This window comes from Coffea arabica, chromosome 3e (assembly GCF_036785885.1).
Source record: "Coffea arabica cultivar ET-39 chromosome 3e, Coffea Arabica ET-39 HiFi, whole genome shotgun sequence".
Lineage (NCBI taxonomy): Eukaryota > Viridiplantae > Streptophyta > Magnoliopsida > Gentianales > Rubiaceae > Coffea > Coffea arabica.
This window is the reverse complement of record NC_092315.1, coordinates 3859812-4138449: the sequence shown is the minus strand read 5'-3', so window position 1 is coordinate 4138449 and position 278638 is coordinate 3859812. Positions and strand designations below refer to the sequence as shown.

At 36.1% G+C, this 278638-nt stretch overlaps 35 protein-coding genes, 4 long non-coding RNA genes and 1 pseudogene across 57 annotated transcripts; 16 read left to right on the top strand and 24 right to left on the bottom strand.

Moving 5' to 3' along the window:
* Positions 1-2058: 2058 nt before the first annotated feature.
* LOC140038883 (CRM-domain containing factor CFM3A, chloroplastic/mitochondrial-like) lies at positions 2059-8152 on the bottom strand. Of its 2 annotated transcripts, XM_072084442.1 has the most exons (10): positions 7825-8152; positions 7014-7707; positions 5755-6253; positions 5551-5681; positions 4205-4555; positions 3865-4021; positions 3458-3750; positions 3047-3106; positions 2825-2917; positions 2059-2595 (listed from the first exon to the last, which is right to left on the bottom strand). In XM_072084442.1, exons 1-10 carry the CDS (start codon positions 7932-7934, stop codon positions 2443-2445), a joined length of 2541 nt encoding a protein of 846 aa, XP_071940543.1. In that variant the 5' UTR covers positions 7935-8152; the 3' UTR covers positions 2059-2442. The 2 variants fall into 2 exon arrangements, with proteins under 2 accessions (XP_071940543.1, XP_071940542.1); XM_072084441.1 differs by having other exon boundaries at positions 7014-8152.
* Positions 8153-10985: 2833 nt separating this feature from the next.
* Positions 10986-11549, top strand: LOC140038771 (DNA-directed RNA polymerase V subunit 7-like). The gene has a single exon (XM_072084039.1). The coding sequence runs from the start codon at positions 10986-10988 to the stop codon at positions 11547-11549; it is 564 nt and encodes a 187-aa protein (XP_071940140.1).
* A 1709-nt stretch (positions 11550-13258) lies between these two features.
* LOC140038882 (phosphatidate cytidylyltransferase 1-like) lies at positions 13259-19602 on the top strand. 4 transcript variants are annotated; one of them, XR_011842394.1, is made up of 13 exons: positions 13259-13548; positions 13801-13954; positions 14356-14609; positions 14775-14926; positions 15398-15539; positions 16046-16202; positions 16801-16848; positions 16951-17037; positions 17726-17854; positions 17964-18020; positions 18729-18812; positions 18903-19084; positions 19188-19602. XR_011842394.1 is itself a non-coding variant. In XM_072084440.1 (12 exons), exons 2-12 carry the CDS (start codon positions 13865-13867, stop codon positions 18990-18992), a joined length of 1290 nt encoding a protein of 429 aa, XP_071940541.1. In that variant the 5' UTR covers positions 13259-13548; positions 13807-13864; the 3' UTR covers positions 18993-19602. The 4 variants fall into 4 exon arrangements, 2 of the variants coding, with proteins under 2 accessions (XP_071940541.1, XP_071940540.1); XR_011842393.1 differs by having other exon boundaries at positions 19164-19602; XM_072084440.1 differs by having other exon boundaries at positions 13807-13954; positions 18903-19602.
* A 1086-nt stretch (positions 19603-20688) lies between these two features.
* Positions 20689-21210, top strand: LOC140038770 (PRA1 family protein E-like). Its single transcript, XM_072084038.1, has one exon. It carries the CDS (start codon positions 20689-20691, stop codon positions 21208-21210), a length of 522 nt encoding a protein of 173 aa, XP_071940139.1.
* Positions 21211-27802: 6592 nt separating this feature from the next.
* LOC113735688 (uncharacterized) lies at positions 27803-28400 on the bottom strand. The gene is made up of 2 exons (XR_011842182.1): positions 28246-28400; positions 27803-28161 (listed from the first exon to the last, which is right to left on the bottom strand). It is a non-coding gene; the product is annotated as an uncharacterized lncRNA (long non-coding RNA).
* Positions 28401-28488: 88 nt separating this feature from the next.
* On the bottom strand, positions 28489-31617 carry LOC113735689 (uncharacterized). The gene is made up of 4 exons (XM_072084037.1): positions 30028-31617; positions 28989-29942; positions 28662-28914; positions 28489-28550 (listed from the first exon to the last, which is right to left on the bottom strand). The coding sequence occupies exons 1-4, from the start codon at positions 31615-31617 to the stop codon at positions 28489-28491; spliced, it is 2859 nt and encodes a 952-aa protein (XP_071940138.1).
* A 5801-nt stretch (positions 31618-37418) lies between these two features.
* Positions 37419-42552, bottom strand: LOC140038881 (magnesium transporter MRS2-I-like). 3 transcript variants are annotated; one of them, XM_072084436.1, is made up of 11 exons: positions 42109-42552; positions 41431-41460; positions 40561-40711; positions 40260-40381; positions 39450-39524; positions 38695-38922; positions 38576-38620; positions 38202-38246; positions 38084-38113; positions 37827-37946; positions 37419-37732 (listed from the first exon to the last, which is right to left on the bottom strand). In XM_072084436.1, exons 1-11 carry the CDS (start codon positions 42364-42366, stop codon positions 37649-37651), a joined length of 1188 nt encoding a protein of 395 aa, XP_071940537.1. In that variant the 5' UTR covers positions 42367-42552; the 3' UTR covers positions 37419-37648. The 3 variants fall into 3 exon arrangements, with proteins under 3 accessions (XP_071940537.1, XP_071940539.1, XP_071940538.1); XM_072084438.1 differs by having other exon boundaries at positions 41431-41512; positions 42109-42246; XM_072084437.1 differs by lacking the exon at positions 38576-38620.
* A 1532-nt stretch (positions 42553-44084) lies between these two features.
* Positions 44085-48530, bottom strand: LOC140038880 (magnesium transporter MRS2-I-like). The gene is made up of 11 exons (XM_072084435.1): positions 47974-48530; positions 47697-47726; positions 46988-47138; positions 46652-46773; positions 45862-45936; positions 45240-45461; positions 45103-45147; positions 44869-44913; positions 44741-44770; positions 44540-44659; positions 44085-44440 (listed from the first exon to the last, which is right to left on the bottom strand). The coding sequence occupies exons 1-11, from the start codon at positions 48232-48234 to the stop codon at positions 44354-44356; spliced, it is 1188 nt and encodes a 395-aa protein (XP_071940536.1). The 5' UTR covers positions 48235-48530; the 3' UTR covers positions 44085-44353.
* A 2649-nt stretch (positions 48531-51179) lies between these two features.
* On the bottom strand, positions 51180-55537 carry LOC140038879 (magnesium transporter MRS2-I-like). Its single transcript, XM_072084434.1, has 11 exons — positions 54869-55537; positions 54531-54560; positions 54293-54440; positions 53742-53863; positions 53188-53262; positions 52670-52891; positions 52350-52394; positions 52150-52194; positions 51987-52016; positions 51464-51583; positions 51180-51381 (listed from the first exon to the last, which is right to left on the bottom strand). The coding sequence occupies exons 1-11, from the start codon at positions 55127-55129 to the stop codon at positions 51286-51288; spliced, it is 1194 nt and encodes a 397-aa protein (XP_071940535.1). The 5' UTR covers positions 55130-55537; the 3' UTR covers positions 51180-51285.
* Positions 55538-59628: 4091 nt separating this feature from the next.
* On the bottom strand, positions 59629-63394 carry LOC140038878 (magnesium transporter MRS2-I-like). 2 transcript variants are annotated; one of them, XM_072084432.1, is made up of 11 exons: positions 63045-63393; positions 62748-62777; positions 62358-62511; positions 62155-62276; positions 61608-61682; positions 60815-61048; positions 60687-60731; positions 60438-60482; positions 60311-60340; positions 60063-60182; positions 59629-59939 (listed from the first exon to the last, which is right to left on the bottom strand). In XM_072084432.1, exons 1-11 carry the CDS (start codon positions 63345-63347, stop codon positions 59853-59855), a joined length of 1245 nt encoding a protein of 414 aa, XP_071940533.1. In that variant the 5' UTR covers positions 63348-63393; the 3' UTR covers positions 59629-59852. The 2 variants fall into 2 exon arrangements, with proteins under 2 accessions (XP_071940533.1, XP_071940534.1); XM_072084433.1 differs by lacking the exon at positions 62748-62777 and having other exon boundaries at positions 63045-63394.
* Positions 63395-64618: 1224 nt separating this feature from the next.
* Positions 64619-68202, top strand: LOC140038877 (putative disease resistance protein At1g50180). Its single transcript, XM_072084431.1, has 2 exons — positions 64619-65864; positions 66137-68202. The coding sequence occupies exons 1-2, from the start codon at positions 64823-64825 to the stop codon at positions 67924-67926; spliced, it is 2832 nt and encodes a 943-aa protein (XP_071940532.1). The 5' UTR covers positions 64619-64822; the 3' UTR covers positions 67927-68202.
* Positions 68203-70251: 2049 nt separating this feature from the next.
* LOC140038603 (uncharacterized) lies at positions 70252-71328 on the bottom strand. The gene is made up of 3 exons (XR_011842181.1): positions 71293-71328; positions 70959-70988; positions 70252-70431 (listed from the first exon to the last, which is right to left on the bottom strand). It is a non-coding gene; the product is annotated as an uncharacterized lncRNA (long non-coding RNA).
* Positions 71329-87279: 15951 nt separating this feature from the next.
* LOC140038769 (uncharacterized) lies at positions 87280-88704 on the bottom strand. Its single transcript, XM_072084036.1, has 2 exons — positions 87757-88704; positions 87280-87624 (listed from the first exon to the last, which is right to left on the bottom strand). The coding sequence occupies exons 1-2, from the start codon at positions 88702-88704 to the stop codon at positions 87280-87282; spliced, it is 1293 nt and encodes a 430-aa protein (XP_071940137.1).
* Positions 88705-95167: 6463 nt separating this feature from the next.
* Positions 95168-98745, top strand: LOC140038876 (putative disease resistance protein At1g50180). The gene is made up of 2 exons (XM_072084430.1): positions 95168-96349; positions 96620-98745. The coding sequence occupies exons 1-2, from the start codon at positions 95308-95310 to the stop codon at positions 97141-97143; spliced, it is 1566 nt and encodes a 521-aa protein (XP_071940531.1). The 5' UTR covers positions 95168-95307; the 3' UTR covers positions 97144-98745.
* LOC140038768 (putative disease resistance protein At1g59780) lies at positions 97238-98530 on the top strand. Its single transcript, XM_072084035.1, has 2 exons — positions 97238-97658; positions 97746-98530. Exons 1-2 carry the CDS (start codon positions 97238-97240, stop codon positions 98528-98530), a joined length of 1206 nt encoding a protein of 401 aa, XP_071940136.1.
* Positions 98746-99356: 611 nt separating the features above from the next.
* Positions 99357-103381, bottom strand: LOC140038875 (protein transport protein SEC23 G-like). Its single transcript, XM_072084429.1, has 2 exons — positions 102356-103381; positions 99357-101238 (listed from the first exon to the last, which is right to left on the bottom strand). The coding sequence occupies exons 1-2, from the start codon at positions 103088-103090 to the stop codon at positions 99583-99585; spliced, it is 2391 nt and encodes a 796-aa protein (XP_071940530.1). The 5' UTR covers positions 103091-103381; the 3' UTR covers positions 99357-99582.
* A 900-nt stretch (positions 103382-104281) lies between these two features.
* LOC140038873 (phospholipase A1-Igamma1, chloroplastic-like) lies at positions 104282-106082 on the bottom strand. Its single transcript, XM_072084428.1, has 2 exons — positions 104791-106082; positions 104282-104684 (listed from the first exon to the last, which is right to left on the bottom strand). Exons 1-2 carry the CDS (start codon positions 106080-106082, stop codon positions 104426-104428), a joined length of 1551 nt encoding a protein of 516 aa, XP_071940529.1. The 3' UTR covers positions 104282-104425.
* Positions 104559-106782, top strand: LOC140038874 (uncharacterized). The gene is made up of 2 exons (XR_011842392.1): positions 104559-104680; positions 104808-106782. It is a non-coding gene; the product is annotated as an uncharacterized lncRNA (long non-coding RNA).
* Positions 106783-113116: 6334 nt separating this feature from the next.
* Positions 113117-116548, top strand: LOC113734217 (putative disease resistance protein At1g50180). Its single transcript, XM_027260619.2, has 2 exons — positions 113117-114273; positions 114542-116548. The coding sequence occupies exons 1-2, from the start codon at positions 113232-113234 to the stop codon at positions 116545-116547; spliced, it is 3048 nt and encodes a 1015-aa protein (XP_027116420.2). The 5' UTR covers positions 113117-113231; the 3' UTR covers position 116548.
* A 5770-nt stretch (positions 116549-122318) lies between these two features.
* On the bottom strand, positions 122319-124620 carry LOC140038872 (auxin-responsive protein IAA14-like). The gene is made up of 5 exons (XM_072084427.1): positions 124208-124620; positions 123674-123900; positions 123267-123402; positions 122742-122803; positions 122319-122572 (listed from the first exon to the last, which is right to left on the bottom strand). The coding sequence occupies exons 1-5, from the start codon at positions 124480-124482 to the stop codon at positions 122535-122537; spliced, it is 738 nt and encodes a 245-aa protein (XP_071940528.1). The 5' UTR covers positions 124483-124620; the 3' UTR covers positions 122319-122534.
* A 19721-nt stretch (positions 124621-144341) lies between these two features.
* Positions 144342-145703, top strand: LOC140038871 (auxin-induced protein 22D-like). The gene is made up of 3 exons (XM_072084426.1): positions 144342-144828; positions 144934-145233; positions 145314-145703. The coding sequence occupies exons 1-3, from the start codon at positions 144620-144622 to the stop codon at positions 145387-145389; spliced, it is 585 nt and encodes a 194-aa protein (XP_071940527.1). The 5' UTR covers positions 144342-144619; the 3' UTR covers positions 145390-145703.
* A 4933-nt stretch (positions 145704-150636) lies between these two features.
* Positions 150637-162542, bottom strand: LOC113734214 (alpha-mannosidase I MNS4). Of its 3 annotated transcripts, none has more exons than XM_027260616.2 (17): positions 162012-162542; positions 160717-160836; positions 160535-160627; positions 159780-159866; positions 159216-159306; positions 158381-158436; positions 157494-157566; positions 156626-156735; positions 155558-155608; positions 155196-155284; positions 154989-155070; positions 154776-154889; positions 154076-154155; positions 153328-153463; positions 153001-153071; positions 152634-152761; positions 150637-151497 (listed from the first exon to the last, which is right to left on the bottom strand). In XM_027260616.2, exons 1-17 carry the CDS (start codon positions 162150-162152, stop codon positions 151418-151420), a joined length of 1602 nt encoding a protein of 533 aa, XP_027116417.1. In that variant the 5' UTR covers positions 162153-162542; the 3' UTR covers positions 150637-151417. The 3 variants fall into 3 exon arrangements, with proteins under 3 accessions (XP_027116417.1, XP_027116416.1, XP_027116415.1); XM_027260615.2 differs by having other exon boundaries at positions 152521-152761; positions 162012-162541; XM_027260614.2 differs by having other exon boundaries at positions 152515-152761; positions 162012-162540.
* A 2905-nt stretch (positions 162543-165447) lies between these two features.
* On the bottom strand, positions 165448-170251 carry LOC113734213 (uncharacterized). The gene is made up of 8 exons (XM_027260613.2): positions 170050-170251; positions 168710-168839; positions 168480-168607; positions 167795-167933; positions 167101-167215; positions 166321-166384; positions 165959-166240; positions 165448-165658 (listed from the first exon to the last, which is right to left on the bottom strand). Exons 1-8 carry the CDS (start codon positions 170203-170205, stop codon positions 165653-165655), a joined length of 1020 nt encoding a protein of 339 aa, XP_027116414.1. The 5' UTR covers positions 170206-170251; the 3' UTR covers positions 165448-165652.
* Positions 170252-170836: 585 nt separating this feature from the next.
* On the bottom strand, positions 170837-172152 carry LOC140038869 (major strawberry allergen Fra a 1.08-like). The gene is made up of 2 exons (XM_072084425.1): positions 171416-172152; positions 170837-171271 (listed from the first exon to the last, which is right to left on the bottom strand). Exons 1-2 carry the CDS (start codon positions 171597-171599, stop codon positions 170973-170975), a joined length of 483 nt encoding a protein of 160 aa, XP_071940526.1. The 5' UTR covers positions 171600-172152; the 3' UTR covers positions 170837-170972.
* A 60-nt stretch (positions 172153-172212) lies between these two features.
* Positions 172213-173366, top strand: LOC140038870 (major allergen Pru av 1-like; annotated as a pseudogene).
* Positions 173367-173699: 333 nt separating this feature from the next.
* On the bottom strand, positions 173700-187161 carry LOC140038868 (putative ion channel POLLUX-like 2). Of its 4 annotated transcripts, XM_072084421.1 has the most exons (24): positions 186675-187161; positions 185236-185288; positions 184577-184695; positions 182811-183106; positions 182030-182101; positions 180992-181067; positions 180796-180894; positions 180566-180720; positions 180385-180489; positions 179991-180077; positions 179389-179473; positions 179149-179296; positions 178417-178493; positions 178245-178325; positions 177354-177545; positions 177156-177269; positions 176269-176361; positions 176011-176137; positions 175863-175939; positions 174984-175031; positions 174812-174881; positions 174618-174691; positions 174151-174261; positions 173700-174076 (listed from the first exon to the last, which is right to left on the bottom strand). In XM_072084421.1, the coding sequence occupies exons 1-24, from the start codon at positions 186755-186757 to the stop codon at positions 173972-173974; spliced, it is 2547 nt and encodes an 848-aa protein (XP_071940522.1). In that variant the 5' UTR covers positions 186758-187161; the 3' UTR covers positions 173700-173971. The 4 variants fall into 4 exon arrangements, with proteins under 4 accessions (XP_071940522.1, XP_071940523.1, XP_071940525.1 ...); XM_072084422.1 differs by lacking the exon at positions 185236-185288 and having other exon boundaries at positions 186675-187159; XM_072084424.1 differs by lacking the exons at positions 185236-185288; positions 186675-187161 and having other exon boundaries at positions 182811-184453.
* Positions 187162-189956: 2795 nt separating this feature from the next.
* LOC140038867 (transcription factor UNE12-like) lies at positions 189957-193526 on the bottom strand. 2 transcript variants are annotated; one of them, XM_072084419.1, is made up of 7 exons: positions 193077-193524; positions 192753-192848; positions 192321-192440; positions 192165-192230; positions 191538-191603; positions 190730-190807; positions 189957-190597 (listed from the first exon to the last, which is right to left on the bottom strand). In XM_072084419.1, exons 1-7 carry the CDS (start codon positions 193332-193334, stop codon positions 190367-190369), a joined length of 915 nt encoding a protein of 304 aa, XP_071940520.1. In that variant the 5' UTR covers positions 193335-193524; the 3' UTR covers positions 189957-190366. The 2 variants fall into 2 exon arrangements, with proteins under 2 accessions (XP_071940520.1, XP_071940521.1); XM_072084420.1 differs by lacking the exon at positions 191538-191603 and having other exon boundaries at positions 193077-193526.
* Positions 193527-194251: 725 nt separating this feature from the next.
* Positions 194252-197274, bottom strand: LOC140038866 (serine/threonine receptor-like kinase NFP). Its single transcript, XM_072084418.1, has 2 exons — positions 195989-197274; positions 194252-195156 (listed from the first exon to the last, which is right to left on the bottom strand). Exons 1-2 carry the CDS (start codon positions 197123-197125, stop codon positions 194419-194421), a joined length of 1875 nt encoding a protein of 624 aa, XP_071940519.1. The 5' UTR covers positions 197126-197274; the 3' UTR covers positions 194252-194418.
* A 4282-nt stretch (positions 197275-201556) lies between these two features.
* Positions 201557-203555, bottom strand: LOC113734207 (photosynthetic NDH subunit of subcomplex B 5, chloroplastic). 2 transcript variants are annotated; one of them, XM_072084417.1, is made up of 6 exons: positions 203223-203555; positions 203068-203128; positions 202451-202513; positions 202303-202361; positions 201889-202173; positions 201557-201793 (listed from the first exon to the last, which is right to left on the bottom strand). In XM_072084417.1, exons 1-5 carry the CDS (start codon positions 203469-203471, stop codon positions 201943-201945), a joined length of 663 nt encoding a protein of 220 aa, XP_071940518.1. In that variant the 5' UTR covers positions 203472-203555; the 3' UTR covers positions 201557-201793; positions 201889-201942. The 2 variants fall into 2 exon arrangements, with proteins under 2 accessions (XP_071940518.1, XP_071940517.1); XM_072084416.1 differs by having other exon boundaries at positions 201581-201802; positions 203223-203554.
* A 4311-nt stretch (positions 203556-207866) lies between these two features.
* On the top strand, positions 207867-216994 carry LOC140038865 (acylamino-acid-releasing enzyme-like). 2 transcript variants are annotated; one of them, XM_072084415.1, is made up of 19 exons: positions 207995-208103; positions 208610-208692; positions 209848-210023; positions 210238-210547; positions 210695-210916; positions 211009-211221; positions 211390-211464; positions 211756-211894; positions 212163-212314; positions 212402-212484; positions 212601-212722; positions 212816-212894; positions 213301-213478; positions 214616-214676; positions 214814-214936; positions 215585-215782; positions 216138-216206; positions 216539-216615; positions 216710-216994. In XM_072084415.1, the coding sequence occupies exons 3-19, from the start codon at positions 209873-209875 to the stop codon at positions 216771-216773; spliced, it is 2316 nt and encodes a 771-aa protein (XP_071940516.1). In that variant the 5' UTR covers positions 207995-208103; positions 208610-208692; positions 209848-209872; the 3' UTR covers positions 216774-216994. The 2 variants fall into 2 exon arrangements, with proteins under 2 accessions (XP_071940515.1, XP_071940516.1); XM_072084414.1 differs by lacking the exon at positions 208610-208692 and having other exon boundaries at positions 207867-208103.
* Positions 216995-218006: 1012 nt separating this feature from the next.
* Positions 218007-221540, top strand: LOC113734205 (pentatricopeptide repeat-containing protein At3g23020). The gene has a single exon (XM_027260598.2). The coding sequence runs from the start codon at positions 218403-218405 to the stop codon at positions 221217-221219; it is 2817 nt and encodes a 938-aa protein (XP_027116399.1). The 5' UTR covers positions 218007-218402; the 3' UTR covers positions 221220-221540.
* A 2022-nt stretch (positions 221541-223562) lies between these two features.
* LOC113734204 (CBL-interacting serine/threonine-protein kinase 7) lies at positions 223563-225282 on the bottom strand. Its single transcript, XM_027260597.2, has one exon. It carries the CDS (start codon positions 225176-225178, stop codon positions 223847-223849), a length of 1332 nt encoding a protein of 443 aa, XP_027116398.1. The 5' UTR covers positions 225179-225282; the 3' UTR covers positions 223563-223846.
* Positions 225283-231876: 6594 nt separating this feature from the next.
* Positions 231877-237421, top strand: LOC140003808 (U-box domain-containing protein 18-like). Of its 3 annotated transcripts, XM_072084412.1 has the most exons (3): positions 231877-232671; positions 233992-236922; positions 237006-237144. In XM_072084412.1, the coding sequence occupies exons 2-3, from the start codon at positions 236352-236354 to the stop codon at positions 237029-237031; spliced, it is 597 nt and encodes a 198-aa protein (XP_071940513.1). In that variant the 5' UTR covers positions 231877-232671; positions 233992-236351; the 3' UTR covers positions 237032-237144. The 3 variants fall into 3 exon arrangements, with proteins under 3 accessions (XP_071940513.1, XP_071940512.1, XP_071940514.1); XM_072084411.1 differs by having other exon boundaries at positions 233992-237421; XM_072084413.1 differs by lacking the exon at positions 237006-237144 and having other exon boundaries at positions 232329-232743; positions 233992-234249.
* Positions 237280-240669, top strand: LOC140038864 (U-box domain-containing protein 43-like). The gene is made up of 3 exons (XM_072084410.1): positions 237280-237580; positions 238097-238412; positions 238826-240669. The coding sequence occupies exons 1-3, from the start codon at positions 237416-237418 to the stop codon at positions 240322-240324; spliced, it is 1980 nt and encodes a 659-aa protein (XP_071940511.1). The 5' UTR covers positions 237280-237415; the 3' UTR covers positions 240325-240669.
* Positions 240670-245441: 4772 nt separating this feature from the next.
* LOC113734200 (3-ketoacyl-CoA synthase 11) lies at positions 245442-248168 on the top strand. The gene is made up of 2 exons (XM_027260595.2): positions 245442-246404; positions 247145-248168. Exons 1-2 carry the CDS (start codon positions 245619-245621, stop codon positions 247925-247927), a joined length of 1569 nt encoding a protein of 522 aa, XP_027116396.1. The 5' UTR covers positions 245442-245618; the 3' UTR covers positions 247928-248168.
* Positions 248169-254640: 6472 nt separating this feature from the next.
* Positions 254641-256580, bottom strand: LOC140038863 (3-ketoacyl-CoA synthase 11-like). Its single transcript, XM_072084408.1, has 2 exons — positions 255710-256580; positions 254641-255587 (listed from the first exon to the last, which is right to left on the bottom strand). Exons 1-2 carry the CDS (start codon positions 256499-256501, stop codon positions 254808-254810), a joined length of 1572 nt encoding a protein of 523 aa, XP_071940509.1. The 5' UTR covers positions 256502-256580; the 3' UTR covers positions 254641-254807.
* Positions 256581-261271: 4691 nt separating this feature from the next.
* LOC113733764 (vacuolar protein sorting-associated protein 20 homolog 2-like) lies at positions 261272-262647 on the bottom strand. 2 transcript variants are annotated; one of them, XM_027259944.2, is made up of 2 exons: positions 261979-262647; positions 261272-261699 (listed from the first exon to the last, which is right to left on the bottom strand). In XM_027259944.2, exons 1-2 carry the CDS (start codon positions 262078-262080, stop codon positions 261544-261546), a joined length of 258 nt encoding a protein of 85 aa, XP_027115745.1. In that variant the 5' UTR covers positions 262081-262647; the 3' UTR covers positions 261272-261543. The 2 variants fall into 2 exon arrangements, 1 of the variants encoding a protein (XP_027115745.1); XR_003459141.2 differs by having other exon boundaries at positions 261628-261707; positions 261979-262102.
* Positions 262648-269177: 6530 nt separating this feature from the next.
* LOC113734199 (3-ketoacyl-CoA synthase 20) lies at positions 269178-271452 on the bottom strand. The gene is made up of 2 exons (XM_027260594.2): positions 270555-271452; positions 269178-270201 (listed from the first exon to the last, which is right to left on the bottom strand). The coding sequence occupies exons 1-2, from the start codon at positions 271329-271331 to the stop codon at positions 269416-269418; spliced, it is 1563 nt and encodes a 520-aa protein (XP_027116395.1). The 5' UTR covers positions 271332-271452; the 3' UTR covers positions 269178-269415.
* A 3119-nt stretch (positions 271453-274571) lies between these two features.
* On the top strand, positions 274572-276220 carry LOC140038862 (uncharacterized). Its single transcript, XR_011842391.1, has 2 exons — positions 274572-275050; positions 275837-276220. It is a non-coding gene; the product is annotated as an uncharacterized lncRNA (long non-coding RNA).
* A 155-nt stretch (positions 276221-276375) lies between these two features.
* On the bottom strand, positions 276376-278290 carry LOC113735374 (3-ketoacyl-CoA synthase 20-like). The gene is made up of 2 exons (XM_027262385.2): positions 277429-278290; positions 276376-277325 (listed from the first exon to the last, which is right to left on the bottom strand). Exons 1-2 carry the CDS (start codon positions 278191-278193, stop codon positions 276573-276575), a joined length of 1518 nt encoding a protein of 505 aa, XP_027118186.1. The 5' UTR covers positions 278194-278290; the 3' UTR covers positions 276376-276572.
* Between the last annotated feature and the right edge of the window lie 348 nt (positions 278291-278638).

The window sequence follows — 278638 nt, the reverse complement described above, 5'->3', positions numbered from 1 at the left end:
GAATCATAGGTTGAGTTAGTACATAATAATGTTGGTAAAAATTGTTGTCGACAAGGTGCCACTTGTGTTTTAGGTTTGGGACAATGGTATGGCATGCTGCTTCAGAAGACAATTTTAGGCACCCCTTTGGATCGAAGAAGGAAAGGAAAGGAAAAACACGAGTGGAAAGAAATAGAAGGGATAATAAAGGAAAGCGATTTTCATTTATCTTGTTTAGATTACCACGCCATTTTAATTGGAGGAAGGAGGAGGAAAGATAAGGAGAGAATTCTAGAGGATTAAGAAAAAAGAAAGGAGAGTAGAGCAAACTAAAATCCATGGATCGTCTTGTTTGGATTATGGAAGAAAAGAAAAATAAACTATTACGTGTTAGTTATATTTTTATCCATAATTTTAAAGTCTAATTTATAAACACATAATAGATTTTTTAGAAAAATTTAAAATTTTCATTAATTTTAACATCATTTCCTTCCGTTTCTACCTACTTTTAGACAGAAAGTAAATTGATAAAAGATAACTAGATTTTATCCCTCCCTATCCTTTCCTTTCCCTCTTCAAATATTAATCCAAACATCAAAAGCCTTATTCTTTCATTTTTTTTTCTTTTTTTCCCCCTACCATTCCCTCAAAATAGACGGAGAGAAAAGAAGGAAATATTGATAATTTGTTTGAACTGATAATGGGAAAAAAAAGAAAGAGAGAAAAGATGGTAAGTGCTAATAAACTACAATGGAGGGAAAAAATGGTTTTTTAACATAATTTGAATTTAGTTCTTTACGTTCCCATTCTATTTTAAATGGAAACCATATCTTAACATAATAATTAAATCTTTTTTTCCTCACATTCTCTCCTCAAAAAATCAATCTAAACACATCCAATTCTTGTCATTTCCTTTCTTTCCTACCCCATCAATCCAAACAGTTCCAAAGTACCATCAATCTACTTCAAAAACTATAGATTCGTTTATGCAGCAATCGTGTTAAATAACACATTACTCGGCTCTAATTTTCTTCAATTTTTGCTTGAAGGCCAAGCTGATCTATCTAATCACATCAAACAAATGTTTTGGATTGACAGCGAGTTGAAAGTCGAAACACGGCGCAGCAATATTTATCCACAAATGAACAGTATGGAGGAAAAATATATGGCGTGCAGTCAAGACGCGATTCAACCTACGATCATGTAGTCTAGTAGGGTCAAACACAGATACTGTCTGCATCAATCATTTCATATTAGTTTATTCACAAAACGCAAATGGTCAAAGTACGTCCCCCTGTGCTCGCCCACAATTATACTAACACATCTATTTACTGAAGCACCCAAATTTGAAATTTCAGGTATAGGATTACTGTGAAGTAAACTTACAAATTGTTGCTACTTTACTGAAGATAAGAGCAAAGCATGAGCAAACTGTTTCAATGCAAATATGAAAGCTGGAGCTCACTGGATTTAATTGAGTAATCAAGCAGATTTTCCCTTTTAAATGGGGTAGTACTTACGCAGTTGTTTTACTATTCAATGAATTTTGTAAGTGCTTTTTTTTTTTTTTTTTAGGGATATAAGTAGCGAGTACATGAATTCCATCATTAGTTTTGGTAGTATGTTTTCCTTCAATACATCATTTGAGATGTGATTGGCTCTTCAAGATTTAGAACCCACTTGTAGATTTCTTTTTTACTTCATAATTTGGTTTCATTATTCTTGAAATGTAGGATCAACTTGCAGTTCCTCAAATTTTGGGTAATACTAGTGCCATAATTGCATCTCTTGACAATTCCCGACGTACAGGAAGTCAAATGTCCGGAGGACCACATCTCTCGGTCAACTGTGTTCATTCACATAATGTCAACGCAGATGGTCAAACTTGCATGATTTTTTTTTTTTGGGCATTTTTTTGGCATCATATCGAGAAGTCAGGAGCTTCATGGCAGGGGAATTTGGTTTTCTTGTTGCTTTGCCTACTAAATATGCGTTCAGGGTTTAGGCCTTCATTTGCATCAAAATAATTTAAACAATTTCTTCGCAAGTGTTGCAAATTTAAACACACAGGCAGCGGCATTTTGGTCGCACAATACAAAGAATTTTCATATATTTTGATGTTGCTCAGTGGATTCTTGTGATCTATTAAGTTTATGAAAGTCGATGAAATTTAGATCCAATACAGGGTTATGCACAGCTCAAAAACCATATCATGACTATGAGACTCAATTACTGGCCTGTTGCCAAGACTTTCTTTGGACATGTACAGTTAGCTACAAATAAAATGAATGGAACGATTCAAGGAAGACTACAAGACGCCACGCATCATGGATTGATGAACATAGTTTGTTCGTTGGATAGTAAGGCAACCTGTATGGCTGCTGCTGCCTGTTAGTTTGCCCATCTGCACCTTTGTTCCTCCAATTCCAATGATGCTAACATTGCACTGTTGAATGCCGAGCTCTATGGCTCCACATATTCTGTTTCTGATTCTGATACATCTCCAGTACGATATACAAAATTCCCCGAATGGTGACTACTAAAAGGGTCATCACTTTTGTCTACGAGATCAGTTTCACTGCCATATGTCTCAGGGTATGCGCCATCCTCTTCTTCCTGATCATGGATAGATTTGGAGAAAATTCAAAAACAAGAAAAAACATAACCATCGATGCTAAAGCGGGAAGAAACTGTTCCAATGCCATAGTTGACACTGTGAAGAGGACGATATAACTAATATAATGCAACCTCAGCTTCATCAAAAGCACTATTTTGAAAAATGCATTTCCTATGTGAATGATCACGTTATTCTTCGAATCAAATCTAAGACAGGTTAGTAATTAACCTCACTGTCCTCATCATCCTCGGTGGGATAAGCAGAATCTAATCTGTCATACAGCTCCCCATCCCCTTGGTCCTTCACATTTGCCATTTGTTCCTATATTTGTGCATCGAAAAACCACACCTCGAGTTAAATTAGGAACTGGAAATGATAAATATCGATGAAAAATAGCAAAATGAATCCAAGCTACTCTTTGAGTTGGATAAAACAGATTGGAACCCGTACGATTTCTCCTCTTATCTGCTCCACGTTTGTTTGCAGCCTTGCAATATGCTTCAGGAGAGCCTGTTAGTTACAAGAATGCTCACCAAGTCAAGGGCTTTTATGGCAAAACATGAGGCAAACATGCATAACAAGTTTAAAACGTGCCAAGGGAATAGCATATTGGGAGAAGCATCAGATGAATCAAATTTCATCCACTCCAAATATTAGTGGTGGAGGTGGATAATGGCATACAGTTTAAAGGGTCAAGCAAATATAGCTGTATAAGTATCATATGATTGCATCAGACATAAAGGAGACCCAAAAGGTGCTTTGTGCACAATATTCAAACAATTCAGCAGAGTCAACTTGTTTGCATGACACATACAAGCAGAGAGATATTGTCATGATCAGTGAACACAAAATAAAAGGTACCTGGCGCCTTTGAAGCTCAATAGAGCGAGCCAACGCTTTTCTTTTTGTCAAGAGATTCTTAGGCCTCAGAGTGGAAGGCCTCTTATAGTCCTTACCCCGAAAAACAATTATAGCATAGCCCTTCGATACTTTGTCAACAGAAACCAACAGACCACCACTCTCAGCTTCAAGGGATAATGCAATAGCTTTGACTTCTTCAAAGTTTTTAGCCTTTACAATGATCTTGACCAGTTCGCGGTATTTCCAATGTAAATGCATATTCTCCACAGTACCGTCAAAAACTCCACGTCTACCTGAAGGAGGAGGATTTCACATTTCAATCTGGATGAGAAGCACTTACATCCATAGACAGCAACAAATGCTTTTTGACAATCAAGAATAACAGATATTCTGAAAAATTTTCTTGCCTAGAAGTAGGAATGCTTTCATCCTTAAACCAAGCTTTCTAAACATAAACCTCTCTTCATCAGTAATGCTCTGAAGATCTGCAGCCCGATCTGCCGGATATAAGGTCTCTTCCACCTTTGAGAGAGCTCGTTCAGCTTTACTTATCTTTGTTTCAGCCTGTAAATGAAGTAAATATTAGAAAATGATCTGAGGGGAACTTAGAAGCTTAAAACATGTTAACTGAGAAAAGTATCTGATGCAATTCTTGGTACCGTAAAAAAAATAACAAAGCTATAAGACCAGCAATTCTGATGTAATTCTTAGGATACTAATTCATTAACACTAGAGCTAAGGACTTACAAAAGCAAGCTTTGTTTCGAGCTTTCTGACAAGGTTGGCATGCCTCAGCATTTCTGCTTCTCTCATAACTTTTGCCTTGAGATCATCATCTAGTTTTTTGCCCCATCTAGCATGAGCATCTAATGTTTCTCCAAGAGTACCAGCAGTTCCAGATTCATCACTTATTACCCTACTTGGTGTAACCAAGGCTGATGCCCTCAAGCGTGCATGTTCTTCTTCATCTTGCAATGTCTTAGCCAGTCTCTCCTTTTCCAGCAAAGCTTCAGCAACGTCTGGTGACAAAAAGTTTTTCCCTCTATAAAACACCAAGAAGTCCTTGTTTCTAGAGAGTAGTACTCCCCCTGTCAAACTCTGCTTCCAAACACATTTCCCAAAGTAAATTTCATCATGTTACTCTGATGCTAGTATTCTGGTAGATATTGCAATGAAGAAGAACACTGAAACACATCTGGGTTCTACTTACCTCAAATTGGTTAAATGACACAGTAAACAAAAGTTAGTCCTCATATCAATTCCATTATGTAAGAAACCTCAAAATTATTTCTAAGAAGTGATTATGTCAAACTTTAAATTTCTTAGAATTATTTGGTGCTTATTAGCAACAACTTGACGTTCTTGATGGATACCAATTACATTTACTTGCATCTTTTGTGGTGATATAGGACTTAACAAGCCAAAGTATTCTTCTTTAAAGTGTTAAAGCAGTGACATTTTTTCTCCTCCACTTATCATGATTTTTCATTCCTTCTACTACAATCATTCCCTGTAACTTAAAAATTCCACAGTCCCTATACTGCATAACAGATATCTCTATGAAGATCTAAATGTAACAGTATAGACATACTGCAGAGTTGAATTCATAATTCAACAAGATAAAAGAATAAATTAGAATCCTACTCAATAGATCAGTAATCAAGACAAAAAATGCTCTCGCACAAAGATGTATAAACCCCAGATGTAGTTACCTCGTATCTTCAATTTACATGTCCACATTTAGTTCCAAGAAAGAAAATTAAGCAAGTTATAAGCCTATAAAGTCAAAGACATAGGAAAGCGTGACATTCTAAATAAATGCAAACTGCTCCCAATATCAGCTTCTAAATGGATCAAAATGATGCAAACTATGAGATCTTTTTTCTTTCTTTCTTCAGTTGGACACATATTAATCAATAGCATAATTTGGGTATCACAAAAGGACCCAGCAAAGTAGAAGGCATATGCAAGTTAGAAAAACTGTCCTGGCCCCACCAAAGTTGAAGACCTTTCAGTTTGCTTTGGTTTCATCCTTATTGGTTTAAAAAAAAAAAATCAGGTTGATCATTTTATGGTCAATACCAAGTTCTTACCTTGATATCTTCAGCCATTCTTTCGCTTGTAGTTAGCTGGACACCACGTTTCAGAGCAATTTTTGCAATGGAACTTCTTTCCCAGAGCTTAATCATGGCGACAGCCAGACCTTGGTGTTGCCTGCTTCTGCCTGAAGATGCAAACATTTTAGCTCAAGAAGTCATGTTCATGATAAAATGTTCTTAAACAAGAAGAGTAAGTACCCAGTGCAAAATGCGGAGGTAGCGATCTGGCAAGTCTGCGTAACGCCGTTCCCTCCTTCATTCCAAGGGTAGATCGGACACCGTAGGGAAGTAATCTAAAAGGACGTTGATAACTGGGAATGACACTGGGAAGCAAATCTGCATCCACAGGTAATGGACCAGCTCCTGGCCAATCAGTGTACCTTGGGCCAAGGCCATCTAACAGATTGCCTACCTCATCTTCATACTTGACTTCTGGCAATGATCCAATGCTTCTGTTCTCCCCAGCATCCTTGCTAAAACTTGTTACAGATTCAGGTGTATGCACATTGCTGCAAGGATTGCATTCTAAATGGTCATTGCTATTACTGATGGTAGTAACTGGAGATTGATCATGAGGGATTTCATTTTCCTTATAAATCCTTTTCTTCAATCGTTCAGAAGGAGCTTCATATCCTACACCTCTGTAAAGAGCAACGGAAGTGCCTGATCTCCAGATTACCAACCCACCAGTTTTTCTCTGAACAATCACAAGAGGGGTGAGAACAGTTTGTATCTGAGATTGATAAAAGTACCTAGGTATCCGTTGTTATTACCTATGTAGGGAAAATTTTTGGATTTTATAATCGGATATCTTGCAGAATATAACTCTAATGAAGCTGTGCAATTTAAATAACTTCACCATTGCCAAAAGAGTTGACTGACGATACAACAGACAAGGATATGAAAGTCTCAAATGGGTTAAGCTCAAGTAGGTGATCACTTTCGACATTTAAAGCAAGTTGGTTAAGTGACAAAACATTTTGCAAGAAAAATAGAAAATAGCACTGTATATCTAGATACGTCATCTGCATGGTCAGCATTAGAAGGAAGGATGGGTTACAATTATGCAGTAATCATTCAATCAACAGTCTGATAAAGGAAGAAACCTTACATGCAATAAGTGAGCTACATTGTTTGTATTTTTCTTAGCAAACTCATGGATTTAAGCCTGATTTTCCTAATCTGCAGCTCCTAGAAAAAGCAAGGACTTAAATATCGCGAGGACGAGCAACGTCACCAACAAGTTTATACAGAAAGCTATATATCACATTTTTCGAAATATTGGATTTACTCTATGCACGGCCTAGAGATATATTCATGTATATAAGAGCAAGTGTAAATGACTGCTTCATCTCCATGTAACTTATTGACGATGTATTCGAAGGGACTTATAATATCCCCTAAATAGACAACAAAAGACAGAAGTAAATTTCAAGAAGGTATCATGAAGAACTGACCTCTAAAATTTCATGCATTCGCCTCATATTAAGTGCAGGAGCCCCCTCAACTTTCAGCCTCACAACCTCAGATCCCTTCCACTTCTGATGTATCTTTTCGACAACCTCTTGAGTAACACCAGCACCACCAATCCTCGTCTTATTCTTTATCCGAAGAGCCATGTTCCTCAGCCTCCTAAGCTCAGACTCGGGAAGAGTCAGTTCAGCAAAAGAAGTTTTACTCTTCTGCCTCACTGAATACCTCTCCTTGTCTTTTACCTCGTCCTTCTCCCACGGAAACCTCACTTCTCCATCACTTCCCACCACACTCTCATCCCCAAATGGCGATTTCTCTGAAAACCCACCTCTAGTATTAGGCAAAATCCCTTCTTCAATATAAAATATGTCCTCAATAGACCCTCTCTCAATCACTCTATCCTCCCCTACCTTGTCAGTGACATTATCGACATACCCAAATTTCTTCAATTTTTCAACAATTCTCTCCATTGTAGTACCAGTACCACCACCACTTTCTTCACAATCAGAACTTGAAACCTCCCCGTTATTTCTATAATTCAACACTACCTGAGGCCTTTTAAGTTTCTTATCCTGCTTGTGGGTTTCATTCCATTTATCCAACCAAGAATTCCTAGACAAGCTCACCTCACTAGCGTTTGAACCTTTACTGGCAAAATCCCATTCTTTATTCTTTGTTCTACCATCAAAATCAAAACTTTTATGAGGATTTTGTCGTTGGATTGAGTCTGAATTCATGGTACTCTTATTGGCTATAAAGAAAGCTTGTTTCTTTAATGGAATTGAATAACCATACCTGAGGAATTGCAGGCGGGTTTTAACATGAAGTTTGGATACTGAGCTCTGAAATGAGTCCATGAAGGTAGTAGCTCTTGGATAGAAGTGTTGGATGGGCACTAAGGCCATGGTTGTTGAGGTTTACAAGCAATCAACATGAACAAATTAACACCTATGAATGTACAGAAAATATGAGAAAGAGGGAAATGGAGGTAGAAGGGGTGAGTGCTGAAAGATATACTGAAACGGGGAGATTTTAGCTGGGTTGGGCAGTATTTCGCTACTTTGGCACAACTTTTGTTCACTGATTATTTTGAGTTCAGACTTCTGAGAAAGAGGCCTTGTAATGAGGAGGGTTATTATATTATGGCCTCGAAAAGTAGAAAATTTTCCAATTGTAAGGCCTTGTTGGATGGTTTTTTTGCAAAAAAAAAAAAAAACCCCTTTTTCCATGAATACTTCTTTTACAAATTTTTAATTACTTTTTACCTCGCATGAATCATATTCTAAAAAGTGCTACACTAAAATTTTCCTAAAAACTCTCCGGAAATTACAATCGAAACAACCTGTTAAATTGTTTCAATTTGATCAATAAAAAAAAAATGGATTAGATTTCACCTTTGCTCTGACTGCCAACTTTGATTGTTATGCAAGTATGCAACCCTTACATGAGTTAAAGAGGATTTGTTTACTAACAACAAAAAGTAAGGAACAAAATTTTAGTAATTGCATGTTTTTTTTTCTTGTTTGATTGACTGAGAAATGGAAAATTTTTGGACTTTTCTTTTTCTTTGAGATAGTTATTTTAAATTACTATTGAAATTTTGGATAGATAATACTTGCACAAAAATTATTTGCATGCATTACAAACATAATTTTTAACACTTTTTTTTATTTTCTCAATTATATTTTTATCTCATACACATCATATCATAAAAATGACTATAATAATTATTTCAAATAGACTCCTATCCAATTGTCCAAACACTTGTTTAATTGATCTAGAAATTACTTAGTTTAGAATTTACTTTGACACGAGGTATTGGCATTTAGACTCATGAAACGCATGAATGTTTATAACGTATTATTTTCACTTATCAAGATGACTTGGCCAAAATATGTGGACCTACTGAACCAAAAGTTAAATGATTAAAAGAAAAATTACTAAGAAGGAACAAATTTGTTCATTCGAAGGGTGAAATTGAAAATTTTTCAACGGGTCAATTTGAAATCTTTGGTTACTTCGAGGGCTAAAATCAAATGATTCAACTTGGTCATGATTTCGTGGGACATCCACATCAGAATTAGGCAGTTTACGCTTTTGAGTGTCTTCCTCTATTGTATGCCCCCGATTTCTCTCAAAAGCAATATAAGGCTCACGCCTTTAAGTTCCCGTCACTGAAAACGCCACCTAGCATTTCATGTGGGATACTTTGCCCATGCGCAGCTCAAAACGGTGGAGTTTGAACTTTAAACTTCATCCCTTCCGCTTTTACTTTCTCCTTGAGCTCAAAAATTTCAAGAATCATTTTCCGAAGAAACCTTCAAGCTGGTCCAAGAATAATTTTCTGCTCAGGTGAAGCTTAAAAACCCTTTTGTTTTTTATTTGATTTTGTATTTTATATAACATATTTCTCTGTATTTATCACTTTGAGATGATAAAGTTTGCATTTTTTATATTCAGGGCTCTCATTCATTTTCATAATTCTTTGGTAGTTTTGGCTTTCTGGGTTTGCTGCAATATAATGTTTGATTTTCTTGGATTATACTGGTCTGACAATGCAAGACAGTAATTATCTGGGGTTATTTACTAGAATTTTGATATTTATGTGGAAATTAGAAAAAAATTGGTAGTTTTTTTTGGGAAAGCGATTTCTGAAGTTGATTGTAAAGTCCCTTTTTCAGTAATTGATTTCTTCTTTCTTTCCTGATTCTGCTTTATCTCTTGTTCCTCTTATTCGATTCTTCCTCTTTTAATAGAGCAGAAGGTTACAAAGAAGTTAAGTTGTGTGTGTTTCTCATATAAGAAATTGTTAAAATTCAAAAAAGTATTCAGTTGAAAAGAAACTGTTAGGTTGGCGTATCAGAGCAAATGGCGTAGGAAGTGAGCCAACACCTGCTTAGATTGTATTACTTGCTCTTTGACTCCTACTCAATGTTCATTATTTCAAAGGTATAGTATCAGCTACTTGAGTTCAGATTGGATTGCCTGGGGATCTAAATGAAGCAAGGAAGAAAGACAAATTCAGCTTTGAAAATTTGGTAGCTAATAGATTGGATATGGCTAATGTTGCTTTCTGATGAGAATTAGGGAATGGAACAAGGAGGAAAAGGGAACTCGTGCGGTGGCCATGGCATTTAGCGGTTATTTTTGAATTTGCAAAACTTGTAAGATTTGGCAAAAGAAGTGGTTTGACAGTCTCATTTTTTGTTTTTCACATTTTACACATATGTGCATTTTGTTGGAAAATGAAAAACTTCTGTTGTATTTGTATATTTTGGGCCAGTATGCTATCCTATTTGATTGATACGCTTTTGTGAGATACTTTTCTACAGTTTCTAGAATAGTTTAATGGTGGTGTCTTTTCTATAAACTTTTTCATTGGTGTCGACTATATATGTAAAGCCTAACCATGATTTAGGCATAATGAGATGATTGAGTTGTGCGCCACATAGCTTACCAATCGTCTGTTGTTCAGTGTTGGTATATAGACTACTTTCTGGCTCTCATTTACTTTGGTTCCCTACCTCCCATGAAGTCATGCTATGATTGTACATGATCTTTGATCACTTTTTACCTCAATTGACAGGATAGGCAGTTTACTTCAAGTTGAATATGTAGCCTATTCACGTTAACATTGCTTAAGCTCGGTTTAATGGCTAGGATAATAACAGAGGAAATCAGGGAGTAGTTATGGTCTTCCTTGATGCAAGGTTAAAACTTGGTTCATCAACTTCAGGAATCCACCTTCTAGTACTTTTCATAAAGTCTGTGCAGGGTACTTTTTTTTTTTAAAAGATAATTCTTAAATTGTGCTAGCCGAAATGGGTATACTCCTTTATATCTGAACTTTTCTTGATTAATATCATGAGATCTAGTTTTAAGTTTTAACTGATTAATGAGAAAAAGTAAACCAGATTACTAAGTGATTGTTTCTACAACTTCACTAGGGCTTGACTATGCTGTGCGAAGTGGAATGTGTTTTTAAGGTGCTCTTTCCTGTCAACAGCCTAAATAAAAGTGGGCTTGTTGCAAAAAGCCAGATTGCAGCACGCCTTTTGTATCAACTGTCAAATATCAGGGTCACAGAAGAATGTGGTTACTTTCTTGCAGTGACTGAACTGAGGAGCATAGGCAGAGGAGTTCCAGATGAATCTTCAACATATGTTCTCTTTCCAGTGACCTTTTGTTGCCGCACCTTCTTACCCAAGAGAGGTGAAGTAATGATTGGCACTGTTTATTATATACATGAACGTGGAGTCTTTCTCAAATGTGGACCTATGAATTTTATTTACCTCTCGCGTCTAAAGATGCCAAACTATAATTTCATTGATGGGGTTAATCCATTCTTCTTGAGCAATGACCTTTCCCGAATTGAGAAGGATTGCGTCATCCGTTTTATGGTTTTTGCTGTTCGATGGAATAATCGGGACAGGGCTAGGCATTTCCATATTCTTGCTACAATTGATGATGCTTCTCTTGGACCAGTTCAATTGGCAGGATCTGAAGGATTGGACTTGTAAAATCCCTGAAAACATAACTTTCTCACGTATGTCTTTATTGTCATTGCAGGTTACTGTTGATGAATGTATTTTCTTGTAGTTTAGTGAAGGCTTTAGAAATGCTGTGATTGTTGATGCTTTGCTCAACTTGTACTTAGGAAGAGCTTAGTTCATGACAAGTGGAAAAGCTTTATACTTGTTGTATATGTGTAATGAAGATGAATTTGAAATTCAAAAGTTTTGAACATTAATAATGTTTTCCCTTTAACCTGTGTGGAAAATGGAATTTCCATGTATTCCAACTTTTTGACAATTATCAAAGTGAAAACTGCACTCAAACTATGTAGACTTGTTTAGTCCTAGGGACTCAAAATGGTGCATTTCTGTCACTAATGCATGGGCCTGCCAAGTTGGGGTTTAGGGCCCCAGTTTTGCTGCCAAAGCTTAGAAATGATCCATGGTTTGACAGCAATGGGCAATCAAGATGTGAAATTATTCCATCAATGGTGAATGTTTCATCAGTGTCCTGTACAAGCATGAAGATTTCTTAATAGTACTCGGTAGCTCCAAATGGTTGTCACTGTGAAGGGTTACTAGTACAGAGATGGCAGAGTACGCATCAAAAATAATCAAGAAAAATGTCCAATAATAAGTTATTTTGGTGTCAAAGAAAGCAAATAACAGGGTAGAACTGTATTTGAGTTGCAGGTTTTTTCTTATTTATTTTTGAGAACTTGCTCTGGGCAGCATCAGCAGTGTTCTTGATGTAAGGTAGTTCATAATTCATACACAGCTGGATAGTTTTGTCTGAGAAACTGCAGTCCACAGTTTCTTTGATCTCACCATATTAGATTCTAATAAAACATATGACAAGGGCATAATTCCTTATGAAAAGACAATGGCCAAGTAAGATATATTCCCTCTTTTGAGGGTATTTGATAACCTTTATGAAGTAAACCTAGTAAAATAAGATAGAAATCCAACATAGAGATGTCTGATTAAGCAACACTACAAAGGTATAATCTCCCGTGACATATGTAACAATGCACAGATCCCAACTCCACTTTCCATGCAATGTATAGATTGGGAATTTGGCATGGCTCATAAATTTAATTTTTCTTAAAAAATTAGGAAAATGAGAAGTATTTGAGTTATCCATTGATCTTTATGAGTCTTCTAATTTTAAAATTTTTTTTTTTAGCAAGAGAGATATGAGATTTAAGAAGCACGAAAAAAGGGTAGAGAGGAAGAGAATTAGAGCTCAGGACCTAATCTTCTAAATTTTCTTTCATGGAAATACCTCAATTTCTAGTTTAAGCTGATATATTAGTATCCAAAATATACTAATTTCAAATGTGACCATTAACTAACCTATTATTAATTATTGGTAAAAATTTTCAATTTCATCTTCAAGAAAAATAAATTTTGTAAAAGAGACAAAAGTGGTAGACTACATTTCTCATATATAAAATATAGGGCAGTGGCTTTAATAAGATCTTAATTCAACTACATACTTGAGTTTGAAGTTTTCGAATTAAATCAAGCTTTAAAATAAACCCTAATGTCCATAAAAAAAAATAAAGGGAAAAGCCTTGAGAGAAGAAGAAAATGCTCAAAACAAGACACAAGAAACAAGAAACAAAAAAAAAAATCAATAAATAAAGGGAAAGAAAGAAGAGGTTGTAGTTGAATGAGGTTCAAGAGATTGTTACATGGATAATTGTGGCAATCAAAAGACAATCCCTCCATATTCTTCTTAATTTTGGTAATTCTCCCCACTTTTCTAGACGTCTTCCCAATTATATCCCCCAACTCCCCCCTTCCATTTTATAAAACCAACTTCTCCCAATTATTATCCACCGAACCACTCCATCCTTCCTCAAAATCCTCACTGGCACTCCTCTCCTCTCCGCAGCGCCTCCACCTTCCACCTCCTCTCCGCCGGGCTCCCCTTGCAGCCTCCTGAACCATCATACTTCCTAAGCGCAACCACCCCCACCCCTCTTGCTCTCATTCACAGGTCAGATCTCCTTACAGAATCCCACGTTCTTATGGTAGAAAAAAAGTAGGAAAATTTTATGTGTTTTATGAATTGGTTACTTTTATTTTTTTACGCATCTTTAGTGTTTCTTGATGATCTTTTATATTGCTTTGCTTAACTTATATGCTTCAGGGCCTAACTTTTGACTGTCAATTATCAGAAACATTCAGTCTTGCTTTTGTTTATTGGAAAATTTTCCAGCTTTAAATAATTTGTCTTTTTTTTGGTTAGTTTCAGTTGGGTTTTGGATGTTTGTATGTTTGGTGGTACTAGTGAGGTAAAAAGTTAGGAAAAGATGGAGAAAGATATGCAGAAGGATAGCGGTTCAGGCGCCCCTGGAACGCCTGGTGGTGGCCGGCTGCGTCGTCGTAGAGGTTCAAATGAGGTGAACTCCTTGTTGCTTTTGGGTCCAATTTGAACTTTATTTATGCATTTTGATTTAAGGTGGTTTTTTGGTACTTTGCATCCAATTTGAACTGTAATTTATGTGATTTGATTATTTGTAGGGACAGTTGTTTTCATTTTCCTGATACCCTGGAAATCTTTTCAGCATTAATGTGTCGATAATGCTATTTTTAAGGCTCTAAATGAGTTAATCTTTTGAAGTTACTCCTCTTAATGACTGTTGATTAATATAATCATTGATAATAAGTGAGCTAGTTAGGAAGTTTGTGATGATTAGCTATGTGCAAACTTAAGGGAAAAATTGGTTATTTTGAGTGGGTTACTGCTGAAATTAAGGTTTAGAAATGATTCCTTAGATTTCCAAGTCTTTTTTAATTGTAGGTTCCTCCTGAGGTTGCTAAAGTGAATGGAAATCATTTACTTGTTCATGATCGAAACAAATACAAGTCGATGTTGATCCGGATGTACTCAACAGTATGGATGATTGGGGGCTTTGTCTTCGTAATATATATGGGTCATCTTTATATTTGGGCCATGGTAGTAGTGATCCAAATTTTCATGGCGAAAGAGCTGTTTAATCTTCTCAGGCGAGCACATGAAGATAAGCAACTTCCAGGCTTCCGACTATTAAATTGGTAAGTGAAAGCTGCTTCTCAGAGTCTGTGGAGTCAAGCTTCCTTTGCTTCCGGGAAGGTTATTACTTTGGGGAGTGTAGCTGTTGCTGAAGAACTCTTAGAATTCGGTTAAAGTAGCAATATGACTTGATGCTATCTAAGTCACGTTGTCTTTATTGTTGGCAGGCATTTCTTTTTCACAGCAATGCTTTTTGGGTATGGCCGTATCCTAAATCAAAGACTCGTGAATACTGTTTTTCAAGACAAGTTCTTGTACAAGCTTGTGAGCGAATTTATCAAGTATCATATGGTGACTTGTTATTTCTTGTATATTGCAGGTTTGTGGTGTCTGATCTCTAGTTTACATTCATTTCTTGGTTTTTAGGAACTCTTATTTTAAGCAGCCTCTCCTTTAAGTACTTATGTTAAGAATGCATACCACTCTGTTTGATGATCATATAGTTTGATTATTTCTCGATCAAATTGTCTAACTTTATTTCTTGTGACTAGAAATGTAGTTTTCATTCAAGAGTTTCTTTTTTGAAAATTTTAGCATCTGGCTATCCTTGCTTTATCTACCAGGAATTCATGATAGTTGTTATTTTACCAATTTTTATGTTGTAAAAGGAATTTTGCTCCTGGAAAGGGACTTTTGCATTCTTTATGCTTGCTTTGTCCATTTTATGTAGCAAGGATTCTTTGTGAGTTGCTAATGATGCAATAACAAGAAACTTGTTTAAGTTTTGAAAAAGAAGGTGCTTGATAGTTAGATTGACTGCGATTCTTTTTCCTTTTCTTATTTGCATCAGGTTTCATGTGGTTTATTCTTACTCTTAAGAAGAAGATGTACAAGTATCAGTTTGGCCAGTATGCATGGACCCACATGATTCTGATTGTGGTCTTTACACAGTCTTCCTTCACTGTGGCCAATATTTTTGAGGGAATTTTCTGGTAACACAGCTTAAGTACTTTCTTTAACTGTTTCCCATGTTGGTTGCTAGTTTGTGAAGTGTATGTTGCATGTGCTTTTTGATGTCGTATTCTTGCTCTCTCTCTCTCTCTCTCTTCTTCTTCTTCTCTATCCTCTCTCCCTCTCTCTCTCTACTCTCTCTCTCATACCCCATGCAAATACACGCGTGCACACACACACACACAACAAGGTCTCCTCTCCGATAGGTCTCTTTTCATCTGTATCACAATTCAATATGTTTTGACATGTTGTAAAGTTGCAAACCAAAGATGTCTTGTTTTTGCTTTGATGTAATTTAACTAGCAGTCAGATAATTTCCTTAGTATGCAGTTTCTTTACTCCATTATTTTCTAGACCACTGTTTTCATTTAACTTTAAACTTGGAAGGCTTGTAAAACAGTAGCCTCATGTGAACATTATACCTGATTTTTAAATGATAAAGTTTGGATGTTGATAAAGAACTTGAAGACAATTAGCCATTTTGCAGGTTCCTTCTTCCAGCATCACTTATTGTCATCAATGACATCGCTGCTTATTTGGTTGGGTTTTTCTTTGGAAGAACTCCTTTGATCAAGTTGTCTCCGAAGAAGACTTGGGAAGGCTTCATAGGAGCATCTGTTACGACTATTATCTCTGCCTTTGTGGTGAGCAGTCTACCCATTATTTGCAATTGTTCGCAGTTTTCACGTCTCCTTGAGCTGTTTTGACATTACATTTTTGTGCAGTACTGTATGTCTGTGATTGTTGCAGGAATCCTGGAGTTAGGTTTTAAATTCTTTTAATTTTTCGGAATCGCAATATCCGAGTTTCCTGAAGGGTCTGTTTTTTAACATATTTAGATGCTTGATGGTGTAGTTTGAAAAAGTTTGGGTTGAAAGAGTGTGGTTGATTTCATTTCATATACTTCTACTTAGGAACTGTTCTTTTGTGGATTTATATGGTACTTCTCAAAATACTGTGGCAATAACATTGTTTGTGCTTTGTTTTCTTGTTGAACTTTTGCCTCAAGTAAATAAGAGAAAATTTGAAATGCTGAATCAAGTGCAGTTGTGATGTTAGTAGTAGGAATTGTGGTTGTACTTGTGTATCAGTATCTCCATTATTTATTTTGGATGTGAAGATTGACTTTGAGAATATTTCAATCAGTAGGATGAAGTTTGTGATTAATATGATTCTGAGTATTGATATCTATTGTTTGCTTAATTGTGTGCTAATGAGGTAATCTTGACTTTGTTTTTGCAGCTTGCAAACTTCTTTGGTCGTTTTCAGTGGCTTACGTGTCCTAGGAAGGTGACCATATATGCCTATTTTGTTGAAGTTTTCATTTAGGTTGATGTGCCTGCCAGCTTTTAAGAAACTGGATTACAAGTACTTGAGATGACTCACATGCAGGATTTGTCCATGGGCTGGCTTAACTGTGATCCTGGTCCTCTATTTAGACCAGAAAATTACGCTCTACCAGAATGGGTTCCTCAATGGGTATGTTGGACGTTCTTTTCTTTCCACTTTAATTACCTGAACATACAAGATTTGGGTGTACTTTCATGTTTTTCTTCCAGGTCTCAGCAATGGGGCGTACTATACCTAAAATTAGTTGGTTTCAATCCTTTTTTCCCCTCCTAATTGCTTCAATTTATTGACTACTTTGTGTTACACTTTTGAAATTGTGATGCTAAGCCTTGAAACATGGTGCCATTCTTCATTGTCTATCTGAAAAGGCAGTTGCTATGTTGTTTTGAGTTGAATTGAATCCTCAAAATTGCACTTTGATACTATAAACATGAAAAGTATGATTACATTCTAAGAGAGGAGATGTGAATGATAAACAAATTGTTTTAGTTAGAAGGTATATACTGTAGAGAGCAGGGGAGAAATTGAAGAAAAGATAAGCATACGCATGAGGCCTAATGTTGCTTTAGACATATCAGCTCACCTGCAAAACCCTTTTATCCTTAGTGAGGATCCAATACTTTGTAAGTATAGCATTGCTCTTGGAAAAATGTGTTACAGCTAATAGTATCAGTGCATGTTTAATAACCAACAACTCCCAGATTCTGTGGTTCTACAGGCTACCATACAATGTCGGTTGTACAAATATTTTCTTGCATCTCATGTTTTGGTCCTAAAATATTCTTGAAACAAACAATGAATATCTGTCCTTTTGCAGTTCCCTTGGAGAGAGTTCCAAGTATTGCCAGTACAGTTGCATGCTTTGTGCCTTGGATTATTTGCTTCAATTATTGCACCTTTTGGAGGGTTCTTTGCAAGTGGCTTCAAAAGAGCTTTCAAGATTAAGGTTCTGTAACCATATTATCTCTCAAGTTCTGAAACTATACTTGTGAATTTGTGTGATAAGTCAGTTTATCTTATTCAGACTTGTATTCTCTTACTCTCTTCCGCTGCAGGATTTTGGTGATAGTATTCCGGGACATGGTGGAATCACTGACAGAATGGATTGTCAGGTACATCAAGCCTATAAGATAATTTCAGAATAAATATTAGTCTACTTTTTTATGCATTATTGTGGAAAAACCTTTAGCTGTGGGGATTTAGTTGGTTAATTTGGTTAAGTTGCTCCTGTAATGTCTGCAGTTGTTGATAACTTGGTAGTATCTTTCTGTGCGATACATTCTGCAGTTAAATGAATGGTTAAAACTCTTACATCGGAGCATTATATATTTTGAAACCGTAGAACTGGTATAAGGGTTCATGGTAGTAAATTGTAAATGGAGGATTGCTGTCCCAACTTTTGAGACTATCGATACTTTTCTTGAGTTGATCTACTTTTGAGCTGGTACTAATAGGTGCAGGACATCGAGCATTCTATGTGTTTTGGCCAGGGACAGGCTAATAGGACAAAAATGTAAAGGAAAAAGTCTGTATTCCTTTAAAATGTAGATAATCAGTTGTATGTACGAACTAGAAAATAATCAGGCTAGTTTAGACTCTGCTAGAATTTGTGTGCATTTAGTAATTTATTTTGCTTTCTCCTTGATTTGTAAGTTTAAAAATTGGAGAAATGGAATAAACTTCAATTTTATTTGTCTCTAGCTGTAATTAACACACTCTCATGCACGTAATATGTGTAGTTATTTGAATCATCCGTAAAATCTTAATTAGTTCGTGCATATCCGCTGGTATGATATATGTGAAGAGATATCTGTATGCAGATGGTGATGGCCGTTTTTGCTTACATCTATCATCAGTCATTTGTGGTGCCTCAGAGCATATCAATTGAGACGATCTTGGATCAGGTAAAAAGATAACATGATATGCTACTCTTTGTTCAATGAATCTATTTACTCAGAATTGTAATAATGCTTTTCTTTATGCTTGCGTTGTAGATACTAATGAACCTCACATTTGAAGAGCAGCGAGCTTTGTACATGAAACTTGAACAGATCATCCAGGAGAGGCTGACAGGGGAATCTTAAATGTGCACATCGGCCCCTTGTAATTTATGCAGCCCTCACTTGAGCACGTGATGCGCATGTTATCCTTGCTGTAACCTTTTCATGAGCAGCAGGTGTTTCTCATTGCACGCAACTTTTGCATGCTGTATAGTGCTTAACTCCTAAATTTAGTCCAGCTTATCATATTTGCAGTCTTTTATCTACTTCGACTAACAGTCTGAGTGAAGAAGCATCTCATCATGGGACATCGAGTAGGATGCACGTCTTTGCCTACTGGAAGGCTGCTCAAGGATAACTAGACTTTTTTTTTTTTTGACTGGTCTGGAAATGGGTGATTTTGTACCATAAGACACGATATGCGTGTTGCAGTTACTGGGATCAGTATTTAGATTTTTGGTGGCATCTGCATGTAACTGAGTGTCACTTACACTTGGAGGGATGATTTCGATTATTATGCCCAGGCATGCCATTAGTGTGGTTAAAGCATACAATTAGAATGCATGTATGCTGGTCGTGCTAACAAGTAGCTTGCTGATATTTCGGGGTTGGTTAAGGTTTCTTGTATTCTATGATCAGGTAGGGGACAATGTATGTTGGTTCTGCAATGCAAGACCTGTTTGTAAGCTCGAAATCTTGTGTCAGATGTATCTATTATGCTTCTTCCTTTTGGCTCTCTCCTTCTCCGACTCTCTCCCACGCACAGGGTACAGGCACAAATGCAAGGACAACTCCAAAACTTTCGTAGGCAATCCATCTTATCTTAGTACCTTGTTTTTGATTAAATGGGAGATAGAAAAGGAAAGAGTGGTCAGAAAGTTCAAAGCTGTATTATGGAAACTCGTATGCTTGAATTTGTCTGCCATTCCCCACCATTCAAAAAAAAAAAAAAAAAAGGTTCAAGGATCTTAAGTCAAGCTTGTTTAACCTTCATTCTGGGATTTGCTCGTGTGCATAACAAATATCAGAGATGTTGACTTGCATGGAATTATTAGTGTTACATAATTGTGGTTTGATGTCTGTTTATGTTTATCATAAAGAAGCAGCAAAAAAAAAAAAGCTGAAATTAGTTCCGCAAACGCATTGTGTTAAAGAAATGGTATTGAACATCTTGACAAGGATGAAACGAGGAGGTGGTGGTGTTCATGGGTCCTTTTAGCTCTCAAGTTTTAATTTTTTTGAGTGAGTGAATGTAGGAGGGGCAATCAATATAAAGCCTATGTGATAGTGCGTATATGCACTTATTGAGAAAATCATTTGAAAAATTTATAGTAGTCTGAAATTAATACTGTTTTAATTACTTTAAAATAATATCAAATAAACGATTTAGAGGTTTTGAATTCAAATTTTCTTTTTCTCGCTCCTTAAATTTCACCTTTACTTCTTCCTTGTTAGGAATTTTTTTCTTTTAAAGAGTAAACTATTGGAGTTATATATTTTCATTTTTTGACTTTAAAAATCCAATGATTCTCATTTCATTTTTTTTTTTTTGGCTTTGTGAAAGGGAGTAATATGTGAGGTGATAGGATTACAATATAGTGAAACCACGCCTTTGACCTAGTAGGATTTCGTAGCCCAAGTCCAAAATTCCTCCCCCAATTCTCAGTAATTACTCAAAAAGCATATCAATAAAAAATCTTAAAAATCCAAAGAGGAACAGAACTTTGGACTTTGGACTTTGGAGTCTCGTCTCAACCAGCAAAAAAAAATCCGACCACCGATGTCCTCCCCAGCACAACCAACCGCCGCCACGCAACTCCGCCAACGCCTCCGTCCATGGGCCCAATTTTTTAGCCTATCCACCTTCAGTCTCCCAATCTCCCTCTCCGACACCACCTACCGGATCAACCAAAACCTCCGCTTCTTCTTCCCAAACTACACTCTCCTCGTCCTATTAGTCCTCTTCCTCAGCCTAATCTACCACCCTCTTTCCCTCATCATCTTCCTCGTCATCTTCGCCGGATGGCTCTTTCTCTACTTCTCCAGAAACCCTGATGACCCATTGATCATCTTGAACTTTGAAATAAGTGATAAGATTGTTTTGGGGCTTCTGGGCTTGGTTACTTTGGTTGCCCTAATTTTTGCTAAGGTCTGGCTGAACGTCGTCGTATCAGTGGTGATTGGAGTGGTGATTGTCTGCTTACATGGTGCATTGAGAGCTCCCGAGGAGGATTTGGAGTCTCCTTATGGGTCTTTGCTTTCTGATGTAACTAGCCCATCAGGAGACTATACTATGGTTTAGGATTTCAATTGATGAAAGTTCTACTTGATCAAATTTTCTGGGTTTGGATTATTTTGGAATATATCAGCAGGGATTTATGGAAAGGATAGTAATTTTTAGAATGTTAAATTCTGGATTTTGTATTTCCTGTTTTAAGCTTTTGTAGTTGTATTTCTTCCGATGAAAAATGATTTGGATTGAAGAATAATATTTGACTGTCTTTCTTCATATATTGTTTCGATTTTCATGATGAGTCTGGATTAAAAGTGTTTTGCTGTTCATTTTTTTTTTCTCTCTGTTGCAAATTTTAAGCATAGAATGATTGCTATTGGAAATTCAAGCATGGTTTTGATTGCTACAGCTGCTAATCTTGTGATTCTGGATTAAAAGTGTCTTAGCTTTTTGATTTCGATGAATAGAAGTCAGTAATTGATCTTCTTTCTCGTGTTGGTTTTGTATTATTTACTCATTTGAGATATACTTTCATCTGCCTTCTGGTGAATCCTGTCATGCAAAACTGTGAATGGATGGTAGTTTGCACAGTCTATGCACTGTTCAAGTTACTTTTTCCCGATTCTAAAGTCTGACTTTGCAGGATAACGTTGGTGTATAATTCATGGTTTTAATCTTATGTTGGCTGCAGTGTTTCTGTTGGATAATTTTGTTTAATGATTTCACACGCTTTGGTGATTGTTTGGTGATTGTGAGTTTCTTTTTCTTTTATTGGGATGATTGTGTTACACGCAGTGTGGATGGCTTTTGGTATCTCAAGCTTCTACACATGAAACGGGGCTGTTTGCTAGATTAAAATGATGTAATTATCTATGCTTAAGATTTATCAGGGTGGACTGATTTCAATGGGAGCTAAGGTTTGCTCAGAACTCAACTTCTGGATAATAGCAAACAGATTATGCCCTTTTTCTCTGTTTTTAAATTGCACGTTCATCATATTTCATGACAAAACTGGGAGTGCGCTGCTTTTCTCATAAAGTCTGGATTGCCTAAGCTAAGTTTGCGTGAAATGTTATTCGTATTTTCTAAGCACTACTCTGGTTTTACATAATGCAAACAGACTTTGTATGTGAAGTTTGGAGTGCAGTTCAATTTTCACGGTGCCTCGACTAGATAGTTGAGAACAAGCTTTTAGTTCTGATTCATATGTGCGTACAATGCATGTTCGATTTTCATGTTTGGAGTCATTCAACATTCTGATGTTCTGATTGTGGGCTTTTATTATGCTAGAATCTGGTATGTTTTACCTGATGTTTGTTTCCTGATTTTATGTGATGGAAAAAAGTGGATTGCTTATTCTTATAGCGTGACAGAAAGTTGTTGATTGCTGTAAGATTACCAGGTAATGAAGGAAAGTTCTATCGTGTATTTTTTTTTTCTTGACGTATTTGTATAAGATATTTTTTTTGGGTGGTCGGGAATATTACGAGTTGTGCCTCAGAAATAATGGCGAACAGCCCTAATGGAGAAAATTGATGCGAAACTTTAAAAGGTAGCAGGGTGTGTGCATGAATACTGAGCTTTATTTAGATGAGATTCTTTAAATTAGTGGTAAAAAAGCAGAAAATGTAGTTGTTTCCCTTCAAATGCCACAACTTTTGATTGTTATACCATTCGAACTTATGTCACCAAAAAAATTCCATTCTCATTTCCTTTGATTCTGATAATCTTACTACTTGTTTATTACAAATAATAAACAGTTGTTGAACTAAGGGCTCTGTTTCATTTTGATTCAAAGGAACGAAAGCGCGGAATTGAAATAACTCATTAAGAACGCTTTTTAAAAGATTACGCGGCACGATTTGGCCGAATAAACCCTGATGGAATAAACCCTGATTCAGCAGCTTGGAGTACTAAAACTAGTTTACATAAATGACAAAAGAACTTCACTAATCTATCAATTAAGTCGAATTAAGTGTCAACTGAACAGGCAATCCACACATAAACGTACGAAACAGAGAGTAAAACCGGCTGATTGTCCCCTATCGCAGTAGCTTAATTTGGTGCAAGCTACGCAGAATAATTCCAAAAGCAAACTATTATCCTTCTTTTTATTTGGTGCAACTTCATAACCCAAAATGACAAATGAAACGAATACATGCTCAGCACTGATGAAAGAAAAGAATTCTTGATTGGCAAGAGGAAAGAAACAGGAGAAGAAAAGCTTTTTCTCCAAGGACCGTCTTTTATAAAAGTGACGACTCCTTCAGAAAGAAAATCTTTTGGTGGTAAGTACTCATTTAACACAATGATTTCCTAAGAAGAAAGAATGTTTGATTTTCATCTTTCGTCTCTTATCATGTCCACAAGCCAAGGGTTGGATTAATTTAGATTTACTTTAGACCTCGCATATGTTGACACTATTCAACACCTTACAAATGCAGTTCTCCTAACTGACAGAAGAGCTGGAAAATTCAAGTTTCTACTGTCTTTAACAGGACAGTGCATGAGTTGATTAAGAAGCTGATGTTGGAGCAACTCACATCAAACAGATGATCATGTTGGAGCCTGCCTGCAGGTTACAAATTCAGGGCTTCACAGGAGACGTCCCTGGAAGCCATGCACATGCGTATTAGCTGAGAACTTTACTAGGCAGTAATTTGTCCCTTTCTTATGGTCAATTACACAGCGATGTGCATACAAAAAAGTGCTACTAAGTTGTCACTCAATCACTCATTCTTCTTTGTATATATATATTATATGATCCATATTATCGATGAGACCTTGATCTTGTAACTAATAGCTACCTTTGAGGCATCGAAAATTAGAGATTTTGATTTCAAATCCGCATTTTCCTGACTGCTTTTTAAATTCCATCGTTCTCCCCGCTTAAAAAAAAAAAAATCTATATCTTTTCTTAAGGACTTTGCTTATGCACCCCAACTCTTATAAAGTTAGAACAAATGCTGTCTCATTTTTCTTTTGGGTGGTTATTTACTTGGTAGCACAAATGACTGGTTGAAGACTCAAAATGACTTGGGTATATATATAATTAATAGATCACGGATGGTATTGACCATTATTCCATCTTATCTGTAGTTGTTCTAACTTCTAAGCCTTCAGGAATTACTGGCTCGATAAAATTATCTTTGCTCAAATGCTATGTCAACGTCTGGCTTTATTTGAAAATTTGGAGCCAAATATTTTTCTCATACAATGTGAGCTATTGTCCGTCACTCCCAAAGGCCAAAACCAACTTCATACTAGTATTTTGGGTAGAACTTAATTCAACCTTTAACTGAGAAAATATAGAAAATTCACTGCCATGAATTGGTTGACCCCGCATACTGATCTCCACCTACAAAATTTTTTAAGAGATCAACAAATTAATTTAACAGTAGTAAATCCTAAAATATGTAGCTACACAACAACACAAGAAAGTTAAAATGAGATAGGATTTCCATATTATAATGCATGAATTGGTGCCTCAAAGGTGGATATCAATCATGAATAATAATAAAAAGAAAGCATTATTAATGTGTACAAAAGTAACAAAAAACATGTGTACATTAGATGTTGTGTCTCCAATTTTTTCAAAGGCATATCATGATCGCAAGGTAATTAAAAAAAATAGAAAAGTTGTTGTACTAGCTTAATTCGATTAATACACAAAGTAATTGTACAAAAAAAAAAAAGCCTAAAGTATGATGAAATGGAAGCAAGTTGTTAGTTAAGCTATGGACCTTATTTTCATCTTTGCTTTGAAGTCCTAGCTTTACCACCAGATATTTTTTGATGAAACTAGCTGGCATGTTGACATCCCTACAACAGTCAAGAAAGTAAGAAAATGTTAAATTTAAGTCTCAAGAAAGTCTCAATAGTCAACATAATTGTCATATCTCAAGCATGAAAAAATTACTTTTCTGGATTGCACTTTTTCTGGATTTTTTGTAGAAAAATTACTGTAGCGATTTGATATATGTGAGATAAAAAGATGATTAGAAAATGTGTTCACGGAAAACGTAGCAATTTTTCTTTGGAAAATTGCTGTCCAAACAAGGCCTGATTTACATCTGAATTTCATCCCTTTTTATCTAATTCAAATTTTGCTTTTTCGAATCATATAACAAAATTTAGATATTGTAATTCCAATTTGTCCAATATGCTTTAGAGGAATTTCTGTGATCTTAGGATTTGAGTGTGTGTCTCAATTTCATCCTTCCTTCTAGTATGGCTTACTGCAAAACGTAAACCTACAGAAAGTGTCATTAACTAGGTCGTGATAACTTTCTAAATTGTACGTGCATGCATTATTCCACTTTTCAGAAGCTTATTATCCCCCTTTTTTTTGTTACCATCTATAGCAATATAATAATCAAGCGAAAAATAATAATACAAAAATCTTAGCTGTTCATATCCACCCGCGGATTTAAGGTGGGGGCACTGGGGGCACGGGCCTCCACTGCCCCGATTAAATTGCTAAAATACTTGTAGAATTTTAATATAATTTCAAGTGTGCCTCTGGAGTTTTTTGACGAAATAAGTGAAAAAATTACGTGGTTCACTTAATTGGTTCATGAACTAATATTCTAAAAAAATATGTATATCACAAAATTCCATTTGAAGTAAACTAAAAAAAGGCTTTTCATTTCAGATTAATCTTCTATACACTGACAATGTATACACTTTCACCATTAAATGCATGACACATAATCCGAATTTGAATTTGAAACTCAAATTTTGTATATGTATCGTATATCCAACCGTAATAGTGTATATACCGTCAATGTATATAAGATTTACTCTTTCATTTTAACTTGTTGGTGAATATTTTTTTTTGCTTAAAAAACTAAAAAAATAGTAGGTAAAAAGTTTTAGTGTTGCTTTTGCCCCCACTGAGAATTTTTTCTGGCTCCGCCACTGTTCATATCCCTATGCTGTCCTATATGCATTAATCTTTCAAATCTTTCACTAAGACAGATGCAAATGAAAAGTACACTGCAACTTCTTGCTTCTAGAGTTGAAACATCCGTGACCTTTCATATGGTTTTTCAATTTATAGCCTTGGTTATATGTTGAACGATAAGTGATTGTTAAACAAACAGATGAAGCTGGAATGGAATGTTTTGCTTGACCATATCCAAGATCAACAAGACAATTCTGTACTTTTTTTCGAATGGATGTCATGAACCAAACATCAAACCATTTGAAGCTATATTGCTGCTTCTCGTGTCATGTTAACAGCCACTAAGCTACAAGTAAATGTTTGGATAGATGGTTTAAAGGCTATAATAATACTATATCTGCATGTACATTAAGGTTTTTCTTGAACGGAATAAAATACTAGATTGACATTAAGTTTTTTCTTGAACGGAATAAAATTTAAGATCAATTTCAATTAACATTTGAAACATTGAAAAGAAGGAAAAAAAGAACTTTTTTACAAGATATGTCAACATTTCAGTCCATATCAAACATCATTCAGGATGGTTGCTACTAACAATCTCCGACTGCCTATTCCTGCGTAAGTTACAAGAGATCCTAAGTCTCAGAACAAAAGAAGGCAATTGAATTGAAAGAAATGCAAGCAGCAAACATTGTTGAGGGACTTACCGAACCCTTCGATATTGAGGAGACATTAGAGGTAAAAGGCCACAACTTTCCCTGAAAGAGTGAATTAAAATAGGGTTAATCGCACTTTATCCCATTTAAGTATAGGCCGTTTCTCACTTTACCCCCCAACGTTTGTTTTTCCTCAGTTTACCCCTTCCGTCAGCAATTGCACCGTTAAAAACTTTAAGATTTCGAATTTACCGTACGAAAAGGGCCGTTGGTTTTAGCAGACAACAATGCCCCTCAATGGTGTCTGATGCTTTTAGCCTACCTTTTCCCTCAAAGAGCCGTTGGTTGGTTGGTTTTAGCCGTTGGTTGGGTTTTATAAAAGGAGGTATTTTGCACCCAATTTTTCTCATACATTCTCAAAGGTTCCAAAGTTTCTAAAATTTCTCTCCAAAGTTCCTAAAATTTCTCTTTGTCAACCAAAAGCATCATAAAATGTCACAAAGTGCTTCAAATGATGTTGGAAGATCACCCCAAAAAATGTGTAGATGTGGTAAAGAGGCACCATTGTGCACGTCTTGGACACTTGAAAATCCGGGAAGAAGATTTTACGGCTGCTCAAATTACAATGTAAGAATTTTTCATTAATAATTTGTTAATATTGTCTTTAATTTTGCTCTATACCTGAATTAGTTAGAAAGAGTTTAAACAACTAATTATTTTTTTAATTTAGAACCGACACGCATGTGGGCACTTTGAATGGGTAGATCCTGAAGTATGTAGCCAAACAAAAGAAGTAAGTGCAGTGCTGCAATCTAGATTGCTGGAGCAAAAGGAGAAACTAATGTACTTGCAAAGGAAGCATGAAAAATTGGCAAATGAGCATGAGAAATTGAAAAGCAGATATGAAGCCTTAAAAACAGAAGTCTGCGTCTTACAAGTTGAAAACCAACAGCTACAGCAACAATACATGATGGTCAAAGCTGCTCGATTTTCATCATGGAGAAAAACACTAGCCATTACATTTCTGATTGCTAGCATTTTGTATATGTACTCTATTTCAGAACCAAAAAGTAACAAAAATCTGCTTTATCTACCATAGTTGTAAGCAAATATGTATGAAAGAAAGTTATATTAAGTTAAAAGTATTTTACACATCAGATTACATCTTAGCATGTGTCTGCATGGCCACCCAAACAAAGGCCATTTTAGTAGAACCCAGCCAAAACATGATTCTAGAACATGTCCAAATAATGGGAAAAGAAAAACAACATCAGCATTTCTAACATTGCTGCAAAGGTAACTTCAAATACTAGTAATGACAAAAATAGCAACAGCAACACCATTTCACATCAAAACACATTCAGGTGTGCGCATAACTGTTGAACGTCCAGTTGCAGCAGTTGAAGATCCTTGGGTAGAAAACACAGCATCTCCAAATCTAATACTCTTGGTTTGAACCTACATGGATGAGGGGCATCTTAGTGCATCAAACTACTACTAGGGGTGGTAGCATGTAAACATAGCCAAAAGACTTGAACTCACCATTCCAGTTTTAGTAGCACCTGAATTGGTTTTAGAACTTCCAGTTTTAGCATCACCCAACTTGGTTCTTGGTCTTTTAGTTGTTACTGAAGTGGTTGCTTTTGAACTTGTACATGGTACGCTGGTGGGAGCAACAACAGTAGTTGAACTCAAATTGGCACCATATGTAGGTGTTCTTGTCCACTGTATCATCAATAGGAAACAATAAGTGAGCACGTATAAAATGGCCATGCATGCAGAGTTTTAAAATGTAGGCTTACCAGTTGGGTTGGAGGGGGCTGGCCAGTCTTTGAAGTACTTGGAATCTGCATAATAAAGGTAGTTTTTAATCATTGCAAGTGTCTAAAATTAAATTAGTTACATACAAATACAAAAGGAACTCACCATGCTATACTCAAATGGGATATATGTTTTACTTGTTGATATCCCTTGACCATTCCAAAGTCCAATGCCACATAGTGGCCCATTGTTATGGTCTGAACCCCTACCCTTACCCCTGCCCCTACCTCTACCTCTCATTTTAGCTCTAGTTGGGCCTCTTGCAGTTGTAGATTTAGTCACATCAGCATTTTGCACAACATCAGCATCAGTATTTCTCTCAACAGCAGCATCAGCAATTGTAGAGTGGCCTCTACCAGCTCCTCTTCCTCGTTTAGTAGGCCCTTGCATCTTGCAATACATCAAAAAATGACAGTCAGATGTAGATAGAAAAAAGCCAAGCAACATATATTGATTGAAGTTACCTGTGCAGTCACTGATTTTCTTTGCCTCACAAATGAACAACCAGTGACCTTGCAACTTCTGGCATTGTGGTCAGTATGACCACAATGACTGCAGTGAATTGGCAGCCCTACTTTAGATAGTTTTCCAACATGTAAGTCCTCCAATGGAGCCTTTTTTCTAACTTTCTTAGGCCTGCCTGGAGCTATCTTCCTACGAGGTGGGAGTAATGTATCACTGCTAGCATTCACCCAATTTGTTTGGTCTGGCATAGGCATAACAACACCAGCATATGCCTTTACATATGTTTCTACTGAGTAGCAATTATCAACATATGCATATGGATCTTTGTTGTCTTGCACAAGTCCAGCACATGCATGGACACATGGAATTCCTGTCATATCCCACTCATTACATGTGCAAGACCTTTGAACTGCATTAACAGCAAAAGTTCCTACTATACCAGTCACCTCATACACCTCTCTTGTAGACACAAGTGCATCAAACTGAGCTACCTGTTTTTTCCTCTCTTCAATTTTCTGACAGATCCTCGGACAAATATGAGACTTCACCTTCTGAATCCAGTCTCTTTTTTCTTGAAATCTGCACATAATCTGTCTTCGAATGGCCTCAAACATAGTCAAAATAGGCTCTTCCCTAGCATCCTTAATGTATTGATTGAAGCTCTCACATATATTATTACTTAAAAGGTCACATTTTGTCCTTGGAGAAAAGGTGTGTCTGGCCCATAGGTTAGCTGGTATGGAACTAAGCCATGCATGTGCTTCTGGGGCTACTAAATGTAACTCTCTCATTTTGCTTTCATAATGACAGGGTAAATAAGCCCTGGCTGCCCCCCACATTAAATCTCTTAGGTGCTTATCCTTGAATTTCAGTTTGAAATTAGCATACATGTGTCTAACACAGAATCGATGCTCCACTCCAGGATACTTATTCTCAATGCAATCAATTAATCCCTGACATAAAAACATAAATAACAGAATTAGTGAAAGGAGTGAGTGAGGAATAAAGGAAAGTAAATCAGATTGTAGTGGTGCTGACCTTTTGTCTATCTGATAGAAACACCCAACCCCTTTCAATTGGAGTGCCAATGGCATCAGTAAGGCTGTCCAAAAACCACCCCCAACTATCTTTGCATTCAGATTCAACAAGTGCCATAGCAATTGGGAACATCTGGTTATTAGCATCCCTACCAATTGCAGACATAAGCTGTCCTCCCATGATCCCCTTAAGGTGACATGCATCCAGTCCTATTACAGGCCTACATGCATTTACAAAACCTTCTTTTTGTGCAGTAAACATCACAAACATTCTCTTGAAGATTGGACTTTTACAAATATTGGACTTTTCAGTTACAATAAATGCCACTGAACCTGGATTTCTTTGTAAAAGTGTAGCACAATAGTCTCTTAATCTTGCATACTGCTTTGCACATGACCCTTTCACTGCTTCCTCTGCTTTCTCTCTTGCTCTATACATTTGAGAGTTTGTACAGTTCAGGTTATACTTCCTTTTTATGCTCTTCTTGAACCCTTTTACTTTCATATCCGGATGGTCAGCAATGTCCTCCATAAACATCCTAGACAGCCACCTAGAATTTGCACTCTTGTTCTTGAAAGACCATGGACATCTATGAGGTACGCCTTTAATGGACTTCACTTGAAGTGTAACTTTGCTTCCATTATAGCCACTAGCATATATTCTCCATCCACATTTATTTGAACATATAACCACAGCTTTATCTTTGTCATTCTTAGTGAAGGTAACTTCAAATCCATTCAAAATTGAATACATTCTAACTGCAGCTCTAAAATCATAAATATTGCTAAAAATTCTGCCTACAGTCAATTCAGGATTTTTTAGATCCCTTTCCATGTTAAACTCAGGAAATTCATGCTCCATGCCTTCATCATTTGAATCATAAACTGGTTTAAGTATTTCATCATCACTAACATCTTCATCATCGACCAGTTTTCCATGACCTTTGGAGTTAAGGTATGCATTATATTCTTCACTAATCAGTGCCACATACTTAGCATAATCAGTCTGTTTTAGGTGACAATCTACTTCACCACCATCCCTCTCTACATCATCTATAGGGTCACATGCGTCATTTAAATCATCCCCATCTAGGAAAAAATCAAAGTCAGAGTCATATTCAACTTCCCTACAACCATCCCTATCACCTTCTTGTGAAGGATCTGAAGCATCACTTTCGGCCTCATCATTTTGGGGTTGATCAGCATTAGGATTTAGATTTTGTTTTCCATTAACCTCAATATTATCCTCTGCAACAGTTCTATCAGCATGCAAATCTTCTTCAGGGATCTCACCAACATAAAGTTGTATGATGTTTTGAGTTCTATTTACCTCAAACATTTCTATAACAATCTGGTCACTGTTTAACAGTTTAAGACCAACCTTAAAGTCAAGATTCCTAACCCTATAGTACACCTCTGTTTCATGTGATATTCCAGCATCTTTAAAAGCATCTCTTAACTCAAAAATTGACATCAAATCAGGGTCAACATCATCAAAATTAGCAACTTCTCCCCCCACATACTGTAAATTTGGGACATAGGCAAAATGGCCTCCGTAGTGAACCTCTAAAACATAGGTTTTGAAGTCCATTCTTCTGTAATCACACAAAGGTAATTGTTTTTAGTGCATGCACAGGTAATACAGAGCAAGTATCTTTTATTGTCCCACAAAAATAAAAAATCCTAGTTTGTCTATCTAACAGCCAACATATAACCATCCAAATAATCAAAAAATCCAGCAAATTAATAATTAAAAAAGACAAACCCATCGTTTTCCATCCTAACCCGACAATGACTTGTTATGAACTTTAAGGGACCACACTAACAGATTTCAAACAAATAATTGTCTACATATTAAAGCCCATGCAGTCATTAAAAAAACCCATACCATTGTTTCTGTGCAATAAAATTGATTAACAATTACAAATTTCTAAAATCGAGAAAAAATTGCAAAATCGAACCTCATAGATCTGCCCAAGCTCTCATAATCTCCTTTCACAATCTTCAAATTCAATTCTGCCGTCTGTTAACAACCACATCGATTACCCATTTTTTCATTCAAGATTGCACCAGAATTTTCAATTTTGTTAGTGGACGTTTTGCTAAGGCTTCGGGCACCAGTGAAGAGAAAGTAACCCGACAAAGAAAAAAAGGAAGAGAAAGTGACCCGACATAGTCAAAAGGGGACCTTTGTCTGTTCTGTTCCCTAATTTCTTTTTCTTTTTCTGTCCCATGCCAGATGGAGGGAAATTTCCCTCCATTATTTCAGGGTAATTTTGGAAACTTGCATTTCATAAACCAGCGTATATGGGTATTTTGGGTTGTTCAATGTTTTCATAAGGATATTATTGTCTTTTCAATATTCCGTTTATGTCAATTAGAGTTGACTGTTAGTTTTTGGGGTAGACTGAGGAAAAACAAACGTTGGGGGGTAAAGTGAGAAACGGCCTATACTTAAAGGGGATAAAGTGCGATTAACCCATTAAAATATCCAATACATGCTGTAAGAAATTAGAGCAGTATATGTATTTATTCCAAAGCTTAATCAATTTAGTGCAGGCAAATAAAGCCTTACTGCTTCTTACAGCCAACAAGTTGGAACCAAACTTGGCGCTTTCTTCCACAAACACTCGAAGAATCAACCACAGTTTGTGTGGGAATATTCAGATCCTCAGCAAGACCATTTTTGTCTTCTTTTCTTGGACGTCCTCTTTCAGACTTTTTTGGTCTAATATCCATGGATGCTGATCCTATACCACTTGATTCACTTGTTTTGATTTCGGATGCAACAGCCTTTTTGGTAGCAGACCTCCTACATCTAGATTTTGTTACACCTTTCGCTGACTCATCTAGAGATTTCAGAGAGTCGTTTATTTCTTTCGGTGGTTCCCCTCCATGCTCTTGGCTGCTTTGCACCACTTGTTTCATTGAGGGCTCAAAGGCGGCACAAAGATTCTACAGAAGCATCAAAAAATTAATGTCTTATTCAGGCAAAGAACAACATATCTTTAGAAAACAAAAAACAAAAATTTTTTTTTTTACACTTACCGAATTACTTGATATTTGAGAACTATTGCTGTCTACTTTGGGAGAGTCCATCCTAGATAGAGAAGCTCTCTGGGGAGAAATAAACTTTCTTCTGGTGTACTCCCTTTTCTGATGAGCAATCGGAGCAGTTGGATTTGAGGTTTCATTCCGACCAACTAAAGAAGAAATGGATTTCTCCTTTCTCCTAATGGGCAATGGCTCAACAATGGGCTCAATTTCAGTTTCCACTGCTTCATTGGATGGTTGATAAACTTTGCCTTTTCCTTTTTTGTCTACACTAGGAGCTTCCGAAGTTGCTTGGTTCATTGGAGGATTACCAACGTGGTTCTTGGCTTCACGAGCAAGATCCTGCATTCTTGGTTTCATCAATCTATGTTCGATGAGTAATTCATTTATAACGACATACTTGTTTCTCACAGATTGCCAACAATAGTCGTGCCTGTTGGTTTGGAAAAGGAAGAAATTTTGAATGAGAATCTCTACACGAACAATGCATTGTTTAAAGTATGATGAGTAAACTATGGTAAGCTAAGAAGTTAATTATAATTTATGCACATGATGATTAAAGATGTCTTAATTTCTTTCGTCCTGATGGATTTGATCTGGTAAAACATTAAAAGATGCAGTCACTACTAAGAGGCAGTATCCTCGTCTAACAGCCTTTATGGCACTGTATAGTTGAAGTTCATACTTCTAAACATGTCATGGAAAAGTGTTATAGTGCCTCTAAGTCAAAATGAAATTTAAATTCAACATGAACATCCCATTTAATTCTAAACTTTTTTACTAGAATAAAACCAATTATAGTTTAGGCTTGGCACAACTTTTGCACCAGCTCCGTTTGGATTGGTCATTTTTTTTAAAAATAAAATTTTTAAATACAATACTATAGTAATATACAATAATTCAAAAAATATCTAATCCATACAATATATCAAATATTTTAAAAAAATTTTATAGTAAAATTTTTTCATATACACCGCTACAGTAAAATTTTTCAAAAATACTCCAAAAAACAGTTAATTCAAACGGAGGCAATTGCATGTTTTTCTTTGCATGACACATCGTCTAATCATGCAATTTAATGCGAATACATGTTAATACCTAACTACTTACCTCAAGCAAAGGGCCATTAATTAGACTAATTAACATGTTATATCCTAAGAACCAAGAATACCTGATTTTTCACAAGAAGAAGTGTAAAAGAAGATTAGTTCATACTTGAGCCTGTGCACTTTGGACAGTTGTACAAGTTTTCTTCAGTAATCTTTCTGGTTATGCACTTCTTGCAAATTGTTCAGACAAATGAGCAAAACCAAAATTACATTAAATTTAGTCTGTTTTATACCATGGAACAATCTAAAAAGGCGAAATAGCAGCTACAAAGATGAAATGCACAATAATATTCACTACATCACAAATTTGAGGAAAGCCAAGATCAGAAAAATTTATGTTAGTGCCTGACAATTGACAAATATTCTCCCAGGATATAGCCTTGAAATTCAAAGAAATTTCTCTAGTTGATTTTGATGAGGTTTTGTTAGATACAAAGATTACAATGCAACAAAGAGAAAATACAATTTTCTATTTCAATTTTTTTTTTTTGCTTTTAGCAACATGGTACCAACAGAACAAGAAATAAAATGAAACCTGCCCCAACTTTCCCCAAAAAATAAAAAATTTGATGAAAAACGAAAAATCTGTGCTTTACTATTTGTTACCAAAACTGACACCGTGCAAACCCTGATCACAAAAAAAAAAAAAAAAAAAAAAAGTGAATGCAAACTGAGTAAAGCTAGGATAAATTAAAATGAAGTTTCGAAAAATCAAATCCAGGGCTAGTGAAATTACACCACTGATAAAAATCAAATGAAATTTCTGAAAATCAAATCTGGGGCTAGTGAAATTACACCATTGATAAAAATTAGACATTTTATAGTAACATGGCGACATAGGATCTTGATCGGATGAGCATAAATTGAGAAAAATTCAATCAAGCTGGGATGAAATTAGGTAAATTTACATACGGAGAATGTAAAAGCCTAAGGAAAAAAATCAATAGGACCATGCAAGTCACAGATGAAAGCTTGACTTCAAACTTGAATTCACAAAAAAATTTCAAAACAACCTATGTCTGTGAATGTTAAAATTATTTGATTTAAGATTTGAATAAGAAAAAATCATGTAAAAGGAATATAGAAAATGAGGGGAAAAAACAGGAAAAAGCAAAAAAGATGCTTACTAGTATGACAACACTCGTCAATGGTCGTGCAATCCCTACAAAGTTTTTGGCAAATCTCCTGAATAAAGAACAAAAATAAAGCTTAAGGGGTAGAAAGATATCCTGTACCACATGATATTGATAAATAAGCTGTGACAAGTTAAGTATAATATATGCAGGTGCAAGTTATGAGTACCCTAATTGCCTTTCATCCTAATGGGTAGAAAATCAAATGATATAATTATCAATTAATTAAGAGGCAGCATTTGCTCCTCAAACAACTTTCATGACACTACATAGTAGTTGAAATCCGTTTCTCTAAATAAAAACATGGAAAAGCATTAGAGTGTCTTAATGAAATTTGAACTCAGTATGAACATCCTATCTAACCCTAAATTTGATGAAGTCAACATTTGTGGGTAATGGTTCTAATAGGTTGGGTTTCTTAGAACCCAAGTACTTTATGGGCGGGTTGGATTATTGATTGGGTGCCCAAATGATTTTTTTAGAAAACAATAAAGAAATTCTCTTCATATATCCTTAACTTATCAGATTAATACTTAACAGGTGGAAGGCCTTAATTTGTTTTTATTTGGATAATTGGTGGAAGACTTTGAGACAATTAAGATGGTTGGATATCAAAACCTCCCAAATGTGTCAATGTTAACTTCTCATTTTCTCTTAAATCAAAATTTTCGAAAAATCAATGGCCACAAGATCTCTAATTGAGTTCTCGACAGGGGCTGTCTTGAAAAATCTTCTGATTCCTTCTCAATCATGATGATTTTTGTTTATTTAAGATCACTTGATTTTGAAATCAAGTTTTAGATCTAACCTGAAAAGGTAGATTTGAGCAAAATATTTGCCTGACACATTTTTCTTGGCTGAAGGGTGGCATGGATTCAAGTTTTGTAGAGTTTGTCGGTTTCATGGTGGAGCAAGTGATGGGACTGCACTGAGCAATTTCGTTTATGGCTAGTAAATAGTTTAGATTCAACCATGTTGACACTATTGAAAAGGAAAAACAAAGTTTAATTTGATTTTTTTATAATAAAAAATTTTTAATGTACAAGGGACTTCAGAACACAAATCTTTTTTGGGCATAAAAATTGAGATTTTAACACCTATGCGTTGCATGAATACTGTGTTATAACTAATTACAAACACGTGCATTGCACGGATAATGCCTATGGTGATTTGATTGGACATTCAAATACAATTTTTTTTTCTGTCAAGAGTCAAAAACACACACATCCAATTAGATTAGAAACACTCAGGAGTTAACGGCTGAAGGACCCAGTTAAGAGTAATCTAAGGGGGATTCACGAGAAACACACGTCCAACCAATTGGTAACTGAACGAGAGCCCTATGGACAATCAAATACAATTGAAACACCTTTTTATGCGTATAGTTGAGCACAATTATTGAATCAAAACCAAAGAAAGCAAAAATCACATAAAAGGGATAAAAAAATGATTAAACAAAAAAAAAAAAAAAAAAAGGAAGAAAAATGTACATATAATAAGACTTCACGAGCAGGTAGTGTGCCTTGTAATAATGCATGTGTGGTGCACGGCAAAATTTGCTATCCAATTTCACCTCATCAAAATTGATACAAAAAAGCACTTATACAAATGCGTGTAACTAAACAATATCATAATTAATTTTTAAATCGCACGTGAATTGCTACAATATTAGTTTCTATTTACAATGCTGTAATCTCTAACTTCTAGATTTATAAGAAAGTAATTAATTAATTTTTATATCGCATGTGAATTGCGACAACAATATTGGTTACTTGCGAGGATTACCACATCTCACAAGAAAAAAAAAAAATTGAAGGTAATTCTACAGTCTCTTTTGAGTACTGAATCCATGGGATTAAATTTACCATTAAATATAAAATAAGCGTGATCAACCCTTAGATTCAAACTTTCAATTATTTCAAGACCACTAAATAAATTGTTACAACATGTAAGTGAATTAGAATTATGGATATTGCACCTAAAAAAGTCTCTTGCATTTTCCAATTTTTGGACTTGTAATGCAAACGTTGTCATATACATAATAATATATACTTTCCTAGTATATTAACTACTGGTAAAAATCCAACGAGTAAACGTTACAAACGGAACGAGAAAAGCTTAATCCATAGCCGCATATATAGGTAGGTTACCGTGTGGGTAAAATTACAACTAGTAAGATGCAACACCATAATTACAGTTAACAATTTTGTATATGCACTAAAAAACAGGTCGATCAGATGGTTAGAATTTGCAGAGTCCGGTTGGAATTAAAGCAGGTTACTGCTGGATGCTCTTCAATCTGACAAAGACGATTTGAAGTATGCCATTATCCAACAAGTCCCTTACAACGAGCATACGAAATAATGAGCACAAAAGTTAGAGCAGCAAGAAACCCCGAGAAGACGACAACCTGGCCAGTTATCAGGAGTAAAAATAGTTGTCAGCTAAAATAAAAATGGTTCACATAACAGTACCGGGTTACCATTGTAGTTTTCTATACTTACCCATTTAAACATGTAACCATGGTCATCATTCCAAGTATAGGGTATGTTCATGCCAAAGATTCCAGCTATTAACGAATAGATAGACATACATACGGTACCCGAACTGAGAAAGAGCTCTAGCTGCAATGTCAGAGCAGAGTGAAGATGAGAAATCGACGACAAAGAGCTATCAGTCATGGTCTTCCTAGTTTGATGGAATAGAGGAACTAAATGAACGCAGAAATAACACACCACAAACTCAGACACGCGCAAGATACCTGAATCAGCTGATTTCGATGATTGTCCAGCTGAAGTAGAAAAAAACAAGCTATTATTAGATCTCTCACAATCAAATTAAAGTTCTCGAGTGTTGAAAATATCTTGCACTTCAATTACCTGAATGTTTATGTAGTCTTCTGTGTTATCAATATACTCACGTAACTGCAAAACAGTGTGATAATCACAATCAGAAAACAAATATTGACTTGTGAATCTGTTCTATTGCCAGTATAATTCCAATAAGAGCTGCATCTTTTCTAATTTGATGAACCAAGACACAACAGAATTTAAGCAAATGAAACTCAAATAGTGCCCATCATCTTGCATGCATGAATCTGGGCAAGGCAAATGAAATCATACAAAATGGGTCATCTTGTGCGTATGAATATCCATGAATATATATTGGCACTTGCACTGGATACAACCCCCAAACCCTCCTTCCCCCACCACCCAAAAAAAAAGCTCAAAAAAATAAATAATATTTCACGTACCGTAGCCAACTTGTTCAGTGTGCTGTCAATTTGCATAAAATAAGCCTGCAAAGTACATGGTCATGACTTAAGTTCTAGGTTCTATCGAATGAGATGAGAAAGTAAGGTCAGCTTATTACCTCGAGTAACATCTCAAGCTCCTCGACATCATCTTCATCCCCACGGACCGTAGCTACACTTGCCCTACTAGCTCTGGAAATCTTTGAGCCTATGGTAGGAGACGCACGAAACCAACCAGCAGCACCTGAACCACTAACAGGGGAAGATGCACCAGCCAACTTTCTTGACAAGTAAAGATCAGCCATATCATCATCGTCATCCAAAAGCTGTTCAAGCTCATCTCTCACCTGAAACAGGGTAAAAACCAAATCAGCCAAAATTACTTTGAAATCTCTCTTTTGCTCTCTTCTCCCTCTCACTTCTTAAGCTCCCTAAAATGTCCTGAAGAAAGAGTCTATCCTCCTCGCAGGCTCCCAATGAAGTTCATATTCAAGCACTTAGTATACCGCCATAGATAAGATCATGATGCAACACTTTAACACAACTGCTATAATTGTTTCGATGAGTCAAATCAACTATAAATATTTTGGACAAGAAAGTCATGGCCTAAATCTTTTGCCATATGTTGTGTCCCATATGAATGTACAGACAACTTTAGCAATTTTTTTTGTTTCAGGCAAGTGCTGTAAGGTGATTATTAGCACTTCCATTTTGCAGAGACATGGATGTATGTCCCTTCCGCAAAGCAACTGAAATAGAACAGTGTTTGCATCCTAAAATCCACTCAAACTCTTAAAATGATTCACTGGACATTCACCACAAAATGGCAAGTTCATTTTCCACATATGAAAGAAAAATGAGATAAGCAGAGTACCTTTTGCACTCGAGCAGTCAACCTAGTCATTTGACTCTTCAATTTACGAACTCGGTCTAAGTTACGGCTACTAATCTGCATTGTAGTGTTTACAAGGGTAACATTGTAAGGCAGAATAAAATGGAACTTAAAGCCTCACCCTCTTCAACTAAATTAAGTTAAACAAAGAGGACAAACAGGAGAGCAAAAAGGACTAAGGGATAGGAACACGGAAATTACCAATATCATCACCTAAAATTTAATAAACTGCTCATGGCATGTAATTGGGCCAAGGCTTGCACGTTAAAAACTCCATGACTATCAAAAAGAAAAATGCATAATACAATATGAAACAAAAAGCAAATCCTTTTGAGTAAAACAACTTAAACTTTGGATGAGAAAGCGATGGGGAAATATGAGCTACTTAATGCAGTAGACTTCTCACTGTGCGCAGATAATGACTTCCATAAACTTGGATGCAGCATGATGTACTCAAACAGGAATTATACAAAAAACACACAGTGCAAAAGGACAGTCCTGCTGACTAGTCTTACTGCTGAGTCAGCAGGAAATGCAAAAACTCTTTCATTCGGCCCAAAAAAAAGGGAAAGTAACAGTCGAGCATGGGATGGGGAAAAAGGAAAAAATAAATACTTGATGCAAAAGCTCATTCTAGACCAGTATTTCTTTTCTTTTCTCTTTTTTCCCTGCTTTAAGTTGCCTTCATAAGTAACAAAAGAAGGACAAAAAGGAAGCACAGAGAGAGAAAGTCAATACTTAAATATTATTGTCATGTATCTAACAGAAAAATACATGTCATAAAATTTGCACCTTGGATGTAAGCATATCTAAAGCTGGGTAGACAGCAGTCTCCAATTCTATTGTGCGGGCAGCAAGGTAACTACATATAGCTTCCAACGCTACCTCCAGGGCCCTAAATTCAAATGGAGATTCTGCATTTCATAAAGTTGGCAAAGGACACATTAATATGAAAGATTTACAAACATAAAGAAAAGTACAAATCAAAACAACATTACAAAAGAATGACTATTACTAGAATAAGAATCACTTGTCGTTATTACTTCCTCCAATAAACTAAAGAACACTAGGAGAGTGGAGACACAAGTTATACCATCTTCTTCACCATTGTCGACATCATTATGGGCAAGCAACTCCTTCCCATCTTCATGATTTTCATGATTAGAATTGACAGATTTCAAACGCCTTCGCAGTTCCTCAACAACAGGAGTTACATTGTCATCTAATGGATCTCGAAGTAGAACCTGTATAAACAGAAAGGTTCAAAATCCTATCAATAGAAGGCCTGTATTCTTTTCAAGCACGTTGGCAGTTTCATCATTCTAAGCTACCCTGACCTTAAAATTTGATATCAGACTCAGATCCAACATCTATTGGGAATTACGACCTTGTGCAATAAAACAACAAAGAACAGTATAGCCAGTTAGTGAATGTTGTTATCCTATCAATAGAAGGCCTGTATTCTTTTCAAGCACGTTGGCAGTTTCATCATTCTAAGCTACCCTGACCTTAAAATTTGATATCAGACTCAGATCCAACATCTATTGGGAATTACAACCTTGTGCAATAAAACAACAAAGAACAGTATAGCCAGTTAGTGAATGTTGTTATCCAGATCAGATGACTAGACATCTATTTAATAGAATCCTGATATAAAGCTCAAGATAAAAACAACATGAGCTGTATAATGGATCCCTGGATCCTGAAAACAGAAAAAAGTCTTAACAGTACAATAAAAAGCCCTGACTTGGCGAAGGACGACCCTATAGGTTCAATAAAAAATTCTCATCCACAACATCACGAGTACAGCTAGAACGCTATACAGGTTTTCTTTGTTGATTTAAGTATATTTAATCAAACCAGAGGAACAAATGAAGGATCATAAGATTTATTATAGCCAAGGTAGGGAAAAGTAGGATAACAAATATATAAATAAAAAATAACAGAAACAGAAGAAATGTACCTCTTCAGCCGTAATGATAGCCTTGATATGCTGCCAATATCCACCAAAAATTGTCATTAGTTTTCAGCTGAAACTCGTTTCCCTAACAGTGTGGAATTGTAAAGTTCAGAAATACAGCACACGGAAAGGCATTAAGTTTCATTTTGAAAATTGACCAACTTAAAGTTCAAGCAACAAGCAAGAAAGACCTTGAACGTCGATGTAAAATCACAGAAAAAGCCCATCCACGCCTGAATGACCGCACACGAACAAACTAAACTAAAACCATATTAACTTTACCTTTCTTTGTCAAAAGGATCCAACGGCAATGAAAAGATTGACTTTCAATTTCTAGCATAATTAAAACTTTTCTTTGAGTTTCACATCCAAAAATAGCCTAAACCATAACCTCCAGAAACATTATGTCAAAGCATCAATGAGAGAATCAATAATATTTTGATTCCTTTTACTTTCAACATGAAATCATGAACAATAATTTTCAAGCAAAATTTTAAACTAAGAATTTCAATTTGCAATAAAATATTATGACAAAAATTTTCAATTAATAAACAAAACCCAGTTTATCAACCTCAAAACTAAGAAAGCAAAAGTATTTACATCAAGAATCCCAAACAGCCAAAAAAAAAAAAGCCTTGAGGGGAACCTCAATAGGAAAAATGAAATTTATCCAAAAATTACCTCTAGATTGAGAACAATGGCTCTATCGCGACCAAGAATCGCGGAGGGATACGACAAAAGAGGGTCGAGAATGCGAAGATCACGCGCGTGGATTTGCACGCGATGCATGATCGCATATTTGTCGACGTCCAAGACGGTTTCTTGGCCGGAAGAATCCATCAAAATCCAGCTGCGTGACCCGGCACCCTTTTTCTTCAACCCACCACCCGTACCCATACCCGGATCCACTGGCACCACGTACCCGCCTTCCCGACCCATTTTTCCACTGTCACCACTACCTAACCATCCCCCAAAAGCCTATTGTGTATTAGTGCGTGAGAGAGAAAATGAGACAAAAAGAGAGAGAAAGAGGGACAAAAGGGGAAAAGAAAGAAAACCCTAACTTGCGAATGGGGAATCAGGGGTTTTTGGTGGGTTATAGAGAAAAAGCTCATCGAATATTACATGGTGAGGAAAGGTGGGAGAAGCAGAGGACGAAATGACGGAGAAGGTTTTTGCTGTGTTTTTTCGTGTGTGAGATTCTGTGGTATAGCATTTCTATTTTTGGTATTACGAATTGAAATTTTGTTCGAATTTAGCTTCAACGAATTTTTGAACGAATTGAAATTTTGTCCGAATTTGACTTGAACAAAATTTTTAATTTAAAAAGTTAATTTGATAATAGAACAATGCCTTTCAATCTTTTGAAATTTTGTCCGAACTTGACTTGAACAAAATAAAATTTTATTCGAATTTGACTTGAACAAATTTTTTAAGTTAAAAAAAATTAATGACAAGTAGAAAGAAAAAAATTGAATAAATAAACATGAAATTGAATAGAAATTAAAATTCAAGTAGAAAAAAGAAAATGAATAATAATTTTCCGGAATAATGACAAGTACCTTTATTCCTTAATCCTTCAAGCAAACCCAATCCAATTCTGCTTCCGAATGTGCTTAGGCTTACCATCAATTTTTTTTATTATTATTTTTTTTTGTCGACACAGGGTGTCCGGGTCAATTCTTACGGGGCTCGACTAATCCCCTGCGGCTCGGAAGAGGAGGCTCCACTCCATACCGAACACGTTAACAGTGGGACTCGAAATCTGGACAAGTCAGGAAGATCGTCATATCCTAAGAAGGGGGAGCGGATTGCTCGAGCTACCCCCTCGGGGCAAAGACCAGCCACATAGAGTGGCAAGTTGTGGATTAGGCTTACCATCAATTGGAGTACCAATTTTGTGGATGGGAAGGGAAAGAATAAAGTTTCAAAAACCGTTCCCAATGAAAGAGACAAGTACACTTTTTTGACCATGAACTCCTATTTGAGATCGACGGCTGAAAAGTACAGATTAATTGTTTATGGACATGATTAAGTAATTTGAGGCTAGTTCAACTTCAAGTTCAAGCTGAACCTGCATGCAAACTTCCTTGATTTTGTCTTTTCCTGTTGCAGAAAGTGATTTTAGATAGAACCAACACCAATCATATTCCCCAATTGAGACTTTGGTACACCTACTCCTTTTCTTTATGTGGATAATTTCTTCTTTTTTTTTTTTTGTTTTTTTGGACTCTTCATGTGGATGATTACAAGAATTGTACCTTCTCAAATTTTATCTAAGCAAGCAAATGAAATAATCAGCTTTTGGATCTAGCTCTCTTAATCTTTCTAAGATTCTATTGATCCCACTTTTGCTTACAAAGATTCAAACTTTAACTATGAACAGAAGAAAAAAAAATGTCTTGGATGCATGTGTAGATGGTGAACCCTTCCACTGGAGGCCAATTGTGTATTTGTCACCTCGGCACCGTCTAGGGCCTCTGGTGCCTTGGAAGGCCTCCCCAGGATTCGAACCCTGGTCCCTTTGATAAGGGGGTCTTAAGGTTGGATCCTGGTACCATTCGAGTACCATATAAGAGTTGCAAAATTACAAAATTCTTTTAGGATAGAAAAGGAAAGAAGAGAAATGTTAAATTATGAAGGAAAAGAAAAGAATATAAAAGAAGGGAGGAGATTTTAAGCTGTTTTGCTTGAATGATGTTATCAGTACAATACTAACAGCAGTGGCAACTTTCCAAGCTTAATAATACAAGCACTTGTGAGCACAATAGATTCTTTACACAGAAACTTCAACAACTCGATTTTCTGCATCAAGTTAATAATAATAGTGCCGATTATCACTTTCAATTTCGTTTGCCAAGAAAATCCAGATGTTTTGGCATGGTCTATCAGAACTGGATGTTCCTCTTACCATGAATTATGCAGTTTATGATCCAACAAGTCCTTTATATCGCGCATAAGACATGATCAATATAAACACTACGGCACAGAAAATCCCCGTGATGATTACCACCTGGCCAGCATCAGGAAATCAATCAGTCCCAACTATAATGCAACTAACTGTATAAGAATCACAATTCCCAAACAATCATGCTAGAGTTCTGTAACTTACCCATTTAAACATGTATCCATAACCACTATTCCAAGTATATGGGATGTTTACACCAAAAATTCCAGCTACCAAGGAATATATTGATAAGCTTAAAGTTCCTGAACTGAGAATGAGTTCTAGCTGCAGACACAGAGAAAATGAACTCATCTAGTGCAGAGCAAAGCATGTTAAAAGAATCTCATTTATGCATGTAGTCTGCACCTGAATCAGCTGATTTCGCTTGTTGTCGAGCTGCAAAATGCAAAGATGAGTTGTTTTCTGATCACAATCCAGTTTGATGAAAATGTACAAATATAGAAACTGACTTAATTTCCTACGACTTCAATTACCTGAATGTTTATGTAGTCTTCTGTACTATCAATATATTCACGTATCTGCAGAAATACTTGTTAAGCATTGGGATGAAAAGCTTCCAATTAAAGTTGAACGTTAAAAAGACATCCCATAACAGTAGTACCCTTTGGGGGTTTGCATTAGTAATGTGTGAACCTCGACTTTGACACTACAAGCATTAATACAATGCAAAAAAGATAATAGATTAAAAACAATTGAATTTCATGTACCGTAGTTAACTTGTTTAACGTGCCATCAATCTGCATGAAGTAAGACTGCAGGATAAAAAGAAAGAGAATTGGCCAACTTCTTGATGTTTTGGTGCTAAACAGAACCAAACCAACGAGTTAGTAAAACCTCTATTTACCTCAACTAACATCTCGACCTCCCCAACATCATTCTCATCACCAAGAGCTGTAGCAACACTAGCCCTGCTAGCTCTCGATGGTTTTGAGCCCATACTTGGAGAGTAGTGGAGAAAAGCAGCTGATCCACTTAAAGATGAAGATGCACCAACCAACTTTCGTGACAAGTAAAGTTCATCCATATCATCATCATCATCCAAAAGTTTTTCTAGCTCATCCCTTACCTGCAATCAAGCATTTAAACCAAACCGCCGACAAGCGGTCCATTATCACTCAGGAATGAGAAGTATCAATTCACAGACGCCCAGCCCCGTAGATGAAAGATCTAGAAAGTGCACCTAAAACAATCGTCCAACAAAAAGTTCCTGTATAACCGTTTTGGAAAAGTAATCAAGGACTAGAGGAAAGGTAACTTGACAATAATTCCACCTCCAACAGAAAAAGTTGTATCTTCTCTTGCAAAGCAATCTAGCAAGATGCATGCTTGAATTGCCTGAATAACTATAATTGTATCACCCTCTAAGGTAACATACATCATTTTTTACATGAAAACATATTATAAGAGCCGCCAAGGTAGCTATTAGAATATCTATGCACAAGATGGAAATAGCCGAAGAGCACTACCTTCTGCACTCGAGCAGTCAACCGAGTCATCTGACTTTTTAACTTGCGTAGTCGGTCTAAGTTACGGCTACTAATCTGCAATAACAGGTATAAACAAGAGCAATAGCACGAGTATCAGCAAGAAAGAGAAGATATAACTACCTTTTCGGACAATTAAAAGAAAGAAAAGAAAAAAAGAAGACAAATGGCAAAAGGAGTAGAGCAGGAATTGAGAAGAAAGTTATGTATCAATGCATAAGCTAGGTGCACATTTGTGATACATCTTTAGGTGCATATTTGGTGAAGGGTCTGATAAAAAGAGAAACAACAATTCAGGAATGAACAGGGTGAATGAAACCACCAATATTTGTACACAGCCAAAAATGGAACATCAGTGAATAGCTCATGTTATTCTTTAGGTTTCTGTGAGAAAAGAATAGGGCACATTGAACTACTTGATGATGTATACTAGAAGTCTCTCCATATTACAGAACGCATTATATTAAATCAGAAACAGGACAGTTTACCCAAACAGGGGAAGCATTTATGGGAGAGGGTATGAGGGTCGTCCTTGAGATATATCACCAAAAAAAGGTAGGCTGATGAAACATCAAAAAAGATTTTGATAATCAGCCTCGAGCAAACTCAATTGTGGTTACAATGTCAAAGCTTAGCTTTAATTTTTTCACTCGTAGCTGCCTTCATAAACAACAGAAGACTAGACACGGAGTCAAACAAGTGTGTGCGCACACATACATTAGAGCGCTCAAATCTAAAATGAAAACACAAGGAAAAGCATGCTAATTTGCACCTTTTCTGTTAGCATATCTAAAGCAGGGAAGACAGCCATCTCCAATTCTATTGTACGGGCAGCAAGGTAACTGCAAATGGCTTCTAAAGCAACCTCCAGGGCCCTAAATTCAAATGGAGACTCTGCATCCCATAATGTTGATAATCAAGGCTCGGAAAATGTAGGCCAGCACATACAATGAAAAGGAAATATTGATTGTCAAAAATGAGAAAAAAAAGGACATTAAAGAGAAAAGAATTATCATCAGAGAAGTAGGATGAGAAATGTATCTATTGTCCTCAACCCTTTTTTGAAATCAGGCTTTATAGAATAGGTGACTGGAGCTGTAAGGCATACCGTCTTCTTCCCCTGTATCAAGATCATGCTGGGGAACTGACTCTCTGCCACTTATATTATCTCCATCATCAGCATTTACCGGTTTCAATCGCCTTCGAAGTTCCTCCACAATGGGGGCAACTTTGTCATCCAATGGATCGCGAAGCAAAATCTGTACAGGAATTACATCCAAAAACCAGTCAGGCAAAAGGTCCCTGATAGTACAGTTCAGTACTTTCTCACTGAAAGCATCAAACAAGGTTTCAACTTATAAAAATTCATGCACCACAATTTTCCCATATGATCATCCTAAACTACTTAATCCTAGATGTTAATTTCAACATAAGAACACTACTTTGTTTTAATGATATAAGCAGGTAATAGCATGTTTAATGGAACATTAATGTCATTGCAAGACATAACAAAATTAGGTGCACAGGTACTGCAGTCAACATATTAGAACTTTGAAGAAGCATCATACATTCTGTTAACAAGGTTAAACACAAATGCAATCATTTCTTATTCACTAATTTTGATTGTACATTTGATTTTTAAAGTAAAAATTTTCTTAGCTGAAGTTCTTCTCTATAGCTCATTGAAAGTCACTTAAATGTGAAGTACACATACAAGAGCCACCTGTAAATGTTCACCACAGCAAGATACAAAGGAAAGTAAAATAATGGATAGGAAAATTAGAATCATAAAAGAAATGGAAACAGAAACAGCTTACCTCTTCAGCTGTAATAATAGCCTTGATGTGCTGCCCGTTGCAAATTAACAAGACATGCACACAAAGCAGACACTATTAGGAGTTTATATTAGTAAAAACCAGTTGCCCAACAAAAATTCAAGTATAAGATAATCTTTCTTAACATAAACCCAAGGCTCTTATAGAAAACAGCAGTTCCACTTGGACAATGATTGTCAAGGCCATTTGGAACATATATACGAGAAAAAAGTAAAGAGTTTTAAACAAAATGCCCATATATATGAGGAAAGAGTTTTACCTCCAAATTGAGAACAATGGCTTTTTCACGACCAAGAATGGTGGAGGGATAGGATAGAAGAGGGTCAAGAATACGGAGATCACGCGCGTGAATTTGCACGCGATGCATGATCGAGTACTTATCAACATCCAACACCATTTCTTGACCGGAAGCATTTATTAACATCCAGCTCCAGCTCCCAGCTGCCTTCTTTATCAATCCACCATCACCGCCGCTGCTTGGTTGGCCCTCCGGCACTACTTTCCCATCTTTGCCACCCATAATTATCAGCACAACTTCTAACCATTAACCCCTCTACAAAACTATACCTAGTGTGTGTGCGTGTGTTGAGAATATGAGAATATAATTACTACATGGCTGAAAAACGATTGTGGGAACTGGGAACATAATTTGTATGAATATATAGCAGGGGATGATGAAGCTGGGGAAGGTGCAGAAGCAGAGGAAAGAACTGGGAAAAGCTAATGTTCATCTGTATTTCGGTTTCTGACATTTGTGTGTCGGACTAAATATTTAATTGAGTTAGGAAGGTTCCTTTGGTGAGTTTTTATAGTTTTTATAGGTTTCTGGGGTGGTTTCATCATTCGTGTATTTGTAGGTTGAACTTAAGGCTCGAAGCGGTGACAAAACATTTAGATAGTAAATAAATTATTCAAAATATTATTTAAATTAATTATTATAACATTTTTTGTGATGTAACATATGTGAGATAAAAATATAATTACAAAAATAAAAAGATGTGTTAGAAAATGTGTTTGTAATGCAAGTAAATAATTTTTTTTTACAAATAAATACTAGAGTAAATTATTAATAGTCTTCTTGTGGTTTCATCTATTGCTATATGATCCTCCTAATATTTCAAAATATCTACTTCACCCCTTATGATTTCACATAAACTGAAAATTTAATGAAAAATAACTTGTGTAATGTCGTTAGTTGAAACACCAGTAGTGTCCTTGTTGAAATACTAAATCAAATGATAACTGAACCACCTTGTACAAAAAATCATAGAGGAATTACGTGGATAAATGTAAAAATCATAGGGGAGTAAAGTGAATATTTATGCAAGCTATTGGGGTCAAGTGGATATTATGATTTCATTACATGTATTTTTAGAGTGCATGTGATCTAGTCGCCATAATTGATTTTGTATTCCGTCCATTTTCTACTTTACATAAAACCAAAAAGGGGTTATGTAGTTATTTTGAAATCGTAAAAGGATCATCTGACATTATGCAGAACTACAAGGGGATTATATGTAATTTACCCTAAACGCTATCCTAACACGCCCATTGAGTGTTGATATTGGCATTTAAAAATTTGTTGATGAGACATTTTATTTAGAAAAAAAATTTTAAATCATACGAAAATACTCAGATAATTCAATTTTTCAATCCAATTATGATCCTGGAGAGATCTATATAAAATGTCTTTTTCTTTTTACGTGATTAAAAATGTTGAGAGATCTGTCAGTGATGAGAGCGTCATAAAAAGTTTCTAAACAGTTATTCCCTAAATTTGTACAGATTTACTCAATGCTACTACACACTTTGATATTCGCTGCAAAACGCTTGAATATCCAATTCAAATGCCGCGTTTGATTGAAGGGCCATGTTTGTTCAGATTTAAGAGATGTATCCAACATTTGTCAAAACTTGCTTTTCTGGGTAATTCTTGATTATTTATATATGACCATTGATCGTTCTAAGTTGTTCCTTGGTCCACAAAAAAAAAAAAAAAAAAAAAAGTGGACTAATAAAAAATTTACTTAAGTGATCTTGACGGTTAACTGTTATTGTGATAACACATTTCTGAAAATAAAGTTCTGCATTCCTTCCCATTTCAAAAGTTATTAATGCACCAGTGGCGGAGCCAAAAAAAAATCTTAGCGGGGGCAAAAATAACACTAAAATTTTTTATCTACTCTTTTTTTTTTTCTAGTTTTTTAAGCAAAAAATAAAAATAAATTCACCAACAAGTATAAATGATACGTACATTCCATGAAAAACATAAAAAAGATAAAATCAAAATTATTAATGTAATAATAATTTTATTTCGAAAACAAACTAAACTATTTACAATTACTCACGATGAATTTTTATATTTTGATAACGGTTTACAATTTTCTCATTTTGAACTTCAAGAAGTATATTTTTCTCAATATAAGTAACTAAACTAAATTTTGTGACCCATTCTTCCACATCTTTTCTAAAAAAACTTTGGGGGCACGCTTAAAATTATGTCAAAATTGTATAGGTATTATAGGAATTTAAAGGGAGCAGTGGGGGCCCGTGCCCCCACCTTAAATCCGCCCCTGTAATGCACCAAAAAGACAAAAGTACAAAAATTATAATAATCAAAATTTGACCACTAGTATTAGTGGATAATAAAAGTTAAATAATGGTAAGGTTGAAAATAATGGTAGGGTTGCATAAACAAGTTAGGTAACGAATGATAGTGATGTACTCGTTCGAGTTTTTCTGGTACATTGATAACTAGGTTTGTTACATCCTAGAGTCAAATGCTAATAATGCAAGAGATTAATCTAATTAATGTTGAGCATGAGCTATTATCTATAGGCAAGCGACAACATTTGACTCAACACTACCGTCTTTTACTCTTATTGCAATGCCATTTGCAACTGGTCAGTGTAAAAAACTCCTTCTAGTGGCCAAATAGTTCCTCGAAATCCTAGGTTTTGATTCTCCGATTAATTTTTCTTGTAATATCATTGTAAAAATTGTATTTGCACTAGCGAATTTTTTTTTTGGTCCCTCCTATTTTATCATTCAATATAACCCTCTCCACCTGCACTAGTGATCCTTTTTTTTTTTTTTTTTTTATAAGCGAGAGATTTTGAATTCATGGTTTTTTATTTACAATCTATCATACTTTATCATCCAACCCAATTCTCAATGCACTACGTGTAGCTTCTTTTTATGTTTAAAACGCTCTAAAGCCTTTCGGCGAAAGGGCGCTCAATGGACATTAATTCAGGTTTCACTTGTTAGTTGTTTTGGAAAAGTGTAGTCAATTTCATAAAGTTTCTAAATGCCAAATTTATAGTTGCGTGTATTCACATGGTTATCGGGTATAATTTAGATGCGTTAACGAGTGTCCATTAGGTATTCAACCAAAAAATCGTTCGGCGAAATAGCTTACTTTAAATACTCATACGAATTTAAATAGCTTATTGATAGTCACCATTTCACATAACAATCTGAATATTGTATACAAATGGAAGACATAAAATGGTTCCATTATCGAAAAACATTCTCAATCTGGCACATAGGTACAATTATCCAAGTGAGATTATGAATTATATGATCCAATAATCCCTCTGCGACAAGCATGAGAAATAACAAATATGAAAAGGAAGGAACTGAAAAGCCCCGGGATGATGACAACCTGGAAGCAGTAAAGATTGATTAATTCCACTCATCTGAAATAAAAATTGCCAAAAGTTAATTAATCTTCATTTTATACTTACCCATTTAAACAGGTATCCATAACCAAAATTCCAACTGTAGGGGATACTCATGCCAAATAATTGAGCCACCGTAGAGTAGATTGATAAGCATATGAATGTTACGCTAAGAAAGAGCTCAACCTACCAAAATAGATTCAGTGCACGTTGAAATTAACAGTTGATAAGACATAAGAATTCCATGGAAATATTCCTAGGGAAAATTGTTTGAAACTTGAAAAATTTAGAAATCTTTCAATGAGAAGCATAGCAAAAATTGGTAAACTATATGGATATCTTATATCAATTTTTACTAATTTTTGCTACAATTTACTTGTTTTGTTCATCAGTAATTTAACATGAGAGGAAAATGTCAAAAATAATTTTTCTGATAGTTTTTTTTTTCGTTTCCATTTCATGATCATTATTACCTATGATTTGAATCATGGAACTTAGTACTCCAAAGGCAAAATAAATAGATTAGCAAATTGAAGCAACTAATTGTCTCAATATTGTGACAAGATACTCATATTAGCTCACAATTCACCTCCATGAGCCGATTTCTATGCTTGTCGAGCTGAAAAGAGAGAGAAACCAAAAAAGAAAAAAGAAAAAGGAAAGCTGCTTTCAGATTAAATTAGAAAATCTCATTGACATGAGCATGTAGGGTTGAAATAGAATTTTCATTTGGACGTCACTAATAAATTTACCTGCAATTTAATGTAGTCTTCCGTGTTATCAATGTGATCACGTAGCTGCAAAATTTGATTTCCATTTATGGGTAGAATTCCACGATGTTAAATAACCACGAAAAATGAACAAAAATTCTCTATGTGTACTTTTGTAATTTTACTTCCCTATTATTTCCAAAAAAAAAAAAATTATCAAAAATGAATGTGCACATATATACCATTGTTAACTTGTTCAACGTGCCATCAATATGTGTGAAGTAAGCCTGCAATAAAAAGTAAAAACATGCAATTAGATGTCTAACTAATTTCAAAGATAATACATGAAGGGTCGAAGATATATAGTTGCATGTACTAAAGTTGATGGTGCAAAATATATGTACCAAAACTCTATCATGAAATGTCAATTTGAGTGGTGGTAACTATTGTTAATAAATAACAAAATCTTTTGTTTTTGTTTTTTAATTTTGTAAATAATATTGTAGTAGGGAAGGTTCAGATTCGAGACTTTCCACGTGAAAAAAAAATAATTGTAGCTTACCTCAAGTATTACCTCAAGTTCCTCAACACCAAAGTCATCATCTGATCCATCTGCTGTTGGTACAATATGAATATCCCCACCTTGAGAAACACTGCCAGTATCCGATTTATTACCGCCATCATTATCCGGTGAAGGGGAAGATGCCCCGGGTAATTTCTTGGACAAGTAAAGGTTAGCCATATCATGATCATCATTCAGCAGTTGTTTGAGCTCCTCCCTCACCTATTAGAATTACAGCAAATGGAAGTGGAAATTGATTAGACAAAATATAACAACAGAAAACTAACTAACGCCCTTTTTTTTTTGGTTCAATCGGCAACATCTATACTATTCTATCCTATCCTATAGGGGAGAAGGAATCTAACTGAATTGTATGAGAGGTTAAAGAAGGATAGACTCATTTAAATCAAATGGGTGTTCTGACACGTTACTCTTTGATTAGTATTATCAAACAGAAAACTGATGCTTGGAGCTAAGTTTAATGACCGACCATATATAAATTAGGAATTAATATGTACCTTCTGCACGCGAGCACTCAACCTTGCGACTTGGCTTTTTAATTTACGAACTTCATCCAACTTACGACTAGTGACCTGCAATTACCAATTGGGTACGATTTCAGAAATAGGTACTTAATTAAGCCTTAGGCGGGCAGGTTGAGTTGAGTTTCAACTAATTCTATCTGACTGGTGCTTAATTGGGAAGAAGGTGCTTTTACGAAGATACTGGTTTTTTTTCCTCCATAGCATTGAGGTGAAGTGAGGAGGGATGAACCTTTATCTTTTCTGTTCGTTGGGGTGTAACCTTCTGTTGTAAGTAAGGTTTCTAATTCCTTCTTGGAGCCTTTCTTTGAAGGAAGTCAGGTTAAACCGACTAGTCTTTTCTTATCTGAAGCCAAGCAAGAGAACAAAGGGGTTCTGGGCAACTCGCTGCTTTTCCAGCGGGTTTGTCCAGGAAATATATAAGAATACATCAAATCTATCCGGAATGACTAAGTAGACCACATTCAGTTGAGAGGGGCAGTGGACAAAGGTAGTACTATAATAAGCATGCAGTATTTCCGTGCACGCACCTTGGACGTAAGCTTCTCCATAGCAGGAAAAACAGCAGTCTCCAATTCTATTCCCCGAGCAGCAAGGTAACTGCAGATGGCTTCTAAAGCCACCTCCAAGGCCGTGAATTCAAATGGAGATTCTGCATTTAGTTGCAAATAATCACGTAATTATCTGCATCAATGTGTCTCCACCATAGATAAGAAAATTATTAGTAGTAAGTTTTTTCTAAGTAAAGTTTACCCCGGCCAACCAAAAGCAAAGTTTAAGCTTGATTAACAGCATGTTGAGCATCTACAAGCTGTTTATTTCGAAGTTCTAAGATATTTATTTGCTATATTTTCATCAAATTATTTTCACAAATGGTGGCCAGATTATGAATATTCCATAAATCAAATTGCATCAACCCTCAAAAGAAATAAAAAAGAAAAAATAAAAAAAAATAAAAGTGCCAGTTTATAAGTGATAAATATTACACCAACGCCGGGTACTACTCATTTTTCTGCGACGCTATAATTAGGTAGTTTTAAATAAGCAATGAATCCTTCATTACTAGTAATATAATGCTTACCATCTTCATCACCCATTTCTTCACCTTCTTGTAAAGGTGAATCTTCGTCTCCTTGACCCTCATGAGCAGTGCTTATCGATTTCAATCGCCGCCGAAGTTCCTCCACGACCGGTATAACATTATCATCTAATTGATCTCGGAGCAAAACCTGTAAAACGATTATGGATTTATCTATTTTGTCCAAGGGCTTATAATTAATTTACTTATACCCCATCATATTATCTGTTGAAAATCATACCTCCTCGGCTGTAATAATTGCCTTGATATGCTGCATTATCACCCAAAAAAAAAAAAAAACTCAGAATATTAATCATTGAAAGAGCTCTAATCAAAATGTTCGTGAACTACATGCGTATCCCAAACAAGGTGAGAACAGTAATTAAAACAACATTTATTTGAATTACGATGAATTCCAGAGCAAGCATCTATCTGCTGTATAAATTTTGACATGAAAATTCCAATATAATTATAAAAAGAATGAGAACCCAAATTCTCAATTAACCTGAAATTCAAAATCTCTCCAAAAAAAAGAAAAAAGAAAAATACAAGTAGCCAGGATTTAAGTAATTAACTTACTTCCAAATTGAGAACAATGGCCCTGTCACGGCTGAGAATGGCGGAGGGGTAGGACAAGAGGGGATCGAGAATTCGAAGATCACGAGCGTGAACCTTTACGCGCCTCATAATTGCATACTTGTCGACGTCCAAATCCATTTCTTCGCCGGTAGACTTCATTAGTTTCCAGCTTCTTGATCCGGCGCCCTTCTTCCTCCCCACCTCGTCATCCCGCCCCACACCACTTACCCTCCGCCTTAATCTCACACCAGCTCCAACCATCTCAAACACTTCCCAAATTCAAACTCCTGTGCTTCAATAAAAAATACTATTACTACTGTGTTTTGTGTGTATGATTATGGCTTTAGATATATATGGTTTATACAGGGTGTAATTTTTTTTTTTTCCCGAAAACGTTAGGAGGATACAAGGTGTAATTCACTTCTCACTTTTTTTGAGTTTCTTGAAAATGCATGCATATTTGCGGGCTTGTTTTACTTCTTCAATTCTGGTAACTTCGACAAATATTAAATCTTTTTATTGGTTATCTATACATCTGCCGAGGTTGAATGAGAAGCAACTCTAATAATAAGTTTCTCAAAACAAGGGTTAATTAATTTGGTGTAGAAAAAAGCTTGTGGAGGTTTTTGTCGAGACTGGGACATCTGTTCTATAAAACCTATTATTATGTAGGACTGTATTCCTCTAAGGCATTTCTATCAGAAGAAAAATATATTTGTGAAGTCTTCTAAATTCTAAAGTTCATTAATAATGTAATTGGTACACAATTGAGCTATTCGATCTTCTGATTCTTTTCTTTTTCTTTCTTTTTTTTTTTTTCCTTTTTCATGACATAAGCAAGTGAGCTCTTCCGGACGCAAGATTTTCTGCATTCGATGCTGTCCATACTATAGTACACTTAAAAAGTTGGATTTAATGCTAGTTTTCGAGGGAAGGCAGTTACCATCCTCAAGTAATTCCTCCATAAAAAAAAGGCAATAAACAAATAAAAGCTGTTGTAAATTGGTGCAAATATAAACTGTCTAAAATAAAGTCTTCCTCGTATAAGCTGTACTAGGAAACATTGGATCCAGTAGGCCTGCAATATCATCGCTAGCATCGACCTTCAGCATGTGAAGTCAATGCTACATTTGAATATTTGATGATATATAATAGAACGTGAGGAGTGACTTCAGCAATTTTGTTAGCCAAAACGAAACGGTTGAAAGAGTTCTGTCAAATGAAAAAAAAAAAGAAGAAAAGTCAAGGATTCGGTGTTACTTTTGCTTTCACCGTTGATTTGAGAACTGTTTTGATGAATAATTTGCGAACAACTTAAAGTTTCTAGCCTGTAGTGATAATCAGAGTTGAATGCATCTAAACACTTTTTTTACCATAAAAAAAAAAGTGTTTGGATACAAAACTTATCCCAAAAAATATTTCGCTTGCATCATAAACACATTTTTTTTAAGTTGCATCATAAACAAATCAATATATATTATTGCATCCTATTTGTGTGCCTTTATCTATATATATATATATATATATATATATATATATATATATATATATATATATATATATATATTCATTTTCTCCAAAATATATATATCAACAAAAATAATGATTTTCTGAAAAATATATATATTGACAAAAATTTTGTGCATATCTAATAAATATAAATCAATTGTGCCACTTTGTATTAGCTTCCACTAATACGACCAATTGTTTTTAAAAATATAGGATAATTTTCCTCTATTTCAAAAATGTTACTTCGATAATATTTGTTAACTACTAAATTATTAATTTAAAGCTTTTGCATTTTAAGATTGAGTAACATAACATAAATGTGGTCAATAGAAAGTGATGATTAATTGTGTGCCTTTTTATATATATTTATTTTCAGCAAAATATATATATCGACAAAATATTGATTTTCTGAAAATTATATATATATCGACAAAAATTTTGTGTGTATCTAATAAATATAAATCAATTGTGCCACTTTGTATTAGCTTGCATTATACAACTAATTGTTTTTAAAAATACAAGATAATTTCCCTCTATTTCAAAAATGTTACTTTGATAATATTTCAAAAATTAAAAATATAGCACTGAAAACCAAAATAAAAAAGACAAACTTTTCTCTAAAACTATAAAAAATATAACCAAACAACTAGAAATTTACATACAAATACTTAAAACCGAACTCCTATATATATAGCAAAAATATACATGATACAACTCAAAAAACAAATATCGCACTGACACATGAATCACAAGACAAATAGTAACACCACAAATATAACAAACAAACAAAACTAGAAAAGATAGACACGATAAAACAATATTAAACAATCTTACAAGCTCAAATAAAATATTAAATATACATATATATACATGTGTATAAATAAATAAATAATAAAAATATAACAAACAAACAAACAAAACCCCAAAAAATATAAACAATAAAAAATTAAACCATTATATCTCCTAAAATAAAATACTAAACACACACGCATATATATATATATATATATATATATATATATATATATATATATATATATCCACACATATTACAAAATATATCGTATACCTATATATATGTATATATTAATACAAAATTCACTACAACTCTGAGTACCATAAAATAAGTCGCATAAACATCAAACAGTAAATATTTAAAAATTCTACTGTAAATTACAGTGATTAAACTCTATAATTTTCATGTGCAATCATTTCCATTTCTTATAAAAAAAATTTATATGCATCACCTTACTTTCAATAATATCCATTTAGTACTAACCTATTAATATGAAATCTATTAGCTCTCAAAATTAATATTATCCTTTACTTATTCAGATTCTATTAATTAAAAAAATACAGCTCTCATCTATTTCAATCACATTTATTCATAACTAAATCAATATCATCTTTACTTATAGAAAAAAACCTACTTAATGAATAAACACATATTTTCCCAAGCTATAGTATCAAATTATTCCAAATTATTAATTTATCTCATCACACAACACCCAAACTATATCAAAATTGGCCAAAAAATATCTATTATCCATTTATTTTTCAACAAACTTCCCATTCTTTTATATCCTTTTCATAGACTTTTCTGTTGCAACAATGCACACTTACTCATCATAGCTATCCAAATTATGAAAATATCATCATCCTAGAATACATGAACTACCAACACCCAAAGTACAATAAATTATAACACTCTCAATGCAATTCTCCACCTAATTTTCCATCCTATCAACTTTAAAAAATTAATATATATTCCATTAATTTAAATAATATTTACTTATCACTATATTAAAATAAAAAAACAAAATTTTTTGAAACCAATATTATCCATCAAATCTGTAGATCGTATTAATTTTAAAAAACACAATACAAATCACATCAATTTTACTATATCTATTTATAAATGAATCAATCCAATCTATCACTTCTCTATCCACTATTCCAACTCTATTATGATACAAAATACTCTAAATCTATGTTATTAAATAAATCTTACATTAACCTAAGTACACTCTCAAATTAGGATGTATATATAAAAAAAAAACACATGCTTTTTGCTTTCCTATTCATAATCTATTTCTTGCACAAACATCTTCTTCATAAATAAACCATCAGTTAGCACTCTTACACTAGATACAATAAATACCAATTTCACATCGCTCTACATTTACATATACTATCTCATATTTGCTTAATCTACAATCACTACTCTAATATTCAACAAAATAATAACCCTCTATTTATGATTCTTTCTACTTTATTTTATATTCCTCATCACTCAACAACCCTATAATATGGGCACCCCGCGGCGGGGTCCAATGCCTAGTAATAGAAAAAGGAGCCCATTATAAAAGTCTTAGAATTATCACCTACTCCAGCAATCGCCTGCACCTTTTTTTTTTTTTTTTTTTTTTTTTTGAGCCGCATGCACTTCCTTCCACAAAAATGTTGCATCTTTTTTTTTTCTTCAAGATTTGACATCCCACTCCCACTCCCACTCGACTTTTATCTTTTGTCATAAGAGACACAATATAAGGTCTCGCATGTAGATTAGTGTCACAAATCTTTTTTGTGCACCACAAGTGAATTGCAAATTTTGTCAAGTGAATTAAGAGTTTTTTTTTTAAAAAAAATTGAGTAATACATTTTAGAAGTTGTGAGATTGGGTTTTTGGTAATAAGCAAGCATATTTTATGATAATAAAACTTTTTTTTGCATGATATGATACCAAAACTTACTACTTGTATAACTAAGCTTACGACTTATTGGTGTCGTGAGAAAGCATTTCAGCACTCTTCCAAAATTTACAATGAGCCCTTTTTCTTCTCAACTAATTTGTTTTATGATTCCTCAAGTGGGCATCTATACAGAAAATTTCTCTTTTCTTGTGCATTACTATAACGAGATGAATAAAGAAGTTGTAAACCACTAAGAAATGAGAGCCAACGAGGATTTCCCTTTTTTTTTAAAAAAAAAAAAAAAAGAAAGAATTTCTCTCCGTTTTTTCATTGAAAGGAGGTCCGGTTCCATTTAACAGTCACTCGATTACTACAAATATTATCCAGATTCTAATTACTTGTCCAATATTTACCATCTGAAATCTTACGAAAGGACTAACTAGCAAGTATGGCAGGCGCCACGCACGAGTCCAAGAAACCAAAAAAAAAAAAAAAATTTTGAGAGAATAGGAGAGAAAGTGGTTATTGAATGTACAGGAAGATGGCAGGAGCTATAGCTTTGAAAGAGTCTCAAATGATCCTTCGACATGATATAATATATAATTGAATACTTCGACATGCTGTTGGGCGCTCCACAGAGCTAATGGCTCAGAATTTGTAAGTTCATACACATATATAGTGGTAAAAATTTGTAGTCTGTGGAAAAATGAGGCAATAATTTTGTTCCACAACTGGTAGAATGCATCCTCTTCAACATGGCATTACTGGATGAATTCTGAATTTCAGGATCCAAGAAGGCCTTTTTTGCGAGCATAGAAAAGGATAACAACAAAAAGGACAGCGCTGAAAACTCCAGGGACGCCGGCCACCTGACTCCGCAGATTAGAATCACCAGAATTAATGCTTGCTCTATCAAACTTGTAACAAATAATGTTCCTGCTAGGAATTAAAGAAGTTGGGAGCACTGTTTTTCTGGGATCAATTGCTCTTACCCATTTAAAAGTATATGCATAACCATTATTCCAGGTATATGGGACGCTCACACTAAATATTCCAGCCACCAAAGAATGAATTGCTATGCTTGCGGCTGCTGCACTCAGGACCAGCTCTATCTGCAGCAAACATTTGAGTGGGAAGTGAAGACATTACTTCTAATTGAATGAAATCAGAATCTACGGACTAAATGCAATCAGAAACTTGAATATGCATTATGGTAGTAATTAACATTCGTTTTCATCACCTGAATGAACTGATTTCGTAGGTTGTCAAGCTGAAGAATCGACAAGAATTAGGCACAGTTTCAGTGCGAGTCCACAATGAGAGTAATGGAAATCAGAGAAAAAGTTCACTTCTCCCACTTTAATTACCTGAATGTTTAAGCAGTCTTCTGTGTTACTAATATATTCACGAAGCTGCAATTTGGACATGACTATTAGTCGTAAATCACAAGAAATGCTAACAAAAAGTTGAATAACTGGAAAAAGAGAAAATGCAGCGTGTCGTTAAGCATCATCCTGACTCTGAGGATGACTACAGCATCCTCAACTTTTTTATGAGGCTCTGTTCGTGGACAGAAATTTTGCAGAAGTACAGAAGAAAGATTTCGTTTTGCATACCGTAGTTAGCCTATTCAACGTGCCATCGATTTGCTTGAAGTTATCCTGCGATATTGTGAAAGAACAGCTCTTCAGCAGCTGTGTTTCAATAGGGACTAATGGGCAGTATTGAAGCTCATTTTTATTACCTCAAGTAGCATCTCAAGCGCTGCAACATCATTTTCATCTCCATGAACGATGACGATGCTTTCCCTACTTGCTTCGGACTGCCTTGAGCTTACTGAAGGCGCAGCAAGAAACAATTTGGCGATATTTGGTATTGATCTGCTTGTTGGTAAAGGTGAACTGGCTACTTTTCTAGACAAGTATAGATCAGCCATGCTATCACCATCATCCAGAAGTTGTTGAAGCCCATCCCTTACCTACAAAAATCAGTTTTTCCAAGAATTATATCTATCTCTCAGAATCACATATTGATAAAAAAAATTAGTGTATATGCAAAAATCTGCAAAAACGTGCATGTGTAGCCCCAAGGCTATAACTACAGGGTTTGGGAAGAAATTTTATGAGATTTTCTATTGCCTTGCAAGGAGTAATGTCCGTGTACTACTAAAAGTCCTTCTGTTATCTAAATTGGAGATTGATTTTGCAGAAACAACTACCAAAACTTGGTAATGACTTAATAGCCCGACTAGCATCTAGGAATCAATCGCGAAGGGATATGACTAAGCAAAATATTCTTCTGTTAGCATACTGTGATCTCCTCTCATAAATATGTACCTTCTTCTATCATCACCTTCCTGTGAACAGCCTTATAGCATGAAAATATCTGCTCAATTCTACAAATCTACCACAAAACTTGTAGGGATGTCACAATTTAGGTTTCTGTTAGATGTTAGGCATGTTTCTAGGTTCTGCCACGCAAGATTTAAGTTGAAAGGAATGCTGATGAAAAGACACAAATGGATAAAAACACACTACCTTTTGCGAGCGGGCAGCCAACCTTGTTATTTGACTCTTTAACTTGCGAATATGATCCAAATGACGGCTATTGATCTGCTATCAGAATTTACGGAATGCACTATGAGGACGAGAAGAATTTTAGATTAACAAAAGCAAGGAGATAGGGAAGTTTAAAAGAGGATCAACTTGAGCCGTCCACACACCACAGAGTACCACAGAGCTTACAAGCTAAAAATGAAACAAAGTCAGAGATTGCTTGAACTTCAAAACAATTCTGGGAAAACTTAAAAGGAAATGCAAGAAGTTTCCTGACACAGAAAAGTGATACACATTGTCTATACAAAAAATGGACTGCAAATCAGAATTTGTTCTAAGAGTCAAACAGGAGTATTGCTTTTTTAAAAGTTTTGCGCAATTGTAATAGTACAGTAGCCGCCCTGGTGAATGATAAAATTAACTTGGAGATCATCGATGATGTGTATTATTCCAGCTATGATTCATAATACAGGGATGGTAACCATGAATTATGGTGGAGGAGATACCAAGAGAACTACAAACTGTTCACCTTGGAGGTAACCAAATCCAAAGACGGGTAGAGTGCAGCCTCGAATTCTGTGGCGCTGGCAGCAAGGTAGCTACATATAGCTTCTAAAGCCACCTCCAGGGCTTTGAATTCAAATGGACAATCTGCAAACATTATGACAGCTATTAGCAAGGAGGTATAGTGCCTCGCATACTTGGAAATCTACTCCGAATTCTAAGTCTCACTACTGTCTTCCCCATCAACTTCAACATCATGTTGTGCAGCTGAACACTGGTCATCCCCTTGATGTCTGTGATTGGCATCCACTGGATTCAATCTCCTTCGAAGTTTCTCAACCACAGGAAGAACATTGTCATCCAGTGGATCTTGGATCAAAACCTGCACGTGTTAGTTATTCCTTTAAATTAAAAATGTTCCAACATTTTGTCAATATCACTAACATAACGTTTGAGCGATAAACGCAAGAATTATCTAAAGCTATTATGAAGTTTATAGAAATCCTGTCTATATTAAGTCCCAATTAGAGAATTCATGATAAGGTGGATGGACTCTTCCTAATTGAATTTTGATTGTTCATTATTGATGTAAATCCAAAAAAGTGTTCTTAAGCTCACCTCCTCTGCTGTAATAATAGCCTTGATATGCTGTCATTTCCCACAAGAAACACCATAAACATCAGAATTAGCACAAAGGTAGAAGGAAGAGCAAAGAACAAAAAAGAAACCTTTTCATTTTTAAACGGTTATGACATAAAATGCACGATCATTTACAAAAGGAAAGGCAAACACATTGCACTAACAACTCATAAATTAAACTGAAACAAAGCTGTCCTTTTCATCGATTCAGGTTGAAATTAACAGGGCCAGTCAATGCAAATTACAGAATCCCAGATGGATAAAGCAACACTCTACCTCCAAATTGAGAATTATGGCTCTTTCTCGACTGAGAATGGTGGAAGGATAGGACAAGAGAGGATCAAGCATGCGAAGATCGCGTGGATGAATTTGTAAGCGGTCCAAAATCTCGTACTTGTCAACATCCAAAATCATTTCTTGACCTGACGCATTCATTAACATCCAGCTCCTTGAGCCAGCAGCCTTCTTCAACAAGTCACCAGTACCACCTCCTCCAGTACTAAATAGTAATGGCCTTGATGGCCCTTCATCAGCTCTGAACATCCTCAAAGTCCCAAACTGAAAAGTGATTATACCCATGTTTCTGCTTATATGTGTATTCTTTTATCTCTCTCATATGCCTGTAGGAAACAAATAATATATATAATCTTGACTTCAACGCGTTTACATCTGCATTGTGTTTAACTGTGGTTGGTGACGTTTGAGATCGTAACATTATCTTTTTTCAAGTACCTACAACAAAAAAATACTATGCAAGTGATTAATCTAAATGAGCATAAGAGTTCACAATACTACAATTAATGCAACCCTCTACACCGTCGTCCCCAGGGATCCAGGGCCGCTTCACTTTGTTTTTGTTTATTTCTGTCCGGCTGATTTAAACCAATATAAATTTGGTATAAGTTTGCACAATTTTGGTGCAATCGTAAAATTTGTCAGTTCATACAAATTGAATTGAACTAGACAGAACTCAATTGGAGAGACTCGTTTCCTGTCCCCAACCACCAATCTTTTCTTCTCCAAATTGGGGGAGTCCTCTTCTCATCTTTATTTTTTTCCCCACAAAATTTTTTTTTTTCACTTGCGGATAATCAGGATCCTAAATTTCTCCTCTCAACTCTAAACTTTTTATTATGTATTGGGTAAATGCAAAATTTCTGCTTTGTCCTCTGTTATTTATATACCGGCCGTATGCCTTAATTTAGTATTCATTGGCTGTGGATAGAAGATTAACTTAAGAACTATCTAAAGCTAAAGCTATGCTGAAGTTTTAAGAAATTCTGTCAATAATTAATTCCCTATGTCCACCCAACAAAAAATAATTCAGCTTCAACAACATTTCAGCCTTGATAAGAAATATGATGAAATATAAGAGAAGGGATGAGTTAGGCGACATGGAGAAGAAAGTGTAAGTAAAAAATTTTGGGTTCAAAATCTCCTACTTATATTAAAAAAAATAAAAAAAAGGATGAAATATACAAAAATCTCGACTGCAATTAAAGTCCAGATGTTGTGGTTAGGAAATTGCATATATCATCATTGATGTAGCTCCGGACCCTCCAGGATAGTCAATCTGGTGGTGTAGTCTCTAGTTAGAACATCTACCAGAGTTCGAACCCTGTAACAAAAATGGGGAATAAACCAACAACCCAAATAAGGGTCAGGCCTGAAGTGGGTTCAAGCCCTTTTTTTTTTGACAAAAAAAAAAAAAATCATTGATGTAGCTCCAAAAATTATCTATAGATCGTACGGACTTATCTTTTAGAAACCATATCCACCACGACCACAGCCGTCGTTTTCTTCCACGGGCATATCCCCCCTTGAAGATAGAAGTTCAATATTCTGAACATGTGGTTTAGGCACTCTTCGTGCTGTACACGGGAAAATAATTGCCTTGCTCAATTATTTCATCTCAACTAACTATTTTTAGAGCCCGCACAAACCAATCTCATACTTGTATTGTTTTGGCTTTGGGTATCCATCGTCCAAGATACAGCTTGTAGGAGAGCAAATTGGAATTAGAAAAAAAGTGGGTTATTGTTTGTTGCACCAAAATGGCTAGCGAAGCTGTCTCCCTTGCTTTGGGAACGGTGAAGGATTTGTTAGCTGAAGAAGCCAGATTCTTGAGCGGAGTGGCGGATCAAGTCAAGGAAGTTGAAGTAGAATTGATAGGGATGCGACGATTGTTGAAAGACGCCGACAAAAAGCAACTGAATGATTCGACTGTCCGTGATTATGTCAGGAAGATCAGGCGTCTTGCTTACAGAACTGAAGATGTCTTGGAGAAGTACGCCGTTGAAATCGAATCCAGGAGAAGGGGCCACGGCTTCCGCAAGGCTTTCAGAAGATTTGCGGGCCTAGTTTCTGAAGGAACGGCTCTTCACAGAGTTGGTTCAGAGATAGCTAGCATCAAAGCAGGAATCAACAGCCTCACCAAAAATCTGCAAACTTATGGTGTCATTGCATTGAGCAGTACTGAGGACGGTCAAAGTTCCAATGCGAGATTGGATCAGAATCAACAGCGGCTGAGACAAACCTATCCCCATCAAGTTGAGGAATATTTTGTTGGGATGGAAGATGATATAAGACAGCTTGTGTCCCTCATCACTGATGAGCGAATTAGATCACATCGAGTTATTTCAGTATATGGGATGGGCGGTCTCGGTAAGACCACTCTTGCCAGGAAGATCTACAAGCACATTGAAGTAGAACGTGCTTTCAAACAGTTTGCTTGGGTTTCGGTTACCCAACAGTGCAATACGATGACTGTCTTTCGAGACCTTCTGAAGCAGCTTGTCCCGGACGAGAGGAAGGAAAGTGTTGAGAAGATGGATGAGAGGGAATTGGTAGGAGAGCTTTATAAAGTGCAGAAAGAGACAAAAAGCTTAGTTGTTCTTGATGACCTGTGGGAAATTGAGGACTGGAAGCGTCTCAGTGTAGCATTTCCATTTGCAGAGGCGGATAGCAAAATTTTGATTACAACTCGGAACCAGAAACTCGCAGAAGTTGAATTCCCCTATCCACTCAACCTTTTGAACGAGGATGAAGGCTGGGAGTTGCTTCAAAAGAGAGCTTTTGCCAAAAGAAATGGCGCAGGTTAGCTTTTCTCTAGTGAAGTACATATATCTGACTTGCATTAGTTAAAACAGAATATAAAGTTTGATGCTTATTCCTATAGATTCTATGCCGTTCATACCTGTATGCATTAGTTTCTGTTAGCCTTTTTTACTTGGCAAATTTAGAAGCATTAGTCTCCAAACCAAGTGGAAATGTTGGGAGAATAGTTACATTTTCACACCCAAAAAAACAAAGGTACATCTTTTTGACAAATTATAGAGACACGTAATTTACATTTTTCTCTCTTGTAGATTCTGAAAGTGATCCACAGTTGGAAGCAGAAGGGAGGGCAATTGTTGGCAAGTGTGGAAACCTACCCTTAGCAATCTCTGCAATTGGAGGAGTTCTGAGTCAAAAGACTTCACTCGAGGAGTGGAAGACAGTGAAGAATGATGTGGATTCGTATATAAGGATGAGTGGAGGTGGCAAAGAAGGGTATGAACCCGTGTTGCAGGTGTTGGCTCTGAGTTATGACGAGCTACCCTACCACTTGAAGCCATGTTTTCTTTACCTGGGGCAATTTCGTGAGGATGAGGACATAGAAGCAGAGATGTTGCATCGAATGTGGACAGCAGAAGGGATGGTCTCAGCAGATCATCGCGGAAAAGGAGAAACTCTGACAGATGTAGCTGAAAGGTACTTGTATGAGATGGCGAGTAGGTCAATGCTTCAGGTGAAGTTCGATGAGTTCTCGACATCCAGAAAGGTTAAGTCATGCTACCTTCATGATCTGATGAGGGAATTCTGCCTGGCCCGTGGAAAAGAAGTTGAATTTCTCAAGTTGCTTGATTTTCGAGGAGGAAATGATCCCTTATCGGATTGTTCTACTGAGCACGACAACAGTACTCCTAGATGCTCCATTCACGTGGAAGGTGGTAAAAAGCATGGTCCGGGTGATGTTGACTCTATGATAAGTAGGGCACTGGAAGCCAGTGGACAGCTGCGTTCTTTAACATTAAGTGGTGGCTGTGGATTTCCTCGAGTAATATTTGATTCAAACAAGTGCAAATATCTAAAGGTTCTCAAATTCGAGGGTTATGATTTCACGGGCAAAGGTTTGCCTAAAGGAATAAAGAAGCTGGTCAATTTGAGGTTCCTCAGTGTAAAGGACAGTATGTTGGATGATCTTCCATCATCCATAGGTCAATTACAGTACCTGGAGACACTTGATATGCGAGTCGGTAATCAGATTTGGGTGCCTGATGTCTTGTGCAAATTGAAAGGATTGAAGCATCTGTATTTTTTTGGGCTTAAAAAAGTCGGAGATGGACAACTAAGTTTTCTTGGCTTAAGTAAGCTGGAGACTTTAATTGGCTTTAACGATGATGTCGGAGACTTGAAACATTTGTCAGGGTTGAATAATCTAAGGTTGCTCCATGCAACTGTGCATATCGGTAAAGAGAAGAACGATCTCCCTCAGATGCTCAATTACTTGAATTCCAACCGACACAAGCTACGGAAGGCTCAATTGGCGATTTTTGTATCTGGTGAAGAAGTAGTGCTTCCTTTTCTAGATCTTTTGTCCTGCCACTGTCTCCACCAATTGACCATAATCGGGGGAAGGTATGAGTTTCAAAAAGTTAAACCACCCCTTTCCCCCTCGAACCTCAGTAAGTTACTTTTGTGGCAGTGTTCAATTGAAGGAGATCCAATGAATTTCTTGGGATATCTTTCCAACTTGAGGAGCCTGACTTTGGCGTATGTGGACTTGGGGGAGAGAAATGTGATGATTATTGATGAAAATGCTTTTCCAAAACTCGTATCTCTGGCGATCATTCGTGTAGGAAACTTAGAAAAGTGGGTGGTGGCTGAAGGATCCATGCCTAACCTATCTCGTCTTAGAATCGACAGATGTGAAGCACTGGAGATGATTCCTGATGGGCTGAGGTTTATTACAACACTCAGAAAGTTGGAAATTAAAATGCCTGAAGAATTCATCGTCCAAAGAATTTATGGGATCGATGGGCGTGGAGGACCGGATCGTGACAAAATCAGTCGCGTCCCCGTCATTAACATTGAATCTTATGGAAGCATGTTATAGAAGCAAGCTTCTTATCCAGCCAACTGATGGCATCTCGAGCGAAGAATCTGCCAGTTCTGTGGATTGCAAGTCTAGCCATCACTGAAGCCGCTGCTTCACTGAAGAATCTTTTATAAAAGTTAAAACCTATTATTATTATTATTATGTAGGACTTACTCCTCCTCTAGGGGCATTTCTATCAGAAGAATAAGTTGGAGAAAAATATAAATTTGTGAAGTCTTGTAAAGTTCATTAATAATTTGGACAGCCAATTATTTGGCCAAATTTATTTGCTGACATCACCATCACAATTTCCAATACACCTTTTTATCTTCCTAATTACCTTTTTATCTCACATACATCACATCACAAAAAGTGCTACAGTAAAAATATCTCAAATAACTTACAATCCAAACACACTAATTGGTACACAATTGAGCTATTCTTCTGATTCTTTTCTTTTTCTTTTTTTTTTTTCCCTTTTTCATGACATAAGCAAGTGAGCTACTCTGGACGAAAGATTTTCTGCAGTCCATACTTAAGTTGGCTTTAAATAATAGTACTAGGGAAGGCAGTTACCAGACTTAAGTAGGCCTGCAATACCATCGCTAGCATCAACCTTCAGCACGTGAAGTCAGTGCGACATTTGAATATTTGATGATATATAATAGAACGTGAGGAGTGACTTCAGCAATTTTTTGTTAGCAAAAACGAAACGGTTGAAAGAGTTCTGTCGAATTCTCCTGTATGCATTTTAATATTAAAAAAAAAAAAAAAAAGTCAAGGATTCAGTGTTACATTTGCACAAAAGGTCGTGCGCATGGAATCTACTGCCAGAACGGTTTTGGTGGGCAATTTACGAGCAACTTATAGTCTCTAGCTTGTAATATCGGAGTTGAACACATCTAAATTTTTTCCTATCATAAAAAAAAAGGGTTAATATTACTATTTTAACTAATTTTATTTAAAATGTTTTCATGTTTTGAACCAGCCGATCATAGAATATAATAGAAAAAAGAGCCCATTATAAAAGTATTAGAATTATCACCAATCGCATATTTTAGAAGTTGTAAGATTGGGTTTTTGGTAATAAGTAAGCATATTTTATGATAATAAAACATTTTTTTTACATGATATGATACCAAAACTCACTACTTGTATAAACTAAACTTACGACTTATTACTTGAAAAAGTTATCATTCACTTGTGGTGTCGTGAGAAAACATTACAACACTCTTCTAAAATTTACAATTGCCCCTTTTTCTTCTCAACTAATTTGTGTTATAATTCCTCAAGGGGGCATCTATACAGAAAATTTCTCTTTTCTTGTGTGTTTGTCCTGCCATAATAAATTGGATAACTACAACGAGATGAATAAAGAGGTTGTAAACCGCTAAGAAATGAGAGCGAATGAGGATTTCCTTTTTTTTAAAAAAAAAAAAAAAAAAATTTCTCTCTGTTTTTTCATTGAAAGGAGGTCCGGTTCCATTTAACAATCACTCGATTACTCCAAATATTATCCAGATTCTAATTACTTGTCCAATATTTAGCATCTGAAATCTTACAAAAAGGACTAACTAGCAAGTATGGCACGAGTCCAAGAAACCCAAAAAAAAAAAAAAAAAAAATCGAGAGATTGGGAGAGAAAGTGGTTATTGAATGTACAGGAAGATGGCAGGAGCTATAGCTTTGAAAGAGTCTCAAATGATCCTTCTGGTTACTCAGAGATGATATAATACATAACTGAATACTTCGACATGCTGTTGGGTGCTCCACAGAGCTAATGTGTCAGAATTCGTAAGTTCATACACATATATAGTGGTAAAAATTTGTATTACTCTTGTGGAAAAAAGAGGCAATAATTCTGTTTCGCAACTGGTAGAACGCATCGCATCCTCTTCAACAAGGCATTACTGGATGAATTCTGAATTTCAGGATCCAAGAAGGCCTTTTTTGCGAGCATAGCAAATGATAATAACAAAATGGATGGCGCTGAAAATTCCAGGGACGCTGGCCACCTGACTCCGCAGATTAGAATTACCAGAGTTAATGCTTGCTCTATCAAACTTGTAACTAACAAGAATGATAGAAGGTTTTGGTGCACGTCTTAATCCATTGTTATGGTGCAGGGAATCTTCAACAGATCCAGTGATGGTTGAAATGACATAAAACCAAGCTGCCAAATGCGAATATATTGCTTAAGATACATCGGATCTGTTACGTACGTTGTCTCATTCACAGCAAAAATAGTGATACCCTCTTTCAAGCGTTTGCTTAAGAAATGCAACAGCAAAAATTGTGCCTCGGCTGATAAAGCAGGGACATACAGTGCCTCACATACTTGGAAATCTACTCCGAATTCTAAGTCTCACTACTGTCTTCCCCATCAACTTCAACATCATGTTGTGCAGCTGAACACTGGTCATCCCCTTGATGTCTGTGATTGGCATCCACTGGATTCAATCTCCTTCGAAGTTTCTCAACCACAGGAAGAACATTGTCATCCAGTGGATCTTGAATCAAAACCTGCACGTGTTTGTTACTCCTTTAAATTAAAAATGTTCCAACATTTTGTCAATATCACTAACATAACATTTGAGCGATAAACGCAAGACTTATCTAAAGCTATTATGAAGTTTGTAGAAATTCTGTCTATATTAAGTACCAATTAGAGAATTCAGGATAAGGTTGATTGGTCAAAAGGTGTCTAGATTGTATAAACTAATTATCAGTGGCCGAGTAAATTGACTTCAAACCGATCCAATGAGTGCTTCTAAAACAAACATATAGAAGCAATTAGTCAATAGATACAGTTGTAGATGTCAATTGAGCAAATAGTGAATAGTGAGTAGATACAACCTAATGTCCCAAATACCCTACGACTTCAGTTTTTCATTTACATCCATTTCAGTCCATACTGTCTATATTCAACACTCTAAATTGCAAAACTGGTGAATCAAAGAGGAGGAGGTCAGCCATGCTATATAAATTGGGTCGGAATGAAAACCTACGCAAAAAAGCTCATATAAAAACACAGAAGTTCTTAAGCTCACCTCCTCTGCTGTAATAATAGCCTTGATATGCTGTCATTTCCCACAAGAAACACCATAAACATCAGAATTAGCACAAAGGTAGAAGGAAGAGCAAAGCACAAAAGAGAAACTTTTTCATTTTTAAACGGTTATGACATAAAATGCACGATCATTTACAAAATGAAAGGCAAACACAAAGCACTAGCAACTCATAAATTAAACTGAAACATGAGCATAGTTCTGAAAAACAGCTAGTAAGTGAAACAAAGTTGTCCTTTTCATCGATTCAGGTTGAAATTAACACGGCCAGTCAATGCAAATTACAGAATCCCAGATGGATAAAGCAACACTGTACCTCCAAATTGAGAATTATGGCTCTTTCTCGACTGAGTGACAGGTTGTCAAAACCTGTGCAATAATAAAAATAAACCTATTTGCCAATTAAAATAACCAAAATCCGATTCCAAGTACTGGAACAGGGACTCTAGGTGTGCAATGGGTTACTTGATTCACCCTGTTTCCGAAGAGTTTGCTTGATCCGATATACCTGAATGGGATGGCTTTTCACAAATAATTATTAATTTGTAAACAAAGTAAGTAGGGTCGTATTCTCAGGGACTGGAGATATTTGTCTCTTTCGAAATCCAAAGTAATACGGGGGGGTGTTTTTGTGTAAACGATGACAATCAAAGGAATTCAAATAAAAATAAATAGCTAACTAGAAATTAAATGACAATTCACTGAAATTAGATTAATAATAATTAAAAGTCTAGTCAAGAAATAACTTCAGCAATAGTTCACCTAATTGATCATCGATGCAAAGGCAATTCCAATTAATTACTAATAAATAGGTTATAACTGCCAAACAATCGATGACAGTCAACCCCTCCTTACTGTGCCGGTGATAAAGGTACGCCCGTTAATCACTACTCTAATTGGGAAATAATCCTAGGTACGCCCGTAAGATTTAATTTCCCAATTGTTTTACGTATTAGAGGAGTCCTATTCTAATCAAATAACGCACTACCAAGATTATTTTAGATTAGCCTGCATATTCCCCTGACACGAACTCAATCATGCCAGTTGTCACTATTTCAAGGTAATTAAACAATTACGGATTTAATGCCCTAAATGCCCTAATTGACAATGGATTACTAAATTAACTAATTATCCGGATCCAAGACAATCAATTAATTAAATAACCATACGCACTGCAATCAGAGAATATGCAAATACCAATAAATAAGCGAAAAAATTAAAATTAAGTCGATTTCATAATTTTAGGCAACACAAAGCATCCGTTATTTCTTGACTAAAAAAAGGGATTTAGTTCATTCTCATGCGAGAGACCCGCGCAAAATTGTAGAGAGATTAGCGGCCATTTTCTTGGAAATTGGGAGAATTTAATTCGCTTCAATCAATGAGAAAAGCAAGCTACAACAATTGATCCAATTCTTTCTAATTGTCCAGACATACAAGAAGAAAACTACTAAGGGTGAAAAGCAGAAGTCACAAGAGCAAAAAACAAGAGAAAAAGGAATTGTCCAATACTTTTCTTTTGCTCCTAACACTCACGAGGGAGGAAAACAACTACTAAGAGTCTCCACTGAAGACGAAGAAGAAGAGTCAAAAGCTAGACACCAGGGAATGATTCAATTCATCCCAATTGCCAATGACGTACAAGAGGTAAGCTACTCAAAAGCTAAATAAAAGAAAAGTCAATAAAAGCAACTAAAAGGTCGTGTTCATCCCCTGTTCCTAATTCTAATTTTCTATCTAATAGTCTACTCCCCTTTGCGGCGGCTCCTCGAGGGAATAATGAAGACTCTCCGTCCGCTGTTTTTGCTGCAATTATCAAAGTGGGCAAAAATTTTTCTTTTGCCAACAATGTCCCTGGGATAAGTTCTATGTCTTGGATTTCTTTTCTGTCAAATTGGCACTTGTTATCATATTTTCGTTCTACTCCCTAAAATATATGTCAAATACTAAAAGTGAGTAGAATTCAGCAATTTATCCATATCGGATCAGGTAATAGAGAAAATTAATAATAAAATAAATAACAAAATTACACCCTATCAATTCCCCCCACACCTAAACCATGCTTGTTCTCAAGTACAAGAACGGTAAACAAACACCAATATTTGACAATGGCTATTGCTCTATCTACCATATTGTCAAGATACCAAGAGAAAATCATATATCAAGCATCAGTGATCAAAATCCGAGAAACATCACCTCGGTTAGCTTCTAAATCACAAACTCTTTCAATTCCAGGTTAATTAATCTAAGATAAAGGAATGGTGCACAACATTTATCAGCAAATGGTCCAAATATTAACCAAAATCTCAACATTAAATCTACAAATCGGCAAGCTGACTTCTATCACACATAACCTACACTTTTTTTCATGTTTTCTATTATGTATTTAATTTTTTTATTTATTTTTTTTGAAATAGCACAAAAGATTTAGTCTCTAACCATTGGAGCCTTTTGACGCGAACTCCAACATTTTTCAGATGAAGGAACCCGGTTACTCAGCTCCTATCGCTATACGACCACGTACTCATAAAAATTACTACTTTTTGATGCGAGAATCGACACTTTTGGTGAAGATCCCCGATTACTCAGGAGTAACAATTAGCGGAGTACAGTCAATCTTATTCACAGCCAAATAACACAATAGCTCAAAATAACATTGCAAAAACAAGAAGAATAGCAGCAGCTAGCCTCATTTTTTTTCAAATATGGAGAACTAAACTTAATATTGGACCAATTCACATGAAAATACCAACAATCATTCCCTATGCCTAGAAAAGTTAACCAAGATCTCAAAAGAGTCAAGTAATCATTGATATTCACCAAAGAGATGTTCTGAACTCAACCACATTAACTCGATACACTTTTTATTATTAAAACTTGATAATAGTAGAATTAGAGTCAATAACCCAACATCAAATCTTGGTATTCACATGAGAGTTAAGCACCAAAAAGAAAGAAAGGAAATAAACGAAAGATAGACAAATAACATACTAGAAATAAAGGAAAAATAGCTGAAAACTAAAAACTACTAAAAACTAGAACCATAACTGATCCCTCCCACACCTAAACGATACATTGCTCTCAATGTAACAAATAAACATCAAAAGTAGGAGAAAGGACAACAAAATTTCCATGAAATTGGGTCAAAGTGGTGGGTGATAACCAAAGTGAGGCGTAAAATCCGCATGATGCATGAGGGCTATCAAATTCAAGTGGGTTTTCGAAGCACGGTGATGGAGCGGCTGGAAGTGGTGGCGACGCGACGTGGATGGTGAGCGAGCAGCGACGGCAGGCTTGGTGACGCGCGAAGTGGCCGCGCGAGCTGCTGTGGGTGGTGTCGGCGAGAGAGTGAAAGAAATTGGAGCTGGTGGCCGGATCGAGGAGAGAGAGACAGAGGGCGAGCTGGAGACGGGCGGGCGGCGAGCTGGACTGCAGCGGCTGGTTCGCAGGAGACAGAGGAGGACGGCGGCGTGCAAGCGAGGTGGAGGAGATGGGGGCGGGCGTGAGAAGTGCTCAGCCGAAAGAGAAGAAGAAACAGGGGAGAAGAAAGAAGGAAAATAGGAAGAAAGAAAGGGAAGAAAGAAAGAAAACAAAAAGAAAAAGAAAAAAATAATTTTTTTTTGAAATTTTAATTTTGGAAACAAAGGTTATAGCTAAACGGAAAAAGATTTTTTTAAAAAAAAAATTATTTTTTTTTAAATTATTTATTTTTTTTAAATATTATTATTAACAAAACTCATTTTCGAAATTCAAAATTAGAGATGAACGGAAAATCGAAAACTGTTCTCGAGTTTTGAATACTTACCTTTCCCGCGAACGTGACGCAGACACATCAAAAAGGCAAGAACCCTTCTGACCATGAGCTCTCCATATGACTTGACGCGGGCGCGTCATGTCAGAGAGATACCTGTGAAACATCAAAAATGAAAATTGAATCCCGAAATCAATCAAGCATAAGGAAAACATATTTAAACTACCAATCAAAACTGAACAAACAACTAAAAAGAAATTGGGTTGCCTCCCAATAAGCGTCTTCCTATAATGTTTTTGGCTAGACATTGAACACCACCCTCCAATTTGGATGTAACTCAATTTTTCTTATAATCGGTGGCCCTCCTTCGGGATCCAAATAGCCATTGAGTGCAATCTTTTTCCTTAATTTTCTATTCATTTTCATCTTATAAATTACTTTCATCCCCTGATACTCGTTCGCAGCAACTTTGAATTTATCCCTACAAACAAACTCAGAAAATTCTTACACAAAGGGATTAATAGCATTAATAGCAAACACGGAGTGAGAGTTAATAGGATGTTCCATTGTATCAAAAATATTAAAGTGGACTATTTCTCTATCAAATTTCATAGACAAGGTACCCTTATGAACATCAATTTTTGTCTGAACTGTACTAAAAAAGGGTCTACTTAATAGCAAAAACGAGGGGTTGGGAGAATGGTCATCATCCATGTCAAGTATATAAAAGTCAGTTGGGAATATCAATTCATTAACTTTAACCAACACATCCTCGACCAACCCATCAGGGTATGCATTTGTTCGGTCAGCTAATTGAATTATTATCTCAGTTTCTTTTAATGGATCTAGGTTCAGAGAAGCATACATAGATTTAGGCATTACGTTGATTGATGCTCCTAAGTCCAGCATGGTATTCCTAATCAAAGTATTACCTATCCTACATGGGACAGTAAACCTACCTGGATCCCCACACTTCGGTGGGAGTTTCCTTTGTAGAACCGCTGACACATTCTCCCCCACGATGACCCTTTCATCTCCCCTCAACCTTCTTCGGTTGACTCACAAATCTCTCAAAAATTTTGCATATTTTGGCACTTGTTTGATTGTGTCTAGCAGGGGGATATTGATCTCTACCTTGCGAAGCACCTCCAAGATCTCTTTTTCCTTGTCCTACTTCTTCAGTTTCTCCAACCTGCTAGGAAATAGAGGGGGATTAGTTTTAACGTCTATGATCGGGTCAAGGAGTACCATTGGATTTTTTGAGCTTGTATTCTCTGCCTCAAGTTGTTTCTCAATCTTCTCTTCGTCCTTATCCTTTGGAGTCACGAGTTCGGGCCCCTGAATTTCCTTCCTGCTCCTTAAAGTCATTGCACTTACGTTCTTTAGGTTCAGTTCAGGTTGGGACGGCAATCTTCCGTTTACTTGAGACTCCAGACGGTGATTGATATTGCCATCTGACTTATCTAACTCTGCATCGCTTGTATCTGACCCATCTGACTTCTTATGTTCCGTAGTTCGGAGTCCGTCTTTTGCTGATATTATGCAGTACTAGCCATCAATTGTTTCATCATATCTTCCAAAGATGGACTGGCGCTTGGTGAAGGTGGTGGTGGTTGAAATTGATACTGCTGCTGGTACTCTTGTTGTCTACTTGGCATAAAATTGGACTGCCTATTTGCTCCATAACTGAAGTTGGGATGGTCCCTCCAACCAGGATTGTAGGTGTTCGAATATGGGTCATATTGATTTCTTAGCACAGGCGCGTGACCAGTCATGTTCACTTGCTCCATACTTTTTTATTGGATTATTGGGCACATCTCTGTAGAATGACCCATTGCAGTGCAAATCTCACACACCTTGGCTTGTGATGCATTTCCTACACCGAATTGCCTAACAAAAGATGTTAACTCAGTCAACTGCTGTTGATAGAAAATGTCTCTACCTCATTCACCTTGCGTGTTGGGACATTCTCCCTCGTATCAAACTGCTGCGAATTCTTAGCCATTCTTTCAATTAGCTCCTATGCTTCTCGAGGAGTCTTGTTCACCAGTGCCCCTCCACTTGCAGTATCAATTATGCTTCTGTCCCTGAAGAGTAACCCATCATAGAAATATTGAATGAGCAGTTGCTCACTTATTTGATGTTGAGGCATTTGATACATAACTTTTTGAACCTTTCCCAGTGCTCATAAAGGGACTCCCCTGGATGCTGCTTGATACCGTAAATCTCCTTTCTTAGACTTGCAATTCAAAGCGCAGGAAAATACTTGTCTAAGAATTTTTTCTTCAACTAGTCCCATGTGGTGATACTACCTGGTGGTAGGTAGTATAGTCAATCTTTTACAGAATCCTTCAAGGAGAAGGGAAATGCCCTCATTTTTATTTGCTCCTCTGTAATGCCTGAGGGTTTCATGCTGTTGCAAACTGCATCAAATTTCTGCAAGTGCTTGTACGGCTCTTCACCTGGTAAACCATAAAATGATGGCAAGAGATGAATTAGACCAGATTTTAGTTCAAATGGGGTGTTATCATTTAAATTTGGAAAAGTAATGCACAAAGGCTGTTGAGTTAAATCAGGAGCAGCCAACTCACTTAATATTCGTGCATTAGTTATAGTGACTTTTTCTTGATCCGAGTCACTCGAAGTGTCACCAAACGAATCTGTTGGTTCAACTTCTGACTCAGGTCTATGAGATGCAGCACTTGATTGCTTCTCTTTGAGCTGTCTGGTCTCTTTTCTTGTTCTACGCGCAGTCTTCTCTAATTTGGGGTTGAAAATTAATTCATCTGTACGAGAAGAACGAGGCATACACTCGAAAAGCACCAGAAAATTAGAACAAAAAATGAATTTAAAAAGAAACAAATAACTGACACTAGTCCCTAGAAATGGCGCCAAAAAATCTGTGCAATAATAAAAATAAACCTATTTGTCAACTAAAATAACCAAAATTCGATTCCAAGTGTTGAAGCAGGGACTCTAGATGTGCAATGGGTTATTTGATTCACTCTATTCCCGAAGAGTTTGCTTGATCTGATATACCTGAATGGGATGATTTTTCACAAATAATTATTAATTTGTAAACAGAACAATTAGGGTCGTATCCTCAGGAACTGAAGATATTTGTCTCTTTCGAAATCCAAAGTATTACGAGGGGTGTTTTTGTGTAAACGATGACAATCAAAAGAATTCAAATAAAAATAAATAGCTAACTAGAAATTAAATGACAATTCACTGAAATTAAATTAATAATAATTAAAGGTCTAGCCAAGAAATAACTTCAGTAATGGTTCACCTAATTAATCATCGATTCAAAGGCAATTTTAATTAATTACTAATAAATAGGTTATAACTGTCAAACAATCGATGACAGTCAACCCCTCCTTACTGTATCGGTGATTAAGGTACGCTCGTTAATCACCGCTCTAATTGGAAAATAATCCTAAGTACGCCCGTAAAATTTAATTTTCCAATTATTTTACGTATCAGAGGAGTCCTATTCTAATCAAATAACGTACTACCAAGGTTATTTTAAATTAGTCTGCGTATTCCCATGACATGAAACCTGACAGGTGCCGAACCCGTGCAATAATAATAATAGAAACCTAAATACCACTAAAAGCAGTCAAGATTTAATCCTAGGTACTGGAGCAGGGACTCTAGGTGTGTAATGGGTTACTTGATTCACCCTGTTCCCGAAGAATTTGCTGAATCCGATATACCAAAATTAATTAATTGACAAAATTTACCAAATAGTAGACAGTGACAAGTAGGGTCGTCTCCTCAGGGATTGGAGATATTTGCCTCTTTTAAAGTCCAATTGATAAGAGGGGGATTTCACCGATATGCAACTAAAAATAATTAAACAATCCAACTAAAAATAAATAATTAACTAGCACAAATATAGCAGGAATTAGATCAAGAATAAATAAATTCTAGTCAAGGATACAACTACCCAGACACAGTCCGTTTACCCGATCATTGATGCAAGAGAGGTTCACTTAATTTATTAATAGACTAGTTATAGTCGCCGACGAATTCTAACGACCAATTTTTCCTTAATTTATTGATAACCAAGGTACAACCATTGATTACTCCTAACCAGAAAATACTCCTAGGTACGACTGTAGGAATTAATTTTTCAATTGCATTAATCACTAGAAAAACCTAACCCTAATCAATAACACGCTACGAGGGTTATTTAAATTAGATTGCACGTTCTCCTAATGTGTAAACACACCAGTTGCCACTAATATTAATCAATCAAACAATTACGAATTTAATTGACTAATTTGGCACGAGATTAATAAATCTCATTGAACATCGGGCCCTTGACATTCAAATAATAAAATAATCTCATGAAAATTCAAGCAGGTAACGTGCAAATATTAATAAATTGAGGAACGCGTGAAAACTAATTAGATCTCACAGATTTTCAGGACTGCGCCGTCGAGTTGACCCTTGACTAGATGGAAGGCTTAGCCACGCCGCATAATTAAATCACCACACAAATTAAATGATTGCAATGGCATCGCCTTTTTACTAGGAAGCAAGGAATAAAAGATGTTTCCCCGTTGAGAAATATTATCAAACACCTGGCATGTGTCAGAGGCCAGTCAAAAGAAAGAAAACTAGAACTAAACTAAAAAGCTCAAACTAAAAAGACCTCCTTTGCTTCTGTACGTTGTTCCCTTTTAAAGAACCAAAAGAAAGATGACTAAAAGCTATCTAGGTGGTCCCCACACATGTGGACAAAGTTTCCAAATTACTTCTTGTTCCAAGTCTCTCTACGTTGCTTTCTTTGAAGAGCCCAAATGACTAAATGTCTTTCACTAGCTTTGTGGTCCCCCACCAATTCATGGGCCCAAGAATTGAAACCCTTAAAAATCTCCATTTTCTCCATAAAGTCCCTCCTTTTTGGTAGTTTCCTGCTTCATTCCTGAAATTGATTCCAAATACCAAATATGAGTAAATATCAGCAATTAACACAGTATTTATCAAGGATAAAAGGGGAGATTAATAATAAAATTACTAACAAATTATACCCTATCAATTCCCCCCACACCTGAATCATGCTTGCCTTCAAGCATGGGGACAACTCAACTCAACAATGGCTAGCTTTCACATTATCATTACCAACTGTGCTTATACAAAAATCAAGATTTAGTGGCTAAGTGTCGAGTCATATTTCTTCCGATTAGCTCCTAAGTTCATAAACCCGTCCAATTCATAGCTAACTTGCCTAGGAAATTCAAATATTAACTAGCATAGTCAGCAATTAAGTCAACTGGCAGCCAAAGTCCCAATATTGCGAACCAAGGATTGGCGGGCCAACATGATCATAAACTCACTTATTTTTCATTTTTTTGATTGAATAAATAATGCTTAGTCCCGAGCTATTCAAGCCTTTTGACGTGAACTCTGACATTTTTAGATTAAAGAACCCAGTTACTCAACTTTTCATAGCTTCAGGATTACTTACTCATAGATATCATCACTTTTTGACGCGAGAATCGATACTTGTGGTGAAAACTCCCGGTTATTGGGTGATAACACTAGCGGAGTATAGCCAATGTTATTCTCACTAACGTACCAAACTAACAAACACTTAAAGATCATCGCCCACGTCATCTCCTAAACATGAAGGACCAAGGTCAACAGGGGACCAATCCACACAACAGTGCCAGCAAAATATTTAAATCGCCTAAACAAGTTAACCATAAACTGCATCAAGTCATTAAACTCAAAATTTTCACCAAAATAGCATGCTCTTACTTGCCACCGAAACTCAACTCATATTGTAAACTACAACTAGCAATAAAAGAGTGAGCTGCCAACATATTTACCAAGATATCAGCAAGGGAAAAACATCCAAAAGGAATAAAGGAACAACACCTAAACTGGAAACACGTAAACTCAAAAAAACATGGGAAAAACACCCCAAAAATAGAAAACTGGAAATATCTAGCACCCAAACTGACCCCCCCATACCTAAGTCACACATTGCCCTCAATGTGATAATGTAACAGCAAAAAGCAAGGAGAGGGGCAACGGTACTTCCCTGTAGTCATCAAAACAGGGGTGGATCGGGTGCGAACTGAGGAGCAATTCCCGCCTGTTGCATAAATGCAGCCAGATTTTGCGCCATGTTATGCAAGTTGATGCCAATGTGAGTCATGCAAGTCTCCAGTCTCTCAATGGTGTTTCGGAGTTGGATCCAATCGTCGGCCGATGGGGTGGTAGGTGGCGGAGCGGAGGAAGACGGGTCAGGGTCGCCGCCCTCAGTGGAAGCTCGGGCAAAAGATGATCGAGGGGGAGGGCGTAGCGGCCCCGGGGGAACTACCTCCCAACCATTGTCGCCCTCCCGAACTAAGCCCATTTTCTCTAAGCACGGGATATTCAAATGCTCCATTTGACAGACTATATGCAAGTTATGGTTAGAAATATCAAGTACATGCAAATTCATAGCCAAGTGAGTAATGTAAGACCCAAGAATCAATGGGCGCTTCTTTTTAGGCAAAATAGACTTGAACTGAGAAGCGAGCCAGCACCCCAGATTAACTTTAATCTTGTTATGCATGCACCATATAAAGAAAAATTCGGATTTAGACAGAATGCCCGAACTATCTCGCCTACCCGAGAAACTATAGGCCAAAAAACGGTGGATATAGCGAGAGGCCGGGTCCTTCAGATAAGAACCCTTAGATAGACGAGGGTCATAGTTATCCCTGTCTACGGACATCTCATCCCAAATATAGCGATACCGGGAGAAAAAAGGTTGGACATAGTCACATGCACTCTCAGCATACTCCCGAGACTCGGCATATGTAGGATCAATAAAACCAAGGGCCAGATTGAAGTCAGTAATGGAATGGTGAAACTCCTGACCCATTAGACGAAAGCGGATGACGTTAGGGGTAGAAACTGTATAGCCCGTGGCGAGGTCGAACTCAAATGTGGCATAAAACTCCTTAACTAATTCCATAAGGCCGGGAGGTCAGTAATACGAGAATAGGGGAGCCATCCAATGGCCTCAATCAAGTCGTCAAAACGAACGCAAATATTTAGGAGGCCCAAGGTGGCGGCGTCCCGATAACGGCATGGGATAATCCGCCGTTCACAAGCCGCAGCATATCGCAGCTTGTCGGCTGCCTTGGTGAAGTCTAAATGCCCCCCAAAATGTGCAGGGTCAGAGATATGGACGCCTCTTTGTCGCCCAAGACGAGCCTTCCTCCCAGAGGAGGAAGGGTCGTGCGAGGGGTCAGAGGCGGGAATGGAATGCTGGGGTGGAGAGGCCTGAGGGGTCCTAGGAGTCCTAGACCTAGAAGAGGAAGATCGTGGTTTGATCATGGTAGCTAACAGTTGGCCCAATCAATAGAAAATACAATTCAGGCAACCGCAGGCTATAAAAATAACCTTAACAAGACAGCAAGTTCAAGCAATACCCACTGGTGGCCCTAATTAAGGCAAAAGTAGAATAAAACAGCCCAACAATCTTACTAGAATTACCCAATCAGAATAAGTCGAGCAAAAGTCACAATAGCCCCCAAACCAGGCAAATAGAGGCAATTACTGCAATAAGCAACGGAGATGGCCCAGGAGCCGTCCAATGCACCAATTAAATGCAGTAAACCCCAACCAAAGGCAGCTCAATAGACTCCAGGCAGAAAGTACCAAATGATACTCAATTAACACAAAAAATGAACCCAGCAAAGCAGCAAAAGTGAAGGATATTCAGTCACAGATGCTCAATTATAGCGGAATAAGAAATTGGAAGAAAACTAGCACAACCAATACCACTGGTGTATGCATAGGAAAGAAGGGAACCACACGGCCAACCTAATTAATAAAATGCACAACTGAGGCACCCCAAAGGCTAAAAAAGGACCCTAACCAGACAGCAAATGCAATTAAGAAATGGCAACGGTTCCAATGGAGTCCAATATAAGAACAAAGCAGCCCAAAAGTGCAATACTACTCCAAATACCCCAAGTCAAGTCAATAAGACACAACCGATCAGCAATAAACAAAGGGAGGGCACAATAGCCTTCCAATTCAGCAAACAAGTATAGAGAAATACCCAGCCAACGTCCCTTCAAGGGGCACAAGTTAGAAATTAACCAAACAAATCGCAAGTGATACCAACAGGGATTCCAACAGAGCAATGAATTCAACTGATTGAAGCAAGTGAAACTCAACAAATGTCACCAATTGGACAGTCAAAATACCCAAGCCAAACGCTCAAAATCAGCACTTGGGCCAAGCAATAGGCACCAAAACTCAAGAATCAAATAGGCAGTCCAGTACAGAGGATTAAGAAATGGAAAGCAACACCGCAACCAGTACCACTGGTGCACAGACAGGAAAGTATTAAATTCAACGGCAGCAACTCAACCACAAGAACTTAAACTTTAAAATAAGCAAGTATCCTCAAATAGCAGCAACAATGATAGGCAAAAGACCTCAACCAGTACCACTGGTGAGTCACAGGAAAAAATTAAAGCAAATGGCCAACTCAACAATGCAATCAATGCCAGAAAATACCCCCAAACGAAGCAGCAAATAAATGTAATTGCACCCTTATAATTGAACCCAGAGAATGCCCAAATCATCCCCTGCTTTAACCGGCAAAACACCCAAGACAGAGACACATATTCCAGCAATTCTCAATCTAGAAAAATGCTAATCAGGGGAAGAAATCAATACCTCCACCTGTCAAAGAAATGTGACAGGTGGCCTGCGCTCTGTGGAATGGCGGTGGAGGTGCGACGTGGGTTGGACGAGCTGTGCGGAGGAGCTGTGCTGAGGAAGGAGGCGGCGTTTTGGCTACGAGGGTGGTTGTGGTCGTGGTGCTTGGGCAGAGTGTAGGAGAGCTCGGGGGTGAGAGGCGCGGCTGGGCTGGGTTACGCGCTGGGCGGAGGGAGCCGCGGCTGAGAGAAGCCGCGCGCAGCGAGCGTGGGCAACTGGGGCTTGGCTCACGGGCGGCGTGCGGCTCTGTTTACGCGCGCGCGAGGTGATGCTGGCCGTGGCCTGTGGCTGCGAGCTGTGTGGACTTGAAGGGCTGGTGGTAGCGCGCGAGCTCAGGAGGAGCTGCGCGCGAGGTAGAAGGAGCCGCGGCGCTTGACTGCTGGCTGCGCGCGCGGGCTGTCAGCAGCGGTAGCGGCGGTCGAGGCAAGCGTCGGCCGCGGGCTGTGGCGGCGAAGCTACGGCGGCCTGGAGCTGCTGGCAGCGCGCGAGGAGGTTGCGGCGTGCTGGTCAGCGGCGGGTGAAGAAGGAAAGAAAGGGGGAAAGAGGGAAAGCAGCGGGGAAGAAGGAAGAAAGAAAGAAGAAGAAAGAAAGAAAAGAAAGAAAGAAAAAAGAAGAAAAGAAAGAAGAAAAAGAATAGAGAAAAGGAAAAATATTTTTTTTTCAAACATTACTCCAATGTAAATCGTCCAAATTGGAATTTTTTTTTTGTTTATATATATTATTATTATTATTATCTTTTTTTTGTTTATTTTTCTATTTATTTATATATATTTATTTATTATTTTTTTCTTTTAGGGTTTAGAAAGAAAATAATCTTTTCTTTTTCTTTTAATGTAAGTAATAATAATAATAATAAATTTTTTTTTCGATTGCAAAAACATGGTTTAGGTCGTCCAACACCGCGCGGGCACGCCAAGAGCCAAGATTAGTCTTCGTCCTCTGATTTCAGGAAACACAAACATCTTGGCTTTCGTCCTCTGGTCTCAGAAAAAACAAACACCGCGCGGGTACGCCAAGATTGGTTTTCGTCCTCTGGTCTCAGAAGACGCAAACACCCCACGGGCACGCCAAAATTTCACTTCCTGGTCACAGTGGAGGAGATATTAGCATTGATACTACCAAATGGAGAAACGACAAAACGAAAGAAATAAACAACTAAAAATAATAAAATCAATATTCGGGTTGCCTCCCAAATGAGCGTCTTTTTTTAGTGTCTTTGGCTAGACACAGCCCGTAATTCGCTTAAACCAAGCAAATCGGGTCCTCTAAATGCATCGTCTCTACCTGTTCAATTGGAGCTCCATCATAATACGACTTGAAACGATGACCATTTACCACAAATTTCTTCTCCGTCCTTAGACTCTGGATCTCCACTGCACCATAATCAAAGACATTAGTTACAACAAAGGGACCGATCCAACGAGAACGTAACTTACCTGGAAATAACTTCAACTTCGAGTGGTACAGTAGAACTTTTTGCCCACATTCAAACGTTTTCCTAAACACCTGCCGGTCATGAAATATCTTATTATTCTCCTTATAAATCACAGTATTCTCATAGGTTTCATTGCGAATTTCCTCCAATTCTTGTAATTGCAACTTCCTTTGAATTCCGCCCTCTTCGATATCCATATTGCATTGTTTAACCGCCCAAAATGCTTTATACTCGAACTCGACAGGGAGGTGACATGGCTTCCCAAATACCAAACGATAAGGGGACATGCCGATTGGCGTCTTGTACGCCGTTCTATATGCCCATAAGGCATCCTCAAGTCGCATGCTCCAATCCTTCCTATCGGGGCGAACCATTTTCTCCAAAATTGACTTGATCTCCCGATTTGATGTTTCCGCCTGACCGTTTGTCTGAGGATGGTAAGAAGTGGAGACTTTGTGCAAGACACCGTACCTCCTGAAAAGTGCAGCAATCGTCTTGTTGCAGAAATGGGTACCCCTATCACTTACAATTGCTCGCGGCATCCCAAAGCGGACAAATATATTATATTTGATAAATTCTGCAACCACTTTGGAGTTATTAGTATGGGTGGGTTTTGCTTCCACCCATTTCGAAACATAGTCTACGGCAAGCAATATATAAAGAAAACCATAAGACGAAGGAAAAGAACTCATAAAGTCAATACCCCAAACGTCAAAAATCTCAACAAAAATCATTGGGGTTTGGGTCATTTGATCCCTACGAGAAATATTACCTACTCGTTGACACTTATCACATGACTTACAAAACGAGTAGGCATCCTCAAAGAGGGTCGGCCAATAGATTCCACTTTCTAGAACCTTACGAGCCGTCCTTTTTGGTCCAAAGTGACATCCACATGCAAAAGATTGACAATAAGCTAAAATAGATTGGAATTCATTTTCACTTACACATCTGCAAATGACTTGGTCGGCACCACGCTTCCAGAGGAAAGGGTCATCCCAGATGTAAGACTTTGCGTCACTCCTTAACTTGTCCCGTTTTGCCTTAGACCATCCTGCAGGAAATTTGTCAGTAATTAGGAAATTAACAAATCTGCATACCAAGGCAAAGATAAATTAGCAAAAAATAAATGCTCATCGGGGAATGTTTCTCTCAGTGGGAGGTCGTCCTCGGTGACTTGTACTCGACTCAAGTGATCTGCTACCAAATTTTCGGCCCCTTTCTTATCTCTGATCTCCAGGTCAAACTCTTGTAGCAATAGTATCCACCTCATAAGTCGTGGTTTTGCATCTTTTTTGGTCAACAAATACCGCAAAGCTGCATGATCAGAGAAGATAATAACTTTAGCACCAAATAAATAGGACCGAAATTTCTCTAAAGCAAAAATTACAGCTAAAAGCTCCTTTTCAGTGGTCGAGTAGTTCAACTGAGCTCCGTTCAAGGCTCGAGATGTGTAGTATATAGCATGGGCTGCCTTCCCCACTCTTTGACCCAGCACCGCGCCCACTGCATAATCGCTGGCGTCACACATGATTTCGAATGGCAGGTTCCAGTCGGGCGGTTGGATAATAGGTGAGGAGATTAATAGCTCCTTTAACCTATCAAACGCCTTCTTACATGCTTCCTTGAATTCAAAGGGCACCTCTTTTTTGCAAAAGTTGGAACAGGGGCGCTCCAATTTTGGAGAAATCCTTTATGAACCTCCTGTAGAAACCTGCATGTTCCAAGAAAGAACGCACTTCCCGCACATTCGCAGAGTAAGGTAAAATAGATATAACATCTATTTTCGTTTTATCAACCTCAATACCCTTAGATGACACTATATGACCCAAAACTATCTCGTGCTTGACCATAAAATGGCATTTTTCCCAATTGAGCACAAGATTAGTTTCTATACACCTAACCAAAATTAATTTCAGGTTATCTAGACAATTATAGAAACTTTCTCCATAAACACTAAAATCATCCATAAAAATCTCAATAATCTTCTCAACATACTCTGAAAAGATACTTACCATGCATCGTTGGAAGGTAGCAGGTGCATTGCATAACCCGAATGGCATCCTCCGGTATGCGAATGTTCCGAACGGGCACGTGAAGGTAGTCTTCTCCTGGTCCTCAGGTGCGATAGCAATTTGGAAATAATCTGAAAATCCATCCAAAAAATAATAGTAAGCTCGACCCGCTAATCGCTCTACCATTTGATCAATGAAAAGAAGGGGAAAGTGATTTTTTTTCGTGACGGCATTCAATTTCCTGTAATCTATGCACTGCCGCCACCCGGTGGGCTTTCGAACCAGTACGAGCTCGCCTTCTTGATTTGACTCCACCGTTATCCCTGCCTTCTTCGGGACCACCTGTACCGGACTCAGTCAGGGACTATCTGATATGGCAAAGATTATCCCCACATCCAGCAGTTTTGGAATCTCTTTCTTCACTACCTCCATCATAAGGGGATTCAATCTCCTTTGAGCTTGACGGATAGGTTGAGCATTCTCCTCGAGTCGAATTCGATACATACATACCGCGGGGCTAATTCCTTTGATATCGGCGATGGTCCATCCTATCGCCTGCTTATGGTCCCTCAAAACTCGAATCAATTTGTCTTCTTGAATTTTTGATAAACTCGCGGAGATGATTACCGGGAGTGTCTCCCCCTCACCCAAGTATGCATACTTAAGGTGTTTCGGCAGCGGTTTCAACTCCAACATAGGTGCCTGCACCACAGATGGAAGTAACCTTTGGTGAGGTTCATGTGTAAAAACGGGTGCGAGATCATACCTTATTTTTGTAGTTGGCAACGCTTGCAACGCTCCAATCACACATTTGTGTTCTTCACTCTACTTTACTCCAGACAACATCTTTGACTCGAAGTGCCTGGTCAAGGCGACTTCCAACTCATCCTTACCTTCAATTTCAAAAACTTCTCGTACAGCAGAGTCAATAACATTTATAGAGAAAACAGAGCCAGCATGTGATTCTGAAGGATATTTCATGGACTCGAAAATATTAAAATGAACAATCTCACCATCAAATTTCATAGATAGGGTGCCCTTATTTACATCAATTTTAGTTCGAGCTGTGCTCAAGCAGGGTCTTCCTAACAGTAAAGGTGATGGGTCGTGAGAGTGTTCATCATCCATATCAAGCACGTAAAAATCAGTAGGGAAAATCAATTCATTAATTTTTACTAAAACATCCTCAATCAATCCGTCAGGGTACGCATTGGTTCGGTCAGCCAGTTGGATTATTATTCCAATATTTTTCAGTGGTCCTAATTTCAGAGAAGCATATATAGATTTCGGCATGACATTAATTGAAACTCCTAAATCTAACATAGCCTTTCCAATCAAGGTATTGCCTATTCTACAAGCAATAGTGAACATACCTGGGTCCCCGCACTTGGGTGGAAGCTTTCTTTGCAGGACCGCTGACACATTCTCCCCAACAATGGCCCTCTCATCTCCCCTCAACCGCCTTCGATTAACACACAAGTCCCATAGGAATTTGGCATATTTTGGTACTTGTTTGATTGCGTCTAACAGGGGGATATTTATCTCAACCTTGCGAAAAACCTCCAAGATCTCCTTCTCCTTATCCTGCTTCTTCGATTTTTCCAACCTACTAGGAAAAGGAGGCGGGTTAGTTTTAACTGTAATTATTGGGTCTAGAAATACCTTTGGATCTGCACCATTGCTGTCCTCCTTCTCAAGCTCATTTTCGATCTTTTCCTCATCCTTATCCTTAGAGATCACAGGTTCAGGCCCCTGAATTTCCTTCCCGCTCCTTAGGATCATTGCGCTCACGTTCTTTGGATTTAATTCAAGTTGAGACGGCAATTTACCTTGGTTCTGGGAATCCAACCGGTTGATTATTGTGGCCATTTGACTTATCTGATTCCTTATGTCATGCATTTAGGAGTCCGTCCTTTGCTGATTTTGCATAATGGTTGCCACTGTCCTTTGCTGATTTTGCGTAATGGTTGCCATCATTTGTTTCATCATCTCCTTCAAAGATGGACCAGAGCTTGGGGACGGAGGTGGTCGGGGTAGGTATTGCTGCTGGTACCCTGGTTGCTTATTTGGCACGAAATTAGACTGCCTGTTCGGTGCAAAGTTGGGTTGCCTATTTCCTCCATAACTGAAATTCGGGTGATCCTTCCAGCCGGGGTTGTACGTATTCGAGTACCGGTCATACGGCCTTCTTGGCGTGGGCGCGTGATCAGCCATGGTCACCTGCTCTGCAGTTTCTTCCTGAATCATTGGGCACATATCTGCAGAGTGACCCATACCAGTGCAAATCCCGCACACCCTGGCCTGAGATGCATTCCCTATAGCCAGTTGCCTAACAAACGAGATCAACTCAGTTAGCTGCTGCTGGATAGAGGATGTCTCTATCTCATTCACCTTGCGTATTGGGACATCCTCTCTCGTACCTAATTGTTGTGAATTCTCTGCCATCCCTTCTATTAACTCCCGTGCTTCCCGAAGGGTTTTGTTCACCAGTGCCCCTCCACTTGCAGCATCAATTATGCTCCTGTCTCTGAAAAGGAGTCTCTCATAAAAATACTGTATGAGTAACTGCTCACTTATTTGGTGTTGGGGGCAATTGCCGCACAACTTCTTGAACCGTTCCCAATACTCATAGAGTGACTCCCATGGGTGCTGCTTGATCCCGCAAATTTCTTTCCTTAGACTCGCAGCCTTGGATGCAGGAAAATATTTATCTAAAAACTTTTTCTTCAATTGGTCCCACGTAGTGATGCTACCTGGCGGTAGGTAGTATAACCAGTCCTTTGCAGAATCCTTCAAGGAAAAGAGGAATGCCCTCATTTTTATATGCTCTTCTGTAATTCTCGGGGGTTTCATACTGTTACACACGACATCAAATTCCTGCAGATGCTTATGTGGCTCCTTACCTGGTAGACCATGAAAAGAGGGTAAAAGGTGAATTAGACCCGATTTCAATTCAAATGAAGTGTTATCACTCAAACTTGAGAAAGTAATGCATAAAGGCTACTGATTTAAATCAGGAGCAGCCAACTCCCTTAATGTTTGTGCATTAGCCATGGAAATTTCTTCCTGCTCCGAGTCACTCGAAGTGTCACCAAATGAATCTGTTGGTTCAACTTCTGACTCAGGTCTCTGAGACGTAGCACTGGAGTGCTCCTCTCTGATCTGTCTGGTTTCCTTTCTCGTTCTACGCGCGATCTTCTCTACTTCAGGGTCAAAAATCAAATCACCTGTACGAGAAGACCGAGGCATACACTAGAAAAATACCAGAAAATTAGAACAAAAATGAATTTAAAAAGAAACAAATAATAACGCCAGTTTCCCGATAACGGTGCCAAAAATTGACAGGTGCCGAATCCGTGCAATAATAATAATAGAAACCTAAATACCACTAAAACCAGTCAAGACTTAATCCTAGGTACTGGAGCAGGGACTCTAGGTGTGCAATGGGTTACTTAATTCACCCTGTTTCCGAAGAGTTTGTTGTATCCGATATACCATAATTAATTAATTGACAAAATTTACCAAATAATAGACAGTGACAAGTAGGGTCGTCTCCTCAGGGACTGGAGATATTTGCCTCTTTTAAAGTCCAATTGATAAGAGGGGGATTTCACCGATATGCAACAAAAAATAATTAAACAATCCAACTAAAAATAAATAATTAACTAACACAAATATAGCAGGAATTAGATCAAGAATAAATAAATTCTAACCAAGGATACAACTATTCAGACACAGTCCGTTTACCCGATTATTGATACAAGAGAGGTTCACTTAATTTATTAATAGACTAGTTATAGTCGCCGACGAATTCTAACGACCAATTTTTCCTTAATTTATTGATAACCAAGGTACGATCATTGATTACCCCTAACCAGAAAATACTCCTAGGTATGACCGTAGGAATTAATTTTTCAATTGCATTAATCACTAGAAAAACCTAACCCTAATCAATAACACGCTACGAGGGTTATTTAAATTAGATTGCACGTTCCCCTAATGTGTAAACACACCAGTTCCCACTAATATTAATCAATCAAACAATTACGGATTTAATTGACTAATTTGGCACGAGATTAATAAATTTCATTGAACATCGGGCCCTTGACATTCAAATAATAAAATAATCTCATGAAAATTCAAGCAGGTAACGTGCAAATATTAATAAATTGAGAAACGCGTGAAAACTAATTAGATCTCACAGATTTTCAGAACTGTGCCGTCGAGTTGACCCTTGACTAGATGGAAGGCTTAGCCACGCCGCATAATTAAATCACCACACGAATTAAATGATTGCAATGGCATCGCCTTTTTACTAGGAAGCAAGGAATAAAAGATGTTTTCCCGTTGAGGAATATTGTCAAACACCTGGCGTGTGTCAGAGGCCAGTCAAAAGAAAGAAAACTAGAACTAAACTAAAAAGCTCAAACTAAAAAGACCTCCTTTGCTTCTGTACGTTGTTCCCTTTTAAAGGACCAAAAGAAAGATGACTAAAAGCTATCTAGGTGGTCCCCACACATGTGGACAAAGTCTCCAAATTACTTCTTGTTCCATGTCTCTCTACGTTGCTTTCTTTGAAGAGCTCAAATGACTAAATGTCTTTCACTAACTTTGTGGTCCCCCACCAATTCATGGGCCCAAGGATTGAAACCCTTAAAAGTCTCCATTTTCTCCATAAAGTCCCTCCTTTTTGGTAGTTTCCTGCTTCATTCTTGAAATTGATTCCAAATACCAAATATGAGTAAATATCAGCAATTAACACAGTATTTATCAAGGATAAAAGGGGAGATTAATAATAAAATTACTAATAAATTATACCATATCAAAACCAATCATGTCAGTTGTCACTATTTCAAGATAATTAAATAATTACGGATTTAATACCCTAATTGACAATGGGTTACTAAATTAACTAATTATTCGGATCCAAGACAATCAATTAATTAAATAACCATACGCACTGCAATCAGAGAATATGTAAATACCAATAAATAAGCGAAAAATTAAAATTAAATCAATCTCATAATTTTAGACGATCCAAAACATCCGTTATTTCTTGACTAGAAAAAGGGATTTAGTTTATTTCTGACACGAGAGACCCACGCAATATTGTAGAGAGAGTAGCAGCAATTTTCTTGGAAATTGGGAGAATTCAATTCGCTTCGATCAATGAGAAAAGTAAGCTACAACTAGGGCTGCAAACGAGCCGAGACGAGTCGAGTTTTGAGCTAATCGAGCCGAGTCTCGACTAAATTTTACCAAACTCGAGCTCGAGGTCGAGCTCGACGAGCCGGCAAATTTCGAGCTCGAGCTCGAAAAAAAATCGAAAAAAAAAAAAAAAAATATTTTATTAAAAAATAAATAAATAAAATAATATTTTTTTCTTAATAAATAATAAAATATTAAGGACATATACGTAATTTTACTATGAAAATAAAAAATAAAAAATATATATATAATATATGTAATTTTATTATTAAATAAAAATAAAAATAAAAAAAAAATATATATATACCCAAGCTCGCGAGCCGGCTCGCGAGCTAACGAACTTAATATTCTGAGCTCGAGTTCGAGCTCGAGTTTGACTCGAGCTGGCTCGAGCTCGACTCGAGTTCGATTAACATCGAACTCGACTCGAGCCGCTCGCGAGCGGCTCGATTCGTTTGCAGCCCTAGCTACAACAATTGATCCAATTCTTTCTAATTGTCCAGACATACGAGAAGAAAACTACTAAGGATGAAAAGCAAAAGTCACAAGAACAAAAAGCAAAAGAAAAAGGAATCGTCCAATACTTTTCTTTTGCTCCTAACACTTACGAGGGAAGAAAACAACTACTAAGAGTCCCCACTAAAGACGAAGAAGAAAAGTCAAAAGCTAGGCTCCAGGGAATGATTCAAATCATCCCAATGGCCAATGGCGTACAAGAGGTAAGCTACTCAAAAGTTAAATCAAAGAAAAGTCAATAAAAGCAACTAAAAGGTAGTGTTTAATTTTCCATCTAATAGTCTATTCCCCTTTGCGGCGGCTCCTCGAGGGAATAATGAAGACTCTCCGTCCGCTGTCTTTGCCACAATTACCAAAATAGGCAAAAATTTTCCTTTCGTCAACAATGCTTTGAATTTCTTTTCTGTTAAATTGGTCCTTATTATCATATTTTTGTTCTACTTCCTGAAATATATGTCAAATACTAAAAGTGAATAAAATTCAATAATTAATTCATATCAAATCAAATAATAAAAAAAATTAATAATAAAATAAATAATAAAATTGCATCCTATCACTAACAATGGTGAAAGGATCGGACAAGAGAGGATCAAGCATGCGAAGATCGCGTGGATGAATTTGTAAGCAGTCCAAAATCTTGTACTTGTCAACATCCAAAATCATTTCTTGACCTGACGCATTCATTAGTATCCAGCTCCTTGAGCCAGCAGCCTTCTTCAACAAGTCACCAGTACCACCAATACTACTCCCTCCGTCCCATTGAAACTGTCATACTTTCCATTTTGGTCTGTCCCAAAATGTTTGTCACATACTCAAAATGGAAAACAAAAATTCTCTTGTTTCAATTTTTACCCTTCAAGATTCCCTCATTCTTTACTTTTATTAGTGGGGTCCCTTGATTTTCATTTGCTCTCAACTCAAGTTGCAAGACAGCCATGAGATACACAAAAGGTTTAAAGTGATGCGTGAGAATCACTCTCTGTTGGCGGATTGCATTTCTTGTAAGTAGCTTTGGCCCCACATGTCATTTTTGTCTTCTTGACCACTAATGACCACACATTCTAGTGGCAAAATCGGAAAACAAATCTGAAACTTAATACTGTGCATAAAAAGTTTAGCTCCCAAAGCACGACAAAGTTTTCGGGACAGAGGGAGTATATAGTAACGGCCCTTCAGCAGCTCTGAACATCCTCAAAGTCCCAAACTGAGACGTGTTTCTGCTTATATGTGTATTGTTTTAACTATGTCATATGCCTATAGGATATAAATAATATAATCTTGACTTCAACGCATTTACATACCAGCATTAATATTTTCTGTGGGCTGATTACATCTGCATTGTGTTTAACTGTGGTTGGTGACGTTTGAGATCAAAACATAATATCTTTTTTTAAGTACCGACCAAAAAAAAAAAATACTACTATGCAAATGATTAAGCTAAATGAGCATAAGAGTTCACAATACTACAATTAATGCAACCAAGAAACGGTTCATAATTATGTGAAGACTAAAGTCCCCAATGATTTACTTCACCACATTAATTTTAATGATACTGTCCAATCCTCTAAATTAAAATATTTTAATTTTTGTTTATTTCTGTCCGGCTGATTTAAACCAATCTAAATTTGGTATAAGTTTGCACAATTTTGGTGTAATTGTAAAATTTGTCAGTTCATACAAATTGAATTGAACTAGACAGAACTCAATTCGTTTCCTGTCCCCAACCACCAATCTTTTCTTCTCCAAAATTGGGGTCCTACGGGGGGAGTCCTCTTCTCATCTTTATTTTTATTAATCAAAATTTTGTTTTTTTTTTTTTTTTTGCACTTGCGGAGAATCAGGATCCTAAATTTCTCCTCTCAACTCTAACCTTTTTATTATGTATTGGGTAAATGCAAAATTCTGCCTTGTCCCTCTGCTATTTAAATACCGGCCGTATGCCTTAATTTAGTATTCATTGGCTGTGGATAGAAGATTAACTTAACAACTATCTAAAGCTAAAGCTATGCTGAAGTTTAAAGAAATTCTGTCAATAATTAATTCCCTATGTCCACCCAACAAAAAATAATTCAACTTCAACAACATTTCGGCCTTGATAAGAAACATGATGAAATACACGAGGAGCGGGATGGATTAGGTGATAGGGAAAGAAGCGAAAGTAAAAGTTTTGGATTCGAAATCTCTCACTTATATATTAAATAAAATCTTTTAAAAAATGATGAAATATTATCTAGATCGTACGGACTTATCTTTTAGAAACCATGTGCGACCACAGCCGTCGTGCTGTACAGGGGAAAATAATTGCCTTGCTCAATTATTTCATCTCAACTAACTATTTTTAGAGCCGCCCCTCCTGGGCAGCTCGTCTGGCAGCGTACGCCTCCTTAGGAGTGCTTGCCAGGGGTTCGAGTCGTGCAGGGTTATCGTGTTCAGGGGATGGGGTCTCTCCTCTCGGGCCGCAGGGGATTAGTCGGGCCGCCTTCGGGTCTTGACCCGAACACCCCTGTGTCGACAAAAAAAAAAAAAAACTATTTTTAGAGCCCGCACAAACCAATCTTATACTTGTATTATTTTGGCTTTGGGTATCCATCGTCCAAGATACAGCTTGTAGGAGAGCAAATTGAATTAGAAAAAAAGTGGGTTATTGTTTGTTGCACCAAAATGGCTAGCGAAGCTGTCACCCTTGCTTTGGGAACGGTGACGGATTTGTTAGCTGAAGAAGCCAGATTCTTGTTCGGAGTGGCGGATCAAGTCAAGGAACTTGAAGTAGAATTGATAGGGATGCAACGATTGTTGAAAGACGCCGACAAAAAGCAACTGAATGACTCGACAGTCCGTAATTATGTCAGGAAGATCAGGCGTCTTGCTTACAGAACTGAAGATGTCTTGGAGGAGTTTGCCGTTGAAATCGAATCCAGGAGAAGGGGCCACGGCTTCCGCAAGGCTTTCAGAAGATTTGCGGGCCTAGTTTCTGAAGGAACGGCTCTTCACAGAGTTGGTTCAGAGATAGCTAGCATCATAGCAGGAATCAACAGCATCACCAAAAATCTGCAAACTTATGGTGTCATTGCATTGAGCAGTACTGAAGACGGGCAAAGTTCCAATGCGAGATTGGATCAGAATCAACAGCGGCTGAGACAAACCTATCCCCATCAAGTTGAGGAATATTTTGTTGGGATGGAAGATGATATAAGACAGCTTGTGTCCCTCATCACTGATGAGCGAATTAGATCACATCGAGTTATTTCAGTATATGGGATGGGCGGTCTCGGTAAGACCACTCTTGCCAGGAAGATCTACAAGCACATTGAAGTAGAACGTGCTTTCAAACAGTTTGCTTGGGTTTCGGTTACCCAACAGTGCAATACGATGACTGTCTTTCGAGACCTTCTGAAGCAGCTTGTCCCGGACGAGAGGAAGGAAAGTGTTGAGAAGATGGATGAGAGGGAATTGGTAGGAGAGCTTTATAAAGTGCAGAAAGAGACAAAAAGCTTAGTTGTTCTTGATGACCTGTGGGAAATTGAGGACTGGAAGCGTCTCAGTGTAGCATTTCCATTTGCAGAGGCGGATAGCAAAATTTTGATTACAACTCGGAACCAGAAACTCGCAGAAGTTGAATTCCCCTATCCACTCAACCTTTTGAACGAGGATGAAGGCTGGGAGTTGCTTCAAAAGAGAGCTTTTGCCAAAAGAAATGGCGCAGGTTAGCTTTTCTCTAGTGAAGTACATATATCTGACTTGCATTAGTTAAAACAGAATATAAAGTTTGATGCTTATTCCTATAGATTCTATGCCGTTCATACCTGTATGCATTAGTTTCTGTTAGCCTTTTTTACTTGGCAAATTTAGAAGCATTAGTCTCCAAACCAAGTGGAAATGTTGGGAGAATAGTTACATTTTCACATCCAAAAATAACAAAGGTACATCTGGACAAATTATAGAGACACACAATTTACATTTTTCTCTCTTGCAGATTGTGAAAGTGGTCCACGGTTGGAAGCAGTAGGGAGGGCAATTGTTCGCAAGTGTGGAAACCTACCCTTAGCAATCTCTGCAATTGGAGGAGTTCTGAGTCAAAAGACTTCACTCGAGGAGTGGGAGACAGTGAAGAATGATGTGGATTCGTATATAAGGATGAGTGAAGGTGGCAAAGAAGAAGGGTATGGAGCCGTGTTGCAGGTGTTGGCTCTGAGTTATGACGAGCTACCCTACCACTTGAAGCCATGTTTTCTTTACCTGGGGCAATATCGTGAGGATGAGGACATAGATGCAGAGATGTTGTATCGAATGTGGACAGCAGAAGGGATGGTCTCATCAGATCATCGCAGAAAAGGAGAAACTCTGACAGATGTAGCTGAAAGGTACCTGTATGAGATGGCTAGTAGGTCAATGCTTCAAGTGAAGTTTTATGAGTTCTCGACATCCAGAAAGGTTGAGTCATGCTACCTTCATGATCTGATGAGGGACTTCTGCCTGGCCCAGTGGAAAAGAAGTTGAATTTCTCAAGTTGCTTGATTTTCGAGGAGGAAATGATCCCTTGTCGGATTATTCTACAGAGCGCGACGACTGTACTCCTAGATGCTCCATTCACATGGAAGATGGTAAAAAGCATTGTCTAGGTGATGTTGACTCTATGATAAGTATGGCACTGGAAGCCAGTGGACAACTGCGTTCTTTAACATTAAGTGGTGGAACTGAACGTCGCACGGCAAGTATCTCATTTCCTGAAGTAATATGTGATTCAACCAAGTTCAAATATGTAAAGGTTCTCAAATTCGAGGGTTATCGTTTCATGGGCAAAGGTTTGCCTGAAGGAATAAAGAAGCTGGTCAATTTGAGATTCCTCAGTCTAAAGGGCAGTGCCTTGGAGACACTTCCATCATCCATAGGTCAATTACAGTACCTGGAGACACTTGATATACGAGTCTTTCCTACGATTACGGTGCCTGATGTCTTGTGCAAATTGAAAGGATTGAAGCATTTGTATTTTTCTCCAAGGACAGAAGTAGAAGGTGGATAGCTAAGCTTTCTTGGCTTAAGTAAGCTGGAGACTTTAGTTGGCTTTGACGATGATGTCGGAGACTTGAAACATTTGTCAGGGTTGAATAATCTAAGGTTCCTCGGTGCAATTGTGAATATCCGTAAAGAGAAGAACGATCTCCCTCAGATGCTCAAATACTTGAATTCCAACCGACACAATCTACGGGAGGCTCAATTGGAGATTTATGCATCCGGTGAAGTATTGCTTCCTTTTCTAGATCTTTTGTCCTGCCACTGTCTCCACCAATTGAGCTTGTGGTGGGGAAGGTGTGAGTTTCAAAAAGTTGAACCACCCCTTTCCCCCTCGAACCTCAGTGAGCTAAGTTTGCTGCAGTGTTCAATTGAAGGAGATCCAATGAGTGTCTTGGGAGATCTTCCCAACTTGAGGAGACTGCTTTTTCTTCTTGTGGACTTGGTGGATAGAAAAGTGATGATTATTGATGCAAATGCTTTTCCAAAACTCGCATCTCTGGAGATCATTGGCATAAAAAACTTAGAAAAGTGGGTGGTGGCTGAAGGATGCATGCCTAACCTATCTCATCTTACAATCGATAGATGTGAAGCACTGGAGATGATTCCTGATGGGCTGAGGTTTATTACAACACTCAGAAAGTTGGAAATTAAAATGCCTGAAGAATTCATCGTCCAAAGAATTCATGGGATCGATGGGCGTGGAGGACCGGATCATGACAAAATCTGTCACGTCCCCGTGATTGCAATTGAATCTTATGGAAGCAAAAAGAGCGAGCTTCTTATCCAGCCAACTGATGACAGCTCGAGCGAAGAATCTTACAGTTCTGGGGACTGCAACTGCTATCCATCACTGAAGCCGCTGCTTCACTGAAGAATCTTTTATATGTTCTATAAAAGTTAAAACCTATTATTATCATATGTAGGACTTACTCCTCCCTCCAAAGAATTCATGGGATTGATGGGCTGGTTTGCTTTTTATAGTCTGAAAGTGCCAAATTAACTGGTTTGCTTTCATGTCATTGCTTAATGTGTAATTTCATGGGTTAATTACTATTTATACCGAGTGGTTTTGGTTTCATTGAACAATCCCCTCATTGTTTTCCATAATGTTCACATTTTTTTTTAAAGAGAATCAATAATAGTTTCCTATTTACTCTTCTTGATGACTCGGACACGTGGTCTGTCAATTTCAGGTGCAGCGTGTTACCAATCAAATTGCGCTTCAATTGTCTCAATAATGTTCACTTAATCCACTGTAATATTGCGAAAGCAATATTGATATAGTTGCATCATGGGATATGCCAAAAACATAAAAATGATATCTACTTTAGCTCTTTATGGTTTCGTATTGATCCTAAACCTTTCCTAATTATGAAAGATGATTGTTAAGAAGTTCGTCTAATCCTTGACAGTCTTAGCCCCAGTTACATTTATTTTGTTATAGCATTTGCTAGTTTAACTTTTTTAATTTTGGTACTAATTTTTTCTTATCAATTTACACGATCAATCAAGCCAACGCCTTGAATTAGTACCCAAACCTCGCTATTTTTCCCTTGCAAAAATTTAGAAGCTCTTTCTTTCGTCCCAATACTAATAAGTAACTGGAAACCCCGCTTTTGTACGTCAGATATGTCAGATTTGGACTTGCTCTGCATCAGTCCAGAATACCCTGTAATGCCAAGGGAAATTTCTTCCACTTCAAAATAGTGCTTATGCGCTCAACTACGTATAACTCTTACCAGAAAAGCATTTACAGCTACATATGCCCCACCATAACAACACGGTCCAGAAGGGGTAAACTTAAAAAACACCTGTTAATCCCATGCCCTTCTTTTCATTAACAAACAAACGCCTTTCCTCTTTACAGTGCTATACAACAATATGACGGTTTTCCGGTAACAGCTCGTAACTAATAACACTCCATTAGCCCTGCACAGCCAAAGCTTGCAAGTGATCAATGAACACTTGCAGGCTCACGTCATCAGTAAAAATAATCTCCGAACCATCTGTACATGTTGAGTTCTGTGTCACTGATGGATTCAACTTGGCAAGAAGAAATCTTGCCTGACTACTGTGTTGGTCACACTTTATGAGCTTTGGCACTGGAATCCGTTCAGCCACTAGGTGCTTTGCGTCAAGGTCAACAGCTTCCAGCAGCTTTCGAAAGTTCTCGTGGTTGGGGTCCCTATCATAACCAAGCTTCCTCCATTGCGCAATCTTAGATCCATAGTGAATCACGACATTAAAATAGGAATCAAAGAGCAGTATCACATCAGGGAAGATAGAGCAAACATCTAGAAGAACAGGGATTGGTGGTCCTTCAAATGAATACTGAAAAAGGGTAGGCTGGACCATTAGTAGAGAGCCAACCACACCCTCACGATTTAGCATAAGCCTGAAAAACGCAGTCTCATCTGGAGTGCTATTAAACACATCAATGAACTGAGACCTCCTTAAATGATACATAAATTGCGGATAAAGGGAGAAGTTGGATGCCAGATGGAAGGAAGATGGATCCTCCTGCACATACTGCCCGAACTTTGAAGCAAAAAGAATAAGCTTCTTATCCAGCCAACTGATAACATCTCGAGCGAAAAATCTTTCCGTTCTGTGGATTGCAAGTCTAGCCATCACTGAAGCAGCTGCTTCCTGATCAAACCCAGCATGAATTTCTGGTGAGTGATTCCCAACCCACCTTCGAGCAGCAGTGGTCACTCTCTTGCGAATCCCCATATTCCCATATCTGTACTGAGTTATGAATTGTATGAAAAATGCAGAGTTAGGTTGGATGTGTTGTTCATGGCCCACTTCAAAGAAGAAAGCAATGCATGTTTTTTTATTGAGTGTACCTAGCTTCCAAACATATGTACCACTCTCCCCAATCCCTTTGTCACTCACAGAACTGTTCTTTTTCTGCAAAGAAACACAGGGACCCAAAGCTCCACAGATTTTGACGTCCTTCGTGGTTACTAACTCTATAGTAGCATCAAAGCACATGTTCAAATTCCCTTCCTCATCATGGATGAATATGTGATTCAAGCACTTTCTGAATTTTTCAGAGTCAAATGACTCCCCTAACATCATGAATCCACCAGAGCTCTCAACAGGGACCTTTAGCTCCACTGCTCCAACTTGATCTAATGAACAAGCAAAAAGATCGAGCACAACTGAAGAATCACATAACCTCTTCGATAATCGCTTGTAGAATTCACAGGACTTTATGTAATGAGGAGCATAACCACTATCGATATCTCGGTGGGTCCTGATGGCATGACTGTAATCTGAAGCTACAATGATGCCTGGGCCAATAGTTGCCGGGCCAGAAGTGAAAACCATGATTCGTGAAGCTGAACTAACGAAGCATCCTTCTAATAGTCCAACTGCAACTGATATTGCTACCCCTGTGGACCGTAATGGACGATGACCAGCGAGAGCCTGCGGTGAAGAATGAAGATCTTCAATGGCATTCGTGAAACTGAACTCGCACTCAGATACTGGCAATAGGAATCCCTGTTTATGAACTGTTGATGTCTTTCCAAGTTGCTGCTTTATGTGATGAATCCCCAACAGCTGTTTCGTCTAGAGACAAACGACCACTACATGTTACACTCGAACAAAATGTTCTATCACACTCATGTGATAAGCATTCTGACAAGTATCTGGTTAAGTAAATACATCATAAAAATCACAAAGAAAGATTCATTTATATTACTGCTTAAGCAATCAATCACACTAATTAGACTTCACATGAGAGACTTAGAGAATGATATGAGGTATATCTGAACCGATTATAAGAATTCGAGAGATGACCAGTGCATGCACCACTATCTGCACTTGTAGCCATAACTTTCCACACATACAGTATCAGAAATACAACATTTACAGACACGCAGCATAACATAAAAAGACATGACTGGAAATAAATGTTTCCAACATGCTGCAAACACTTTCAGGGAAAATAATCATACCTTCCTAGACTAGGGAAGGCCTATAGGAACTTAGAAAGAGACAAATGCTCAAACAAGAGCATGTGAACTTTGAACACATGAATAAAGGCAGTCAAAAAATACTCTAGCTTGCAGATTAAGATGGTGTGATCCAGGTTAATTAGTTAATTAGCATTAAAAGTTTCGGCAGAAAGAAGATAATTGCATGCAAAAAGAAATGTATCAGCTCAACCACAGTATAAGGGGAAGAGAGGGGGAAGCTAATTTGTCTAGTCAGTTCATACCCAGATGCATCTATAAATATGGAGTCTGAGGAAAGAAACAGCATAAAAGCACCCACAACAGTATAGACTTCATTAAAATGGCGTTGCTCTTGAGTAAATTATTGTCTATTAGTTAAACAATTGTTTGAAGCAAGTGCGTCAGAGAGCCCACAAATCAGATTTTGTACAAAGCTATACCACAGAAAAACTCACATCTACTATCACACATTCAGATTCTAAACTTGTACCAGCAGAGAATCACCAACAACCATCCATATTTCTTGTCTCTCATTTCAAGTTGCACATTACCAATCATTTTATTCTTTAAACTGAATTACTGCTCATACATTTTGAAATCCTCATTAGGCCACACAATACATGAGATAAAAGCCCAATAAACTATGGTTCTAAACAGTTTCAAATAAATAAGCACTGAATGTAATAACCAAATGCAATCACTGATATTAGCACTGGCAATCAATGTACCTGCTCGGACGATATCTCGCGCTCACCATGAAACAGCACCACCCTGAAACACTCTGAAAACCCAAGATCATAAACCCTGACCAAAGAATCAAAAACCACCAACCCCACAAGAGCATTCTCTGGCAACCGCGTGATCACATGCAACAACTCACTCTTCAACACCCTAAGCTCCGCCTCAGCAGTACACACATCCACAACGAACACAAAAGCAGGTCCCGGGACAAAGCCCGACCCGGCCCAGTCCAACCCCGCCAATGAAGAATTTGAGCTAGAAAACGATCCCATTCTCGAAATCGAACTTGAACCAGACAAAACCAACCCATTGCCATAACCGGGCCCGGAACCAAAGCCCGGGTTTTGCGGGTTGTGCCCCAAATTCATCGATTTTTTCCCCAAATGATATTCCACAGTACTATAAGTGGGAAAAAGCTCCGCTGGGATACTGTTTTCATTAATTCCAAGATAAGACTTTGGAAATGGGTTTCTTCCATTACAAAACGAGCAATACCAGATTCTACTCTGGTAATCGACCCGGGCATACGGGTTCAAAACGGCGCCACACTTGGAGCAAATCAAAGGGTCATAGGGAAGTATAGGGAGGTCACCGAATTGAGTTAAAGGAGTACACAAAATTGATAAAGGGACTACCAGAGCTGCAGCCTCGGATTTGGTTGTGGGCCACGAGTTCCATGACCATCTGAGGCCTTCAATTGCTTCCAATTCGATGAAATCCATGGAAAAGAAAATTTCAGCTCAAGGGATGAGATGAGAAGGGGTTTTTGAGGGGAAACCTTTTTGGATTTTTAATTTTAAACATGGGTTTTAGGAGAAAAATCTTAAATGGGTCTGGGTTTTGGTACTTCTTGTGGGGGTTTTGGGCATAATCAGTAGGCAGACCAATCCATCAGGTGACCGGAAACTTAGGCTTAGTTTGGGAGTTTAGGATAGAAAAGAAAAGAAGCAAAAACTTAAAAGTTACGAGAGAAGAGAGGACACGAGAAAAGGATTCCTATGCTGGGGAGTTTTAAGAATTAATGGAATGATTTTGGATATAAAAATTATTAAATATTTATTTAAAATTTTTTTAAGGACAAAATATGTATTTTAAAAAAATATGACAAGTTTTTTCAAAGTTTTTTTTTTATTTTCATCTAATTTAGAAGGGAAAGTTTTGGTTACTGTTCGTTCTCCTTCTCATTTCCTTTCTTTTCTTTTTTACTGAAAGCTAGTAAACAAAAGAAAACTAAATTTTCTCTTCTTTCCCTTTCTTGTTTGTCCAAATCCTCAGCCTCCAAACGAAGCTTAGGAAGCAAGAAGAAAACCAAAAAAGGAATAAATAAACGTTGAGAGAACAACCGAGAAGGCAAGCTTTTTGATCACGTGATAAATCACGTGATTATCAAATGGAAAGGGATGAATAATGGTTTCGACGACGTCGTTCTAGTTATTTTATGTACTAATTTTGTGCTAGTCAAATAGCAATGACCTATAAACGAATCTACGACCATTTCTTTCCGAGGCATTGCTATAGTAGCTAAAGTTGAGACTCAGAAATTAGATATTTCGAATTTAAGTTCTCTTGTCTTGTCCCATTTCTTAAATTATATTCCTCTTCTGTTGGAAAAAAAATTAAAAAAAAAAACTTTTTCTAATGTATCAATAGTGATAGTAATTGTTAACTTTTTGTTTCTTGTTTTTTGACCTTTTCTTGATTTGTTATTTGGTTGATTTGGTCTTATTGTTGTAAGCATTGATTCTGGTTTTGCTCGATTAATAAATAAAATAAATACCCTATGGGGTATGATGTATTAAACACAACAACATTATTGGCTGCCTCAACCAGAAAGTGCCAAAAGAGAATAAAAATAAATTGCTTAGCTGCAACCGATGGAAGCAGCTGAATAAATCAGTACTTACTATATAAAATGGATGAAAAATTATGTGCTTTTCTTATTATTTCCGTGGTTATGGCTACCCGGTGGACTAATTATTCCTTTGTCTCCGTTAGTATTAAATTTCAAGTGGGAAAGGAACCTTGAATAATTATATCAGTGGGGCACTGGTACAAAGCTAATGCCATTGGGCATGACATGCTAGATTCAACTGTTGGAGGTGATGTTGTACATCTTCCGATGGGGTGTGGATCTCAAGATCATGCTGTTCCGGCATAACCCATTGTCCCAAATGATTTTTGAAGAGCATTCTGTTGTTTGTTTCCCACCAATTTGGTGGAATTAGGAAATCCCTCTTCAAGAAGTCTGTTGTTTTGTTCACCAGTGCAATGTCTCTCCCACCTGCAAGCCAAAATCTTCGACCCTTGCCATGGTATCTGTTACATCACACACAGAGAGAGTAGCTGAAGTGTTTTAAGAGAGTTCTTTCCTTTCCTTAATTTTGAAAATAAAAAAGAATTCGGAAATAATTAATGTACTGACCCATCAAGCAAATGCAGCAGGACCTCCAAATTGTGGAAGAACACCAGGTTGCTTTCATCTTTCAGAAAGGGCGAGTTTTCGTGATTCAAGGGCAGCTCCTCACCAACATGAAAATAGCACCATGGTAACCATCCTCCAAGCTGTTGCAGCACTTTTGGTACAAGTTCGTTCAAGAAAATTCCTGGTACCTTAGGCACCTGGTCATGGACGTTAAAAATTCTTAGTATTTTCACCCCTAAACCCTCCAATCGCTCCTTGAATCTTGCATTTCCAACTCTTGGACCAGAGAATGAGAACACGGTCACAGGAATTACTCTTCCGTCTTCCATTACATCTAGACCAATTTCTGCTATATCATAAGCATTCAATGTTGCCAAGGCACTACCAAGACTGTGCCCTGTAATCGTTATGCTTAATTCCTCGCCAGGGTACAGTTCTTTTAATCTCTTCACTTCAGCTAAAACTTGTTCCCGGGCTGAGTACTTGCAATACTGACAATCTACGTTTCTGCCTGCGTAGAGGTCCAAGAATCCTGCCTCTACTTTTATGGTTGGATCGCGGCTAGGAATCGTGTGGTATGTGGTTGGGTTCTGGAAGTCCATCAGATCTGCAATCTTCTCAGCATTTGTCACCGTGCCCCTCCAAGCAATCATTATGTCGCGGCGCCCTAGATATTTCGAGTACTCTTCATTTGACACAGCAACATAGCCAATCCAATTAGCTGAATGGCTCCATCCATCTGGATTCAGAGAGACGTTGAAGAACTTTGGGAAGTTGACATTGTAGGTTGAATAAATATAGCTTGTTACCTCGTAACCACACTTGTTCCAGCCAAGGTTTTCGAAGAACATGCTTGGTTTGACTTTACAGCTTCCGCAGTACTTGGAATATGGATCAAATTCATAGGCATCATAACATGCTTGTGCCATGTCCCCATAGCGCATCAGCTCAGCTCGCAAGAGTGGATCAAGGGGATCAAGCATGCCTGCCCAATCATTTTGACCATGAATTTCTCTCCAGGCATCAGCCAACTTTCTTTTTGGCTCTTTAGTTAGAGCAACTCTTTCTTCATCCCCTTCTTTAGCTTTCATCCTTTCAGAGTCGGAAACTCTGATTGGTGAGTCATTCTTTGGTACCACTTTGGTTGTAACAAGACTTTTTCGTGCACTGCCTCTTCCTACTACCCCAGGAAAAAATGAATTTCTTGACCAATTGCATGGTGTAGTGGAGATGATTGTCTCCTGCTTATGCTCCTTCAATGATAATCTTATCTTTTGAAGAGGGATAGCCATTGATAGACAGTTGGAAACTCTGCCTATAAAACAACGAGTTAAATTGGGAATATTTGATCCACCAGGGGAAGGAGATTTATATGCAGACAGCAATGACCTGTTTGCGGACTTTTCTACTATCTTGATTAAAAATTGACGAGTTCTTTTAGCCAAGTTGATAGTAGAGTAACAATGTGCCTCCTTCCTGGCACTGGGGGAAGTTTTTACTCAGTTTACATTGACATGACTTATTATGTTAGACTTTGATTTTTTCAATAAACTATTGAGTATTGACGGATCAAAGCTCAATCTTATATTTTTCCACACTGATTGAATCTGCCTTGTCTTGACAAATCTTCTGTCTAAGGGTGTTCGGTAGATTGTTGGCTATCAGAGATTTCTCAGAAGAAACTGCTGGTCCCTCTTCAGAAGGACGACTTGAAGACTTGCCAAAAAAACGTGAGGAAGTAATGAAGTTGGCTACTTCAAGAAAGGGTTCTAGCGCATGACAAATCTAAAATGGTTCGGATGCCATTGTCGGACGATGAGATTGCAGATTGGATATGTAATCAAAGTAACTTCTTTTTCAGTTGTCTATTTCTTGATTTCTTGTATACCTGATACCCATGTCAGCCGGTTTGATCTGGATTATTATTACAGGCTGCAGAACAAGTATTATTCTGGTTTTGAGATTAAAAAATATCGAGTAGTTGGAAAGGTATTGTCAAATTGTTTGACCGGTTAATCACAAATTGTTCGATAGACTTCTTTTGTTCATACTGTGTTTTACATGTCCAGAAAATTCTAAGGAGGTCATACATGATGATTGATGTTCATAAACTATACTTGATGACCCAAATTGACTTTAATATTTGCTTCCTTTTCATAGCAACAATAATGAACTTATCACACAAATAGTTCTGCATATTAAACTCTTGAAAAAAAAAAAACATAGCATGTCCTCCTTTTTCTATTAAAATGAAGTTAAGGGCAATCACAGAACCACTATTTTATGGCAATTGGCTCTTTACCATCTATCACCATAGCCATTTTGGTCACATGAATGGTTAAATTAATAGGCTCATACTTGGTCAGATCCGATATTCAAAAATTCAATGATCAAATTGTATCATATCATTTCACTAAATTATATGGCACAAATTAGTTCATTGGATCTTTAAAAATGAGGTCTATCCAAGTTTTGGACAAAGTAATAAGCCACGGCGAATTGCGAATTCAAGCTCGTTTCAATGCATGAGTTTCCTCACTGGAGTTAGAGGTGAAATTGGACATTTCCTTTTTAATACCTAACTCTTGTTAGTAAGGACATTGATTAGTTACTCGTGAAATCTATCCTCAAGTCTCAAGCTTTCCTTTTGCCCTTTTCGCTTGTAAAGCTTACAGCTAGTTTGGGAGAACTGATTTGGAGAGAAAAGAAAGGAGTTAGAAAGAAAGTGGAGGCATCCTTTTGTTTGGAAGTTTTAATAACAAAAGAAAGAAGAAGAAAAGGGTGGGACCTGAAATCCCTCCACAAGCCAAAAAATCTTCCATCCATGCAAGAAAGGGACTTTAGTAACTTTTTTAGTGTACCAGTTTTACCCCTGATATTTGCGATGTGAAATTAAATTATATTAATAAACGAGTTCCAAATTATATTTTACTATTGTAAAATAAAAAATTTTTCCTTCTACTCATCTTCACTCCTAAACAAAGTAAAATCACTTCTTTCTTTTCCGCTCCCAAATCTTCCAAATAATATGAAAGGATATAACAATCTTTTCTCTTCTCTTCTTTTCTTTTTTTTTTTTTGTCAAAAGTTCTCTTCTTTTCTTTTCTAATTACGCAACTTTTTCTCCTTCTCTTATCCATCCTAAACTCCCAAACTAGGCACTAGAGTCTACCTAGCATGTAGAAGCCCAGTTCAGAGGACCTTATTTCTGCACCATGACCCATTCTAGATCCAACGAGCGGCAACATCTAATGGCCTGATGCATTCCGAATTTTGGACTGACAACTGACAGTTCATCTGATTTTCAGTTGTTATTTATTCATGCATTGAGGAATCCATCATCCAAAAAGAAATGGGCCACAAAGGGTCACACTCATGACACTGGCGGCCTTATAATTTGATACGGGGTTGGAGTTGTGAACATGCCCTGGTATTCAGATGGTGTGGGCTTAAGTCCATTATGGGCACAAACGAAGAGCTAGCCCTTAGTCCACATTGTCAAGGTGTAGCTTGCACTAGGGACCCCTACAGTTTTTTATACTAATAGCGTAGAATATATGTCACATGCGCATGAATTAAATTTTAAATTTGAATTCATGTTATGTAGTATGATCAAAATCTGCTTGTGTAAAAAAAATCTTTACACTAGCAGTATCTAAAAAAAAGGTATCAATTTAATAAATTGTGTGTAGTAGCTAGTATCTTGTAATTTATAAATTGTGTATATGATTGGTATTATTGGATTGCTAGTTTGTCAAGTTTTGTAAGAAAAAATATGCTATAATGATTTGATGTATGCAAGATAAAAAGTTGATTAGAAAATGTGTTCATGAAAAATATAAAAAAAAATTTGAAAGAAATTGGCAATCCAAACAAGGTCATAACATTAGCAATATTATACTACATAGCTATGATTTTTTTTAATCTTTTCCTTAGTTTTATTACCCAAATATTTTAGAAAAAATTAACCAACAAAAGTTGATTTAGAGGCCTCAAATAACCAATACTATTCAGCTACGAGGTCTGTGCCACAACTTTAATTGTATTATGCATGTTCAAGGGTTTGGAGAAGCTTACTAAAAGGGACAAAAAAAAAATCGGAGGATTTTCGTTTAATATCATAGTCAACTCAGTGTATCGGAATACGATGGATGGACCATACTTGCGTTTATTGTAGAATATGCATGAATTTTCTTGATCTTTGTAGTATTGTTGTCGAGCTTACCCATACAAATGACATAAAGGAGACACAGTGAGAAAATCATGGCATGGACTTGAAGTCTTGGATCCACCAAAAAGGCATCGTAGCTAGGGCTACAAAATAACAATGAAACCATAATAAGAAAAAAACCAAAATATTAAGGAAGTGTAGTATGCAAGATCCAGCTTGAGTAGTGAAGATTTTCAATATTTTAGGATGCATAAGGTTGTCCATTTTAATTGTATGAAGAAAACTCTCAAGTATTGCTTGAATCTAAGACTGAAGAGAGTCATTAATCTGCCACACAGGTTTAATTACATGTACAAATGAAATACCAGGCCTTAAAAAAAATTGTATAACGTAAGGTGCATTCTTACTTGCCACGCTTCATATTAGTATCAATTTTGTATACCTTTAATATTAGTTTGGTTCGACAATAGTTCAATTTTCATCGATTTCTCTAGGATTCATTGGGTCTCCCATTAGTGTAGATTAAAGTAGATGTAAGAATAGAATAGACCAGTCTAATTTTTTTATAAAAAAAAAATCCCTTGTCAGAGATGAACTTTGTGGAATGCGTCTTCTCGATCATTATGCCCTATCCCTGGAAAATCATCAGTTTCGTTGCATAATTTACTATTCCTGCAGGGAATTGTAAGTGAGGCTTCAAAATAGTCATATCACTCAGTCAGTCACCACCTTCCAAGTTGAGGAACTTTTGTTAAAAAAAAAAAAAAAAAAAAAAAAAACTAAATAAAAATGGGGGTATTATTAGATGCTTTTGTAACTAAAAAACTTTTGTTAACCTTTGTTAGATGCTTTTGTTGCTTCCGGGATCATTCCCATTTTTGTGTCCCTATTCATGCCATCAACTGAGTATTTGCCAACTAGAAATCATACTTTTTATTGGGTTGAATATCTTAGAGTTCACAATCTCTGATCCAAAGAAATAGTACTATTATTATTCTTTTGGAACACTCATTAGTCGGGGGAGAGAGATAGATCTAGTGAGAAATGGCCATCAAAGTCATTAAAGAGTTCAACTTATGGGTATAAACTAATTTCTTGATAAAGAAATGGTATTGACTACCTAATACCAATTAATGCAAGAAACAGTAAAATGTTCCCCCGAATAGAATTCCACTTTCCGCCATTGGCCTTTGGTCTAGTGGTCATCCCAAGTCTTCTTAGCATTGGTGGTGCGGGAGGTCAAGGGTTCAAATCTTTTCTCTCACAAAATTTATCACAATATGTGACGGTATTCATTGACTAGTTTCGATGGAGTTTCTACTCACATCGAGTAGCTAGCTTAGGTTATACGAATTCTATCGTGTCGACAAAAAAAAAAAAAAAGAATAGAATACCACCTCCCAATTATTAACATATAATTGATAGTATAAAAAAAAATTCAATTCCCAATTAATGCACATGGCCTTGTTCCCTCGAGTTTTCGATGGACTTGAAAGATCAATAAATTATGAGAATACACATGACCTCGATAAATAAATAAATAAAAAGAACAAGATATATATATATATATATATAATCTAATACATGATTTGAAGAATCTCATAATGAAGGAAAAATTTAATGAAATTAATGGCTTTCGAGTCTTTTTTGTTTTGTTTTTGAAGGAATAAAACACTCAACAACTATGACAGCAAGGACAAGACAACAAGAAGCAACAGCAAACGGATGATTATTAGTAATAAACAAGCCAGGCAATAGTGATATAGTTTATTGCTTCAACATTTTACGTAGTCAATACATTAGCTTGTTGAGCACGTGTTTGTGCTTAAAACGAGCGTTTCAAGTCAATAGAGGAAAGCAATAGACAAAAAAGTCAATAGAGGAAACGCGCGTTTCAAGTATTGACAAAAAAATAATAAAGTCAATAGAGGAAAGCTAAGAGGGGAACCCAACAATTGATGGAAAGCAAGGCGGGAAGCCATCGATAGTTTTCTGTAGAAGTGGAATCAAAAGTACATCTAAAGCACTGCGATTTTGCACCACCAAAATTTCGTGTATGCAAATGTGTTACAGTTATCAAATACTTTAACTGTCTAGGTTAAAAATCCACCTTGCCCCATTTTCGTTTAAATACCTCGAGGGACAAACAACTTATAGGAAATGACCCTAGACTTTTTTTTTTTGTTTGGAGGCGTGGGTGAGGGGGGGGGGGGGATGGGGTTTTATAGAATATAGAACGAAAATAAAAAACTTTTGTTTGTGTATTATTATAGTATTGTATATGAAAAATTTGTTTTTCAGAAATCCAAATGAAGCCGCTACTCTTAGCTAAATATCTGTCAGCCTCCTCCTCCGAATTAGGTAATTTTAATGGGATAATTGCAAAAACCTCTTTTGAAATATCTGACAGTTGTACTCACCTCTCGTAAGATTTGAAAAATAGCACTAACTTCCCTTGAATTTAAGATTTTGATAGCAATTTTAGCCCATGTTAGAGAAAATGCAAATAAAAAAGTCTTTTGAGAAGTGAGTACATTGACCGGTGACACCATGTTTCTGCAACACTTCCTCCAAAAACCTCTCATCTAAAACTTCCAATTTGGGACAAGGATATTATTCTGTCGATATTTTGAAATTGTGAAGGAATGCTCACAAGATAAGTTTTTGGAGGAAGACCAAAAGTCTATTTCATTTGAAGATTTCAGAAGAATAGTTGTGCCTCATTAATTTGAGTGGGAATTTTGGAACGGAAGCTGAGGTTTTTTAATGGAACCCGTTAGCCACTCATATGTCTTTTTTTTTTAATTTGTTTCCCTACTCACTTAGTGAAGCAGCGTCATTTTCTTTTACTGCTGCTTCCATTACACGTGGTCCATTACAGTCCTCTCATTCCCTTTTATGAGAGGACTGTTTAGGAACGGTCCGCCTGATGACCGTCCCTGCCCCATATCCGTTATAGCAATGTTTGGATGTCAAATTTTTTTAAATAATATTTTACTTGCATCATAAATATATTTCTTAATTTATTTTTTTTATTTTAATCATTTTTTATTATATATATATATATATTATATCATAAAAAGTGTTATAATAATTATTCTAAATAATATTTCCAATGATACTCTATTTTTGCTTTTCCCTTCTCGGCCTTACGGTTTACACCTATGCATTATCTCATTCTTCCTTTTTGGTTTTTTGAAGCATATTCTCTCAGTGTACCTTAGTATGTAAAGTAGTACTATACTTTTCTATTGTTATTTGGGATAATTTTAGAAACCTCTCTTAAGATTTATGATAATTTCATTTATCTCCCTCAAAATTTTAAAAATTATGTATACCTCTCTTATCATTGAAAATGACAATATTCTCTTTAAATATTTTAATGAATTCCTTTGTTTGGTAGGCTTATATTTAGAATGACTTTTAAAATTATTTTTTCACTATTTTTTCTTCTTTTTCTTTTTTTTTTTTTCATTTTTTGCCAATAAAGCTGTAGAACAAGCACTAGTACCTATAGTTTCTATTATAACCGAATATCGAATTAGTGATTTTTTTGGATAAGTTAACTTATATGTAATCTAATGTTTTTGTTGATTTTTGTTTTCTATTTTTTTGGTATTTAAATTAATAATAAATTAAAAATAAATGGCCCAAAATTAGTATTAAATTATGATAATCCTACTAATCAAAAAATTCATACCTCTAAATGAATTATTTCAATATTTTCTTTTCTATCTTATAGATCTAAATCCATAATAAAATACCATCAAAAGTATCCTATTATAGGGATAAAGTTATTATTATAGTTATTTATCAAATAGTAGGTATGGACATGAACATTTTCGCACATTTTTCTTGTAATTATACTAGATAATCTTTAAATTATATAAGAAAATAAATTAAAACTCATTACACAAGGGCATTTTTAGATATATTCATTTAAAAATTTGATCAAGTTAATATTATTTTAAGATTTTGTTATTAAAACTATCAAATCAAGGGAAGTAAATGTAATTTTTTAAACCTTAGGGAAGCTTAGTGAAATTGTCAAAAACCTTAGGGGAAGTTTCTGAAATTATCCCTTGTTATTTTGACTGCCTTGCTCAATCATTTCATCTCATTTAACTACTATTCATAGACAAGTTCTAGTCCGTACAAACCAATCTCATACTTGTATTGCATTGGCTTTGGGCATCCATCATCCAAGATACAGCTTGTAAGAGAGCAAATTGAATTAGAAAAAAAGTGGGTTATTGTTTGTTGCACCAAAATGGGTAGCGAAGCTGTCTCCCTTGCTTTGGGAATGGTGAAGGATTTGTTAGTTGAAGAAGGCAGATTCTTGAGCGGAGTGGCGGATCAAGTCAAGGAAGTTGAAGCAGAATTGAAACGGATGCAATGTTTCTTGAAAGACGCCGACAAAAAACAATTGAATGATTCGACAATCCGTAATTATGTCAGGGAGATCAGGCGTCTTGCTTACAGAACTGAAGATGTCTTGGAGAAGTTTGCCGTTGAAATCGAATCCAGGAGAAGGGGCCACGGCTTCCGCAAGGCTTTCAGAAGATTTGCGTGCCTAATTTCTGAAGGAATATCTCTTCACAGAGTTGGTTCAGAGATAGCTAGCATCAAAACAGGAATCCACAGCCTCACCACGAATCTGGAAACTTATGGCGTCATTGCATTGAGCAGTACTGAAGACGGTCAAAGTTCCAATGCGAGATTGGATCAGAATCAACAGCGGCTGAGACAAACCTATCCCCATCAAGTTGAGGAATATTTTGTTGGGATGAAAGATGATATAAGACAGCTTGTGTCCCTCATCACTGATGAGGGAATTAGATCACATCGAGTTATTTCAGTACATGGGATGGGCGGTCTCGGTAAGACCACTCTTGCCAGGAAGATCTACAAGCACATTGAAGTAGAACGTGCTTTCAAACAGTTTGCTTGGGTTTCGGTTACCCAACAGTGCAATACGATGACCGTCTTCCGAGACATTCTGAAGCAGCTTGTCCCGGACCAGAGGAAGGACAGTGTTGGGAAGATGGATGAGAGGAAATTGGTAGGAGAGCTTTATAAAGTGCAGAAAGAGACAAAAAGCTTTGTTGTTCTTGATGACCTGTGGAAAATTGAGGACTGGGAGTGTCTCAAAGTAGCATTTCCATTTGCAGAGGCGGATAGCAAAATTTTGATTACAACTCGGAACCAGAAACTCGTAGAAGATGAATTCCTCTATCCACTCAACCTTCTGAACGAGGATGAAGGCTGGGAGTTACTTCAAAAGAGAGCTTTTGCCAAAAGAAATGGCGCAGGTTAGCTTTTCTCTAGTGAAGTACATATATCTGACTTGCATTAGTTAAAACAGAATAAAAAGTTTGATACTTATTCCTACAGATTCTATGCCGTTCATACCTGTATGCATTTCTGTTAGCTTTTTTTACTTGGCAAATTTAGATGCATTAGTCTCCAAACCAAGTGGAAATGTTGGGAGAATAGTTACATTTTCACATCCAAAAAAACAAAGGTACATCTTTTTGACAAATTATAGAGACACGTAATTCACACTTTTCTCTCTTGCAGATTGTGAAAGTGATCCACTGTTGGAAGCAGTAGGGAGGGCAATTGTTCGCGAGTGTGGAAACCTACCCTTAGCAATCTCTGCAATTGGAGGAGTTCTGACTCCAAAGACTTCACTCGAGGAGTGGGAGACAGTGAAGAATGATGTGGATTCGTATATAAGGATGAGTGAAGGTGGTAAAGAACAAGGGTATGGAGCCGTGTTGCAGGTGTTGGCTCTGAGTTATGACGAGCTACCCTACCACTTGAAGCCATGTTTTCTTTACCTGGGGCAATTTCGTGAGGATGAGGACATAGATACAGAGATGTTGTATCGAATGTGGACAGCAGAAGGGATGGTCTCATCAGATCATCGCGGAAAAGGAGAAACTCTGACAGATGTAGCTGAAAGGTACTTGTACGAGATGGCTAGTAGGTCAATGCTTCAAGTGAAGTTCGATGAGTTCTCGACATCCAGAAACGTTGAGTCATGCTACCTTCATGATCTGATGAGGGACTTCTGCCTGGCCCGTGGAAAAGAAGTTGAATTTCTCAAGTTGCTTGATTTTCGGGGAGGAAATGATCCCTTGTCGGATTATTCTACAGAGCGCGACGACAGTACTCCTAGATGTTCCATTCACATGGAAGATGGTAAAAAGCATGGTCTGGGTGATGTTGACTCTATGATAAGTAGGGCACTGGAAGCCAGTGGACACCTGCGCTCTTTAACATTAAGTGGTGGCTCTGGATATCCGGAGGTAAGGATCTCATTTCCTCAAGTAATATGTGATTCAAACAAGTTCAAATATGTAAAGGTTCTCAAATTCGAGGGTTATCGTTTCATGGGCAAAGGTTTGCCTAAAGGAATAAAGAAGCTGGTCAATTTGAGGTTCCTCAGTCTGAAGAACAGTGACTTGGAGACACTTCCATCATCCATAGGTCAATTACAGTACCTGGAGACACTTGATATACGAGTCTATGATCCGATTAAGGTGCCTGATGTCTTGTGCAAATTGAAAGGATTGAAGCATCTGTATTTTTCTGTAGTCGTCCGACGACTAAGTTTTCTTGGCTTAAGTAAGCTGGAGACTTTAGTTGACTTTGGAAATGATGTCGGAGACTTGAAACATTTGTCAGGGTTGAATAATCTAAGGTTCCTCCGTGCAATTATGAATATCAGTAAAGAGAAGAACGATCTTCCTCAGATGCTCAATTACTTGAATTCCAACCGACACAAGCTACGGGAGGCTCAATTGGAGATTCGTGCATATGGTGAAGAAGAAGTAGTGCTTCCTTTTCGAGATCTTTTGTCCTGCCATTGTCTCCACCAATTGACCATAATCAGCGGAAGGTGTGAGTTTCAAAAAGTTAAACCACCCCTTTCCCCCTCGAACCTCAGTGAGTTGCTTTTGCTGGGGTGTTCAATTGAAGGAGATCCAATGAGTGTCTTGGGAAATCTTCCAAACTTGAGGAGACTGAGTTTGATGTCTGTGGACTTGGTGGAGAGAAGTGTGATGATTATTGATGAAAATGCTTTTCCAAAACTCGTATCTCTGGAGATCTTTCGTATAAAAAACTTAGAAAAGTGGGTGGTGGCTCAAGGATCCATGCCTAACCTATCTGATCTTGCAATCTCGGGTTGTGAAGAGCTGGAGATGATTCCTGATGGGTTGAGGTTTATTACAACACTGAGAAAGTTGGAAATTAGAATGCCTGAAGAATTCATCGTCCAAAGAATTCATGGGATCGATGGGCGTGGAGGACCGGATCGCGACAAAATCAGTCGCGTCCCCGTGATTAAAATTGAATCTTATGGAAGCATAAAGAATAAGCATCTTATCCAGCCAAGCCAACTGATGACATCTCCAGCGAAGAATCTTCCAGTTCTGTGGATTGCAAGTCTAGCCATCACTGAAGAATCTTTTCTATGTTCTATAAAAGTTAAAACCTATTATTATCATGTACTACTTACTCCTCTAAGGCATTTCTATCAGAAGAAAAATAAATTTGTGAAGCCTTCTAAACTCTAAAGTTCATTAATAATGTCGGTACACAATTGAGCTATTCTTCTGATTCTTTTCTTTTTTTTTTTTTTTTCCTTTTTCATGACATAAGCAAGTGAGCCTGCATTCGACGCTGTCCATCCTTTTTAAAAAGTTGGCTTTAAATAATAGTACAAGGGAAGGCAGTTACCATCCTTAATAAGTAATTCTTCCATAAAAATGGCAAAAAGATAAATAAATAAAAGCTGTTGTAAATTGGTGCAAACATAAACTGTCTAAAATAAAGTCTTCCTCGTATAAGTTGTACTAGGAAACATTGGATCCAGTAGGCCTGCAATATCAACCTTCAGCACGTGAAGTCAATGCGACATTTGAATACTTGATGATAATAATAGAACGTGAGGAGTGACTTCAGCAATTTTGTTAGCAAAAACGAAATGGTTGAAAGAGTTCTGTCGAATTCTCACGTATGCATTTTAACCCAAAAAAAAAAAAAAAAAACTGGTTTGCTGTCTTGTCATTGCTTAATGTGTAATTTCATGGGTTAATTACTATTTATACCGAGTGGTTTTGGTTTTGTCAAACAATCCCCTCACTGTGTTCAATAATGCTCAAATTTTCTTTTCTTTTCTTTTTTTTTTTTTAAAGAGAATCAGTAGTAGTTTTCTACCTACTCTTCTTGATGACTCGGACACGTGACCTGTTATTACAGGTGCAGCGTCTTACCAATTAATTTGTGCTTCCATTGTCTCAATAAAGTTCACTTAATCCACTGTAATATTGCTTTCACGGTATTGACGCAGTTGCATCATGAGATATGAGAATATGAAATATGCTAAAAACATAAAATAATATCTACTTTAACTCTTTATGGTTTCATATTGATCCTAAACCCTTTCTAATTATGAAAGATGATTGTTAGAAGTTTGTCTAATCCTTGACAGTCTTAGCCCGAGTTATATTTATTTTGTTATAAAATTGGCTAGTATAACCTTTTTAATTTTGGTACTAATTATTTCTTATCAATTTACACGATCAATCAAGCCAAAGCCCTGAATTAGTACCCTCTCACAGAAATTTAGAAGCTCTGTCTTTTGTCCTGATACTAATAAGTAACTGGAAGCCCCTCTTTGTATGTCAGATATGCCCGATTTGGACTTGCTCTGCATCAGTCCGAATACCCTGTAATGCATCAACTACGTATAACTCTTACCAGAAAAGCATTTACAGCTACATATGCCAACCGTAACAACACAGTCCAGAAGGGGTAACACCTGATGTATTCGTGGGGCCTTCTTTTAATCCCGTGCCCTTCTTTTCATTAACAAAATAAACACCTTTCCTCTCTACAGTGCTATACAACAATATGACGGTTTTCCAGTAACAGCTCGTAACTAATACTAACACTCCACAGTGAATCACGACATTAAAATAGGAATCAAAGAGCAGTATCACATCAGGGAAGATAGAGCAGTATCACGAACTTGAAAAACTTGCCAAAAAAATGTGTGAAAGTAATGAGGTTGGCTACTTCAAGAAAGGGTTCTAGCGCATGACAAATCTAAAATGGTTCGGATGCCATTGTCAGACGATAAGATTGCAGATTGGTTATGTAATCAAAGTAACTTCTTTTTCAGTTGTCTATTTCTTGATTTCCTCTGTGCATGATACCCATTTCTGCCGGTCTGATCTGGATTATTATTACGGGTTGCAGAACAAGTATTATTCTGGTTTTGAGACAAAAAAATATCAAGTAGTTGGAAAGGCATTGTCAAACTGTTTGACCGGTTAATCACAAAGTTAGCTGAAGTGTACTTGGTTTTCGATAAACTTCTTTTGTTCATACTGCGTTTTACATGTTCAGAAAATTCTAAGGAAGTCATACATGATGATTGATGTTCATAAACTATACTTGATGACCCAAATTGACTTTAATATTTGCTTCCTTTTCATAGCAACAATAATGAACTTATCACACATACATATAGTTCTGCATATTAAACTCTTGAAAAAAAAAAAACATAGCATGTCCTCCTTTTTCTATTGAAATGAAGTTAAGGGCGATCACAGAACCACTATTTTATGGCAATTGGCTCTTTACCATCTATCACCATAGCAATTTTGGTCACATGAATAGTTAAATTAATAGGCTCATACTTGGTGAGATTCGATGTTCAAAGATTCAATGATCAAATTGTATCATACCATTTCACTAAATTTAGTTCATTGGATCTTTAAAAATTAGGACAAAGTAATAAATCACAGCCAATTGCGAATTCCAGCTCATGTCAATGCATGAGTTTCCTCTCTGGAGTTAGAGGTGAAATTGGACATTTCCTTTTTAATACCTAACTCTTGTTAGTAAGGACATTGATTAGGTATTCGTGAAATCTATCCTGAAGTCTCAAGCTTTCCTTTTTCCCATTTCGCTTGTAAAGCTTATAGCTAGTCTGGAGAGAAAAGGAAGGAGTTAGAAAGAAAGTGGAGGTATCCTTTTGTTTGGAAATTTTAATAACAAAAGAAAGAAGGAGAAGAAGGAGGGACCCGAAATCCCTCCACAAGCCAAAAAAATCTTCCATCCATGCAAGAAAAAGGGACTTTATTAACTTTTTCAGTACACCAGTTTTACCCTTAATGTTTGCCATGTGAAATTATATTATATTAATAAACGAGTTCCAAATTATATTATACTATTGTAAAATAAAATCTTTTCTTTTTACACATCTCCATTCCCAATGAAAATAAAATCACTTCTTTCTTTTCTGCTCCCAAATCTTCCAAATAATGTGAAAGGATATAACAATCTTTTCTCTTCTCTTCTTTTGTTTTTCTAATTATCTAACTTTCTCTTCTTCTCTTATCCATCCTAAACTCCCCAAATAGGCACTAGAGTCTACATAGCCTAGCAAGCAGAAGCCCAGTTCAGAGGACCTTTTTTCGGCACCATGACCCATTCTAGATCCAACGAGCATCAACAGCCAATGGCCTGATGCATTCCGAATTTTGGACTGACAAGTGACAGGTCATCTATTTTTCGGTTGTTATACATTCATGCATTGAGGAATCCATCATCCAAAGAGAAATGGGCCAAATAGGTCACACTCATGACACTGGCGGCCTCATAGCTTGATATGGGTTGGACTTGTGAACATGCCCTGGTATGGCTTTTTAGGTATTCGGATGGTGTGTGCTGACGTCCATAATGGGCACAAACGAAGAGTTAGCCCTTAGTCTAAATTGTCAAGGGTAGCTTGCATTCAGTTGCTAATTTACTAGGATTAATTTTTTATGCACTGATGGTGTGTAGTGATTTTTTTATACTAATAGCTTAGAATATATGTCACATGCGCATGATTTAAATTTAAAATTTGAATTCATATTATGTAGTATGATCTAAATCTACTTGTATAAAAAAATCTTTACACTGGTAGTATATTAAAAAAAAGTTATCAATTTAATAAATTGTGTGTAGTAACTGGTATCTTGTAATCTGTAAATTGCGTGTAGTGATTGGTTTGCATTGCTACTTTTTCAAGTTTTGTAAGAAAAAATATACTATTACGATTTGATGTATACAAGATAAAAAGTTGATTTAGAAATATGTTCATGAAAAAAGTAAAAAAAATTTTAAAAAAAATTTACAATCCAAACAAGGTCGTAACATTAGCAATATTATACTACATAGCGATGATTTTTCATCTTTTCCTTAGTTTTATTACCCATATACTTTAGAAAAATTTAACCAACAAAAGTTGATTTAGAGGCTTCAAATAACCAATACTATTCAGCTACGAGGTCTGTGCAACAACTTTAATTGTATTATGCATGTTCAAGGGTTTGGAGAAGCTTACTAAAAGGGACAAAAAAAAAAATCGGAGGATTTTCGTTTAATATTATAGTCAACTCAGTGTATCTGAATACGATGGATGGACCATACTTGCGTTTATTGTAGAATGTGCATGAATTTTCTTGATCTTTGTAGTATTGTTGTCGAGCTTAACCTTAAAAAAGACATAAAGGAGACACAGTGAGAAAATCATGGCATGGACTCGAAGTCTTGGATCCACCAAAAAGGCATCGTAGCTAGGGTTACAAAATGAAAAGAAAGCATAAAAGAAAAAAAAAAATTATATATGGAAGTGTAGTATGCAAGATCCAGCTTGAGTAGTGAAGATTTCAATATTTTAGGATGCATAAGGTTGTCTATTTTAATTGTATGAAGAAAAGTCTAAAGTATTGCTTGAATCCAAGACTGAAGAGAGTCACTAATCTGCCACACAGGTTTAATTACATGTACAAATGAAATACCAGGCCTTAAAAAAAATTGTATAATGTAAGGTACATTCTTACTTGCTAAGCTTCATATTGATATTAGTCTGGTTCAATAGTAGTTTGGTCTCCATCGATTTTTCTAGACTCCATTGCATTTACCTTTTTTTTTTTTTTTTTTGGTTGCCTGCCACGGTATCCAAGGCTTTGCCCTGACTAATCCGTTGGTCGACCCGGGTCGCACACCTGGCTGTGGTGGGTGGCATTTACCTTTAGTGTAGGCTAAAGTAGGAGTAAGAATAGGATCGCGGCGTGTCTGATTAAAAAAAGTTTTAAGAATCCCTTGTCAGATATGAACTTTGTGGAATGTGTCTTCTCATTATGCCCTATCCCAGGAACATCATCAGTTTGCTTGCATAATTTACTATTCCTGCAGGGAATTGTAAGTGAGGCTTCAACATAGTCATATCACTCAGTCACTCATCACCTTCCAAGTTGAGGAACTTTTGTTACACAAAAAAAAAAAAAAAAAAAAACTAAATAAAAGTAAGTAACTTTTGTTATTAGATGCTTTTGTTGCTTCCGGGATCATTCCCATTTTTGTGTCCCTAGCATCATTCATGCCATCAACTATTTGCGAACAAGAAGTCATACTTTATTGGGTTGAACATCTTAGAGTTCACAATCTCTGATCCAAAGAAATAGTAGTATCATTCTTTTGGAACGGTCATTAGTGAGGGGAGAGAGAGAGAGATCCGGTGAGAAATGGCCATCAAAGTCATTAAAGAGTTCAACTTATGGGTATAAACTAATTTCTTGAAAAGGAAATGGTATTGACTACCTAATACCAATTAATGCACCAATTAATGCAAGAAACAGTAAAATGTTCCCCGAATAGAATTCCACTTTCCACTTATTAACATATATATAATTGATAGTATAAAAAAAAAATTCAATTCCCATATATATATATTGGCTTAGGTAGGTTTGGTTGAATTTAATGAAGGGATAAAATTAAATAAAAGAAGTTGTAGAATACGTAGTAGTATATCACAACTAAAAACACAGACACAAATTTGCAGAATGGGGCATGCATGTGCTCCTAACCACCATCACTTGTAGTATACAATTCCAACCCATTAATGGCCGGCCATTCAATCTCTCTCACATTATTTTACCAGCCAGATAGATAAATACACAGTAGATCGATCGATCGATCATCTAAAATACCAAAACGAATGCTAGCATAATCACTGGTTATTATGAAGGACTACCCCATCAACATGCACATGGCCTTGTTCCCTTGAGTTTTCGATGGACTTGAAAGATCAATAAATTATGAGAATACACATGACCTCCATAAATAAATAAAAAGAACAAAAAAAATATATAATCCAATACGTGATTTGAAGAATCTCATAATGAAGGAAAAATTTAATAAAATTGATGGCATTCGAGTCTTTTTTTGTTTTTTTTTTTGAAGGAATAAAACACTCAACAACTATGACAGCAAGGACAAGACAACAAGAAGCAACAGCAAACAGATGATTATTAGTAATAAACAAGCCAGACAATAGTGATATAGTTTATTGCTTCTTGTCCATTACAAATTTCCACAGATCTTTAATATCTATATACTATTAAAAGAAAATTACAGACACTTGATCAAACAACATCCTGCTTCATCTTCATTTAGCTATATGGATTCTTAACTTCAAACAACAAGCTGCTGCAGCAGGCATGCTTCAGCACCTGCTCTTGCATTTCTCCATGGCTCTTGGAGCTGAAATTTCAAAACAACGTACAAAAATTGCTCACTTTTGCTAGCTCTCGTCTCAATAAAATTCAACTTTTTTGGAATATTGAAATTGTTAGTTGTAATTTTTGAGAGCTCAAAATCTTTTAAGTGCAAAGGAAAGATTAATTTGTAATCACGAATTCTGCAAACGTACCGAGTCCAATTGCCTCTGATCCTTTCATGATGCGCAATCGCTTGCACGAATCTACAAACATCCTGCACGATAGTAAGTGAAAATAATTAGCAAACCGTGCTTCTTGCTCGATCATTTGACTAATTTCTTAGAATTGTACGTCTTTTTCAACTTTGCAATTTTGCCAATTTTGCATTCACATGATACTTTTATCCTCAAGTCTTTGTTCAATTTCCTCAAAATTTTTACACGTACTAAACTAAGAAATGCTAAATGCTAATTCAAAATATCCGGTTAAGGGAAAGTGATTCTTGGTATGGAAGAAGATGTGTATTATTTCATGTGCAAAATCTGATATGGACAAAATACAGATAATATTTAGCTAATGAGTCCCAAGTTTGGCAATGCATGATTAACCTGCTTAATCTTAAATCTGGTAAATCCTTGGACATATGTTAACAAAACTTCTCTATCCTGACAGCTCGTGTACATTAATTTGGTTAAGGTTGCATGTGTTAGAGTTCTTAGTAGAGAAGGCAAACTTACTCCCATGGTACATCTCCCACAAGCATCCAGTCCCCATCCTTATCTTCATATGTGGGCACATATTCAGAGCTGTTCAAGAGATCCATTAGCTTGCTTTCATTCATAAAATCGATCATTCCCTGGGGCCCATAATTACCTGCAACCAGAATTTTATAAGGAGTAGTGGAGTTGATTTTTTTTAATTGTTACACTAACATTAAGGCAATCAGAAATGGTTGGCTATAGCATCTAGACGATGATTCAAAGATCCACTTTTGGTGATCTTGAGTATCACCATTTCCCATATTTGGAATTCATGATGGCTACGAACATATATAATCAAGAGAAACCAGGATAATTCCCTATTTTACTACCAAAATTTTTTTTAATGTGGGCTACGGGTTAAAAGTACAAAATTACTCGCTCACCCATGGTGAAGGAGCTGAACATTTTGGCCAAGGCATCAGAGAGTTCTTGGTAGCTCTTGTACATCTTCAAGTCCACCTTACGAAGATAAGGTGCACCATCCATGGAAACTTTGACAAATGCAGCACTGCTTCCAGCCTTCTCAGCAGCAGCCTCCTCAGTGTTGCTCTTCTGAGCCATGATATTCTTCCGAAATGATCGCACTGGTGGCCATCCCACCACTTGTGCCCTGGAACAATTTCAATCCATAAACATTTTATATTTTCATGATTAACCATCCATCTTATTCATGAAAATAATTCTAAAATCATCCAAGATATATAGAAAGACTTTCTATATATACGCATGCCTAAACGATAGCTCGTTGATTAATACATGGCTAATAATTGTTGCTAAAGTAAAATATAAAAGTTTACGTACGGTAGTGTGTGTGACCATGAGTGTGATAGTGTGTATATGATTCCATGCCTAGTGTCAGTAATAGTAACATGCAGATGATGATGGAACAAGGGAAGTATGAGATTTTTAGGACTTACTTGGCTGCCGGAGGCTTTACTGGATCTTTGGTAGCTTCCTTAGCTGGAGCCTTCATCTTTTCCTTCAGATCCACAACAGGCTCGTTAGGTTGAAGGTTGAGCTTGAGATCAACTGTCTCCGAGAAGCCTCTCTTCCCAGTGATCTTCAGGGACTCAGTGTCAGCTCCAGCGCAACCTCCGCCTCCAGGCAGGCCAAGGCATAGCTCAGTTGCTTTGAGGTTCAAGCCACCATGCTCTTCCCCTAGCATGGTGGTCATTTTCCGGGCAACTTCCATTCAAAAATCAATCCCTCTTCAGCTCACTATCCCTTTATTCTTTCTTCTTCTTCTTCCTCCTCTTCCTCTTCCTATTCTTGTCTGCTGAACTTTCAATGATGATAGCAAGAGAAAAGAGAGAAAACTCAATGCAATAATGTAGCAAATAAGGAAACAATGTATAGAGGTTCATGTGCATATATACCAATGGTTGCATAAATTGCTCTATCAGGTTCCCACGGATCGTATATTGACACGTGGAGATCCATGGTATGTTGATCTTTTGGGATCAAGGGCATGTTACTACTACATTTGTTTATGTGCCCAGATTACCAAAAAGCCCTTGCTTTTGCTTTTGTGGGTGAAATTTTTATTTTCATTATGATGTTCTAATGATTTATTTTCTCTTTGTTAGGGTTTATTTTATGGGGGTTGTGATTTTAATATATGTGAAGAACTGGGAATGGCATGATTAAGGGAAGCAAGAAGAGTGATTTGTGGTCCTGCATTAAAGTAACTAGCATGATCGTCTTCTCGCCCAATTACTGAGCTTTCGTTTTCTCTAATCGTATTAATTAGATGAATTAATTTATGCAAACCAAGTAAAAGAATAACAAAATTAAGCATGAATTTGTGGGGAAAAAACTTTTGCTTTTATTGTTGCTTAAACTCTTTCCATGTGTTGTTCCATCAACAATCATAGACCATGAATTTCGGCAAGGTTCTCCCTTTATTAGTACTACTTATTAGCAATGACTTTCCCAATGATGAATGGTTTGTTGGGGAAAAAAAGGGTACGTAGAGGAATTTCGTATAGTTGTTGTTGTTGTTGTTTTTTTTTTTTTAACACTATAATAATGTCATGGTAGAAAAATTTTGGTTTCAAAAGTAGGGAAAGAGTTGCTTAGACGTGAGATATTGTGCCAGATGCTTGCAATTTGAGCTGCAATAATATGAGCAAAAAATAATTTAATTATGTGGCGGCCTAAAGTTGGACATCCCTGTGAACATATTCTCCTCTTTTTCTTTTCTTTTCTTTTCTTTTTTTTTTTCCCCTTTTCAGAATGGCTCGACTTGTACGTATAACTTGTCCAATCAAACAAATCAAAGTCAAAAAAGTATTAAGGAATTATCTAATGCATGTCTATGGGGCTACTCATTAATCCACACAATTTGCAATCTAAACACATAGACTTACCTTTATTGGCATTCGTCATTTAATCAATTCAACACTTTTCTAGAAGTTAGCATCATTGCCCATTTAATGAATGTCACTAAGCACTTGTTAAGCGAACCATGTTAGACCATTAGAGTACTGACATGGTCTGAAATTGTCTCCTCGTCAAATTTCCTCAATTTACTAAAGGTTTTTTTAACAACCGCCTATCAGATACTCGTTAACACAATTAAATTTCATTTAATCTATCATGCATATACATATATTAATAGTTATTATCTTCTCTTATATTTATACACTTTGTTTGATTATTCTTACCATTTCAAAAATTTAACACACGAAATACATCTTAATGAGTGTTTAATAGATATCTGTTAGACAGATCCATTTACTAAATGCACGTCCACTTTTTTATTCTTCGATTTTATTTTGGTTTAATAAAGTATTACTTCCCATGATTTACATCATCGTTACTCTCGTTAAATTCAGTTTGATGTGCAAGCAAATAATTCGAGGCAGGATACCAAGTCAACCATAAACAATGTGTACACAATGATAAGTTTTACTCATTGAAATTATAAATTAATTGAATGGGATAGATGTTGGAAGAAACATTATTATCACTGCAACTAATTATGCCGGTAGTTCAATTCGCTGAGTGTAACTGTTCTATCAATCGGAGTTATGCATAGATAGTCCTAAGATGGATGGATGGTTTTGTGACTGGATATTGGTTCTATATCTGTCCTTTTTATTCCTTCTAATGGTCCATTTAAGATGGTATGTTTACATATGTTTCTTCTGCGAAGCTCCCAAATGCCCCATCATGCATATGCACACACATGAACGAATGATTTATGCATTGAATTGATTTCATTAAATAACATCCAGCTGCCTTGTACAAAATCCCTCTCTCTCTCTCTCATTTTCGTGCCATGAGAGATGAGACTAACATGCCCTTCCTCTACACAAAACCGACTGATGTATACTATTGAACGAGCTTTAATGATTTGAAGTGTAAATGGCAACTATTAGACCCCAAAGGATTGGAGTTTGATTGGAGTGTTTTTCAAAGAAAAATTCTTAATTTTTTTCATGATTATATTTCTGGATCACCTTTTTATCTCACTTATATCAAATTGTTAAAGCATTTTTTTTTTCTGCAAAATTTTTGAAAAATAACAATCCAAACAAGCATTTGGGATACATTAACTTACCATTTCTTTGAATTTTATACCATTAGAAGAGTAATGGGGAATCAAAACTTAAGCTTGGACCCCTACCTACACTGAGAGATCAACAAATTCTAAAACTAGTGGTAATTACAACAGAAAATGGGAAAGTAACAAATCCAATGTGTTTCAAAGTTATAGATCACTCTAATCGCTAATTTTCACAATCTTATAATTATTTTATCTCTCTATGCTTAAATTTTAGGTATTTCATCCCTTATGTTTTGGTTACTTTTGCAAATCTTTTAAATCTCACGTGATTCACGATTGGGGAGTGTTATGCTTGTATTTACGGTCTATCTAATAGGGCATGCGATAAGATGTGTTAAATCTCTCTATGCTTAAATTTTAGGTATTTCATCCCTTATGTTTTAGTTTTTTTTTTTAACACAGGGGATATCTGGCCCTTCGACCCGACTAATCCCCTTGTGACCCTAGAGAAGAGGTCCCATCCCCCCGAACACATTAACCTTAGGACTCGAACTCTTGTGGGAGTAATGGACAACGTACCCTAAGGAGGGAATGTGACCAATCGAACTACCCAGGAGGGGTTTATGTTTTAGTTACTTTTACAAATCTTTTAAATCTCATGTGATTCGCAATTGGGGAGTGTTATGCTTGTGTTTACGTTCTATCTAAAAGTGTATAAATGTAAGAGAAAATAATAATTGTTAGTATGTTTATATACATGATTGGTTGAGTGAAATGTAGATGTGTTCACGAAGGCACCCGTTATAAAAACCCTTTAAATTATAGTGTATTTTATCTTTACTAATATCCACCGGAAATATTTCATGAATTGAAAAGCAGCAACTTTCCACTGTTTCCACTACATTGCCAGTAGGATTTGGATAACCCTATTCAACTTAGGTAACAAAAAAGGTATCACTCCCTGTTTAATTACTTGCATCTATAATTGCATGCATTTCCCTAATAAGTAATGAGCAGAAGTAAAAAAGTTTTACAAACATGGTTTGATCGACATAAATGGCATGTTGTGTAAAAAAAAAAATTTTTTTTGGTTTTCCTGCACAGGAGATGAACATCAATCAATTGCAATAATAAACATCATTGCATTCTAAGCTTTGAGGGTATGGTTGTGAAGTTGAGACAGGTCACATCTGTAAGAGAGGGAAACATCCCAAAACCCTAGCTGTGCCCTTGCCCAGTCAACATCCCCCCAACCCCATTCTGGCCTGTTTCTTTCTAACCTACCTAGCTATATATGAGTTTTAAGCGCCCCCTCTCCCAAATCCATGTTAGTGCCGACCTCAAACTTTCCCAACCACATTTTCCGAAATACTGTCCAAAAAGGGCTTCCCAAAAGATAAACACATCCCTCTTCATCTTTTGACTTGGTTGAGTCTAAATCACACAAGAATACAAGAGACTGTTTTTTGCTTTATGAATCGAAACATCTCCTTCTTATCTCATTGAAGAAAGTGACTCCCAGCTATAAATAAACTTTTGGAGTTTTATTACTTTTACAATAAACTAAGTTCTTGAGGGGATATTTGGTGGTCCTAATACCCACTAAGATATGTATAAATACGAGTCAAATATCACTTTGCCAAGGGATGATATATAAACATTGATCATCTTCATCAAATGCACTAAAGCCTTGTTGCCCTTGTTCCGGGAAAGACTCTATCCTGGACGTGAACTGAGGAAATCGAGGAAAGTGAAAGAGAATTAAGCAAATGAAGGGAAATGCTGATCTACATTTTGTAACTTTTAGTTAATCTTCATTTATATATCTAGAAAAGCAGACATATATTAACTGAAAATCCTGTTGTGGCCGGGCATCGACTATCGAACTTTGAGAACCTCTTTTTGACTTAGTGACCTAAGGATTTTCTACTCTAAAAATTTTTTTAAAAAAGTTTAATATATTTTTTTATCGAGATATCAAAGAAGATGACGATATGATGGAATGACTGTTTGCTTTAAATTGCATGCCAAATTGAAATAAAAAGAATAATAATACCACTCTTGAGCAACATGACCAAGAAAACATGCAAGATTTTGTCGAAATTAGAGTGAACTGACATATGGTAAGAGGATGTGTAATTTTTACTGTCTCAACTTTAATTACTAGATCCTTAAATTTTAGAATCTCAACTTTAACTATTAGATCAAACTTTTATAAGCATGTAATATCATAATCTACTTCTTCAAGAATTTAGTAGGATTTGCTGAAATTTGATAGTGGATCCACAAACAAACAGTCACTTATACATCCTACAACAACGAATCAGGCTGCAGGGTTAGAGTCCTATATATCATGATCATGCCCAGATTAATGTCCTTGTTGCTGATGCTTCTGAAGGATTTGGATTAATCTGGCGTGAACATGATAGGACTTTCAGCCTAAAGCCTTGATATTTTGTTGTAGGAAGGAAAAGTGATTCTCTGTTTATCCATCCATTATAAAATTTGAGCAAATCATACCAAATTCTCGACATGTCCTCGTGGTGAATCTTTCTTAGAAATTGCCAAAAGGGATTCTGCACTTTAACTAGTGGTTAAACTAGTTTCACCACTTCCATTCTTGCATGTCTGTCCGTGCTTTGCCAACCGAGGCTGCCCGTTAAATGAGCAGAAAGGCCGCTTTGCTTTCAAAAGATTAAAGTTGACCGATGCTAAACTAGATTGTAGGATTCTGCAAGAGTTTTAAGTTCTAAAATTAATTGAATCTCGGTTTTTTTTTCTCTATTTGTTGATAGAACATGCTACTGCATTCTTCTTTTGTCTTTTTAACATGTAATTCTAAAACTCACAAGTCACAACACAAAAAAAAAAAAAGATGCTGCGGGACTCGTTACACATGCTTCAAATTTGATGAAAAAAAAAGGAAAAAGAAAAGCGTGATCTTAAGTATTTCATTTCTTTCAAATTCATTTAGAAATTAATTTGAAAATTTTATTTTTAGATAATTTTAAGAAAAACCCAAACCAGAATTCATATTCTGGGAAGCTATGCCATGACGTCATCAATAAAGCTTTTAATTAATTTCAATACTTATTCACGTTCCAAACTGGTCCTTGGTCAACCAATCAGGCAGGTCATTTTACCTTGCTTATTTTCCTTTCTTCAGGAGTTACCACCCTAAGTTCAGGAGACATGTTATGCAAGCTATCAGTAGAATATTAGTCCTAATTAAGTACCAGAGGTCCTCGCTAATCGTATTTAATTACGTGAGGCCCACAAATGCAATATTTGGGAATCTTCACCACAATAATAATTATTCCAGATGTTGGTTGAAGCAGGGACAATGGATCCCCATGGTGGGGGCTGATTATAGCACTCATTGCTTGGAATGTCTAACAATTGCAAATGGGTCTGACCGGGCTTTCGTCGGGCTCATCATGTTTCTTCCCATCTACGCGGTTTTGAGTTAATATGTTCATCAATTAGATCTATGTTCACTAATTAAATCTAATTAGAAAATAATTAAGTCAACTAATTAATTGTTTAAGTTTCTCCATTAATTAGTTTGAGGGTTGAATAGTTAAAAAGTGCGTGATCTTGGTGGTGATACGGGATATATACATATGTTCAAAGATTTACTAATGGTGTGAAAATGGACAAGACACCATATATTGGTTGATGGTTTGATTAATAAAAGGATCAATTTGCTATATTAAAAGAGATAGGGTGAATCACTTTTTTTGGAGTAGGATCTCCTTTTAATATGGGACTTGATCTCCTCTGCCAAGAGGCCCGGAATGGATTTAGTAGCACCAATGACAGCCTATGGAGAAGAGGCATTCAAGAAACAAGAAATATTGCAATTGATCTTTGTTGTTAAACCAGTCCAAGAATATTCACCAAGCTCTCATGGAAAGATGAAATAAAAATTATTCAAGTTTTAGACAGTTAAGCTGTACCTGTTGGTAGTTGTGCCAAAATGATGGGACAAGCATCAAGTGTGAATATTTCATGGATGAAGTCATCGGTTGGTGCAGTTTAAAATCAACAAAATACTTGTAAAAGTTTCTTAGGATAGAGAGGGGAGAGTTTTGGAATAAGAAGAGAAAAAAGCACTAACAGACGACCTCATAAAAGGGTGCAATTTATGTAATTGAGGACTTCAAACGAGTTGTGCTATGATAAATTTGAGAAAAGATGAGATATGTTCAGCAAATTGAATTAAAAAAAGCAGTGACAAGAAAGAAAAATAAAAGGTTTCATTTCGCTACTGAAGAAAGATGAGTTTTAAGAAGTAGAGAGGGGGAAGGGAGATTGGGATACAGGACCTCTAAGTTATGAAATTTTAATGTTAACCATTAGACCAAAACTTTTTCAATAAAAAAATTTCATTTCATTTCACAAGTTATTGGAAGAACGAAGCTTAATTAAGTTTTGGCAATTCATTTGCACTTGAAGGAAAAAGTAGCTATCAATTTCAACCAAGATGATACTGAAAATGTGATGTAGATGACCTACAATCACGGGCCTTTTCCTTTATTCATAGTACTTTAACTGAGAAATATATGTGTGCATGAGCATACTTTCTTTCTTTCTTTTAAGGTATATGCATGAACATTCTGCCTATTTACACAATTGTTGGCATACAGTCGAATTCTGTTGAAACTGAAACATCAAGATAAATGAAAATCTAATTCTATGTAGATGAATGCACATTTTAGAATTCAAAACAAGCTGTCCCCAAAAGTTGAGAAAATTTTCGGGGTGATTTTTGGCTCCCTTATTGACTGTCTGAAAAAGAGCCTAAAACCAACAAAACACATTATTGCATTCAACAAACTCTCAATTTCTTCTGTTGAATATACTACGACAGTAATTGTAATAGGAAAATAAAAATAGATACTAGTAACTTTTTCTGCTCCAACAATTAAACTTTACCACGGGATTTCACAGATTTGTACACATTAGTTGCTGTGGCCCTCTAGATTCAAGTCTATGTCAAATCATCAATTGAATCTAAATGTACCTCCACAATTGAGATCCAATTATTGGTGGAAATCACTACGAGAAACTATTGGCATGACATTCATTCTCTAGTCACATTCTGTCATTTCTCAAAATTTAATGATGATAAATTATGCTTAACCCTCACTGCTCAAAAAACATTCGCACCTGATGAGAATGCTACAATATTTAAAGCCAGTATCCCACCATAGCTTGTCATCATTAAAGCAGAGCCTCTTTTCATATAGCATCTGAGAAAAAGATGAAATTACTATCTCGTTTAACACAAAAAAAGAGAGGAAGAAAACTCTTTACAAGAAACTTGTCTGCAGCTTATAGTACGAGTACTATTGAATACACAATGCAACTGGACCTCAAAAATAATATGTCATCACCCTTCTTAATATCTGAACCGCATTCTTTGACCCTATTGACCCAAGATAGGGAAAGGAAATTACTTTTATGGGGCCAATACAGCAACGTTCTGCAATATTCTAGCTAGGTCCATTAATCTCTTTGAATGGACCAATATCGGATAGCAATGATCTATCTGATGAAAATTTCAAAACTAGACGGATTCTTGATAGGAATCGTGCATTCGACATTTGTATGGTATGCTTCGGTTCAACTCTGTAGGTGATGCAGATGATGAAAAGTAACAAACATGAAATGTTTTAGCTCCTATTATGATTAAGTTGTTGTCTTATTAGAAAAAATTTTTTTTTTTTGGTGAATGATCCTTCCCCTATCACTTACGTATGCTTGAGAGTTGAGACCTTTCCATGCTTTCAGCTTGCTTTAGATGAAGTTCAAGGTTTTTTTTTTTTTTTTTGGTCTCATTATTCTATTGGATTTACATGGTTGATAGGCCAATAGCAAGTACTCCTTGGATCGTACTGAAATTAACAAATTCCGAGTCTCATTCGACAAGCTTCCGAACTGCAAAGGTTTGCCAATGAATGATTCTAGTAGTTCTAATATATATCCTTTGAGTTTCTAAGACAGTAAGAGAGTCTCATATCAAGTCTCAAATTGTCACTTGTCATCTATTCTATTACCATGTCTTATTGAGGCTACTACCTTAATGCTAGCATTAGGCTAACAATGTACAAGATGATACCTAGCCAGTAGTTGCAAAAATATATGCATGATTAGGTGAGAATTGTTACAAGTTCCTCACATTAGAATCTTGCTAGCTTTCAACCTTCCACTTTTTAGCACTTAGTATCATGTTGGTGCCAACTATTTTCGAACTCTTTGGTAGCAACCTATTAGGAAATTAACTGTAAATTGCTACGAATATCAGGGATAATCAGGATTGTTTAGAAACATCTATGAATATCAAGGGTAATCGGGTTCTTGTAAATTATAGTCTTATTAGTTTGTAGTTGGTATTTGCTTCCGCTAGTATATGAATTGTAACACAATATGAATACTATGCCATTTTCCAGATCCCTTTTCCTTTGCCTTCACTAGCTAATTTCTCCAACAAATACATGACCTTCAGTGGATTGGAAAGATGCCAATACTGTAGCAAATCTTTTAAGCACCTATGCATGAGTAGTTTCTAATTCTCGTGAATGTGGTTATGATATTCTTCCATGCAACTAATCTGCTAGATGAAGGAATGTGGATTTGTCAATTAATGAAATTAAAGTACGTTTTCTTTCTTTTCTTTTTTTTTTTTCTAAAGAGAATTGCCATTTTCCATTTCTTTTATCTAACAATTGTTAATTTTAAGAAGGCACAAGAAAAGGAGAGAGGAACGGCAATGGAAAGGCACATCATTTCTTTTCTTCCCTTTTTTCCCCTTTTGAACTTGCAGATTATGATAGTCGAGAACATGACTCAAAAACTACGTACATAAAACGGAGAATTAATGCTAATTGGTTTACATTACATCACATAACAACTTCTTTGAAATGTTCTTATATATATATATATATATATATATATATATATATATATATATTCTTTCTTATAACAAAATTATACGGACACTAGATAGGCGAAAATGTTGAATAGCTCACTTCATATGCTATTTGTTTTGATAATCGTTAGGAACCTCGACATATTAGACATCATGTATCCTACTAACTTAACTACTTTCCTAATTAAGAAGCGACAATATCACATAGGGCTTGCTCTCAGTTGATTATTTGAACTAATTTTGGATTTTGATTTTGGATAATCAGTTTTTGTGATGTTATCGATTGCTGTTTTTGTATTCTGATCATAGATTTTTTTTAATTACTAAAAAGTTAAAATTTATAATCACCTAAACAATAGCTTGTATTGATTCTGATTATTCTTATAATCAATTTCTGTCATTAAATTTTCTAAAATCTAAAGCAACTGAGAACAATACCATATTTGACTGGTATGATCACATTGTTCCTCCCAAGAAAAAAGTTTGAAGTAGAAAAAAAAGTTCTATTAATAGAAAATCCATGTCAATACATTTTGGATCAAATTCACTGAAAAAAGCAAAACTGTAATCAAATTCCCAATACAGAAAAACAAACAGGATTTCAACCAACTCATGACATAAAGTAATTCTTCCATTCATGAAACGTTATCAATTCCAAAATTACCAGACAGTGAAGATAGCTATAGTTAAATGGGACAAGGACACATCCTCTAGAACTGCATATGGTGTAGGGTTGATGGACGTGGCAATACCAGCAACGTGTAAAGGGAAGACTAAAGAAAGAGAATATTATGTAATCCTCAAAGGAGACGGGTGACAACCAGGCAACAGCAACTGCCGTGTTTCCCACTTGAGAAGATATACATGTATTTAGCACTGTCATGGGAGATTTCTGTACATACACATTCAGGGCCCAAATCAAAGAGATGAACCAACCAACCAAACCAAAGAATCGTACCCTCCCGTGTGAAATTTGTACCCCACTGATCAGAACAATATCAGAGTTCAGAACCAGCCACCACACGAATGTGTATATGGACTTGTGGTTCTTCTCAATTCCAGTCTCATTCCCTAATTAAAGCCACCTCCACTTGAACAGGGAATATCGGTTTCTTCTCAAAGTCTACTCACCTAACAAAAGCAGTTAGGCTCCTAATTGAGTCTTCTAGTCTGAAAATACGTTTTGTTACCATGAGAATTGAATTAACCACTGTACGTAGTTAACCGGTCCTTCGCTCAATTGAACATTTTAGCTTAAAATATATGTTTTCTTTTCTAACAGTATATATACCAGCCTATATATCTATGTTGCTTAATATGAACTTTAGTTTTAAGGCTTGTACATGAGATGCATCTTTAATTACTCGCTTATATAAGCTGTTAGTGTAGCCTCAATTAATCATTTAGTTTATGTAGTTCGCTTATACAGTATAGGCGTTAATGTAGTCTAGATTAATCGATTAGTTTCCGTAGTCAACTAATTCAATGCAGAATTATCATTTTTTTCTGTATAAATGGAATATCTAGAACGCGAAATCTGTCACTTACACCCCACAGCTCAAAACTACTTAAAATGTCAGATAGCTGCTTTAAATGTGCAGGATGGTACTTCGAGCAGGATACCAAATTTTTGCTCAGCTTATGAAATTGACTGCTTCTTTTCTTTTCTTTTTTCTCCGGTTCCACGGCCCTTATGTTTGTTTTTCCACATTAAAGATTAATTGTTTTAAATATGTTTTAAGTTTGATAAAAGTTTCATGGAAAAAGTTTTGAAAAAGTTATCTCACTTTTTGCTCACTCCGTGTGTAAGAATTTAATTCCTACTACAACCTAATAAAATAACTAAATCACACACTCCCAAATAAGTCTAAAATAACTGAACTGTATACTAAGTGCTCTGGACGTATCAATTTAAGGTACTTAACGCAAATCACTTGCAGATAGCCTCAAATAAAATCTAAAAATCAAGAATAAGGTATTAATTGATGAAAAGATGAAGACATTTATCTTGGGAATCAGAAAATTTAACCAGAAAAAATGTCAAAGAAAATTGCATAAACATAAGATCGACTGAAAAGGTAATGAAGCTTTCTGTATATTGAATAAGCTAATTTAATTGTGTTTGTCCAAAGTTTTGGCTGCATAAAAAAAATTATTCATGAGATAAAACCAAAAAGACATAGTTTTGTACTTTTCTTGATGCATTTGCTAGAAAAGGATTTTCTACTTCAAGTTGATTGTTAAGAAACAGGCAATCAGCATTATCTGCAATTTTTAGTTTTGAACCTTGGCGTGTTATGAGAATCTCTGTTGTTCACGTCTAAAGAAGATGTAAAGCGAGTTGGATCTTGATTCCTGGGGACAATAAGCATAAAACAATCACATCATCATCGTTTTTTTTCTGTTCCTATCATTTGTTTATCTTTTCTTTTTTTGTCATTGTCTTTTTTTTTCTTCTTTATAGGTTCACGAGAGTATTGTCTATTATCTACTGTTGATTAAAGTATAAAATAGATATCATGATTTGTATTTAGAAACTGAAAAAAAAAAAGGCTTAAGTATCTCATTAATCAGCTTTCGTTTACAAACTCAATTATCTCCAAAGGAATTTCAACAAGAATACCTGGAATTAAAGAAAAACTTGCATTAGTCCAAAAAAAAAAAAAAAACTAAAAACCTAGAACTACTTCTAGCAACTAATTTGACTTATTCTAGAGCTAAAAATCTGCAGTAGTGTCTACCCTTAAAAACTTCCATCTAGTTGTGCAATATTTATAACATTTAGTGTAAAATGATACAATTTTGGTGTAAACGTGAATTTCTTTTAACCCGTACAACTAATTCACGATTACACAAAAAAAAATTACGAATTTACATCAAAAATCATAAGAATTACAGGAACGGGACAGAATTAACTAGAGAGGCCCTTGATCCTGGAGAGAGAGGGGGGGGGGAGGGTGTATGCATGGTAGTTGGGTAGTTCAGACTTTAGAGCAGGGATTGACTTGCTTGAACGGCACAAGCTAAGCTATCTCTGCAGAGTTTCATATGCACATGGTAGAAAGAGACATCAAGAGGGCTGGAGGTGGAGATGGAGGTGAAGGGGTTGAAGGAAGGGGAGGTGGGTGGGTGGGTTGGATCATGGATGGACTGGTGGGGTGGATTTGTATTGATAACACACGAACTGGACCAATATATATCTGAAGATTGTGAAGACTGCATAACACAACAAAGTGTGGTGGAACCTTTGTTTGATATAATAGCTCGGAGTGGTCCTGTCCGCTGGCCAGAGATGATAAGGGTTTTCAGAAGGGAAATCCCCACGGATTTATTGCTGGAAAAGGTGACCTTCCCCCCACTCTGACAGCCTCTATTTTGTTATTATGCTCATATATGTTGGGAGTTGAAGTTTCATGAGTTGGTTTCCCTTGTGTATTGATGTTCTTCGGGACCACTTTTATACATACATGCGTAACATATATACTGATTACCTTGTGTTTGTCTTCTTGTCTAGCCTTTGGAAGCTCCTGCAGCCAAGAATCCTGATCCAACCTCATCATGCATGATGTATTCTTATACAGACACTGCCTTCTAACCAAGTTGTTCTGTGATCTAATCAGCCAATTAGTTAACACAGAAAAAAAAACTGCTTTCTTAATTAATTACTCTCATTTAATTTGCAAAACGATGAAAAAGGAGAATATATACAGGTGGTATATCATTACATGAATTTTACTTTCACATTCTTGTTTAGGTGGTCTAGTTGAAGGTTATTAATCTAACTCTTAAGCCTGCGCACCAGTAAAAGCTTTTGTTTATTGTGTTATTCCGGTAAGGCGCTTAAAAGCTGTATTCACGCTCATCTTTTATGCAAAAGAGTTTGAGCCATAATCACGTCCTCTTTTAAAAGGTTCCCAAAACCCTAATAATGAGTGACACCAACTTTGCAGACAATGCCTTGAAGGCCAAAAGTTGAAGAGGAAATTTTGTCTTCGATCCCGTGCAGTAAATGGCCAACCCTTTTCCCCTCAAAGTTGATATTCTTCATGTTCATTGCTTTGAGTTTGAGGTAGCTTTAGCTGATAAAAGTTTGGCAGTGTCTGTACATTACATATCATGTGCCTTTAGCTTCAAGAATGAGATACAAAATTTCTTGTAACATGAACCAACAGGTTAGCTGTTTCTACATTCTGAGGAAAAAAAAGTCACATTTTCATGTATTGTCAGCAAATTTAAAAGAGGATTTTGAAATGGACCAAGCTTAATACGGGGACTAGGAGCCGACTGAAATGGATAAAAGAAAAGGATAACTCAAAGAAGCAAGATTCAAAGCACTGACAACTAAAATGCAATGTCTATATCACCTTGTTTAATAATTAATAAACATTTTTTTTATGCCATTTAAATGATCTGAACACTAACATTATTAACATTATTATCAATTTTCCTTTCAGTTAGACATTAATTAGCGTAATCCCTCGAATCAAAAGTCTCAAATAGTCGGTTCCTCCTCGTAGGTGGTCAAATCTTGCCCAGTCATGAAGCCAGCTTAACCAGCTGGTCAATATAGGACTCCTCTGATGAGTCATTTGTCATATCCTAACTTCAAAATTTTATTTTATTTTATTTTTTGTGGACATGAAAATATTGAACAGATGGACACATTCCTAATTGGTTCGTTTTGAATCACAAAATTGATGTTCTTCAGATCCAGGAAAAATCCTTATTTTGATTTCAAGTACAACAGGTGTGTGAAGAATAATTAGCTTACAGCTTTCATTGCATGCTAGGGTACTGTATTGCTTGGTTACATCTCATTCTCATCGTCCAAAGTTTTCCAGCTAACTTTGCAGCAGTCTTGATGAGTGCAGCTGTCCCTTTGTATGTTCTTTCAGCAATTATGACGAAAAGCAAGGCAATCAAACCTTAGCTTGGACAACAAAACAAGTCGATCCATCCTACTAAAAGTTGTTTGATATTGAAAGCTAGCAATGCCGACAGATTAATATCTAAATTTCAGAAAATAAGGAGAATGTTCTGCTGTACACTTACTATTTTTCTTCAAAAAGGTATATCATCTTTCTTTTCTAAATTTTTTTTACGACACATATATTTATGGAAAACGAATAGAATTTAAAAAAAAAAATCTCCAACCTCTATAAAGGGGGAAAAAATTGGAGTGGCGGATTCGTGCTCCTTTGATAGTTCTATTACAGAGCGATCAGTACTAATACTATTACTACATTCAAACTTTTTTATGAATCGCAATTATTTTCCGTTAATCTTCATTAAACTTTAAAGATCTATGGTTCATATTCTGAAGGAAAAAAAAGCCACCCTCACGTTTGCTTATTCTTTTCTTTCCTTGTCACTAGAATTGTAGGTATAGGAATAATCTTTTGTATAGCCATCAAGTAAAAGTTTATTCCATGTTTTGACTGACTATAGATATAAGTTATAACAATACAAAGTTCTGCATAGGGGTGATTTTGAAACGCAAAAGCTGCTCCTCCTCGTTTTATAAAAGTTTCCGCGCCTCCGCCCTGTTCCCCCTGCTCCCCTACCCGTGCCATGTCCCCTCCGCCTTCACGTTTGCTTAATTATTCTTTTGAAATTTTAACAAAATATTACATCATTTTATCGTAATAACATAATATGTTACTTAATTCATACAAATATATTTATATAATAATAATAATAATATAGTATTTATTTCATATTACACATATAGAAACATGCATAGCTAGTATACTATGTTAAAATTTAGGCGGAATGGGGCAAGGGATGTGTAGGGATGGCAACGGGTGCGGGTGGGTGCCCCGCGGGGGTCTATTGGGGCTGGGGGGAATTTTTTCCCCCCGTTTAGAAATGCGGCGGGGGTATACTCCCCTGCCCCACCCCCGGCCCGCCACCCGTTTGGGAAAAAAAAAGATATATATATGTGTGTGCATAATTATATATATAATGATATTATCAATTATACTATTAATTATACATGTCTATTAATAAAAATTATTAATTATTTATACTAAATTTATTAATACATTTATATTAAATTCCTAACTACACTTAATACAATAACACTTTTTCTCAAAAAATACAATAATAATTTAGTGATTATATTTGTATCAAAAGTAAAAATTTGATTATTTTAGTTATATTTGTTTTATCATATTAGATTGTATTCAAATAACTTTTGTTTAATTATTTTTATGAGTTTCAATTGTGAAGTTACAATGAATAATAATTTGATGATATGTTGATATTTTAGTACTTGATTATTTGTTCAAATTTAATTATAATGAAATTATATAATAAATTTTTTTTAACCCCACGGGGGAAACGGGGCGGGGGTGGGGGGAATTAGTATGCCACCCCTAGGGATGTGCCGGGACATATTCCCCCATCCCCTGCCCCATTCCTTCCATGCAGGACGGGCATTCACCTCCCTTGCCATCTCTAGTTCTGCATGTGTTTGACCATTGCTAAATCGCTTTCTATAGTTCAACAAGACCAGATCGATTAATCTGTTAATCGCACACTAATAACAGTGACCATGGTACAGTATTGTTCTTAGGGCAGTAATGATCTATACCATTACGTGAGCCATTGCCTAATAATGAAGTTAGCATAAACAATGAGCTAAATGAGATTTGAAAAATAAAAATCATGAAGCAGCAAAACAGATTCATATTTCCACCGACCCACTAAATGATTAAATGATTGTCTTTTTGTACCATTAGCCTGCATATGCGTCTTAAGGAACATTTTTACAATGAAGTTTCATAATTCTAGATTGGATAATTTACAGATGATTCAATGAAGTATCTACGAAACTCAATCAACATATCTATAATATTTTTCCCACCGACAATTCGTTTTAATCAAATCGCTGCAGTCACTAATCATTTCCAATCGAATGACAATGCAGGGACTCCAATAGTTAAGAAGAAAAACCAAGAAAAAGTAGGGAGACTGGGACTTAAAATAAAGTGAACTGTTCTTCAATGTAGGGGACAGAGAATGGCATCTTCTTTGAATTGTATGTACTGAAACCCAAATATGCTGCATGCTTCCTTCTGACTGACTCAACATATTCCTTCTCAATAACTTAATGAACATGCACTTCATGTAAGAATCCCAGCTGAAACAGGAATCACAAGCTTAAACTAACATGAAATGAAGGGAGAAATCCTTTGTTTTATTATAATGTTCAACATTACTGATTTGTGTGTGTGTGTGTGTGTATATATATCCCCATTGGTCTTTTTTTTTTTTCCTTTGACAAGAACCATTGGTCGTTAGTAATTAGTATGTTTTATTTTTCTTCTTTGACAAGAACCATTAAAAACTCAAATAATGAAAAAAAAAATGATACATAGATCATCATGAGTTCTATAACAACCAACACAGAGATCCTTTTTGATCTGTATACAATTCTTTTTTTTTTCTGGCTTTCTAATTTCCCCTGTTGATCGTCTTGAATTAGCATCTCGATCATTTCACATGCAAATGGAACTTTTCAAATTATATTGCTCAAACTTCTTAGTATATGTTCAGACTCCAGACCAAACTAGTAGTATTAAAACCGTATACGGGCAATTCTTGAAATTTTGAACAAGTTATTAATTTGCTGCTTCATTTTGACTAAAGGCACAAAAGTGAAAAAAACCATTTGCAATTACTGGGCACTTTCCCTGAGACATGATGCCACACGTACGCCGCTAAATAGACTGGACCCTAATGTTGATGAAAATTAGCACAGCACACAAGTCCATGGAATGAGAATCTCGTGGGTTTGAAATGATTCAGACAAACAAACAAGGTGGGGCTTTCCTTGAAAGTACTTGTGTCTTTTGATTAATTGCTTATAATGTGGTTTCACTAATCAAGTTTGCTGTAATTGCTTCCTTAAGAGCTAATAAAGAGGTTTTGCAATCGACAAGAAGATTTTCTTCTTTGGGTTAAAGTTATACCTACTATAACTTGTTTGTAACTTTATCACAGGCCATCAGAAAATAGGTAGCTTTTTCACGCATCTGGCTTAATGGAGTAATTATGGATCCAGTATTGCCTCGTAGTTGCAAAAAATAATAATAATAATAATTTTTTTTCTTGTTTGCACCCCAAATTTAGATCCAAACTCCAATAGTAACTTTAAATATTGCAGTAATTGATCTGTGGCACGAGATTGTACCATAAAGGACCTAAAAATATTGCTGTCTCAATAGCCTCAAGTATCAACTAATTTCATTAGTTAGGAACTTATTATCTACATGTGGCACACTTCAATCCAAAACTCTTTTTAGTGCTCTCCTATCAAGAGCCAAATCTACATTTAGGGTGCGTTTGATAAAATTGAAGTTTGAAAACTAAAGTCTGAAATCTGAAATATGAATCCAATAAATTATTAAAATATTAAATATTAAATCTAATACATTTGAGTGATAAGTGAATGTCTTATCACTTAATTTTATGAGCAAGTTTTGTTTAGAAAATTCAGTGCCACTTAATTAATTCAGATATTTAATTTTTGGTTATCAAACGGTCTGAATATGTTAAGATCTGAATCTATTAAATTTAAGTGTTGAACTGGGTTATCAAATAGGGTCTCGCAAATACATGGAAGTTCAAGCTGAGAACAAATTGAAAAAACAAAATTATCAAGAGGCCCCAACCAATACAATCTTAATTGAAGCGCAAAGTTTAAAAAAAAATGATTATTTGAATCTTGAAAGGAGGTATATTGTCCATTTTGGTGGACCAAAACTGCAACCATGGGAACTTTTTTGGTTATAAGTGGTTTTTGCTGACCTTCCCGAACATGATGTTCTACCTTATTCGTACATCTACTATGTAGGATTGATTACAGGGCGTGGGAGGTGGATGCGTTGCTTTGGTAAGAAGTAGGAAGATTCAATGTCTTGGGAATGACTAGAAGTGTTTGCAAAGAAATTGATATGCCTTAACTCTTTGGTTGCCAAAATTCTGGAGACTTTTTTGGCGCAAGACAAAGGGAGTCGTGAGTAATGTTATGCTTCTAAATCAAGAAATTATGGCAGTTACCACCATAGTTCAAAGCCCCGGTTGCGGTCGCGGTCATGGCACAGACGGTTTCACATCGGCTTCAACACATTGGTCACGATTTCGATGAGACGTAAATTTTTAAAATATTTAATATTTTAAAAAATAAAAAATATGATAAACAAAAATAATAAAAATTCGAATTGACTTGGAACGATTCGATCGTTTCTATTCGTCTTGGAGATGTTTCGATTGAATTTTCTGTGATTCGGTCAAATTCTCGACGATTCATTATTTTGGAATTATCTCGTCCTGACATCGGAACAAAAAACCCCGTTCCATTGACGACTCGACAGAGTCTTTGAACCATGTTTACCACCCAACTCCACCCCCACCCCAAAAAAAACCTCCCCCAATCAAGATCAAAGTCCTCTTGTTAATTTTTCAAGATAAACAACTATATATATGTTATGTTTCTAAATCAAGAAATTATGACATTTACCAACCTCCTCTCCCCCCCCCCCCCCCAACCACCAAAATCAAGATATTTTTCAAGATAAACAACTATATACAGAGACTCACAAATACTAACATATGATAGAGGTTGTATGCCCATTCACATTTGTACGCGGCTTGATCTAGTACTAGTTTTACTTTAGCTTGTGCAATTACTTGACATTGGAGGAAAGGAATTCTATTTGATTCATGGTCACAGAAACATCTCATCACAGATGACAAACGATTAAGGACACGTGCCTTGCTGTTAAACCTTTTTATGCCTCATATTTTTCTGCAATTGACTTCGGCTAAGATTTCAGAACTGAACAGAAATAACAAGTTCCATAAATAAGAGAGAGAATGTCCGGATTGAACTGAGACCAAAAAACTGAGTCAAATTACGTTATTAACTTCAAGACTTCCACTCTGGTTGCCTAGGGAGGAAAAAGAAAAAAACGGTACCGTTTTATGTGAAATTAATGGACTGACATAATAGCTGGTTTGGAAAATACATGTAGTATTCCTTCGTCCGCGTCGATAGTTGGAGAAAAATGAATGGGAAAAAAAAAAGAGAAACACAAAAATAAATCAATAAGTAATTGAAAATGGATTAGGGGCTATGACCTAGTAAACCCGGTCATACTAATTGTGATTATAAAGCCACTAACCATCAAATTATCCCAAAATTTGAACTAAGCAAAGTGGATTAATTCTCACATGCCTATGCTCTGTGGGTACCCAACACCCATGTGGACCCGTTTAATTCACATGGGAGGTTCCTCCATTCCTCCCACCTCCTCAATCCAACGTTCCTGATTTCACTCCCGCGACCCCCTAAAACGCATCTTGACCGTCCCCATCGCGTTCTCGAAAGTCGTCCATCTGGGCGGCTGAGCTTGTCCAACTCTTGTCCCCTAAATGTAGGAGCAGCTGCCTCAAAGCTGCTGCTAATGCTGCCGACAGCTGAGCTTGCCTTTGTCCGAAAATCATGCACATTTCACACAAAAATATTAAGCCACCACCTTAATACTTATTCACTTCTTCTATTGCTAGCACCATTATACAACTTAACTACTACTTCTACTTTATAAAATCATACCCTATAAAACACCTTTCTTTGCAAGTTTGCGTTACAAACTTTTACAATTTCTCCAACAGTTGCACATTACAAGTTGGTTAACAACATTTCTCTTTCCTTGCAAGAAAGCAGCATCTCTGCATAGAAATCTTGAAGGAGTGGGAAGACAGTTTTTTGGCTTCGATCAATCAGTTCAAGGTTCAAGAACTTGATTTTAGCATCTGGGGTGGCTCGGATTTGGTTATACAAGTGAAGGTGTAGAAGAGCTTGAGAATCTTGGAAGAATGGAGTCCATTGTGGCTCATGAAAATGATCTGAATCTCAAGGCAACTGAGCTTAGGTTGGGGTTGCCAGGCACTGACGAGTCTGAGAAAGAATCAGCATCATGTACTAAGAATAACAAGAGAAGCTTGCCTGAGTGCGCTGAAGAAAGTGCAAAAAACGATGATCTTGATGCTCAACATGGCGACTGCGAAGCTGCACCTGCTGCCAAGTAAGTTTCTGCATCAGTATTCTAGATAAGAGAGAGTTTTCATTACTGGTAACATATAAGTGGTAGTGCAATCAGCTGACTGTTGGATTTATTGTGTTATGGCAGGGCACAGATCGTGGGGTGGCCACCAGTCAGGTCCTACAGGAAAAATAGTCTCCAACAAAAGAAGGCAGAAGCTGAGACTGGATTCTATGTCAAAGTGAGCATGGATGGAGCCCCTTATCTTAGAAAGATTGATCTGAAAGTATACAAGGGGTACCCGGAGCTCCTCAAAGCTTTGGAATATATGTTCAAACTCACAATAGGTGAGTATTCTGAGAGGGAAGGTTACAGAGGATCAGAATATGCACCTGCATATGAAGATAAAGATGGTGACTTGATGCTAGTTGGTGATGTTCCCTGGGAGTAAGCTCTCTCTCTCTCTCTTTCTCTGAGCTGTGCCTTGTAAACCTGTGTAATAATCAAGTTGCCTATCACTTTTGCAGAATGTTTATGTCATCCTGCAAGAAACTGAGAATCATGAAAGGATCAGAAGCCAGAGGCCTGGGATGTGGGGTATGAATATCCCAAAAGCTGCATCAGCCTACAAGAATTAGAAGAGAAGAAACCTCTCAGGGAGAGAGGAATTCCCAGCTTGGGTTCTCGAAGAAGAACTTCGAAATTAAAAGCCTCTTGTAGCAAAACAGTTTTTTGTGGACTATGAATAGGAAGTTAACAGAAGAAAGGCCATAGCAACTACAGGTTTTTTCTTTTTCAAGTTACAGAAGAACCGCGGTGGTTTCAGATCCTGTAACATTTGTGTTTTGCTTGTAATAATCCATCAGACAAAAACATATATATGATATTTGCTTTCACAGCAAATGTGTAAAGGAACATATACCCCTTGCCACCCAAATTTTGCTCATTTTTTCTGGAATATGAATATCAATTAACAGGGTTCAAAGCATACTTTTGTACATCATTCACCAGTTGTCAGATTATAACTGTTACATTAGGAACTTAAATCAACAAGGATTTTTTCCTCAGGCTTTTATCAATTTCATGATTCCATTTTTATATAGTGTAGCTTCTGCTCCCATTGTTTACTATCATTCAAGACACGCAACTAGAGACCCTCTTGACCTTTAAAAAGCACTAAGAAATCCACTTTTTCCTTTTCTTTTTCTTGCTTGCTCATAATCTGAAGTAATTTTTCAAAATCAAGTTGCCATTCTTATGATCTAACTTTTGCAATTATAGAACTCCCTCGACATGAGGTCTTCCTATGGAATCTGTCCAAAAGCTGCAAAGCCTCAAAATTCTTTCTTCTACAAGAAAATGACTAATTAATACAATTGGATTCGGATGATATAATATGTCCTTGTTTTGGTGGCCAACAAACTAATACAATAAACAGCAGATACCTAACCATTCACTGGAGCCTCAAATCTTGCCACTCTCCTCTTCCCTACTTTAACTTTGACTAGAAACCTCTATTCTGACAATCATAAGAAAAGCAATGTAATTTTTACCAGCTTGAAGAGAACTAAATAGCAGAAAATTTCTAAAAGTAATATTTGAAGAACTGTATAGCAAGAGAAAAAACTCCAATAAAATGCATAAACCGCTTATTGGGTTCTATAGTTCCATTCATTCCAGATCTGTCTTTTCTAAAAAGTCCCTCAAACTTGATTTTTGGACCTTAAGTCAGTATATGAAAAAGAGATTCAACAAAACAACTTAAAATATATTACAACGTTCCCCCTTCAGCACTTGACCACAGGGGTCCTAAGTATCAATTCAGTCATTGTCTTGGTTGTTACTGTTCAAAAGAGATTCACAAACATTGTCCGTGACTGACGAATTGCAGAAAATTCACATGCCAAATTCAGCAAACCAATGGTCAATAGTCAGAATTGGGAAACTGAAGCCAGAAAGATGGTAGAGGGCATTATCATCACTTCAACCAACTCGCGTTCCACAAGATTCCAAGTTAATCAACCCTTCCATCTTCTTTTACTTTTCCACAGGGGAAGGGGAGAGGTATCGTGTCATTAGATACAAACTCTACAGCTTTGAAGATGTCCTTGTAAGATTTTCTTCCTCCACCCAGGGACAGGAAGATTCCGCTTCTACATTCATGCAATTGAATGTGTTTATGCAGGAGTATTGGTTGTTACTTGAAACCTCTTCTGTTGTATTTGGCAATTTGGAATGGGTTACCCAAGTCATTTCTAACCATTGTGTTAGGTAGTTGGATCGCATGCAAGAATATCAAATTTATATTTTCTTTCAGAATCCTATCGGGCGCTGGAGAAATTTTTTGTGCTCTGTGATCATTGTACTTTGGCATATATTTAAATCATAAAGATGGCCATTTTAGAGCCCAGTGCTATAAAGCAAGATACATGAATAGTTTCATTGAGAAAGGTAAAACATGTTGAATACATTATCTTTGAATGTATATAGATATTCAGATTGATGTAATGTTCTGCAGGTTCATTGAATTTCAGTCAGTCAATAACCAACAAGGGTAGAGGATGATGTATTCTTGGTCTACATAATGGGAAACAATGTAGTATGAATACAGACTACTCCAATTAAGATGCAGAAATTCTCTCCTCTGTCCTAATCCACAGAATCATCATTCAGTTTCCCCCTATCTCTTGAACCCACGGCTGCAAGGTCCACCCAGATTTCCTGGATTGATTTAATCACAGTGCAATGAAGGTACATCACTTCATTAACGTACTGTTGGACAAGTTAAATGAACAGTTTTAGACCACATTAACAATTGATTCAAATGAAGGATACAGATCATGTAACTTGAATATGTTACAGTTTGCCGCAATTTCCGCAATGATTTTTCAGAATATGCTTCAGCCATTTAATTAATCGGTATACACGAGAGAGAGAGAGTAATAAGACAGATTTGAGAATAATGAGATGGAGCAAATGTTAAAGAAAACAGAAAATTTCTCTGGGACAGCACCAAGATACTCATTAAAGATAACAGTCAAAAGACCTTCAGCTGATGTTACATTAAACCCTAATAAGCATTTCTATTCCCTTCCCTGCTTTGGAAAAGATATGAGCTTGCTTTACAAAGGAATGGTGAAACACAGCATTAAGATATTTTGAACAAACTATCTTGGACAAGGTTGTTTAAGGCAAGCTCGCTGAGCTATAATACATTTTGAAGCTGGCCATATACTAGCACATAAACTATCTTTCACTAATTGGAATGATTTCCTATCTTTAAGTCTGTGATGTTACACTTACACGTACTGCGGTTCAAATGTAGCATCAATTGCAAATTAGATCTGGAAGACTGGTATAGACACCAAATATGAAGGAAAATATGAAGACTGGTATAGACTGGTATAGACTGGTATAGCCACACATCGTTCTGAGGAAAATCAGGATAATATGCAAGTCCAAGCTCACAAACAGCCAAAACCCTGTACATCAAAGACATCATTCATACCACCAAACAGGTAAGTCCCGGATTAAACAAAACACAGATGAACACCTGGACACACCAGTATAATGTACTTGACCAGAAAGTTAAAGATTCAATGTACTGAAAAAACATAAAACATGCAAATGTTTGTTGCAATATTGACAAATATGAAGTATCAAAGTTAAAGGCAAACCTTAGGAGAAGGTTTTCAGATGCCCCTCCTTTCCGTCAATGGCTTGGAACATGACAATGACCTTCACGTCCTAAAAGTTACTCGAATGGGCATTCATGATAAAAGCGATCTAGCAATCACTAAACTTGTCAGCTAACCACTGTATCATATGCAATCTACAAGAGTACTGATTATCAGGCCACAGTATTTAGTGACATGGATGTATAGTGCCAGGATTTCTGTCTGAAAAAGATTTATTCACCGATTCATTTACAAAGTCTTCTGAAAGTGACAATGATAAGAGCAGAAAATGCATATCCATGGTAGCAGATTTAAGATAAGAATATACAGTCAGCACGCATAAGTAAGACATATCCAATTATGCATACGCATTAAAGTGCCTAACCTAATCAAAATTTGTAATAGAACTGAAATTTTCTGCTGAAGTCCTCTACACCATTTTCTTGAGCTAGAAACATCAGAGAACCTTCCTGCAGCAGCATAAATATTTTACTAAGGGTGGTAATCACCAGAGTTCTTTAGTTGAACCTTAAATTCATCAGCTGTTGAATTTAGACCAGCATAGAGACCATAGCCAAACATGCAATCCAGAATCAAGGCACAGCACAGGTCTGCAGGTGCCTGCATGTTGCCTATAAATATGTTTGACTTTTCACAGAACATGCATGTTTTTGGTGATCAATTATGCGTCACAGAAATCTAGAGTTAGAAAATGCAACAATTACCAGTACTTGGAAAAGTACTTTCATCGCCCATTATGAAACTTTTATCACTTTGAATACCTCCTCCTTAAAGCAGCTTGTTTTTCACATATCCAGGAATCATAGTACAAGAAGGACTAGGATTATTCAGAGGAACCTGATATGATAGGCATATAATTAAAAATCCGGTCTAGCAAATCAATTAATCCATTTATCATCATGGTCCATGACACCACATCCTTTCAAACATTTCCTCCCGGTTTTTGTCCCCATTCTGTCCAAGAAACCAATATAATCAATTTTGCCAAGAGCACAAAACCAATCAAATAAGAGTAACTTGAAACACAACAAGCTACATTCTTATCATGAATATACGTATTCCCTTTGAATATACGTATTCCCTCTCACCCTCTCTGAACCTTTTTCCAATTGACTAACAATTGAATAACCCCCCACTGTTCCAGAAAAGTTCATACGTTCAGAAAAACATATGCAAAAAGTAGTGCTACATGATCATTAGTCATTTGCTCAGGAACTTCACCGAAGAAGTTGACGGGGTAGAGATTCCCCATTCAAAGGCATAAGGTGTGGAAATTCCACCATAAATAAGTCCTGCCTGAAACAGGGTTTGAGTAATTGGTGGATGAATAAAGGCCTTGTTCAAGCTTTCTGGGTTTTGAATTTGCTGAGAAGTGTTTCATGTGTAACTCTCTGTTTTTTTTTGGATTTTACGAATATGGCGCCCAAGATATTTTTTATAAACTCCCTCAACCGTCATGTAAACAACAGATCTGGGCTCCCTTTGGGCTTTAAGAAATGGTCCAAGAATACCATTGTAAAACTGAAAATTGGGCCACAAAATCAGAGGCCGCTTGACCTGAGGACGAATACTTGGAGGATGAAGTCCAAGTTTACTAAACCTGTGATTGGCGAATAATAGTGCTAAATAAGTTTTACATTAACCCAAGCTTAAACCCAATTGAATGAGGCCAGCGTAGCTTCACTGAAAAAAAAAAAAGGAGCCCAGCCTGACAACAGTAGTCTTTAGTTAATTGACTCAAAGATCCAGCGTGTTAATTTGTATACCCCTTGATTTTTATTTTTTTTGTTTTCGAATTTTTAGGAGGGAGAAGCTTAATGGGTAAAAGCAATATGAAAACTTTGGAGAAGGGATGGGAAGGAGGAAGAAGAAGTAGCAAGGGCATAGAACAAGGTGAATTGAACTATCATTCAACTACTAGGGGGCAAAATCTTGAATCACTGGGCTATATTCCGCAAAATCCCATTGTATCCCAAAGGGGAAGCATTCCTCTATTCTTAGAACTTTATGCAGTACCATGTCAATGAGCTTCCACAATCTATGAATTGAAGACACAGGATTATGAAGTTCCGTGATTACCAAAATTTATGAGCACAATAAGAGTGGAATAGGTAAATGACTATATATGAACACCATTGTAGTAAGCATATAATTAGAGGAATCTCGCGAGACATTGCACCATTATGATCAAGGCAATGCGCCTCTCCTACATCACATTTCCTATCAAATCTACATTTGCGAATCTCTGAAAATAAATCTAAAGGGCCACATTCTGTTGTTTTTGGGCCCTGAGCAATAGTCATACAACAGTACAGAAACTATTAAGGGCAAGATTGTGTCACCTGAGCTATCATATCATCTTTTTTTGTTTCTTCGTAAAACCCTGAGCTACTATTGTCTGTCCATCTACTATGTTTCCTCAAAAGCCCTCATGCTTCTTGAGAATCCTTCAAGTACATTTTCACTTAAACATGTCAAGTTAGTGTTCTGAAAGAATTTAATCGTTAGAATTCATCCCTCCCCTCGAAATCATGTACAATTGTTTCTGCTCGTTTTTCCATCGAGCTGGAAGAGCAAAATTGCCGTGTTGCTCGGAACTCCAGTTCGAGGCTCAAAACAGGCCCACGCAAAGGAGCTCTGACCCATGCCAACCTCCTGGATGAAGCTTGAACCCTCAATTGTGATGTCTGATTTAAAGTAAAAAAGAGCTGGCAGGAAAATATGTGTGATCAGGACGACCCTGACAGTATACTCATCTTCCTTCAAATAATTCTATCAACTTCCCCTGTTGTCTCTCCTCTCCTTGGGCAACTACAGATCCGTCAACACTAGATTCCTGATCTTTTTCATGATCAACTTGGTCAGCATTGTGGTTAGACACCAATACAAGTGAATGGCTCTGAACCACATCAGCCGGTCTCTGTGTTGGAGACTCATCTTGAAGATTTGCATCTGCTGAAGCTGCATATTTTATGCCAAACCTTTGCCCATGTGTTAGACCCGGACAGTATCCCTGTTACACAATCCAATACCGCCTCAGCATATCAGAAGGTAAGTAACATATAATAATACAAGACACATACAAGAAGCATGTCTTATCGGATTTACAACCTACAGCTTCTTAATCATGAGATTTGTGGCTTTTACGACAATAACATACAAGCAGTGGATTAACTCCATTTAAATAGACGTGACACCAAATAAACATGAACTGAACATAATGAACGGGAAATAAGAATAGCTTATGACCAAATGTTAGTAGATATCTAAGTGACAAATTATACACATATATAAGATCCAAAACCTGTCATATATTTACCAGGCATCAGATACATTAGCTAGTCTTTGGTGCAAGAGTCAAGACATTTTTGGAGGATATACCGTCTTACAGAAGTTAAACCTGTTTGGTAACTGGCTAGAGCAAAAGCTCCCTAAATCTTTTGCACCCCTTTAAATGTCAAGCCATAATCTCTCGATTGACTTTTAGAAATTAGTATCATTTTTTTTAACCACCCACAACTCCCTGCGTCCTCCCAAACCCCCCCACAAAAACCAAAAAACACCCGAAAAACCTATGAGGCTCAAGATTCGAACCCTGAACCTTGCAGTGGGGAGACTCTAAGAGTCCTCCTCTGACCACTGGGACTTTTAGACATTAGTGTCAACTATCAGGATTTTGTAGTCTTGCTATACGCATTAGATCAGGAGAAACCAACGAGTCAAGTGCTTCTAATTAAAAGGAAAGGAAGACATAACACACATCAAATGCTTTACGAATCAGGGAAAAAAGTAGTTGCTAAGCAATCACATTTGTGATAGTCCCTTTTCCTGTTAAATGTTTAACCAAGTATACTAAATAAAGTAAATCTAATGAAAATTTTGTTACAGGTTTGATTGCCACTCTGTTCAGAGTAAGGACAGTTGCATAGATAAGAACGAAACCACGCAAACAAGGAAACAAATGGGCCCATAGATAGTTTTGAAACCAGAGAGCATAAGCCCAATCCTGAAAAAGATATAAACTCCAGACCTTTACCAATCCTGAAATTGTGGGTGAGTTCTGAGGTGTGAAGCGTGACAAGGAACAAGTCGGACCAGGACATGAGTAGGTCTTGCTGTGATTAGTTTCCCCAGGTTTTTTTGCAATACCTGAAATATTGGTCTCCAGTCTCAGGTTGCTGCTTCTACAGTATGCTCCAAAGTATAAGCAATGTTCCCGTACTAGAGATATTTGTGGAGTCATGGGCAATAAGTGGCCCTCTGTACTGAAAATGTACCTGTAGTTGAATTTTCATTATGTTTGTAGCATGGACTCAAAGAAATAATAACAAACAGTCCTGCTTCCAATGTCAACAAGGAGTGAGAAATTCCAATATGATTTTCATGTTTATTAATTTGGCAATAGAATTTGGTATTTAATGACAATATGCCTTTGGCCACATCTGATGTATTAGCTGTAGGTCAAACAGATTAAAGTGGATAATCTTCTCAAAGGCAACCTGTTCAGGAAACATACTTGTATGGACCATTCTCAATGAGGTTATCCGGACCAGCAGCCAAATCAAAAAGGAGCCACAAATATTTAACCTGAATGTATGGTGCAACATTAAATAAGAAAGTGAGAGAAGCAAACATAAAGAAATGGAAAAATACACATAAAGTGCTTAGATACATGGTATACATGTATTTTATAAGCATACAGTAATGCCAATATAAGTTTCATAAAATTATCAAGAATTTCTCATCCACGTTTAACAGTAGTGATCACCATGAAAGAGGACAGATATGACAAATGTCTTATGATTACTACCATCTGAAGATTCTTTAATGAAAAGGTACTTACCGTCTCTGCCAAGAAGAAGCTTTCCATATGATCTTCTTGTGTGTGGAACTCAACATCTGAAATATGGCAATATCCACAAGTGCATCGAGCACCATACTGCAGGCTAGCTAGCATATCCCTTCCAGCATCGAGATACCTGAAATGGATTTTCAACATCTTAGTCATTTCAATATATATATATGAACAACATTGGTGGAACTTGTAGAGCACTGAAACTGGAAAAATGGGTTCCTTGTCTTGTTGAAAGCTTGAGTTTAACTGGAAGGTAAAAAAACATAGCAGGTGTCAGGTCTCAAGGACACAGATATTCATCCACTCCATTACATGGGTAATAAACTGAATTTCCATGTTGACACTACAGTCAGCCAAGGTCATATTTATCCTTACTGTATGGACATACAGACCATCGCTAACCCCAGATACTGCAGGGGACAAAAAGAATGGATATAAGGGCGGAGGGGGGAGGGAGGGAGGGAGGGAGGGAGAGAGTGTGAGTGAGAGCATGTGTGCGCGTGTTGGTGTGTGTCTGTGACAGTATTCAATCTGCAAGTGACGCAGGGGAAAAACCTCACAAAAGACTAACCTTTTCCAAATTAAGCATTCTTATTCACATGTTGCAGTCATTGGACAAGTATGAATACTCTTTACAGCTTCAGCAAGGTTTTTTTAAATTTTTTTGTCCGAAGTACATAGTACTAATGCACAAGGGATGAAAAAATAACAATTTAATCAAAGATGAAGAGAAAACCTGGGATCCCGCGTAGCTTTGTACAGCCAATATGTGCTCTCAATCAATTCTGGCCTCAGTGGATAGCTTTTCTGACCTCGCTATAACCATGCATAAAAAATTCAAGTCCACTATGTTAGGAGGAGGGGTGTTATAGACAAAACTAGTGCAAAAACAAATAATGAAAAAGGAAAGATGAACACTAAGACATTAATTGAGCAACAATAATATTTGCAGCTTGAAGTTAGAATCTACTAAAGAAATCAGTGCTGTTTCATCTTCTCGTGTTGTATGAACTGGTTGCTTTAAATTTCACCACAGCCCATTTGGTAAAGAGAAAGATTTGTCTCTTATTTCTAAAAATTTTATTCTTTCTTAGCACTTGAGCATTGTAGCAACATCATTTTGTGAAACATCAGTTGAGTCTCAACACCTTTAGGCTATTCCTGAAGGATCTTGCCTCATCTTTAGGTCGCTTTAAAACTGAAGATGTAAGACCAATCTCGGGTCTTCATTAAATAACAAGGCATGCTTCCACTAAACCAAAACTATTTCTCTTTACAACAAGAACGTGCAATACAATCAAATGCAATAAAAAATTTAAGTGTCATCACTCAAGACTTAATTGGCAATTTGGTGTTTGCGCCAGCTGAATAGATACAGCTATAACAGGTTATTAAGCAACATATAATATCACTGAAAGGTTCAGATATTCACATACCTGAACACTAAGTGTGGCTAGATTAAAACCCTCAGGAGTGAAGCCATATCTTTTCCAAACACTAAAGAATGCAGCATGTGTACGAATAGCTGGTTCAATATCCCCAGCTAGAACCTTCCAGAGAGAACAAAATTAATTTTCTTACTCCTACTGAAGAAGGATTTCTTCCTACTTCCAGCCATTTAGATGCAGATGCAACACAAATCACTTTACCTGGAGGCCTGGCCAGAACGCCTGCAGACTGTTAAATAATGGCCATACAAGTGCAGCAGAATTCATATTTACTTCCACATACCTATAAAAGTTTCAAAACCGACTTTTTGAGGGGCTTCAGACATGAAACTGAAGATTAGAAAATAAAAATGAACAAAGACTGAAGATAAGTTCTAGAAAATTATGCATCTTATCCACATTATTTACCAAGGGTCATTGTAAAGATAGTGCATAGCAGCCCTGTAAGCTTCTTGAAAGATGAAAATGTACTCCTCATCCCCAAAGAGCAAGTATGCCTGAAGTCAGTCACAAGGAGATATATCACTAGACAAAGATATAATATTTATCCATACATATCAAAATCTCAAATTCATCGTCAACAAAATCATTTATCAGCAAGAGTAAACTGAAATCCAGTAAAAGGATAAATAAACTATTTTCTTCATTGTATATGTGAAAAAGGATGAAAAATACTTGTGGATACAATTCAGGACAAGGCCCTTGTGGATATAACATTTATTTCATACTAATAAAGCAGTTACTGACATTTAAACCTAAGTGAAAAGCACCTTTAGGAGATACTCATAGTAAGAGTCTATACTTGTTCCTATTCCAGCATCCTGAAAATTTAAAAAAAAAGTTTTAATTATATCACAAGGTAAATATGAAGTACAAATTTACAAGAAAACCATTTACAACTAGAAGCAACAGGTTATCAACTGTGCCAGCAAAACTGAACTATAAAGTCAAGCCCAATGCATTCAGATTGTGCTCCACTTGTATCATTTGACCTGATCATGTTCAGGTCTTATGGTTGCATCACAGATTTGACACCTTATGGTTTCAATGATTCACTAGATAACCAGAAATCCAAAAATAAATAAATAAATAAATGCAAAGATTTACACTATCTCCCTACAATCAGGATAAGACAAAAGAAACAGCATGGCATGCCTCAAGTATTGGGCAAATTCATCCAGACATTTGCATAATCTACCAGAAATGGTAGTTTTGAAACTGTACATCTTTTCTTTGGGGTAAAAAAAAAAAGGATACGTGAACAAAGAACCACAGATGCAAGTAGTGAGAGAGCCCAAGAAGTTTGCATCAACAGAAAGATGGAAAAAAAAAACAACACACTTGTAGCATAAACAACTACATGGTTCATAACCCACAAGGATCTTCTAAAACCTGAAAATTGAATTATGTGAAAACTAAAGTATCATACATCAAGAAAAATAGACTTCAAGAAACTCTGCTATATTACAAGTACAAAGTGCTAAAGTATGGTTGTGAATCCTACCAATGATGATTGCATAGTTAACAGATGACATCCTATGAGACAAAATATTCAAAGCTAGTAAATATGTGGGGCAGAACAATTGTAGGATGAAGGTAATAGGTATATAGAAGCTCTCTCTCAGGCCTGCTTCAAATATCAACTGCATTCACTCCACAAGCATATTAAATGAAAAATGACACTATCCAATTTCATATCACTACAAAATTTATCAGTTTCTATTGATTATAATAGGTACTCAATGTTGGAATATCTGAAATCGTACAAAGGGAAAAGAAAAAAAAGAAAAGAAGAAAAACTCTTCCTTGAGAGTTTAATCAGTGAAAAGGAAAATAACCTTTTGAGTCCATTCACCAGAAAAAACATCTATATGAGCACCAACTAGGTTAATTTTTGAGCGGCGAGCCCATATGCCCATAACAGCATTCTTTGTAACTTGCTCAAATACTGCATATCATTGAGATAAGAACAGTCAAAACTTATCAAAGAGTAGGAGAATGAAACCAAAAAAAAAAAAGCCATCCGAAATCCACTTGTTGATGGGAGAAGCTACTTTCACTAGAGTTCAAGACTATAAGATCAATCCTAATGCTTGGACCATGGTTCAGGTAACAGCATCTACTTATTTGATCAACATCTTAGCGAAATGGTAATATATCCAATCAGACAGCCATAACCAAGAGATATTAGCATGAAGCATTTCATGTTCATAGAGAAGGAAAAGTGTTGAAAGGAAATTGTGACATGATTTCCAAACCCTACTTATTCTGTCATAATTTAAATCTTGACTCCTGACATCACTATAATCAAATTCTGTACAATTGTATACTAGTAAGGTGCACACATGCAATTACATATACATGCTTCTCTTTATATTCACAAGCAGAAGAAACCAAGGTATAATTCTGCATATATAATCTATGCCCTTTCAAGTTCCTTCTGATCTGCTTCCATGTACCTATAATGCAACCTGTGGCATCTTTCCTTTCTTCATCAGATATTTAATAATCAAGCCACTGGCGTGTTCCCAAGTTTCCAACCAGTTCAGGTGACAAAAACTAGACACGAGTCCCAAAGTAATACATTCTAACATGTATAGAGCATTCAACCAACAGCCTATGTCAAGAGGCCAACTCAAATGCTCGAAGAGCTTACAAGCTGATATGGAACTTAGACACAGGAATAATAGCAACTTTCATACTTACTGGGATCATTTGTTAAGCGACTAAGCACCCCAAATTCTAGTGTCAAAGTCCCACCACCAGCTGTTGATGTTATCTAATTAAGAAGGCAAGAAACTCAAACGTCAGATAATTTACTATCAGATATTAAACACGAAAGCCTGAAAAGAATTCATGGTTTTGCAAAACCAAGAGAAGTCAATCACATCATTCCATCATATTCACCAAATCCAATATTCCGACAAAGTTCTATGTCAAAGGTCACATTACATAGTTTTCAAATCAGACACAGGCACACTCAATTTCAGAGAATATCAGTTTACTACTCACCATTATAATTTCCCATTATAATTTCGATGTATTCGATGGTTGATAATGTCCATTATCTATAATATGGATCATAAAATAATTCAAAGTGAAGTCTCAAAAACTCCAGAGGAATGTCAAACTAAGCTTCAACACAGTCATCACATTTAAAGAGCAGGAATCTGACTGACTACTCAGAACTACAGGCCCCAGTGGTAGGAGTTGAGAGGTGCTACAATTTTGGAAGTGCAAAGATAAATAAATAAACAAATAAATCATATGACTTGCCCATGGTATAACCTTTTCTGTTTGTTACATTTTCCATTTTATTTCCTGGCAGTGGACAAGTTTTCCTGAACTATCTAGCCCAAAGGACTTTAAGAATGTACATGCACCACTGTCGACAGGGGCATATCAAATGGTTTATGGTTGTGAGAGTATGTCAAGCAAGGATAAACATCCAAATTCACTCGTGGGAAATGGTTCCACATCATCAGTTGTCTTTAACACTAGTTACATATTCGACATGGATCTATGTTGCTAAACAACAAACAAATACAAAGCTCATGCTTCAAAAGGGCAAAGAAAGTACAAAGAGGCTTTGCCTTGCTTTCATTTTCATCCACTCCATGAACTAGATTGACAGATCCAAATGGAATTCCTGTAGCATGAGTACCTTGAAAAGGTCAGATAAGAGAAGCTTTGTTTCTCTAAAAAGAAGAAATTCAACAGCCAATTAAAAAAAAGTAAAATCTGAATACAAGTCAAGAAAGCCAGAGTCAAAGAACATCAAATTTCACATTAGAATGGCAAACCTTGGAGACGTGTCAAGGTCTCAAGAAAGAAACCACTTTGATAATGGCCAACTTCTAAGTACAAATTCAACACCTTTTCACAAAACAAACTAATAACACACAGGCAGAGGGCAAAAAATTTTGTCTGTCATCTATGTCTTTTCTTATATACTGCAAAATATAGCTAAATAATGGAATCCATGAAATTTACCAACATAGTACATATCCCATGTATTGTTCACAAAATAAATTAACAACACACATGCACGGGTTGTCATCTATGTCTTTTCTTATATATTGCATGACACAGCTAAAAAATGCAATCCATGAAAATTACCAACCTAGAGCACATACCATACAGATTCAAATACACAAAAAGTAAAAAGATATAGTACCTAAAAAACTAAACATTTATTAGGTGAATTGTATACTTCCCCTATTCCTTACAAGTCCATCACAGGCCATTATATTGGAAACACTAGCATTTGCTTACAAGCAATAAGCATCAAGTACGGGGGAAAATGTCTACAAACTAAGAAGGTACAAGTACGTCTATAGATCATAAAGCCAAAATACCCAGAAGCAGCATCTTGTAGCAGTTTTCATAGATTATTCTATGAACACCATACTATTCTGGCTGTGATACCTGTAGGAGTATCAAATGCAGGTAGCACCCTTCGTGCCAAATCTTCTGCCAGGTCGAGCAATTCACCATCATAGGAAGGGACTCTCATGCCCTGAAAGTGCCAAAGGTCATAAGCTGAAAACTTCAGAAAGAAATAGAACTATCTCACCACAGGACTCTGAAAGTAAATTCCATCATGAAAGAATGGATCTCTAGACATACCAACCGATCATTCCAACAAGATTGTTCTGTTTTCTATATGAACCATCCTCCTATTCCATTTTTTATGCTTTTATGGTCCAGCTTGTTACCAGTTCTTATGTGTTAGGGGAAGCTGTAAAGCATCAGAGGGTGAAAGCATATAAATTACCCAAGTATAGCATCATGATCACAATTTCCCCTTTTAATGCAGTTTATAGGGATGCACCATTTGACAACCATATATCTGTGCTTTTTCATGTGCATAAGTTGGGAACCAGCTAATTAAGATATTATCAGGATAATGCATTGTTCAAGAGCAGAAAACAACAACCAACTTGAAACTTGTAGAGAGGCAAATCCATAAAGACCATTAATCTGCAATACCGTGTTATAATCACTTGCAATAAGGTGAGCAGAAAGTAAACCTCCAAGGATGCGGATTGTTGTTTCAAACACAGATACTGTCTTGTTCTGCAAATACAACCCAAAAAAATCCAAATTTTAGAACAACTTCAAATAGGAAGAAAAGCAATATATCAAGCTGCTCCAGGAAGGGAAAAAATGTCAAGTTAACAAAGAATTAAAGGTAAACTCCATATTGTTAATGGCATGACATCAACAACAATCTTCATTGGCATCACCATCATACTATAGCACAAAATGCTGACATATCAACTGATTGATCAAAAAAAGTCATTATTTCTCATCAAAGTGAGACAACTTCAATCCCATCTCATTTAAAATAACAACTTCAGTTATAAAAATCAGCAGAAATATCTCTTGCTTCAACAATCCCATCTGATAGTGTTTACAAGAGATAGAGTAATGTCTTAGAAGAACCTGGGACACTATTGGAAAAATGATGCATCTCAGAATTATTTACTCTCACTAAAACAAAAATTTGAAGAATTCATCCATCCTCAAAATAGATGCATAACAGCCAACTAAACCAAATCATGGCATTTAGAAAAGCATGTCAAGCATATACTTTCTAAAACATTCAGTGCCACTGGAATAGCATTTACAACCCAGTAATCTTTCTTGCATGTTTTAAAAATAGCAGTGGAGAAACAAGAAACAAGAAGGGAAAAAAAAAAGATGCATCCATTTTCCCACAAAATAACACTATCCATACTCACAATATCAAACCGAAGATTTTTACCAATCCATTCAACAGAATCAGTGAAGCGTTCACGGTCACCAAATAAAGCCAAGGTGTCCAAGGAATCAATCTGTGATAACAGCAAGACAATCCAGAATAAGGAGCAGGATTGTCAGTGCAAAAAGGAATTACATGAATCAAGAAAACATGATTTCTTACCAGTGTCAAGGCATAGCCACCGAGTGTATCTTCACCTTCACAAGATAATGGCTTTAACTCATCACGAGGAAAAGCATGCTCCATATATCCATCAAATGCATAATAGAACATTTCTCGAACCTACACCAAACATGAAAAGTTCATTCATGAGAACATCAAGCCCATAGCCTAGGGTATTTATAGAGAGAGAGAGAGAGAGAGAGAGAGAGAGAGAGAGAACAAGTTTCAGTAAACTAAAGTACCAATCTGGGTTATTCTACTGAAGTGATTCTTTTTTTTTTTTTTTAATATAGGCGGAAGTGGAGGGAATGTGTGGTTTTTGTATATATTTCTGTAGCTTCCAGAAAAAAAATAAATGAGCAACAAAATACTGAACATGCAACAAGGGAAGCACACCAAAACAATTATCACAGGGAAGAGAGTTATTGACAGATTCCTTGGACAGAGCTATGCTTTCATTTCTCATCTGTTCTTCCATGAAAAGAATTTTAAAAACGAAAATGACTTTCTTTCATACACTTTCAAGTTGCACAAACAATCCTAATAAAAATCCTAACTTGGAAGAATTTTTCAAATTTCACAATTTAACACAGCATAAATAAGAAAACATTCTCCAATTTCCTTTAGCGTGAAAGATATAAAGCATACATAATTCAACAATCAAATTCAAACTCTTGATGGACCTATATGAAACATGAAAAGTCGATTCAGGAATTGCATCACCTTGTATTTCATGCAAACCCCGGCCCCCAGTTTTTTTTTTCTAATCAAACTTTATTTATTTGATCGAAAGTTTCATTTATTCTTTTAGGCAACGGGAAAACTCGAACTAGCAACAAAAGGTTGTTTGCTAACTGCCCAAAATCATTAGAAAGAAGATGGACATTCCCCTTGCATTCCATCCAAGTGAATTACACATCCATTTTCCACAAAATACATAAAAATCAATTCTTTTTCACACCCTCTTTCTTTCTTTTCCCCCACGCTCCCTTCCTTTACTTTAAACGTGGCCTTTTTCCATCTGATTCCCCAATTCGCCCACAGAATCCGAATCAAAATCCTAACCTGAAAGGTTTATCCCTCATAAAATTCTGAATGGTAGCGCCCCATAAATAAAATAACATAAACTGATGTTTTCGGGAATAAAAGATCAGCCTTTCTACCTATTTCTAACCTGAGGTGAAAGGAATCAGTGATCATTCATCAGAAAAAGAATCTAAAAATTGATTGTCAGTAAACAGATATCAGTGTGTTTGTGTGTGTGTGATCTGTGTGGGTGGAATTGGAGGGAGTACCTCATCTCTGAGCTGCTTGGCTTCCTCAGCAGTAACACTTTCGGAGAATGTTCTGCGAACAAAAATGTGGTCGTCCGAATAAATTATTACAGCTCCTAAAATTAACATCCAAATTTGCACCATTCTTTTCGGTGCTTCCATTCTTCTCTCCCCCCCACCCACCGGCGACCTGTTTCCTTTTCTGTTAAAGTGCTGCTGCACTTATCATCTTGTACGCTGTAGTTGGGGTTTTAGGTGCGGTGGAATTTTTGTTTCTTGTTGAGGGTAATTATGTAATTTAAATCTCCAAGTCGCACCTGGAAGAAGCCAAAAGGGTGTTACATTAGGAGATTTTTCTGGTCATCAGCATAAATAATAACCGGGAAACCGCCGGAGACGGCATGGTCCTGGCTGGTGGTGACTGGTGATACTGAAATCTACACAGTGCCTCGAACTATCGGAGAATGTATCGTGTCGTATGTAGATTCAACACTTTCGAGAGTTAAGGACACGAGTTTTCTTGCTGCACTTAGGACAACAGAAATACACTGAAGATGAAAAGTTTGAATAATTTGCATTTTTAGTATATGACATGAGCTAACTTTTGTCGAAACGTGTAATAAAGACCAAATGTAAGAACAGCCGTTTTAATTGTTATTTTTTAAAGTTTTTATACGTATAGTATTGTGTTTATGAAAAGCGTAAAAATTTTGGAATAAAAATAACAACCGAATTTTGGAATAAAAATAACAACCGAACAATAATGTTTTTGGGGCTATTTTTGAAAAACTGTTTTTCACATTCCAAATCCTACAGTAAACGTGTATTTCCAAAACAACTCCAAAAACACCATATCCAAACATTATCAAAAACAACTACATATGTACATTTCAATTTGTATATTTCAATTATGTATTTTATATATATATATTATATTAATATAAATTGAAATATACAAATTGAAAATTATATATATTATATTATATAAATATTTATATACATTAATATTATACATAATATTGTATATTATACATAATATAATATAATATACATAATATGTAATATTGTATACATAAATGTGTAAATATTTATACATAATATATTATGTACATTATATTATAATATATACATTATTAATGTATAATATTATTATGTACATTATTGTGTATAATAATGTATAATAATGTTAGGTATAATATATAATATACATAATATGTAATAATGTATATTATGTATAATATATTATATTATGTATATTATATTATATATATACAATATTATGTATATTATACAAATTGAAAATTATATATTATATATTTATATATTATATATTATATGAATATTTATATAATGAAATATACAATAAATATTACAAATTGAAATATTACATAAACACCATATTTATAATATTATAATATTTATAATTAATATTAATGTATATTATATATATTAAATATTTATCTACTTATTTATACATATTATAAATATTTTATTTTACTTAAAAAATATTTTTATATATTTATAATATATTTATATGAATATTATATATTATATAAATTATATATAATATAATATAAATTATATATAATATATATTATACATTTATATAAATGTACATTTATACATAATATATATATTAATGTATATTTATAATATACATTTATATTATGTATTATATATAATATAATATATTTAAAATACATTTATATTAATATACATAATATTAATTTTACATTTATACATAATATTAATACATTTGTACATTTATATTAATTATATTGATACATTTATACATAATATTAATATATATTAATAAAATTATAATTTATACATTTATATAATATTCATTTGTAATTTATACATTTATAATAATATACACTTATACATTTATAAATATATTTATATTATGTATTATATGTAATATAATACATTTATAATACATTTATATATTTTTATATAAATACATAAATATATTTATTTATAAATATATTATAAATGCATAAATGTATATTTATATAAAAATATAAAATTTATAATTTATACATTTATATAATGTTCATTTATAATTTATAAATTTACAATAATATACACTTATACATTTATAAATATATTTATATTATGTATTATATATAATATAATAAATTTATAATAAATTTATATAAATATATAAATATATTTATTTATAAATATTTATAAATATATTATAAATGCATAAATGTACATTATATATAAAAATTATAAATTATAAATTATAATTTATACATTTATATAATATTCATTTATAATTTATGCATTTATAATAATATACACTTATACATTTATAAATATATTTATATTATGTATTATATATAATATAATAAATTTATATTTTTTAGCGAATATATAAATATATTTATTTATACATGTATTATAAATGCATAAATGTATATAAAAATAAAATTATAAAAATTATAAATTATAAAAATACCCAAAAATATGTTTTAAAAATACCTCTAAAAATAATCCAAAAAATATCTACAGTAAAAGTTTTTCATATAGTTTTTGAAAAACAACCTAAAAAACAACTAATCCAAACGGACTTGTATTTCAAAAACGAAATGCTACAGTGCTGTTTTTGAAAAACAACCCAAAAAACAGCTAATCCAAACGGAGCCGTTTTAAAGACCAAATGTAAGAACAGCCGTTTTAATTGTTATTTTTTAAAGTTTTTATACGTATAGTATTGTGTTTATGAAAAGCGTAAAAATTTTGGAATAAAAATAACAGCCGAACAATAATGTTTTAAGAGGGATTCGTTTTACGAGCGTTTCTTGTTTAGAGTTTTCAAGAGAAATTTCAATTGGACTTCAAGCGTCAGAGAAAGGCAGAGCAAATTTTCAGTCCTATTGAATATATATATATATATATATATATATATATATATATATATATGTATAGGGGTCGGAATCCGCCCGACGGGACTTATATTTGGTTAATGCTCCATATTACAAGGGCAAACAAACGCCGTTTTTAGTATATGACATGAGCTAACTTTTGTCGAAACGTGTAATAAAGACCAAATGTAAGAACAGCCGTTTTAATTGTTATTTTTTAAAGTTTTTATACGTATAGTATTGTGTTTATGAAAAGCGTAAAAATTTTGGAATACAAATAACAACCGAATTTTGGAATAAAAATAACAACCGAACAATAATGTTTTAAGAGGGATTCGTTTTACGAGCGTTTCTTGTTTAGAGTTTTCAAGAGAAATTTCAATTGGACTTCAAGCGTCAGAGAAAGGCAGAGCAAATTTTCAGTCCTATTGAATATATATATATATATATATATATATATATATAGGGGTTGGAATCCGCCCGACGGGACTTATATTTGGTTAATGCTCCATATTACAAGGGCAAACAAACGCTTCTTCGTTTGGATTAGCTGTTTTTGGAAGTATTTTTGAAGTATACCACGATTTCAAGATAAAAATTGATTAGTTAAAAACAGATCTTGAACAGACAAGTCATTTACGGAAATGAAGTTAAAACTTTTTGCACAACAGAACACCAACTGCGAATGATCCCATCTGCCTTCTATGATTGGGAAGAAGAAGAAGAATATCAATGGTTAAGACAAAGCTTTCAAAATCTTGAAGTACTGCATAATCATCAACGAGCTTCTCATACCTGTGCGCAAGCAAATAAGCAGATCAAATTAGCCAGAACCAGCACGTGGAGCATATCAAAGAGTATTCTTAAAGATAATTGAAAAGAATTCTGACGTCTTGGATTAGCAGATGATCAAAACCAGAATGTCCAAAAATTACACACACATACACATTGCTAATCATTAGTACACCACGTATGCATCAGGCAACAAATAGCGACTCGGTCAGCCCAGTGCCACTTGAGAATGCATGTACTACAATGGCAAAACACAATACTATACTGAGTAAACTGATGAGTTGCAGAGCTAGCATGTCTTACCTGCTGTTTTTTCTTCTTAGGTCTCCTCTTCCTTCGAGGCTTTCGAGCATCAGAGTTGCAACTTATGTTATCACTGTTGCCAGTTTGTGGATCTGACAATCCTCGCTTTCTGTGCCCTATGCTATTTGACGTATTGCTAGATGTGGACATTTCGGGCTTTCTTAAAGTTGGTTTTGATTTCCTACTCGAAGACCCTCCAAATCTTCTGTCATTTGATGACCCAGAAAATGATTTCTTTGATGGCCTAGGTGGAGGCATCAAAGCACGAGCAGAAATCTGTCTCTGAATCAGTACGATAACAAAGATAGTTACCACCTTGACATTCCTAGCATCTAAAAGTAAAAGCAAAGCTCTATTAAAACCTGATTCCTTTCATCACTAGACATGCCAGATGCTGCTATCCCAGAGGCACTAGAAGCTTGTTCCCTGAAGAGCAATATTTTGACATTAAGAGGGTACCTAGGATAAGTCTGCTAATAATTCATCATTCCAAAGTGACCAATGTGTGGACAGCATATGAGCGTTGGGAGAGTGAGCGTGCAACAAAAAAATATTTGAGGGCTCATATAGAGGGTATGCAGAGCATTTCTATATTTTCATATATCTTCTGTCTATTTACACTCGTATGCTGAGGGGAAAAAATTTTCAGACTGAAACAAAGGGAATCTTACATTGAAGCCTAAAACAAGTTCCAAGTAGTAAGCAGTAGTGCAGTAACCATTTGTGCGGAATATAATGGTATATACAGTTACTCCTAAATTATCAGCACCTAGCTTGACAAAACTCCTGGAATCATATTGTACTTCTCAACTTCACACACATTACGCAGGCAAAAATATTTCATCCATGTGATAATAGTTCATCCAAAAATTTTGCAAACTTTTAAAAAAATTGGCATACTGTAGCAATTGGATATCAGATGCACATGGAGCATTATTCATGGCCGAATCAAGCAATTTAGCTTTCCAAGGTTTCATGTTAATTAATGATGCTTTAAACTGTTTCTATAGTAACAATCCCAAAACTTATGCAGCATCTAAAAGGAGGTTACAGTTGTAATTTTCTGTGCAGGGTCCACATTATGCTTATGATCAAAATGAAAAATTTTGAAACCACATCCACCATAGATATGTAAAGAGTACCTGTTACTTTTATCTGTCCATTCATCATCTGCATCAGCATCATCACTTGAGCTTCCAGACAAAAAGAAATCATCCTCACTTGGATCTAGAAGCCCATCGTCCTCACTACCTGTCTCTGTTTGACCATGTTCAAGTTAAGAAGATCAATTGCAGTTTCCCACCTCTTCCCCCCCCCCCCCCCCCCCCCCCCCCAAAAAAAAAAATATCAAAACCCAAAAAAAAAACCCCAATGCCACACACGCTTACAGAGAGAAAAAAAGGTGTAATACCTGAAAAATGGAGGGTTTTACAAGAATATGCATCTATCAGGATCAATATCTCAAATTGTATTCCACAAATCATAGAATTATATAACATCATTGAATTAGTGGTTAATAGGATAAATTCAACTACCATTCCATCTATTTATGAACTATTCCAGGAGATTACACACCACATAAAATTTAAATCCTCAATCCTTGGTAATACAACAAACTTCCCATGGGTACTGTTAGGTCCATATAAGACAGAACATGATATGGATCAGACTACTTTTCTCTAGTTTTCAATGATTTCCAAATTCAAAATTTCAAAGATTGAAGTTTTCAAGTTTCTTTCTACTTTTCCCCAAACAAGGGAGGAGAAAAGCCAAAACTTCACAAAGGAACATCATGAGCCAGTGGAATGAACTACAAATAGGAGTAGAAAAGACTACCTTCCAAATCCTTGCCACTTGCTGCCGCCGCAATTAGATTGTCCTTTATCACTTTACGTAGTCTATTTCTTTTTTCAACAATTTCCTCATCTTCCCCTCCCATAAACAGAGGTACATAATTCTCAGTCTTGGGAAAGAACTGCAGTTTAAATCAACACAAAAAATAGAGATCAAATTCCTTAATTAGGAAAAGAAAAGAGCTAAATCTTGACACTCAAAATTCTAATTCCAACTAATGCCCAGCCAGTCAGATTTTTCATCAACAAAGATTGGGTAATCCATGATTCTCACCCACCCAAGTGGTTGTTAGATTTAACAAATTAGTCATAAGCCACCATAAAAGCCAAAGATCCGATTGAAAAATTTACACATAGTAAACCTAATTCAGGCACATGATAGAAAATATCTTACTGCTCATTCAAAGCTCTGTCAACTACATACATTGATATAGAGAATCCATCCAACAAAAGACGAAAAAAATATTACGCCTTTTAATAGTTCTTCTTATATACCCTTTTGAGACATGGATATGGAATCACAAGTTTAAAAAAGAAGTTTGACAATAAGCTTAACGCAAAGAGATTACAAATGCATAATAAAGGTTGGTCATTATGCTTTGACCTTAAAAATCACATTGCTAATAATCTTGGAATCCATAGAAATTGCAAGCAATACCAACACTTACACGGACATATTCAAGATCTTCTTTCAATTTAGAAAGTTGCTTAGCAAGCTCCGCTTCCTGGGGTTGACCAGACAAACCGCGCTGCTGCTTTTCCAATCGCCTTACCCTCCTCTCGATCTTTCTTCTCTCTACGTGCGCATATTCGAGGTTCCAAAGTCAATCATCGAAGTTACAAAAGTTCATAAGACTTGAAAGAAGTATCAAGCTGAATAATGGAAGGCACTTTTTACCAAAAAACTTGATCTTCCTGTTGCGGAGGAATATTTTACGTTCCACAGCCAGACGATTGAGATTCTCTTGTTGTTTCTTGAGTCCATCCAACTTCTTTTCTTGGGCTTCTTTAACTTCTGGTGGGAGATCCTGAACATATCAGTGGAAATGATATCCTTCTCATCAAGCAGCAAGAACTATGTAGCATTAATCTACAAATCAAACCCCTAAATTGAAAAGAGGAGGCAGAAGCATGGCCAATGAAGAAAATGATGGAAAAGGCCCCAAATGATGCCAGAATAACATCTTCATGCGTAGTAGTTCTGTTATGCTACAAAATGATCTGTAAGGAATAATAGAGAAACCCCACCTAATTAAGCTACATATCCAAGATGTAGCTAATGCAGCATTCTACAAGTGCACTCTATGATCACCATGTCAGTAATGAACAGAAATTTTTGAAATTGTGGAAGGGAGACTCGAGGAAAAAATGCTACAGCATTGCCTAGGCTAATATACATTGAAGCCTTATATGCCCCCATGTGCACAACACAAGACCAATATGTGTCTTTGCAAAATGCAAGAAAAGAAAACAAATTCTCTAAAAAAACAACCAAGGGCCCAAGTATACAAAATGATGCTAGGGGATTTTATCAGTGCTATTAAGAATGTTAGATTTTCAGCAGTGCTAGCATCTCAAATGTCGAACAAACTTTACAATTTCCACAAATTAGCCACATTTACTTATCCTATCCTTTTGATGGAAAAAGGTAAACCGGCAGAAGTTTTATGCTACTACAAATTTGAAAACTCATACAACAGCTAAGTCTTTGGCAGTAGCTCCATATAGAGCAATAACCTAAGTCTACTTTTCCTCGCAATAACCTAAGTGTACTTTTCCTCACTATGGCAATGGTAGGAGTATATTAACCCCATCATTATTTTCTCTGCTTTTTTACCTTTTTCAAAACCACGAGTAAGCTAAAAAGCCAAAGTTCAAACTTCATTACATTTCTGCTGATCTCTATAATGAACACAAGCAGCAGAATAGTGAACTTCAATCAGAAAGGCACTTCTAAAGACCACAACTACACATTTCTTCAAGAATTTCATAAATAGAACAATAAGCCAAGCTGCCACACTATCAAGAATCCAATACCCCTTCTCTTCCTCCCTAAATAAACTTTTTTCTTTTCACATTTTCAAATAAAACCCACAAAAATGACAGCTAGAAAATCAGAAGGGAAAAAAAAGACGGTTTTATATTCCATCAGCAAGCAATTAACCAATAATTCATAACAATTGCCATACATGAGTCCGCGTTTCTTAGTGTATGTGAGAGAAGAGAGAAAGTGAGTACTTTGCGGAGCATGCGTTCAATGGAACGAACTTGGTTTTTGAGGGAGACGGATTTAGGTTTCGTTTTCTTATCGACGGCGAGGGACTTTGGTCGGCGGCGGCCGGCTTGTTGCTGCCGCTGGGCTACTCGGCGCTTGCCGTAGCCTCCGTGCGCCATTCCTCTTCTTTGCCGAAGCTAAAAAAATTACTATAGTGGTGGGAGATGAACTAGTAATAAGTAGTAATACTAATTACGGGAAATTGATTTTTTTTTTTGGCTTGCAAATTATATTTCCATTTCCAATTTTTTTAAAAAAATATTGATGGGTGGCCAAAAAAATTTTAAATTTATAAAGGAACATTCCTCAAAAATCATGTAGTAATAAAATTTTTAAAAATATTAGAAAGACAAGGTCTTATTAATCCACGAGTGATTTCACTTGATTTAGTTCATCTATGGCTTGTCGAATTTATATTTTCAATTAACTTACATTTCCATTAAAACTGAATCAAATGTAATAAGAATTAAGCGAAATAAATCAATGGTTTGCATTAACTTGTATATCCATCAAAACTGTACTAAATGTAATAAGAATTACACGAAGTGAATCAAAATAGACGGAACTCAACTTATGAAACCCGATCGAGTCAGGGTCTCGAAATAATGACAAAAGGAATCGCACTACAATATATATGTATATATCTTGCTAAAGTGTTACCCTTTTATTCTTTTCTTCTAGCATAAAATTATATTTAACGAATTTTAACCTTGCTAGTTGGTTGAATGAAAATAATAATCGGAACCTTACTGAACAACGTAATCAAATGATTTTATTAGTACATTGAAAACATAAACATACGCATGACAATCGAATACATAAAATTATTGTTCACGGCAAACCAAGAAGCAAAAAAGCTAGAAATTTGAAGTTTTGATCGAGAATATTATGCATAGGCTTCTGGATTTTGGAGGAGGAAGGCTTCCACAGCCTTGTACATGCCAGAAGCCTTCTCTTTTCCAGCCATGACCTCTTCTTCGTTGACCACGTAATCTCCTTTGGGATAGTACTTGCTAGTCATCTTGGAGATGGTACCACCATTCGCTGTTGGCTCAAACTTAACCTCGTAAGTTATTTTCTCAAGCTTGTCAGACAAAGCATCTCCTTCAATCAGAGTGTAGTTATATGTATACGTCTCTTCATTGAGCTCATCAATGTGATATTTCAAGAAACTCAGAGTTTTACCTGCATCCCAAAAGAGAAAAAAATTGAGAATAGAGAAGCTTTTTTTTCCCCCGTCTTTTTATGAAGAGGATCAGTAATGTACTCAAGTGCTTAATAAAAATTGAGAACAGAAAAGATATCTTGCATTAATGTAGTAAATCTTACCATCGCCAAGGTTGATTTGCTTGATGCTTCCAGCACCTCCATTGCCTCGGAGGATTTCAATGCTCTTGAAAGCTTGGGGCAAGAGCTTGGGGAACAAGTTGTGAGAGTCAAGAACTGAGGCCTTGAATAGCCTTGCAGGTGGAATGGTGTAAGTGTATTCATGACTGAAAGTGGTTGCAGCCATGATCTATCAGATTACTTAGCTTTACTAGTTCTGCTACTTGGGCAAATGTAAGAAGGTGGTTTCGAGCTGATGATGTTGTGGATCAAATGCATCTATTTATAGATAGTCACAAAAAGAGTTCTTCATGGCCAATGTGTATTCCTATAATTGTCCTCTTCTGAATGAACATAAGTCAGTCCAAGTATGATATCAAGTTATCAGATTTTCATACTCTCTCAAAATCCCCCGATATGAACCATATGAGTGTCTTCTTGTTGGTTTCTTATTGTGTTTGGGCTTATTGCTTCATATTGTAACCACAACAGACAGGATTTAGAAACTATGCTAGACGGTCAGTTGGCGACTGTGCTAATCTTGCCAAATGGCAGCATCTTCATTCTTCAATGGGCAAAATTGTGTAGAGAACAATTGTATAGGCTACAACTAATCTTTGATTAAACTAGCTGGTTTATGCAAAATTGTGAAAATAACAAGTAAAATATCAACATTTCTGTGCGCATTTGGTATGATTTAGCCTGTAAATCTGCTAAAACTAAAATGTTTGGAGTAATGGGCAATGTGCCACTTCTTAATAGTCCTATATACAAAAGACACCGTGCAGAGTATGGTACGTACAAAGAAACTGCATGCAATTTGAAAGAACAAAATCCTTTAGCTTTGCCCTATAAATACTATACTACTGTGTCCTTGAGTTCCACCAAAGCAAACAAACAGGTGATCGCTTTATACTGAATCAGGGTTTTTACATTCTTTAGAAAAAAACAGAATGGGTGTCATTACTTTCTCCGAGGAATACACTTACTCTATCCCTCCAGCAAGGCTGTTCAAGGCCTCGGTTCTTGACTCTCACTACCTGTTTCCCAAGCTCTTGCCACAAGCTTTCAAAAGCATTGAAATTCTCCAAGGCAATGGAGGAACTGGAAGGATCAAGCAAATCAACCTTGCAGAAGGCAAGAGCCAATTCTAGCTTATTCTGTTCTAATTTAACTTGTTCAAGATTTCACATTATATTTAGTTGCATGTGAGAGATCTTATCATAGAAATGACGGTATTACTCGTAGAAAACACAAGTTGATAGTCCTCAGGAACACGTTGCTTTTCAAATTTTACATATTAAAATGTGAGCATTCATACATTCTAATGATCTGCAGCAATTTTATGCAAGTCATCATTGTTGTGACATAAATATGTTGAATTCCCATTCAATCATCCCTCTAGTTCGTGTACGTTTTTTCACATCTTTAAGTTTCCTTTCCATGGACATGCATTGCAGGAAAGAATGTCAGTTATTTAAAGTATAAGATTGATGAGCTTAATGAGGAGACATACACCTACAATTACACATTGATTGAAGGTGATGCCTTGTCTGCAAATCTTGAGAAAATCAGTTACGAAGTGAAATTTGAAACATCACCCAGTGGCGGTACAGTTGCCAAGATGACAAACACGTAATGCACGGTGGGAGATTTTGCAATTAAAGAGGAGGAAGTTAAGGCTGGCAAAGAGAAGGCCTTAGGAATGTACAAGGCAGTGGAGGCCTACCTGGTCCAACATCCTGATGTCTATGCTTAGCAGTACAAGTCCAGAAAACTTCAGAAAAATGGCACTAGGTTTCAAATTGTTCAGATTGTCCTGCTTATCTGAGTTATGTTGATCAGCTTAGGATTAAGAACTCCATCAACTAAGAATGTCCCTTGCTCTCTTGAACATTCTGTCAAACTTAATTGTATGCTTCTCTTGTACCACTATGTCATGTTTCCGGATTTATGTATTTGTCCCTCCTACTACATCAATAATATTTACTTTGTTTCTACTACGTTTGCTTGATAACTAAAATAAGCACTTTTTCTTCCACTTGCTTCCCATCAGCACCATATAATCATGCATTTACCATGGGACGGGTTGTGGGGAAGGGGGCGAAGGAGATTTAAGACAGGCAGAAGGTGAAACTGATGAGAATCCAAGATCGTACAAAAGGTGAGGGAGTGCTCACCTTTGAGACTAGTTTGTTCCTCTGAGACTGGAAAGTAGCCAGAATGAACTTGCACTAGAACCATGTATATATAACACCAATAATAATGAATTAAAGACAAATATCAATTCAACAAGCCTTCTACGAGGCAGCCAATAAATAACAGTAACAAATTACATGCAAATTGAGCCAGAGGCAGCCAATGGTTAAGGATGAGAATGTACCATGGCCAGCATTACAACTATCCTTAGAAAAAATATGGTCTTACGTGTAGCCTTTTTTGCATGGATCCTGACAAAACTGTGTAACATTCAAAATTTGCAAGTAATGTTAGCAATGATGCCCCAGCTCAAAGAATTAGAAAAAGGAGCAAGCGGAACTTTTTCAGTGATTTTCCCTTTTATGACAAAGCAATAGGTTGTTCTCCTTCCATTTCAGATATCACAATTAGATGATCAATCAATTGAAGAGATAACGGTTCTGACTTGGGAACTGGGTTGATAACCTGCAGTAAAGAATGTATTAGCCTTAGCCTGAAAGTGTTTTTTTCCATTTGGACAAACAAATCAGACAGTATACCTTCTTGTTGTTTTTCATGTAGCCAATGGCAACTTCTCCCCGCAAGTTGGCTCTTTCAGCAAGCTCCGCAAATGAGGGGTTCTCCCCACTTTGCATGTAGAGACTAATATCCTAAAAAATAAAAAGCATGTCAAGAAAGTTAGTGTTCGATTCCTGGATATAGAATAAGAAAAACTAGTTTCATCACTCAGAAGTTCTCAATAGAGTCAAAGTCCTAGATTTAAGGGGTATGGTGACAACCACCACCAGCTGCTCTCTCAACGAGCTATTAGATTTGATTCTAGTTAGTGCAAGAACAACACCACCAAGCTCAATCTAGAATTGGCTATATCAAATACAAGACGAATGAATAATTTAGTGTTTTGTGCAGAATTATATGCTTTCTTACGACTTTATCATGGCTCATCCCTAAAACAACAACTTAGAGCAATTTCATAAATGTAAATGTTTCTATTGCCAAGAGTTACCTTGACGTATATTTCATCTCCCTCAGCATTCAGAATATCCTTCCAAACCTCATTCAATTCATTGTTTTCTGCCACTGCCATTTCCAAAGAATCTTATGACCATGAGTAGATATATTGTTGAGAAACATTCTCTTTTTTCTTCAAAGTCCAACTAAGTTAAGAACATTCTTTGAGCTACAGACAGAACTGATAACCTTGAGCTGTTACAAGGCTCATTACTTCTTCCGCTGCAATATAAGTGAGGGATGGCTTGATTCTTGTAATCTGTGAGCTCAGAAGATTCAGTTTCGCCAAACTATAAAGACAATTCTTTATGTTGACAATTTGCATATATTTTTGCTCTAACCAGCAACACAAGGAAAATACCTGTTTCCCCAATTTTGAGTCAACAATTTCTGCAACTAGGTTATGTACCTAATAGTTATGCAGCAATTAGACAATTGCAGTATCTGAAGCAGACGACATAGCTCAGTGCTATAATAGAACACAAAAAATTAAACATGATGAGAAATGATAAGAGGATGCTCTTCTTTTAATCCTTCACAAATAGTAAAACTGTGTGGAGGATATGCAAACTCATTTTATCCCTTAGGCAGCTCCCAATAAAATTTACCAGACCCTTCTCATTCTATTTTCTGAAAAGGGGCTGCTACTTAAATTAGTATAAGATGATTACTAAATGTATTTCAGCCCCGTTCTTGATGGATGACACACATCCACAGGCAAAGTTAGCTGTTCTCTGTTGACTCTAAGAAGAAAATAGGTGCGTGGGTTTCCCAACATTGCAAAGACACACAGAGAGAAGAACAGTGACATTAAAGTTCCATGTGGCTTATATAAAACAACTACTAGAGGTGCAGATACAAATAAAGCAATCTAGTAGCCATATTTGCAATCACCATCAAGACAAAGATATTGATTTAAGTTCCTAATGCACATTGAATGAACAAAAGAATACAAAGGCTAGTAGCATCACATGTATGGAACTATGTTATGTGTTGGTTGTTCACGAATCATTTCGAGTTGCATCTTTGTTTTTTCTGTATCATTGAGTACTCATAAAGTAGATATCTATACCATAGTAATTCTGACAAATTCAATCTCAACTGACAGCAAATTTTCCATAAGTTCCTGGAGATGAATAAATGGTTGTATAACCATGTTTTATAGGATTTCTATGCAAGAAAGATTTAGTCTCATAGAGGGCAACGATGTTTACGAGAAGAGCTACGTGAGAGAACTTACATTTACTCCAAACTTGTTGCAGATAGTTTCAGCAAGAAGGAGAGAATATGCAGAATGCTTGTCTGCCTTGGCTGGCTCTGAACCGAGAGGAAAAAGTTTTTGTAATACCATCTCAATCTTCAACCAAATGAATATCACAAGCCATTACCTCCAAGTAGCCACTCTCTATCTGATATTACAACAATGGAAAAGGGAATATCTTCATCTTTCTTAAAAGATTTCCAAATGTTTGTGATGGTATCCTTTAGAGTGTCATAGTCCATTGGGTTTCCAATCTGCCACATTAAAAATCTACATTTAATACCTTAAAAAAAAGGAACAGACAAGATCCAACTGAAGGCAAGAATTCAGTTTCCTCTAACTGGTACTCAAGACAAAAAGGTCTAAACATAAGACTGAGAGATACCCTGTGAGAGACTCGGACATGTTTTAGTTTCCCTTGGCCGGCAAGTTTGCTAGCCTTATTTCTGTCATCCATTGGCACATCTGACAAGACTTCCTACAGATAGGTAAACAAAGATGATAAATAAAAGCATAGAATTGAAAAACTTACCAAGTCTAAATTCAGAGGCATTGCATTAGTGCTTTCTGAAGTGATATTTAGTGACCTACCATGCCTTGTAACCAAGACAAGTTTCCAAGGAGATAAATGCCTAATGGGAAAACAATAGTTGCCATTCGGCTAAAAATTGATGAGTTGCTTATAACAACTGAGAAAAGGTCATTTAGCTGATGATAAGCAATAAAAGAGTAAGGGGACAAGTTAGCAGAAAATTTTGGAACAAATTTCTTTATCATACCATCCTGTATTGCTATAACATGGTATTATAACACATGAAATACTTGGACAAGATAACTGAAAAGAAGCAGGACATCTCATCAAACAGAAAAGGCAGTCATCATGCTGTTGCAAATGATTTTGGGGATTGAAAAATTTCTCAACAAAAGAATCTCATAATTCCACCTGAACTATTTCTCAATGCTGAAGTTTTTTATTATTTGTGTAACAGTTTGTATTTAGAACCTTCGATACTTCTTTAGAGAGCTACGTACTCTTTATTTTAAAATAATAGGTAAATTTTGGTAACTTAAACATCATATATTCCACATTTACACAGTGTCACTATAAAACCTAAAAATGAAGAGGAAAAATATTTCGCAGACACTACTGCAAAGGTTAACCCAGTCTGTTACAACAAAGAAGGCACTTTCCTAAATGTTGTGATTGAGAATCAACAGCTAACTGCAAATAGCATATATGACACCATCCTGCTAAAGAACAGCAACACATACCAATACACTTCCAGGGCCTAGATAGTTGTCATATTCTTTAATCATTTCCACTACATCAGGGCGCCATCCAAGCATTAATATGCATTCTTTGGGTCCTAGCGACCAGTCAGATGCCTGCAGGAATAAGTTTAAAGAATAATTCAGACAAAAAGACTCAACATGTGTAACATCACCAATATTTTTCTCGGGATGGAATACCTTTGACCCTGATTTTGATCGTTTTGCTATCTTCCCAAGCCTTGCTTTTGTAATCTCAAAGGCCTGACTAAGGGACCTACCATCCTTCTTATGAGTTTCAGGATCTGGGAGAGTGTTATCATCTTCATCAAGACCACTTGATATTGCAAGTCGAGGTTTTTTCTTCCCATGAATGGGTGAAATAAACAAAACCTGCAAATGTATAACATAGAATTTTGGAGGGCAAAGATGCTTATAAATTCGAACATCCCATCAAAAACTAACATAAAAATCAAGCTAATAAGTCAAACACCTCAAAACTTGCAAACAAACTCTGTTCCCTCTGCAGCTATGAGGTCAGGGTTTAATAATGTGTAGAGAAATAAATGATTACTGCATGATGAAAAAATTGATTTTCAGCACATGGGTACTACAGAGGCTAGGCAGCTGCTTTCTTACTGCACTGCTTGATAGATACTACAGAATATTTGTGTCACCTCAAGGATCACAATACAGTCAGCAGTTTGTGGTGATCAAGTCTCTATAAGTTTTGTGAAAGAAGGAAAAGTTGTAAGTGTAAATTATTGCAGTCAACATGACAAGGGCCAATACCACAACTTTTGGTCCTGTGATATGCCAGAGCCTGATTGTATTTAAGAAGTACAAATATTTATTCTTGACTGCTAAAAATACGTTACATGTAAATAATTGATGTCAACATTGTTTCATTATTATCCTTTGATAAGCCAAAGTTGGTTCTATTTCACAAGGCACAAGATCAACTTTTGAATTCAAATATGAAATGACCTTGTGGAAGATATGCCTTCTAATGCTTCTTTGAACAAGGATAATTTTATGATTGCAGAGAATGTATTGCAAAAAGAATTTATATTGTGTACAATCTTCACATACTTTATCATTTTGTAGTAGAACTTCATCATCGTTTGGGTGGAAATGTATCTTCCCATTTCGATAAAGACCACAGACAACAGCCTGAGGGACAATGATAAACAAATCAAGTAAATCCAAGAAGCCATAAGAAAAAAAAGGAAAAAAACTGCACAAAATCATTAGAAGGGTTGACCTCCTGGAATCCACATCTTAATTGCCTATACTTTAGTCCCACTAGATCTGGTAAACAGTGAAGGTTAAAAACATTTTCTGCAAAAGGTACACAAGCAATTAAAATTCAGCAAGACTCTGTTCATAATGTTGGGGGATGAAAATCATGAATATGGATGACAAAAATCGATGAAACACAGAATACATTGGACAAAATGTGATTGCAGCAGTTTAAGAAACAACTTTAAGTTGCCAAGAAAGTGAAAATTCTATCGTGCAATGGTCAGTCGATGACGAGCTTTGATGAAAAGAATTACAAAAAGACAATCAAACGGAAGCCATCCATGAAACATAAAGGGTGTTCAAACTTTTGCAACATGTATCAAGAGATATTCATCCATTATACAAAATATACAGTTGAAACAGATTCCCTTGCATCTAAAAAATAGTCATACCTCACAGGTGTAGAGTGGCAAGGGCAAGAGATTTATTATTTTGCACTTGAATCAATTGATAAGTAGCAGTACAAAATTATATGGGGACTCAAACTGATTTTGGGATACAACAAAAAGATATGGCACAGTAGCAGCATGCAGACTTTTAGGCTCCATCTATGACTACCAGTCTATTAAGCCAAACGACAAAATTTCGATCACGCATAAATTACATGTCAACCACACCAGATGTGCTGGAAATATCATGCCTTGACAAAACACTCAAGGGAATTAACATTTAATGAGAAGTTGTACGGTACTTCGGTAATTAAGAAGGTGTCTGTATATCTTAATGAGTCCTTTCTGCCGAGAGCACTGAACAAATAATTTGGATGCAACATTTTCTACAGGCTCCACTTTCAATCCTGAGATTGATTTCAAAAGTTCACACGTGTTGGAACTTGAAACCTGCATTTCATTGAAGCAAAAGAATTAGCTCTAACACTTCAAATGATAAATCTTTGAAGGAGCACATCAGAACTGACCCCCTAGTATCATACCTCAACTATTGTGGGAACAGAGGACATTTCTTGAAGCGGTTGAAGTGCAAGGACAGAAAGAAATGCATCTGTATCAACTTCATATCTAGTAAAATGAAATGGAGACATCACTAAAGATATTTTTTTACCCAAGAAAAACTAAATGTGGTGACAAAATCTTAATTCTCGTTTAAGTAACATAATCCATGGTGGTACAGAGATAGATTAGTATGAAAAATAAGTACCAACAAATAGATAGTGACTAGTAACAGTTTGTCTGCGGACTAATGTCCACTATTTGGTTATTAAAGAGTTCCACCCATTTCAAAAGCCAAATACTAATTGCCTCTTTGGTTAATATGTTAAAATGACCAAGCTTTGATGAATCTGAATTCAAACTTGGTTATCGTTGGCCTTACAGTCAAGTAAAGCAAGTAGCTGTATATTACTTCAGACAAAGTAATAGATAAATTTTAATTCATTTACAGATTAATCATTACAAATCAGAATGACTAGCTGCTAAATATCCAACCAAATGACAAACAAAATTACCAAAAAAAAAGGTTAGAGGGAAAAGGAGTTGTTTCAGTAATTATACTCATCTGATGGACATCACTTTTTACCTATCGCCCTTTGTTGGCAATATGATGATGGCCCGTGCTTTGTTGGCTGCAGCTCTTTCAAATGATTTTGTCAAACTTAGACTGCAACTGCACCATCAGAAGTTACCGGTTGTTAGAATTGTAAGTAGGCAATGGGTCTATAGGCTATTCCAAAACACTTGTGTATTTAAAGAGAATAACGTGCTAAATGATAAAATACTTGCATCTATCTATTCCTCCTCTTTTACCCTTCAGATAAGCAAATTTTAGCTACCTATAAGCAAACTCCCTTCCTTTTCCATAGAAGTACAACACTTGAATAATGACAGCTCTGACGGCCATGAACAACCTTTCTCTGGGATGCCAAGATTGTCATATGCATGCAAGTTAGTGTAAAAAATAATTTGATAGATACCTCTTTGATAGGACATCTATGTGATTGAGATCTTTGGCAATGTTATCAGCTATTTTATCTATTTGCTTCCTTGGGAGATCAGATAAAAGAAGAATTCTCTGCCTCCTATACACATACACCAAAATGAATAATAATGCAGCACTACATCAAATATAGAGAAGACCATATAAAGGAGCATTACCTGGCATTTGCAGTACCTAAGCGAACAGCAAACTCATGGTATTTGTTTAGTTGCTTTAGTATAAAGGTGAGATGACTATTGATGCCGCATATAATTATATGATCAGTCTCTAAAACTTGCATTTGTGCCCCCTCTCTTAATGTTTGCATCTTACCCTGTCCAAAGGGTAGTCAGAAAGATGCCATTTGGAAATTAACTTTAGGAAACTTGAAATTGTTACAACAGCTTACCCTAAATTGCTCTGTCATTGTGCTTAATAAGCGAGAATAGAACAGTATGCCCCAAATAGCGAGAACAAAGCCGATGATACGTTCTATTCGTGTTCTTTGCTGCAGTAAAAGCAAAAATCATATTATGACAATAACCACTGATACCTCATGGCATAGTTACAGCCTCTCAAATCAAATGAACCAAAAGAATTCACACTTTAAGATGTGTTGATGATGAACAAAGGCATGCCCAGGCCTCCCAAAAGCATTCCTCAAGAGATTGTTTGCTGCCCCTGTATATCTCCACAAGACATGTCTGTATTAGCAAAAGAACATGGGAAATCAAAATTGGGAGAGGGAATGATTCTACTACCCTACATGAGGAACTCATTCAGCAAAAAATATATTGTCAAGAATATTCAAAACAAATTTCAGATGGTAGAGAATACAGTGGCAAATAATAGACCAACTCAGAACCATATATTTAGGTTTTCCAACACAGCATCCTTAAAACAAGAAGTTTAAAGTACTTGAAACCAGTCCAGGTAAACAGATACCATTAACATAACTGGAACAACAAACAAATCAGATGAAAAATCGACTCAATCACAAACAAGAACCTGAAACTTATAGGATGGCAAATATCAGGGCCACTTTAACAAAGTAGGGTCCTCTAGCTAGAGTAATTCAAGCAAGCTCCAAATGCAGCTTGAGTTTAATTCTTCTGGAACTGAGTCTAGTCTCATATTATCTTAATCATATTGACCTTTTCTGCAGTTCTTGAACTCTAATTAACTGATTGACTAAATCTGCAGAATTTTCTACAACTTATATTCAAGCCTGGGTAATTTTTAAGAAGATCTAGCATAAGATTGGACACGTCAAGATGGAAGGAATTTTATTGAACATGGTTTTCCTACAAAAAGTTGTGGGGAACTATAAATAATTCATAATTAGTGATAGATGAATAATACAGTTGTCTTCTACTAGAACACTTCAAAAGAAAAAAAAAATCAGAGCTCTTTAAACTCAATTTAGATAAACAATCAATTTTCAATGTTACCACATCCTCATCAAAAAGAAGTAAGTACAAGGATGCTTAGCACAGTTGATTGAATTGATTTGAACCTTCAAAATTATAATATGAAATAATAATTGAGCAATTGTAACAAAATGACAGATAGGACATAGAAATCAAGCACATCTGACTGGGTGGCTTATACAGAAAAGATTCAGAATGAATATGGTACTCTACCTTGAGTTATAGAAGAGCAAACCACCAATGATGACAAATGACATACAAGATATAAGGAGCACGACGAAAAATCTGCATAACAGCAAAATTCCCAGTATCATGTAAAATGAAAAGATCAGTGAAACTAAAATGGATAAACAGCAACCTTCAGAATTCATCAGATAAAAAACGCTTGAACTGGCAAAATGACTTCATCAGATAAAAGGCATGAATTGGAATTTCATAGTTTCACAGGAATTGGAATTGGCATTAATTTCACAGTGAAACTAAAATGGATAAACAGCAACCTTCAGAATTCATCATATAAAAAACGCTTGAACTGGCAAAATGACTTCATCAGATAAAAGGCATAAATTGGAATTTCATAGTTTTTTGGCAGGTAATTCAACCCCTTTCATGATTATGCACAGTTTAGAAACCATTCCCAGCTTATTAACTTCTTTAGGAGTAAACTTAAACAGACTTTTGCATTGAGCTAACATGCATGTGCTCAAACATATTAACAATACTTAAACACCCAGAAGGGAATTGGAAATCTTTCATTAGGCCATACATGGTATGCTACAAAATAAATTGGCTGTAACAAAGTAAATAGCCTTAAGCAGGAAAACATATTTGGCTTCAAACTAAGCCAAAGGCCAACGATCTACTTTCTGGAGGAAAATAAGATATGTAGCTCATCCATTTTCCTAAAATTAATTAGTAGAACTTCCATGATCCTCTAAGCCAACATATACGAGATATTTGAGTGAAGTTCAAAGGAGGTGAGTGTAGAACTTACGTCGCAACATTTCTCTCAAGTTGCATGTTGAATAAATATATCAACCTTGACAAATTCCATCTGATATCTCGAAATGGAGGCAAAGAAACGTCCAATTGAAGAGGAGTTGGTTTACTCATGGAATTTGACATACAAGCAAAAGGTGAACTCTTAACCGGATATGTACAAATCATATAGAAGAATAACTGTTGTATCGCATTCAGCTTTACAGTGTTGGACAAGAACTCTATCAGTCTAGCTAGGGAAAAAGATGTCATGAATGCTAAAATAAGCTTAGCATGTTTACCCTGCACAAGCTGTAGCAAGAACCATCATCAGTTACATGATAGAATGTAGATCAACCAGTTAGAACTGCTTATCTTCCATATGGTGAAGCAGCTTAAGAAGGAGTGTAGTACAAGTAGAGCTGCGACCAGATGCATTCTTTTTCAAACTATTCACATAATAGACTCATTATTAGGTTTGACTTCAATCAAAAAGTGAACAATCCAGTATCAATTAAGTTATATCTATTGATCCCTGAGGGCACAAGGCAAGTTTAATTTCTTTATATCTTCATGCAAAAGTCTGAGAATTGAAACTCTAAACTGAAAAACCAGCAATTAGACCAGGATTTTCATTCTGTACAAATTTCAGAAGTATTAGCTTCCTTTTTCAATTTTATAAACAAGGAAACAGGAGTTCAGGAAGAACTTAATGAAACAAGTCCTAGAAATAGATTTTAACAAATGGACACAAGGCTAGGAGAAAGTTGGAGACTTTAAGGCCAGCAAATATAGTAACACATTCAACTCAAGCATAAAGATTAAGGCTTAACTGAATTCATGTTTAAATTCAAGACAGTCAGAATCTCCTGATCATCAGATTCTACTTGACTCAATTCAATTGCAGCCCTAAGGCCAGCTATAACCAGGTATCCCCAGACTGCAAACTTTTACATCTGAACAAGATAGCACATCAAGCGATGCATGACTTTCACCACCAAAGAACTATGCCTAAAGGCAATTACACAGTTTAAGATGCAAGAGCTTCAGATATTCCACTGTTTATACAGATTGTATGAATTAGATTACTATCCTGTACTTATTTCTTCCATTCAATGCATTCTTTCATCATTTTATGCTTCTGCTAGGTTCAGAATCTGTCACATTAAGCTTCCAGTTATTTATCCAGCATAAAATAGCTGCATTTTGCCAGAGTTTATAAGACAAAAATGCAAAGATTTCTGCTTTTTAGCTTTAGCTTCCATGAGATCTCGTAGCATATAAGATTTGTCTCCTCTTAACAAATTGTGAGAAGCAAGGGAAGAAGGTAGGGATGGCAAGGATGAAGGAAATATCAGCAATTAAAAATCTCAGCACGCTGCATTACATTTCTGCAAATGATCCTTTTCTGCTAAGGCTTAATATACTTTATCAATATGCTATGAAAGTACAGATGATTCCTCTGTAGCTAAGTCTTCATTCTTATCTCCTCATAGAGGCATTTATCTTTTAACCTCGGTCTTTCATTTTGGATTATGGATATAATGATATCCCTTGCTCTTCCACTAAGCATATTTCTATTGTCTCTTTATGTCCACATCCTTTCTTTTCCTAAGCTTCCCCCAGTCTAAAGAACAAATGTTATGCCTGCAATGAAATCTGGGTAGCCAGAAACCCTCTGATGAGCAAGTACTGACTAAGCGATTTGAATGGAAGTACCTGAAAGACAAAAAGATTGTGTTTTCACAGTTTTAAAGCTCTAGGAAACCGCGGAACATGCACCTGAAAAATACTTTGGATTTCCGTCTTTGAGAATCTATCACTAACTTTATTCAAATCAGTTATATTTACTGAAGGATCCAACTCCCTATGTTTCATATGGCAACTGATCTTCCATTTCCCTAGCAACAAATAACAACAATCGTCAGTAAAGAGAAAACGACTGATCAAAATTACTCAGATCAAGAACAATAGCAATTGCAAAGCATTCATTCAATGAAGGCATGGAAGTTGTAAACTGTAAACCCCTGCGTAATCTTCTACACAATTACATAGACAGTGTCTGTCATACAAAAAAAGAATGTCACAGACAATGGCCACGTGGTCACAAAAAACCCAATCAAGATTACAAATTAGAGGAATTTTCCAGCACACAAGCATGAACAAATCTGGAAAACCAGGTGCTACGTATGTTCTGGTATAACTATTGTCTAGATAGTAAGTAAAAAGTAAGAGTAAATCTTTCCTACACTGACGGTGTATACACTATCATTGTTGGATTCATTACATGTGTACAAAAGTTGAATTTCAAATTCAAATTTTGCATAGTTGTTATTTATCCAATATTGACAGTGTATACACTGTCAGTGTAGGAAAGATTAATCCAAAAAGTAATGCACACATCCATCGTTGAAAATCCACAACTAACATGCAAAACTCACCGTCTTCACTTAATAGCAAGTAACCTGGGCAAAAAGCTGAAGGAAGGTTGCACCTGCAGGAGTATGGCATTGAGTTTCATAAATATTATTACCCCCAAAAGAAAGCTAATGATTTCCAAAATCAAAATATAATACATGCACTTAACAAAGAAACTTTTCCTCTGTCTGGAATCAGTGACACAGAAACACTACACTCTTTTAAGACCACAGATTAAGAAGTTCCTTCATCTTATTAGTTTAAGCACATTTTGTCCATTAGCCTCAACCAAAAATTAATGCTCCAGATATCAGCACACTAGAGTAAAGAACAGATGTTATATAAAAACGCAAGAAATTTAACTGATGGATGCAAATTCACCAGCTGCAACATAATTAAGACAAATTTACGAACAGCTAAGAATCCCACAAAATTGCAATTACAACAGAGTATCTTTTGTTGCTTTTCATTAATTCCGCATACAAAAGGATGTCTGCAACTAAATCTCACTTCTTTTCATCTTCTTTTTGTCTTCTCTCTAGTCTAGCTATAGTGGTGCTATGCTTTGTGCAGTGCAAGAGGCTTAGAGTAGAGCCCCAATAGCACCTCAATAACACAATGAATTTCTCAAGTATCTGAAAGAAAAACAAAACTCAATGAAAATGTCTGGCAATGTCATTGCTGTCAAATAAAGATTGCATTCTCTATACTATACAGTTGAATTGTCATCTTTTTTCCAGGATATTTTGGAGGAAAATACAAGACTTCTGTCAAGTAGATTGAGTTCCATTGAAATGTCAAATAAAACAGTAATGGAGGTGAAAAAACCACCTTATGAGATGAATGAAGAAAAAAGGAAAAAAAATTAATCTATATCTTTTATTCAGAGAGTTACTAGAATTCTAAAAGCAATAACTTTGCTCCACATTGTGCCTTCCTCAGGAATTCTTATCATTAGTCATTCTTGGCTTTTTCAGCTGCCTACTCAGGCAATTGATCATTAGTGATGACTTCACAGTATTTTTAGCCATTGCCCAAAACCCCAGCAAATAAGCTGCCATTCGTCTAGAAAGTTCAAAAACGTTGCGGAAAATTACTATCATACCATTTCATCAAGCAAACCAAACTCATGATCCAAATGCCAGATGAAAAGTTCAAACAAGTTGATAGCATTAAACATTCATATGAACTCAAAACACGACAATTACATGGGACGGAAGAGTACAAAAAACAAGAACAGAAAGAAAAACATTACATGTACTATCTTGCATAAAAAAAATTTAAAAGAATCTTTATCTGGTATTCAACATAAACAAGACTTCAACTTTATATGTTTCCATTAGATACAGCACAAATGTACTTGATCAAACAAATGCATGCATTCAATCATAACCAGAAAAAATTTCTTACTAATAAAATATAGAACAATCTGAAGAATCAGAATTCAATCCAAATGGCTCACCTCCTTAATCGAGAAATCTTGGTCAATCTTGGCTTTGGTGTTAAAAAACATGGCCCTGTGCTATACAAGGGAAGGTGCAGCATCCCTTTTGCTTATTTCTCTCGACAGAATTTGTTTCTGAATAAAATGAACTAAGAGGAGGACTGAGGCAGTTTTCTGGAATTTGTAGTCGCTGACTCAGAGACAGTTTACTGTTTCATTTTTGTGATGTAAAGTGAAAGAACCCAGAAAGTGTTCTGCCTTTTATTACATGAAAAAAGATTACAAGTCCTAGAAGATTACAATTGACTGATCTCCAAACATGAAAAGAAAAAAGAGTCTTTTTTGTCTTACGGTGAAAAGAAAAGGGTTTACCTCATTTTATTTGATGTTAGCATTGATGCACCACCGACAAGGATTAAAAAAAGTAGTGATTAGATGTGAATCATGAGAGAGTTTTGATAAAATTTTTAATTTTTTGCTTGTATTTTTTTTTTGAGCATGGATTTTATGGACAAATAAGGAGCTTGTATAATGACATAGAGATTGATGGGTTGAAATTGATCTATTTGAATTTTGCGGGCTTAAAATTAGTTTTTTTGAGAAAAATTAAAGGGACACTAAGGATCCACGTCATATACACGTATTGGATTATTGTAGATAATACCTTTTTTGTTATTTGAGATACAACGGTAAATATACAATTTGAACCTATAGCGTAGAAGGTAAGGACAAGCAAATTATCCGCTAACTCGAAACCCGTCATGTTCGATCTGATCCAAAATTTAAGATATTCAATTTGTGATCCGATCAAAAGAGAGTCGAATACTCAATAGGATGTGGGACGGGTTAGGATTAAATAATTAAAAACCCACAGGTACACGATCCACTCCATATATATATATATATATATATATATATATATACATACATTTTTTTATTTTTTATTTTTATATGCATACTATAGAGTAATATTTTTAAAACTAAATAAGCACTTTCATTGAATAAATTGCATTGCAAATATAAGAGACTATAGTTTATTTACAAGATTCATTTTGTAGAGATTATGATCTTATGTTTTATAAACAAAAATTTAATTAATGTAGAATATATATTCAAAAAAATGTGTTTTTTATTTCAAACTTTTATTGATTTTGAATTTTTTAAAAAATTTTCCTTTATCTTGTATTTTCTTTGCATGCTTGTTCCTTGGTGAGAAACTTTTTTAAGAACAAAGTTTTTTATTAAAATTTTAGATGAATGTGTAAAATATAAAATTATATCAGTATAAATTTTTTTTAAAAAAAATTAAATGATAAGTGGAGTGGAGCAAAGTACCCGTTAATCCGACCTTATCTCAGCGAATACCCTATAATCGGGTATGAATAAGGATAAAAAAAATAACTAACCTGCAAAGCATGAATCGGGCTAATCAAATAATGGACAGGACGAATATCCGATCCACGTCCACCCGTAGTAGAAGGTTAAAAATCTGGAGTTGATAGAAAGACAGAGGGGAGTCGTGCAAAGTGTGCAAGTGAACCACGTCGCTGTCTTATGTGGATTGTTTTCACTTGGAACTAAGTTGCGAAATCTTAAATGCAGATTCCTAGACTGCTTGTTCGCACTCAATACTTTTTTTCTGATCCATTCAGCACCAAAAATGGTAGGTAGAACAGGAAAAAATGCAAATATTAGAGCATCCAAGATTTGAATGTCAGTTGTGCCAAAAGTCATTATGAAAACTAAGGTCAAGCAAGAAAAACTTAATTGTCATGTTATTAATTAATAATAACAGTAATTGAAGACTCCAAGATTAGATCTAGTTTTGTGATGCAAGATTTTTTTTTTTTCCTTTTTTCCAGAGTGAAAACTTAACATGTTTTCCAAAGTGTTTAATCTTAAATCTTAAAAAGAAAATGAAAAGGGACCCCTTTTGAAAACTGACTCCTTGTATTTACTGGAGTGCTCCTTTCATAGCGCATATGCAATCGTCAATGGTGGTCCAAAACAGCCTCACAAGTTAAAATCAATATTGCATTGTCAATTTAACACCACGTGTTAGAAGAGAAAAAAAGATAATGGACAGCAAACTCAGCGGATAAGGTATTTAATGTATGGCCTTATTTCGCACAGGTGTTGTCTGTTTGAATGCATATGAAATAAAAATGTAATTTAGAATTATATTTATGATATAAACAGAACAAAATTTGAATTTTTTTTTTTTGTTGCAAATCTTAATAACCAAAACCAATTTTTTGTGTAAAACAAGAGAGAGAGCATCTGGAAGGAGTTCATTTTCCCTTTTTTTTTTGTTATCTTTTGGCTCTCTCTCCATTTTATTTTTTTTTTTGGGGGGGAATTTGATGGAAAGACGAAATCAAACGTGTTATTAAAGGAGGAGGAGGAGGAATTGTGAAGATTAAAAGAACGCATTACTACACGGTTGGTTTGGAAGGATCAAATAGGTAGTAGTACCCAGGCGGATGGTTGTGCTGGACTGCTTTTATCGCTCAACCACCACATCAGCCGGAGAAATTTCTTGTAATGGAGGAACACGCGAGTGCTGGCGGTCCTTTTCCGTTTTCGTTCTTCCAGTCCAGGCCGCAAAAAGAATCTTAAGATTTCAGCCAAATCCGGCAGGAAAGGAAGAAACGAAAACTTGCCATCGGGCAGCGTCTGTATTCTATTGAGCTGTCGATGTCAAATGGGGTGCTGGCAAAGGAGGACAAATTGGAAATTTTTGGCCGAGTCATTTTCACTTCTAATCAAACAACTTTAGGGCTGTTGGGATGGATCGTGTTGTAACTTTCGATCACCTGACCAGCTCTCTGTTTAACACTCCTTATTACTAGGAGTGACCAACTGGGATTTTGCCAAATTGGCGTCCCCCTCAACTTGACATGAATTATTTTGATGATCAAAAATGTAAGTCAACGATGTGTTTCAGCCGCCACCGTATTGATTTAAGAGAGTAAAAAGTTGGTAGCATCAAGTATTAGGATGTACAATGTTAGCTCTAAAATGCTTGGCCTAACATTCTGCAGGATAAAATGTGGCAAGGAATCTCACCAAATTATTAGCCAAATCAAGATCATCAGGTTGCCAAATTTGGCAGCAAGAGGATCAGCCAAATCAAGAATCTCATTTTAACTTCAACTTTTTATACTGTACCCAACAGGTAATTAGCTTGTTCAAGTCTTCAAGAACAATCAACTCAACCATGTTAATCAACTTGATGTTAAAACCTTCAGAATAAGAAGCAGCAATCATGTACTTGTAACCACTTTTACTAGCCATGCCTGAATCAAAATCTTAGAATATGGTATAATCACAAGTAGCTGTTCGCTTTTACAATGTCCCACTATCCACAAACTACAAAATGATCCCCACAATCCCACAAGCCAAAAGGGGGAGTAGCACTTGAAGGATAATATTTAGTTTGCAATCCCTCCATCCGAGCAATTAATTTAGATAAAGTGCCTACATCTGTCAAGCTTTCATGGGGGAATGACATCATTAAGTCGTCCAACTAAAACTTCATGGTCAAAACAGATGGTCCAAAAAGGAGGGCTAAAGCTAGAAGCATGGTAATGGTATCTGACTTAGATTGCACTGCCATGGATTGTAAGCACAAACATAATTGCTGATGGAGAAAAATGTAAAGAGGTGAGGTTGGGAGTTCTAATAGGCACGTGCAAGAAATTTGGTGCTTATGAAGGGGCTGGTGGTTCAGGCTTCACAAGTGCGGGCTCCTCTGATTGAAGAGTAGGATAGATAAGTGCTGCAAGTGATATGGGCATGATGCAAAGTGCTTTAGATTGAAGATATTGCATTGCAGCCCCAACATCTTCTTCCATTAGCTTAGCTACTTCCCGTTCTGTTTCTTCGTTGGACCATTTCTCCCAAACTTGCTGGTTGGATATGTTTTCACCAGTATCGCCCTTTATTTTTGACAAGCAAAATTTGTCAAGGTTAAAGCAGCTTTTGTGGAAGCAAACAAGGAGATTGTTCTGAAGAACATGAGCTTTTGTGCAGCTCAAGGCTTAATACAAATAAATTATGCTTCACATTACCTCAACAGTCTGCAATGGAATGTCAGCAACAAGTTGTGCCACTGCACCAGCTCCCCCTAGCCTACTCATGCTCAATACCTGATAAGTAGTTGATTGGCATGAGATTAGGGCAGCAGGTAAAAAAAAGGGTAATATCTGCAAAACCTACAGATGTGACATTAATTGAATATTTATCCGAATGAAATTAGTAATGAGATGTCCAGGCAACCTATCATATTCATATCAATAGATGAAGAATAATTTAGAAGGAAAGCAGTTCCTCATGGGCAGGTATCTTACTTGACCAACCCCCCTTCCTGGCACCACAGTACCTATTTTAGATTTCTTCTGTTAAAACTTGGTCTGGACTTGCATATGTTGTAGTTCAGACCAAACAATCTTGTTCATACTTTGTAGCATTAGAGTCCAAAACATTTAAGTAATGGAACCTGCTAGGTCAGCACCATCTATTGGATGAAATTTGTCAACCTCGTCAAAAGGTTGTAAAAAGAGCAAGATCAAGCCACAAATCCTAGAAATGTCTTTTAGGAGATGAACTTCAAGCCACTCTTAAATCCTATATCATCAAGAATACTTCAGCCAGGATGGCTTCATTCATTAAATGAAATCTACCTGCTGAGGTAACTATATAAGTGCCCATTTCCCTCAACTGACATTCAAGCACTATTAATTTGTCTTTGATTGCAATCAGCCAAGATGCTTCTGAAACAAATGCAGCTTCCAGGCAAATTACAATTGGAAAGCCAAGTATGACAACAAAGTGATCACCAATAATAACTTAAAATCTCTGCAACTGGCATGGCCATACCTTGACCTGAAGCCTTAAGAACTTCACATAATCTAGAATCTCATCAAGCATTGCAGCTCGGTCTGTCTGCCAAGTTAAGGGAGAAAAAGGAAAAGAGAGAAAACACCAAATTTCAGTCCCAAAACAATATACATCCTGCTTAAAGAGAAAAGGAACACATTCTACTGTGTAAATTCTGTTTAACATCTTGTTATACAACCCATAGTCGGTTAAGTTGATAATGAATCGTCATTATAAAACAGAGCAATCACCATGACAAAAAAGTGAAGAATTTTTTCATTCCTAAGCTACACTTCAATCCCACAACATACATTGGCAAACAGCTCAAAGGTCATTGTCCCACTGAATTGTGTGACATATAAATAATGATATATCAATCTGGGTGACCACGTTTGCTAAAGTAGCAACAACCTAACTATGCCATCAGTACACAGTCATTAATGTATCACATAATCCTTAAAAGATAATATAATCATCTTATTCATATTCCATTGCAGAAACTTATCAATAAGCTTTTGCTGCAGAAGTAAAATAGTATGAATTAACGAAGTGATGAGTTAGCAAAGAGAAAAGATTACTGAAACATTTCCAATAATCTACATTGTCAACAGATAAATAGAGCAAAACCTTGTTGCAGCTAGGAACAAGTTCCTGCAAGGCCTTTATTCTTTCTGATATCCTCTCTCTACGTAGCTGTGACATGAGATCAATACATTTGCACAAGTTAAAAAGATGTCTCTTCTTAAACTACCTCGAATAGCTCAATTATCTTAGTTTTATTACCCTCTCAGCAATACTATGGGGATCTGTCGCTTGTCCTCTTCGGGCACGAACCCTTGGCCTAATGGCAGGTGGATGTGGGACAGTCACTGCAGTGCTTGGTGTCGGTTGGCCCTGAAAAGCCTGCAAAAGCCATTCAGGGGTTCAAGATTTTACCTACTCATAAAACTGACAATTTATTAAGACTATCATAAGTGCTTGACAATTTATTGAGAGTATCATAACCTCTCATCAACATAAATTCCGGAACACAATGACTTCCTTTGGATGCATAACCTGAAATTGGACTATTATAGTACTACCTTGGCTATACATGTAACTCCAACCACTAGACAATCTGAAGTATCTTTATAGCCAAAACATACAGCCAAAAATCGAACTACGTCTTCCATAGATGTATGATCATTATAGATGAAGTATAGAAAATAATATCACCTGCTGGACATGAGGTGCAGCATGCCGCATCCCGTGAGGCTGCATTTGTTCAAAGCCCGGGTACAAGCTTCCCATATTTACAGCTTCCCCTCTATCCTGCAAGCAATAACATAAAGAATATCAAATTATCAACCAGACTAACAAAAAAGTCCATTTCTTATTTCCATTTTCACTCGAGAACAAAATCACCACCAAAAATCAAGATAAAGAGGTTCAAATTTCCCTCCAAATTTCAGTCAATTCACCCAAAAAAACTCATTTTTTTATAGTAAACGAAAGGAAACAGTAGAAAAAAGAAAACAAAAAAAAATTCACAAAGCTTACTGCTTTAACACCAAAAGCTCCAGTGTCAGTGACGTCATCGCGGCCATTATCCAAGCTAAGACCTAAAGGGAACAGCTGTTGATGATGGTGTAGACCGCCAGCGACGGAGCTGAGCTGAGAGACAGCAGAGTTAAGCGAGGCCGTGTCCGACGTGCTTCCGACGTCGTTTACTGGCAAGCCGGAGTAGGAAGGGAGTTGGAGAATTTGCTCAAGGAAGTCGTCCGTGGGGTATCCTTCCTGAGGTGGGTTTGTTGCCATGTCTGGGGAAAACTCGTCGGAGACGGAGAATTTCCCGGCGAGGGGACTATCGCAGAGAAGGATAGAGAGAGAGAAAAGGTGGAAGAGGATGTTTGCTTGTTTGTCGTTTGGTGTGGACTGTGGAGTTTTCTGGTAGCGTGCCTATTTAGTGTTAGTGCGTTTGGGGAAATGAAAAGTGTGACGACTTTTGGCAGTTTTGGTCTGTCAGGGTTGAAAATTGTAGTTTTGGAGAGATTGTGGGTGGAAATATAAAATTAGAATTAGGATTTGGGAAAAGGTTATTGTTTTTCTTTAATTTTTTTTTTTACTATTTATTTGTAGCAGAGTGTAACTTTGAAATATTAGCCAAACTATCTACAAGTCAATTGCAGACATAGCTAGATTATAAAGGCAAAGAAGGCAAATGTTATTTGCATTCTCATTTTTGTTAGTCACACTTGCACTGTCATTTTCATCATATAATTTTTATTTATTAGATTATACGATAAAATAAACGATGAGAGTACGATTAACAAAAAAAAAAAAAAAAGAGTACGAATAACAGTTTTCGATCAAAAAATAGAATAACGATAAATATAGAAAAGTAGTAGGTAAAAATTGTCTCTAACTTTGAAGGTTATAGCATTTGTATGAATTTTCTATTTCATTGAACTCTCTTTTTCCATGTATTAGTATTTCCAATTTCCTATATATATACACACACATACTATATACATACATCCTATATATATATATATATACACACACACACATATATATCTTACTAAAAGCCTTTTAGGGTATTGTTGGCAATCAACATTCTAAAATGAATTTTTAGGATTCTAGTAATATTTTTTGTTTTTTTGTTTGTCAAATTCTACAAACAAAAACAGATTAACTCCATATCATATAAACGCTACAAACATAACTAAACTTGCTTAGGTAGAAAGTCCAAATACCAAATACTCCACTATTTCAACAGATAAGTGGTTATTAAAAAATTTACAAACCAAGGAGGCAAAAAAAAAAAAAAAAAAAAAGATTAAAAAGATACAGCGTGTAATATCTCTCCCACTGTGTGATCTGTGTGTTTTGCATAGCTCATCTATCTTGCTGTCACTACTGATCGTGGAGATGATCCTTCCTCAGAAAGATCAAAGTAAAGATCATCACTCTTGCACAATGCGTACACAATGTCCACCATACTAGGCCTTTTTGAAGGATCTCTGCTCAAACAAGCAATTGCGACGGTCATTACATTCACAACACTTTCCATTGAGATCGTCTCCTTGAGCAAATACTCATCCATCCATTCTCTCATCTTCTTCACCTTTCTGTCTTCTGTTCCCTCCAAAACTCCATCAACTTTAGCCCATAAAACCTTCCCCTCTTCGTCGATCGCCTCCTTGCCTGAAATGAGCTCAAGCAACACCACCCCGAAAGAGAAAACATCCATTTTAGTAGAAACAACACCATCAGTGAGATATTCAGGGGCAATGTAGCCCTGAGTTCCAACAATGTGCATTGTTATGGCATTGCAGCCTGATTTTGCCAGCCCGAAATTCGCAATTTTGGCTCTCATCTTTGAGTCTAGCAGAATATTGCTGCTTTTGATATCTTTGTGGACAACTTGTGGTCTTGTGTGCTCATGAATGTATTGCAGACCATTTGCAACATCAATTCCAATTCTCAACCTTGTTCTCCAGTTTAGCTTATCATTCTTGTTACCATGCAGCCATGAATGAAGAGAACCATTTTCAACATATTCATAGACCAGATAACAATTTGCCTCCTCTGGATCTATGCAGAAGCCTTCTAGCTTCACTAAGTTCCCATGGTTCACCTTCAACCAAGAGGGGGGGGGGGGGGGAGAAAAAGTGGTTAAAATCTGGAATTTGATCATGTTAGTAAAATCTGGTTAAATGCTTTGTGTATGTAGACCAAAAACAGGGACAAGCAACAAAGGTTCCAGAAGTGAAAAAGTCCAAGAGACCAGAATTGTCAAAGTTCACACACACAATTTTTGGGATTGTCCAAAAGTCCCAAGTTTATTATGCTAATGACATCAGTCGAGTTCCCATTCAACACAACCAAACGATAAAACAAGAGAGTATAATTAGTACTACTGATTTGCAGGATGCTGGCCTATGTGTCAAAGTTCAATTGCAAATGGAACAGGATGACAGCATTTTTACAGGGTTTAATTAAATGTGGACTTTTGTCATCCAGAGGACAAGTGGAGTTTATAAAAATCATCATGCTTAAGAAAAAGACAGGCCCACTTCACCTAATCTCATATATTCCCTTAGCAAGTGAATGATCAATAATGTGGTAATTAATTTTTTAAATGATCAATTAAGGTAGAAGTTAAAGCTTCTGCTTTCAAATATCAATACGTATCTTTCTTTCTCATCTCATACTATTCCATTTTTCTTGTCCAAATTGTCATCATTAGTCTCATTGAAAAGTTGTCATTTGTTACTCGGAATGAATGAAAGGTAGTTAAGACATTAACGCATGAGAATGGTAAATCTTGTACTTCTAGATGTCCAGGAAAATTCACTGACCACTCCTAAGGAAATGGTCAAAAATTATGATCAGAAATTTCTAGAAATATTGTAAAAAAAAATGAAGTATTAGAATGAAAAAACAGTAAAAAGGATGAAACTTTTTACCTTCTGTAAGATCTTGAGTTCTTCATAGGCATTCCAGTTCATCTTCTTGATGGCATAAGGTTCTCCATTGATGCTGCCTTTATAGACAGACCCTTGAATCACCAAACTTTCATCAAAATCGTCCGTAGCTTCTCTCAACTCTTCAATTCCAAACACTTTATACTTGTCCAAGTAGTCTGAAACATCAGCTAATAAATTCACCCCTGCATCCTTCGACAGTGCCCTGTCTGCCCTGTCAAATTTCTGTTTCTCCACGTCTTTCCCCTTTGCCAACTTTTTCTTAAGCAAAGCCTCCCTATGAAGCCATAAACCACAAACAAATATCAGCAAGAGCGCACATATACCTAAGCCAATTCCCAGACCTATGACAGCACCTTTCCTGTCATTTTTACGCTGAGAAACGGGAGAAACGGGAGAGGCAGGAGGAACTATGGGCTGTGAAAGCACAGGAAGCCGTGATACCGGGATGAAAACTGTGTCAAAAGGCTGAGTATTGTTACCATTAACATCAATTATAGACTGTACTGTTGACCCAAACCTTGAGGCAAGAGAAGAGAAGTTATCAGAAGGATGGTAAACGTAGCTAATAAGATAGTTGGTGCGGTTTCGCAACTGTGTTGAGTTGGGACACTTGCAAAAGATTGGAAACACCGTATTACTGCCAATAGCCAGATCGGTTGCGACCAGAGTTGGGTTCACAACTTCAACTGATTGGTAAGTGGTGAGATTTTGGTAATTCGTAGTTGATAGTTTCAAGAAGGTGTCACCGCCTTTTATGGTGTAGTTGAAGGCAGCATATGAGATGTTGCCAAAAGTACTGTTGATAAAATTACATCCACAACTAATCGGAACAAAAAGGGATTCATCAGGGAGGAGTGGGGAGGTTGTATTGGATATGTTACTCGGTTTTGCTATCGTCGGTCGGCTGACGGAGAACAGATCACCTATGGATGCCAGGTCAAGAAAATTAGGAGCCAAAGCTCTGTACAGGACATAGGTTTGGCATGGATAGACAGCCCCAGTCGTTGAGCAGGCGTATCCTGTGGTGGTTGGTCCTTGAGCTTCAGTAAGACTCAGATTCTGAGAATAAAGGAAGAGGAAAATCAGAAAGGAGAGATATCTTGATTTGATTCTCATCTTTGCTTTGAACTTGAGAAGGGCTGTTACATTAGTTCTGCAACCAAGAAACTAATAAAAGAACCCTTATATACTGCTAGAAAAATTGAAGGCAAAGGTTCCAATCTAGTTTATATGGTGCCGAAGAAGTCAAGTTCTCAGTTCTCTGTATTCTCAGTTTCTCACCATGCTTGGCAGAAGAACATGGAACCTCCTCCTTGTTGGTCCCACTCACAAGAATTCCCGGTCAACCATTTCATTTCTGTCTTTGTTGTTTTCTGACTATTTTAAGGAAAAAAGAATGCAATTACGCACCGTTGCTTTGACATGTCCGACCCTTGCATCAGGGCATTAAACCCTGTTTGGATTGCATTTTTCATCATTTTTCATGAAAAAATTATTGTAACGATTTGATAAAAAAAGATAATAGAAAAATGTGATTACGAAAAATGATTCAATTTTCTGATAAAAATGACAATCCAAACAGGGCTATTTGTATTTTTTTTCTCCCAATTTTCCTTGAATATGAATATATATCCCCCAAGTTTTCTAGTCTGCGGTTGAGTTTTCTTACTATAGCTTGAAATAAGCAACATGTCTTACATTATCCAAAATAGTCATAGCCAATTTTTGTGGAGATCTTACAAAATTTTTCACATGGAATTGCAAGGTAAAATAATAAATGAAAAAAAAAGAACCATTTGTAATTTTCAAGTATTCTTTGGTGGTGCTAGAGGTCAGGGGTTCAACCCTGCCTCCCTCAAATTTGCCACAATATGTGACTGATTTTAGTTGACCATCTCCCCTTGTCGATTTCTCCTTAAATTAGATTAGTTTAAATTATAGGACATCTATCATCGTAGATAAAAAAAAAAAAAAAAAAGTATTCTGCAGTGGATACTTTCAAGCTTTAATTGCATCTGTCCTGTGATGTATATGATAGTTGACCAGTTCAAAATTCAGGGGCGAACTATCCATCGGGTGAACAGGAAACAGAAATCAGTAGTAGTCTTTAATGTGATTAGGTGGAGGATGGCTTTATTGTGTAGTGGCTGTGACTGTCTATTAGTTTGAAACTTTGGTGTGATAGCCAATGAGAGTTTAGCGTATTGGAAGGGTTGTCTTCCTGAAAACTAAGCTGGGCCGTGGTTCACACTTCACAAATGGGAGAAAAATCAAACCACAAAGGAAACACAACTTTGCCACTTCTAAAGTTCTAAAGACTCAATAGACGACTTGACTTCATAATTAAATATTCGATTATCAGGCAACTTTGTAGTTGGTACAGACCAACATACACGACAATGGAGAAATGAGTTTAAACCTATGGAGTTTTCCAAGAGTAAATCATTCATTCCCAAGGTATTCAAGAAGAGAGGCCCAATCCCCTATACGTTATCCCTAGGACTCGAACCGTGGTCACCATGTCCACCACGTGTCATTCAGTTGTTGGAAAGAATCACTCTTTCACTCCTCAGTCTTGGTCTTTCTTGTGACTCTGTACTTGAATGTTGCAAGAAAATAAATGAAGATATTTTTGCCACTTCCGTCTGAAATGGGATTCTACCTTTTTACATGCCTATGTGAGAATGGGATCTGGGGCTGGAACGGTTGTTAGAGCAACCGTTCCGGAAGGTCCGTTTGGATTAGCTGTTTTTGGGGTTGTTTTTCAAAAACAGCACTGTAGCATTTCGTTTTTCAAATACAAGTCCGTTTGGATTAGTTATTTTTGGGGTTGTTTTTCAAAAACTATATGAAAAACTTTTACTGTAGATGTTTTATGGATTATTTTTAGATGTATTTTTAAAACATATTTTCAAGTGTTTTTATAATTTATAATTTTTATATTTTTATAACAATAAATATTTATGCATTTATAATACTTTTATAAATATTTATAAATAAATATATTTATATATTTATATAAAAATATATAAATTATAAATGTATAAATTATAAATGAATATCATATAAATGTAAAAATGTATAAATTATAATTTCCAATTTTTATATTATTATATTTATATACATTTATGCATTTATAATACATTTATAAATATTTATAAATAAATAAATTTATATATTTATAAATAAATATAAATGTATTATATTATATATAATAAATAATATAAATACATTTATAAATATATAAATTATAAATGAATATCATATAAATGTATAAATTATAATTTATAATTTATATATTTTTATATTTATATACATTTATGCATTTATAATACATTTATAAATATTTATAGATAAATATATTTATATATTTATATAAATATATGTAAATGTATTATAAATGTATTATATTATATATAATACATAATATAAATATTTTTATAAATGTGTAAATGAATATTATATAAATGTATAAATTATAAATTATAAATTATATATTTATTTATAAATATATTTATATATTTTTGTAAATACCTTTATAAATATTTATAAATGAATATTTATAAATATTTATAAATGAATATTTATATATATTTATAAATAAATATTTATATACATTTATAAATGAATATTTACATATATTTATAAATAAATATTTATATATATTTATAAATGAATATTTACATATATTTATAAATGAATATTTACATATATTTATAAATAAATATTTACATATATTTATAAATCAATATTTATATATATTTATAAATGAATATTTACATATATTTATAAATCAATATTTATATATATTTATAAATGAATATTTACATATATTTATAAATGAATATTTACATATATTTATAAATAAATATTTATATATATTTATAAATAAATATTTATATATATTTATAAATAAATATATAAATGTATATTATTATAAATATATAAATTATAAGTGAATATTATTTAAATGTATAAATTATAAATTATAAATTATAATTTTTATATTTATATATTTATATACATTTATGTATTTATAATACATTTATATATATTTATAAATAAATGCATTTTTGTATTTATAAATGCATTTATATTATATATAATACATAATATAAATGTATTTATAAATGTATAAATGTATGTTATTATAAATGTGTATAAATTATAAATGTATAAATTAATATATTATAAATATATATATTAATATTATGTATAGGTGTATTAATATAATAAATATAAATGTATAAAGGTATTAATATCATGTATAAATGTATAATTAATATTATGTATATTAATATAAATGTATAAATGCATAATATTATATATAATACATAATATAAATGTATATTATAAATATACATAAACATATATATTATGTATATATTAAATATATAATTTTTAATATTTAATATTCATAAATTTGTATAATTACATATTTATATTATATATAATTTATATAATACATAATATTTGTATAAATATATTATAGAAATATAAAAATATATTTTATATAAAATAAAATATAAATTAATATAATATATATATCCTATACATAATTGAAATATACAAATTGAAATAAACATATTAAATATGTATTTGGAGTTGTTTTTGATATATTGTTTGGATATAGTGTTTTTGGAGTTGTTTTTGAAATACACATTACTGTAGCATTTGGAATGTGAAAAACAGTTTTTCAAAAACAGACTCAAAAACAATGAATCCAAACAAACCCTAAGCTGGGCCGTGGTTCACACTTCACAAATGGGAGAAAAATCAAACCACAAAGGAAACACAACTTTGCCACTTCTAAAGTTCTAAAGACTCAATAGACGACTTGACTTCATAATTAAATATTCGATTATCAGGCAACTTTGTAGTTGGTACAGACCAACATACACGACAATGGAGAAATGAGTTTAAACCTATGGAGTTTTCCAAGAGTAAATCATTCATTCCCAAGGTATTCAAGAAGAGAGGCCCAATCCCCTATACGTTATCCCTAGGACTCGAACCGTGGTCACCATGTCCACCACGTGTCATTCAGTTGTTGGAAAGAATCACTCTTTCACTCCTCAGTCTTGGTCTTTCTTGTGACTCTGTACTTGAATGTTGCAAGAAAATAAATGAAGATATTTTTGCCACTTCCGTCTGAAATGGGATTCTACCTTTTTACATGCCTATGTGAGAATGGGATCTGGGGCTGGAACGGTTGTTAGAGCAACCGTTCCGGAAGGTGTAACATCATTTGCATACGGTGTAACATCATCTGTACAAGGTGTAACATCATCTGTACAAGGTGTAACAATAGAACAACAACGAGTAACACTAGAACAACATTTTTGTGGATCCCACACGACGTGAAAATCGAGTTACAAAGAGTGATCTGAACCGCACAAATTTTTTTGACCTAATCATGGCCGTGAACCTTCCGGAACGGTTGTAAGAGACAACCGTTCCAGCCCCTCCTCCGTGAGAATGCTAGATATCTAGAAACCTGCCAAAAGGATATTCTTGGCATGCATTTCCACTGCAGGGAATGATGCATTTCTGCAGAACCATTAAATGGAATTAAATGGAAAAAGAATTTTTGATACCATTCTGCTATTATTGCAGCATTTACGTGTATTGTGGGGAACATTAAAACTCAATGATGGAAGAGCTATTATATACTATCTTATAGTAAAGTTCTCTGTCCTTCTTTCTTTCTGAAATTTCTGTAATCAATTCTTCAGAGCATTTCCTGTTTGCTAACGCTTCAGAGCTAAGGTTTCCTATCCATTCCTGCATAATCTTGCCAAGAGCGGGATTCGAATATCAAATCTCTTGCATAATTTCTCAAACATTCAGCAAGGGAGGAGTCAAAAACGATAACTTACAGAATAAAGTCTGTATCAACCTCTGCATCATTAATTTCTTGCTTCTGATCAAATTTATCTCTTCATTATGTCATCCTTCGTCACAGTGAAATCCCAAAGGTCCCCATACTTTTCATTGAAATCCCATATATCCATCGTATTGTAATCATTTATTAGCTTATCACGAGCACCTCTCTCCATGTTGTATATTTGAGGCTCAAAGTTGTGTGGTTCACTTGGCTTACCCATCTCAATAATGCAAAATACTGCAGCAAAAACAACTGCTCCAATATACAAGTACTCTCCCTGCATGTCAAGAGGTGAAATCAGCATTTCTCAGTTCAAGGCTGAAATGTATCTACTTTATTCAATTTTACGAAACAAAGTAATATCAGACGTGCATTCTGTTTTTAGTGTTAATATGGCTCTTCTCACCGGTACATTGAAGTACATGCCAGCAGCAATTGCTGGCAGGAATAGCCAAGAAATAAGACCTGCAACCAGGCAGAAAGAGGAACAAGTTGTATGCTTTAATTATCTTGGAAGACATAGGTTAAGAGTTCTGTAGGATGATGGTCAATACCTTGGAATCCTGTAGGAGGTCCCATTGCTGCATAACCTTCTGCAATCGATCCCCAAAATGTTCCTGGAATGAGAGTTTGAAATTCATATTCGCAATGAACAATGACTCTAATCCTGCTAATGATGATGGAGCTAGGCGTCAAGGAATTCAAACTAAATCAACTCTGCGAGATTACATGACTTGCATTGCTTCATGACCAGCTAAAAACGACTAAAGCGTTTTATTGTTTCATTAACACATTGAACCCTACAACTTCTGCCTTTAGTTGAAAGTACTAACCGTAGGGTTTCAAAACTTGAACTTTCATGGAAATTCACGGGGAAAATTCCTTCTCCATAAATGATTCCGGATGGTTTCATCACGGCAAAAGCGAAATATTATTGCTATTACTTTTGGACTTCTGTATGATGTATCATGAAGCATCATGCAAATCAATGATTAAACAAGATTTTTTCCTTTCCCTTGCAACTTGCAGGGCTCTAAGTTCACTTAAACAGTACTTTAAAACTGGTTTGTTCCATAAAATTCCACTCATGGGAAATTTGTAATAGTCTAAGAATGCTTTAAGGAATATTCTTAAGCAAGATGGCTGGATGATGAAGTAAAATGAGCCATACCTTTATCGTCACCTTCATAGTAAGTATGGTGATCATCATAATATCCAAACTTAAAGTCATCCTGTAATCACAAACACAAAAGTAACTAAATATGCCTGAGTTTTTAAGACCCTTGGAGTATACTGAATCGCCAGGCTAACAAAGAAAAAACATACCTCTTCAATTCCGTTCGTTCTCCAGCGGTCCACAAAATCTTCATTCAGGTCAGGCTCTATTTCTGATAAACCTGCATTCAATCTTTTTGAGCTAATCCTGCTAAGCTGAGGATTAATCCTTGAGAAAAATGAACCCGGGATCTTCTGAAACGAGGGTATTAACTTAGTTTGACATGATTCACATCTGGTTGAAGCAACTTTTCTGGCTAAATTGATGGAGAAAACTGAGGGCGTCACTGATCCTGCCATTTTTTCCGTTAATCCTCTGTTTCTTGGTGTTTTTTGGGTTCTTTTTAATTTTCATTCCTAAAGATCAAGTCACTATAGAGGCAAAATTTTTGGTGTGAAGGTCCAGTTAACTTGTAACATGTGTTGAGAAAGCAACTTTGGTTTTGGCTTTATTGCAAGAATTTTGTCCTCTGATGTGGTACCTGTGTCACAGCTTAATATTGATGCCCCTTCTCAATTTCTTGAGTGAATTTGTCTGGGTAGCATGTTCAAATGGACGATGGATGCCATCTTATCCACTTCTCCTTTTAGCCAAAGCAAATAGGCCATGGATAAGGTCTGGGGTCCTGCTGTTAACTGGGTTCGTTTTCTGGATTCATAAACTTTGAGCAAAATCAGAAGCTTAAAATTACAAAAAGGCTTAATTAAGGCGATAAACAATATAATTTCTTGACATCTTTTTCATTTGAGTTAAAAGCTTTTAAAGCTCCTAAACTAAACTTTTACTTAGTTGCAGCTTTGGTCTTAATTATAGTAGCATTTGACTACCCTTATCAAAGTGTTCATTCAATAAATGGCAGGTAATATCTTGTAATGCTCAAAAGAGTGCCATGTAAATGGTAAAAGAACAACTCCTCATACAATCATCCTATTTTGTTTAGTATTTTCTTTTTGCTCCGAGTGAAAGAAGAGCAAGTGTTCGATTTTGCATTTATGATACAGGTCGAAAGTCTTGAGGCTATTTGTAGCATATTTGGAATTTTGTTGAATTTTTAACCATGAATTTGTCATTTTAGATCTACAAATCATTATCTAGAGTTCATAAGAAAAACAAAGGGCATATTCTTCTGGAATTTGTATATAGTTACAAGTTACAAGTTTTTTAATTATAAAGGCAAAAAACCTTAAATTCTAAGGCTATTTGAAACATATTTAGATTTTTGTTGAACTTTGATCCATGAATTTTGTCATTTTGAATCTACAAATAATTGTCAAGTTTCGTTAGAAACACAAAAACTGCTGTTTGGATGGACTGTTTTTTGAGATATTTAGTTTTTTAAATAAAATGTTAGAGTAATACACCCAAAAACACTCTAAATACACCTATAAAAAATCAAAAATTAATTATAAAAAATATCACCATCCCTTTCTTCCTTCGCCCCACCACCCCTTCCTTCATCTTCCTCCTCATCCTTTCCACCACCTCCACTTTTTGCCCCCAACCTCCCCACCACTTTTTCCGCCCTCTTCCGCCACCTCCTATTTCCCATTCTTTTTGCACCCTTTCCTTCACTACCATTCTATTTTTCCCCGTGCCACCCTCCTCTCGCTGGTTTCCCATCTCTATCTACATCTCACCCCTTCTTCCCTAACCAACCGATCTATAGAGGAAGAGAGGGCAAGGGGAAAAATAGAGAAGGGAAATCAGAAGGCTTCTAAATTTGATTGCACAATTAGATCGCAACCAAATTATGAGGAGAGAGAGGAGTTAAAGGGAGGAGGGAAAGTACAGGGGATAAGGAAAAAGAAAGGGGAGGGAGGGAGGGAGGGGGTGGCTAACAAATAGGGGTGGGCGCAAATCGGATACCCGTCCCTAACATGATTTGGCTGATCCGACCATAATATATTGAATCAGCCATTTTGCCACCCTAAACCGCTCCTAATGTCTCCGGATACCCGCTATTTGGGTACCCAAAAAAAAAAGGGACATGTTATAGGATACCCACCCCTAAAAAAAACCTATTTTTCAATAAAAAAAATTACTTTTCACTTAATATCAACATGTTTTCCAACATTAAAAAAATCTGCTTTCCAATTAATATTGATAGAGATATTGTAATTAAAGTCCATACATCACTATTCTCACACATTTCATCCAACAATCAAACCAATCTCATAAATTTAGTACATATTAGAATTACAATATCTAATAGACAAAATGAAGTTTCATGATAATTTTGAGTACATTACCATTCTCACACATTTCATCCTTCTACAACACAACAAACAAAAGGATAATAAGTATTCGACAACTTTCCTAATTTTCTTAAGGATGTTATGGTACAAGACTGCATCCCAAATGAGTCGACTGTGGAATCAAGTCCGGAAAAAGAATTGAATAGAGCTAATTATTTTTTGAGAAAGTATAACCAAAATAAGCTTAAAAAATCTTCCCCAACTTCTTCGCATCTTTGGAATAGACCTTATGGCATTAAAGGTGATGAAAAAGAAAAATAAATTTCTTGCACTAAAATAAAAGAGACAAATTTAAGAGAGATTATTGTAGTAAAGTAAATCAAATAAATAAATAAATAAAAGACACAAATTTTTTAATTACCTAACTAACAGAAAATTAGAGTTCCAAACACAAATCTTGGATTGAATTGATGGGAAAATTTGCATAAAAGATCAAAGGAGGTAAAATAAAAATAAAAAGGATGAACAATTTTTATAATAGAGTTTCACAAAATTTTCTTCGTTTTGTTCATTTGGTTTAGGTTTCACTGAGAATATTCGCTTTCTTCAGACAATATGAGGAGAGCCGGATCATATGGGATTCTAATATGAAGCTGTGAGCTACTTCACCTACACTTAGGATTTAACATTATAAAATTATAAAATGACCCATAATTTTTTAATATTTATATAATATACCCTGCGGGTCGCGTACCTGCGGGTTTTTTTATTTGTCTGATCCATATCCGTATTCATTTTTACCGGTACTCGACCCTCATCTGTTCTGCTAAGAAAAATTGGATCGAATATCCTATTTTTTGGATCGAATTAGATTCAGCGGGTTTTTGGATCGGCGGTTGTTTTTACCCACCCTTACTAGCAAGAAGAGGGATAGGAAAAAAATCAACTAATTCAAACGGAATACAAGTTTTCCATATAAAAGTTTTCGAAAAACAAGTTTTGAGTAAAATTTTTCAAAATTTTTAAAAACATTCTAAAAATTTATAAATTTTAAAAATATTTTAAATCCAATTTTAGAGTAAAGTGGCATACAATACTAAAATAAATTGGGGATGAGTTGACTGATAATTGCCAGGAGTAGTGTAAGAGAAAAATCTTGGATTCGACACCTTTGACCTATACTTAAAAAAACTAAAATAAAAAGTTTTTAAAAAAACTAAAATAAATTTTTTTTAAAAACACAAAAAAGAGGCACCTAAGTTTTACGGACCCACAATTTATACAAGGATTTGTAAATAGTTACAAAGAAAAAATAATATAAAGACAATAAAATTGCACATCATGTCACGGTCACTATCCTCAATTATTGGTTGATTAGCGCCAACAATAAGGACTACTCCCTCCGTCCCGTTTTATTAGTCTTGGTTTTTTTTTTTCACACAGATTAAGAAAGTGTAATTAATTTGGTTGGAAACATAAATTTAGATTAATAATTTCCTAAAATACCCTTATGCTAATGACGAAGAGTGCCAATTAATATCAGTTACAGCTAATGGTGCCAATAAATATCAGTTACCGCCAATAGTGCACCCTGATTGTATCAATTACCGCCAATAGTGCCAATAAATATCAGTTGCCGCTAATACTCCATTTCATAATCCATTTCAGGCGCCTAATACTCCATCCGCCAATAGTGGATTCAAGTTCTTCCCACCAAAATTATCTTCAATTTTTACACTGAACTCTATAAATATGGCAACTAATTAAGCTTAAGCAAAGGCAATTAAAAATGGATAATTCATCCATAATTAGTGCCATCGTTTTGAATATTTTGCCAGAAAACGTCTCCTCAACTTTGCAAAAAAATACTTTCATTGATTTAAATCATCTTCTTTTGGTAGAGTATTTAAATCCAATAATGGTCTCACCGATTTGAACTTGGGCTGAAAATATTCTTGCACTAGAGAAAAAGTAGATTCATGCTCTTCAGTTGTAGGAGCAAAACTATCTTCTTGTGATAGAACATTTACGTCAATTGATGGCTTCACCGATTTCAACTTGGGCAAAAAAATCCTCTGCATTTCAAAGACAACTTGTGCACATTCTTGACTCGTTGAGATGAGATCATATTCTTTTATTGGTGTTTCATCAGAAAAATTGTGAGAATATGGATGGTTTTTTAAATTTTCATTCATGATTTTGTATTTCCCTCCTAATATAAATAAATTTCAAAGAATAACAAAGATAGACTTTTCATTTATCTATGTATTGGAAAAGCTCAATGTATTCAATGTAGTGGGTTAGTATTTAATAACAATGTATTAATAACAAGATATTTAATAAGGGTATTTTAGACAATTTAAAAGATTACTAGATTTCTTAATGAGAAAGTGGACTACAATTTGGGACAGACGAAAAAGGAAAACAAGACTCACAAAACGGGACGGAGGGAGTATTAAGTAGTACACCACTTTTAATAGGAAACGAGGAAAAGTCGGCCCAGAAAACATAAAAGATGTCCTATCCTAGGAATAGGATGACCAAAGTCACCAAACCACTGTTACGATTACCCCCCAAAAGGGCCAAAACTATCGCTCGTCTTCCTCCTCAGTGGCAGTGTTACACTCCTTTGAACTCGATTCTTCCCTTTTCCCATTCCCCTTCACAACTCCCTCCTCGTTTGCTTTCTTCTCACCTCTTCAAGCCCTTTTCTTCCACAGCCTTCTCTCAATCCAAGTAAGTCCCTTTACTTTTTCTTCATAATACAAATATATGTATTTTTTCAATAGAATCTTTTGTTTTACTCCTGTATCGAGTAGTTATGCATTGGTTGACTTGTTTTCTGATTAGTGCTGGGGAGTTTTTGATTTCTAGTTTTTCCTTTGATAACTTCTGACTTTTCCCTTGAACCCGTGGCACTGAAGTTTAATACATTACCATTATTTTCTGCTGAACATTTTGGAGTAACTAGTTTAACTTTCGTGGTTATCCTTTTGATTAACTTTTCATGAATGGCTCTAAAGAAGAAGAAGTGATGCAAGATTGGGTTTTTGTTGAAAACTGTAATGGAGAATCCTGTCTCTTTTAATGGCCTTAAATAGAAAGAGAAAAGTTTTTTTGGTTTATTAACTTTCTATGAGAGTTCCATATGCGTGTTAGTTCTTTATTGGGTGTTATTAGATAGTCCGTATAGTCTCCTATGCTGTCGTGCACAGTTTTAATGTTGGATTTCTTTTTGATAGAGTTTTGGATAAGTATTGTATTGCCCTTTTCGGAAATCAGATTATCAGCTGCTGAAGTATGCTAAGCAGAAGGAGAATGTGAGGTGTGTACTGCAAAAGCCGAGGATATGTTAGCCATTGATTAACGGAGAATGTTGCCTATAGATGCATACGCAGACATATATGGAACTTCATAACTTGATGATTAATTATTTCCCCGTCACCAATGGATGATAGATTGACGGTGGTTGCATAAAAAGTAGATACATTTGCATTTGGTTTTCTATCCAAATCAGAAATTCCTTTTTTATGTTTTCCGAGGTGGGTAGGGGGTTTGGTTGTGAAGGCAAGTGCGAAAATTTGCTCTAATAGTCAGGAACCAGATTAGATTGGAGATAATGGTTTCTTTGACCAATTGTCAAATGGCCTTTTCTTTTCTCCCCTTCCTATGATGATTCATCATCTAAGCCTAAGCTATTATACATGTTCACATTTTTTAGAAGTCAGGTACATGATTGTTTGCTATAATTTCTCCATACAGAGATATATGGAATAGAAATTCTTAGGTCCTGCAAATCTGTACAAGTAGGAACTTGCCTCCCACAGAGTTAGATAAATGAGTAGCTAAAATAAATGAAATGTTTTGTAAGCACAGGGATTTCTCAAAATGTGAAAATTTATGTTGCTTTGGTTTTAAATTACCTAGAAAGTGTGTTAATGCTTTAAAGTGCCAAGCTTTCACATCATCTTGAAATTGTTGTACCACAAGGTTGAGTTTTCATTGTCATTTTTTCTTTCAAAATACTGTATGCACTGGATTATTAGCTAGCATTTCACTTGGTTCTGCTGTTAAAGAATGTCATTTAGTGTTTATTAGCTAGTGTTTCACTTGCAGACCATTAGTCCAAAACACACTTCGGATTTTCTTAAAGTTTCGAGTTGCTCTGGAAAATACTCAAGATATTATTGTCTTTCTTAACAGTTTCTAGTTGAATTTGATAGGTTTACAGAGTGTTATTTATGTGATCAACCAAAGCTATTGCACATTATTCTGCAGATGGTACAATGTTGATTATAGTACAAAAATTTTTCATAAGTTTTCATTGTAGATAATTTTGGATCTAGTTGACTAGGAACTTTTTATCCTTTAATTGCCCTAAGGAATAGTGAACAATATGATACTTGATTCTTTTCAAGTCATAATCACTTCTCTCTTTCTGTTGCATGCATTTTGACTTTTATCTCTATTTAATTGATAGGAAAAGGTTTGCAAGTAGCTTAGCTATGGACAGCTCAGGAGTTAGCTCGTTTCCAGAAAATCCAGTTGGTCTGGACAGGGTTTGTGAAGAAGAATATACTTCTCAGTCAAGACTGCTCCAAGAATTCACAGAAATTGCCACAATTGACAAGGCATGGGCGTTTACATCTTCAAGTGGTATGACTGCTTGATTTTGCACATTTTAATTATTCCTGTTCCTCTGAGATCCCTCTCTGCACTGCCAAATCCTAAAGAACGAAAAGTGGAAAAGGAAACTGCATCTCCAAAAAAGGACTTTGTGTTCTTGTTCCCTTGTCTTTTTCATTTTGACTTCCCTATTCTAGGAGATGGTTTTTTGGATTCAGAACATTCTTTTATTACACTGCTGCAGGATATGGTTCCAAGGGTATGTTCGCAATTAGCCAACCAAATCTCTTGGCTAATGTAAGGAGAAGATACATACTATCCTCTCATATTTCAAATAAAAGTAGTGATTCAGTTAGCTTTGAGTGGGCCCCCTTTCCTGTTGAGATGACGGGTGTCTTTACTATTGTCCCATCTCCATCTGGTTCAAAGCTTCTGGTTGTCCGAAATGCTGAAAATGATTCTCCTACCCGCTTTGAAATCTGGGGTCCAGCTCAAGTTGAAAAAGAGTTTCAAGTTCCCCGCTCAATCCATGGATCAGTCTATGCTGATGGATGGTACAATGATAACTGAAACCTTATTCGAGGTTGCTTTTATTTTGGTTACTTTTGTTACTCGGAATGGTTGTGTACATGTTGCTGATGCTTCCAATAATATAAATGCACTTTCTAGTCTTTATGAACTTTGAGCTCCCCTCATGGCAGGTTTGAAGGAATCTCATGGAACTTTGATGAAACTCTTATTGCTTATGTTGCTGAGGAACCAGTTCCATCAAAGCCCACATTTACTTGTTTTGGTTATAAAAAAGGCGATACCACAGAGAAGGACATGGGTAACTGGAAAGGTCAAGGAGAGTGGGAGGAGGACTGGGGAGAAACTTATGCTGGGAAAAGGCAGCCTGCACTTTTTGTAATCAATATAATCAGGTTTCACTCAGCTACATCAGTTGGCATAGTAATAAAAAGTGCAAGATATAAGTATATTATTATTCTAAGATCCTGAGTTCAACTTTTTGCAGTGGAGAGGTACAAGCTGTTGAAGGAGTGGGGAGGTTTTTGAGTGTTGGACAAGTTGTATGGGCTCCAGCAGCTGAGAATTCGAATCAATATCTTGTATTTGTTGGGTGGCCATCAGATGCTAGAAAGTTGGGTATTAAACACTGCTATAACCGGCCGTGTGCCTTATATGCAGTTACAGCTCCATTCTCGAAATCACAAGCAACTAACTCCGGGTAATTCACTGGGACTGAAATGCTCATCTAATTTGCTGCATGAACTTTATCTTGGTTGGAGACTAAAGTGATTGAAATTTCTATTGCCAGTTGATGAATGTCTCTGCTTATTCTCTTGACAAGCTTTGGTTATCTTCAAGTCCTGAACATTGTGGTTTTTTATCACAGAGATAATGCATCTAAGGATGTAGCAGTGATTGCTCTGACGCAAAGCATTAGTAGTGCTTTTTTTCCACGATTCAGGTATGTCTGCTTGTAGACTGCTCTGTATTCCATTATTTTGCCCCTTCATTACAGACAATCTGCTAACTGGAATCAACAAGAAAATGTCTGACCATGGATTTTTCTGTTTATAAACGGATAGGCCATCTTGGTTGATGTATGTAGGATTGAAAAGTTGTCAACTCCTATGCAAGTTACAAAAAGTTTCACATGTTGTCCCCAAGCCCCAAAAAAAAATGGTATTGCTTAGAATGAGGTAGTCAAACTATTGTATAAAACATAGGAACTTACTGCTTAAAACTTCATTTTCAGCCCAGATGGAAAGTACCTTGTATTTTTGTCTGCAAGGACTGCTGTTGACTCTGGGGCCCACTGGGCAACTAATTCACTTCATAGAATTGACTGGCCTGCTGATGGAAAACCAGGTCAATCTGGAAAAATTGTTGAAGTGGTATGTTTGTCATTTCTTACTCTAAAAGTTTTTTTTTTTTTTTTCGAAACTTCATTGTGGAATTAAAGAAATTTTTTTATTGTGGACAACTCTTGATTTGTTTAGGGGATATCATTGCCAGTGCAGATAGTAGTTCATGCTTGTTTATGGTATATTACCACTTTATAACAGTCAATATATGTGCACAGACACATGCTTCTTGTTTCTTTTATTCTCCATTTGTAAGAGAATGACAAGCAATTGGAAGCCATCTATATGATATCTGTAGGTTCCTGTTGTGATGTGTCCTGACGATGGCTGCTTCCCTGGGCTCTATTTGTCAAAGATTCCTAGCAAGCCATGGCTTTCAGATGGATTTACACTAATTTTGTCCTCCATTTGGGGTAGCACTGAAGCAATACTTTCAGTGAATGCATTAAGGTAAACTACGACTTGTATCTGTTGTTCTCAGTTAGATGAACTGTATTTCTTCTTTTCAATTGTTAATACTTTCTTTGTTCTTTTTAGTGGACAAGTATCACAAATCAGCCCCAGCAACTCAAATTCTGCTTGGGGTCTGCTTGCACTTGATGGTGACAGCATCATTGCTGGTAGGACAAATGCTATTATTTTCAATTAACTGGCCTGGTACATGGTTCAAGTTCTCTTCCCTCTTCCTCTAAAGTCAAGTCACAATTTTTTTTTTTGTGTGTGTTTCTTCTTGAAGTATCTAGCAGCCCAGTTGATATTCCTCAGATTAAATATGGAGTCCTCGCTGGCAAGGCATCCGAAGATGCCAAGTGGAGTTGGTTAGATGTTACTAGTCCCATATCAAGATGCTCAGAAAAGGTCATTTATCTAGTTGGAGTTTTACCATGTTTCACCTGGGCCATAGGCAGTTTTGTTTACTAAAGTAACCTGCCCTTCTATCATGTTCCACAGGTCAGGTCTTTCCTGTCGTCTCGACAATTTGATATACTTAAAATTCCAGTCAGGGATATCGCTGAGAATCTCACAAAAGGTATCAGAAGGACAAGGGATTGATATCTAACTCATTTTTCTCTCATAAAAAGGATCGTGATAGTGAGATAAATGGTATCATTTGGGTGCCTAATTTCTGGCATAACCTGAATGATAGATGATTCCGTACAAGTCCTTTGTCTATTATAGCTTAGTGTTATTTTGGAATTTCCAGAATACTTGGTAGTTACCAAAAAGGCGGTGCTAACAACTTTTATGTTTGCAAAAATATTACATGGATACACCAATAGTACTTTTTTGGAATTCATTTAAAATGCTATATTGACTTAAATTTTTGTTTAGAGATCTTAGCAGTTGGGCAAGAGATTTCAGTTATGCATGGACTTATGAATCTGTTGGCTGCGTTTTCTGAATTCTATATGCATGTTCAAATCCTTTTGTTCTAGGTGCCAGCAAACCCTATGAAGCCATATTTGTTTCCTCAAAATCTCAAAAGAATGACATGCGTGATCCACTAATTGTGGTCCTTCATGGTGGTCCTCATTCGGTTTCATTATCAGGCTTCTCAAAGTCCTTGGCTTTCCTTTCCTCCCTTGGTTATAGTTTGCTTATTGTAAATTATAGGTAAATCTGAGGGCTCTCTTCCTTTTCTTTCTAGCGTAGACAGAATGGACAATCATCTAAATGTTGTATGGTTCACATGAACACTGCACTCCCTGTGTGTGAAGCTCTAGCTCAAATCCAGAGCATACTTAATTCAGCTTGCACGATGATGGTTTTTTATTAATTAATGCATGCAGTAATGTAGTTTTTTCTATTTTTAAAAGCGATACTTAGTGGAACAAGTAACTAACAAAAACATAAAAAACGTCTTAAGAGATTATACCAATTTGTCTATTAAGAGTCTGTAAATCTTTGAATCTCCTAAAAGACAAGTATAATGGCGCGCATGAAATTTGCAACTTTTATTTACTTGTATGCCACTTCTAAGGAGCTTTATCTCATCCAGTTTGCTTTGTCTTGGAGCACCACCTATGGCACAAGCCTCAAGCTTGTATGCATAAAATTGGACAATGTTTTATGATCTCTGGTTAAGATTATTAGAGTATTGTGCATACTCTTGAATTTAATGTTGAGAATTTTTTGAATTTTTTTAGCACAGCTACAACGATTACAACTGTTGCGGACAAAGAATGACATAGATTATGTCATCATATATGGAAGGGGAGAAATTCTATAAAGATCTACTTAGTCTTGCTCATTAGTGGAAAAATTCCTATATCTTCTGCATTCTTTTGGCGTTTTGTTAGAAAATCATTTGCTGAATGGAGTGCTTAATTGTGAGGTAGAGGTAGAGGTAGAGAAGCAATGAAAGAAAAGTTGCCACTATGTTAGTGCATATGGCAAGGTTGCTTCGCCATAGTGGATAATGTTGCCTTGGATAAAAATAGAAGGGAAACCTAGGATTCATTGAGATCACAGTAGGATGGGATCATGCTGTATTCGACCCCTTGGTTATAGCAGATGAAAGGGGGGGGGGGGGCGTCTAATCCAATCTCATGTCATATAATTTTTGACCATTATATTGAAGATGCTTGATGTTGTGGTTTTGATGACTGTCAAACTTATAGATTGTACTTTTCTAATAAGATATTACTTAGGCATCTTTTTCAACCGTGAGTAAGACATTTTACTTGCTTTTTGTTTTTTTCATTGATTTGAGACAACTATTCGGTTTTGAGCATTGTGATGTTATATCAGAGGTTCTTTGGGTTTTGGAGAGGAAGCTTTGCAGTCTCTTCCAGGCAAAGTTGGGTCTCAGGTGTGCATCCCTTTGCTAGAATGGAAATCTTTAATGCTTAGTATATATGTCACTAAAATATTAAAATGTTTATTAAGTATTCCAACTGGTTGATTGGCAATTATCTTGAGCCTAATATTACGCTGTACTGTGGACAGGATGTCAATGATGTACTTGCTGCCATTGATCATGTCATTGACATGGGACTTGCAGATCCTTCTAAAATAGCTGTGATGGGTGGTTCCCATGGTGGATTTTTGACAACACATCTGATTGGACAGGTTCAGTTCTCTAGAAGAATTTTGGTTGTGGTAACTGTTTGACAATTTTGATATAATCTGTCTTCTGATGATTGTGCAGTACATGAAATTCAAGTAAATATTGGGTCAGTTAACTGCATATGTTATTTCCATTTACCAGACCTCCAAACTTCTCTCTTTACCCAAGCCCACAGTTTGACTCTATCAGGTTCAAACAATAGTTACCAGTCCCGACCCAGTCATTTGTCACGTTGGCCTATGGCCCACTTTTGGTTGTGACTATTAGCGACTTTAGATGTGGCCAACACACCTCACAAATAAACCCACACACTTTTCTGGCCACCAGCAATTGGCAAAATTGTTGAATTGGACTAGGATTAGTCACTATATAATCATGTTAATTTGGTTGTTGGACAACATGAATTGCTTGGAGATCTTAGCATGTAGGAGCTTTCTTTCTTTGCCTCTGTTTTAGTTGCTTTGAAGATCTTCCCTCTTTTTGTTTCTTGCTTTTCTCTGCCACCCCTTCCCCCATAGCACCTCGTGCCACAAATTTTCATTGGAAACTTGATATGCCAACCATATTGCTAAAAGTAACTGTCTTTCAGTTATACTACTCCGGACAGATTTCCATGATGGATGTTCACATCTTACCTTTTTGTGGTGCAGGCACCAGACAAGTTTGCTGCTGCATGTGCAAGGAATCCTGCCTGCAACCTTTCTTTGATGGTTGGCACCACAGACATCCCTGATTGGGTCTATGTGGAATCATTTGGAAGTGAGGGAAAATCTATTTTCACGGAAGTGGCTTCTCCGGAGAACCTCACCGCATTTTACAATAAGTCCCCTGTATCACACATATCTAAGGTAGGTTTCCTCAACTACATGAATGCAGTTAAAGAACCAGAGATAAAGTGCAAAGGATGATCTTAAAATTGAGAGTTTGTTGAGATAGTTGAGAACGGCATAACCTTGCAAGTTTCAATTGGAACTTTATGGATAGGGAGATAGTTTGGTTACACGAAGGATGGTAATGGTTTTAGTGTTAAAATAGTTGTGCATGGGATGGTATTTCAATTTGAGCTTTATAATTAGGGACATAGTGATGTACATTTTGTTAGGAACATCGTTGATCTTGGTTATGCAAAGATGGTATTGGTATTATTGTTGATTTGGATGTGCGTGTTGGAGCAATCTTTGAGATATATCCTAATGCTTGCAGGTTGAAACTCCTACGCTGCTCCTTTTAGGTGCTAAAGACCTGCGTGTACCTGTTTCCAGTGGAATACAGGTAAGCATACAACAAACCATTTCCCCTTGAAATCTTTGATGTGTCACTTAAAAATAAGAACCGTTTGAACAACTAGTGGCGTATGCTGATAATATTTTTTTTATGTTAAATACATAGGGCGAGCAAATTATAATTTCCGTATCAGCAAATAAACAAGTATAGAAAGTTTTTCTACCTTTCTTCTAATCAAATCATGAATACTCATTCAACTTTTTTTTGCTTTGGTAACTTCTGATCATGCATGAGCAAATGATAGTCACATTTAGACATTCTCAATGCTACAAGGAATTTTTTCTAGGTAATGCGAATGATATCATTGTTTGCATTTGCAGTATGCACGGGCACTAAAAGAGAGAGGGAGAGAGGTGAAGGTAATCGTATTTCCTGAGGATACACATGGACTTGAGAGGTAAAAGTCTGGTCATTTTCTGAGTTGCTGACTTTATGTCATATACAGTTGCTCTTTGCAGTACAAGTTTTTGAGTGAAAGTTTTCTTTTGCAGGCCGCAATCTGACTTTGAGAGCTATCTTAACATTGGAGTGTGGTTTAAGAAGTACTGCAGCTAAGCAATCAAATGCTAGTACTGCTTCGCTGTCTTGCTGGTCTATCTATCTATGGTTTATTTTGACTTTGATCTTGTTGGTATAGGGTTCTCTCTGCTTGTCACAAAAAGAGAACAAAACATTCTCTAGATTTTCATTGTGTCAACAATTTGAGTTCTTCTGTTTGTACCTTGTGATACTCATTTTGTACCAGGCAGTAAAACGATTCGACCTTCTTCTCTGAAGTGGCTGAACTCTTGTGCTCTCCCTGTGTGTGTGTGTGTATATATATATATATATATGTTGTTTGTGTATATATATATATATATATTGTTTTGATTTCATTTTCATAAATATTAGTTGACATATGCTTGAAGAAACATTACAATTTGACAATGGTTAAACATGGCCATAAGTGAAAAAAAACACGACCATGCCTTGCTGATTCAACCTCTCTTGACTGGAGACAAAAAGATGAAAACTTTTCCATATTACCGAGGTGGATAATACGTCAACAATTTCCATCTTTCAACTCAATTTTCTCATGAGAGCTTTCTGATGGGAAATGCAACTCAATTAAGGGCATTCACAATGCTATTATACCTTGTGGAGTGTAATTCACATGCCACGTCAGCATTCCACTTTCTCTTCTTTTATTACACTTTTACTCACAATGGATTACACTCCACAAGATGTAATAGCATGAGTCTACAATTAAATTAAATATTTTATTTTAATAATGCATAACCTCATATCCCATAAATAAATAAAGTAATTCTTAAAAATAATTTTGTTATTTTTAAAAAATAAAGTACTAACTTTCATTAAATTTTTTACCTTTTGAATTTTTTATTTTCTAAAAATGATATTTTATTAATTTTTAAGTTTGAATAATATATCTTTTTCTATCTCTCAAAAATAATATATTGTTATTTTTTCAAAAATAATTATGCAGAAAATTAAACAAATATTTGATACCTCAAATGCGAAGATATCATAATAATCCATACTTAATTAATAATTCGAAATGTAATTAGATGGGTCCCACAACATTATGGATTATACGTACAATAGATATTATGCGTGTAATCTCCATGACACGACTCAAATGGGAGACCGTGTCATGGAATGGTGTAATGGAGGGCATTGGAGCCAGTGTCATGGAACGGTGTAATGGGAGTGTGTAATGGGGGGCATTATACCCCATTACACAGCGTTGTGGATGCTCTAATAACAAGTCGAAGTCTGGTTTGCTTTTTGAGATGCATAGAGTTGAGGTTTAAAAGCCTTTCTAGTTGAATTCTAGTGTTTTTTTTTTCCAGTTATGTTCTGTGAATCTATTAAGTCATACAACTAATTTGGAGTAAAAATTAACAACTGGACCGAATTGGATAGAAATCGAGGAGTCCCCTGGTCCAACTAAGGGTTAGCTAGTCTCACTTAGTGCCATAGCTAAAGGCCGTCTGTGGGATTCGAACTCCGGACCACCTGGTTAAATACAGTTTTGTGCTGGTTGCATCTGGTCGGTCCACAAGACAAGATGATCGTATTTTCCCTCCATCAAGGCAAGGCCAAGGATAACTTCAAAACGGCGTAAAACAAGCGGCAAAGAGTAAATAGAAAGGAGCACTGGGCAGTGGAACAATCCAAACAATGTTTGTAAAATTTCAGCATTTTGATGCCACCACCAATTGCTTCTATTCGCTCGGTTCTACGAAAACGACACCCAGCATCAATAAAGGAGTTTCAGTCAGGCCTTTAGAGAAGCAGAATGACCATAAGCTACGTATTGGAAAGCTCCAACAGCAGCAGAAGGTTAGTCATAATTCAAAATTTGGGCAGAAAAATGGTGGGAAAAATGGTTTTATGAAAAACCCAGATGGGAAATTTGATAAAGATGAGAACTTTGGGGTTAAGTTTGTGGAAAGGAGTGGCCATGGTAGTCAAAGTTCAGAACTTTCTGATGAAAATAATGGTAATTTTAGGATGATCCAGAATGGTTTTGTCGGGAATCTAGATGGGAATATTGGGAAACATGAGAGCTTGGAGGGGAAATGTAGCCCTAATGGTGGCCATAGTGTTGTTTTGGAGAAATCCCATAATAAAAGTTCACCAAGTAAAAATGGAGAAAATCATGGTCTAAAGATAAGGATTAAAGGTTTTTCTGGGAAGCCAGATGGGAAAACCAGGAAGGAGAGGAGAATTGAGAGTGAAACGGATGGAGTCGTGGTGGAGAAAGTGCAGACAAAGTGTTCGATGAAATGGCTGAGATACGGAGGATGTATTCCGGCAATAATGCAAGCTTTGCAGGGTGTCAGTAATTTGGATGAGGCGTTTAAGCCGTGGGAGAAGAGTTTGAACAACAAAGAAATCAGTATAATTTTGAAGGAGCAAGAGGGGTGGAAAAGGGCATTGGATATTTTTGAATGGTTTAAGAGGAAAGGTTGTTATGAAGTGAATGTCATTCATTACAACATTATGCTTAGGATTCTTGGGAAAGCAAGGAGGTGGGATGAAGTTGAGAGGCTCTGGGATGAAATGAGTGAGAGGAAAATTGAGCCAATAAATTCCACTTATGGTACCTTGATAGATGTATATAGTAAAGGGGGTCGCAGGAAGGATGCCATGAATTGGTTGGAGTTGATGAACAAACAAGGAATGGAACCGGATGAAGTGACCTTGGGAATTGTTGTTCAAACGTACAAAAAGGCTGGGGAGTTTAAGAAGGCTGAGGAATTTTTCAAGATGTGGTCAACAGGCAAATCTGCAGCGGTGGGACAAGGAAATGGTAGGCTGGGATCTTCTGGGGCCACTAAATGTGACTCTCAGACTCCTGTTTCTTTGAGCTTAATCATGTATAACACCTTGATTGATACATATGCAAAGTCCGGGCAAGTAAATGAAGCATGTCAAACTTTTGATCAAATGCTTAGAGAAGGTATTGTACCGACCACTGTCACATTCAATACAATGATTCACATGTATGGTAACAATGGCCAGTTAGAAGAAGTTGCTTCACTGATGAGGAAAATGGAGGACCTTCAGTGCCCTCCTGATACACGAACTCACAACATTCTAATCTCCCTTCATGCTAAGCATGACAATATAATTGCAGCAGCAAACTACTTCAAGAAGATGAAAGAAGCTTCTATAGAGCCAGATGTTGTGAGTTACCGCACCCTTGTATATGCCTTCTCAATAAGGCATATGGTTGGTCAAGTAGCAGAACTCATTTCAGAGATGGATGAAAGTGGTCTTGAGATAGATGAATTTACTCAATCAGCATTGAGTAGAATGTATGTAGAAGCTGGGATGCTGGAAAAGTCATGGTTGTGGTTCCAGAGGTTTCATCTTTCGGGGAATATGACTTCTGAGTGCTACTCTGCCAACATTGATGCTTTTGGAGAGCGTGGGCATGTTGCAGAAGCTGAGCAAGTTTTCAAATGTTGTCAAGAGCGGAAAAAGCTGAGCGTCCTCGTGTTCAATGTGATGATTAAGGCTTATGGCATCAGTAAGAAATATGATGAGGCATGCTGCTCCTTTGATAGTATGGAGCTGCATGGTGTGCTTCCTGATAGATGTAGCTATAATTCACTCATACAAATGTTATCTAGCACTGACATGCCAGAAAAGGCAAAGGATTATGTCAGGAAAATGCAAGAAACAGGATTGGTGGATGATTGTGTCCCTTATTGTGCTGTGATCTCCAGCTTTGTGAAGTTGGGAAAATTGTCGATGGCTGTGGGATTGTACAAGGAGATGATTAGTTTTGACATTCAGCCTGATGTTGTTGTTTATGGTGTATTGATAAATGCTTTTGCTGATACTGGAAGTGTTAAAGAGACTACTATTTATGTGAATGAAATGAGAAATGCTGGTATACCACCAAATGCAGTAATATGCAACTGTCTGATAAAGCTATATACGAAAGTTGGGTACTTGAGGGAAGCGCAAGAAACATACCAGATGCTTCAATCATTTGAGGTGGGTCCAGATGTGTATTCTTCAAATTGTATGATTGATCTTTACAGTGAGCGATCTATGATTAGACGAGCTGAAGAGGTTTTTGAAGATTTGAAGAGAAAAGGACATGCAAATGAATTTTCTTATGCTATGATGCTTTGTATGTATAGGAAAAATGGGAGATTTCCTGAAGCCATTGAGATTGCACAAAAGATGAGAGAACTTGGACTTTTGACAGATTTATTAAGTTTTAACAATGTGCTTGTTTTATATGCATCTGATGGTAGATACAAGGAGGCAACAGAAATTTTTAAGGAGATGCTGATATCTGCCATCCAACCTGATAATTCTACATTCAAAGCACTTGGTATCATTCTGGTGAAATGTGGAGTATCACGGGAAGCTATTCGAAAACTTGAGCAAATCCGGAAGAAGGATTCTAAGAGAGGCCTGCACCGATGGAGATCAACCCTGTTTTCTGTAATTGGCATGTCAGTTAATTCATGATGTTCTTGATGATTGTGATTCTTATCTGGCGTGAGTTAAAGTTAAATGTGGTGTCCAAGAGATCCTCACCTTGGCTTTGCTTAAAGTTGAATGACGGAGAGCGTGGGTGCAACTTCATAGACAACGGTTCTCAAACACCATGTAGTTTTTTAATGAGAAAGGGATGCCTCGTACTGTTCACCGAAAAATGTTTATGCATGTGTACCGTAGAATTGGCGTAAGAGTGAACCAATGTAGAGCTTTTGTTTTGTAGATACTAATTACTGAAAACTGTACAATGCTTTGACATTAATAGATACTTTTCAAGTCTATTTGCTAACACATTTAGGGAATGTATGTGTTCCATGAATCCCCATTAGAACTGTCTTAGCCTTCTTGATCAAGCAGTTGAAGCTTCTGGGGACCTCATATAGATTGTTTTTCTCTCTCTTTTTTGCCTGCTTCATAGTTATTGTGCTTGCTTTTTATATGAAACTGTAGATGGAAGGAAGAGTGGAGGTCTAGCTTCAGGTACTATTAACCGCTCATTTTTCCAGTACCAGTTATATCGAATTCATCAAGCATGTTATCCAGTGAACTCAGGTTGCCATAAGTGAACATAAATCGGATGCACAACCAACACATGGCAATTATCAGGCAGAGGTGTGAGTTGGGTTCTGTATCCTTCCGGAATTTAAAACAGTTTGAGGAGCAGGAGCAAGTTTTGCTAGAACTCAACTTGCTAATTTCTATACCTGTAATAAGCCAAAAGAATGCTAGTTGTTAAACCCAACTCTCCTTTTGGGCAGGTTCTTTATATCCAAATTTATGTTAAATAGCATGTCAGGTTGTTTGCCGCTTACTGCATGTTTATCTGTATTTTGGACCTGGACCTATGTGTAAATCGTAAATCTTTCCCTGCACTCAGGATATGGATATTTCTGCATTATATGTAGAGAGATCTACATGTATCTCCAATCCTTCTCTGAAGACGAGATGTGGGAGATTGCCTAATCCATATCCAAAAGTGCCATGCTTATTTGCTTTATGCAAGTTCATTGCTTCTTAGCAATAGCATTCCATACCTTACAGATGTGCCAAATGTATATGTATACATATTTTGCATGTTCCAGTTTTGTTTGAAAAGATCTTAATTAATTACACTGCAAGATATATGGTAGTCAGTTGCTTGGAGGATGACAAAGATAGCAGTTGTTGTGAAGAAGCTATTTTCTTAATCTTAACACTACCCAAACAAAAATCTGAGATATTAGTAAGACCAGCGAGCAGTCTCTATTGTATCGCAGTGCGTCTCAGCATATGTGATAGAAAGCCTCTAATCTGATGGCGCATCATTTGCATTTAGTTTTTCCTGTATTTGATTTACAAAAGATGCATGGACTCAAGCCATGTGAATCTGCAATTTAAATGCATCTCGTGCGTGTATCTGTAGAGTTTTACTTCTTTAAGGAATCAGGTTTAGGATCAAAGCTTTGACTTACTAGTCTTTTGGACTTACAAAGGAAAAAAGTGTTCATACTGCAGAATTCTTTTCTAACCTAATCTGCTTGCAGCTTATAAAGTCGTGTTCTGCTGCTTGATCTAACTTCGGAGTTTTACTTTTCTCACCAGATTACTCATGACTGATGATGCATATTTACTTTTGTGTTGCGTCTATATCCTGCTTAATTGCCGACTAGCAGCCTCTCAAATGCACAGTGGCACAAGTTGTTTGATCCTCAGTGCTTTATTTCAACTTCGACAGTAGACTGACTATCTGCACTACCTTTGACATTCATCAGGTCATGTCATTCATTGTAATTAATACACGTTTAACATGACATTACCTCACTTCACAGCTTGTCAATTTAGTGATGATAAAAGCTAATTCTCTGTTCCTTTTTGATGAGGTAATAGAAACTAGCTTGCTGCTGCAATCTTGCCAGTGGGTGACTTTTGGGTTGCTAACTAGGGTGCTCTTTTGCTAGAATCTTGTAGCTGTTAATCGAAGTTAATTGAGGTTGCACTGATTAAATGCTAATCTTTAGTGACTGAAGAACTGAAATCAAAATATAGCACTCTTTCTTTATCATCATCTCCTTAACTAGATAGCATTGTTCTTGTGTTTCATCTTTAATTTCTGTCCAGCTTCCTCCTTAAATTACATGCTTCTGGATTAGTTTTATTCTATGAGTGAGTTTAAGGATCCGAAAACTGCTTGAACTTCACAGGCCGCCTGAATCTCCTTGAGACGGCTGCTACCAGGGTCCAATTGCAGATTAAGCACTTTACCACGTTCTAATTGTGAGATAATTCATGTTGAAAAGCATGAAGTTTAAGAACACGAAAATTAACACAGAGACGAGATCAATGTAAAATTCCACTAAACAAAGATTGTATATACAAAAATCAGTGCATTATCCTCTCAAGATCATCAATCAGCTCCCTCAAAGAGTAAATTAAGTCCCTCTCCTGTAACTAGCAATAATCTAACATGTAAGAATTCATCCTAACAAGAACAAATGCTCACTAGTCGAAACTGTTCAATTCCCACGGCTGAGCTACCTGACCAGAAAGGAACTCAACCAGACCTCTGGGCATTTTCCATCCAAATTCTAACCATCCCAACTCCGTCTTTCTTCAACTGCTCAAGATCCATCATACTCGTCATGCCAAGAAAGAGCAATATCTTTAAGCCCAGCTTTCAGCTCCTCCCACTCGGATTCCTCAAACTCCACCACCCTCCCTTCCACCACCTTAAACTCCACCATCCAAAGCCCCTCAGCCACTTCCCAAATCTCCACAACCAATATTCCACAACCCTTCACCAATCCAATCCCGCCACCCTTCCCTCTTTGCACGCTATACCCCAGCTCCCCACCAACCTTCAACACTCTCTCCTCAATCTCCCCTACCTTGGAACCTGATGTAAATCTCATCTCCTTCCTACTTAGCCCCATCTCGAATAGCCCAGATAAATTCAGCCCTGATGACATAGAAATTATGTCAAAAGCATTCAGTCTACTCAAATAACCACCATCTTTATCCCTCTGACCAAACACACAACCAAATTCTTGTTCTTTGAAACTCCTTGCTGCTTTCTTGAACCAAGAATGCTTCAACAATTCCTCGATCCCCAACCTCGTTGTCGGATTAGGATCCAACAAGCGATATATGATACTTTTCGCGGGTTTCGAAACCCATTCAGGAAAATCAAATACGCGACGGTGTATTGCGCGATGCATCTGGGGAAGGTTACTATCGTCAAATGGGAGAGATCCCACGAGAAAGGCATACAAGAGAACCCCACAAGACCATGCATCCGCCTTGAAACCATCGTAACCTTTGCGATACAGCACCTCAGGAGCCGTATAAGCCGGCGTTCCACAAGCCGTATGAAGCATCCCGTTTTTCAACTGTTCGGGCAAAGCGGAGAGTCCGAAGTCGGATATTTTAAGGTTGCCATGTTGATCAAGAAGCATGTTTTGAGGCTTTATATCACGATGGGCGACTCCGTTCTGGTGACAGAAGTGAAGGGCTGAGATGAGTTGATGAAAGTAATTCCTAGCCGTGGATTCGGAGAACTTGCCGCGTTGTTGAAGCTTGGAGAACAGTTCGCCGCCTGGCGCCAGCTCCATGACCAGGTAGATCTTTGTTTTTGTCGCCATGACTTCGTGGATTTTAAGGATACTCGGGTGATGGTTCAGCCGCCGCATGACGGAAACTTCACGGATGATGAATTGCTCTAATGGGCCCTGAAAACCTTTGGTTTTGTCAATGGCTTTGACGGCTACGGTGGAATTGTCGTCTAGACAGCGGCCGTGGTAGACTTTTGCGAAGCTGCCACGGCCTAACAGTCGGCCTAGTTGGTATTTGTTGAGGATTATCGTTCCACTACCACTGCCACTGCCGCTGGTGGTTCTGGCGAGTTTTGTGGTGGAGATGGTGGTGGAGGGTGGTGATGCCCTCTTGGCTTCCATGGCTCCGGTGGTGAGGGTGGTTGGAGGTGGCGGTCGTGAGAGCCACCACTATCTCTCAACACAAAACACCACGGGCTAGGGAAATTGTTGGACTTGTAGGTTTTATATATTAGTGGGTAAGTTTCGTGGAATATACTGTGTTGCTTCTTCAGTATTCGTTTTTGTCCTGGTTTATGATTGGATGTAGCTATTTATATAAAATTACAAAATTGCCCTTCCTAATCCTATTGACAAAAATTTTTCCTTTTTTTTTTTTTTGAAAATAATTTGTCCAATGACACAATTGAAGGTGTTCAAGAGAACGTAGGTGTTAATTTTTGGTAAAAATCAGTTAAATCGAGAAAGTGTTTAATGTTATTGTATGTATTTGAATGATGTATTGAATATAAATTAGGTGTATCGACGAATATTTGTTATTCTATTTCATGAATGATTCATAAGTCTCAAACTTCAACCTAGTTTGGCCTTTCACGATAAACAAATTAATTAAGTCTCATGATTGATTTGTTCGCTATGTAGTTTTTCAATCACAATAAATTCTATTGGAATTACACATTTAAAGTGGGCAAAAGTCGAGCTTACGTTTTGGTTTTATTTCAACTTCCGATAGTGCAGAGGCGAGATATATCAAATCTAGTATGAGATTACTTAATGGAGAAATCGTTTAAAATATTTTTTATATTTTGTTGAATAAATTTTTTCGTCCTTCACTTTAAATTGATAAAAACTCAAACTTTCATTTTTCTTTTTGGGTAAATAAAATAAATTCAATTGAGGATACTTATAATGAGAATACATAGTAAAATATGTGTTAAGAACTTACTATTGGGTCTCTTACTTGTTTGTCTGGAGGTATGATTTTATCCGCTCACTTTTAATAAATTTAATAAAATTTAAGAGTAGCGTTCCTCCTTCATGTATGAAATTTCTTGTCCCCAAATTAAAAAAAAGAAAAAGAAAATTGTATGTGTTAAGAACTCGTAGACATTAAAGAACATGAAACTTTTAGTCCTGATTTATAAATTAATCTAACTTGTAACAAAATTTTCTTGTAACGGATGTTTTATTTAAGTTGTACCTAATTTGGAGAAGGGACTGGGTCAACTAGAGCTTGCAAAGCCAGCAAATTTAGAATTAATTTGGATATTTACTGGCATCCAGAGTGATACTTAATCTACCCATAATTACTAGTTTTACACTAACCAAATTTTCATTTGAATTACAGCAATTTGACAACCAACATGCAAGAAATCGAGTAATTGATTCTTGAAATTGTAAAATTCGCAATTATCAATCCCCTTGAAAATTTACAACTCCCACTATAACACTGTTTGAATATCTTAAATCTTAATGTCACGTCTAATCTAATCCCACTTTAGAAAACATAAACCAAAATTTATAGGTAAAAATCACATGATACTACACTTTTTGGGGGTCACTTTTGTCTTCCCGTATTATCACTTTAACTTTTTCTTTTGCTAGCTTTAAACTAGGTCACATCCTCAATGATAATTACCCTTCTTAATATCCCACTAAGAGAAGCCAAAGTTGAAGACAGATTGGAATATGCAAAGCATCTTAGCATTAATCAAATTAGGAGCAGCCACCAACTTTGTATGATCTCAGGATGTTTAGCAAAGAGCACTTATATGCAACTGGCGATGAACACATTTTTGGTCAAACAAGTTTGCCTCCTCCAAATCTTACTTTCTTTGATGCTTCATCGCCGATGTGTATACAAATCACTCCATGCATCTTTCCGAAAAGTCAATTACCTGCTCAAATTTGGCATTCCCATTTGACGTCTAAATCACTTTCCCTGCACATTCCCTTTCTTCTTTAATGGTGTTCTGGAAAGGTCTCATTTGTTCTTAAACGTTAATATAAAACGAAGAAAAATTATTGTATTGACCGACATCGACAATGCATCTACAACGACTAGAATCAATTGAAGTGTACGAAGGGTTAATGGTATAGAAGATGTGATCAAATTCTTAACCCGTGGAGGGGCCATTGAACAGTTGAAAAAAGCCCAGACTTGGTTACGGAAAGTGAAAATGGAAGCAGATCAATTTTGAGTTGCTCTAACAAATGGAAGAGGGTAGGAAAGGTTGCTCAGCATCCACAATGCTATTACACTTTGTGGAGTGTAATCCACATGCCACGTCAGCATTCCACTTTCTCCTCTTTTATTACACTTTCACTCACAATGGATTACACTCCACAAGGTGTAATAGCATGGGTCCACAATTAATCAAATATTTATTTTAATAATGCATAACTCATATCCCATAAATAAATAAAGTAATTTTTAAAACTAATTTTGTTATTTTTAAAAAATAAAGTACTAACTTTCGTTAAATTTTGTACATTTTGAATTTTTTTATTTTCTAAAAATGATATTATTAATTTTTAAGTTTGAATAATATATCTTTTTCTATGTTTCAAAAATAATATATTGTTATTTTTTTAAAAATAATTATGTAGGAAATTAAACAAATATTTGATACTTCAAATGCAAAGATATCATAATAATCCATACTTAATTAATAATTCAGAATGTAATTAGTTGAACTCCATAACATAATATTACATAAGTTAAATCAAATAAAAAGGCACAAAGGGCCCACATTCAATAGATTACACGCATCATACAGGTGATGCGTGTAATCTTGGAGCGGTGTAATGGCTCCCCATTACACCCCCATTGGAGCTGCCCTAACAAATCACGATCAAGATTTAGCCAAAAAAAATTATACGGTCCAAATTTCATCTTGTACCTCACTTTTTAACAATATGTGTGGGACTCACAAAATTTTGTTCTAAAAGTACACTTTGTTGAAAGTAAGTTATATCATGTACAAATAGAGTTACGCCATGTGTAAAATGCACATAACATTCAAGAACATTGCACCTGCAACCGTTCCTGCCTAGTTCCTTGCAAGTGGATTACATTGAAATTTACAACCGAGAGCTAGGTCTCTCTGATTTGCCTGTCGTACAAAGTTTACAACCGAGAGCTAGGTCTCTCTGATTTGTCTGTCTCATTGTGTACCATTGTTTTCAGCTGTTGAAAGCGAACCCACTTGGCAGATTTGGTGAATGGTGCAAAGTTAATTAGGGTCTACATCTCTGTACTTGTATAACGTTGCTGTTAAACAAAAATTGAAAAGGAAAGAAGCTAGGTTCTAGCTCATGAGAAGTCAAGAAGAAACAATGGGAAGAAGAAGAAGAAGACCAGCATGAGAAAATACCTGTATAAAGAGCAAAATAAGTAAAAAAAAGGGCCAGCATAAGAAGGGCCTAGGCCAGTGTATTTTATTTGCTGTTTGTTTTTTTATTCTTCCTTGGAATTTTTGGTGCGTTTTGACTTGACAATATGCCATCGCTTCGTTCATTCATTTTCAGAGAAGAAATTAAAGGGTGCAATAATTCGAGAATCTTATGTGACCCTTCAGTTCCAATTTCGTTATTTTGGTTGTTCGCGCTCTCATGACAGCACTTGACTAGACTAAGTGAAGGGTAACCAAAAAAAAAAAGGTAAAAACTATATGGAGGAACTTGCTTAGTGAAAAAGTCAGGCAATTGGCCTAGTGGATGGCGGGGTACGGCTACCAGACTCCCATTGTTGGCTGAGCGAAGGTTTCAAGAAAGTAAAACTCTCTGTGTTGTGCTCTAATTAGGAATGCAATCGACTAGGAATGCAATCGAATCGAGTCGAGTCGAGTTCGAGCATGATGATACTCGATTTTGAGTTTCCTTCTGAATTCAAGTTTTCAAGCAAGTAAAATTACTGGAATTTGAATTCGAGTTCAGTGCATTGCTCACAGAACTCGAGTTCGACTCGCATGGGACTCGAGGTAATGTGAGTCTTATCGATCTCGAGTCAAGAGGATTTGGGGATTTCATTTTTCTTAACAATTTTGAGTAAAAAGACATTATCACCCTTTAAAAATTTTCATATGACCTGAAATATTTTATAAATTTAACTGCTCTTGTGAGTACAAGGGTAATTTCATAATAATATATATATATATTAAAGAAATAAATTTAAAAAACTCGATAAAACTCGACGAGCCTTCGAACCTTATTACTTGATACTCAAACTAGACTTGTTAAGTCTATCAAGCAACTCGAACTCAATCAACTCGAGTTCGAATCGAGTTTTTGATTGATCTAATCACGAGCAACTTGCGAGTAACTTAGTTCGGTTACAACCCTAGCTGTAACTTGTGTTTCGGAACCAACAGCAGAACTAAAAGCACACGCAATGATATGGTGAACAATATATGTAACCGTAGCGCTAGGGATATTCTAGTTGGTTAAGTTTGCTACCTTTTAAGATTCTGGGTTCCCTTAAATCATTTGTCTTTTTCTTTTTTGGAGGGGGGCTTCTCTTAAATCCATCTTGACCTGAATTTAGCAAAGTTTATCACCCAGATTCTTTGGATTCTCTCAACTTGCAATTATTTCTTTTACCCAATTGTTTGGGGGGAGTTTGGTGAGTAGCTGGTGAGGGGCAATTCGAGAAAAATCCTTTGTTTTAATTTTAATGCTAGCAAACGTGGATTGAAAATGATTCTTGAAATTAATTTCTTGACCAAAAAAGGGGGGTTAATTGAAAAATCTTGTGGGCATGAATCATTCCTAATTGCTCAGAGTTGTTTACATAAAATATTCAAAGTTGTTCACCTATATATGAATAATTCAAGAATATTGGAAAAGCACAAGTCAACGAAGTCTCTTCTTAGCCCCCACTTAGCAGCTGGATGCTACTTCCCATTAATTAATCTCTTAATTTGGCTACCGTTGGTTGTTATTATTAAACTCAACCTTGTAATGATGCCATTAAGCACTGTGGCATTGAGTTATTCCCATGGGCCGTGGGGTCTTTGAAATTAAGCAACATTTGTTTGGTTGATTAATCTGTGATGTGCTAGTGGCATATTCCCAGAAGACAATAATGCTAAATCATTTCTTTGAAACAGCATGATACTACTGGCAAAATTGTTTTTCATTTAAGGTATCTAAACAACCTAGAGAACTTGTTTATGCAGCCTTAATCAAGGAATATTTCCAAGACTTCCATTCTTGGACAAAAACCAACAGAATTCTGACCTGGTGCTTGCATAATTTGAAGTACCGTTACCTGGAAATAAAGATTGAACCAATTCCACTTGTCGTATCGACAAGTTTAGGAGAGCGAGTCAATGAGTTGAAGCCTCAGAACGTAGAGGTTTTGAATTCTGATCCCCCTGCCCTTTTCCGTTTCTTAAATCGCACTCCTCTCTTGCTAGAAATGTCGAAATGAATGAAAATCAAGTTTTTCTTTGGGGATTTTATTATGAAAAGTCACAAGGGTAATGTTTTCTCTTTAACATTTTCAGACCCCATACATTCCCTTGAGAAGAGCATAAAGAACTAATAATCATATCCTGGAGTCCCTGACTGTTAATCCAAAGAAGATGCTCAAATATCATACCTAATTGTCGAGTTTACATTCAATTTTTTCACTAGTGGCCTATGAATTAGATCGTCAGATCAAACAACTAGTACCTGGCAGCAAATTTACCTGTCATTCAACAACCATTAATCCTAGAGAATGAAAAACATCAAGACACAAGAGCAATATGAATTGCAACTTGACATTTAATTAATCCAGTTCTGACAGCATCCCTTTGTCATTGAACTCACTACGAGAATTGATATCTTTTCCACTTAGGCCAATAAAGAGACACAATTAGACGCCACAGAAACTCAGGGCCACTCAGAAAAGTGTACAAGATCTGCACATCCTTGTCAAGATCTAGTCATTTACATTTCTTATATAAAGAAAATTGTTGTCTGCACCAGCAAAAATGTTGCGTGAGGATCCCAGCACTGCTAATTTAATCCTGCAGTTGTATGTGACATGATATAATTTAACTTTTAGTATCTAAATTGGTATGTGCTTCAAAGATACCATTCAACTCTTAAAATTTATAGGTATGGTCACTCTGTTAATTGCAGGGGTCACATTTTATAGTCACAATACATAAAAGGGGTTGAAATTAGCAAAACATACATGTTAAGAAAACCAAAAAAAAAGAAAAAGAAAAAGATGTGCAAAGTAGTAGGCTTGGTAGAACTTAGAGGCCATTCAAGTTATTTTCCTATCCTATATATATATATTTTTTTATCTTGCTAAGCGTGAGGTACATAGGCTGTTTCACCTTTCTATATTTGGCAATGCCACACTTGAAAGCAACATAATTGAAAAAGAAGAAAGTGCAGCCATCAACTTCTGCAATGCTTAAACACTAATTCTGTGATTATAATGACAAACCATCTTCCTTAACAATGCTTAAATTGACAAAGTGGTGGTTAGTGCCCCATGTATATGACAATGCTACAGTCTACAGAGATAATTGGAACAAAACCCCCCATCCCACCTGCCATTGCCATTTTTCTTTTGCTTTTTCCTATGATTGCTGCTTGAGAATGATGATGATAGTTTCAGCTCCCAAATTGAGATTCTTTCATAAATCCAAGCAAAAATTAACTTCTTGGTTTCAAAAGAGATCTCCCAAAAAAAAAAAAAAAAGAAATTTAACTTGTTGGTTTCTCCATTTGATTAATCAGAACAACTATTTTGGCCCCCCAAAATCAAAGATGTAATAAACGATGCAGACAATGTGTGGCTCTCGGGTTGTATCAGAGGCCAGCCTAAACAGAGCTGCCCACTACTAAATCTTTTCTTTTCAGCCAAAAGCAAAACAAAGGAAACGCCATGAGGCGTGTCATGTTTTCCAAATCCACCAACAGAGCCACAGATAAACATCTTTCCAAACGGGGACAAAGATGATGCACTTCTTCTTAAATCATTGCCTTATCTCCTAATCAAGTTTCGATCTTTATTATCTTTCATTTCAGGATGGCCTTAATCTCTTATTACCCTTGACCTTCTTGTTTGCAGTTTTTCCTTTAGTGTAAGATTGCGGACAAGCTTAATAACTTAAACAGCACAATTAGGATTCAGCTTGTTATATAAAGTTAGAACTTAGAAGTGTAAAGTTTTTTATTATTGGGCTAGATACCTTCAACCTTCATCTTGTAGGCCCTATTAAGTTTTTGGGGTTATGAGTTGGACTCTTTGCGCCACCTCCTAAGTGGATGTGGCCCATCCATAGTCCGTCCCATATTCACTCCTCTCCAGAAATCTTCCACGTAGACAGTCGGTCGCTAGCTTCTCACTTCAGAGTCTGATGAATCTTTAGCCCCAAAATCTTTAAAGAATAAAACCCCTCTCGCCTTCACTTGTTTTTCTTCTTCTTCTTCTTCTAGAGTGAAAGCTTCAAAATTAGATCTTTTGATCAAAATATATTCTCCAGTTAGGGAAAAAGAAGAGTGAGAAGAATATTTATTGATTGTATAAAGGAAGGAAGGAAGCAAGAAAGATGTCATCTTTGGGAACTTCAAAGGGAGTGTTGGAGATAGCTAAGTTTGCAGTATATGTGAGTGTCCCGATTGGGCTGATGTACTTCTATGCCAACAATACCAAGAATCTCCAAAAATTCATGGGAAATGTATTTGCTTTTTACCCTTTTCCTTTCTTTCTAATGTGGATATCTGCATAATATGATTTATCAGTTTCTTTTAGCTTCATTTTCTGCTTAGTGGTTGGGTTTCTCGAGAGTTTATCGAATTCGACCAAAACCCGTTATTCAAGATTCAATTTTTTTATGTCATCATCATGATATAAAATACCCCTTTATTGAAAATGTGAGACTTAAACAGAAAAAAGAAAAGAAATGTTAGCCAACGCGTCATTTGCTTTGCCCTTTAGAGATATAAGAATTTTTTGACAGTTTCAGAGGATAAATGAAGTAGTAAACTTGAAAGGATTGTATGGGGTTCTGTCTTCATAATCTGGTTTTAGGTGGAGGGCGTTGAGTAAGGATTGCTGGTGAGGAGTTGCGAGTGCATACATCTTCAATTGCTCAATGTGTTTCGCCATTTGAGACCTGATGGCATAATGTGTTTGACTCTTAAAATGAATATCTTGTAAAAGGGTATATATGTGATTGATAAATTTGCATTTTAGATGGAAAAGTCTGGTTTGTTTGGGCATCGTAGTGTTCTTCCCATTTTAAACGATAATGATTGGAGACTAAATGTTTGACCTCAATGAGTAATTAGTAGCTATGAAAGAATAATGGCATCACTGAAATTAAGCTTAAGACAGCCTCATAGAGTGTTGTGATCATTTAGCTGCACAGCGATGTCTTCAGTCGAAGATGAATTAGCCAGTTGAAAACTCATGCTGTGCATGATGAGAATTTCTGGAACTCATGCTGTGCTACTCAGGCCCCTTTTGCATTGATAGTAAGATTTTCTAATTCTCATCCTAATAGTTGAATCAGTATATTTTGTAAAATTAACCTTTTCTCCTGTCTGTATGAAACTTCTAATTTCCTTCTAATTAACTTTTTATCCACATGGTCCCCCATATGTGGTAAATGCAGCTCTTGCTTCTTCCTCAGTTTTGCTAGAATCAAGTTCCTATGTAGTGACAAAACCTTTTTATGTCGTTATGCTTATACATTCAGTGTAGTATTGGCTGGTGGGTGATATTATTGGGTGATACTCCTCTTCCCTTGTTTTTGTTGCCTTCCTTTTGTTCTCTTATTTTTCTTCAATGTGTCCTTCCATTTCAATTGAGTTTGTTACCTGCTTGGCGTTGATTATCTTGTTATAGGCAGTTCGAAGATCATCTTTGTATATTGAATTTGAATGGTATATTCTAAATTTATCTCCTCTTTTTCCTCTCAAAGCGTCAATATGTCGTCTACCCCCCTGAAGCACCACGACCTCCATCACCAGAGGAACTAAGAGAGAGGGCACGGGAGTCGGCGCGGAAGAGAAACAACCAATAAGTTTCTGGTTTTGTAAGTAACAATAATGTAGCTTCCAGTTGTATCTCTCTCTGTCCTGTGTGGCAAACAAATTTAGTCGAATCCTCAGATGTACACCGGAGATGAATGCGCTTGTCATTTCTGATGTTGTGTTGATCTGTTTAACATTCATTTTTACTCCTCTGCTCCCCTACAGAAAAGAAACAGAGTCGAAAAGGTGTTATAAGTTGTCCAAAACTCTCGTTAAGTTGAAGCAACAAATTGCTGCTGGATGTGCAGTAGCCAAAAGTTTTGCGCTTCAATCTGTGTGATATACCTGGCATATGAAATTGAGAAAAGAATGTTGTGGCTATAAACTTGAGATTGTCCAACCAATGCAAGTAGATCAGGAGGAAGGAGGAGCAACTTTAGAGGAGTGGTCACCTCCCTTTATTTTGTGTGGTGAACTCAGTTCGTAATTGAATGTTGAATCAGAAGTCTGGAGGTTAACAGGTGTGCCGTTTTCTTATGTACAGAACACAAGTGCAACCAAATTGTCCAACCCTGAAGCTCCTGGAGTTGGATATACCTCACCATGGTCTATGTAAAAATTCCACTGAAACCGTAATTGTGAGACTGATCTAACAAATACCCAGTCTAAAGAGCAGAAAAAGTTTAATCAAAGTAAAGAATTTTGCATGCTTCTTGTGGTGAGGAAATTTGGTCAACTTGCTTTTCTAACCAAAAGGATTTGAGGATTTTCATTTTGTTTTTTGAGCTGGAATTGAATTACCGGCCCCAGTTACAAATCCGTAATGGCAGGGTAAATAAAGCCGATCAGCTTTTGATATTGGAAAGATTCTTGCGTTCCGCTAAAGTGCATCATATGAATTACGAAGACCGAGATGACCTTTTCTTCTAGACATGATATTTGGTTATCTTTTTCTGTGTATATAAAAGGGAAGGAAGACTTGATGATATATGCAAGAGAATTGCGTTAATGTCATAATGTTGTACAGGAATGGAGATTCCAAGTCAATCGTCAATTCAACTCTGTAGAATTTTTTTTTTCTTGGGAAAATTTTTCAAAATCTGGCTAAACGTTAAAGCTCGAAAAAGAAGGAAGGCAACAAGACAAAGTATTTCTACCCAAAAAAAAGAAGAAGAAGGAGAAAAAAAGACGAAGTACGACAAGAGCAGGCAAAATTTTCAGATACAAACATTACTGTAACTTAATTTTGTCTGATTATCTGGATTATGTGCAAATTTCAGATGCTTTATGCTGCAGTGAAGTCAATCGGGTCAATAAGTGTTACTTCGTAGAAAATGGTTGGAAAGTCACAGACATGTAGCACCGTAGCATTATCATTATTAGTACATAACAAAGAAATTTTCTTAGCATGCATTGACTTGCATTGCAAGAGTCAATGGTTCATCTTATATGCTCCTTAAATAGTAGTTTTTGTGATCACAAATGCCTTTCTAGATAATTGGTCAAGCAACTTGGAGCTGGAGGTAGTTCTCAAAACAAAATTCAGTGGTATCAGGTATGTCTGTTTTTCTCTCATCTGCAGCTTTATTTGCTTGGGATTTCAATGGTGAAAAAGCTTAAGACTTTCCTCTGCTGGTTTCTGTACAAGCAAACAGGTGGCATAGTCCATGATAAGCTTATCAATTCTTCTTACATGGTCTTGTTTTGAATTATCTCCATCCCTTATCTTCTCCCCACAAAATTTCTACTTTGATTAGCTGGAATGTTCTTTTTTTTGCCATGGTAGTATACTGAATACAAGAGTACTCCTTATCAATCTCTATCCAGGAAGGGAATGTAGTTGGTAAGGGGGTTGATTTAGAATTTCTAGTCCTACTAAGACAATATTATGAGATTAACACATTTTCTTGCTCTCTCTTTTGCCCTTTTGCTTCGAGTTCTGTTTGAGAAGTTTGAGGTGATGAGATGGAATTCTCTTGACCATGAATTTCAGGACACATAAAAGGCATGGTTTAGTTGTTTTCTGTTATTCGTAATCTGCAATCATCATTTATGAAATCCCTTAACTGTGCATTTCCTTGTTTATCATTACTACTTAGCTGGATTAGATGCAATGGGCTGATTAACATATGTTAATCCATAAAAGGATATCTCTGCTGGAGTGTTGGGACATAAAACATGTTAGAGAGTTTGATGCAGTTTGTCAATTTCCAGACCCAACACGGTAGGACTCTGATACACTGCTTATCTCATTTAAGTCGTGCAGAAAGACGGGATTTTGAATTTAGGAGAACATTCAGAAAAAGCGATGGCGGAGCTTGTACCTGTTGGCACCATCTTAGCTGTGCTTAGTAACCAGATTATTAAGACAGCAGTTGCTGCCAAGGAAGTACTTGAGAAGGAGAGTTTCAAGATTCTATCAAAGCATCTTTTTAGCATTCAGGTTGTTTTAGAGGAATTGCAGTCCAAAAAGCTTGATGACTCTCCAGCAACAAGGAAAGCTTTGGAATCTATTGAAAGCGATGTCAAGAAGGCTAATAACTTGGTTGAAAAATACAAAAATAAAGGTCGATTTTATTTGCTGATTAAATGCAGAAACATTGTTAAGGAAGTACAGGATATCACGAGACATATTGGCAAGTCTTTGGCAGCTCTCTCAGTGGCTAATATAGAAGTGTTATCAGGGATGTCGGACCAGGTGAATAGGTTACAAAATGAAATGCAAAGAGCAGAATTGGAGGCTTCTCATTCTCAGAAGCGGGTTGTCGACAAGTTGAATCAAGCTCTTAAGGATCAAATACAAGATCAAGATTTTGCAAATGACATGCTCAAGGAAATTGCAAGGGCTGTTGGAGTGCCAATCGAACCTGCAGAAATAAGTAAGGAGCTAGAAAGCTTTAAAAGAGAAAAAGAAGAGGCTGCTAACAGGAAAGAAATGGCTGAAGTTTTCTTCTTGGAGCAGGTTATCAAGTTGCTATCTCAAGCTGATGCTGCAAGAAATTACGAGGAAGTCAGAAACCAGTATTTTCAAAGGCTTAGAGTGATTGAGTGCTATGACCCGAAAGAACAAGCCATCCAACCATTTAAACCTTTTGTATGTTGTATAACAGGACATGTGATGCTTGATCCTGTCAGCCTCTGCACTGGCACTGCATGTGAGAGAACAGCTCTTGAAGCTTGGTTTAACAGTGGAGAAAAAACTGATCCAGAAACAGGTGAAATTCTTGAAGATTGTTCATATAGGTCAAACCTTCGATTGAGACACAGTCTATCCAAGAGTGGAGAGAGCTAAATTATTGTGTGAAAATCAGATCATGCAACGAAAAATTGCTTTCTGAGGCAGATTCATCAATTAAAGAGGCGCTCAGCTGCATGCAAGAGCTTATTAAAGAGAGTTCAATCAACAAGGATTGGATATCCATTGGAGGACTTACTGAGATTTTGGTCTCTATAATTAGTCCATTGCATGATGATGACGTAAATATTCAGAAAATGAATGCGTTGAATGACATTGTTGAAGGGAATGAAAGAAACAAGGTCAGTTTATTACTTCCCTGGAAAAGGAAGTTAGGATTATCTGCCTGCACCCACCAGCTCTGTTGCTTAGCTGATTTCTGATTTGAGAGTAAACATTGGCTCAGATTAGGCCTCCAAAATGTCAATTTGGCACATCAAAGCGATCAATTTTCAATATCCAGTATCACTAGGCTCAAGTATACCTGAACCTTTCTTTTTCCCTCTAACCTGATAATTAGAATAAAAAAAATGTCCAGACCCAATTGTCTATGTTCGTAATACAATGCTTTCCTAAAGCTTTATTTGCTCAGGTACTGGTATACACGATAGGAATCTTGTTGATTAGCACTATTTTTAGGTTGTGGGTGGATCAGCACTAAATTTTCAGTTTAACTTCCTTTTTCCAGTGGGCATTAGAGTTCCTTCCAATATTGAATTATTTGGACAAAGACAAGCACAGATACATCTCATTTGCTATTTTTATGTGCATCTGAATTCATTGTTTTCTGAATACTGTATCTCCCATCAAACTTCTAGGAAATATTCATTGAGAATCAGGGGTTTTATAATGTCATTCCATACTTAGCATTGGACTCCAGCGTATCAAAGGCTGCAATCAATCTGCTCTATGAGGTTTTGCATGACTCATCAGGGTGGAACACTGCTTATTGCAATGATCTCTCTCAGCAGAAAAATGCAATTACGTTCCTTGTTGAACTTCTTAAAAGCCCAACAAGGGAGGTAGCTGAGAAAGCGGAAGCAATTCTTATGAAGCTCTGTGATGAGGAGGAGAATATACTGAAGGCTGCCGAAGCACATTGGTATAAGCCACTTGTTGACAGAGTTAATGAAGGTTAGCAAGTCAAATGATTATAAAGCCTTTGCTGCCCAATTTATTTTACATGATTGTGAACTGTTACTTCTTAGCATTGGCTCCTCACTTTTGTTTTTTCTAAGAGAAATACACAGCTGAGATTGCTGTTTGTCTGCAATTTGGATAGAGATCCAATTTAACAGCTTCTGTAGATGCACCATTAGGTTCTTAACTTGATAAGTATATGCTGCCAAGGTGTGAGAATTTAGAAGTAGAACATTTTACACAATATTAGTACACTTCTGCTGACATAAAGAGAGAAGTTCTCTTTTCCCTTGTTCATGTCAGTTCCCATTGTCCTCAGTTAAAACTGATAAGAGTGGTTTTCCTTGCCTCTTTCTGGGGATCTATGAGAGTTTAGAAAGTTGTTTGATTATTTGGCTACTTCCCAGGACCAGCATCTTCAAGAATGTCAATTGTGAGAGCACTTCTTAGTCTGGAATTGGATGAAGATCATATAAAGCTTGTTGGTGCAGGAGTGATAAGTCCTCTGCTGGAAATGTTAGCTGAAAGTATGGAAGTAAAAGAGTTGTCATTATCTGCACTTGTTAAATTATCAGGCATACATGAAATCAAAAAGCTTATTGCTGATGCTGGTGGTGTCCGTCTGATATTGGATCTAATGTTCTCTTCTCACTTACGGACAGTTATAATTGCTAAGTGCTCTGAAATCCTTAAAAATCTTTCTTCTGATGGTGATGGAACTAAATTCCTGGTCAATGAAAACGGAATGCAGCTGCAGTTGGAGCCTGTTATCACCAACCTACTGGCTTATCAACAAAATCTTATGATATCAGACATTGTTCGTAGGCCTGCCTTGCATGCACTTCTTCAAATTTGTCAATCAGATGCAGGACTTGTTAAAACAGCAGTTTCAGCTAGTGGTGTTAGTGGTGTTAGTGTCATCCTTCCTCTTCTAGATGACTCAAATCAGGAAATACGGGAAACAGCAATTAATCTTCTCTTCCTCTTCTCCCAGCATGAACCCCAAGGAGTTGTTGAGTATCTTCTTAAACCAAGAAGGCTAGAGGCTTTAGTTGGGTTTCTTGAGAATGAGGATAAAAGTGATGTTCAGATGGCTGCAGCTGGCTTATTAGCTAACCTACCAAAATCAGAAATACGGCTTACTGAAAAATTAATTGAAATAGGTGGACTGAAAGCAATCGTAAGTATCTTGAGATCTGAATCCATTGAGGCGAAGGAAAATGCTCTGAGTGCTCTCTTCAGGTTCACGGATCCAACAAATATTCAGTTTCAGCATTCTGTGGTTGACCTGGGTGCATATCCCTTGCTTGTAAGCTTTCTGAGGGATGCTTCAGTGACAACGAAAGCAAGAGCAGCTGCTTTACTAGGTGATCTTTCCATGCGCAGTTCAGAGCTTTCTGTTATGCCCAAAATAGCTGGTTGCTGGTCTATTCTCTGGACAAGGGGTAAAATTTGTCCTGTGCATGGGGTGGTCTGCAGTGTTACTACAACATTCTGTTTATTGGAGGCAAATGCATTGCCTGAATTGGTTACACTCTTACAAGGAAATGTCCATGCCACAGCTTATGAAGCTATTCAAACGCTTTCCACCCTGGTTCGCGAAGAATCTCCTCACCGAGGTGCCAATGTCCTCCATGAGAATAATGCAATTAGACCCTTAGTAGAGGTTCTAAGTTGGGGACAAGAATCGCTAAAGGCAGAGGCTTTAGGCCTTTTGGAGAAGATTTTCATGTCAAAGGATATGGTAGACTTGTACGGATCAACAGCCAAGGTACCTCTTTTTGGTCTGACTGGACGCAGTATACATGAGGAGGGACATCTTCAGAGAAAGGCAGCTAGAGTTCTGCTACTCATTGATCGCCACTCAAGATCATCAACCTCTCTTGTTGCTGGAATAAGTGATTGAAAAATACTTTCTATTTTATTTAGACAGATTTTATGCAATACAGATGCTTAAGAATATGGCCTGTACTGCTTCGATGGAGGGGAAAATTTCCAGATTTTCTTTCTTGGTTTTCCCCTTCTTCTTCCCTGGTAAGTCCCTCTACAAAGCGTAAAACTTGGCATTGCAACTATGTAATAGTTTCTCTCATGATCACCATAAAGATCTTCTGATAGCACAAGTCTAGGTGGTTTAGAGCATGTCTGTATGCCCAATGACTTTGCCTCAAGATCAAATGCTTCTCCAGGTCCTAGAGAACCGGTGCTTTTTTCTGATATACAGATTAGGTTAGAAGTTTGTTCGGATCAATGGTTTCTGCAGTAATTTGAAATTTCAATTGCACGGAACAATGTACACAATATCATAACAAATATATAGGCATTACTCAACAAAATGTAAAAATAGAACAAATTTTTTGACACATTGAAATTCGTGTCCTACATTTAATTCTCTCCGTCTAATTTTACAATACGACATCTACCACCCTTCAATGCACCCTGCATTCACGGTGCAGAGGATCTGAATCCGTTCATACTACTTGCATGTCAAACATGGTTCCCTGTCGCGTCGTGGCATCGTGGTCTCGGTTGTTCCATATCAGCCACGGCATATCGATTGAATATCGGGGGATACGTATATTTTGGTACATAAAAGTTTTCAAAAAATCTGAAAAAATAAAATACCAACAATTTGAAAAAATATCCAAATCGACTCCGAGTCGACTCAGTATGACGGATTCAAATCGGCCAATATCAGCCGAATCAGAGCGAGTTACCGCAGGTATGGTAATATTTGCGATTCGGAGATCGGTATCGTACCGATTCCCTCTGTTCCTGTTACGACTCGGCCGATACTTATTGGTATCGGCTGATATTGCTAACCATGATGTCAAATAACCTCCAGGATTCATTTTACCTATGGTGAAAGCTTATTGTTCTAGGTGAAATCAGCTAACTCCCCCTAAAAATTCCAAGTAGATTTACTACTTCATGGATTACCACCAAAACGGAAGCAACAAAACGGAGCGAATTATCTCTCAAAACTTCTAGGTTGACGCAGTACTCGAAGTTGTTCATTTAAGTCTCTGGTACTTAAAATTGAAAAGCTGTTTATATCGTCCATTGAAAGGAGCAAACACAGAAGGATGAAGACTTTTGCAAGTGTATATCAAGTGTTAAAAACTTGTTTATTTCTGTTTTATCAACTAAAAAATCCTGGTAATTTGCTCTCAATCACTCACCACCAATCCAAGATCAACATGGATAGCTCAGCGAGGTTGGATTAACGCAATACATCAAGTTCTCAATCTGCAGATATGTAAAAGAAAAAATGTCACCAAAATCCTTCGTGTGCTCTCTGTTCGGAATAAAGAATTAGACATCTCAGTATTTAGCACAGAATGGGTGGTGTGCTATGCCCAAGATAGCTCTAGCTGGTTGCTACCATCATTCTATATTTTTGTCTGCTAAATGTGTCACTTTCCTTAATAGTGTAAGACACACCCCACCCTACCCTCGTCGTGAAATGCCATGTACGACAATCTGTTGTGCTTGCAAGCGGCATTTTGTCCCCAAGAACTTGGGATATTCATAGTGTGAAACCCATCCAAATGTGTGAATGGATTAAGTAGATGTGAATGGCAGAATTCGGCGGTGTTAAGCAGAAAATATATGAAATTAAGTTGCAAGAAAGCCAAGCCTATCACAAGCTTATCTTCATCAAAACCTTGGGCAATTGACTTCACATATATTTCTTTGACACCTCATCTTGAAAAGAAGGTCGATAAGCTGGTAACAAAGAAGAAGAAAAAGTCTTGAACGAAAAGACTGATTGGCATCCTATTCAATTGCTCCAAATTTTTCTGCAAAATTAAGAAAGACTCAACCATGTCATTCATTCGTCCCCTAGTAGGTGGAGTAAACTTAAGGAGAATTGAGAAAGAGGGAAAACTGCGGTTCGATTTCGTGTGGGTTTTATTTCTTCTCTACTCTCTCCCACTCCCTCGGCCTTTTTTACACTTGGCTGCTCTCATTGTTGAAAAAATCTTTATTTCTTAAATATGTTGAAATAATTTTTTGTTTTGTTTTGGGTTTGGCCCCAAATTGCAAAATTCGTCTAATTTTGGTGTAGTAATAAAAAAGTCAATTGTCACTAATTTGCGGTTTCTTCTAAATCCCTCAACATGTAGTAACTTCTTTGATCATTTACTCTCATTAATTATTAATTAATTGTAGTTTTTTTTTAAATTCAGCTAATGCACTGACTGATATCACGATGGTTCAGTTCCTATCGATCCTAAGATTCAATTAGATCTGACCCATTCCTCCTTAGCCGATGTATGACAGGAAAAAATAAAATAAAATGTTGATAGTTGTCAGAGGGGGCATCATATTTTTATTGTTTTCTAATAATATGCAAATTAAATGATGAGTAACGAACAAGTCAAACATGGTCTTATGGTCTTATTGTTTTTTTTTTTTTTTTAAAGAAAGACCATTTGAATAAAATAAGGAAAGTCAAAGGTAGATTGGCTGTAATTCGGGTCGCAGCTCACCTGTCCGTCGGCCTGTAACGCCAAACGCTCATGTCTTCATTCATTAGCATTTATAGATTCGACACGTTTTGCTTTTATGTGATCCCCCAAAAAAATAAAATAAAAATGTTTGCATTTATTTTCCCAAATTGCCACTCCAATTCTTCCCAAAACACGCAACCGGCCATTTGCTTCCCATGCATAATTATTAGTGCATGGAGAGAAAGCCAACCAATTAAATATCAGCAAGTAATTCTTGTGATGTAAAATCTTAGAATAACACATATTTATGAGGGACACATGGCCTTTTTATCCACTTCTTGGATTTAGCACATTTTATTTTATTTTATTTCCCAAATTGATCTCCATTGTTAAAAAAAATGTTTCCTCTGCTTTAAAATTACACAAACATATTCAAGTACTTAATGCATGATTAATTAAGTAGTCTAAGTACATAAAAAGAAACCCGAGGTCGACTAATTAACAACTTTCTTGATATTTCAACACCAAATATACTGTATACCTAGGTGTCTCTTGTATTGAGGGGTCATCTTTCGGCGATGGACGTGTTATAAATATGAAAATAATAGTTATCCAAAATCACTTGGACTGCTATTAGTATTAATTAGGAGGGTTATCTCATTATTTCTGCAACTATTATGACAAGTTGATAATCCACAGGCTATCCCATTTTTATTCAAAACAAAAAGGTTATAACCCACTTCGTCTTTCCTTTTCCATAATTTATTTGTGAATTTGCAGTCTTAATATGGACGGATGGACATGGTATAAAGTATGACAACACTAGTTATCTAAATCACTAAGACCGCTATCTGTTAGGAGGATTATCTCATTAATTATGGAACTAAGACAGGTTGATACTAACCCACGATCGACACCTATCTTCGTCTTTCCTTTTCCAAATTTTATTTCAAATTTGCAATCTTAGAGTTTATTTGAATTGTTATTTTCCAGAGTTTTTTCTGTACGGTAACGATTTGTTGTATGTGATGTTAAGATTATTAAAATAAAAAATTTATAGAGAAAAATTACAATCCAATCAAGGCCTTAGTATGGACAGATTCCTGAGTTCATCTAGTTGCACGACTTTATCATAAGCTCATATATCTGCTTAACTTTTATTTAAAACAAGTTTTGCAGCACTCTTCATTCTAAGGACAAACTATACAGGAGAAAAGCATCTAATTCACAGACCAATGTATTACTACACGAATATGCTACTAGCACAGCTCATGCTTGGGATTTTGGTAGCAAAAATATCCAAAAGTTACTATTGATGGCATATAATAGTATCTTTGAAAATTAATTAACTTGAAAAAAATACAGTATTTTTTTCAAGTCTAAATTTATTTGTTGTGCTTGTATGTAATGTATTCATGGAAGGACGTTATCATAATTATCAAACGAATGTAACTAGGTTTATCGTTATTTCATACTCCCTTTGCCCTATTTTATACGTCTTGATTTTTATATCAATTTGTTCCATAATACTTGTAATGGTTTAAAGATGAAATGAGTAAAACCCAATTTTCCTATTGTGGTCTCTAATAAATGATGTGACAAACCCTCTTGTATTTTAGTAGCCATACCTTGTTTTTGGGGCCGTGTCATAAGTTATACCCTTTTTTTTAATTTAATTAAAGGGCAATTATGAGAAGAGTTGCTTGGATGGATTTTTTTTGGGATAAAATTATCCTTTTCTTAAACAATTAAAAAAATTTGACCATGACATATAAGATGAAACGTTGAAGTATGTTTTAGTAATTTGCAAGAATGAAAACAAATAGCATCTAATAAGAATTTAGCTTAACCTATAAGTTAATTCAAAAGTCAAGTCAAAATATATATCTTCTCATACACTTCAAGTTCAAGCCCTAAGTGAAAAGAAATCCACTAAAGAGTAAAGACCATGCAAGTGTACGTCGGCAATGATTATGCATGAGTAGTTCAATTTTACTTTTGTAGATCAACCAACATGACTAAAATAAATGCAAATCGTTTTCAATTTAATTAAATCCAAACGTAATTAATGATCTCAATTCTCAAACCAACCCGTTTTCTTCCAACAATTTGAAAAATAAATACAGGATTAAATCTTTATCTACACTAGCAATTTTAAATTTACGTCACGTATGCAGAAGTTAAATTTCAAATTTAAATTTATATTATGTAACATAATATAAATCTGTTAGTATTAAAAAAAATTATCCATAAATAAAAGCTGTGAAAACTCTGAGAATGCTTCAAGTTGGATACATCACGCGCCACGTGGGTGCAGTATAAACCTCAAGGTGGCAAATTAGAAATTAGTTGGGCAAACGTTGGTTCAACAACAAAATGGATAGGGGAAGAAAAAGAAGGAAAAAGACTAAAAAATACAATACAGTTTTACACGAAATCCTGCTATTTTCCTGTCTGGCAAATTCAATGCCTACGCGCCATCACAATTAAAAGTTCGTTGGGGTAGTTGCACTCCTTCACCTCCCTTTCCCCTTTAAATCCCTCTCTTTCCCTACCTTTCCAAAGCATCCAAAGTTTCATTCTTCTCCAAAAGTTTCTTCTTGATTCAATCTTTCGAGTATTTCCTTCAATCCATCTTTCAAACTTTAGTTTTGCTAGCTGGGTGTACCACATTTTGGCCAAATTAGTAGCTGGGATTTGTCCAGTTATTCTTGATATATAGTAACTTGGAAGTTAGGCTGCAATGGGGGATGAAAATAAGGTGAACCAAGAAACAGGGAGAATTTCAGTTGAGGGTGAGAATAGGAGGAAAAATAATAATAATCTTCCTAATTTTCTCTTATCTGTTAGGCTCAAATATGTAAAACTCGGTTACCATTATTTAATCTCCCATGCTATGTACCTGATGTTAATTCCTCTTCTAGGGGTTGTTTCAGTTCATCTTTCGACCGTTACGGTTGAGGATTTGGTCCTACTATGGGAGCAGTTGAGATTCAATCTTGTATCTGTGATTTTGTGTTCTGCTCTCATGGTGTTCCTAGGTACTCTCTACTTCATGACTAGGCCTAGGAAAGTTTATTTGGTTGATTTTGCATGTTACAAGCCAGGAACTGAAGTTATGTGTCCTAAAGAACTTTTTATGGAGAGATCAAAACAAGCTGGGAATTTCAGCGAAGAGAACTTGGCATTTCAGAAGAAGATTTTGGAGAGGTCTGGCTTAGGCGAGAAGACATATTTCCCTGAAGCTCTCTTGCAACTTCCAGCTAATCCTTGCATGGCTGAGGCTAGGAAGGAGGCTGAGATGGTTATGTTTGGTGCCATTGATCAACTATTGGCTAAGACTGGAGTGAAGGCCAAGGATATTGGGATTCTTGTGGTGAATTGCAGTTTGTTTTGTCCAACACCATCTCTTTCTGCCATGATTGTCAACCATTACAAGCTTAGAGGCAATATTTTGAGCTATAATCTTGGAGGCATGGGTTGCAGTGCTGGACTTATCTCAATAGACCTTGCCAAGCAACTTCTACAGGTAAGCTGCCAAATTCACACTTTTTGAAATTAAAAGTTTCTTGCCCCCCACGGTTTGCTCGGGCGGTCCTTGTAGCTCCATTGAGTGAGAAGGGCCTGGGTTCGATTCCGAGCTCGGGCAGCCGGGGTAAATTCCTGATGATTCGGTGGGGCCCGCTCTCTCAGGCGCAGTGGGATTAGTTGGGGTTAACGGCGGTGTCAGGTATCCAGTCCCAGACCGCTACCCCCAGATACCCCTGTGTTGACAAAAAAAAAAAAAAAAAAAAAAAAAAGAAATTAAAAGTTTCTTGGTTTGCTTGGCCATCATGTTAGTAATGTGATGTCCTTGTCTCTAGCTGGAAGTTTGCTGTGGGAGAGAGAGAGATTGTTGGAGTAGACATAAATATTTGGTCCATGGTCAGATGTCAGTTGTCACATGCATTTTAGCCAAACTTGGCACCACTAGTCCCAAGCTTCCAACCAAAAACAGTGCATCGCAATAATGAGATTCTGATCACAGTTACACTTGTAGATTGGAATAAATGCTAGTCTGGCTTTCTTGTTCTAGAACTGTGATTTGGTCTTTCTAGGTTTAGACAAATCAAAATTGTTGGATTATTTAGAACCAGGCATCCTATCATAATTAAGGCCAAAGTTAACGTATGTTTGCTAAAGCTTAGCTTAAGTCTCTTATAAACAAACATTTTTAGGACTTCTATTTATGGTGAGGTTAACTTATCTACTTTTTTGTCAACGTGACAGGTTCAACCAAATTCGTATGCCCTGGTGGTGAGCATGGAGAACATTACCCTTAATTGGTACTTTGGTAATAACAGATCAATGCTGGTCTCAAATTGCATCTTTCGCATGGGAGGAGCTGCAATTTTGTTATCAAACAAATCGTCTGATCGTAGGAGATCCAAATATCAGCTAATTCACACAGTTCGTACCCACAAGGGTGCTGATGACAGAAGCTACGGTTGTGTGTTCCAAGAAGAGGATGAAAACAAGAAAGTAGGAGTAGCATTGTCCAAAGATCTCATGGCTGTAGCTGGAGAGGCCTTGAAAACAAACATCACAACACTCGGGCCATTAGTTCTTCCCATGTCCGAACAGCTCCTGTTTTTTATTACCCTAGTTGGGCGAAAAGTTTTTAACATGAAAATCAAGCCGTATATTCCAGATTTCAAGCTTGCATTCGACCATTTTTGCATTCATGCTGGAGGAAGGGCTGTGTTGGATGAGCTAGAGAAGAATCTTGATCTCAGTGAGTGGCATATGGAGCCTTCAAGAATGACACTTTATAGATTTGGCAACACTTCTAGTAGCTCATTGTGGTATGAACTGGCTTATACTGAATCTAAGGGGAGGATCAGAAGGGGAGATAGGACATGGCAGATTGCATTTGGCTCAGGATTCAAATGCAATAGTGCTGTTTGGCGCGCATTGAGGACCATTGATCCAGCCAAAGAGAAGAATCCTTGGATGGATGAAATTAATGAATTTCCTGTACATGTGCCTAGAGTAGCTACCATTGCCTCTTGAATCTAAACATTTTTCATTCTTTTGTGGGAAAAAAAAAATCATTGTAACGTCTTTTTTACTACTACGATTTAGAAGGAGAGATTGGTGTTTGGTATTCAATGTAGAGCTCATATTTCTCAAAAAAAAAAAAAAAATGTAGAGGTCATAAGAAAGGCAACTACTGTCCTATGTGTTGTTCACATCAAACATAAGATGGCTGAAATTAATATTTGTCCTATATAAGGTCCCAACATTTGTCGCATTATATTCCATGAAAACCGCTGATGTCTTTAATACTGATCTAGTGTTGCAGTGGGTAATGTTTTCAAATAAGCCATATGAAGGTATCCAATGCAAGACAGAAAAAAATATTCGTACGATAGGGAAGCAATCTCAGCAATAGTAGTAATTCATAATAAAAGAAATGCCACATTTCATGTTCTTAAAGGCAGTAGTTTAAATCGTCCATTTTTTTTAGGGCATCCATTTCTTGCACCAAAAAAAGAACTCTTATGGTCAAATTTTATAAGTGGCAAATAGCAGTTACCATTAGCTACTTTATCTTTCTTGAAGATGATAAGGGATGCAAAGAGAAAGAGACGCTGTCATAAGCGGGTGGTCATCCAACCTTACTTTGGAGTAGTACAACTTAAGTCCGTTTTGGTAAGAAATTTTACCCTGCTGAATATGTAACGCATTGAATATAGAAGGTGGAAAATGGAAAACCAAAATATGAACTCAAGGTGCATATTGGTCTCACAGCAAGAACTCATGTAATATACTAGTATTTGTCGAGCCATCTTAAAGTTCAGTTGACTTGGTAAGAGCATTGGCCTGGATACTAAACGTATCATCGTTAAATTCTCGTCCCTGTACATACAAAGCAAATTTACATTAAAATTTTGAAGCTAGTTTGAACTCTCATGCAAAAATAAAAAGAAAGATATGTTTGAATTCCCGTTATTGATGTGAAAGTTATGTTAGTGAGCGATCTGTAAGAAGTCTTATAAACAGCGACCTATGATTCTGGGGATATGTTTTGACTCGTGATGATAATCGGAGTCGAATCTCCCAGGACTCAAATTTTTTACTCAAATTTTTTATATAAAAAAAAAAAAGGAAACGAACCTCCTAGGACTTAGGGCCTGTTTGGCACCATAGTTTTTTACCAAGTTTTTTAGCTACTAGTTTTTTAACAACTTTTGCTACAGGAACCCCAAAAAACTCTTCAAAGTTTTTACCTACACACTTAAAAAATCTATTCTCAAAAACTTTTCTTCCTCCCTCACCCAACCCACCACACCAGACACGGCCTCCACCACCTCTCCCGGCGCCGCTGGTAACCTCAAAAAAAAATTTTGAATTTTTGAGTCCCTCACCCTCAAAAATTTATTATATATATATATTATATATTTATAATATTATATATTTATTTATTTATTTAAACATATTATAAATATTTTATTTTATTTTAAATATATTTTTATATATTTATATAAATTAACATTAATATAAATATGTAATTATACATTTATATAAATATTATATATTATATATTTAATATATATAATAAATATTATATATATTACACATTTATGTATATATATTTATGTATATTTATATACAATTATATTATGTATTATGTATAATATAATACATTTATACATAATATTAACACACAATATTAATTATACATTTATACACAATACTAATACATTTATATATTTATATTAATTATATTAATACATTTATACATAATATTATATATTTATATATTTATAATATATTCATTTATATATTTATATAATATTCATTTATAATAATATACAATTATTACATTTGTAAATATATTTATATTATGTATTATATATAATATAATACATTTATATATTTTTATATACCCATATAAATATATTTATTTATAAATGTATTATAAATGCATAAATATATATAAATATTTAAACAATAAAATTATAAATTATAAACAATATTAATTATACATTTATACATAATATTAATACATTTATATATTTATATTAATTATATTAATACAGTTATACATAATCATCATATATATTTATAAATTATAATTTATACATTTATATAATATTTATTTATAATATATACATTTATATTAATTATACATTTATAAATATATGTATATTATGTATTATATATAATATAATAAATTTATATATTTTTATATAAATATATAAATATATTTATTTATAAATATTTGTAAATGTATTATAAATGCATAAATGCATATAAATATTTAAACAATATAAATTATAAATTATAAACAATATTAATTATATATCTATACATAATATTAATACATTTATACATTTATATTAATTATATTAATACATTTATACATAATCATCATATACATTTATACATTTATATAATATTCATTTATAATTTATACATTTATATTAATTATACATTTATACATTTATAAATATATGTATATTACGTATTATATATAATATAATACATTTATATATATTTATATATTTATTTCTAAATTTTTATAAATGTATTATAAATGCATAAATGTTTAAAAATATAAAAATTATAAATTATTAAATACTCAAAAATATGTTTTAAAAATACCTCTAAAAATAATCCAAAAAACGTCTACAGTAACATTTCAAAAACTTCTACAAAAAAGTTTTTCACCTTACAAAAACTTCTACAAAATTTTTTTAAAAACTTCTACAGTGCACTACAGTAAAGTTTTAGACAAACTCCCAAAAAACTCAGGTTCCAAACAGGCCTTTAATTTGCAGACACATAGGTGTAGCTTGATTACGTTATATTTCATGAAATTCAAGACACATGGCATGAGTAATAAATAAAGCAACCAGAAACCGATGGGTTCTAATTTTGGTAGTTTTGGAGAATTGAAACGTCGGTCAAACACTCAAACTGGCCAAGTTGGGAGTTAAGATCCCCACTTCTTCATCAAATCCAAATGTACAACAAAAGCCAAGTTGCGTAATCTGTTCAAGAAAGCAAGACGCATTCAATTTGAACAAGTCTACTATTGATAAATACTCAACAAGATCAGTGGAACCAGCTGTTTTTCAGCAAAGCAGCAAGCAACTGAGAGAATCTACCAGATACTGGAGTAAAGTATAGCTGAAAACAGTCCCCCAAATCAATGAAAGGGGCCCTTCATAGCAGACATATGAGACGACTTGAACCCCTCAGAAAACCATCAAGCAAACGTTACATGTCTAGCAAAATTTAGCTGGAAGACGCTAACTGATTCATGCAAACTGGCTGTCCTTCGAAAAAGGCATTGTGAGCTCACCCAAGATTTATTGTTCATGTATTGTCTCTTCTCTGCTGCAATATTAAATAGCAAATATTTCAGAAGCTGGATTTTTTGTTTCAATAATGATATGTATCACTAGTTTTCTCATAATTGGTATATCATTTCCTACATGACATACAATGCTACATAGTAATGTTTTTTTTTCATATTTTAATTTTGAAAAAAATTTGAATTTGAGAAAATGCCAAGAATTATTGAGTTTCCTTATGCACACACAGAAAATGTTTGGAACGGAGTATACTTTCATTGTTTACATTCTTTCTTCATGTCTTTTTTTTTTTCTTTGAAACTGAAAGAGGAATTGTGAATTTGAATCCAAAACTTTTAAGTACTATCTATTCCTTTGATTCTCTCTACCTTTCCACTTTCTTCCATTAGCAACTTCAACTACTGATTCTGCAAGTGCATATTTTTGCCAAAAAAAAATTGAAATTAATGAGGGTAATCCATAGCTCACTTGATGGTTTGGGATATTATTACTAGGTGGGATAAGTCCAAATCCTTTTCATGCGTGTTAAAGTCCAACTAACACCTATTTATCAAGCGCATCAAGTGATTGAGTCGGTTAACGTCAAAGAAATTGTTTTCTTTGTATGCGATGATGATAAGGAAATCTGCTTCATTTTTGTTGGCCAAATTGAGGCTCCAAGCTCTTTAATACTGATGAATTTAAAGCTAGCTCCAACCTAATTTTTGTTCTCAGTTTTGCTTTCTCTCCTATGAAAAGTACATGTGAAATAAAAAATGCAGAAAAAGATTAGATGGAAAGAATTACCATTGAATAGACTAACACCCACCCATGTTTTTATCATAGTTTTTTGCACTTTCGTAAATTATATTGGTCTCCCACAAGATTCATATTTTATGCGTACACATCATATATATGAGTGCTGATAAGAACTTTTGATCACTATAACTTTTTTTTTTTTGCCCTTTTATGCAGCAGCCAACAAGATTAAGATTTAGGCAAATTCGTGATTTTAATTTTAGATAATCAGTTTTTAGGTGTTGCTACGCTTTTGGTAAAAAAGTACTTTTAGATGTTAAAAGCACTTTTAATAAAAGTTCAAATTTGGCACTTTTAGAATAGTTTTAACATTAAATTTAATCCTATATTATGAACTTAATAAAAATAAATACATTTAAAAAAATTAAAATTATATATTATTCAATATAATAAGTTGGTTCTGTTTGGATTCCTCGATTTTTTAAAAACAAATTTTTTATATACAATGTTACAATAATACACAAACAAAAAAAAACTCTAAAAACATCACATCCATACAATATATCAAAAACAATTCCAAATGTACAAAAAAAATTAAACCACCACCCATCACTCTCCACCACCACCGCCATCACCTTACCGCCACCACACTCACACCCACACCCACGACCCTCCCTCCTCTCTCATCTCTTTCTCTCTGTCCCCCATCTTTCCTCCCTTCCTTCTTCCTTGCTCCCTTCTCCCTTCTCCCTTCCCTTTCCCGGCCCCCAATCCCCCATCCCCTCCACTGACCGCAACCTTCTCAATCATGACCAAATCTGATCGCGACCAGAAGGTTGCGGCCAAAAGCCACGACTTATGGCTTCTACTTGCTACCTTTCTGGTAGCGATCAAGAAGGTCATAATTAGAGTGGTGGCTAGAGTTGCAATCGCCACCCGTGAGTGGGAGAAGGGTTTGGGGTTAGGGGAAAGGAGGGGACAAGGGAGAAGGGAGAGAAAAGAGAGAGAAGGAGGAGGATGAGGAGGAGGAAAGAGAGGGGAGGAGGAGAGGAAGAGAGAGGAGAGAGGGAAGAGGAGGAGGGAGAGGGTGGTGGTGGCGGGTGGTGTATAATGTTTTAAAAATACCCCAAAAAATTGTAAATTATAAAAATACCCTAAAATATATTTTAAAAATCTCTAAAAATACTTCTAAAAACAATTCAAAAAATATTTACAGTAAAAGTTTTTCATATACACAACTGTAGTAAAGTTTTTGAAAAACACTCCAAAAAAAACTAATCCAAAGAGATCCGTACTTATTCAATTATATATCCAAATAATATATTAAATATTTAATAAATACTTTTATTAAAAACTCTATCAAATGAAGTTTTTTTCAATAAATTAAGCTACCACAACCCCAAATGGATCCATAGTTTAAAAAAAATCAAAGTTGGGCCCGTAGCTAAACTATTTGGGTCACTTTTATTACGAGTTTTCATTCTGAGGCCATCGTTTTCGATTCGTCTTTTGCAAATAGTCCATTGGCTCATCTGAAATCCATTTTTCTTCCTAACGCCCAAAAAAAAAAGAGGAAAAAGAGCTACATCTACGACCACATGGGTGTTGCATTCAACGTAACTTTCAGATCTGAAACAGACAACGTGAAGTTTGGAAGCAGACCAGAAGAAATTGAAGGCGGCCAAATATGGCGGTTAATATTTAAGCTAGCTCCGATAACGACTTGTTTGTGGGGATTAGGTGCCTCACAAGATGAGTGCCATCCAAGTGGAATCGGTTCATATAATTCTTCTTATATTTAGTATAAATTTATATAATTTTGCATAATCGTCAACTAATTTGTATCAGTTGATAAATTCAAATTTATACCCGACCTATATAAATTTATACTTTTTCAAAAAATAAAAAAAGTTTGTATAATACTTAGTTGTATGAGTTGATAATTTTAAATTTACACTCAAATTATATAAATTTATGCCAGAAGTTGTAAGAATTACACAAATTCAACTTGAAATGGACAAAATTCAATTTGTAGACCATATTATCAATATTTAGTCATGTCATATGTCTTCAAGGCCCAACTCGGACGAGTGAAAATATTAAGTAAGGGTGAGGTCTTGGTTCGACCTTCAAACTATTCCCTTTTCTGTCCTCTCTTGCTAGATTTGGAGCATCCTTTGAAGAAATACATATATAATATGCTATATTACAACATGATACTTGGTTTTTCTTGTGTTGAACTCATATCTAATATTTTTTTCTTAATCTATGACTAACTGTAATTTTTTTTTGTCAGAATGATATCGATTTGTTTCACACTATTTTTCAAAAACATATTTTTGAAAAACTTTAACCAAATTTTATAACCACCCTTTTATTTCATATATCTATTGATGGGTAATTAAAAATGCTATGGTAAAATGTTTTAAGAACCACCTGAAAGCACAGCCATCCAAACGGAGTTACAGTGAGAATGCATGCATGCATGCCTACGTCTTAGTGGTTTGTGCTGAGTATGAACGGAGCTGAACAATGCATAATCTCAGCTAGAAATTAATGTGATGAACTTCTAATTGGGGTTTGGGAGCTAGGAACAATAAGCCTTTTACAGCTTATAAAATCGATTCCAACTTCCTACAATGGGATTATTGTAAAACTTAATTGTTTGTACCATATCAAAGGCAACAGAACTTATCATTGTCCATGAAAATAGGTCACAAAAGTTATAAAACTGCATTGAAACTATAACATATATTGGTACATATTTAGTTACTGAAAGGCGAAATTCTAGCACCTTGGACGTAAAATACTGAAAAACCTTTCAAGCACTAATTAATTGTTGCCACCCGAGAAACTTGAACAGGAAAGTCATCAATTTCATCTGTCCAAGGATTCTTTTCTTTAGCTGGATCAATTGTCTTCAATGCACGCCAAACGGCACTGTTACATTTGAATCCTGAGCCAAATGCAATCTGCCATGTCCTATCCCCCTTTCTGATCCTCCCCTTGGACTCAGAATAAGCCAGTTCATACCACAATGAACTGCTAGATGTGTTGCCAAACCTGTAAAGTGTCATTCTTGATGGCTCCATATCCCATTCAGTAAGACTTAGATTCTTCTCGAGTTCATCTAAAACTGCTCTCCCCCCTGCATGAATGCAAAAATGCTCGAATGCAAGTTTAAAATCTGGAATATATGGCTTGATTTTCATGTTCAAAACCTTTCTTGCGACTAAGGTAACAAAAAACAGAATTTGCTCAGACAAAGGAAGAACTAATGGCCCCAGTGTCGTAATATTTGTCTTCAAGGCATCTCCAGCAACAGCCATAAGATCTTTAGACAAGGCTACTCCTACATTCATGTTTTCATCTTCTTCTTGCATCACACAACAATAGCTTTTGTCATCTGCACCCCTGTGGATACGTATAGAGTGAATCAATTGATATTTTGAACGACGGCTATCAGATGAGTTGTTTGACAGCAGAATTGCTGCCCCTCCAAGTCGGAAGAGGCAATTGGTAACCAGCATTGGTTTGTGGTTCCCCGTGTAGCCACTGAGGCTCAAATTTTCCATGCTCACCACTAGGGCATATGAGTTTGGATGCACCTGTTGCATTTTTTGAAAATGAACAATCATCCTACTGAAACTCCATAAAAACTAATTGATAAAAGCCGAGATCTTTGGTCCAAGGTTAATTTGTATCTACAAAATTATGATTTTCAACTTACCTGCAAAAGTTGCTTGGCAAAATCTATTGAGATAACTCCAGCACTGCAGCCCATGCCTCCAAGGTTGTAGCTCAGGATGTTGCCTCTAAGCTTGTAATGGTTGACAATCATAGCAGAAAGAGATGGTGTTGGACAAAACAAGCTGCAGTTCACCACAAGAATCCCAATATCTTTAGCCTTGACTCCAGTCTTTGCCAAGAGTTGATCAATAGCACCAAACATCACCATTTCAGCTTCCTTCCTCGCATCGGCCATGCATGGATTTGGTGGAATTTTGAAGAATGATTCTGGTAAATATGTCTTCTGGCCCAACCCTGACCTTTCAAAAATTTTCTTCACAAAGGTCAAAGTTTCTGCACTAAATATACCATATTGCTTTGCATGCTCTATGAAAATCTCTCTAGATACCAAAAGTTCAGGTCCAGGCTTGTAACATGCAAAATCAACCAGGTAAACTTTCCTAGGCCTAGTCATGAAATAAAGAGTACATAGGAAAACCATAAGGGTTGAGCACAAAACTACTGACACTAGATTCAACCTAAGCTGCTCCCATAACAGTACTAAATCAATGACCGAAACAGTCGAAAGATGAACTGAAAGAACTCCCAATAGAGGGATTAACATTAGGTACAGAGCATTGGAGATCAAATAATGGTAGCCAAGCTTCACATATTTAAGCCTAATGGATGACAGAAAATTGGGAAGCTCATTGTTTTCCTTTTCATCAGCTAAAGGCTCGACCGAAACATTTCCTGTTTCGGATTTCAAGACCCTCTTTTGATCCTCCCCCATTTTTGCAGAAAATCAAGAAGGAAACTGTACTGAATTGCCTAGGATGTGGGATACTAGAAGAACTGCAAAAGTGGTTGAAATCTATGTAGAGGGATGTCCTGAAAGGTGGAGGGAACGCGAGTATTTAAAGGGACGAGAGGCAAGAAGGTGTACCCAAATTCTTGAAAAAGGGTCCACACAAAGAATTGGAAATAAGTCTTTGAACAAATTGTGCAAATACTCATTGTCACGCACAAAACGTAAAAACAGGAGGACAATATTGTTGCGTATAACTTGCAGCATAGACATTGTTGTATAAGTAAAACATATTGTAAACTTTGTCAACTCCATCATACTTTTGTCTAACTGAAACAGATACCAAATCAGCTAGCTGCCAACTAAAAATTAATCCAACCTTTATCGATCAACATAGGATAGGAGATTCAAATGCATGACAGCTAGTTGGATGCAGTGATGAAAAAAGTTTATTGGAAAGAATTTGTTGGGTAATTAATGGGATGATATATGTTTAATTACTTCCTTTTTTTAGCTTTTTGTAATGCTAACATATAATTTGCACAATTGGAAACAACGAAGGGTTGAATTTTGAAAGATAAGTAAGCACTAAGCAAGTGGTCTAATAACTTTACGAATTAGTATCTAGCTTTTCAACTGAAGAAATGGTAGAACTTGCATGAATTACATCAAGCGCTAATTACTAGTTGTTAAGACCCCAATTTTGGCCATGATAAATATGCATGATAATCGGTTGAGTAAGTAACATACAAGTAAAAACGGAGAAAACGTTTAGGGGTATTAATATATGTAATTATCTCTATCAATTAGGGATTTCTAGAGATTGATTAGAGACTAACAGAACCAAATAGGGATTCATTAGCTTTGGTTTCCACTAATTTGTAGTTTTGTACACCTTCCTTGCTTGTTTTTCAAACTTATGAGTAAGGGCTTTGTAATATAGTACGAAGGGTTCGTCCATTAATATTTGGTCTCATAAGGGTACACAATAAAAATCGCGAAAGCTAAATTAGCCACAAAAACTTTTGCTATAATTTAAAGGTGTGGGGTGATAATTTTAAACTGTAATACTGAGCCTACCTTTATTTTTTTTGGTGTACAAAAACCTTGCAAGTACATAAATAAATTCTTAATTTTTCATTTCCGAGTTTCTCTAACATGGTACCGGATCAACTTTTCTGTTCTAGCTCTTTTCACTAATTGATGGATACAATTATTAACCGATATAGGTAAAAACACATATCGACAGGTAGTCTACTTAGCCTAAGAGTAATGTAAGCTGGTTGGCAAATATTCGTCTAAAGTAATAAATGAGAAAAATGCTAAGGCAGCAGAGATTAATTGTTGAACTTCTAAGTAAGTTGTTGCGCAAAAAAAAAAAAAGGGGCGCAGATTTCATTCTTTTTTCGAACGATAATCAAATATTAAAGAACAAAAACCACATACGTTTGCAACATAGAATGTTTGTAATAATTGGCGGACGCAAAAGGTGGGATGTATTGAAATGATTTCCTTAACAATTGGCAATTATTGCAATGCAAAGGAAATCCATAGCTAAGATATCTGTGCTTGTTTTCGTGCAGGGATGCAAACGAGACGAGTTTAATTGAGTAACTTGTGAGTTTGTCGGTTAAAATCCAACATCAAACTCTCATTGACGGAGTTCAAACTACTTAACGAGTCGAATTCAAACTTAATATGTGAAACTCGAAAGCTCGTCGAACTTAATCAAACTCAATCGAACTTCACATATATATGTTTTTTTAAATTTTTTTATTTATTAGTATGAAATATCTATTTTGTCCCTTATTTAAAGTTATATAAAATATAAATTTATATTTCTTAATCTTGATTAGGCTCGATAAGCATAAGTTGAAATTCAAACTCGAGTAATGCAAAATAAAATCGAATTTGAGCTTGAACTTAACTTTGAAGAGTTCGAACTCGAGTTCGAATCCAAATTTTTTAATTCAAATCGAACTCAAGTAGAGTCGACTTGATTACACACGCGCGATTACACCCCTAGTTTCATGGAATTGTCAAATTTTTAAAAAAAAACAAAATAAGACTTATCAGAAATATATATTACATTCTGAACATGCAGTAGCAGGATTAAAATTCGTTCATAGTCCTAAGAATGGCATTATAACAAAAGAAATTGATGATTTGGGAAACATCCTGCATGTTGTTGCCTGTGTATAGATAATGGCGGGACAGTGCTGTATATTTTATTGAGGCAGAAAAAACAGTGTGCCCCTGATTACACGGTAGATTAGACTTTTACCGAATCTGTAGATCTAAAATTCTCTTTAGGATTGTACTAGTGTTTAGTCGATCTGACTATCTACCTATCGGAAGACATGCTGATGGAAGATATCCTTGTTGGTTTAATATTAGGGCAAATTATCCAATTGGCCCTTTAACTCTTTGTCTAAGTAAAATTAAGCCCCTCATCTATTTTTTGCTGACTTTAAGCCCTTGAACTTGTAAAATGGGAAATCCGTGGCCCTTTTAGCCAGTTTCTCCGGTTTTGCAACCGGAGGACCAATTCACACGAACCCCAGTGTGCTTCTTTCAAGGGCATTTTTGTCCGGCGCAATAGACAGCGGAGCTGCACCCAACCCTCTGGGTAGTTTTCCACACGACGTTAAGGTAATGCCCGCACTCGCATTCATCAGTTTCGAACGGACATTTGCACTGATTGGTTGTGTGGTCGAAGAATCGCTGCTCTCTGAACCATTTTTGCACCACGGATGCAGGAGTAAACTCCTTGTACTGCATCCAGAAAATGTTCTCCCCCAGATGGTTCATGGGAGAGGAATGACTCCTGTAGTTGCAGTCGGTCTGGCGCTCCAACGCCCAAAAATGGGCGGCCAATGTGAGGTTAGGATCCCATTGCAGTGGGGGCATTCCCAAAATCCGCCTCAGATCATTGTGAGCGGTGACATATTCTTGCTGCTCCAGGATGGGTAACGTTTGCCGGGAACGGTCCCACGTGCCTCTTTCTCAGTTTATGTCTTGGGGTGGAATGAAACACCCGGGCCTGGGCGGCGGAAAGGATGATTCCATGAACCAAGGTTATCAAGAGCAAGGCAGCAAGAATTTTGGGTCTTGACATTTGCAATTGATGATATCTCTAGTTTTATGTCTTGGGGGAAATTTCTTGATTGAGACCCTGATATTTGTTGCCTTGAGAAATCTCTCAGGCCGTCCCCCGTGACGCGAGAGCAAACGCGAAAACAAGGAGGAATAATTAAACGGACTTCCCAAAAACTACTGAATTGGGTAAAGAAAAAGGGGTCCAGATGAGACATCAGACAAAGGGGTCCAACCCTGTCTTTATCCACAACCAAACCAATATCCTCAAAGATGCAAGCTTGGACTCGTTAAAGACATCAGAAACCAAACCAACTCCAATAATCGATTTGAGGATGTTGTCATGGACGGAGACGATGTCGGCGCCTTCTTGGCCGCGGTGCTGGACCGCGTGGAGGGCTAAATAGCACAGGCGAGAAGCTTCGGGGTCATCATAGATGCCCACCACGCCTCACTCCTCTCTGGGTTTGTCGTCATAATCGTCGGAGACGACGCCGGAGATATGATTCTTGGAAGCGGCCGAGACACCGGTCCAGTGGACTTTGCGGGTGTGGGTGACGGGTTGGCAGGGTTTTAGGAGGGTTTTTGAGAAGGAAGAGCAGAAGGGCTTGTCATGAGGAGGGGTTGTAAGCGGAGAGAGCTTCTGGGAGGCCGCGGTGACCGCAGGTACTGCGGTGGCGACAGAGATGACCATGGGATTGCGTGGGGGTTGCGCAGGGAAGAGCAAGGGAGGTGAGGGAAATCAAATAGAAAGGTGGACTATGTGTGCCCTTTTTGCTTAGAATATGAGGACAAAAATGCCCTTGAAAGAAGCACACTGGCGTTCGTGTGAATTGGTCCTCCGGTTGCAAAACCGGAGAAACTGGCTAAAAGGGCCACGGATTTCCCATTTTACAAGTTCAAGGGCTTAAAGTCAGCAAAAAATAGATGAGGGGCTTAATTTTACCTAGACAAAGAGTTAAAGGGCCAATTGGATAATTTGCCCTTAATATTATGATCAAAATTTATGATTTTTTTAAGCCATTGTATCATTTGTTTTTCATATCTATTTGGATCCATGTCATTTTTTTTTTAAGAAAATGGAGCAAAATGGTTATTTACATGTCATGTTTGATGAACTTGTTGCCATTAATGCAAATATTGAAATGAAATTATCCTTTTTTATTTTATGTATATGTGTGTGTGTGTGTCTATATATATATATATTAGACTGATGAAACCATGAAATTAATTAAGTACAATTTTTTTCTCTTTTCATACCAATGACAATAATTCTAACTTAACCTTTTCGGAAAATACAGGATTTTGTAGATTTGACAAGTAGGATACCGATTTGTAATCCCAACTTGCTAGAGGGTTTCAAATGCTCTCCCATTCCAGTTGGTTGGATTTAAAAGTGAGATTAGGATTTGAAAATAAATTAAATAAATATTTCTTTTCCTTTCCGGGATGGGTCCAATTTTTAATTTTTCTTAATTTTGAAAAATACTTGTTTTTCACAAGTTTATACAGAATACTTTACAATCATTATTAGAATCAAGAAAAACCAGTAAGGTCTTGGCTCCGACCAGATCACCCCAATGGGTTCAGCAAGTTCTCTAACTTATTATAATAAGAGCAAATTGCGCGAAATGTCACTAAACTATTACAATGTGCCACTTTTGGTCACTAAACTTTTTTATTAGTCAAAAATATCACCGAATTAGTAAATCTATACCGTTTAAATCACCCCGTGTACTTATGCCGTCATGAGAGGCGGAAGTTAATTTTTTCATGGGCAATTTCATCTGCTTGCTTGCCAATTCAATATTGGACAACTAAATGCATATTCAAGTTCCAGACATTTGCCAATGAATCATCCACAAGAACACCACTAGATGGATGAATGATAAACATGAAAAAAAAAAAAAAAAAAAAACATAAAGAAGGAATCACTTGCTGTCAACATTAATGAGCCAGGTATCTACTTGCTTTAATAGTTCTTCCTGTACTTTCTTCTTTTTCAATGCTAGTAAGGCCCCATCTTTCTTCTTTTCACGAAGCAGGTCCCTTGCAGCTTGCTTCTCAGCCTCAATCACATTCTCCAGCTGAAACACTAATGATGATGGAATATCACAAATTATTATGTGCATTTTCAATCACACACTAAATTTGCATTGTTTGATCCTAAATAGTCAGGTTCTTTAACAAACCATCATCTATAGACTCTAAATAATAGAACATGCAGAAGCTTTAAAATATTGAATCTTGAATCTTTACAACACTACAAGCAATCCCTCAAGAAAGAAGGACGATCCATTTACGTTAACAACCCTAAATTTCAGAAATCAAATTGCTAAACATAATTACTTCTTGACCAAGCTTACCTGTTGCTGGTATTGAGCAAGCTTACGCCTTTGGGTCTTGAGGGAGAGGATTGCCCGATCCACCTCTGTTATTTTTGGTTTCTTCACAAATACATTTCCCATTATTCAATCCCCTCTATCCTAAGACCCCCCAAGAAAAGCTAGAAAAATTGATGATTGAAAAGCTGTTTTTCCAATCCAATGAACAGTTATACCAATTAAAAATCCAAACTTTGTGCTTAATAGAAATTCTTGTACAACCAAACAGAATAGAAAATCTAATTATGACAAAAACTCAAAAAATCCCTCAATTTTTGGAAGACCCTAGGAAGAAAAGAAAAGAAAGAAAGAAAGAAAGAAGGAAAAGGCTAAAGCCCAGATGCAATAAAGTTTAACAAAGTGGGTTAGCTGCCGACTCCTGGGTTCTGGTGCTCGGCCGAGACATTTTAGGGACCAATGAGCTCATCTCTTCGCCTTTTCACCCACTTCGCTGCCATTGATCACCTATGCTTCACTACTAATCTTCATCTTTGGCCGGTGCTTTGATTTCCTCACTGATTGCTTTGATTTTGCTAGATTAATGCGTCAACTTTTTTCATCAATTGTTTGCTTTGTCAAAAATATTGCCAACATTTTAAACCCTACTCACCCCACTGTTGGCCTTTCATTGCCACAAAAAACTATGCAAACGAAATCACCCCTCAAAAAATTGCTTTCCGTGTCTTCTAACGACATAAATAGACGGAGTGACCTAAACGGCATTAAATTTACTAGTTCGCTGACATTTTTGGCTAATAAAAAAGTTTAGTGATAAAAAGCGGCACCTTGCAATAGTTTAGTGACATTTCATGTAATTTGCTCTTATAATAACTCCGCAGAGGAGTTTTGGATCTGTTCTGGCGAGTATAGGCCTATTATTGAAGGCCTACAGACTATGATACCAAAACCTTTAAATCCAGTAAGTCATTCTGAATCAGCTAAAACCATGCTTAATAAATTAACCAAAAAAAAAAAGGTCACTCGAAAGTAATTTTGGCCCACAAGATTTAAGACACTAGTGTCATAAGTTTCAAGAACTCAGCTTAAATATTAAAAGTAAATTTTATATACACTGTCAGTGTATACATGATTACGATTGGATGGATGATACACGAGCAAATTTTTTATTTTAAATTCAAATTTTACACATGTGTTATACATCTAATAGTGATAGTGTTTACACTGACAGTGTACACAAGATTAATCCAAATATTAAAACTAAGAGAAAATGACATGTTTCATCCCTCACATTTCGTAAAAATACTCTTTTCATCGCTCACATTTAAAAAGAAGTAAATTTGTCCTTCACATTTAAAAACTCAAGCTTTTACATCCTAGAAATAAATTCTCAGTTGTGAATCAAACCATCTAACAACCCGATTACAAATTTTGGGGATAGAATTGATAGGTCACTTGCAAAAAATATTTCCAACAAATAAATTAAAACAATTAAAAAATCTTAATTAAAACTCATTTGCTTCTTCAAAAGAACGAAATAGTGCTAAAGCTCTCAAGTACTAAATCCTTAGACATATTCCTCTTAGGTCCCAACCCTGACCTCTCCAAAATTTTCCTCGTAAAGATCAAACTTTGTTCACTAAACCACCCACATTTTATTGCTTTCTCCATGCCATATTCCATAGACAGTGAGTATTCGGGTCCAGGTTTGTAGCATGCAAAATCAACTAAGTAGACTTTCCTAGGCCTAGTCATGAAATAAAAGGTGCCTAGGAAAACCATAAGAGCACAACACGAAATCACAGTAACAAGATGGAACCTCAGCCTTTCTCGGAACAGAAATAAATCTTCTACCTTAATAGTACTCGAAAGATGAACTGAAGCGATCGCTAAAAGAGGAATCAACATTAGATACACAGCATTGGAGATTAGATAATGGTACCCAAGCTTAACATATTTAAGCTTAACAGATAGAAGAAAATTAGGAACATCATTCTTGTTAGTTTCAGCTAAATTCTCTACCCTTTTCTCATCCGCCCCCATGTTTTGTTTTTTCTCTAAATCGAAAGTAGCTACTAAAAAGCTAAGGGTTCAAATTAATGAGCACGAACTTGCACTAATGTGTGAAGCTTAGAGTTCTTTAAACTTGCAGAAAAGGGAAATTAAATGGTAAAATTAAACTCACAAGAATTAAGAGAAAATGAAAAATTGACTTAGTACGATGTGAAACTGGAGAGTGATGTCTTCCAAAGTGAAGGCAAGTTAGAGTATTTATACCGTCTAGCCGAGAAGCGAATGCCAAAAAAATTCAAATGAGAGATTAAAATGAAGATGATAAAAATTTATATCTATCTGGCTTCTGTATTGCAACTGGGATACCAGACGCTGATCCCGTTGGCAAAGATTCTTCATGAACATAATGGATAAAGAACGGTAAAAACCGCGATTAATTGTTGAACTGGAACGTTTTCTTAATACAAGAAAATCAGCTCTTAAGATGCGTGCAGATTTCCTTGTTTTATAAAACAAACTATTAAATATCAAAAAATTGAAGAAACATGTGCTATTGTAACAGTGGATGGATATAAAAACTGGCGGAGGTATTATATCAATCTATTCTGAATTTGTGATTATTGAAAATCGGTCCTCAAGATCTATCTGATCTGATCTCCTTTCTCTAAGGTGAATTCTATCAATTGTAGTATAAAAACAAACAAATTCTTTAAGAAATATCTGAAAGATGATAAAATCAGTCCGACAAAGATTTGGGATTTCCCTTCTTCGTTTTTTTTTTTTTTTTTGGTGGAGAACTTTTGTCTAGCCTAACAATTATTGCAAATAAGTTTTGTTTAGATATGTCTGGCATTTTTTATATGTACATAATAGCAAGACGGTGGCGTATATTATTCTAGTGGCAGACTCCCTTTTTTTTTTTTTTTGTGTGGATCAAGTGACCCAATGGATTCTCAAATTCAGCTTTGGAACCAATTAGATAAGGATCACGATTAACTAGGGTCAGATCAGGTATCTTAATTAGAAGATGCAAAAGGAGCAGGAAAAAAAAAAGATTGAAAAAGAATAGGAAAAAAAAAAAGAAGAAGACGTAGCTCGAGGCCTTGCGCCAAAATTGAACGTTTAACATTTTCTTTTTTGGTAGATAGTTTAACGGAAATACATTGGTTGTAATTCATGAAAAATGGCTTTTTTTTTTCTTGATGTTTTAGATCGTACAAAAATAGATCTGCAATTTTCTAAAGTCTATATTTAGATTTAAAAAAGGTCTATATTTAGATTTAGATGCGAGTGAAAGAATCGGATTATTCACATGCATTCCAGCGCTGGTTAAGCACTACAATGCGTCGAACATATTAAAATTGAAATCATGGGTTTTGCACATGGACTTATTGGAAAGTTTTTTACATAATTCTCGAGTATTCTACTTGTTTTTAGTTGTGACACTTATAATATTTTCTTATACAAGTGAAAATGCTTTCCCAAAGTAAAACATATAATGTGATAAGTTAGTACTTAATCTGTAAGAAGGGATTAAAAGAAGGAGGTCATGAATTCAAAACCTTCCACTTACAAAATATATATATATATATATAATGAAACAAGGTCAGAATAAAATGAAGATTAGTTTATATATTTGTTACTATAGAAAGCTTATTTTGAAATCTAGAAAAAACTTCAAATTAATTGCACTATAAAATCAACTTGCGTTAAAAAAAAAAAAAAAAAAAGGAACCATAAAATCAACCCAAAAATTTCTAATGTTAAGAGAATTCTGCCATTTTGCTTCTCAATAAATACCATATATATGAGAATAAAGTACTATAAAAAAACAAGTGGGCCTTGAACACTTTTGTTCTTTTAAGTCGAGTTAATTCAGACCTTCGCGTTGAATTTGACTGATAGTAACCAATAACAACAACACTTTGCCATCATCAAAGAAGAAGATAGTTGGCAAAAAGCAATCACCAATAAAGATAGTGATATCTAATTGACACAAATATCTTGCAGTCAACATATATATATATTTATTTAATAATAAAAGTTTAGACCTCAAAAATTAACAATATTGGGTTTAAATTCCGTTTCTTCCCTTTCCATTGCTTAAGTTAAATCTCACCCTTCTAAAAAAATTTTAAAAAATAAATAATTTTCTCAAAAGAATGTTATAATATATATATATATATATATATATATAGACACACGCACATATATATTTTGCTCACTTGAACGATGTTCACACACGTAAACATGTGGGTAAAAGGTTTGAAGTTAATGAAAAGGTGGGTGTGGTGTTTTATATTCAAACAAGTCGGGCTATGTCTACAGGTCCAATCATCTTCACATTTAAAGCTTTCGTAACTAACTGCTTTACGCCATTTTCCTGTTCGAACTAAGTCAACCGCAAACTCCTCCTTTGGCAAACTTTGTCGAGCTTCCAAACAATTAATTATGAATTTTCAAAGCTCGTAGATTTACCGGCGATGTTATGACCCCATCCATATTGATTATATTCATACATCATTTTGACCTTTTGTTTTCTTGGATGGAAGAAATAAGAGTTAAATTTCATAGAAAATTCACAAGTCTTCTTATTGAATTGATTTATATCCATTGTTGGCTTCCTTTTCGCTTTCTGTTTCTGCTTAACGTACACTTCATGTATGGCCCTAATAATTAGGGCAAATTATCCATTTGGCCCTTGAACTTTTAGTTTAAGTAAAATTAAGCCCTCTAGCTATTTATAGTCAACTTTTAGCCCTTAAACTTGTAAAATTGGAAACCCGTGGCCCTTTTACCTGGTTTATCCGGTTTTGCAACCGGAAAGAAGGGCATTTTTGTCCGCATCTTTTAAACAAAAATGAACAACTCCATCTTCTTTCCTTTCCCTAACCCAACCAAATAGGCACAGATTTCTAGAGTTCTTAAGCTTCTGCAAATTGGGGAGAACTGAGTCCGACTCTAAGCAAAATTTTTAAAACTGCCCACTCTATTCTCTCCTGGTTTCCTCATATACTCCTTTCCCCCACTAAAAATCGCATCAATTAACCACTCTTCCTTTCCCCTTTCGTCTTGATTTCTCGATCTTCTCCACGAAATCCAACAAAAATTATGTCCAAGATTGTGAAGAAAACCCCAACAAAGTCCATAAAAAATTCGCGCCACCATCACCACAGCCACCAACACCGAAAAAATCCCCCGTAAAGAATGCCTCCGCCGCTGCTTTAGTGGTGCTTGCGTCGATTAACAAGTCCATTTACACTTGCCACCACCGCCTCATCAAGATTTTTTCCAAATTAGCGCGCATTTCAACTCCAATTAAGAAGAAGAGCCCAAGAAAATAGGGGTATCAGTTACTTCAAAAGGGTTCTGAAGATCCCAAAAGTAGCATCAGAAGAGCTCTGTTTGATGACGAAAAAAGTTCTGCACTTCCACCACTGGTTTCGCCAGAGAAAAACACTGTCTTTCTTGATTTGGACAAGACTCTAGTGCATTCCCAGCCGGGCCCTGCTCTAGAAAAGTATGATTTCATAGTTAGGCTGGTGATAGATGGAGAAAGAGTGAATTTCTTCGTGTTAAAGAGGCCATTTATGGAAGAATTTTTGGAGTTCCTGAGTAATAAATTTGAGATTGTGGTGTTCACAGCTGGAATTGAGGAGTATGCTTCCTCCTTGAATTTAGCAGATTTGGTGGCGGAGGAGGAGGAGGAGGAGTCCTTGCTGTCATTGTGGGAGAGTTGTTGAGGGGCAGCGGCAGCTTTATTAGAAGAAGAAGAAGAAGAAAAGGGAGAGTAATTAATCAAACCCCAGACCTGCAAGAAATCAAAAACCCCCGCGAATGGAGCCGACGTCTCCAACGATGGTCTTGCGGACTTCAGAAAAAGTGATTTTTTTTGTTGGGGGAGGGGGGGAAGGAGGGGTTGTCCCTGAATCTTTGAATGATGGCATTACTGTAGTATTTGTAAGTCTTGGGGTTCTTGGAGGCTGATCTTCCGTCGATGGCATATTGCAATTCGTGTGATTTAATTTTTCAGTTGCAAAACCGGATAAACCAGGTAAAAGGGCCACAGGTTTCCAATTTTACAAGTTTAAGGGCTAAAAGTTGACTATAAATAGTTAGAGGGCTTAATTTTACTTAAACTAAAAGTTCAAGGGCCAAATGGATAATTTGCCCTAATAATTATGTGGTCACACTATATTTATCCTGAAAACGAAACTATATATGTTTTTTTTTTTTTTGTAATTTGCATTTTTTTTATTTTCGTAGCATCACAAACACGGTAATTTACAGAGCCGTCGATTTTAGAAAGACATGCTGAAAAAAAAATAGGGATAGGAAAAAAAAAATTAAATGACTAGTTTAGTTGTATTAAAATATAACTCATGATTAAGAGTGGTATGTAATATTCAAAATCAAAGTATCCATAATTTGCAACTTTGCTTTTAATATAGTGGGAGTAATACAATTTATCAAAGTAACTCATAAATGATGGAAATTACACCACAATAATATTACAAACTAAATCACAAATAACGAGAGAAATAGCTCCAAATATATATATTGTGAGACTTGAACTCAAAACTTTGACAGCTAAAGCAAAGCCTCATCTGTGCATTCCCCATTTATGAGTTCATATAAATTAGTTGAGATGGAAACAGACAGATTTAATTGCAGACTGGTTCGTCTATATATTCGGTGGGCTTATGTGAACACGAATTATGTTCTTTTACAGTTGGTCGAGGGTAGGATGTGCAACAGTGACAGATTTGAATGCGCAACCGAAATTACAGCAATTCTGATATATGTTCAGGAATATTCTCTAAATTTCAGTTGATTTTTTCATTTATGAATAATTTGGTGAGCAAACTCTACGCTTATTAATAATAATTATTAACAAAAAAGCAATTTGATGTAATAATTAAGTTATATATAACGTACACGCACTGATGCTAATATTCTACATTCTATGGGTGGATATATTTACTTATATATAGTAGTATAAACCTTCCAAATATTTCCATCAAAAAATTATTTCTTTTATGAATCTTTTTGACAATTAATTTCTCATTAACAAACAAATAAAGAGAGCATAATTTTCTTTGAAATTAAAAAAAAAAAAAGAATTAGGGGGAACACTATGTACCCTAAACAGCTCGGTCAAGTGCCATAAACTGACAATTAATAGTGGACACAAAACGACACAAAATAACTTTATCAATACTTTGGTGAAATTAAACTTGGGACAACAGATCTAATGAACCAGTTTGTTCACTAGACTACACAAGAATGACGACGACATTTCTAATTAATACAAGTAATCCTGTAAGCACCACTTTCTTTCTTTTTTTTTTTTGTGGTGGTGGTGGAAGAGGGGGGGGGGGGGGGGGCTTACATTACACAGTAATTTTACTTGTCTCAAAATTACAAGAAAGATGACAAATAATTGTTTCAATCAAGAACCAACGGTTGACATTTAGGTACCTGAACAGGAAATTCATCAATTTCATCCGTCCAACAATTCTTCTCCTTAGATGGATCAATGTCCTTCAATGCCCGCCACACAGCACTATTGCATTTGAATCCTGCACCAAAGGAAATCTGCCATGCTCGGTCACCCTTTTTCACCCTCCCCTTGGCCTCCAAATAAGCCAATTCATACCACGTAGAGCTAGTGGAAGTATTGCCAAATCTATACAGCGTCATTCTTGAAGGCTCCAATTGCCACTCGCTTAGGTCAAGGGCCTTTTGCACGGCATCTAACACGGCTCTTCCTCCGGCGTGAATGCAAAAATGCTCCAATGCGAGCTTGAAATCGGGAACATACGGCTTGATCTTCTTGTTTAAATACTTCCTCGCGAACAAATTAATTACGTATAGGAGTTTTTTAGAGGCGGGCAGAATCAGCGGCGCGAGTGCTATAATATTCGATTTTAAAGCCTCTCCAGCTATGATCATAAGATCTTTAGACAAGGCTATTCCAACTTTATTATCCTCATCCTCTCGCTGGACAGCACAATTGTAAAATTTGTCTTGGGCCCCTTTGTGAGTACGTACAATGTGACTGAGCTGATATTTTGAACGGGGACGATCGGATGGCTTGTTTGATAGCAAAATTGCGGTCCCCCCGACGCGAAAGAGGGCATTGGAGACGAGCATGGAGGGATTGTTTCCTCTGTATGCATTGAGGGTCAGGTTTTCCGTACTCACCACAAGGGCATAGGAGTTTCGAAGCACCTGTTGCATTGATGTACTGAAATTCAGCCTAAAGAAAATGTTGGAGCTTTCATTCCGGACAGTTTGTACTATGAGTTATCCCAACTCTTTTCAAGTTAATTAGCTACCTTTCACAAATTTATGTGTAAGCAGTTGGAGTGATTTGAGACAGATTAAGGATTGTAAGAGCATCCAAAAATAAATGCTGAACATGCGGAGTGGGAATCTATTAAATGAGAAAGAGACCAGATTAGCGGAATGCTGGATTAATCCAACTGATGCTTTTGACAGACTAATTTAAATTTTTGGCATCATCATGAGTATTAATTAACTAATAAATCTTGACGTTCACGCGAGAATGTTTTAGAGCTGACCTGTAGATGGTACTTGGCAAGATCAATTGAGATAACTCCAGCACTGCAACCCATACCACCAAGGTTGTAGCTCAGAATATTGGTCCTAAGTTTGTAATGGTTGACAATCATAGAAGACAGAGATGGAGTTGGACAAAAACAACCACAATTCACCACAAGAATCCCAATATCTTTGGCCCTCACTCCAGTCTTTTCCAACAGCTCATCAATGGCACCAAACATAACCATTTCTGCCTCCTTTCTTGCCTCAGCCATGCCGGGATCTGGTGGATAATTGAAAAAAGCTTCTGGGAAATACGTCTTCTCCCCCAATCCTGCCCTCTCCAGGATTCTCTTCATGAAGTCTAGATTTTCTTCATTGAATACCCCTGTTTTTCTAGTTATCTCAGCAGCCCGCTTTCTGGTACACAAAAGTTGAGGTCCAGGTTTGTAACATGCAAAATCAACCATATAAACTTTCCTAGGCCTAGTCATCAAATAGAAAAAACCTAGTAAAACCTTAAGACCAAAACACAAAATTATTGTAAAAAAATTCAATCTCAACTGATCCCATAATAGCACCAAATCTTCCGATTTTAGAGTGGAAAGATGAACTGAAACGACCCCTGAAAGAAGAACTAATAATAGGAGAGTTGCATGGGAGATTAGATAGTGGTAGCCATGCTTCACACCATTAAGTCCACGAGATAAGAGAATGTTAGGGAGATTATTAGTCTTCTCATCCCCCATGGTGTGAATAGAGGAATTAGGGAGATTATTAGCCTTCTCATCCCCCATGATGTGAATAGAGAAAGTAAATGAAATTGAAGAAGATGATGATGGATGTCGAATGAAGAGCTAGAAAATCTAAGAAGGTCACCGAGAAATACAAGAGTGACAGAAAATGATCTGTCTTGCAAATGTCTAGTGGAAGTCCGAATTTAAAGGGACGGGCTGGTGTGAATGGAAAATTTGAGGCGGTCAAAGGGGACTTAATTTTTATTTTAATATTTGGGATATATAGGTGAGATGGGACTTTTGCTATAAGTTTGTGCATGGACAAGTTCTCCTTTTCTATTCAACCAAACTTCAAATCTCTGTAAGATGAAACTGAAAGATAAAAGACACACACATATGCATAAAGACAAAATTTTCAAACCTGTAGAAGATGCAGAAGTTTAAGCTTTTAATATTGACTTTGTGGACTGAGTACTAAATTAGGTCATGAATCAGGGCTGGCATACTAAATTTTGTCACTCTTTTACTCAACAGTCTAAGTCATGCCACATTTCTTTCACCACTCCATCAAGTAAAAGCACCGCGACTAGTTTAATGATCTGTCCAGAAAACAAACAGATAAGTTCAATATCATAGTCATATTTTAAAAGAAAGAAAAGAATTTGCATTTCGAGTCGCTGTCCAGGTTCTATTACCATTAGGCTTAACACGTAGTTACATGGGAGGTATTTGTCTGCAGGTTGTTTTCGTTTACCTTTGCCCAATATTTTTTGTGACTGACGGTGAAATATATCTTCAATTCCCCAGTACATCTTTCCTCAGCCGGGGTACTTACTTTTTTCATAGTCTTTCAAAGCAATATTTTGTCGCTTTATGAACAGAAAATGTAGGAACGTACAAAGGCATTTTATCCTCTGAGACCCTCTTCTCCTTGATGTGCATGTTTTTGAAGTTCCAACATCGCTCTTAATTGTTGATGGAGATCTGCTGCAATTTGTACTCATACTGTGCATATATAGTAGAAGAAAAAAACAAAAAAGACTGTGAAAAATGTATGATAGAATGAACATTAATCTTTCAGATTGACAAGAATGAAAAACGTACATTATATCACCGGAGAAAAGAATGTAGTATGCATTATAAAAATCTATCTCCGAGCAGGGGTAAGTGAAAAACAATAGTAGTAATTCTCTGGACAGATGGAGATATTACATTTGCATTAGTTGGATTTGTTGTTCATAGTCACTATGAGTTATAAAAACTACAGTACATAAAAACCAAAATGGAAAATGAAAAATAACGACTACCTGTGTGGTGTGACTAGAATAAATTGTAGGCTATGATCTTATATTAATCTTGTCTGATAATTAGTCAACAATGTTGTAGTTATGAGTCACTACTGTCATAATAACAAAATGTCCAAAAGAGAACCTGCGACGAATTTTTTTTTTTTTTATATAGTGTAATTAAGAGCAAAAATTTTCTTGCTTGGTGGTGAAGGAGATGTAGAGTGAACTGTCCGGCATAATACAAATTTTTTTACTTTTTTTTTCAAAAATTTCATCAAGAACTGTCAGCTCTATAGAAGTTTAGAATTAATAGACTTTGTCATCTAAATTATTTTGTGTTTTCAAATCTTATTTGCTGTCTAAGCTCACTATCACAAAATCAAAGTACGGTTATTTCTGGACTGGCTTACAAGTTGCGCTTGAGGAAGATGATCTGACTTCTTTGGCTAGGACTTGTTTGAACAGTTAAATGTCGAAAAGAAGCTCGTAAATTTCTGTGAGAATTAACAACAACGATTAATTGTTGTTGAGCAACTTTTTTTTTTCTTTTGGGTCTCTGTAAATCGGGCATCCTCATTTTCCTTTAGGGGCACAAGGAACTTTGGGTTATTTGGCACTAGTTACAAAACTTGAACGGGATCTTGACTCAAGGCAGTGGAGTCAGATGCCGGGTTGGATTAGCAAATGGCACAGAAAGCTGAAAGGGAACATGCTTTTTTTTTTTTTTTTTTTTTTTCACTTACAATGGGGAATATTTTCGAATAGGAATTGAGGCAATTTTTGGGTGAAGGCGAAATGATCTCATGGATGCAGCTCAACGTTGGTTAAAATTCCATTGTAATTTCCGCTTAGCCCTTCTTTTGATGAAAAAGAAAAAGGAAAAAAAAAAGAATTCTATTACTAATGATTACAAACAAGTGCTATAGTAATTTTGTTGCACTATTCCTCAATATTATTGTTTAGTCTCGCCACGTATCTTTCACTACTTCACCAAGTAAGAGTGTCATCAATAATTTATGATCAATTTAGGAAGAAAGGAAAAGATAAGCTCAATATATATCATTGCCACGGTTTATAATGGAAAAAAAAAAAGAAATTTTATTTGCGTCACTTTCTAGGTACCAGCTATCACGTATAAAAATGAAACGCGTAATTCGTATTGATCTACGACTCTTATGTATTTTTCTCAGGAAAAAAAAAAAAACAAAACAAGGGTTCAAAAACTGTCTCACCAATTTAGCCAAAAAAAGAGAAAAACAAAATGGATGTTATAAAGTGCAAGAAACCGTGTTGAGAGCATTAAACTCATCTCTAATTAGTCGGCGGCAAGGAAATAAGTCCAAAGGCAGATTGACATTTCATTTCCTTCTTCTTTCATTTGTTGGATCTCCTTCTCATGGTAGAAGGTCTTTAAGCTTTTTCTTTTTTTTTTCCTTCATTGATTAATGGTTGAGATCGCTACTATCAAGGTCTATTAAATAGCAGAAATGAATATGAGTTTCGAAGTATAATTCAAAATATACAGTCAATAGTAAAAATGAGTTTGGATTTCAAAATATAATTCGAGATGCACATACAAGAGGAGCATATATGCATTTAAATCTCCTCTTCAACTGCACCTATAAGTAGTATAATCAGTAAATAAATTCATGGTTGAAATGTAATTTACTCAACATGATTGCTTAACTTATGCTTCTGAGGACATTGATATTGATGAAAACTGACCATTCCATAAAATGCCTGAAAATGATATCCTCCAGGCTCCAGCTATACATGGTTGTTGCAGGAGATGGAAGTTGGAATATAAATACTCTTCCACATATTGAAAATTTTCACTTTTTACATGATAGTTAAACCAAATTTCAAGCCATTTTAGTAGGAAAATTGTCACTGCGCATCTAACTCTGATTCCTTTTAGGATTTGTTTGTGGGAGGAATTGACTCTGCTTCAACCACTGTGTAGTGGCAATGACAGAGCTATAAGATCACGTAAACTAGAGCCGAGCTCAAGGAAGTCATTGGACAGAAGGAAATTGTCCAAGAATCAGACATTTCTAGGCTCCCTTGCTTGCGAGCTGTGATAAAAGAAACCTTTCGACTTCACCCTCCAGCCCCATTAATTCCTCACGCAGCAATTGACGATGTAGAAATCAATGGTTACGTGGTGCCCAAAGACACAAAAAGTACTCGTCAATATGTGGGCTTGGAACAGAGATCCTGCAAATGGGGTCAGATACTTTTGAGCCTGATCGGTTTTTAGACATTGAGATTGACGTAAGAGGCCAGCATTTCGAACTCATTCCCTTCAGTGCAGGGAGGAGAATTTGTCCAGGATTGCCTCTGGCTTATGGGATGGTGCATTTGATGCTAGCTTCTTTCATTCACAACATTGACTGGAAACTTGGATAAGGAATGAATCCAGAAGATTCAGACATGGAAGAAAATTTTGGGCTGACAGTTCAAAAGGCTTGGCCTCTAGAGGCTATTCCAGTTAAGCTTCAACTCCAATCTAATGATTTTTAGGCCATGTATTTGAAATGAACAGAGGTGTGTTTAATTTTTAATAATTGGTTAGGTATGATGTAGAACCACTCACAAAAGTCCCTTAAATTATTTATATACGGTTGTTTTTGATCTGCCTATATTGCTCATAAGTAGAACTTAAAGTGCCTCTTAAATAAAGAACGAATATCAGAAGAGGTATCAAAGTATTATCCCATCACTAAAGTCCACAGAAGATAGTTTAGCTAATCATGCTGAATCAGTCAATTTAATTGGATCTCTTTGGGATCGTCTCTAACTTCGTCAAGCAAATCGTGTTGAACGATTCCGATGTATCTCACTAATCATATTGGTTTTATTCTATTAGAAAAAATCCACACGCGATAGTAATATTAATTACTGAATGAGACTAAACATTGCTCGTATCGATTACTATATGGTCAACCAACCAAATTATTGATGTGCTGTGAATCTAGTCAGTTTTCAAATGCCTTGAGCATCAGAAGAATTTGAAGAGCAAAACGACTTGATCACCATTCACTAAGAGCAACCTTTCTGGCTGAACAGTTTTTCCCACTCCTTACTGCGTGTTTGCATGCGTCACAGGCGATACGGAGATATAATATTTCAATCTTACCATGTTAGCAGGGAGATTGTCCAGCACGATATTGACTAAAATATGTCAAACTTGCCCATTTTCTTAAGTTTATTTTCTCCTAACTTGTGATCATACGAGCAAGTGTGTTATTCTCATAAGAGCAAGTGTGTTGACAGGGATAGAGAGCTTCAGAGGATGGATATTGAGCATTTCTTCCATAAGAGTTCTGTTTGCAGAAGTGCTTTTGCTGCCAGAGTTTATCACCTCTGGTGCAGTAGAAACATGCAGATCTTTATGAAAATTGGTATCCTCCTTATCAGCATATTGATCATTTGATCATAAAAGGATTTTCGGGGTATTGCAGCAGGTGAAAGCTGATTGACGGGAAACAGGAACAAGAGAAATTGTACCTGGTTCTGAGCTAAGAATTCAGCTTTCACCTGTACAGATCATCTATTCGTTGTAGTCTTGCTGTAATTGGTTAAGGGGTATGCCCCTTCATTTGTGTAAATTCTTGCATAATCAATAAGAAGCCAAGAGCTTACTACCAAAAAATAGAAGAGTAAGGATCATAATAGGCGCATCCCAAAAGGAAGAAGACCCAAAACTAAATTTAATAAACTTTATAGTTAATTTGTCTTATAATACATTATCAACATACATACCAAATGAATGATTTTATATACCAAAGTAGCAAACAAATTAGTTACCTCTATTCTTCAACCGCGCAAGCTCCATTATTCTCTAGTCTACTTCTTGTACAACATGACAACGATATTTGCCTAAATTAAATTATAGTAATATTGCCATAGTGATGTAAGTTGTAACAACCCTCTATTTTACAGCGGTAATGAAGTAATTCAAGAATCAATTTTACCTCAACAAGAAGAATGTTTCAGGAACTGGAGGCACTTACACTGGAAATTCATCAATTTCATCTGTCCAAGGATTCTTCTCTTTAGCTGGATCAATGAACCTCAATGCACGATATACAATACTGTTGCATTTGAAGCCTGAGCCAAACGCTATCTGCAATATCCTATCTCCCTTCCTTATCCTTCCCTTGGCCTCGGAATAAGCCAATTCATACCACAATGAACTGCTAGATGTGTTGCCAAACCTGTGGAGTGTCATTCTTGATGGCTCCAAATGCCATTGAGTCAGTTCAAGGTTCTTCTCCATTGCATTCAGCACTGCTTTTCCGCCAGCATGAATGCAGAAATGCTCAAAAGCAAGCTTGAAATTCGGAATATATGGCTTGATTTCCAAATCAAATACCTTCTTCGCCAGCAAAGAAACAAGAAACAGGAATTGTTCTGACGCGGGAAGAACTAATGGCCCAAGTGTTGTTATATTGGTTTTCAAAGCCTCTCCAGCTACAGCCACTATATCTCTAGACAAGGCAACACCGACCTTTTTCTCCTCATCCTCCTGTTGGAAAATGCAACCGTAACTTTTGTCATCAGCTCCCTTGTGTGTTCGAACTGAGTGAATGAGCTGATATTTTGAACGACCATGATCAGACGTTTTGTTTGATAGTAGAATCGCAGCTCCTCCCATTCGGAAGAGACAGTTCGTCATGAGCATTGACTCATTGTTCCCGGAGTACAGATTCGGAGTCATGGGTTCCATACTCACCACCAGGGCGTACGTGTTTCCCTGGACCTGTTACATTAATATATTTGAATGTTGCCTTCCAAGAATGTTATCCAAATAGTTAAATAGAACGAACAAAGTTAGGTTCAGAAGTTGAGATGAGTTATGCGACCTGTAAAAGTTGCTTGGCAAGATCTATCGAAATCAGTCCAGCACTGCAACCCATACCGCCAAGGGTGTAGCTCAAAATATTCCCCCTAAGCTTGTAATGGTTTACAACAGTAGCAGAAAGGGACGGTGTTGGACAAAAAAGACTGCAATTCACCACTAGAATCCCTATATCTTTGGCTTTAACACCAGTCTTTGCCAGTAGTTGATCAATGGCGCCAAAAATAACCATCTCAGCCTCCTTCCTAGCCTCAGCCAGGCAGGCATTTGGCTCAGCTGCGTATGTTTTCTGGCCAAGTCCTGATCTCTCCAAAATTTTCTCCATAAATGCTAAATTTTGTTCATTGAACTTCCCAGATCGTCTACATTTCTCCATGTAATGTTCTCTGGAGCACATAAACTCGGGTCCAGGTTTGTAGCATGCAAAATTCACGAGATAAACTTTCCTGGGCCTAGTCACACAGTACAATGTACCCAGGAAAACAAAAAATGCAGAACAAAAAACTGTTGCCACAAAATTGAACCTGGAAGGACCCCATAATAGGTCGAAATCTTTGATGGTGACAGTCGAAAGATGAAACGAAACAACCCCCAAGAGGGGAACTATGATCAGGTACCTAAGGTTGGAAATAAGATAACAGTAACCAAGTTTGACATGCTTGAGCCTAACAGATAGGATAAAGTTGGGAAGACTAGGCTTCCTCTCTAGAGTTCTAGCTGTAAACGGCGTTTCTTCTCTCATATAGTCAGCCCTCCTCTGATCCCCCATTGCAACCCCAAACTCAGATTAAAGTTGCTCGAGGAAAGAAATTACCGGTGGATGTATCAACTGATAGTCTGAGAGTGAGCAAGGCAATGTCTTGGAAGTGGAGGGTAAGTCAGAATTTAAGAGGAGAGCCTGGTGTGAATTATGGTAGCTGCCCGCAGGGGATTTAATAGCACCAAAATTCTAGTTAAGTGATGGTTTTTATGAGTGATGTTTACATAACATGAATGTTAAGAGGTGCTTAACTTTGTTGGCAAGTAAAAACTTCTACGCACAACAAAGGCTGGAGGTGATTAGCTTCGAATGAATTACTTGCGTACCTAAATTGTGGGATGTGCCAAAGGAATGACAAATGACGTTCCTGTTCAAAATGCTTTCACGACACCCTGCTACATTAGCTCAATGAAATGAACATTTCCACGACTTTCATAGGGGAAAACTTGGCGTT

Excerpts from the sequence above, each read along its gene's own strand:
- LOC140038883 (XM_072084441.1), bottom strand. The coding sequence starts at position 7,934 with ATGGCCTTAGTGCCCATCCAACACTTCTATCCAAGAGCTACTACCTTC. Across the intron at positions 3,751-3,864 it reads GAAAGCATTCCTACTTCTAG|GTAGACGTGGAGTTTTTGAC; the intron begins GCAAGAAAATTT and ends CTCCTCCTTCAG. Across the intron at positions 2,918-3,046 it reads AGCAGATAAGAGGAGAAATC|GAACAAATGGCAAATGTGAA; the intron begins GTACGGGTTCCA and ends GCACAAATATAG.
- LOC140038771 (XM_072084039.1), top strand. The coding sequence starts at position 10,986 with ATGCTGTGCGAAGTGGAATGTGTTTTTAAGGTGCTCTTTCCTGTCAAC.
- LOC140038882 (XM_072084440.1), top strand. The coding sequence starts at position 13,865 with ATGGAGAAAGATATGCAGAAGGATAGCGGTTCAGGCGCCCCTGGAACG. Across the intron at positions 16,849-16,950 it reads GGCTTACGTGTCCTAGGAAG|GATTTGTCCATGGGCTGGCT; the intron begins GTGACCATATAT and ends ACTCACATGCAG. Across the intron at positions 18,021-18,728 it reads CTGACAGAATGGATTGTCAG|ATGGTGATGGCCGTTTTTGC; the intron begins GTACATCAAGCC and ends ATCTGTATGCAG.
- LOC140038770 (XM_072084038.1), top strand. The coding sequence starts at position 20,689 with ATGTCCTCCCCAGCACAACCAACCGCCGCCACGCAACTCCGCCAACGC.
- LOC113735689 (XM_072084037.1), bottom strand. The coding sequence starts at position 31,617 with ATGGACTTCAAAACCTATGTTTTAGAGGTTCACTACGGAGGCCATTTT. Across the intron at positions 28,915-28,988 it reads GAAAATCAGTGACTGCACAG|ATGCAAGGGCCTACTAAACG; the intron begins GTAACTTCAATC and ends ATGTATTGCAAG. Across the intron at positions 28,551-28,661 it reads TGGTCAAGGGATATCAACAA|ATTCCAAGTACTTCAAAGAC; the intron begins GTAAAACATATA and ends TTTATTATGCAG.
- LOC140038881 (XM_072084436.1), bottom strand. The coding sequence starts at position 42,366 with ATGGGTCGGGAAGGCGGGTACGTGGTGCCAGTGGATCCGGGTATGGGT. Across the intron at positions 40,382-40,560 it reads CGACAATGGTGAAGAAGATG|AATCTCCATTTGAATTTAGG; the intron begins GTATAACTTGTG and ends TATGAAATGCAG. Across the intron at positions 38,923-39,449 it reads TGACTGCTCGAGTGCAAAAG|GTGAGAGATGAGCTTGAACA; the intron begins GTACTCTGCTTA and ends ACCCTGTTTCAG.
- LOC140038880 (XM_072084435.1), bottom strand. The coding sequence starts at position 48,234 with ATGGGTGGCAAAGATGGGAAAGTAGTGCCGGAGGGCCAACCAAGCAGC. Across the intron at positions 44,914-45,102 it reads CGTTAAACAAGTTAACTACG|ATACGTGAATATATTGATAG; the intron begins GTACATGAAATT and ends GTATTTCTGCAG. Across the intron at positions 44,660-44,740 it reads AGCGAAATCAGCTGATTCAG|CTAGAACTCATTCTCAGTTC; the intron begins GTGCAGACTACA and ends CTGTGTCTGCAG.
- LOC140038879 (XM_072084434.1), bottom strand. The coding sequence starts at position 55,129 with ATGGTTGGAGCTGGTGTGAGATTAAGGCGGAGGGTAAGTGGTGTGGGG. Across the intron at positions 53,864-54,292 it reads AGAAATGGGTGATGAAGATG|AATCTCCATTTGAATTCACG; the intron begins GTAAGCATTATA and ends AACTAAATGCAG. Across the intron at positions 51,584-51,986 it reads ATAGAAATCGGCTCATGGAG|GTTGAGCTCTTTCTTAGCGT; the intron begins GTGAATTGTGAG and ends CTATTTTGGTAG.
- LOC140038878 (XM_072084432.1), bottom strand. The coding sequence starts at position 63,347 with ATGGGTATAATCACTTTTCAGTTTGGGACTTTGAGGATGTTCAGAGCT. Across the intron at positions 62,512-62,747 it reads CTATTATTACAGCAGAGGAG|GTTTTGATCCAAGATCCACT; the intron begins GTGAGCTTAAGA and ends TAACACGTGCAG. Across the intron at positions 61,049-61,607 it reads TGGCTGCCCGCTCGCAAAAG|GTAAGGGATGGGCTTCAACA; the intron begins GTAGTGTGTTTT and ends TGATTTTTGTAG.
- LOC140038877 (XM_072084431.1), top strand. The coding sequence starts at position 64,823 with ATGGCTAGCGAAGCTGTCTCCCTTGCTTTGGGAACGGTGAAGGATTTG. Across the intron at positions 65,865-66,136 it reads TGCCAAAAGAAATGGCGCAG|ATTCTGAAAGTGATCCACAG; the intron begins GTTAGCTTTTCT and ends TCTCTCTTGTAG.
- LOC140038769 (XM_072084036.1), bottom strand. The coding sequence starts at position 88,704 with ATGATCCTAAGGAGCGGGAAGGAAATTCAGGGGCCTGAACCTGTGATC. Across the intron at positions 87,625-87,756 it reads AGTCAAAGATGTTGTCTGGA|GCACCTATGTTGGAGTTGAA; the intron begins GTAAAGTAGAGT and ends TCTGTGGTGCAG.
- LOC140038876 (XM_072084430.1), top strand. The coding sequence starts at position 95,308 with ATGGCTAGCGAAGCTGTCACCCTTGCTTTGGGAACGGTGACGGATTTG. Across the intron at positions 96,350-96,619 it reads TGCCAAAAGAAATGGCGCAG|ATTGTGAAAGTGGTCCACGG; the intron begins GTTAGCTTTTCT and ends TCTCTCTTGCAG.
- LOC140038768 (XM_072084035.1), top strand. The coding sequence starts at position 97,238 with ATGGAAGATGGTAAAAAGCATTGTCTAGGTGATGTTGACTCTATGATA. Across the intron at positions 97,659-97,745 it reads TCCAAGGACAGAAGTAGAAG|GGTTGAATAATCTAAGGTTC; the intron begins GTGGATAGCTAA and ends AACATTTGTCAG.
- LOC140038875 (XM_072084429.1), bottom strand. The coding sequence starts at position 103,090 with ATGGATTTCATCGAATTGGAAGCAATTGAAGGCCTCAGATGGTCATGG. Across the intron at positions 101,239-102,355 it reads GCGAGATATCGTCCGAGCAG|ACGAAACAGCTGTTGGGGAT; the intron begins GTACATTGATTG and ends GTTTGTCTCTAG.
- LOC140038873 (XM_072084428.1), bottom strand. The coding sequence starts at position 106,082 with ATGGCTATCCCTCTTCAAAAGATAAGATTATCATTGAAGGAGCATAAG. Across the intron at positions 104,685-104,790 it reads CTGCTGCATTTGCTTGATGG|ATACCATGGCAAGGGTCGAA; the intron begins GTCAGTACATTA and ends GTGATGTAACAG.
- LOC113734217 (XM_027260619.2), top strand. The coding sequence starts at position 113,232 with ATGGGTAGCGAAGCTGTCTCCCTTGCTTTGGGAATGGTGAAGGATTTG. Across the intron at positions 114,274-114,541 it reads TGCCAAAAGAAATGGCGCAG|ATTGTGAAAGTGATCCACTG; the intron begins GTTAGCTTTTCT and ends TCTCTCTTGCAG.
- LOC140038872 (XM_072084427.1), bottom strand. The coding sequence starts at position 124,482 with ATGGAAGTTGCCCGGAAAATGACCACCATGCTAGGGGAAGAGCATGGT. Across the intron at positions 123,403-123,673 it reads GTTCAGCTCCTTCACCATGG|GTAATTATGGGCCCCAGGGA; the intron begins GTGAGCGAGTAA and ends TTCTGGTTGCAG. Across the intron at positions 122,573-122,741 it reads ATCAGAGGCAATTGGACTCG|CTCCAAGAGCCATGGAGAAA; the intron begins GTACGTTTGCAG and ends TTGAAATTTCAG.
- LOC140038871 (XM_072084426.1), top strand. The coding sequence starts at position 144,620 with ATGGAGTCCATTGTGGCTCATGAAAATGATCTGAATCTCAAGGCAACT. Across the intron at positions 144,829-144,933 it reads GAAGCTGCACCTGCTGCCAA|GGCACAGATCGTGGGGTGGC; the intron begins GTAAGTTTCTGC and ends GTGTTATGGCAG. Across the intron at positions 145,234-145,313 it reads GTTGGTGATGTTCCCTGGGA|AATGTTTATGTCATCCTGCA; the intron begins GTAAGCTCTCTC and ends TCACTTTTGCAG.
- LOC113734214 (XM_027260614.2), bottom strand. The coding sequence starts at position 162,152 with ATGGAAGCACCGAAAAGAATGGTGCAAATTTGGATGTTAATTTTAGGA. Across the intron at positions 160,628-160,716 it reads GTGGCTATGCCTTGACACTG|ATTGATTCCTTGGACACCTT; the intron begins GTAAGAAATCAT and ends CTGTTATCACAG. Across the intron at positions 158,437-159,215 it reads TGCATTTGATACTCCTACAG|GAATTCCATTTGGATCTGTC; the intron begins GTATCACAGCCA and ends CTCATGCTACAG.
- LOC113734213 (XM_027260613.2), bottom strand. The coding sequence starts at position 170,205 with ATGGCGCACGGAGGCTACGGCAAGCGCCGAGTAGCCCAGCGGCAGCAA. Across the intron at positions 168,608-168,709 it reads CAGGAAGATCAAGTTTTTTG|AGAGAAGAAAGATCGAGAGG; the intron begins GTAAAAAGTGCC and ends ATGCGCACGTAG. Across the intron at positions 167,216-167,794 it reads AAGTGGCAAGGATTTGGAAG|AGACAGGTAGTGAGGACGAT; the intron begins GTAGTCTTTTCT and ends ATGGTCAAACAG.
- LOC140038869 (XM_072084425.1), bottom strand. The coding sequence starts at position 171,599 with ATGGCTGCAACCACTTTCAGTCATGAATACACTTACACCATTCCACCT. Across the intron at positions 171,272-171,415 it reads GCAAATCAACCTTGGCGATG|GTAAAACTCTGAGTTTCTTG; the intron begins GTAAGATTTACT and ends TTTGGGATGCAG.
- LOC140038868 (XM_072084421.1), bottom strand. The coding sequence starts at position 186,757 with ATGCTGCACCTTCCCTTGTATAGCACAGGGCCATGTTTTTTAACACCA. Across the intron at positions 178,326-178,416 it reads TAAGATGTGGATTCCAGGAG|GCTGTTGTCTGTGGTCTTTA; the intron begins GTCAACCCTTCT and ends ATTGTCCCTCAG. Across the intron at positions 176,362-177,155 it reads TAGGCCCTGGAAGTGTATTG|GAAGTCTTGTCAGATGTGCC; the intron begins GTATGTGTTGCT and ends ACCTATCTGTAG.
- LOC140038867 (XM_072084419.1), bottom strand. The coding sequence starts at position 193,334 with ATGGCAACAAACCCACCTCAGGAAGGATACCCCACGGACGACTTCCTT. Across the intron at positions 191,604-192,164 it reads TTGTTCCTAGCTGCAACAAG|ACAGACCGAGCTGCAATGCT; the intron begins GTTTTGCTCTAT and ends TTAACTTGGCAG. Across the intron at positions 190,808-191,537 it reads TCTTAAGGCTTCAGGTCAAG|GTATTGAGCATGAGTAGGCT; the intron begins GTATGGCCATGC and ends ACTACTTATCAG.
- LOC140038866 (XM_072084418.1), bottom strand. The coding sequence starts at position 197,125 with ATGAGAATCAAATCAAGATATCTCTCCTTTCTGATTTTCCTCTTCCTT. Across the intron at positions 195,157-195,988 it reads AACTCAAGATCTTACAGAAG|GTGAACCATGGGAACTTAGT; the intron begins GTAAAAAGTTTC and ends TCTTGGTTGAAG.
- LOC113734207 (XM_072084417.1), bottom strand. The coding sequence starts at position 203,471 with ATGGCAGGATCAGTGACGCCCTCAGTTTTCTCCATCAATTTAGCCAGA. Across the intron at positions 202,514-203,067 it reads CTATGAAGGTGACGATAAAG|GAACATTTTGGGGATCGATT; the intron begins GTATGGCTCATT and ends CTCTCATTCCAG. Across the intron at positions 202,174-202,302 it reads GCATGTACTTCAATGTACCG|GGAGAGTACTTGTATATTGG; the intron begins GTGAGAAGAGCC and ends CTTGACATGCAG.
- LOC140038865 (XM_072084414.1), top strand. The coding sequence starts at position 207,883 with ATGTCCTATCCTAGGAATAGGATGACCAAAGTCACCAAACCACTGTTA. Across the intron at positions 210,024-210,237 it reads GGCGTTTACATCTTCAAGTG|GATATGGTTCCAAGGGTATG; the intron begins GTATGACTGCTT and ends ACACTGCTGCAG. Across the intron at positions 214,937-215,584 it reads CAACACATCTGATTGGACAG|GCACCAGACAAGTTTGCTGC; the intron begins GTTCAGTTCTCT and ends TTTGTGGTGCAG.
- LOC113734205 (XM_027260598.2), top strand. The coding sequence starts at position 218,403 with ATGTTTGTAAAATTTCAGCATTTTGATGCCACCACCAATTGCTTCTAT.
- LOC113734204 (XM_027260597.2), bottom strand. The coding sequence starts at position 225,178 with ATGGAAGCCAAGAGGGCATCACCACCCTCCACCACCATCTCCACCACA.
- LOC140003808 (XM_072084411.1), top strand. The coding sequence starts at position 236,352 with ATGGCGGAGCTTGTACCTGTTGGCACCATCTTAGCTGTGCTTAGTAAC.
- LOC140038864 (XM_072084410.1), top strand. The coding sequence starts at position 237,416 with ATGCAAGAGCTTATTAAAGAGAGTTCAATCAACAAGGATTGGATATCC. Across the intron at positions 237,581-238,096 it reads AAGGGAATGAAAGAAACAAG|GAAATATTCATTGAGAATCA; the intron begins GTCAGTTTATTA and ends TCAAACTTCTAG. Across the intron at positions 238,413-238,825 it reads TGTTGACAGAGTTAATGAAG|GACCAGCATCTTCAAGAATG; the intron begins GTTAGCAAGTCA and ends GCTACTTCCCAG.
- LOC113734200 (XM_027260595.2), top strand. The coding sequence starts at position 245,619 with ATGGGGGATGAAAATAAGGTGAACCAAGAAACAGGGAGAATTTCAGTT. Across the intron at positions 246,405-247,144 it reads TTGCCAAGCAACTTCTACAG|GTTCAACCAAATTCGTATGC; the intron begins GTAAGCTGCCAA and ends TCAACGTGACAG.
- LOC140038863 (XM_072084408.1), bottom strand. The coding sequence starts at position 256,501 with ATGGGGGAGGATCAAAAGAGGGTCTTGAAATCCGAAACAGGAAATGTT. Across the intron at positions 255,588-255,709 it reads TTGCCAAGCAACTTTTGCAG|GTGCATCCAAACTCATATGC; the intron begins GTAAGTTGAAAA and ends AAAATGCAACAG.
- LOC113733764 (XM_027259944.2), bottom strand. The coding sequence starts at position 262,080 with ATGGGAAATGTATTTGTGAAGAAACCAAAAATAACAGAGGTGGATCGG. Across the intron at positions 261,700-261,978 it reads TTGCTCAATACCAGCAACAG|CTGGAGAATGTGATTGAGGC; the intron begins GTAAGCTTGGTC and ends TTAGTGTTTCAG.
- LOC113734199 (XM_027260594.2), bottom strand. The coding sequence starts at position 271,331 with ATGGGGGATGAGAAGGCTAATAATCTCCCTAATTCCTCTATTCACACC. Across the intron at positions 270,202-270,554 it reads TTGCCAAGTACCATCTACAG|GTGCTTCGAAACTCCTATGC; the intron begins GTCAGCTCTAAA and ends TCAATGCAACAG.
- LOC113735374 (XM_027262385.2), bottom strand. The coding sequence starts at position 278,193 with ATGGGGGATCAGAGGAGGGCTGACTATATGAGAGAAGAAACGCCGTTT. Across the intron at positions 277,326-277,428 it reads TTGCCAAGCAACTTTTACAG|GTCCAGGGAAACACGTACGC; the intron begins GTCGCATAACTC and ends TTAATGTAACAG.